Genomic DNA, 216,114 nt, shown 5'->3' with positions numbered 1-216,114 from the left:
CCTACAATCTATACTACTGAGTTCTTTCTTAGTAGTTCTTGATCATTCAGTTCTTTATAACTCTTCGCATACAATGAGTTAGTGCAACATCGGAAGAGATGGAAAGACCCAGCTCATGGAATTGCCAAGAGTCAGACACAACTGAATGGATATTATCATCCTACAGTATCATACAGTGGGCAAACGTTTTCCAGGTTTGTCTGTCACTATCTGCTTTTCTGAATATTTGTGAGCTCATGCTCATGATAGCAATGATAATGTCTAGCCACCTTTTCATTTGCTGGCTTCTTTCTAAACTGCTTTTAATTTTTCCAAACATCAGAGTCTAGTCCAAAAATTCTTGCTTCTGTATTCTGAATCAAAAAAAGTTTCACTATCCACTTGTACTATATATTCTAATCTAATCATTCTAATGAATGATTTATTCATCATGCTATTGAAAAAAAAATCCACTCAGCAGTTTTCTCCAGCACCTCTGTACAAAGGCATCAATTTGTATTTTTTCAGATTTCAGGTTTATAACAAATTTTACAAATCTTTACAAATCATTGCTGTCAGTATGGTTTTTGAGTACATTTCTAATAGTCTCTCTCTCCAAAAAGCAGAGGTCATTCTGTTTCATTATTACAGTCTCCATTGCAGCATTTTTTGCATCCAGGAAGATAAAGACTGCTATTTCTCCCATCACTTCTTCAGATATTTGCACTGGACTGATAATAATAGCTAACTTTGTTTTTCTTCAGATCACTCTTAAAACTGCCTGGATAAGCTCTTGTTGTCAATGACTGTACCACATCTTTTTTGATGTAGCATTTTCAGGCCACTAATTCCTTTTATGGCAGTCATAGAATGGATCCTACTTGATAAAAGTGTCCACAAAAGAGACCTAAAACAAGATTGATGGACGACATTAGCAAGTATTGTGGGCCCAATTGGCAAAAGAAAGCTCAGGATAATATTGGTTGGAAACATGCAGAAGAAGCCTTCATCCTGCAGTGGATAGACAATGGCTAAAATGATGATGTTCAATAGCAATAACACTTAGACTTACATACCACTTCACAGTGCTTTACAACCCTCTCTAAGTGGTTTACAGAGTCAGCATATTGCTCCCAACAGTCTGGGTCCTCATTTTACCGACCTAGGAAAAAGAGAAGGCTTGAGCCCATTCAGGATCGAACTCCTGGCAGTCAGCAAAATTAGCCTGCAATATATTGCATTCTAACCACTGCGCCATCAGTGAATCCCTCTTATATGCATGCCCTTCATTTTTTCTCACTTATTTTTCTCCCTGTTAAATGACATCCTATTTATAGGAGCCTAATCTTCCAACCTGTCCAGAATTGATTGCAATATTGCTATCTGATCCTAGGTTTTGGCCAGATCTTCCAATTTTCTGTAAAGTATGATAAGCAGCCCATCAGACCTATCATCCAGATCTCAGAAGAAGCATAAAAATAAATTCTGCAGTAAAGCCATTTATACTCACTCTCTGAGTGCTATTAGCCAGCTAGTTGTGGATCCAATTTATTGTGGTGCATTCTAAACCACATCTTACCTGTTTTATCTACTTTACAGCTTATTAATTATAACATCATGGTGTAGAGGACCAATGGTATGATCTGGAGGGAAATGGACAAAAATCAAGAAATAAACAAGACTGAAACATTCCTTTAAGACCTTGGAAACTTGGTAGTATTTAGGATAGATTTAAGCAGGGTCCTCCCTAATTAACTGGATTTTAAGAGGGAAGAGAGGTAAAGCACAATCAGACTTGCCACATTCTGTTGTAACCTACGTCAAAAAAGTAGTTTTATTCTTCCTATAGGATCTTCTTGATCTGACACGCTTGAAATCTTATTACAAATTCCCTGAAATCAAGGTAAATTATATCCAGAGCATTATGGCTATCTGCTAGAATAATTACGCTGTCAAAGAAGGAGACAAGATTTTTTACAAAGCCATATTACTAGGGCAAGGGACGGAAGGATAAATACAAGATGAAATTTTATTAGTAAGAAACAAAAAAAAAATCCTTTTAGTTTTAAATATTCAAATGAAGGAAATCTGTTGAAAAACAACATTTACTGTGCAGTTCTAATCTGAAGATCTAACAATTGCAAATGAACAAGAAAACAAGTTCTAAAAAAATATGTAAAAGTAAATGCTAAAAATCAGCAGACCATAAAATGGAGCTTTTCTATTACAAATAAGAGGAAACTGGTTTTAGGAGATCAGTAGCACAGATTTCTTGAATATTTTGTTCAAACTGTTAGAAACAATATATGCAGAAAAAATTAAAATGTTTGCAGTATACACAAAAGACAAAAATTAAATTTTGTTCAATTCTAATGTGACAGAAGCAGCTTATTTCTCAGTTGCACTGACTTAGGGTGATTATAGTACAGCTAAAGACTGATCCTAGTCATCAGTGATAGTGATAAGACTGTCATGCCAGTACTGTAGAATTAATTTTATGGTATTGCAAAATCATTTTCAGCACTGTGGCAGACATTTAGCAAGCAGTTATGTGTGATATGATTGCTACATACCATATTAAATTGTGACTCATAAAGAATGGTTTAATCATTAAGTGTATGGCTTCCAACTTTGTATTCAAATGGTGTAGATGATTTTGACAACAAAGAAACTGCATAATGATACAGGGATTATATGGTTGGACAGTGCAGTGATTTACAGATTGATGTCACCCTTTGGGGGAAATAATTTTAAAATAAAATAAATTCTGATAACTTGCATATGATTTTGGGGGGAATGGATCATTTTTCTCCATTTGAGATAACTTAATATTAGCAAGGGACGGGGTGGCTAAGATGCTGAGCTTGTCGATCAAAAGGTCGGCAGTTCAGCTGTTCGAATCCCTAGTGTCATGTAACAGGGTGAACTCCCGTTACTTGTCCCAGCTTCTGCCAACCTAGCAATTCGAAAGCACGTAAAAAATGTAAATAGAAAAAGAGGGACCACCTTTGGTGGGAAGGTAACAGTGTTCCGTGCGTCTTTGGTGTTTAGTCATGCCAGCCACATGACCACAGAGATGTCTTTGGACAGTGCTGGCTCTTCGGCTTTGAAACAGAGATGAGCACCACCCTCTAGAGTCGGGAATGACTAGCACATATGTGCAAGGGGAACCTTTACCTTTAGCTAATATTAGCAAACTATTTTTCCTGTACCACTTGAGTTTGGTTCTTTTCAGTGCATGTCAGATGACAGTTGACCAGGATGAAAAGAGGGAAGAGAAAAGAAGGCAATTGGCAAAAAGGAAAGAAAAACTCTAATGTATAAAATACTCAGGCTTACTTTGTTGTTATACCTTGATAAAGAGAAACAGCTTATCCTGTATACTTGTTTACATTACATTACATCTAATCAGTGGTGGGTTGCCCCCGGTTCGCACCAGTTCTATAGAACCGGTAGTAAAACCGGCGAGAGGCTCCGCCCACTGCCCCTGACATCATCAAAATGCTTCTGCGCATGCGCAGAAGTTGGCCAAGGAATCCACAGTAAAAGAAATGCAAGAAAATGGGAAGTTGTGAGAAATTATGACCAATTATGACCAAAAGGAGCCAAAGAAGGCTTATATTGTAGTTTCATTTGGAGGCCAGTGGTTGACAAGAAACCAGAACCATGAAATGAAGTGCTACAAAAATAGAAAACAATTTTATTCATATCCACTTTTTAAATGACAGTAAGAGTATGTGTGATTTTGGCTAAAAAAATGGGGGTGGATGATTGTCACAGATGCTACTTGTCAGTTACACTTTCTGAACTAATGGATAGAAAATGCACTGTTCCTAAAGATTAGGAAGCAAAGATCCTTTTAAATTATCCGTGAAAAGAGTATTGGGTTAATTTAAGACTAGAAAGAGGTCTATTTTCAATAGGTATATGGAACATCAATCTGTTACCATTTTATTAATGAAACATGATTCTTAATATAGGTTAGAAGAATTTGGAAGAAGAAACAGGAAACCTAGTTTTCACTACAAAAAAGCATGCAGTTAACAACAATTAAGTAGTAGAAGCATTAGTAAATGTTTCAGGTGAATCAATAGAAAAATAGCAAATGGTCACTTCTGTTAAGAAAGTATTCCAAAAATATCTTTGAAAAAGATGCAGTTTTCAGTTAAAGATGAAGACTGTACTTTCCTGATTTTTTAATTATATCATTATGCACATATTTTTATGAACAGCATATTTTAGACAGCTTGGTTTAATATGAATTTTCCTTCTGGGGCCTTTTCCCATATAATGCCTATATTTAAGTTGACTGTTCTGAGTTTAAGAAATTATATAACATCTCTCTTTTGCCATCTCCCAGAACAAATCTGTCACAGCAGTTAAAAACAAGTTGGCAATATGGCAAGGAATAAATTAACATACAATGAAATATTAGGACCAATATGAGTAATGGCACAATATTAAATTTGCATAAATGTGAAGTAATATGAGTTCTGTTACAATACAACATATTTTCAGAGGATTGTCCCAATAGGTTTACCAGAATTCCAAGTAATTCAAGAGCTAGTAATGTACCATATCATGAGAGGTACTAATCATCAGTATGCAAAAGCCCACTCGACAAAGGACATAGCTTATACTTGTATATATCAAGGCCAGTAACATAAAGCTCTATAGATATACAAGAAGTTCATAAAATAAAGCTCTTTGCATAGATAAAAATGACCAACATTATACAATATATGCAGGTCTTGTGAGTTGTGTAGAATCCCTACCAATAATAAATTGATATACTTTTCAATTCAATCCCTAAAGGAAAAAGCAATCCAAACGTCCAGACAAAAATTTCACATTGAAAGTACAACTCAATTTCCCCAATTTATTTACAAAAATTGATTTTGGAGATAGACTTAATCAAGAATGCACATACAATTTTGACTAAGTCATAATCCTGTAAGCACCCACATCCAAATTCCATTAAACTTATTATTCTACATTTGCCGTATCTTCATGCCACTATAAATTTATTATGTCAGCATATTTTTATATTCTAGTGACCTAAAAAAATTATTTAATAGTAATCTTCATGCAGCAGTTCCAATTCAAGGACAGAACTGAACTATAACAGTGCAGTATTTTGAAGCACATATTTTTTCAAGAATAAGTTCACTGACTTGAAAAAAGGCTCAAAGAAAACAAGTAAATTATTATCAACTCCCCCCCCAAAAAAAAAGGATTATGGAAGGAGAAATAGCTCAATAGAGATTCGATTCAATTTAATTTAAAAATGAAAGAAAAGCAAAAGTGAAACACTTTTGTAAAGTAATAATTTAATCCCTGAAACTATACAGAAAGCATAGTAGAAGAATAGCATACTATGCAAGTGAAAATGGAAAATGATGGAAGAGAAAATCTGATTTACAAAACATGGCTATTAAAGTTCACTGTCAATCTTGGAGATCAGAATGGAAGGAACCACTGGATGTTATGCAATGTAGTGGGTGATCCTAAAATATCCAGAAATGTAAGAATTAGTTTAGGGGCTAGAAGAACAAGCTTTTATTTCTATTTCTTAAAACAACTTAAATGCCAGTCAAGATGGACAGGTATTGAATACAATTTTTATTCACCTTATCAAAATGATTACATAATCCAGAAACTCATACAGGAAATAATTATTTTGATTATTTTAAATAACAGTAATAAGAAAGTTTTTAAAGAATACAATATAATACTTTATTTGGCCAAGTGTGATTAGATTTATTAGCAATAAATTTAGTAATTAGTAATAAGTTTAGTAATTAGTAATAAAAGTAGAAATATATATTATGTCTTGATTCCTAGCGTTCTAAATATGTGAATGTTGATCATTTAATCTGTTATTTTTTAATTTCACTTTATTTGTCATGATCTTTGTAGAATTAGTACATCAATGTATTCTTATTTTAATATATTAGTATACTGTACCCATACTACACAGAAGTTGTCAATGTTTTATTAATTTCATGACACACAGACCATCTTTTTTTCCACTAATGCTACATAATCCATAAACTCCTTAACCAGCTATTTAATTAAGGTTCTAGGGTTTACTTCTGCAATTGAGATTTGTGTCTGTGAGTGTGTGTGTGTGTGTGTGTGAGAGAGAGAGAGAGAGAGAGAGAGAGAGAGAGAGAGATTAGTTAAATTGTTAGCAATTTAGTATTTACCAGTGGTGAAATCCAATGTTTTTTACTACCAGTTCTGTGGGCATGGCTTAGTGAGTGGGTGTGGCTTGGTGAATGTGGCTTGGTGGGCATGCAAAATCTCCATTCCCTCCCCACTCTGGGGCCAGCCAGAGGTGGTATTTGCCGGTTCTCTGAACTACTCAAAATTTCCACTACCAGTTCTCCAGAACCTGTCAGAACCTGCTGGATTTCACCCCTGGTATTTACTGATTTAGTGTCCATTGTTAGGTCTGAAGGTGATAAAAAAGTAACTATGACTAATCCTTGCATTTATAACCTTTGCAAGTCTGCAAAGGAAAGGAAACCTGAAATAAGATCATAAGCACAATTGAGGGTTTTGCTTAGCAAATGCTTTGCTTAACAATCAAGTTGCCAGTCCCAATTGTGATTGCTAAATCAAGAGCAATACAGACTTCAGTAAGGTACTTTTACTGCTTATGAGGGAATAATATACTGGTAGATTCCTGGAAATTCTTAAGAAGAATTTCCCAGTTTCATTTATAGTGAATGGATGAAGATAGAGACTCTATGAGTGACTTCTTCTTCTCAGATTTCTCACTACTTAGGCGAAGTTGCCATTTATGAGATAAATGAGACCAAAAGGTATAACATCTATAAATGATGTAGAAAATAGCTCAACTTGCTATGGAATGGTATTAAAAGAAAAAACAGTGTTATGTATTTTTTGACAGGGATTTAATAACATGACATTTATGGTACAAATACATGTAAACTTCTCAAAAGACTTCTAATAATCCCATCTAAACAGCAATATTGCAGAAGGTGCACCACCATGCAGCTTGGTGAATGTGGCTTGGTGGGCATGCAAAATCTCCATTCCCTCCCCACTCTGGGGCCAGCCAGAGGTGGTATTTGCCGGTTCTCCGAACTACTCAAACAATAAGTGTGATAAATACTTAGATACTCAAAAGGTGCAAAACACTGAAAACATAAAATTATAATCTTTCATTGGAATACAGATACTTAAAAATAACAAGCTACCTTAGTCAAGATGATAACAGCACAACAATGCTTTATAAAACTCTATAATAAAGAATAAATTCAGAAAATTTGGTCACCATTATATTAAGAAACATTTTTCCAAGACTTTATTTTCATTGTATCATTTTGAAAATTAATATTGAATATGGATGTTTGAAATGTATTTCTTTTCAAGAATACTATTTATAATTATATATTTGCTTTTTTAAATTTATTGCTTTTTTAAGCTTCCTATTTAACTAATGATGTTTTAATTATTTTTGTAAAGTAAGCATTCTCAAATTCAGAATGCTCCAAAAACACAAAAAGAACTTCAACTAAACAAAGTTACTATTTTTTCCCTTTATGTTACAGACTTAATTAATGTGAAAGCCTCTAATATAAATACCTTCAAAAGAAAATTAAATTATGACTCATGGATCCCACTAGCTATTAGCAACTATGATCGTTTTTCTTTTTTAAAAAGTCTCTATAGAATCGTGCAAGCAATAGTATTTCCTGTGAGACTGCATGAAAGCGAAAGTTTGATTTTGAAGAAACAGGATAGTAAGAGTATTGATGCTTTTGGTGTGCAAGAAAACTCCTACGAATAATGTAAATAGCAATCGCATTTAGACTTATATACCGCTTCAGTGCTGTACAGCCCTCTCTAAGTGGTTTTACAGAGTCAGCATATTGCCCCCAATAATTTGGCTCTTCATTTTACTGACCTTGGAAGAATGGAAGGCTGAGTCAACCTAATCAAATAGCCAAGAAAACAACCAAATGGATCATCAGATAAATCAACTGACCAGGCTAAGACACTGAGCTTGTCGATCAGAAGGGTCAGCAGTTCAGCGGTTCGAATCCCTAGTATAGGTCTCCTGCATGAGCAGGGGGTTGGACTAGTTGATCTCCAAGGTCCCTTCCAACTCTGTTACTGTTACCTGTTACCTTGGCTCAAATACTTTGGACACATTATGTGAAGCCCTAGCTTCCCAGAGAAGGCTTTAATACTGGGAAAGGTGGAAGGAAAAAGAAGAAGTGACCTTCAGTAACTAGGATTTGGTTAAAGTGGCAATAGGTGTGCCACTGAAAGATCAGGTTGGGATACCTGATCGTGGAGAAAATCTACCTATGGGCTCACTGAGATTCACAGTGACTTGATGATACATAATAATAATAATTTTATTCATTTCTCAGAAACAATTATTTTTTTAAATTTAGTAATGCTTGCTGTTGCTGATCAATTTTGCAATCCAAAATGTCTGCAGAAAAGTCCACAAGGGGACAAACAGGCAAGATGGCAATTATGATATTTGACTGAAGCCCTACTCTGTTGTATGTATAATGGGGTATGATGTTTATTGTAATAGAGAAGCCTGTTAAGTTGCATGTTTTGACACTAAATACAGAACCAGTGTTGTAGGACACATGGTTCAAGAAAACTACTGTATTGTTCCATGTATAAGATGCTACTTTTTCTTTAAAACATTTACTTGAAAATGGAGGGGCGTCTTATACACAGGAGGCAGAGGAGAAGCCACACATGGCAGATGAGCCTCTATCTTATATGCAGCTCTATCATTCCACTCTATTGTAGTTGTTTCCTGTATCACATCGTCACTCTAGGTTTCATCTCTATTGTTCATTCTAACAAGATGGCTTTTGCACAGTGATGGCTTATAGTTTGCTTACTACAAGAAACTACATGAAACATGGGGGGGTCTTATAGATGGAAAAATACGGTATATTAAGTGTTCAATGCCTGTCTAAAAATAATGAGCTCTTTTTTGGGGAACTTGTGGTTAAACTCAATTGAAATAGAATGCTAGACTAGCCAGATTTTTGATTTGATGAACTATGGATAGGCAATCTTGCCCTCTAGATTTGAACTCCTATATGTATTGGCCATGAGTACTGGAAATAACAAGCATAACATATTACAATCCCAACATATTTCCATTAGGACATTGGTTAAGAACATTTGATACGATAGAATTTATAAGCCATACCCTTTAGAGCCCATGTACATAGATCTGACTTTAGAATCTGGCATTTGTTGAAAAAAGAAAATTGTAAACTTTGTTTGATTCAATAAGTATTTTTTAAAGTACCCCAAAGTCTTGATTTCACAGGCCAACTGCAAGTGGCATTATTAATGGAGATTTATGCTGTTTGCAAAATGGAACCATTACTCAGGGTGCCGTTGGCTAGACAATGTCGGCTGGCAACCCTCAGGGGTAGAGCCTTCTCTGTGAGCACCCCCATCCTTTGGAATCAACTTTCCTTGGGGCTCCGGTTGGCCCCTGACCTTCGTACCTTCTGCCGTGAACTGAAAACTTGATTATTTATGTCCCCCAGTCTGGATTGATGGGGTAGTATATTTTAATTTTTTAAAACACTTTTTTGATATTTTTTATGTATATTGTTGTTTTTTAACAGTCGCTTGATCGATTGTCGTTGTGAGCCACCCTGAGTCCTTGCAGATAGGGCAGCATACAAATTTTATAAAATAAATAAAATAAATAAATATGGGGGAAGGGCTAGAAACAGAAATTTGATCTCTTGCATCTGAAATTTGTTGAATGGGAGCCTGTTAAATCAAAATTTCATTCTAATTATTTCTTGAGTAATTTCATTTATTACTCTATGTTGTGACCAGTTTATTAAGGGTTTTTTTAATAATCAAAGCAATATAATAGATATTGCCTAATACACAAATTAAATTCCTGAACAGCAATAGGCCTGCACGAATTCACTTCAGCCTCTTTTGTCATAGAATTGAATAATTCTAATTCAATTTCATTCTACTTTCTTTATGGTCAACAATAATCATAGCAGCTTTTTCTGGTGTTTGTTTCTTAAGTTATTATATATCTCTGAGAGAGATGGATGGTTTAGAAATAGGCTAAACAAACAAACCAACAAATAAAAAATGCTGAGCTCTTTAACCTGTGCAAAAGCTTGGTATAATAGACTTGACAACAGTTGTTTTGTCAGTCATGAGATATATATGATCTGCTATATCTTTATTAGAATTTGGATAGACAACAGATCTTGAAATTTTAAAATTAAGTTGCAAACTGATGGGTCAATAAGAATAGAAAAACATAATTCAATATTTCTATGGAGATAGTCCAAAATGTGGTCTATAAATTAATAACTATTTTAGAATTTAAACAGTACAAATATCTGTATATGTTTATGTAAAGAAAGCTACACTATAATCACCAGAGTTTCCTAGCAGCTAAAATATAGATTTTGAGTAAAATTGTAGATGGGAAATGAGAAATGCATTCAAAACTGCTCTTGAGTATTTGTTTGAATCAGGTAAATTATCATATAACATATAAGGCTTTAAAAACAAATTTAAGCTTTGTATATTATATAGTAATTTATCTGATTACTAAGAGAAGTAAGTTCAATGGCATTTGTATTGTGGAGCCACCATTAAATCACAGCTGCTTTGAGTGCTCTTGATTAAATGGCCAGGGATACATATTTAGTTAAAACAGATGTAAGAAAAGAATAAGTTGATATGACTGTTATAAAACATTCAACACCATCTTTATAATACCTAATACAAATGTATTTTTGTTAGAAATATACTGTATATACTGAAGGCAGCATTGTTTCAAACTACTTATTGCTGTAATGTTGATGTTTTAATATATGTCAATATAGGTTAATATACATCCAAATACATTAACATCCAAAGCATGAGCTTTGCTTGGAGAAAAAGGAATCAGATTATTTCAACAAATTGATCTCTTGCACTAATCTGCACAGAACTTGCTTCAAATAAAAATATGTCATTGGCTAAATGTGAGGCGAAACACATTTCCATTGTATTGAGAGGAAAACAGGAAGAAATGTTAAAATACATTTTCCCATTCAATTTTAATTTTCAATAGTTCTTTCAGCATCCTATGGGATCTCAACAATCGCACATTATCTCTTGTTTGACAGTTTGATACAGAGATTATTTCATAATGACAGTGTAAATTATGATTGTTAATAAACCAAATGTTGACACTTAGTACATATATGAGCCATGGTGACACAGTGATTAGAGTGCTTCAATAGAGTGCTGCAGGCTACTTCTGCTGACTGCCGGCTGACTGCAAATTTGGCAGTTCAAATCCCACCAGACTCAAGGTTGACTCAGCCTTCCATCCTTCTAAGGTGGCTAAAATGTTGTTGCGGGCAATATGCTGACTCTGTAAACTGCTTTGAGAGGGCTGTAAAAGCACTGTAAAGCAGTATATAAGTCTAAGTGCTATTGTTATTGCTATATATGAATTGAGGCCATGTCTTGTTATATGCTTGGTTTTTTTGGCTGAACATAATAGATAGCATAGTAGCTATACTATAGTATGGTATATTTTCATAGGTAGATAGTAATATGGTAACTGAGCCAGAGAGCCACATATATAAGGAAATGTTCCAAAGATGATTGATGAGAGATCAAAACCCAAACAATTGAAGATTATACAGATGGGAGAGCTGACTGCATTATGCAAGAAACATGCATGGTATTATTCTTTTAAATGTTCTTTTCATTCTTTATATAATTTTGCAATTGTAAACCATCCAGAATCATTGTTTGAGATGGGCAGTTAATAGAAACTGAATGAATGAATGAATGAATGAATGAATGAATGAATGAATGATGCAGCACCTACCACTAGGTATAAACTGAATTTTAGGGAAAGGCAGACCAAACCTGAACTTATGAAGTTGCTTCTGAACCAGTAAAATTGTACATTTTACATTGCTTTGTTTTATAGATGCTAACCTTTGAAGTTCTACATAAACCACAAGTCCTTAGATTATGTTTGAACTTCAAAACCATTCATCATTTGAAAAAAGGAAGGGATTAATATGAATTCCCCTTGGAGGGTAGAGCCGAGGATTTTGTTCAGTATCTGTATGACAAAATCACTCAGATTCGGGAAGATTTGGACTCTGACTGGGTAGTCTCAGGGGGAGGGACTGGGGCAGGTCTTGAGAATGTTATCTGGGATGAGTTTGATCCTGTGATCCCTGAGGATGTGGACAGGATTCTGGGCAGACTGAACGCGACCACTTGTTTATTGGACCCGTGTCCTTCCTGGTTAGTGCTGGCTTCCCGGGAAGTGACACGAGGCTGGCTCCAGGGGATTATAAATGCTTCGTTGGGTGAGGGTGACTTTCCCGCCGCCTTGAAAGAGGCGGTGGTGAGGCCTCTCCTCAAGAAGCCTTCCCTGGACCCGGCAATGTTGGTAAACTATCGTCCGGTCTCCAACCTTCGCTTTGTGGCAAAGGTTGTTGAGAGTGTGGTTGCGCATCAGTTCCCCCAGCAACTGGATGAAACGTCGTATCTGGATCCGTTCCAGTCGGGCTTCAGGCCCGGGTACAGCACGGAAACGGCATTGGTAGATGATCTCTGGAGGGCTCGGGACAGGGGGTGCTCCTCTGTCCTGGTCCTGTTAGATCTCTCAGCGGCTTTTGATACCATCAACCATGGTATCATGCTGCACCGGTTGGAAGAGTTAGGGGTGGGAGGCACTGTGTTGCAGTGGTTCTCCTCCTTTCTCTCTGACCGGTCGCAGTCTGTGTTGACAGGGGGGCAGAGGTCGACCCCGAGGCCCCTCATATGCGGGGTGCCGCAAGGGTCGGTCCTCTCGCCCCCCCTGTTCAACATTTATGTGAAGCCGCTGGGCGAGATCATCCGTGGTTTCGGGGTGAAGTAGCACCAGTACGCTGACGACACCCAGCTGTACATCTCCACCCCAGACCACCCCAACGATGCCCTTGAAGTGATGTCCCGGTGCCTGGAGGCCGTGTGGATCTGGATGGGGAGGAATAGGCTCAGGCTCAACCCATCCAAGACCGAGTGGCTGTGGTTTCTGACGTCCCAATATAGTCAGTTGACGCCATCGCTGACTATTGGGGGCGAATCGCTGGCCCCCACGGAGAGGGCTCACAACTTGGGCGTCCTCCTGGATTCACGGCTGTCTTTAGAAGAGCATTTGACGGGCGTGACCGGGAGGATTTTTCATCAGGTTCGCCTGATTCGCCAGTTGCATCCCTTTCTGGATCGGGACTCGTTACGCACAGTCACTCATGCCCTCGTCACCTCCCGCCTGGATTATTGTAACGCTCTCTACATGGGGCTCCCCTTGAGGAGCACCCGGAGGCTCCAACTGGCGCAGAGTGCGGCCGCGCGGGTGGTAATGGGAGCGACATGGCGTTCCCATGTAACACCCCTCCTGCGCGAGCTGCACTGGCTCCCGGTGGTCTTCCGGGTGCACTTCAAGGTTTTGGTTACCACCTTTAAAGCGCTCCATGGCTCAGGACCTGGGTATTTGCGGGACCGCCTACTACCACCAATAGCCTCCCACCGGCCGGTACGCTCCCACAGAGAGGGGCTCCTCCGGGTGCCGTCGGCCAAACAATGCCGACTGGCGGCCCCCAGGGGGAGAGCCTTCTCTGTGGGGGCACCTACTATCTGGAACGAGCTCCCCCCGGAGATACAGAGGATCCCGGATCTGCGCACCTTCCGCTGTGCCTTAAAGACCTTTTTATTTCACCAGGCAGGCCTGGCCTAATTTTCTCCCTCTTTTATAAAAGATTTTTAATTTTTTAATATTTTTTAGTATTTTATATATTCAAATTTTAAAATTGGTTTTAAATTGATTGGGGTTTTAATTTGTTTGGGCCAAAACTATTTAATTTGATTTTAATTCCACTTTTAAATTTTGTATGTATGTATTTTATTGTTTGGCTGTGCACCACCCTGAGTCCTTCGGGAGTAGGGCGGTATAGAAATCAAATAAAATAAATAAATAATAAATAAATAAATTCCATTTTTCAGTTCAATGTCTCACTTGCTAGTGTCTGCTATAGAACTCCACTTTTCTGAAAGTGCAAGTTTATTGCCAAATATATCTTGTAGTTTTGTTTGTTTGGATGAGTATGTGGTAAATCATTCTCCACAACAAAATGTGACAGTGTGAAATGTTTCATTTAATCATTTAACTCCTCCATAACATTTCCTTTCATTCTTCCTCCCATCTGTAGATATAATGTACTCCTCTCTACAAACACAAACACATACACGTTCATCATCAATCATACCATCTCACTCAGTAATTATTTTCAGCTTTTTTTAACCTCTCACATTTAGAGTTGCTGTTCTTTTGGCTACTTAAGCCAATGGCTCTCAACCTTCCTAATGCTGCGACCCTTTAATAATGTTGGGTGACCCCCAACATTAAAATTATTACTAAGACCATTGGAAATATGTTTTCCGATGGTCTTAGGCGACCCCTGTGAAAGGGTTATTCGACCCCCAAAGGGGTCCCGACCCACAGGTTGAGAACCACTGACTTAAGCAATGATGATCTTGCCTGTGTGTCCAAAATAGAACGTAACCAGAAACCACTCAATTTTAAATTTATCCACTGCTACAATACAAAAAGCCCAATTCTGATTTATTTATTTATTTATTTTATTTTATTGGTTCGATTTATATGCCGCCCTTTTCCAGAGACTCAGGGCGGCTTACAATGCGTTAAGCAATTTACCAATTCATGAGTAGCTGTACTAACAATAGATAGTTTGCAGAAAGGGACAAGAAGCCAAGAGATCAGAGCAGTACTGTAGTGCGCTATTCAGTCAGTAAATCATAAGTAGTGCTGCTGCTGCTATGCCACATGAAGACTGACTCGGAATCCATCCACATGGAGCTTTTGAAAAAGGCTAAAAAGGTATTTGATCTCTTTCCAAACCCTGCAGTAGAGGCAGGGGGATACAGCTGCTGTTACAGTCCTGTATAAACAACATGAATTACATCATCTCTGCTATTGCTCTATATCACCAGAGAGAAATTTGCAGGTCATAAAGAAACAGAAACAGAAAAAGGTGCAGCTGCAGAAGGAAGAATGCCAGGACAGATAGAGCAATTTCTTTTCCTTTTCTATGAACCTGTTTCAGCAAAGATTGCTTTCTGTATACATAACATGTCAAGCCAAGCCCTATTTCAAAGGACTTCTTTCACTGTGCCCCATTTGATGGCAACAGTACTGCTCTTAGAGCACAGCTGAACAAATGACTGAACCCCTGTGTGGAAAATGAAGGATTATCTCTATATGTTCCTGTTGTGTTGGCTTCCAACTGTTTCACTAATATAGGGCTCTGAGTTACCTCCTGCCCAGTCTGTCACCGTCTTCTTTTAAGGAGGCTTTTAAAAGTCCTTCCCTAAGATTGTGCATCAGATGCAGAGGGGAGCTTCATAAGCCCTGGAAAAGATGCAGTTATGTTTAGATGTTATTGAAAAGTACTAACTGTGGGTATTTGAAAACACTTTTTCGCCATGGAAGACTTCTGCACAGTCTGAATTTTATTTGACATGCATATACTCATATACTGACATTAAAACTTAATCTATTTTTAATAAAATATCTCTTTCTATGCAGCATTAGTAGTGCCACTTTATGAGACCGTGGTTTTCTGTTCAGCTCTCAGAAGCAATTCCACACTTATTTAGGATTGGATTAAAAATACTTGATAGGCTTCCTCAGTACATTTCTAATGGTACCCCAAAACCTGGAAGCTAGTTAACTATTTATTGATCAATTATACTTCTAATTTACACAGTAACAATTCACACCTAGGATTTATGCCACAGTAAGCTATGTCATATGAAGGCGGGAATACCATCTGATTTTTGTTGTTGTTGTTGTTATTGTTCTTTCATTCTCTGTTTGCTTCATTTGATAACTTCATCAACATTGGCCTTTAGTGTATCAGTAGTAGTTGCATAAACAATGAGAAGGGAATATCAGCCAGTTCATGAGCTTTCTAAAGATATCTGCAATATGCATAATAAACTAAGGAAATATGTTAGAAAATTCCAAATATTCATCCAATACAAAAAAATGTTGCTCATGTAAATAAAAGTATAATCATTCAATTCAATTCAGAATAGAGCTTGGAGGCCTTCTAGTCCAACCCCTTGCTCAAGCCAGAGACCTTATACCATTTCAGATAAGTTGCTGTCCAGTCTTTTCTTAAAAACCTCCAGTGATAAAGCACCTACAACCTCTGAAGGCAGGCTTTTCCACTGGTTAATTGTTCTCACTGTTAGGAAGTTTCTCCCTAGTGTAGAAATGGGAGGTGCCAGGCTGGGATATTCTATGCTCTAGCTCTATGTCCTGAGTTGAAAACTTCTGAAGATCCGCCTCCCTGGTGATGTCTCTTCAGTTTTTTTCAACTCAGCCTAGCTCATGGTGGCAATTCTTTCAGCTCCTGAGCTGTGAGTTGAGCCTAGTAATATTTCCCTGGATTTTGTGTGAATTTGTCATTTTCTTTTTCTGCTGATTTTTTTCCTGCTTGTTGGTGATTGTATTGCAGGTATTTCACTGGGGAGGGCTCTCCGATCGCGGATTGAGCGTGGGGGGGGTGGCTTGCAGGCTACCTCCAAACCTCCCCTTTTCCTTTTGGCGGCTGTGGGGAGATAGCCGGCTGGCCTTCGCCCCGGTTCCCTCTGAGGTCTGAAGAAGTGAAGGGGCGCTTATTTACAGCCGTGGGAGCCGCGCCGGCCTTTCTAGCCTTGCTGCGGCATCCCTTTGATCCCCGCCAGTCAGCTGTGCGGCGGAGCGACTCTTTTGACTTTTCTCGCCACTTTTGAAGCCGCTGCAGCCGCACCAGCCTTGGACAGCCTGGGTGCGGGCTGCTTTGCCCTCAGAACTCCGGAGGCACCTTTGGGTGCGAAAGGGGGTAGTGCCAGCCGCCAGGCCACACTTCTAGACTGTTCCTGCAGAGGGGGCCCTTGGCTAATTATAAATCACATGCAATTTCTGGCGGCCATTAAGTCCAAGCGGCTTTGCTTCCCCGGCATTTCTTTGGCACGGGCTGGTAGGCTCTCCACTGGAGCGCATGGGAGCCTGGACTGCTGACCAGCATTAATACTGTCTGCGGGCTTGCTTGGCAGCCTGACCTGACTTGGTTTGACCCTCAGCTTTGTACCTTTATTTGAACTGTGGCAGTTATGAGCGGCCATTTTGAAGTTCACCACGGCCATTTTGTCTGCATTTCAGGCCAGTATACCTGCCTTTCTTATATACCAGCCTTCTTTTGGGACCTTTCTGCCGCTTTAAGAGAACTTGTGGTTTAAAAAAAAAATTGGCCTGGGTGGTTAATTGGAGACATGAGAGATGCTGACAGGCAGGCATCCTTCTCAGCTGAGGGCTCTTGGTCTCCTCAACATGACAGAGTCAGAGCTCCTTCCAGGCCACGAACTGCCAGCGTTGCGGCAGCCAATAAGATTAAGGCCAAGGCTAAGGCTCATTCTGGGCTTTCCAAGGCTGAGGAGAAGACAGCTCAAGTCAGGCAACGGGCCTTGGACAGAGAATTTGCAAAAGCCTCTGCCACTAATCTGACTCAAGAATCCTCTCCGGTTCCTGCATCTGCCCACCACCTGCCTGCTCAGAGTACGGAAGTAGTGGTTCCACAAATTTTGCCAGCGCCTGCCTTGGCGGGGCCTTCTAGACCATAGTCTCCAGATTTGCATGCAGACCCTCAGTCTCCCCCAGGTCCTACTGGGGCACCGAATGGCCTGCCAGAGGCCACCTTTACACCCATGGCGGCGGGCCAGGGTGAAGTGGGGGAGCAGGATGGCCCCAACTTTATGAAATCCTGGGTGGAGCAGGCAATTTGATGGGGCATTGCAGAGGGTATGCAGTTACAGTCACAAGTGTTTGCCCAGTTGTATGCCTTCCATCCAGAGATACAGCTGCAGAGGTATATAGAGGCTCCTGAGGAATACCAGGACCAGGATTCCCCTTCTCCATCTGAATTGGCAGATTATTCTGAGGACTATCAAGGGGAGGGAGAATTCTCTGATGTGGATCAGGACTAGCTCCCTAGGCCCTCATTTAAAGGGTTGTTTAATCCGGCCCTTTTGAAGCCACTGCTGACCAAGGCTAGAGCTACAGCGCGTTTGGGTCCAGACCCATTGCTCTCAGGTGCCAATTTGGGTAGTGGAGAGCAGGACGATTTCCTATTCATAGAACAGGCAGTGGAGGCAGACACCATTCCCATTCCGGGAATGTTTTTGGAGATGATACATAGACAGTGGGCTGCCCCAGCGGTAGCTCCTCGGGCTTCGGGTCTGGACAATCAATTGTTCACTGTTGATTTGGACATGCTTAACCTGTTGAAGGTTCCCAAGGTAGACGCTCCGGTGGCAGTGCTCACCTCGTCTTTGGTTTTACCACCTGACACGGAGGACGCCTTAAAGGCAGAGGGTCGGTGAGAGGAGACGGCGCTTCATCGAGCACACCTGGCGGATGCTTGGGCTGTCAGAGCTTCTTCCTCAGCGTCCTTCCTCACCAGAGTGTCGGTCCAATGGCTTCGCCAGCTGCAGGGCCACTTGGCGCCAGATGATGTTCGGGCCCATCAAGACCTCTCTAAAATTCTAGCAGCCGCTGAGTATACGGCGGATGCAACCTTGGCGGCTGCCAGGTTTTCTGCCAGGGCCATGGCCTCATCCGTGACGCTAGGCGCATGCTTTGGCTGCGTCATTGGCGCATGGATGGGAAGAACAAGTGGAAGCTGGCTTCAGCCCCATTTGAGGGAGGTTATCTGTTTGGACGGGCTCTAGATCCTTTGCTTATAGAGAGTAGGGATAAGAGAAAGGTTCTCCCGTCCCAGGGCAGACGGACTGATTTCCGTTCTTCCCCTTATTTCAGGCGGCCCTCCTTCCGTCAGGGGGGAGCTGGGCCAAGCTTTTCCCATCAGCAGCGGCCTTTCCAATACTCTAAGCCTGGCTCTCAAGCCGAGAGACCGACCTTCTTCCGTGGTTTCCAGCAGCTGCCCAACAAGTCCTTCAGGGGCTCTGGCAGCAGAGGGGCTAGGAGATCGAAGTGACTGTCCGTCTCAGGCTCCTATTGGGGGCAGGCTCGCCCTGTTCGCAGACCGCTGAGACGACCTGATATCAGACAATTGGGTGAGGGAGACAGTAAGAGCAGGACTCTCCCTCGAATTCCTTTCACCTCCTCCGAGGCGTTTCCTCCGTTGCCCCATTTCTGGAGACCCATCCAGGCGGGGGCTCCTGGAGTCAGCTATCCAGCATTTGCTGGATTTTCCGGCCATTCAGCTGGTTCCACCGGGGCAAAGGGGGCGCGGATTCTACTCCGTCCTATTTGTCATTCCAAAGGCCTCGGGGGGGGTGGAGGAGGAGGGCAATTCTAAATTTGAAGGGACTCAACTAATACATTGTTTACAGGAGGTTCAAAATGCACTCCTTGCATTCGATCTTAGGTGGGATCAGGGAGGGCGATTTCTTAGCCTCAATAGATTTGACCGAAGCATACCTCCACATCCCTATTCGGCCGGAGCATCATCAGTACCTGAGGCTTTGTTATTCAGGCTGACACTACCAATATCTTGCCCTGCTGTTCGGGCTGGCCTCCGCCCCCCAGACGTTTACCAAGATTCTCTCGGTCTTGGCGGCATACCTCAGGTCATTCCCCATCAGAATCCAGTGCTATCTCGACGATCTGCTCCTACAGGCGTCTTCACAGTGGCGAGCGGAACAGGACTTGGCCACGACAATTGGTGTGCTGAGGGACCATGGTTTCTCTGTGAATCTGGCGAAGTGCCAACTTGTGCCGTCAACGAGGCTAGTTCACTTAGGGGCTCTGATAGACACTCAAGCGGGGCAGGTCTTCTTGTCCCAGGACAGGCAGGACAGTATAAAGGCACTGATTCAGCTGCTTCTAGGGAGCCAGACGGTGCAAGTAGACCAGTTGTCCCAACTGTTGGGGAAAATGATTTCTTGTCTGAATGTAGTTCCCTGGGCCAGGTACCATGCGAGGCCACTACAGTGGTTCTTGCTCCCGTTTCAGTGGGCGGGCTCGAGCTCATCCAAGATCAGGGTTCGGGTACCGCCACAGGTGTTGCACTCCCTGGCTTGGTGGACATCAGAGGCCATCCAGAAAGGGTGTTACTTCAGGGAACCCCGCAGGGTGGTAGTAACATCGGATGCCAGTTTGTTGGGCTGGGGAGGCCATGGCGGGTCTCAGGTGGCCCAGGGACGCTGGTCCCATCTAGAACTCTCCCAGCAAATCAACTGGTTGGAACTGTGAGCAGCTCGTCTGTCTCTACAGGCCTTTCTTCCACAGGTGAGAGGGCAGCATGTGCTCCTTCTCACAGACAACACAACAACGAAGGCCCATATAAACAGGCAAGGGGGGACTCGTTCCCGGCCTCTAATGCAAGAGGCAGAGACCCTTTGCCACTGGGCAGAGACTCACCTTTTGTCCCTAACAGCGGACCACATCTCCGGGACAGACAACGTCGAGGCCGACTGGCTGAGTCGGGCCACTGTGGACCCATTGGAGTGGGGGCTCCATCCCAGCCTGTTTGTGGACATAGTCGACCAGTTCAGTCACCCGGTGATGGACCTCTTTGCCTCTCCAACGAACACCCAACTTTCCCGTTTCCTCTCCCGTTTCCCTGCCCCAGGAGCGGCGGGGGTGGACGCTCTGCGGACCCCGTGGCCCAGAGGCCTCTTATACACCTTCCCTCCCCTACCTCTTATCCCAGCTGTCATCCAGAAGGTGTTGTTGGAGGGAGCGGAGATAGTGTTGGTGGCCCATCACTGGCCCAGACAGCCATGGTTCGCCGACCTGGTCGACCTGTTGGTTGCCAGGCCCTGGCGGATCCCCCCGGACAGAGTCTCCCTCAGTCAGAGGCCGGTGCAGCACCCGGACCCGCAGAGACTGCAGTTAGCCGTTTGGAGGTTGAGCGGGGGCTCTTGAGGAGGGAGAACTTTCCTGCCAGGGTCATCCGGACTATGCAGGCAGCTAGGCGGCCCTCCACCACGCGCATTTACGAGGCCACGTGGAACAGGTTTGCAGTGTGGTATGCCTCCAGACATTTGAGTACAACTTCAGCATCGGTGGTGGAGGTGCTGGAATTTTTACAGGATGGATTGGACATGGGGCTTTCTACTAACACTTTACAGTGACAGGTGGCTGCGCTGGGATCTGTATTGACTTTTGGGGAGTGGGGTTCTCTCGCTAACCATCCGAGAGTTAAGACCTTTCTGTGTGGAGCGGCTAATTTAAGACTCCCTCCGCTTCATCGTTATCCCACGTGGGACCTTTTTAAGGTTTTACAGGCTTTGACTAAGGCACCTTTTGAACCATTGAGGGAGGCTAGTCTTCGTCTCCTCTTGTGTAAGATAGCTTTCCTTGTGGCCATCACATCTGCCCAACGGATCTCGGAGTTGGCGGCCTTATCGGTGCGGAAAGACCTGTGTATTTTTCACTCTAACAGGGTGGTCCTATGGCTGGACCCTACCTTCCTTCCTAAGGTCAACTCCTTGTTTCACCGAGCGCAGGAGTTGGTCCTGCCAGACTTCTGCCCTAGGCCTCGGCACGCCTTGGAGCAGATCTGGTATACCTTGGATGTGAGGAGGGCCCTCCATATTTACATATCTTGGACCTCTTCTTTCCGGAAGACGGAGGCACTCTTTGTCTCCTTCCAGCCGTCGACTCTTGGCCACAAGGTGACCTCTTCCACAGTGGGGCGGTGGCTTCGGACGTGTATCTCGTCTGCATATGTGCTTCAGGCTCTCCCGGTGCCTCAAGGCTCATTCCACCCGCAGTGCTGCCACAACTGTGGCCTGGGCTACTCAGGCGTTGGTCGAAGACATCTGTAGGGTGGCCATGTGGACTTCTCCGTCTCCCTTCATCCGCCACTATAGACTCGATTCCTATGCTTCGGCGGAGGTGGCGTTTGGGAGAAGAGTGTTGCAGAGGGTTCACGAAGATCCAGGGTCGTCGGCCCAGGACAGTTCCCACCCGTAGTGCTGGCCAGTCTTTGGTATATCCCAGCCTGGCACCTCCCATTTCTACACTAGGGAGAAGGGACGTTGGTCTTACCATGATACGTTCCTTCTCGTAGTGTAAAATGGGAGGTGCCAGCCCCTCCCTGTCTGTGTCTGCCTGGACCGGCTCCTGTTGGTGGGGCATATCTGTTTTCTGTCTTTCAGACTGTGTACCATTCGCTTTGGCTTCGTTGGCAAAACTGAAGAGACGTCACCAGGGAGGTGGATCTTCAGAAGTTTTCAACTCAGGACATAGAGCTAGAGCATAAAATATCCCAGCCTGGCACCTCCTATTTTACATTACAAGAAGGAACGTATCACGGTAAGACCAACGTCCCTTCTCCTTAATTCCAGGTTGCTTCTCTCCTTGATTAGTTTCCATCCATTGTTTCTTTTTCTCTGGTGCTTTGGAAAATAAATTGACCCCTGCTTCTTTGCGGCAGTCCCTCAAATACTGGACTACTGCTATTGTGTCACCCCTAGTCCTTCTTTTCTCTAGACTAGGAAAAGAAGGACTAGCGGTGACATGATTGCAGTATACCAGTATTTGAGGGACCTACTGATGCCAATATTTGAGGGGCCTAGTGATGCCCTAATGATGCCTGGTAATCGCATCTTTTACTTTTCTGGTAATGTTATGAAAATGGTTTGTCATTGCCTTTTCTTGTTTTTTTTTCTTCACAGACCAATCTACAGATCAGGAATATTCCCAGCTTCTATACCATCTAAATTCTAACCAGGGTTGACCCTGTTTAGCTTCTAAGGTCAGCCAAGATTGACAAGGAATTGCCACTTACAGGGAACCTCTTATAAATAGAATAGCTCATTTTCCTTCCCCAGTAGGACCGCTTTCATTTTCATCATATAAGGAAATGACATAGCAAAAGTTTAAGAACACAGTGTGATGTATTGCTATTGTACTGAGTTCAGTCGGAATTACTCACTAAAGGAAATACACTTAAGAATTCAAGAATATTTAAGTACATTTATATGGATGGATTGCATACCATATTTAAGGAATTCTTTTTTCACCAACACTAGATTTAATAAAATGTGTACAGCGTTTTTTTGGATCAGAACTGAAATGCTGGACATTGTATACTAAGTTCTGCCTTAGTGTGATATCAGAAGTAAGTCAGTCTTGAATGGAAGAAAGACAGCACAATGACTGATGACATATGTTAAAGGGGTTTAATTTCCTGCAAAAATAAAAACTGGGTAATTGCTTGATGGCAGTCATCATACTGCTTGTTTTTGTCACATATTCTAACTTGGATGAGGTAATCATTTGGACTAAAAAAACATCTAAAGCCAAGAATTATAAATTGGACAATGTGGTATTATGTGTCACAGTCACATGGATTCAGATTGTTTAAAAATCCAAGTAAGAGTATTTCATGACAAGGATTGGATGTACAACCCTTAATTAGCTTTGAATAGAACTGAAAGGGGCAATTTATATTTTTCTCGTTTCTTCACAAAGAATAATTTTTTGTTTGCTTTTTCAAAATTTCAGAGTCTTTTGTTTTTTTCATTCTAAAAGTGGATGTTAAATTGCTTTAGCAAGCATTATTTGTTGTTATAAACTGTATTTCATGATGATAACAACAAATTTCCATATTATATTATGAATACATTATCAAGCTAAACAGCAGGCCAAAGTATTAAAGGTAGAATAATATAGAAAAGTTTGTTAATTTGGCATGCTGAATGCAAGATGGGGTAAGGATTAGGAGGGTACTCACTAGTCTCATTTACTTGTATAGGGTCTGAATGCATAAGACATAAATTACATGTATACTCTGCTCCTACTAATATGTGATGATCTGCAGTGTTTCCTCCGTTGCACTTTCTCCTCATATGATAAAGGCAGAGTTTTTTTCATTGTATGAAAAAACATGAGTCCTATGGAGCTAGACACAGATCAGACATTATTGCATGTGAGAATAAGTGATAAATACTACTTCAGGAATGTTTCCAAGTAGATGCTACCAATGAAGAAGCCATTCTGCAGCTATTCCATTTTTTTCCTTCAAGTGATTTCAATATTAAGAAAAAGGTTGAAAGGATAGAAACACTGTAGATTTATGAATGGAAGATGATGACATCAAAACATAAACTTCTGCAGATCTCTACATGGATTTAGTTAATATGCCATTTAAATTCTAAATATAAAACATCTGAAATAAAGCAGGTTACAAATAGTTAATCAAGAGAATTCTCCCAAATGATAGCAGTATAGCATATCATTATTTGCAAATATTGTAGGATATTTTAGGATTGGGAGCAGGGGTGAAATGCTCCAAGGTCTGCTACCGGTTTGCTTCACTATCAGTTTACTGCACGTGTGCATTCGCACTGCGTGCCAAACACATCCTTCGCATGCACATGCACAGTGTGCACCAAACATATTTCGCACACATGCGCACCACAGGCACTACCGTGCAGCACTGAAAAGGAGGCTTAAGAAGCCTTTTCTAAGGTAAGTAGAATAGTGGGGGAAGGGGGAACAGCTGTGCCGCGCAATTTATATTCGCTAGAAAGCAGAATTTCCTGCTTTCTAGCTAATATAAATTGCTCAGCACAGCGGATCATCGGAAATATCGGTTCGTCTGAACCGGTAGCATTTTTTTTACTATCGATTCGCCCAAACCAGTAGCATTTCACTCCTGATTGGGGGTATATTTATGCTTTGGTTTATCGTCTTTTTTTCCCAGCTATTATTGACTCATCTTGTTCTGCCACATGGCCTCCTTCAATTCATAATTTCACCAAGCATAATTTTTCAGTTTCCATTATAACTCTATGCATTTTTATAGCAAAGAGTTTTGTAGCACTTTGTTGTAACGTTAGTTTTCTGGTAGGGCAATTAGTGACACTTTTCAACACTATATGATCTAGGCTTAAAATAGGCTGGGGAGAAAAAACACCCAACTCCTAGCATCCTGCTTTCATCTAGTGGTCTTCTGGAGATTTGCAGGTCATATACTGCAGCCTTAACTAATAAAAAAATTGCCCTTTAATAATGTAGTATTCACATTAATAAACTTAGAAGCAGGAATTGAACCAGGTGCTTATGCTGATTCAATGTCCAATGTATGTTTTACAGCAAATAGATGGTAAACCAACAGCAAGAATCATTGAAGGAAATTGTGGGATATAACAATCCCCCACAAAGAAGAATTTTTTAAAGAATTTTCAAAATTCTTTAAAAATTTTCAAGCAAAACTACTTACTGAGCATTGGTATTGTTAAGATCTATCAGTTGTTTACACTTCTGCAAAGCAAATCTAAAATGTTGCAATTTATAGTATTATTTTAATAGAATATAATAGCATATATGAATTATCCTCAATATTAACATTTAATGATTGTCTGAAATATATTTAAAAGGAATTTTCTTAAAACCTATTGTATATTTAATTTTAATAACTGTTAAAGTGACATTAACTTGAGTTTTTGCCTAGGCTCTATTGTTACTTTTTAAAGTGTGGCTCCTGTCATGCTACTGATAGACCAAAATGGCTTTTGGCCTGTAAAAAGTTACACAATCCTTTTTAAAGATAGGATTCCTGTTCTATGGAAAGAAAGCTGAAATACAGAGTTAACCTTTGCTTTTGTTTCTTGGGTTCAGGACTCACCTTTAACTCTACAGCCAGGCATAACTCAGAAAATGTATTTACAGATTTATAGTCATAAATCAGGCTTCAGCATATCGTCTTGCTTGCAAGGGTTCCGGCAGTAGTAGGTCTTTGACAGTTCAGGAGTTGATATTTCCAAGAAGCAATCCAAATGCTGAAATCCAAAAAAAAGGTAGCCACTATTGTCGGGGGGGCGGGGGGGGCAGGAATTTGCACAATTTCAAGATAAATTGATGCAAAAACTGTTCAAAACTGTTTGAAAACTGAGCAAGAATTAAATAACCAAAGCTACTTTACTACCCACACAGATGAAGCCTGGGTTCAGGCTACAAATTTCAATTCCTATCAGATATTTTCCCTGCAAGCAGTTATTAAAACTACAAATAATATTGCTTTGTCAGTTATACAGAACCAATAATACTTTGCATTGTCTGCTGTAGGAAGTGGGAAGTCACTCCTGTTCCAACTACTTTTTTGCCTACCTGTGGTTATTCTGTTTTTCTGTTCAGGTAAGTAAATATTGACTTATTACTGAAGTTCATTCCCACTACAATTATTTTTTCTATTTATGCTATATACTCTTCTTAGTTGATCACAGGATCACCCAGCATTAGAGTAAAAAAATATTGTCAGCCTAAAATTTAATATTCTTTCTGATCACGTCAGTCTGCGCTACCTTTTTTTCAAAGGTCACAAGGTTGCCTAGTAATTACTAATCTTAAAAAAAGGAGAGGAATGTAGGAAACTGTTGTCTTATTATCTAAATAGTTATCTAAATCTAGTTGTTGAAATAAACCAGGATTGTCAGTAAGTCTGCAATTTCTTACCCAGGACATTTCCCAAATGTTTCCTTTCTGCATTAAGACTACAGTTTTAAGGTTGGAATATTCTACGTTGCTAGAAAAACCAACATTTGTTGGAGGTACAGTGTTTATTTATTGCATAAAATGCATCCTCCTCAGTCACAGGATTCAAGAACAGTTGATGTACTGACATATATGCAACAAATGCCAGTCTTATATGCAGGTATGCTGTCATCCTTGTTTTCAAACATCTGAAGAATTCCCTTTTGTAATAAGGGAAATGGAACAACTCTCAAGTTAATGGTACGAGAAGAGCTGGATCTTTTCTATAATTATGTTCTGAGGTGATCCTAGTAGGAAGGCATCAATGCATTACAACACTTTAAGATGTGTTGAAGCAACTCCTAGAATTCCTCACCAGCATGCCAAAAAGGCATTAAGAGTTGTTGAAGAATTTTTGGTCTCCAAATAAAAATCAAGGAGGACCTCAAGGAGAGATGTCCATTGCAGCAGTTACAACCGTTACTAAAGGGAACAAGAAAGTTTTACTGCCCCCCTCGGCATCATCGCCGGTATTATCATCCCAAATGTCATCTAAACCTATAGAAGATGCAAGTACATTGGGAAAGTCCCCCTCATTACAGAATTTACAGGGAATGATGCAGACGATGCAAGAGGTAATGATGAAAAATTTTGAGGACTTAACGATGAATTTGAGAAGTGAAATGGGAGCGGTGCGGGGAGACATTAAAATATTAAATGAACAATTGACAGAAGTGCGAGAGGTAATGGTTAAACAAGAGGGAAGACTTCACGAAGTGGAAGCCCGTACTAACAGATATGAAGAACGCTTGGCAGGACTGGAACGTGAACAGGCCGCAACTACGAGGATTATGGAAGAAGAAATAATTTTCTTACAGATGGAACGCTCCTCCTTTTTCCTAAGAATGCAGAATGTGGTTCAAGATAAAGAAGAATGTGTGAGAGAAGTAGTTGGAAGTATTTTAACTGAAATCTTGGAAAAAGATAAGGAGTTAAAAATGAAAGACATTGACGAGGCCTATAGGGTATTTACGGGATATGCAAAGCGACATAATTTGCCTCAAGAAATTCATATTCGATTTTGTAAGAAGGATATACGGGAGGAAGTTTATAGGAAGGCAAGGGACCAGGTGATATCATATAAAGGACAACAAATTATGATTTTAAAGCAAATCCCTAGGAAAGTTAGAGAGCAGCGGTGAAGATACCAATTTTTGACGATGCAATTAAGGAAAAATGCAATTCTATATAGATGGTTGATACCGGAAGGTTTACTGATAATTTTGCGAGATAAGAGGATTAAAATTGAGAACTTGAGAGATGCACGAGATTTCTATGAACTAAACTTTAAGGCGAATGAATTGGAGACTGAGGGGGAAGCGGAAAATGGAAGCTTAGAAGACCTACAGGAGGATGAAGAATTTAAGGAACGAACAGATGGGAAGGAGAGAAAGATAGAGAGGGAAGGAGTTGGTGGAAGGAAAGAACCCCTTTCCCCAAGGAGAACCCGACAGACTAAAAACAAAACAGAGAGCAAGTAATAAGTAAGTAGTAAGGAGGATGATAAAGGGAAAGGTGGGGGTATCTTTATTTTCAGCTAATATTAATGGTTTAAATAATCCATGTAAGAGAAAGAGAGTGTTTAACCGGTTGGTAAAAGGAAATTATGATATGATATGCCTGCAGGAGGTTCATATAAAAGGAGACCAGAAAGCGATACTGGAGAATAAAAGACTGGGAAATTTGTATGCCTCCCTGGCAGATCAAAAAAAGAAGGGAGTAGTGATATATGTAAAAGGACACTTAGAATCTAAATTAATTTATGCCGGGAAAAAAGGTAGAGTCCTGATGGTAGAGGTAACAATGGACCAAAGGAAATGTTTGTTGGTTGGAATTTATGCCCCAAATGGATGCCAAGTAAACTTCTACAGGAAATTATATCAGAAGCTATTAGAGGTTAACTATGCCAATATTTGTTTGCTCGGGGATTTTAATGCGGTTATAGACCCAAACTTGGATTATATACCAGAGAGAGGTAAAGCCGGGAAAAAGAGGAGGAAACTTCTGCCAAAAATTTGTAAACAGATTAGAGAGGTAACAGGGTTGAGAGATATATGGAGGGATAGAAATCCGGGAAAGAAACAGGGTACTTATTTCTCCCCCAGACATCATTCCTGGTCCAGATTAGATATGGCCTGGATGACTGTAGGATTATGTGACCAGGTGTTAGATGTGGCAATTGAGGTTAATGACTGGGCAGATCATAACCCGTTGAAAATAGTATGGAGAGGAGCCCGCAGAATAAAGAGATGGAAGATGGATGTAGGAGTATTAAAAGACAAAGATTTACTCCAAAAGCTAAAAGAGGAGATGGTTTTTTTCTTTAGGGTCAATAGGAAAGAGGATACTAGTCCACAGATTATCTGGGATACGACGAAGGCGGTGATCAGGGGAGTAGTATCATCTCATATAATTGGAAAGAGGAAGACCCAAAGACTGAAACGGAGTAAATTGAGGTGTGAATTGGAGAAAGTGGAAGCGAGGTTGCAGACAGACCCAGGGAACTTAAAACTAGTTGAGAAGAAGAAAATAACCCGACACCAGTTAAACCTATTAGATCAGGAAGAATTGGCTACTAAAATTAGATGGGCAAAACAAGGGCATTTTGAGCATGCAAATAAAGCAGGAAAATGGCTTACTTATAGACTGAAGAAGCAACAGGAGAGAAATAGGATAGTTTGTTTGAAGGACCAAAGGGGAAGATGTGTTTCGGATAAGGAAGGGAAAGGAAAAATAATACAAGAATATTTTACTGCTTTGTATTCAGCTGGAGATGAACAGGACCAGGAGATTAGAGAGTATTTGGCTAGAGCGGATCCCCGGAAGGTCCCACCCCCAATGAGAGAAATATTTAATGCAGAGATTACCTTGAAGGAAGTAGAGTTAGTATTAAGGGAACAAAAGGGGGGAAAGACCCCAGGTACGGATGGTCTGCCAGTAGAAATTTATAAGGCCCTCCTTGAGACTTTGGGGGAATTTTTGACTCAAGTATTTAATGAGGTTCTGGTCTTTGGTCAAATGCCACCCTCCTGGTCTGAAGCATATATCACACTAATTCCGAAGGAAGGCACTGATCCGCTTCTGATTAAAAATTACAGACCGATTTCCCTGCTTAATTCCGATTATAAATTATTCTCTGCGATTTTAGCGAAGAGACTAAAAATTTTCCTGAATGAGTACATCCACGGAGACCAGAATGGCTTCCTACCTCATAGACAATTGAAAGATAACGTGAGAACTATAATGAATATATTAGAATATTATGAGTGTAATTCTGATAAACAAGTGGCCCTGGTCTCCGTGGATGCACAAAAAGCCTTTGACAGAGTGAGCTGGAAATTTCTCTTTGCACAGTTGAGCGAAATGGAATTCGGGGAAAGATTTACCAGGGCAATCCGGACAGTATACGCAAAACAGACAGCGAAAATACTTATTAATGGGGAGGAGTCTGAAAAAATTGATATAAGTAAAGGTACTAGACAGGGATGTCCATTATCTCCACTTTTATTTATTTTAACCCTAGAGTTATTATTGAATGAGGTCAGAAGAAATCAAGGAATTAGAGGGCTAAGAAACAGAGGGGAAGAGTTTAAGCTCCAAGCCTTTGCGGACGACTTGATATTTGTCTTGGAAGAACCTTTGGAATCGGGACCAATCCTGCTACAGGAATTGGAGGCTTACGGGAAAGTAGCGGGATTTAAATTAAATAAAGATAAAACCAAGATCCTAATTAAAAATATGACGAAGAATCAAAAAGCGCAGTTAGAGGAAGAACTAGGGATTCAGATAGTCAAAAACTAAAATACTTAGGAATTTGGCTTTCATCTAAATGCTCGACCATTAAAGAAGACAACTACCAAAAACTACTTAGTCAAACTAAAGAAATGTTGGAAGGATGGAAAAGTTTACAGCTATCATTATTAGGTAGAATTGCAGTAGTTAAGACGTATATCCTGCCTAAATGGATTTTTCTCTTTCAGACAGCCCCAGTTTTAGTAGATACAAATTTTTTTCATTCTTTAGATCAGTGTATACATAGATTTGTATGGCAGAATAAAAAACCAAGGATTAAATTGAAAATGCTTCAAGAATCCCCTTCCAGGGGAGGATTTGGCCTACCTAAATGGGAGCTTTATCATCAGGCAGCTGTCTTAACTTGGACCAGAGACTGGATTGCCTTGAGGAGGAGGAGAATCCTTAGCTTGGAAGGCCACAATTTGCAACAGGGGTGGCACTATTATCTGAGTCAGGAAAGGCCCAAAAAACATAAATATTTTATGGACCACTTTATTCGAAAGGTTTTGATGACCATATGGGATCGAATAAGAAATAAATTTTACCTGATGACTCCGATTTGGCTTTCCCCTTTAGAGGCAATGACACACCCGACTCTTTACAACAGAAATAAACCACTAATCTACCAAGCTCTGTTGGATCCTTCAGGCAAAGTAAAATCTCGAAATATGCTGGGGGAATTAGGCTATGAGCTAGATTGGTGGTCATACAATCAGATCCAATCCAGGACAACTCAGGATAAAAATAAAGGAGGAATTTATAATTCTCTACAGGAACTTGATAAGATCTTGTTGGGGAAGGATGAGAAGGTATTATCCAAACTCTATCAATTCCTCTTAATGGACTGGATTGGAGAGGAGGTCATCAAAGACTCAATGATTGCCTGGGGGAGAAATTTGGGATACTCGATTGAACTTGAAAAATGGGAAGAAATCTGGGGGACAACCTTAAAATTAACAATGTCAGTTTCCTATAAGGAAAATATATACAAAATGCTATATAGATGGCACCTGCCCCCGGCTAGATTATCGAAGATGTTCCCGGGGACCTCTCCGGTTTGCTGGAAATGCAACGCCGCTATGGGAACTTACTTTCATAGTTGGTGGACCTGTCCCCGAGCAAAAGAATATTGGGTTAGAATTCAAAAATGGATTTTAGAAATCATAGGATGTAGAACAGATTTGAACCCGGAAACGTTTTTACTAGGCATGAAACCAGAGAATTTAAACAAATCTAATTGGTATCTCGCTCTCCACATCATCATTGCAGCCAGGATTTCGTTCGCGCAAGAATGGAAATCTAAAAATATCCCATCGGAGGCTACGTTAATTGCAAAGATCATGGACTGTGCAGAAGCAGACAAGCTTACTGGACTTTTGCGAGATAGACAAGAATCGGGGTTATATAGGAGCTGGGACAGATGGTATGCTTGGCTGCAAAAAAAGAAATCTTAAGAAGAACGAAAATATTAACCTTAATGTGAACGTGGGTAAATACTTCCAGGAGTACTGCATGACGATTGAGAATTTTTTTTTCTGGTTAAACCTTCCTTTCTTTTGATGAGTTAGCTTAATGGAAGTTTGTACTTTCTCCAGGCGAAAATTGATACTTTAAAACTCTATATGTATTATATTACTCTCTGCAATTCTATCCATATTATTATATTTTTTTCTGTATTTTTTAATAATTTTCAATAAAAAATTTAAAAAAAAAAAAAGAGTTGTTAACCTAATCTTGAGTAGCTTCTTCTCTGGAAATGATGTACTACTAACTAGAGCATACAAAACATTTGCTAAACCAATTCTTGAATACAGCTCATCTGTCTGGAACCCGGACTGCATATCAGACATAAATACAATCGAGAGAGTCCAGAGATATTTTATGAGAAGAGTCCTCCATTCCTCTAACCACAATAAAATATCTTATGTCACCAGACTTCAAATTTTGGGCTTAGACAACTTAGAACTACGTCGACTTCAGTCTGACCTAAGCATAGTACATAAAATTATCTGCCACAATGTACTTCCTGTCAATGACTACTTCAGCTTCAAGCACAACAATACACGAGCAAATAATAGATACAAACTCAAAGTAAACGGTTCCAAACTCGATTACAGAAAATATGACTTCAGTAACAGAGTGGTCAATGCCTGGAATGCGCTACCTGACTCTGTAGTTTCTTCCCCAAACTGCCAAAACTTTAACCTTAAACTGTCTACTGTTGACCTCACCCCATTCCTAAGAGGTCTGTAAGGGGCGTGCATAAGTGCACCAGCGTGCCTACTGTCCCTGTCCTAATATTCCTTTTTACTTACTCTTTCACATATTCAAATTATGTTTATACTTTTACCTGTTATCTTATATATGCTTGACAAAATAAACTTATGACTTATGTTTACTAGGGAATTCTGGAAACTGAAGTCCACACATTTTAAAAATGCCAAGGTTGAGGAACATTGAATTGTGAGGTGTCATGAAAAAAAGATTTCAAGGTTAAGATGCTTCCTCTAACAGAGAAACAACAATAACAAAACGTTGTTGGGTCACTGACATTACTTCCCATGGCACACTGGGTTATGACATGAAACTCTCTGATTATATAGGGACACCAGGATGTGGAAAGAGGTAGAAATGGCAGCGAAATCCCAATTCCCTACGATCTTTTGGCATAAAATAGCCGGTATATTAAAACAACGTTCCCCATTTATGGACACTGATATATCAGCAGTAAAATGGGAGAAGCACTATCTTGCTTTATTTGATGGTAACAATACAACAAATGTCTTGCAATTGGATATCCTCCAGCAAGAATTAAGGAAATGTCCGGAATGGACACCAGTTACCCCTACCGAAGTTAAGCATATAATTCAATCCTTAAAGGCCGGGAAGGCCCCTGGAGAGGACTTGTTGCCTCCTGAACTCTTTAGGTCCAACATTGACTTTTGGGTACCGGTGCTGGTAGCACTGTTTACTTATATCGATAAAGTAGGGATAATCCCTGAAGGGTGGAGGTTAGCTATAGTTTTTCCAATTTTTAAGAAGGGTGAAAGAGCTGCCCCATCCAACTACCGACCCATCAGTCTTCTTAATATAATTTCAAAAATGTATATGAAACATCTCCTAAATAAAATAGAGGACTGGTGCTTGGATAAGGAAATTCTGGCAAATGAGCAGGCAGGTTTTAGATCAGGTAGGTCTACCATAGACAATTGTTTTGTCCTTTCCCACTTAAGTAATAAATACAAGACCCAGGGGAAAAAGCTGTATACCGCCTTTATTGACCTTACTGCTGCTTTTGATTCTATAAATAGGAACCACTTGTGGAGGAAACTACAAGTTATGGGGATGGACCCCAGACTTATTTTGTTGATCAGGATTCTCTATACTAATACGGCAATTAGAGTCAGATATGCAGCAAATGGGGCCTCAACAAACAGCATACTGACAACTAGAGGAGTGAGGCAGGGCTGCCTGATGGGCCCTACTCTTTTTAACCTTTATATAAATGATATCCCAGCGCAGCTGGATGATCTTCTGACGCACATCCCCCAAATAGGCTCTAGATTTATTAACGTATTAATGTATGCCGATGACTTAGTGTTGTTTTCTAGAATCCAAATAGGAATGAGGAGACTTCTTGACAAGCTCACACGTTACTGTACTGCAAACCACTTGACTATAAATGTAGCTAAATCAAAAGTTTTAGTCTTTGGCAATAAGAATAAAAAGCACAATTGGCAGATTAATGACACAAAAATTGAGCAAGTTACCCAATATACTTATCTTGGAATTGTTTTTTCCAGTGCAGGAGGTTGGACTCCGCACCATCAATACCTTTCTCAAAAGGTCAGAGCAGGAGCAAGCCTTGTATCCAAATTAAGTAAACGAATCCAACCAACCTCCATTTTACCTCTTCGTAAAGACTTTCAGGCTAAACTTGTTCCGATCATGCTCTATGGTGCTGAAATTTGGGGTCTTTCAGAGGCCCCCATATTAGAGAGAACTCAAAATAATTTGTTAAGGAGGATGCTTGGGGTAAACAATTCCACTTCAGCTGCAGCCGTCAGAGCTGAATTGGGACATTTCTCACTGTACACCTATACAATCACTAGGGCGGTAGCCTACTGGCTAAAAATGACCCAGATGGATGCCAGCAGACTCCCTAAAATATGTCTAGAGGAACAGCAGATTTCAAATCCTCAAAGGTATTCCTGGCTAACCCGGCTGTCAGAAATATTGAACCGATATGGCGTAGGGTTCCCGTTGTGTGACACACTGAACCAAGTTAAACAACGGATTAAAGATATACATGGGTAAATGGACATGGCAACCCTTTCAACTAATCATTCCCTTAAACTGATGACAGCAGTTAAAACAACTTTCACTCTGGAAAAGTATTTACATTTAGAAATGCCATCAGTGGAGAGACAGTTATTTGTTAAGTTTAGATTTGAACTTCTAGATACCAACGTTAGATTCGGCCATTATCGGAAAATCCCGTATGACAAAAGAATATGCATATGTGGGGTAAACGTCGTGGAGGACACGGCGCATATAATATTCGAATGTAGTCTCTATCAAGAAGTAAGAAAACAATATCTGTCCCCAATTATAAATAAATTTCCCCACTGGAATATAAGCCAAAAATTAGCATTTCTGTTGAGGGCTGACTCTCCTCCCCTGGTAAGAGCGATCACTCGATACCTTAAAAGAATGACGGCAATACGAGCCAGTTATATCAAAAAAAAATTTATCGATTGTAAGGAAGATGAGCTCAGTTAGAGAGGAGCTATCCTATTTGGGTTATCTAGTCTTGGCAACTTAGCTATTGAAATTTGATATTGTAAAATTTTAATGTCATCTATCATATATTTTTAGATTGCTATTTTTGTAACTGTTTTATCTTTTTCCCTTTTTCTTTTCTGTTTTGTTTGAAAAGGCCTTCGGGCTATTCAATAAACTATACTATACTAGATAGGGAAGGGGCAGGATGAGTTCAATTATGCATTGTTATTCTTGCTATTCTTAGCTTCTTTTCCACAGGGCCTTAAAATTGCAGTTCTATTATCAAACCTCAGCAACCTCCCATAACATAAAATACAGGAGCTTTGCAGTATGAAAGTAGTATTCTGTTTTATTGCATTTTAAATTTACTGCCCTTTAACTTAATCAAATATTCCCCTGTCCTTGTGAGGCACAATATGGGACACAGAAGACTAATAATATTACATCCATTACAATCAGTCCCTTGCCAAGTCAACTTCTTTCCAAAATAAATAATCAATCATTTCCGTAGGTTTTCATTAAATGCTGATCTCATCATACACCTAAAGCTTGTTCTTTAAAACATGCTCATTCAGCTGATGATAATCAATAGAATTTTCCACAGCACATACTCTTCTCCACATACACACATGTATGTGATCAGCTTAATAAAGTTCTTTCATTACATGCAAGTTTTTTTAAAAAAAAAATTCTTCACCATTTTAAATACGGCTTATTTATTAAAATACAAAAAAGTTACAACCACAATTGAGCCCAAAATTTCTGTTGTTAAGTGAGACATTTGTTTTGCCCTATTTTACGACCTTTCTTGTCCCAGCTATTAAATGAATCATTGCAATTGATAGGTTAGTAACCTGGTTGTTAAATGAATCTGGCTTCTCCATGGACTTTGCTTGTCAGAAGGTTGCGAAAGAGGATCACATGACCTTGGGACACAGCAATGGTCATAAGTATGAACCTGTTGTCAAGCATCTGAATTTTGATCATGTGATCATAGGGATGCTACGAAAGTTGTAACTGTAAAAAATGATCATAGGTCACTTTTTTTCAATGCCACTGTAGCTTTGAACAGTCAGTAAATGAATTGTTGTAAGTCAAGGACTACCTGTAGTTCCAAACATCACTTATGCCATTCTCCACTACTCTAATAGCTACTTAATAATAATAAGATACCTGTAATTGTAACAGGAATGGATCCAAAATCAATTTTTGTAATTTATGCATGTATTAAAAATTGATATTTTAAATATACAAGGTACATGAACAATGTTTGCATAAGATTTTTTTTTAATCTGAGAAGCAAATATTGGGAAATATTTCTATTTTGTTTGTAAGCTAATAAAACATTTTTCACTGAAAATGAAATGATGTGAAAGGATATTTCCTGTTATATATACAGTAACTGGAGTAATGCTGTAAATAAAAAAGACTATTTGGACCAGATCTATATGTCTCAAAGTAACTGCCAGAAAGAAAATCAAATGGATAAATAGGCATAAAAACAAGGTTTAGTTAATATTCTCTTTTCATGCCAAAGAAACATTTCAGAAACTTTCATGATTAAATTCTTAAATAGATGGATTGAACTGAATTCAAATTCAGAGCTGTGTGAGCTAACACATTTATTGCACAGAGTGACCGTGGTATGCATTCTACTTAAGAGAGAAGATTCCTTTTTCTGAAGAAAACAGTCCCTTACCTGGAAGTATGGAAAACCTCCTTGCTGTAATTTTTATTTCACATCCCACCCATTTATTATGGTGATATCACCTCATACCCAATCGAATCTGTTATTTATGACAAACAAACTAATACAGAAAGTGGACAGTTTCACATTCTAAATTAGCTCCATTGCCATTTAGGATTCTAAAGGAGTTAAAAGTTTCGTTTTTTAATATTATATTTTTAAAGAATGTTGCCATGTCTTAGAGTGGTTCTGAGAAGACCAGTCTAGCCTATAAGTAGATTTTCTCCAAGTCATTCCACTAATTTTTCAATACATTTACTGGAATAGTCTCAATAGTGTTTGTTTACAAATGAAACTATGCTATGAATGTCTTTCTTTTCACTGTTGCTCCCCACTCCCTTTGGATCAACTTAAAGATAAAATTCTATTTCTCTCTGCAGATTATTTTTTTTTAGAAAAAAAAATAAAATTAATTCAGTACTGCAAAAGTTGTACCCCAATTTACATCCATAGTACTATAAATTAACTATCCAATTATCTCAGCAAATAGAAATATGATATCTGTAAAGAAGTATAGAAACACCCCTCAAGAAGGAATGCAAGACTTGTTAAGTAAGCCTCAACGTAGCCCTTGGAAAGAGGAGAACGCTAGACAATCCCACCTTAATTGATAATTGTTGATATCTCAGGGAAAAGGGAATCTCTGGCAGGCTTTCGAGATGTTATATTTTACCCCGTAACAATAAATAGAATACCATTACAGTTAGTTCTTGACTTACAACAGTTCATTTAGTGACCATTCAAAGTTACAACGGCCAATGAAAAAAGTGATTTACAACAATTTTTCACACTACCGTTGCACCATCCCCATGATCATGTGATCAAAATTCAGACGCTTGGCCACTGACTCATATTTATGATGATTGGAGTGTCCCAGGGTCATGCGGTCACCTTTTGTGACCTTCTGACAAGCAAAGTCAATGGGGAAGTCACATTCATTTAATAACCATGTTACTAATTTAACAAATGCAGTGATTCACTTAACAACTGTGGCAAAAAGGTCGTAACATGGGGCAAAATTCACTTGACCACTGCCTCACTTAGCAACAGAGATTTGGGACTTAATTATGGTTGTACGTAGAGAACTACCTGTATTCTTTGTGTTTTCTGTTCCTTGATTTGGCTGTTTCAAAGGCTGACACTATATCAGGTAAACTGAACCTATGCCACATAAAGCTCTGAAGACTGGTTTGTTCATCCAGAAACAAATGCTCCCAACCCATATTGTGTTTCCTAAGACCTAGATGTTCTTCTATGCACTTCAGAGAGATGGTTAAAGAAGTCCTTTTGGTGGATTGGTTTGTTTGGTTTGTATGGGTTAAAACAAGTTAGTTTTTAGACCCAGATTGTGTTATTGTTATCTGGCGTGTTATGTTTTGGTTTTAATCTTTTGTGTGCTGCCCAGAATCCTGGCTGTGAGATGAGTGGCTATAAATTTTCTAAATAAATAAGTAAAACAAACCTGAAAAGCAATTAAGGCCTTCAGTACAGCTATAATATGATCTCTTTGAATTCTTCCAGAAGCCAGCCTGATTGCCAAGTTATGTACCAACTAAATATATGAGATCAGATATAAAAACTGTAGAGCATATAGCGGATTAAAGTAGTCAACCTAGAAGTCACCAGTGTAAACACTCAGATGTTTAAGTTACTTTCATATAAGAAAGTAAACCATTTAATAGGTTTAGAAACAGAATTCGATGGAATGGTATATTGCTCATTCTGAATATTTACACTGCTTTTTTTAAATTAAAAAAGGTTTTGGAGGAACAGTTTACCCTCTTTATAAATAGTGTGATCTAATGAAGATATTCAACTCTTTTCTATTCTAATGGTAACCCTCAATGCATGATAGTAGTCTTTTTGATTAATATAAGGTGACCAGATTTTAACATTGGTAAAGAGGGACATTGTGGGCGTGGCTTATTTTGTGGGCGTGGCTAGCTGGTCATGTGACTGGGTGGGCGTGGCTAGCTGGTCATGTGACCGGGTGGCCATGGCTATGTGTATAGGGTAAGGTGAACAGATTTTAACATTGGTAAGAGGGACACCATTGTGGGCGTGGCTTATTGTGTGGGCGTGGCTTGGAGGCCATGTGACTGGGTGGGCGTGGCTACCTGGTCATGTGACCGGGTGGCCATGGCTATGTGTATAGGGACTACTCAGAGGGCTGAAAAGTCATTTCTGACAGGTCCTCACACTTTTGACTGGTCCTCACACTTATGACCATCCTCACATTTATGCCCGTGCAGCATTCTTAACAACCATGTCACTCATTTCACAACTGCTTCTCTTCAACAAGGTGACAAGATAGGGCAAAAATGTAAAATGTGAGGACAGTCGTAAGTTCGAGGACTGGTCAAAAGTGTGAGGACCAGTCAAAAATAACTTTTTCAGCCCTCTGAGTAGTCCATATGCACAAAAGGACTAACCAGAGGGCTGAAAAAAGTCATTTCTGACAGGTCCTCGCACTTTTGACTGGTCCTCACACTTATGACCATCCTCACATTTATGCCCGTGCAGCATTCTTAACAACCATGTCACTCATTTCACAACTGCTTCTCTTCAACATGGTGACAAGATAGGGCAAAAATGTAAAATGTGAGGACAGTCGTAAGTTCGAGGACTGGTCAAAAGTGTGAGGACCAGTCAAAAATAACTTTTTCAGCCCTCTGAGTAGTCCATATGCACAAAAGGACTAACCAGAGAGCTGAAAAAAGTCATTTCTGACAGGTCCTCGCACTTTTGACTGGTCCTCACACTTATGACCATCCTCACATTTATGCCCATGCAGCATTCTTAACAACCATGTCACTCATTTCACAACTGCTTCTCTTCACCATGATGACAAGATAGGGCAAAAATGTAAAATGTGAGGACAGTCATAAGTTCGAGGACTGGTCAAAAGTGTGAGGACCAGTCAAAAATAACTTTTTCAGCCCTCTGAGTAGTCCATATGCATTAAAGGATTACAGCAATAGAGAGGGATGAAGGAATGGAAATTAGAGTAGGAGTGAGGGTAAGAGAGGGAGGAAGAGAGGAGGAGAAGGAGAAAGAAAGAGGAAGTAGGGAGGAGAAAAAGAGGGTGGGGGGAAGAGAAAGTAAGAAGGAAAGAAAAGAGAGAGGTGGTAGGTTTGAGGAGAAAGATTGCTGTACAATAAAAAAGATGAAAGGGAAGAAAGCCAACCCCAAGCAAATATAAAGATATTAAGATAAAGAATGAATTGTTAAACTTTAAAGAATAAAAGAGAACAAATATGAATAAATAGCAATAATTAGAAACACACATACAAACATACAATGTATTTTCTTTGAACAGAATATTTGGCTGGTTCACAAATTTAAACAGCGTTTAGTCATTTCAATTAAATTTACAATTTCTATATTTCCTTTTTGCCCACAATGGTGTCCTTCTTACCAATGTTAAAATCTGTTCACCTTACCCTATAGACATAGCCATGGCCACCCGGTCACATGACCAGCTAGCCACGCCCACCCAGTCACATGACCAGCTAGCCACGCCCACAAAATAACCCACGCCCACAATGTCCCTCTTTACCAATGTTAAAATCTGGTCACCTTACATAACACAGTCTATATTTGTTGCTCCACTTAATAGCATTCAAAGAATATAAAAATTTGTATAGCCCTGTTATAAAGCTGTTTGGCTCAGTTAATGATAAATTAATAAGCACACATTTTAGCCAAATACCTAATTGTAGATTCTTACACAATTCCATTGGATTGGTGCTTTGGGAACTACTTTGAATAAGCCCCTCTCACCCTTAGGAATCATTTAAACATTTAAGCATTTTTTAAATTCAGATTTGCAAGAGAAAGCCTTACTTCCCATTTGTTTTGGTAATATTAAACAAACAGAGTGTCAAATTTAAAAAGTGAGATCTACAGAAATGCTTTTTGTAATTAGAGAGATGAGTCAGGATTTATATACCAGCATGGCTACCAATACATTCACATGCTTGTGGTTAGGAGAGATTTTATAAAAGCAAGCCATTCAGAAGGTAGAAAAGTCATCTGATTCTGCAATAACCTTGATACCAATAAATTAAGGCCTGCACAAAACACAGTGCAAGTTGAAAAAGATTACAATGTATGTATAACAGCCCCTGAAAACATATTAAAGAACCCCCGCTGATGTAGTTATGATGGGAGATTAAAACAGCCAAGCAGAGTAATCAGAATTTATAGCAAACTCCAACTGAGGAAAAGAAGAGAAAAACTGTGTCAATTGTAGAAAAAGAATGCTGACTACAGAACCTTGAAATTTTGTCTAGTCTGAAAAAATATCTCTTTATTTTTCATTCTAAAATATGAGTTAAAAATAAATTATATTACAACACAATCTGAAATATATGCTATATCCTGTCTCTTCTGATAGATTAAATGCATTTTAATTTCTTTTTAAAAGAGAATAACAGAATTGGAAGGTACCTTGGAAGTCTTCTAGTCCAAACCCCTGCTCAGGCAGGAAACCCTATACCATTTCAGACAAATGGTTGTCTAATCTTTTCTTAAAAACTTCCAGTGTTGGAGCACCCACAACTTCTGGAAGCAAGTCATTCCACTGATTGTTTTGTCAGGAATTTTCTCCTTAGTTCTAAGTTGCTTGTCTCCTTAATTAGTTTCTATCCATTGCTTCTTAGACATAGGATGGCTAATCACATTATATGGTTCATCACTGAATGCCTGTGACATGGCACACAAGGTAGCCTTTGAAAAAACACACAAATTGGAGACTTATATGATTTTTGGCATGAATGACCAGGAGTGGTGTTCACTTACCTTCGCTACCAGTTCACAAATGTGAGCGCACGCGCCATCTCCATGCACGCGCAGGGCCTTTCACACATGCGCAGAGCATCAAAAATGGGATGTGATTACATCTGGGCAGGTGGGCGGAGCTTCCCGCAACCGCTGCTACCTGATCGCCCAATCCAGATAGAACCAGCTGAATACCACCACTGTGAATGACTAATAAACCCTTCAGAACCTTCTGTTATATTGCAGAAGATTTAATCTTTATTTGCTTTGGACCCATTGACCTAAGTCCTGTCTAACCCTTGAAATTAATGCTAATAATTTTTATTTGATGTCCTCTTTCACAGCAAGAGCAGCAATATATGTGTGTGTTACCAACTATGGACATTTTCTATTTGCTGTTTTAAAAAGAAGCTGACAATAAGATTTTTTTACACTTACCGTGTTTTCTGTGGAATTTCTTCATGCATCGTTATTGACAAATGGAAGCTTCTGTAAATTCTAGAGTAGCTTGTAGTATATGCAGCTCTTATGAAACTTTCAATATCAGGGTGAGAGTCACACTCCAGAAATGGAATGTGTTAGAACCCAATTTTAATACATGGAACTTTGAAATTGTCATCTAATTATATTTCATTTTTAATAAAACTCTGTGACAAAGCTGCACATAATGATGTGTCCTTAGGATCTGTCAATAAGTTTCCCTTCACTATTGACTTAAAAAGAAGCTCATATTTACAATAGCAGTATCTTTCTAATTGGATGGATTGACCAATTTTATTTGCAAATAACTTTTGGCAAAAAATAAATAAAAGAGAAATCTAATAATCAGAAGAACAATTTTATACTGCAGCAAAAACTTTTTTAAGTGTATTAACATACAAATTAGTTTTCGGAGGCCTGGGAGTTTTAGATAGAAAAAGAACAAAACATTTAAAATATTTTAATTTAAAAAAAAAAAAAACTTCTGCAGGGCTTGAATATAAAACTATAACTTAGGAGTCATTATTCCATGGGAGGCATATCTTATTTATCCACTGTCATCCATTGAATTCTAAAGTAACCAAACATCATAGTGAACAAGATCTTATAAACATATAATAAAATTCTTTAGCCACAGTGCGTGCTTCCTCTATGAAGGAATTTAAATTGAAGCATGCTGGTCTGATAGTTGTCTATCTTCTGCTTGAACTCCACTAAGGAAGGGAAGACCTTCATCTCTTTAGATCACTGTCAAAATCCTCTTACATTAAGAAGTTCCTGCTTCCAAACATTCAGTAGTATCTGCCTTGCTGCAGCCTACATCCACTATTTTATGACCTGCACTCTGGAATGAAACAAATCTTGATCTTCATCTGTATGAATCATTTCAAGCATCTGTTACATCATTCCTCATCAGTCTTCTTATGGCTAAAAATGCCCAACTCAAAAACATTTAATTTATAGATTCTGATCATCTTTATTGTCCTTATTTTAGCCTGTATGTTTCTCTAAATAAGTCGGTGCCCCAAGCAAGATACAGCAATTGATCAATTCTTGATCAATTGAAAATTAATGGTTGATCATTAAGTCATATATTAAGAAATTCTCTATTGCGGGCCTGGAAAAAGTATAAATATAAATTAAGTGATAAGTTACCAATATGGACAGAACCCAGACACGCGATAGAGAATATAAACTTAGAGCAAAAGCAAGATAAGATTACATATAAGGAACTTCTTTATAAGGAAGGAGTCAGATTACAATTAAAACCAATGGAGCAATTAAGAGAAGACGGAATTATTAGGACATGGTTTCAGTATGGACAGCTGCAGGCCAGATGGAGAGAAGATCAAAAAATTGGTATTTTGCAGCAGGATGAGAATTTGATAAAGCAAACAAGAGATAAAGGTCAAATGCATATAAAAAGGTTGTATAATGCACTAGTGGAAATAGATTCAGAAACAGAGTTAGTCAAGGACTGTATGATAAAATGGGCACAAAACGTAGGTGAACCAATAATGATGGAAACATGGGAAAAGATATGGGTCAGAAATGTAAGATTTACACAAGCACAAAATAAATCTAAGGGAGAATTTTTATAAAATGTTTTATAGATGGCATTTAGACCCAAAAAAATTAGCCTGTATGTATCCAAATTTACAACCTAAGTGTTGGCGATGTGAGTGTAAAGATGCTACATATTTTCATATATGGTGGACTGTTGCTAGTTTGGTTATCCTGGTTAGGCCCATATATAAGAGACTGTAGGCTTTCTTGTAATAGTAATATTTATTTCTTTTCTTTCTCAGGAACACAATTAGACAAGCACTAATCTGGGAGGAACAAGAATTTATATACAGAGAAGGCGGGGCTAATGGTAAGTACTAACCAATGGTAAGTGACACAATGACATCACATAATGACATATAAACAAGCACACATATTTATAGATATCAGGTTAGGTATTTTCATCTGTAACAAATCCCCCTCTAAAATACCTAACTAATGGTGGGTTATTAAGATTATATATGCACATCAAGTTTGGAAGTCAAATACATATGTTGTTTGGTTGGCAATGGCTTAGTGAGGATATCAGCAATTTGTTCACTAGTATCGCAATGGACAGCTTTAATAAATCCTATACTTGACAGTTGTCTTACATGTTTATATTTTATATCGATATGTCGAGATCGTTGACCTATTGCTTCGGAAGCTGATATATCAATTGCTGCCTTATTGTCCTCATTGATAATAATTGGATAAACAGGTTCATCCCACACATTGGTTAACAAGTCATCGAACCAAGTTAGATTGTTGACCGCTTTGGATAAACAAACATATTCGGCTTCCGCTGTGGAAGTGGCAATTAAATTCTGTTTGCCTGTGTACCAGTGCACCGCACAGCCATTTATAAGAAAAACATATCCAGAAGTACTTTTTCTGGTTTTTGAATCAGTAGCCCAATCAGCATCAGCGTAGCAGGTCAAAGTTGGTTTTTCAGAAATGAATGGTTCTAAGAATAAGCACATATCAATGCTAGACTTTAGATATTTTAGAATCCTCTTAATTCCTTCCCAGTGGTATGAGTTAGGATTGCTTACATGTCTTGACAACAAATTTACAGCAAGGGTGATATCAGGCCTGGTCCAATTAGATATGTATAATAAGGACCCAATAATTGATCGATATAACGTGTTATCCTTGAATGGTTCGTACTCATTATACACATTCCTATAAAAATCAGTTGACATAGGAGTATCACAAATTTTTGAATTAATTAAGTTACATTTTTGTATGAGTTCCATAATCTTGTCTTTCTGAGATAATTTGAACCCCTTATCTGTTTTGTCAATTTGGACTCCTAGATACTTATTTACCTTTCCTAATATTTTTAAGTTGAAATTTTTGCCTAGTTGTTCAGCGAAATTATCACATTTAATTTTGTCGTGTCCAAAATACAATATATCATCAACATAAATCAAAACATATTCAATAGAATCATTATTTTTTTTTGTGAAAAAACAAAAATCAGATGAAGTAGCTACAAAACCCATATTTTTAAGTATCTTTGATAAGCACTCATACCACCGCTTACCGGACTGTTTTAGTCCATAAAGGCTCTTGTTTAATAGCCAAATTTCTCCCTTTTTTGTATCCTTTCCTGGGGGTGCTTTCACATAAATTTCTTTATCTAGATCAGCGTGCAGATAGGCTGTCTGCACGTCAAATTGATATACTTCCAGATTTAAGATAGAAGCTAACACTAGTGCTGTTTTCACGCTTTCTGATCTAACGGTTGGGGAGTAAGTGTCTTCATAGTCATCCGGAAATCTTTGGGCAAAGCCTTGAGCCACCAACCTGGCTTTGTATAGGAATTTACCATCCTCTAGCTCCTTGATTTTATAGATCCACCTAGTGCCAATAGGGGATTTCTCAGTGGGCAGGTCTGTTGGTGTATATACATTTAGTTCTCTCAAACTGTCCATCTCTTTTTTCATTGCTTCCTCCCACTTACTTTTTTCTTCTAGGGGTAGCTTAAGTATGTCATCATATGTGTTAGGAGTCAGGTGTTTAGCTTGGATAGACAGTACGTAATCATCTAATCTTTTAGGAATTATGCCCCTATTGGATCTAATGGGCCTATTCTGGGGATGTTCATCGCTATGCATATACTTAGCTTCTTTTTCGGTTAATTGATCTACTTTCAAAGTGGGGTGTCCTTTTTTCCATTCATCATTAACTATTACTGGGCATTTGATTCTGTTAGTAGATGTGGATTTGGGGTTCGTATCTGATGTGTGATGTTTTGCGTGCGTGTGTGTAATATTTTTTGATTCTGGGTAAATTTCATTGAGATGTAATTTTGACCAGTTCATGTGTTCATGAAACACGGCAGATCTGGATACAATGAAGTGATTATTTTTATCAATGAAGCGATATCCCTTGGTTCCTGATTCGTACCCCATAAATATCAGTCTTTTGGATACTTTCTCTCCTTTGCGCCTTAACTGTGAGGGCACATATACATCAGCAGATACACCAAATACGTGTAAATGCCCAATTTTTGGTTTCCTTCCATACATGAGTTCGTATGGGGTCTTATTGATTGTACTGGACCATAAGCGATTTATAGTGTAATTGGAATAATTAAGGGCTTCAGCCCAGAATGACTGGTTTAAACCAGCATCATCTAACACACATTTAACCATGGTTTGTAGCAAACCATTCTTCCTTTCAGAGACTCCATTTTGGAATGGGGAAAATGGACAAGATTTAAAGTGCAATATTCCTTGTGATTTTAGCCAAATTGAAAATTCGTTGGATAGGAATTCCGACCCCCTGTCAGTCATTATTTGTTTGATTTTGGTATTGTGTTGTGTTTCTACCATTTTAAAGAACTCCTTAAATTTTTTGAAAACCTCACTTTTGTGGTTAAGGGTGTATACAAAACCAAATCTACTATAGTCATCGACTATGGTCAGGAAGTATCTTTTTTTGTATTTAATTGAAGGTTTTAATGGGCCTACTACATCCATATGAATTAGTTGAAAGGTTGATTGTGTGGTGCGAGTGGCTTTTTTGGATTTTGGCTTGTTTTTAATTTTGGAAGAATTGCACACAGAGCATTCTAAGTAATTTTTACAGTTCTTTATCTTTAAATCTTCGGAACACTCTAACATTTTTCGTATGACTGGAAAGCTCGCGTGTCCTAGCTTTCTGTGGAGTAAGTGACTACAATTATCGTGAATAGGTTTTCCATTGTTTAAATTTTCAGACATATTAGTATCAGTGTTTGATGCATTCTTATCATTATTTTCATCATGGCTATCTGAATTTGGTTTTTCGTTTCTTAATTGATAGTTTGCATAGACTAGTTCGTTATCTTGTGGCAGTAGGTATGTTAGTCCATCATTTGTAAATAGTTTACCTATGTTTCTGTTGTTCTTAGTCATGAATACCTTTCCACCTCTGAAAGTGGTTTCTATTGCATTGTCTATGCTTAACTTTAGGGTTGCCAATATGTTATTTGGAATTTCGGGCACAAATAGTACCCCCTCTATTTTTCCTATACCTTTTATATGCGTGTCTCCTATTCCTCTCACTAGGACTCTATTTTGGTTTGCTACTTTAATATAATATTTCTTTTCAGTGAAGTTACTTAATATTTCTCTATTATGAGTTGTATGGCATGTGGCTCCTGAATCTATGAGCCAGGTGTTGAGTGAATCAGATATCAAAGTGTTATTATTTCTTATTCCATATAGTGATCCTTTCTTATTTTCTCTAGGGTTATTTCTGTATGTTTGTCTTTCTCTAGAGTGTGGTGATTCTCTTCTCTTATACCTGTAATCTGGGGAGGTTCTGTCTAAAAAGTGTATTCTTCTATCCTTGTGTTTATATGAGTCACTGTATCCTATATTCTTGGGGCAGTCTCTACTCTGATGTCTTTCAGATCCACATGTGAGACATTCATGTGGGTATCTGTCTCTGGCCCTGAAATCAGTCCTTCTTTGATTTCTACCTTCTCTTTGTTGTGTATATCGCTCTCTTCTAAGTCTATCTTCAGTAATAAGCTTATTGGTAAGGTTTTCTAAAGTAATTTGCTCTATACTTAGGTTATCTATTAGTGTAATGTAGTTATCCCAGCTGTGATCTAGTGAGTTAATTATAATGCTTTTCATGGTGTTGTCAGAAATGGTTTCTCCCCTTTGAATAAGGTCTGCTCTTACAGCGTTTAAATTCAAGATATGCTCACTCATGGATGTATCATGTTTTAGTTTGGCAGAATAGAATTCCCTAGAGATTTTTGTGGTAGTGGCTACATTTTTGCTATAGAACAGTCTGAATAATTTTTGATATACTTCAAATACAGTTAAATTATGCTCTATACTGGGGAGTATACTTGGGGAAATAGAAACAATTAACATATAGTATGCTTTGTGGTGGAGGCAGTCTATTTCATAGGTCCAAGGCTTATTTGGTGGGTTATCAATAAAAAATAAAACATTTTCTTTCATATATACAATCTGTAAACACTGATCCCATTCCATTAAGTTACTTCCATCTAATTTCAATTTTATAAAGTCTGGAGGTATTGTCCCTGAGTGTAGTGAGGTGTTATTCATGTTTAGTAGCTGTCCATGATTTAAGACCTTAGCATACTCACAATAAGGCCTGGGTATGGTAGATGTATGTCTGTATTTACTTATCTCTATGTTGCGCTGACTTGTATTTATGTTTCCTTCTTCTTTCTTTGCAGGCTCGTTCTGGGCATGCTCAGTCCTCATTTTTCTCCAGCAGTCGATGAGGGAGGTTCCTGTGTCTGCAGCTCCTGGGGTGAAGTCCCAGACGGCCTTCTGTTGCTCTGCTTTGTTTCCGGAGGGCCTCTGGTGACTGAAGAATGCCTGGGGTGCTGCTCTGCTCATCGGGGAGTCTTCTCTGAGGTCGTCAGTAAGTGGAGCTTGAGGCGGGCCGCCATTGCCAATGGAGTCGGGTTGTTCAGGGAGCTGCTCTTCAGTAGGTAAGTATGATTGCCAGCTTGTCTTTCTTCGGGTGGCTAGGCCTTTCTTTAGACAGTCTATTTCTTTTTGGCCTTTGGTAGATGGTAGTTTAGAATTTTCTATTTCATTTTCTGGTTGTTTGTTTGGTATTGTTAGTTTAGTCCCGAGTGCTGCAGTTAGCACCTGTATAGCATTGTCTATTTCTACTTCAGTAGGTTGAGCTTTGTTTTGTTTAAATAATTGTTTTTTATTTGTTTTTGGACTCGGGTAATCATCTTCTTGGTAGGTTTTGTTTTTTATTTCGTAGTTTGAGGTTTGGAATTCTTTTAGTAATTGGTCAGGCATTTTAGAGGTATTAGGTGGGTAAGATGGCTGCCATGAAAAAGGCGGGAAGCTGTCGCCATCTTTGGTGTCATTTTTGAAGTCAGGGGTTGAATTTCTTACCTTGCAGTTTTCTTGTTTGTTATTTTCGTTATCTGCTGCTGTTCCGTGGTCGTTTATTATGCTGCGGATTTTCACAAGCAGATTTGATTCAGCTGTAGTTGTTTCTATTAATTCTAGTATTTTTCTTTTTACCTCATCTTCTTTGTTTGGTGTTAGCAGTTCATTTTCTTGTAATTGCGTTTGTTTCTTAATATTTTCAAGTGGTGTATATTTGTCAGGAGTTAGTTGAGCTGCCATTCTTTTCGTTATGTATCTGGTGGCAGGTCTTCTTTTGTCGTTATGTGAGTCTTGCATCTTTATGTTCGGTTGGGCCTACCAAACCATCCTCTTGCTACCAATTTGTTGCTAGTTTGGTTATCCTGGTTAGGCCCATATATAAGAGACTGTAGGCTTTCTTGTAATAGTAATATTTATTTCTTTTCTTTCTCAGGAACACAATTAGACAAGCACTAATCTGGGAGGAACAAGAATTTATATACAGAGAAGGCGGGGCTAATGGTAAGTACTAACCAATGGTAAGTGACACAATGACATCACATAATGACATATAAACAAGCACACATATTTACAGATATCAGGTTAGGTATTTTCATCTGTAACATGGACATGTAAAAAAATTAAGCCTTTTTGGATAAAAATATGGTGGATTATTCAAAACATTTTAAAGAAAAAAAATAAATTTACACCACAGTTCTTTTTGTTGGGAATAGTCATGGATTGTACTGTAATAGAGACTAAATTGGTTTTGAACTTAATAATGGCTGCCAGGTTACTGGTGGCACAGTACTGGAAGAAGGAAGATCCACCCACCATTGAGGAATGGACATTAAAAGTTGTGCATTTGGCAGAAATGGCGAAAATTTCATCATATCTTAAAGACCATTCAAATGAAAGATATATATCGGAATGGAGAAGATGGATCGATTACATACAGAAGAAGTATCCGAATAAGAAGATTCATATAGCATATGAATGAAGTAACTTTAAGTAGTTTATGTTTGTTTTTTGAATTATAAGGAGTTAAGGATCTAGGGAGAATATGAAATGTAACAATTTGTTAGCATATTCTAGCTTTTGATTTGTGAATGCTATACCCTGTGCTTGTTCTGGGAAGTCTAGGGAGCGTGTGTGTGTGTGTGTGTGTGTGTGTGTGTGTGTGTGTGTGTGAAAATGTTTGTATTTTCTACAAAACTTTTTAATAAAAAAAAAATTAATGGTTGAGTAGAAATTCTAACCCACAGCAGCTACTTTTCTTTTCTTTTTAACTAATATGTAGGAGTTTATCAGCAAGAGACAATGTCAAAACAGTTGTTTGAAAAGTGAAGTTGAATGATCATTTCCTTTAAAGCTAACATTTGTAATAAATACATTTAAGAACTTAAAGAAAAATGGTAAATAATGATGGATTACATCTTTGGTAAATAGTTTTTCCAAATAGAGTACTGTGCATGTTGGTCATCGACCAGTCTTATATAACTTAAAACATACATGTAAGATAAAATGGAATAAAAGATAAATTAACATAACTAGCAGAGGTGAAACTTTCTTAGTTTTGATAAAGCACTTTGAAAACTAACACTAATAACTTCAGTAAAAAGACCACTGAAAATACAGCTAAAAACAAATAAATTGGAGGTTTAGGAGTTATTGTTATTACTAAACTTGGAGCAACTTTAAACAAGTCACGTGATTCTAAGGAAATTGTTCAGATTTGTATTTTAAGATAGCAGATCATAAAAATATTTTAAATAAATAAATAATGTCCTGTTGAATCTTGCTGGTTATTAAACAAAACTTAAGGATGATAGAGTACATTACTGTGATAATGTAGATAAAAGATAATGTAGATAATGGTCAGATAAAAGATAATTGTAAGAAAAAGAATCAGTATGAACTGGATATTGAACTAAAAAAGGTTTGATAATTTTGCATTTCAAATCTCTGTAGGACTGAAGTTAAAGAAACACTTGACTATTTCAATAGCTAATAATTACAATCTTACTGTCCTCCTTTCTCTTATTTAGTACACATCATTGTTAATCTTCATAAATCATCAATTCTTTTTTTTCTTTCAGCAGAGTCCATATAAAGTTTCCAGCCTTTCAGAAATGTTTTTGTTGTTTGTTTTCTGACCAAAAGGTCAGTTTTGCAAATTCTGACATCATCCATTTCTCCACAATGAAAATTTTATTCTTCTTCCATGCTCTTCAGAATTTTGTATAGTGATAAGATCAAGAAACCTGGCAAGCTTAAAACTGGTAATTTGATTGCCTAAGAAGACATCAGTAGGAACTAAGCTATTCTCAATTTGATGGTTGATATCAATTATTCACTGTCTGATATTCTTCCTGGATAAGTATACCCCAACAACATTAATGGTATAGGTCCTTTAACCCCCACTTTTTTATTTTGACACAAAGGGGTCATCCAATGATTAGCCAACCATTTGTGGCTAAACTTATGCAGAAAATAACAAAATTTAGTTCGAATTCAAAGATTTAACCTCTGTGCCATCTTCAACTATAAACAGTACTGCTTTCATACAACAAACTGCACTAGATACAACCTCAGGCACTTGGAAAATATGCCTTAGGAACTGTATTAAGCATGTTCAATTCTTGAGAACTTGAAGTAGCTATCAAGTTTCACTCTGTAAACACATGAGCCTTTTCAGAAAGGAATTTTACTGCAATGGAAATAAACTAGGCACCCTGAGAACAGTAAACGGCTTGAATAGCTGAAGCAAATTTACATGCATTTTGTGTCACATAATCTCTATGGACATGCCTTACCCAATACATGGAAGATTATTTCAAGATATTTAAAGCAGTTTACTTGTTCTAACCTGTGCTCACTTAGTGACCAATTTAGCATCCTTAGCCTTTTAGTGAATGCCATTATTTTACTTTTGTCATAATTAATCTCTAAAGATTGGTTGTCATAGTAGGAAGCAGGAGTGGGTAATGCTGTTCTAAACCTACTGGGATTTGAGAGAGAATCATCATGTCATCCATGGAAAGAGAATATCAAGAGGTTTGCTTGCCTGTTTTGGACAATCATACGTAGGACTGTCCATGGTAAGACCTTTTGAAAACTTTTAAATGTAACAAACTACGAAAGAAATATTTTCTGGAGAATATATGTATTCATATATAATATACTGTATATTAACTACTGTCTTTCAAGGCAGACTAATTGTGTGGAAGTCTTTTCTTAGAAAGTTTAAAAATGATTGAGAATAAAAATAAGATGTATTTTTAGTTAGTGTATAAATTAACAAGCTAACTATTTATCTGTAAATAAAAACATCTCCCAAAATGCAAATTAGTTTTTAACTTAGTATATTGTAGACAGACAGGGAAGAACTCATTGGCTTCAATTTATCTATCAGCTGTTAATTTATACACTAATGAATTCATGCCAGCTCTCTGCAAATTACAATGAAATTACAGTCTCATGACTTTGCTGCTTGAAATCACAACTAGATCTGTTTATGGAGATCTATTTTGACGGATGAGAAATCAACTATTTGATCCTAAAACAGATGCATCTTGTCTATTTCCAAAGCTTAAGCAGACTTGCAATGAAGCTGAGAAATTCATAAATCTTGGCTGCATTCATACTCATAAGAGAGTCAGTTTAGTGAAGTGGTTAATGCACCAGGCTAGGAACCATGAGACCATGAGAGCTAGTCCTGCCTTAGGCATGAACCTTGGCCGAGTCATTCCCTCAGCTTTAGGAAGCAGGCAAAGACAAACCATTTCTTGAAAATTTTGCCAAGAAAACTGTAGGGATTTGTCCTGGCAGTCACCCGATTTGAAGGTACAATAATAATATCTCATACTCATGGCTGTCCCAGTCTGCCCACTGCTGCGCAAAATGCATAAAAGGCTGAAATCAGCGGCCCTTCCCAAATACCCCAGTCTTCTTGAGGAGGCTGGTAGTTGTCTCCCTCCTTCCCTTCCCTATTTGGAAAAAAAGGAAATAAAACCACAAGTAGGAATAAAAAATAAATCTATAGAAATGGCCTAAATTAGCTTTGTTCTGCTGAGCTGCTCTAAGTTTTTATGTCACTGCAGGAAATCAAAATAGAGAATTAATTCTACATTAACCAATGCCTCTTTTCTATTTTTACCTGGTATGATGGACCAAGAAAAAATGAAATTCCAAATAATTTTATTTGGATTAGTTTGAATTTAAAATTACCATTTCCTACCTTGTATGTCTGGTTTTATATTTGCAACGCACTAGCTCACCCTTGAGAGTTCAATATGTTGTGGGAACATAGCTATCATTAACCAAATAGATATTCTGAGAATGAACACAGCAAAAAGTAGAATGCAAAAAAGCTTTCAGGTAAAATATACTGTTAGCTTTCTTCCTTTCCCCATTCCATATCTTTCATCTTCTGTCACACTGACTTTATGTCATAGATGAGTTGGAACCTGTGGCCCCCTGGATATTTATAAATAGCAAGTCTGAGCTGCTCACCAGGATGGTCTATTATGAGAAAAAGCTGGAGATTAAAGTGCAGCACTACAGTATCTTCTTTGACAGTGTATTATATACAGTTGACAAGGATACTGTGATCTGGTAATAGACTGCCAGTGCTAACATATCATTGTTTATTGTTTTACATTACTTGTTGATTTGTTTTCAGGAACAAATTTCCTCTTTTCAGCTACCATACAAATTCATGAAATTGAGCTGCTTATGTCCACATGTCTGCTTTCTCTTGTCCTATAAATCCCTATTTTCCTATCCTTTGTTTGTAGGCCCCATCCCCAACAAATAACATTAATGGATCTGTCCTTTAACTTAAATTGATCCTCATTTGATGTTCTAGGACAGTCTTATCTGTTGCAGCAGTGAAGCCTTATTTTGAATCAGCAGACTTAAAATGTGAAGATCATAGTTTTCTGGAAGGACATTAATATAATTCCTAAATAACATCAAAGTAGGAGTTCCACACTCATATAGATTCTAGTGGTAAATTAAGTTATTTCCCAAAGAACAAAGACATTGGATTAAATCCCAGAAAGTGTAAAATTTTGGGATAATAACATTAAACTATATGTGATTTACAGCTGATCATACACAACTGAATGTATAATGTCAAGGATTTTAAAATAAAATAAGCAGCAACTGTCTAAGTGATGCATAGGACAAAGCCTAGATATAGTCATTTAAACTCATTACCAAAGTTATGTATCTAAATTGGAAAGTTATATAATATTTGCCAATAAATAAATAAATAAATAAGCTTTGCAAAAGTGACAGAGATAGGCATGAAGTGAGGTGCTCGATTCATGGGGAATCTTGGTAGGTTGGCAGGGATGTCACCTGTCAGTGAATGATACAACTGATATTTTAAGACAGATATTGGAAAGCTATGACTGGACCAGGAAAACTAGAAAGCAATGTTCAGATCAAATAACACTAATCCATGTTTTGGCTGGATATGCACAAGATGCTAATCCAATTATTATAATTTGGATTTATACTAATCCAAATACTAATTTATTAAATTAACATGTTGCTTAATTTACAGTGACTCTGGAAATTATATGATTGCTAAAAACATTTTAAATCAGAAATCAATACAAAAAAACACTGAAAAACCCAGCACACAATAGAATTAAAAAAAACAAACCCAGAGGGGAACAAGAAAGAAAAAAGACACATCAGTCATCTACATAAAGACCTGGATGATGAATCAGATCTTTAAGGCTCTTTGGAATAGCAGTGGGATGAAAACCACTTGAATATCAAAGGGAGGCTCATTCTAGAAGACAAAGAAGATGCACTTTCAGGGTCCTGACATATAAGATTGTTTAATTGATGGAACTTGAAGCACGCCAATCCTGCTATATTGAATCAGCTGGGCAAATATTATGGGAGACAGACAGTCCTTCAAATAACCAGTCTCTGCAGGACTTCCAGCTGATGTCGCAGCAAGATCGGACATGAGGAGCGGGTCTCTGTGCTCCCGCGCCAAGTTTTCTCTGTTGGAGGGCTCCAAAAGGAGCTAAAGCCACCCTGGAGGGGTGGTGAAGAAAAGAGGGATGCCCTGTAGGTTGCGCAGAGTCACATCTCTCCCGCTTGACCCAGGGCTCTTTTCCTCTCATCCACGAGGAAAAGAAGAAGCAGCCATCATGGCTGCCGTGAAGCTGGGATAGCTGAGACAACAAAGAAAGTGCAGGAGCGGTGTAGATGAACAGTGATTGGATCTGGGTGAGATGATTCCTTTTTTTACCTAAAACCTAACCCTAAAAGGAAAAAAAAATCAGGAAAAGAGACTCTTAGAACTATTTGTGAAAGCGGGGAATAACTACTTAGAGAAAAATCCCAGACCCAAATGTAAGGAACCAAGGGGAGAAAAGTAAAAAGAAAAACCTTTTAAAACATAGAGAATTGGATTTTTAAACTCGGTAGGCATTGTTTTTGGAAATGCATTTTAAAGTGTTGGAACTATTTACTTAATAACTGACCTTGCTTCCATAAATCGAATTAAAATTGGATTAAATACTTGTGAGATTTGAGACAATGCTGAAACCTAAGCTGAGGGTGCCACCTACTGATGAATGGAAAATATACCTTACTCCTACAAATCTGGGAAAAATTTTGATAAGAGAAATAAACAACATTTACCTGGAGTACTGCAGTGATACCTACTGTTCTATATTTATCTACTTTATGATTACTGGAGACTCAACTGTGGGAATAAGGAAGACTCTTAAGTAAAGTGATTCTTGAATGTTAAGATATATGACTAAACCTATACAGTGGATGTAAGGAGGTATTTTGAAAGCTTCCTGGAATATCTAAATGGAACTGATTGAATAATCCTGGGATATAAAGAACTATGATTATTGTTCTCTCTGAGGAGCAATGTTTGGCTTGAATATATAGTTTTTGGACTATTGAGCAAGAATGAGACTTACTAAAATAAGACGAGATGCTCCACCAGGGGAAATGAGTAAAATTTTAAAAGAAATGTTGATGTTCCAAAGTATCAGTTACACTGTGACAAAAAAATACAGGGAGATAAAGAATCTAATGCATAGCATAGATAAGACAATGGAAAATATTCTACAAGAGACAATAAAGATCAAAATGTCCAGGAAAGGGAGGAGACAACAGAAAGAATAGAGAAAAAGATAGAACAGACAAATCAGCAAATAAAGCAAGAAAACAAGAAGGAGAAGACAATAAAGACTATAATGATTGATATAAATAAATCAAGGAAAAAGTATTTTAAGAAATTTAAAAATGGAATTGGAAAAACAGGAAGATACTTTTGAAGAGGAGATAAGGGCTTGGGCAGACACTCTGGAGGCCTGGCAGCATAAAATGGTAAAGATGGGAGAAATATTCAGACTAAATAGTAAAGAGATAGATGTAGATAGAGACAAAGATCCAAGAGAGGAACATGGGAGGCAAGCCAAAAAATGAATAAGAATTGAAGTATTAAAACAGGCAAGAGATGATGGATAGAAAGGAAATGCCTTTTAATATAATGGTGGCTTGACTAAAACTAGAATAGAGGTAGAAATAAGAATACACATTTTTATATAATAGAATAAAAGCAATAGCTAGACGGAAAGATTAGAGGTTGAAAGATGGTATTATTATGTATGATGGTGTATTGAAATATTGAACAACTAAACAATGAAGGATTATATTTCAATACAAACATGTGTATCAAAACTAGGACTAGTAATGGTGGCCTGACTAGAAGCTTGAATAGAGGTAGAAATAAGAAATAGGGGGAATATTAGTATACACATTTTTATATACTAGAATAAAAGCAATAACCAGATGGAAAGACTAGAGGTTGAAAGACGATATTACTATGTATGCTCAAATAATATTGTGATTGGCATTAGAATGGCACATTGAAATTCTGAACAACTAAATAATGAAGGATTATATTTTAATACAAATGTGTATTAACACTAAGATTACAAAAGTTTGACTAATGTAATAAATATTGTTGTTATTATTATTTGTATCAAAATGAACGATACCCAGATGCCACACTGTTCATGTATTGATATTGATGAATATTTAAAAGTAAAATAAAAAAATATACAAAAAAAAGTGTGCCATGTAGGACTTTATAGGTAGCAAAAAAAAAAAAAGCCTTGAATCATACTTGGAAGTGAACTGATAATGAGTTCAGGCTGCAAAGCAGGGCTGTTACATGGGCATACTAGACTAAGGCACACCCATTACTGCCACACTGCTGTATTCTGGCTCAGCTGAAACTTGTAGATAGTCTTTAAGGGCAGCTTCATATTGAGTGCATTGCAATAGTCAAGTCTTGAGTTGCCAGTAGCAACTGAAGAGCTGCCCAGTTTAGAAAAGGACACAACTCGTGCACCAAATGAAGTTGGGCAAAAGTCTTCCTGGCCACAATGATCAGGAGATATGAGTCCAGGAGGACCCCCGAATTGCAAACCAATCTGGGGAAGGTGAACCCTATCTAAAGTCAAAGCTGTAATATCCCTAGATCTGTGTGGTTCAAACACGCACAACCACTCAGTCTTTACAGAATTGAGTTGGAGAAAATTCTTCCCCATCCAAACCTACAAAACCTCCAGGTGCTGGGACAGAACCTTGATATCACTTGGATGGCCCAGATTTGAAGTGTATAATTGGCATTATCACTTTACTGATGAACTGAAACCAAACCATGTACCTCCATGTAGATGTTGAAAAAAAGAGGAAAAAGAGAAAAACCCTGCAGCACCTCATAAATTAGGAACCTAGAGGATGGCTTCTCCTTGCTAACCAAAAGGCACTGGAACCAGTTCCAGAGAAAGGAAGAGAACCACCATAAAATGGTACTCCAAATTCTCAATCCATGGAGCCAGCTCAGAAGGATACTATGATTGATACTATCAAAAGCTGCCAAGAGACCTAGGATCACTAGGATGGTACCCCAAATTCCCAATCCATAGACCAGCTCATTCATTCATTCATTTTCTATAGCTGCCCAACTTAACCAATTGCTACTCACTGCTGTTCATTTGTACCCTACAACCTAAAGAACAGATCAGCCCAATCTGCAAGATTTGAGCAGGACAGAAATAAGTCCCTGGTGGTGACCCTTGAAGGAATTTGATTCTTGAAAGAAGCTCCTCACTAGTATCATATTAGGACTGATACATGAAAGGTAAAAGGTAAAGACTCCTTGAGTTCTGCTTTACTTTTGGTAACCATAAAGGCATATCCATATGGCTTTCTTGGATGGCCAATAGTATGGGCAGTGATTTGCAGGGCCATCTTCCAGGATATTTTCCTTCTCTCTATTTTTAAACTTTCCATTCTCTAACCATAGGAATTACTGGTGATCTCACATCCAAGTATTAACCAAGTTTATCCCTGTTTATTTTTTCAGGATCAAAGTTGGCTAGCTACTGTGAAGAAAGCCTTTAAAACCAGCATTTTGAAGAGCTTAATAAACTTCAATTAAGTTTGCCAGGTACAAACTAATATTGATGATGGCACACTGTTGGCTTTATAGTATCATGATTTTTTTAAAAAAATTAGTTGTTCAAAAAGGGTTTGCAGGGTTTGTTGGGTATTTGATTTCATCTTTGAGTTATGTTTTGTAGGTCCAGATCTTATATCATTTTCTTCTCAAGTTGTATCAGAAAGTTAACTAGAAGCAAATGAAAGCTACCCATTTAATCAAGAGTCCCCCTAGACTATATTTTCTTCTGAGGATTATAAACTCAAATCCTCCAAGCGTGTGCTTTGATCTTAGCCATAAGCCCTTCTCTTGGCAGCAAGGATGCAGCCTGAATGAAAGCCAGAAATATTTATAAATAGATCATTTGCAGCAACATCCATGTCATTCACAGCAGTAGAAGACACAATATAAGGTTAATTTCAAAATGAATAAAACTAGATCATGCCAGTAAATTTCAATAAATTAATGAGGATAAACAGCTGAATGCCTAGCAAAAGAGATTACATTCTGAAGTTATAATGTATAACACAAGCAGTGCTCTGCTAGACTCCTGACCCAACCAATCCAGCAATCTGTGCTAACACTGGCCAACAAATTGCACAAGGAAGGCCACTAGGCTCCTACCAGTATCCAAGTATTCAACAAAAGGGAAAAATATTAAAAGATGCTCAAATAGGTCAGATATCTATCTTAATCAGAACTTAATGCTTATAAAGAAAAACTCTTACAGAACATGTTCTCTCTCCCCCCCCCCAAGTGTTTATCCACAAATATTTTCCATTTAAGGTCATTTCAGAGCAATTGAATTTCAAAGAAAAATAGACTGAGGAAGCCATGAAAGCACATTGCCAAGTTCTATTGTCAGTGTGTGAAATCTAACAAGACATAGACAAACAACATTCTCTTGCATCCCCACATACTCAACACTTGCTACACAAAAAGAATTTACACTTTGTGTGGAAAATATGCATTACAGCAGGTGGCAGCACTTAGCCGATGTTGACTTGGCTCGCAAGCCAAGTAGGGTTTCTTCTATCAAGAAAATGACATGGATATGTCAATTTAAATCATGAGGTGTTGAGTGTTACTTGATGGAAACAAAGGCTAGCATGTGAAGAACAAGGACATCACTGATAAGGCGGTTTATGGAACTTGCTGGAATATGTATTAATAGCAAAGAAAACCAGTTACTGCAAACTGTAATATTCTCTCTCTCTCTCTCTCTCTCTCTCTCTCTCTCTCTCTCTCTTTCTCCCCCCCCCCCCACATATGCACATATATACATACATAGACAGGGTGTAGAGCCACACATAGCAGCAAATGCCATAAGGCTGCCTAATCATTCTCAACTATGTTGCCCACTAATCCTTTAAATTAGTATTTGAGTAGCACAAGACTATTGCATTATTGGTAGTAAAGGTCTTTGGGTTTATACTTAGAAGAAAATACAGCATGAGTCTAGTTAGGTTTATCCAACCAAATACTAAAGCCTAAATGGTTTTTATGCTTTTTAAAATAATAAAATAAAGCAATCTAATTCTTCTTACTCTGCAACCATTTGAATATAAACTGCAGTTTAAACAATTAAAAAATGTAAAATTATTAAAATTCTTCCTCATAACTATCTAGATAAATATATACATTGGGGGTTCATATTATGCTATGCCTTGGTACAACAATTTCCAGGAAACCTTCTCAACAATTAAATTTCAACTTATCTACAAATGAAAGAAAATCTAGACAGATGATAAAGACATTCTTGTGATAAAATAGAAATAATTCATAGCTGATTTTGATTTTATGAGATCTTTTCATGCTAATACATCTCCATCACAATATTTTAATGAGTTTACAAACTATTCAAGGTATTTCTTTGGCAAAGATTTTCCAAAAGTTGTCACTGTATTTACAATTACCTGTAAAGGTGGAATTAACTTTCTACGACACATTTTCAGGTTCAAACACTGAGGATACATTCTAGCATCAATTACTGTCTGGAAAGGGGAACTTTCAAATTCACCTACTCTTATAGTTGAGAGGCAGTAACTAAGTAGTCTCAGATCCCAGCATGAATTGGGATCCCTGCTGGTGAGGAACCAGTTTTCATAACACACTTAATGCTATAAGACATATAGAAAACACTAGGCATTTCAAATATAACTTTGACCTATTTACTCCTAAGAAGCTTACATTGTGGGATAATTGCAGTTTAAAAGTGGTGTCTACATCTGTTTGGGGGATAAACTGGATCTCTCACAGCATTATTTCTTTATTATACAACATTGGAAGGAGAAATTTGTAGCAATATATTGTTGATAGTCATTTGTTGGCATTTGAAATGATGATGGTGTGCATGTTTTGTTTTGTTAGTTTTTATAGTCTTTGACAAAACGCCAGGGAAGAAGACTCCTAGCAACATGATGAATGTTTGTACGGTTGTTTATAATATAATTTTCAGCTCTACTTTTTTCTCTCTTTTCTTACCTTCTTTTTTGCTATGCTTATCATTTCTAAGATTCTCCCTTTAATTCTATTAAATATATTTCTACCTTTATTGTGTTTATTAGTTTGGCCAGTTTGGTGTAGTGGTTAAGAGACCAAGTTAGAAAGCCAGAGACAGTGAATTCAAGTCGCGCCTTAGACATGAAAGTCAGTCGCTCTCTCTCTCAGCCCAAACCACCTCACAGGGTTCTTGTTGTGGGGAAAATAGGAAGAGGAAGATCTGTTGGATGTGATGTGTTCACTGCCTTGAGTTATTTATAAAAATAATAAGGTCAGAAATCTTTCTCCCTTCCATCTCATTAAAGAAAGTTTAACTTTGCCATCTGTCGCTCTTGATTTTTCAGATGAGAAGTTTGCATTGTACCTTTGGGTTAACAATCTGGAATTTCACTAATCTGATGGTTTCTTAAGATTAGTTTATAAAATGAAAGTATATGAATTGCAAAATATTTTATATTGGTAAAGGAAGAACGTTTGTAAAATATATAGTGCAAAAAAGCAGTACTTGTTTTTATTTTGTTAATTATGATGATACAACATTTATTGGTCTAATTTGAGACAACGATGAATCCGCATACAGACGGGAGGTTGAACAACTAGCCTCATGGTGTGACCGGAACAACCTAGAACTGAACACACTCAAAACCGTAGAAATGGTGGTAGACTTTAGGCGAAACCCTCCCATACTACTACCTCTTACAATACTAGACAACACAGTATCAACAGTAGAGACCTTCAAATTTTTAGGTTCTATCATATCTCAATGATACCTAAAATGGACACCTAACATCAAAAACGTCATCAAAAAAGCACAACAAAGAATATTCTTTCTGCACCAACTCAGGAAGCTCAAATTGTACAAGGAGCTGCTGATACAGTTCTACAGAGGAACTACTGAGTCTGTCATCTGCACCTCTATAACTGTCTGGTTTGGTTCTGCAACCCAACAAGACAGACACAGACTTCAGAGGATAATTAGAACTGCAAAAAAAGCAATTACTACTAACCTACCTTTCATTGAGGACCTGTATACTACACAAGTCAAAAAGAGGGCTGTGAAAATATTTACAGACCCCTTGCATCCTGGACATAAATTGTTTCAACTCCTACCCTCAAAACGACGCTATAGAACACTGCACACCAAGACAACTAGATACAAGAACAGTTTTTTCCTGAACGCCATCACTCTGCTAAACAAATAATTCCCTCAACACTGTCAAACTACTCACATTAGGCTGCATTACTATTGCTATTAGTCTTCTCATCATTCCTATCACCCATCTCCTCCCACTTGTGACTGCATGATTGTAACTTTGTTGCTTGTATCCTTGCGATTTATATTGATATTGTTTCTTATTATGATTTGATTGCTTATTGTACTGTATGACTGTCACTGGGTGATGTGCCTTGTGATTTTTGATGAATGTATCTTGTCTTTTTATGTACAGTGAGAGCATATGCACCAAAGACAAATTCCTTGTGTGTCCAATCATACTTGGCCAATAAAGAATTCTATTCTATTCTATTCTATTCTATTCTATTCTATTCTATTCTATTCTATTCTATTCTATTCTATTCTATTCTATTCTATTCTATTTTCTATTCTATTCTATTCTATTCTATTCTATTCTATTCTATTTATTTTTGTGAGGTTTCCTTTAGGTCTTTGCCTTTATTTTTGTCAGTTATGTTTTTTAGTATATCTGGCTACATCCATTTACTATCAATCCCAGACAATTCAGCATTTTTACAATTTTGCTTTGCATTTAAATATAGTTGTGAATCATCCAGGAATTTTAGCCATTTTTGTCCAAATCTCTAGACTGGTCATCCTATTAACTTCCTACGTCAATTTTTTTAAGGCCAAGGAACATTAGTGGCCTTAGAGCAGCATGCATCATTAATACACCTCCTGCTACCCCCCACACCTTCGTAGTGAGAAATAGCTCGTTTTTGCCTTCCCCCAAAAGATTGCCCACCCGTATCATTTTCTGAAATTTGAAAATGGTCAAGTAAAGCCTTCAGGCCTCTGTCATGATTTATTTATTTTATTTATTTATTTGTTTAAATTTCTATACCGCCCTTCTCCAATATAGGACTCAGGGCGGTGAACAGCCAAAGTAAAAACAAGACATACAAAATCTAAAAACTGTTTAAAATAATTAAATATTCTGGCCGTAATTAAAAAATTCCAATTTAAAATCAGTTTAAAATTTAACTCAAGCCAGCCCAGCTAGCTGAAATAAATGGGTTTTCAGGGCCCGACGAAAAATCCGGAGGTCTGTTATTGTACGTATCTCTCGGGGGAGGTTGTTCCAGAGGGTGGGCGCCGCCACAGAGAAGGCTCTCCCCCTGGGGGTCGCCAGCCGACATTGTCTGGCGGACAGCACCCTGAGGAAGCCCGCTCTGTGTGAGCGTACTGGCCGGTGGGAGGCTATTGGTGGCAGAAGGCAGTCTCGTAAATACCCCGGCCCTGAGCCATGGAGCACTTTAAAGGTGGTCACCAACACCTTGAAGCGCACCCGGAAGACCACCGGGAGCCAGTGCAGCTCGCGCAGGAGAGGTGTCACATGGGAGCGCCTCGTCGCTCCCATAATCCCCCACGCGGCTGCGTTCTGGACCAGCTGGAGCCTCCGGGTGCACCCCAGGGGGGAGCCCCATGAAGAGAGTGTTGCAGTAGTCCAGGTGGGAAGTGACGAGTGCCTGAGTGACTGTGCGTAGGGAGTCCCGATCTAGAAAGGGACGCAACTGGCGTATCAGGCGAACCTGATAAAAAGCCCCCCTGGCCACGGCCATCAGATGATCTTCTAAAGACAGCCGTGCGTCCAGGAGGACGCCCAAGTTACGAGCCCTCTCCGTGGGGGCAAGTGATTCACCCCCAATAGCCAGCGATGGCATCAGCTGGCTATATCGGGACGCCGGAAGCCACAGCCACTCGGTCTTGGAGGGGTTGAGTCAGAGCCTGTTTTTCCCCATCCAGGCCCGCACGGCCTCCAGGCACTGGGACATCACTTTAAGGGCATCATTGGGGTGGCCTGGGGTGGAGATGTACAGCTGGGTGTCATCAGCGTACTGGTGGAACTCCACCCCGAAGCCACGGATGATCTCACCCAGCGGCTTTACATAAATGTTGAACAGAAGGGGCGAGAGGACCGACCCTTGTGGCACCCCACAAGCCAGGTGCCTCGGGGTCGACCGCTGCCCCCCTGTCAACACAGATTGCGACCGGTCAGAGAGGTAGGAGGAGAACCACCGCAGAACGGTGCCTCCCACCCCCAACCCCGCCAACCGGTGCAACATGATACCATGGTCGATGGTATCAAAAGCCGCTGAGAGGTCTAACAGGACCAGGATAGAGGAGCAACCCCTATCCCGGGCCCTCCAGAGATCATCCACCAATGCGACCAATGCTGTTTCCGTGCTGTGCCCAGGCCGGAAGCCGGACTGGAGCGGGTCTAGATAGACAGCTTCATCCAGGTACCGGGGAAGCTGTTGCGCCACCACATTCTCAACAACCTTCGCAACGAAGCGAAGGTTGGAGACTGGACGATAGTTAGCCAAAACAGCCGGATCCAGAGAGGGCTTCTTGAGGAGGGGCCTCACAACCGCTTCTTTCAAAGCGGCCGGCAGGACCCCCTCACTCAAAGAAGCGTTAACAATCTTCTGGAGCCAGCCTCGTGTCACCTCCCGGGAAGCCAGTACCAACCAGGAGGGACACGGGTCCAATAAACATGTGGTCGCGTTCAGCCGTCCCAGGACCCTGTCCATGTCCTCGGGAGCCACAGGATCGAACTCCCCCCAGATAACACTCTCAAGACCTGCCTCAGTCATCCCGTCCAGACATACCCAGTCAGAGGCCAGCCCTTCCCAAATCTGAGCGATTTTGTCATACAGATACTGCACGAAATCCTCAGCTCGGCCCTGCAAGGGGTCATCCCGCATTTCCAGATGGAGGAGGGAGCGGGTCACCCTAAACAGGGCGGCCGGGCGATTATCTGATGACGCGATAAGAGCGGCAAAATAGCTAGATTTCGCTGCTTTTATCGCCACTAGGTAGGTCTTAATATGTGACCTCACCAGTGTTCGGTCGGATTCGGAGCGGCTGGTCCTCCAACTACTCTCCAGGTGTCTTTTCCGGCGCTTCATCTCCCTCAGCTCCTCGGAGAACCAAGGAGCTAGGTGAGTTCGGTGCCGATGTTGAGTAGTGACCTCAAATGCCTATTTCTAAAGTGAATATATCAGTAGGCTGTACCAAGATTCATTATGAGAAAGGGTGTACTAGGAATCGATTGCACTTATTCAAAATTCATGGGTGATTTTACGTGGTGGAAAGAAAAACAAAGGAAGGAATGGAGAACAGTGTCACTAATTATGTTTTTCTACATCATTTGGTTTGTTTCCCTTTCAAATTATCCAAAAGCAAGTTTTTGCATAATCAGGAGCTCCATAATGAGACAATCAAGATTTTCTAGTACTCCTTTGTGGGTTTTTCTGTCATGCTCACATATCTAGTTTAGTATAGGATGCATGGGAGAACATGTGTTGGGTCCCAGAGAGTTTGTGTACTGATAGCTTTTGGCAAAGCTGCATTATTTCACAGAAGATCTTTCATCTGTCACTATATGCAGCTACAGAAACTGACCTTAGCGGACTCAGGAGTTCTGACAGATTAACATTTAATGATGCTTTCAGCCTAAGCCCTTATTATTTTTCATTTTCCAGGAAACTGACACAGCACAAAAGCATATTGCAACCCTGGATTAATCATTAAGGAAAATAAGCATGTGTTTAGTACACTCAGGGAAGTGGGCACTCACCACATAGTTTTACCTCTAGCTATCATGCCCTTAACTCTTTCCTTGCTACACTTGACTTTAATTTTCACTATATTTTGGTATTTGCATTTTTCCCTTATAACAATTTTATTAAAAATGCATTGAGACATGGAAATTTGCATTTTTTTTGTTGTCCTGGTTGTAAGTAAATATTGCTTATATTATATATTGCTATTTAATGCTAAATAGATTAAAAATTTTATATTTAATCTCCATGGACTGGAGGACAAATGAATGTTTAATCTCTGATTTCACTTTCAACATTTATTGAGTCTTAATGTCTTGTCAGTTATTTAGCCTGGCATATTGTAATAGGGTGCCAGGACACACTTTTGCCATTCCTGCCATACAGTCATGAATCATTTTTGGCTAATTTGATAACTTAAAGAAAAATGTGCTATCTACTCTCTAAGAAGGAGTCTACAATAAGCAGACAAGCAAAATAAAACCATCTTTCTTTATACTATGAAAAATCAACAATTGCCTCAATGTTGTCTCCCAAGATGCCAGTGTCTCTCCACACCTATAATGACTTCCCTTTCACTCATTTGTATGATGTTTGCAGTCAATTGAGTTCTTTGTGGAATTATGAGCTCTCCCTTTCAAATGTTATTTGCTCTAGGATGCCCACTGTATGTTCTAGAATGCAATGGAAACAAACTGCTGATTCGTATCTTTCACACTGGCTGCAGCTTCTTATTTAACACTGGGAGTCTTTGTTCAAACTGGAGCAGAGTGTATGAAATAAACTCAAATTATATTGATTTTATTCTTGAAGGTTTTTTTTAATAACTTAAAATCCCAACAAATTCTGAAACATACCTACCCAGTTTCAAGTCTATTGTTAGAACATACCTCACAATAATCCTAACAGTTTAAAGTTGGGAGAAAGGAAGCAATAAGTATTGATTGAATATGATATGAATACAGAACTCAAATAGAGAAATATAACGAGTAATTCACATGAAAAGAGCCGGGGGTGCCTAATGTAGATGGACTCCACCAGTTGTGTTCACAGCCTTTCCTTTTAAATACTGTATGTAATCTTAGCTCACAGAATTCCCCAGCTATCATACCTGTTGTTGAGAATTCTGGGAATTGAAGTCCACACACCTATAATATGTTCAGATGGGGAAAGTTATGGTGACCTGCCACATAAAAACTGCTTCTCAATTGTACCAATTGATACAGGTAGTCCTCAACTTACAACCACAATTGAATCCAAAATTTATGTTGCTAAGTGGAACATTTGTTAAGTGAATTTTGCCCCATTTTACAATCTTTCTTGCCACAGATGTTAAGTGAATCATTACAGTTCTTAAGTTAGTAATGTTGTTAAGTGAATCTGGCTTCCTCATTGACTTTGCTTGTCAGAAGGACACAAAAGCTGATTGCATGACCCTGGGACACTGCAACTGTCATAAATGTGAACCAGTTGCCCAACATCCAAATTTTGATCATGTACCAAGGGGAGGCTCTAATGGATGTAAGTGTGAAAAACAGTCATAAGTTATTTTTTTCAATTAATAGTCACCAAATGAACTTTTGTAAGTCAAGGACTACCTGTATTCATTGATGCAACACATCAGTTAAACTACTGGGTTTGCATCAGGGGTGAAATGTTCCCGGTTCCGACCGGATTGCCCAATCGGGTAGCGAGGCGGCAGGTGGTTCAGAGAACCGGTAGCAAAAATCCCTGCCACCCCCCCATGCCCAGCTGAGCCGCAGGATCATCAGAGGCTTTTTTTTATTATTTTTAAAATCATTTTTTCTACAACCTCTTCAGCCAAAGAGGTTGTAGAAAAAATGGCTTTAAAAGTTAAAAAAAAAAAAGTTGGCCACGCCCACTCAGTCACATTACCCACCCACCCTCCACCAAGCCACGCCCACAGAACTGGTAGTAACAAATTTTACATTTCACCACTGTTTTGCATATCACATTAAGCCATAGTTTATACTGGTATTAACTCTGATTTGTTGAAAAATCCAAATGACCTGATTGTATATCATGCTAGCCCTAAACTGGTGTTACAATTAGCTTCATATTTCAGATAAGCCCAAACTGAAACAGTCATACTATGATTTAGGTTATTGTGAACAATACATATAATAAGTAGTCATAGTTTGATACCTTATTATTATGTTTCATTGCACATTCAGCCAAATGTTTCGGCGGGATTTGGCATTTGGCCACCTATTGAGTCCTTCCCAAGGTCCTGAGATAGGGAGATGTTGTTGTTTGTTTGATTGTGCTAAAGGTACAGTATCATTGCAGGATGTAAGCTGTTCCAAGTGAAGCTGTCTTTTGCAATTGACTGATGATCATTTTGTCACTGCTGATGTGGTCCAATATCACTTTGGATATTCTGGTATTGGTACTATATTTGCTTACTTCTTATTCTTATTTATTAAACTTATATGCTGCCCAGATCTCAATGGGCACTACCTAAAATTACTGAATGATTGTATATAGTCATACTTTTCCATGAAAACCTCAGGGGACCATTCTGTTATAGTCTGAGTATAATATGTTGTGGTTGTTTTTCTAGTAACAGCAGGAAAAATTAGTAGAATTAGGTACTACTACATTATAGCATGTTAATTTTTAAGCTTAAAGGAGGGGTAAATATGGATCCAATTATAATTTATAAACTTCAATTATGTAATAATCTCTGCCTTTAGAAAAACTCCCAAAATTAAGGTCTTCATTGGTCTGTGTGTGAAATAATGGTAAGAATCATTTAAGTTTCAGGACAAAATTTTTTGTCTTTTACACCAGCCTCTAGATAATTTTAGTGTAGAAGAGGGCACAATTACATTTGGTGACAAACAATTTTCTTTAATAGAGTAATTAATGGAGATTTTATTCCAGTTTCCAAAATTGCCATGGTAATGTGATCTCCTGCTAGAGAGATTGCAGCAACTTTAAGATGATCTGGCAGAAACCGAAAAATAAATCATTGTGCCATCACATGGGGTCTATGAAGGCTTGAAGAAATGTTATGATTTAAATATTGAGTTAAGTCTTGGTGGTCCATGGCCATGGTATGTGGCCATGAAAAGTATTTAAGGGGGCGGCCTGTGATGAAGAAAAGTTTGAGAACCACTGCTGTAAACAATTCTTATTTGTATTGAAATTACAGCAATAACAAAGTAACCTAACAAAGAGCCTTGGTGGCGCAGCAGACTAAAGTGCTGTTAAGTAGCACCAGTTGCCTGCAATTACTGCAAGTTCAAATCTCACCAGGCTCAAGGTTGACTCAGCCTTCCATCCTTTCGAGGTAGGTAAAATGAGGACCCGGATTGTGGGGACAATAAGCTGACTTTGTATAAAAAAGAACACCGCTGGGGGGGGGGCGAAAGCCCTATTAAGCAGGTATATACAAAAGTATGAAGGCTATTGCTCAATGCATTGTAAGCCGCCCTGAGTCTCCGGAGAAAGGGCGGCACATAAATCGAACCAATCAATCAAATAATCAATCAATAAATAAATAAATCTTTCCCCCAAAAATAATTGACTTTGTCACCGCGTTTTGGGGATCCCTTCGGGGGCGCAGGTCCTGGAGAGCCCCGCGGACAATAGAGAGAGCCAGGTGAATGAGAAAGTGAAGCGCAAACACTTCTCGCAAAACCGGGCAGCTCTGTCAAACTGACGCGTGTGAAGTCAGCCTTTCAATGGCTGACCTGAAGCTGTGGTAGCCAACAACTAGATGGGAAGCAAGGAAGATCGGAGGCTGCAGTGCCGAGGTTGAAACGTGTCCTCCCTGCGTACGTGAGATTGAACATCAGGAAGGGGTCGGCGGAGTCGGGCGAGAAGGGCTCAAACAGAAAAGAGCGGCGACGGAGATCGGAGAATAGCTGAACGATCACGGAGCTCGACAAGCCGGCGCAGAGAACAAGAAACTGAGGACGCTAAACTACCTGCGCAAGAAGAGGATCGGTGGATATAGGGAGAAAGGAAACTAAAAGAAGCCAGAAGAACTCTTTTTTACCATTTGCTGGTGAAAGCAGAAAGGTGAACTAAGTCGGAGATTGGACTCTATCCAACTATGCCAGAGAACAGGAAGTGCAGCCATTGAAGAAGCCTGACAGAGCAAATTGAAAAGGACAGGCATAGAGACAATCTAGCTTCGAGGCTTACCATAGAGTTTTGACAGTTTTGACAGTGGCAAAGTAAACGTGGGAAGAAGAAAGGGTTGGAGGAGACCGGTGGCTGAGTGAGAAAGAATATCACCCTTCTGGAAAAATATTGCTTGTCCCCAACTGAATTTTGGATATTTTCTCCCCCTTTTTTTTTTCCCCTTTTCTTCTGAAAATTCTCTTTAAAATATTTTGATCCTCTGCATAATAATATTGTTATTAATAAGACTTGTAAATCTTTATATTAATTAAGCTCTGACCTTTGCTTATAACACAAGATATATTTTTATAGAGTTTATTAGATTTACACATATTTAATTGACTATTTAATTGTATTTAACTATATTTATTTACATCTATTTGTACTGATACTACTCTCATATATTGACTTATTGACATATTGTTATATTAGAATTACAATATTCACATATATTAATTTACTGGTAAACAGCTATATAGGAATTTGAACTAGAAACCTTTTTTAAGTAGTAATTTAGTCATAGGAATTTTAGTTATAGATTATAGATGTTCCTAGGAGCTATTGTGTTATTGTGATTTAAACTATTAGGATTTGAATTAATTATTAACAAGTAGAAATAAATTCTTATTAATTAATTATTATTTAATACATCAATTAACTTTAAATTAATTACAAACCATAAATTCAATTCATGTTATTTACTTAAAATATTGATTGGAAGTGATATAGATTGATAAACTGATATTGATTGATAAGAGTATTTAAGATATTAATTGGAAGTGATATAGATTGATAAATTGACATTGATTGATAAATAATTTTTCTCCATATTCTGAAAAAGTATAAAAGGAGGTGACAGCCAGTGTATGAAAATTTGGAGAAATATCAAGAAAATAATTAGAGAACAAAAAATAATCTTGAAAGAAATGACGAGCATGTCATCAACGATCCTGAAAACAGGAAAAAAGACCCCCTCAAATCCCACTATATCCTTGACCTCCCTGGCTACCCAAAAGTCAACAGAAGGACTATCAAAAACAGACAAGGCCATAGCAACACCAACATTACTAACAGTGCAGTCAACATTGACATTAATTCAAGAAACAATGATGGCCATGCAGGAAAAAAATGTCTACAAATCACACCGAATTAAAAACAGATATCCACCTACTGGACCAGAAGATGAATGAGATTCAAGTCTCAATTTCCAACAATGAACAAAGGATCCAGAAGGTGGAGCAAAAAATAGAACAAAATGAGAAGAAACTGTACTTGGTAGATCAGACGTTGACAATGCAAAACAAAGAATTAGAAGATTCGTTAATACAATTAGAAATGGACAGGGCGTCGTTCTACTTGCGTTTCCAAAATGTGGAAGAAGATAAAGAGGAGGATCTGGGAGAGAAGATGGCGGAACTAATCGCAGAAGTACTCCAACAAGATAAACGTGAGATTATTAGAGAACTGGACGACGTCTATAGAGTCCAAACAAATTATGCGCGGAGGAATAGGCTCCCCAAAGAAGTCCACATTAGGTTCGCAAGAAAAAAAGTAAAAGACATCCTATACAGTATGGCGAGGGACGGACAAATAACATATAGAGGAAAAGAAGTGATAATATTAAAACAGATCCCAAGAAGAGTGAGGGAGGTGAGAAAAGATTACAGATTTTTGGCTGTGCAATTGAACAAAAGAAATATATTATTTAGATGGCTCCTGCCAGAGGGGATGTTAATCACCTGGCAGGGGAGAAAAATAAAAATAGATAGCTTGAGCACAGCACAAGATTTTCTTGATCAGTTAAGGGGTGCAGAAGAAGAACAAAGTAGTAAGGAGGAAATAGAGGCGACAAATTTAGAAGAGGAAGGAACCACGGAGGAGAAGATCGAAGAAGGAGCTAAGGAAAAAAAAACTAGACCAGTAAGAGCCGTAAGACTAAACAAGAACTAAGACCGAGCAAGGAAAATAGGAATGAATGATTTGAAATTAATCTCAGTAAATGTCAATGGATTAAACGATAGTAAAAAGAGGAAATTAACACTTACAAAACTAGCAAAACAAAATTTGGATATAATCTGCTTACAGGAGGTCCACATAAAAAAGGATGAGGGTAAATGTCTGGAGTATAAAAAATATGGTAAACTATTTACATCATTAGCAGAAAAAAGAAAGAGAGGGGTAGCAATTTATGTTAAAAAAGGAATTGACGCAGAATTGAAATATAATGATACAAAGGGAAGAACCCTCATGGTTGAAGTCATGAGAGAAAACACTAAAATGCTACTAGTGGGCATTTATGCCCCAAATAAAAAACAAGGAGAATATTTCCAAAAGCTTCGTGAACAATTAGGGAAAATGGAATATAATGAAATTTGCATGATAGGCGATTTCAATGGAATCGTAGACCCAGACAACGATCACAAAAGCAATAAAATGAACAAAAATAAAAGGGCGACTTTACCAAAAGCTTTTTTCGATTTGGTGGAGGAGATGAACTTAATTGATATATGGCGAACTTTACACCCAAGCGAAAGACAATACACATTCTATTCCAATCCGCAACAGTCATGGTCGAGAATAGATATGGTTTGGGTTACCAGGACGTTGGGGTTAGAAATAGAGACGGCAGAAATCAGCCCAAACATTTGGGCAGATCACAACCCCCTGGAAATAAAATGGAGAAACATAAAGAGAAGGAAACAACAGAGATGGAGGCTCAATGCAAAACTACTATGTGACAAAGAGTGTGTAGAAAAATTGAAAGGAGAATTAAAGACTTTTTTATAGAAAATGAGAACCAAGGGACACCCCGTGAAATAATATGGGACACAATGAAGGCCTATCTAAGAGGGGTAATAATATCCTACACTGCATATAAAAATAAATTAAAAAGGAAATCCCGGGAAGATCTTATTAAACATCTAGATGAAGCAGAAAGGAAACTCCAAAAAATGCCTGGAGATACTGTAGCAAAAGAAAATTGGCTGGTGTGGAGACATAAATTAAACATCCTAGATCAAGAGGAGCTAGCTCAAAAAATAAAAAGAACAAAACAGTACCACTTTGAGAACGCCAACAAATCGGGCAGGTGGCTGGCCTATAAATTAAAAAAGGAAAATGAAAAAGGGACAATTCAGATACTAGAAGACGCTGAGGGAAATCTTTTAAATAAAGAAGAAAACAAATTGGAAAGAGCAAGAGAGTATTATGAATCCCTATACAAAGAAGAGGAGGCCTCGGAAGGAAAAATAGACCAATATCTGGCAAATGCGGAGCTCCCACAAATAACGGAGGAAGAGAAGGAGATGCTAAACGCTAAGATAACAATTGAAGAATTTAAAAAGGCCCTCTCCAAACTCAAAAACAACAAATCACCAGGCCCAGATGGATTCCCAGGAGAAATATACAAAAAATTGGAAGAAATTCTACAACCTAAATTAATGGAAATTTTCAATGAGGTTTTGACGGGCTCAAAAATTCCTGACTCATGGAGGGAAGCACATGTTACACTCCTGCCGAAAGAAGGTGCCGACCGAAAAAAAATCCAAAATTACAGACCGATTTCGCTTCTAAACACTGATTACAAACTATTCATGTGTATAATGGCAGAAAGAACCAAAAAAATATTAAACAATTGGATTCATAAAGATCAAAATGGATTTCTCCCGGGGCGACAAATTAGGGATAATTTGAGAATTGTATTAGATACTCTAGAATATTACGAAGAACACCCAGAAAAGCAGTTGGCCTTAGTTTTCTTGGATGCCCAAAAGGCATTCGACAATTTAAATTGGAACTTTATGACCAAGCAAATAAAAATAATGGGATTCGGGGAAAACTTCGAAAAGATGATAAAGACTATCTACAACAATCAGAGGGCGAGCATTTTAGTTAATGGAGATAGGACAAGAACATTCCAAATCAAGAAGGGAGTAAGGCAGGGCTGCCCCCTGTCACCGCTATTATTCATTCTGGCTCTAGAAGTTCTGCTACGTAAGATTAGAAATAACAAAGAAATTAAAGGCCTAAAAATTAGAAAAGAGATCTATAAAACGCAAGCCTTTGCGGATGATGTGGCACTAATACTAGAAGACCCATTAATATCTGGACAAAAAGTATTAGAGGAATTGGGTAAATATGGAGAGGTGGCTGGCTTTAAATTGAACAAATCTAAAACCAAAATACTAACTAAGAATGTAACTGAGGCGCAGAAGAAAGAGATAGAAGGAACTTTGGGCCTACAGGTTGTCCCAAAAATAAAATACTTAGGAATTTGGCTAACCAAAAGGTGTTCATCTCTAAGAGAAGATAATTATACTCCATTAATTAATAAATTAAAACAAGATTTGGATAGATGGAAAAAGATTAAATTGTCACTTATAGGCAAAATTGCAGCAATCAAGATGAACATCCTCCCCAAGATCCTATTTTTATACCAAAATTTACCAGTGATTTTAGAGAAAACATTTTTCCTAGAATTAAATAAGATCATTAGGGAATTCGTCTGGGAGGGGAAAAAATCGAGGATTTCACTCAAAATCTTACAGGAAAAAAGGAACGTGGGAGGATTTGGACTCCCGAATTGGGAAATGTATTACAGAGCAGCAAAGTTGATATGGATAAGGGAATGGATCACTTTGGAGAATAAGAGAATCCTAATGTTAGAAGGCCATGATTTACAGAGAGGGTGGCATGCGTATTTATGGGACAAAGACAAGAAAAAGAAAACCTACTTCCACAGGCATAAAATCAGGGACTCCCTAATACAAACGTGGGCGGGGATTAGGCAGAGATATTATACAAAAGTCCCAAATTGGCTCTCTACGGTAGAGGCATTGATTTACCCCAAGAGGTGGGGAATGGAGAAACTGTGCAGATACAAAGACATCGTCGACGGAGGGGGAAACCTTAAATCAAATGATGCCCTGAGAGACCAAAGCATAACCTTAGATTGGTGGACTTACCTGCAAATAAAATCAAGATACCAGAAAGATAAGGATGAATTTGGCTTAGAATTAGGATACAACGGATTAGACAAAATTTTGATGGGACCAGGAAAAAAAACGTTGGCCAAGCTATATAATTACTTATTAGATGAGGATAGAGATGAGGATACAATCAGAAACCAATTGAGAGCGTGGGAGAGAAACATCGGGCATAGTTTGAACTTTAATGAATGGGAAGAGGCGTGGAATAAAAATTATAAATTAACTAGAGCAGCCACGTACAAGGAAAATCATTATAAAATGCTTCATAGGTGGCATTTAGCACCTGCAAGATTAGCACAGATGTTCCCCAATGTGCACCCAAATTGTTGGAAATGCGGTCATGGTCAGGGCACCTTCTTTCATATGTGGTGGACATGCCCCGAAGCAAAAAGTTACTGGAGCAAAATTCGGAGATGGTTGAAAGACATACTCAAAGAAGAAATTGATTTGAATCCAGAAATATTTCTCCTGGGAATGGTAAAGAAAGGGCATGGAAAGGAAAAGGTCCACCTCCTAATACACATAACTACAGCTGCCAGACTGGCGTACGCTCAATACTGGAAAAAGAAAGACCTACCACCAGACGACCTTATAATTAGCAAAATATTAGAGTGTGCAGAGATAAGTAAATTAACGCACGAGATAAGTGATGATGAAAATTCAGATTATGATACTGTGTGGGGAAGATGGTACGAATGGATAAATGATAGAATCAAGGAAGGAGTTAAAGGTGCAGAAATTAATTAGAAATGTATAGTATAAATGACACCAGATATTTTTTCATGCATATATGTACAAACACTGCGAATCCGATGTCAAACAAAATTGTTATTATATTTTATCTGTCTTAAAAAAAAATCAATAAAGTGTATAAAAAAAAAAAGAATATGCTTTAATATCAGCCAGTGGAGAATTGATTTTAGTTTTCACCAAAGAAAGAGAAAAATACATAGATTGGAAAGGTTAAATGCATGTTCATAATTTTACTTATACAGGTCAGATTTCACTCCAAGAATAATGAACAAAAATTATGCAAAATGGTACAAGCTTCTATATGCATTCTGAATTCAATTAAAAATCCAGGATACCCAAGTTTAGGAGACAGTTAAATATGCTGAGGTTTATCCTCACATTTACAACCTTTGCTGGTCTGTAAAGTAAAAGAAAGCTGAAATCATAAGCACAGTCTCAGTTTCACTTTATGACTGCTTTGCTTAAGGATCAAGTTGCCAGTCCAAGGTGTGATTTTTAAATGAGGACTCTATACCAATATTCTTCCCTTCGTTTTTGTTTTTCAGAAAAATGCTATCCTTTCAAATACAATTGTGATAGAAATACACATAATAATTATATTTATATTAATAAACACAAACACATATATAATCACTTAGAGTTAATATAATGCAACAAGTAATAATTGTGTGTGTATATGTATAACATAATAAGGATCTGTTGAACAAATTGCTAATGGCAGAAAACAGAACAGAAGACTAAAGCACACCCTAAACATCTGTGTGTTCCATTCTCTTTGAATCTCAATTCCCTTTGGAAATAAGACTTACTGGAATAGCACCACAAAAGCAGTGCAGACTTTTAGACAAGATCATGACAGGAAGAAGCCAAACATCCTGGAATCCTTATATAACCTATGAGAGAGGAAATGCTGCTAAACTTTGCATTTTTGTGACCTGAGTTGAATCAGCAAATCCACAACTTCCATCTAACTTAGTAAATGTATGTATGTATGTATCAGGGGTGAAATGCTCCCGGTTCGGACTGGCTCGGGCGAGTAGGTAGCGATAGCGGTGGGCAGTTCGGAGAACCGGTAGCAAAAATCTCTGCCCCCGCCCCCCATGCCCAGCTGAGCCGCGCGATCATCAGAGCCTTTTTTTTCTTTTACATGGCTCTGACGAGCCAAGCTCTAACGATCCCAGCTGAGTTGCCTGCTAATCGGTAGCAAAAATCCCTCCCCTACCCCCCCTCAGCTTGCTTACTTACTGGTCGCAACGCCTTGCTATAATCCCTGCAATCCATTGCATCAGCAAGCAACTGAATCTCCCTGCCTGCAATCAAGCAGGCAGGGAGTTGTGGACTTCAACTCCCAGAATTCCTCAGACAGCAAACCAAAGCTGGCTGAGGAATTCTGGGAGTTGAAGTCTACAAGCCTTAAAGTTGCCAAGGTTGGAGACCCCGGCTCTATTGGGTAAATTTTTTTCCCCTTTGAGAGCTTTAAAAAAATAGTTAATTGGGGTTTTTTTAGTTGTTCTTTTTTTAGACCTAGCCATTTAAAGTTTAGGAAGTTTTAAATTTAGCTGCTTTTATATAAAAATAAAAATAAATAAAAATAAAATAATATTTGTGCAGCTTTCTGAGATTTAGTGTGTTTCTGTAGTGTTTCACTCTAACTACACAAACACACAAAATCTTACAAAGCTGTATGTGGACTTTTGTGTGTGTAAAGTATGAAAGTTGTTTTTTGGGACTTTTGATGGCTGTGTGAGGTTCCTGCTTGTTGCAGGGGCCATTTTGGGTCTAGCACAGCTGCTTTATATTGTGGGTGAGCCAGTTGTGTTGTGTTGTGTTTTGTAGGTTAAAAAAGGGCAAAGAAGTGACATTGACTTGGCCATGCCCACCTGATCAACAAGCCACGCCCTCCCAGTCACCTTACCACCAAGCCCCGCCTATTAATTAAGCCACACCCACAGAACCGGTAGCAAAAAATTTTAGATTTCACCCCTGGTATGTATGTATGTATGTCTATCTATCTATCAAACATGCTCATGAGAACATACTATTTAAATGCAGCTATTCCACACGTCTTCATCTTAGAGGCAACCTTGGTGAACATGAGATAACAGATCTTTATCTTTATATAATATTTGCTATTTGGAAGATTACCTGGTTACTACTCATGAAAAAACATTTTTGCAAAATCTGCAATTTGCCAAATCTCACCAACAGCTTGAGTGAGAAGAGCCCTCAGTGAGCCAGAATACTTAAAAACAGCTAAACAAAGCTCCAAACATTTCTACTTTAGTCTTGTAGCATTTTATCCGGCAAATTGTACAAAGCCATGGTTTAACTTCAGTGTGGCTTGCTGATTAAAATGAAATTGGTGATAATTAGTTTGATATAGTATAATGCAGTTAATATGTATGATTTACAAACCATGCAATTATAGGCACACTATGCATTAATATAATCACAATCATATTTTGGTTCAGAATGAACCAAATATAAACCAAAGCACCTCCCCAACCTTTATAAACCTAGGTTTGCTCTATTCTGACTATCTATATAGCTCCAGGGTCACAGACAAAGAAGCCTCATGCCATTTCTGACTTGCCAGAGATCACTTTTTTAGGTGGAAGTATGAAGACTGAACATATTATACACAACTTGTATGTTCTGTTAATTTTAGCCTATCCTCTAGCTTTTGCGATTGAAATGGGGCTTGTGTCAGTCAGAACAAGTAAGGCTTTTTTTCCTCCTTAAACCTCTTAGATGAAAATCAGTAATCAAATCAGCTGAGACTTTTGCACCCAAAGGGTCCATCTTTTTCAATCTGAGTAGAATGGATCAGACATCTATCACAAACTTAATACCTGGCTTTGAAATGTTGATCAACAATAGTGTGATTGGCAGAAAGTGATTTAATTTTGTTCATGGAAGATTATGCTCAGCATAGACTGGAGCAATTTCAAATATCTTTTAAAAATACCCTGCACAGTTTTAATATTTTAATTATGTTTCTATTTGTTTTATAACCTGTAAGCCACCTAGACTCACCTTGTAGAGGAGATGGTTGGCATAAAAATGTAATTAATACATAAATAAATAAGTTATAGTGGGTTAACTTATTCCTTAAGGTAAGTATCTATTTTCATGAAGCGATGAATAAAACTAAACTATAAAATCTATTTTAACTTAAAAACCATAAAAATTTCACTCAAAACAATATCACAAAATATATTCTACAACAATTTATAAAGTCCTATGCCAAGTTAAAAGACAAGGTGAATATATAATTATCTAGGATTATTTAAAACTATGTAATGGCTAATTTCAAAAATTGGGTAAAATCTATGCAAAGATCTTCTCATGTCTATTCCAATAGTCATAAAATTATTTTTGGGTATCACATACTAAAAATACATTTCACTTCCAAAGTCTGAAGTTCCCTAACTTTCCAAAATTTGTTATTTATTTTATTTATTTATTTTATATTGGATTTCTATACCGCCCTTCTCCCTGAGGACTCAGGGCGGTGTACAGCCAGATTAAAAAACATGCAGAACAAATATTAAAAACAATTAAAAGATATATAAATTTGGCCCAATTAAAACTCATTACCAATTAAAAACGTTTAAAACATTTAAAAAACAGTTAAAAATTTCATCTTAAGCCAGCCCGGCTTGTTTAAATAAATGGGTTTTAAGGGCGCGACGGAAGGCACTGAGGTCTTGGATTCTCCGTATCTCTGGGGGGAGCTGATTCCAGAGGGTAGGTGCCCCCACAGAGAAGGCTCTCCCCCTGGGAGAACTTTTATATAGTTAAATATTTTCTAATATATCTAAATTTATACTTTTTCTAATCACCTCATCCTAATCTATTCTGTGATCTTAAATGGACTCCAGAGGATGGTAGAGGACAGGAAGGCCTGGAGGAATGTTGTCCATGGGGTCGTGAGGGGTTGGACACAACTTTGCAACTAACAACAACAAAATCTATTCTGATGTTCTGGTTCCAGACAACTTTCCTGTTGCCAGCATATTTTTACTATAAGGGATAGAATAATGGGCTTAAAACAATACATTAAGTAAAAAGATTCTAAGGACAGTACATATTAAATAGCATATGCAAGGTATAATTTTAGATTTATAAAAGTAGTTTATCTTTTTAATTTTTTTCTCAGTTTCCATTAATATCTATCTTATCTATCACACTAATGAACGGAGGGAAGATCATATTTGTTGAATTGCTAGGGAAGGAGAGTATTGCAGGTATCTGCAATAAACATACTTTGCTCCAGCACACTAAGAATGTATAAGGCTGTTCGTTTGCCAAAGCCTGCAACAATATCTGAAAGAAGAGAGCTCATCAATAGTAGAACCCCATCCCATGGAAGCTCAATCTGCCTAGCATGCTGCAATATTCCATTTGATACTCAAGTTTCAACTAGTCTGCTATCTGGTGAAAGCATTTCAAAAAGAAAATCCAGATGGCAGACAAATCATTTCGTTGCCTCAGTTGAGAATGAACAATATTCTCCTCTATTATGCTATGCATGTAAATGATGACTATTGTCATGACATTGTAGCAAGACACAGATTTCATAGATTGATATCCACTGCCATATACTGTATGTAAAGAATAACAGAAATAGACAAACACAACTGTTGCTGCTACTACTCTCTTCTCAAATGCAGTTTAAGGAATTTAAGGGTTGGATCACATGGCACATCTGCTTAATCTGGTACGATCAGGTCGACTTTGTGCTTTTCAAAAAAAATAATCCAGATATACAAGAATAATTCTCTTCTGGAACATACTAAAGACATCTATTCCTGCATTCTTCTTTCTGCAATGGTTAAGCAGATGTCTCCAGAACCAAAAATTCCTGAGCAGAGCAAAATGAAATAACAATTTCCCAATGTTGCTATACAGCAACTGTGACATGGCATTTCCATCAAAGTGCCTATCATGTCTAATATTAATGTTGTTTGCCACCCAGAGTCATTTGTTGAAGAAGGCTATACAAATTGATTAAATAAATAATACTTAGCCATAGGCTTTTCTTCTATGGATTACTCTTTTCTTCTTCTAAAACCATCTAAGCTCATAGCTACTATCTTGTTTGATGCTTATGAGAATTCTGTACATTTGTGAGTTATTGCATATGCTTTTATTCTATATCTATTTTCAATATTTCTTTTGGCTGAACCTAAAATTATAACATTTGTTTTCAATGTACAGGAAGCTACCAAAATAAATCATCTCCTTTATTCTCCCGCTGTCTTCACATCTCTTCTTCTGGACTCTCTTGATATTTTTTATTCCATTTTAGAAAACCCATACTTACAATTTGGATCAAAGGAAATTTCTTCTTGTTATTAATTGGAAAAGCAAAAAAGTTTTTTTGAAAAGTTCCATTTTCTCCAACAAAGAAAATAATAATGGGAAGGGCAGGAGGAAGTAGGGCTGATGAAGAAAATATATATATATATTACCAAAATACCATAGCAGCAATCAAAGTAATTACAATGAACTGGAAAATCTTGGAGCTCGACCATGGTTACCTTTTCTTTGGAATATATATCTAAAAAGTGGGCTTGCTGCTTAAATGGAATATGGGCTCACTGCATAAATGTTTAGACAAACTGCATCTTGAGAAAAAATACACACAATTTTTAAGGCAAACATACTTCATTTCAATTGATATTAGCTTGGTTCACATGTAGCATGGTTTATTGAATGAACTGCAGGATCCACTAAACCATAAAAAGAGGATTCAGGCATCACATTAAGCTAATAATAAACAAAATGGCTTAATGTTAAATATGACTCCAAGCCTCAAAAAGGCAACATATATTTTTTTAAATTTTACTTAAAACTTGCTAAAAGCTTTCTGTTTTATGGAAATGATTTTCTTGACAGCAAACAAGCAGCAGCTTGACTAAATTTCCTAGAATTATATATCCATTATTAAAATGTGTTACTTTCCTTCTTTGTCATGTCACTAAATAATGAAATAAGCAAAGTTGGAGAAGGAAGACCAGAAAAGATGAAAATTTACAGGAAACAAAAATCTACTGATAGTTTACTGTCCATAAGAGGTAACTTAGAATTATGAATCCCATTTCCCCCCACAGAAACTGCAATAGGAAATTGGAACCAATGTCTGTTTGAAAATGGTTTGTGACTAGAAAAAGGGTTGCTTTAATGCTGGAATTGCCAGAATTCTTCTAGTGCTATTATGGAGATATAATTTGCCAATACTATTATAATAAAGTTTTCATCACCATAATGATGTATAATTATTTAAATATAAATATGTATCATGATCAGACTTTGAGGACCATAAAATATCTCTCTCAACTACTGGATGTATTATCATTCACAAAAAAAGAGTTGTGTTCCATCTACAGTTAATTGCCCTGGACTACTTGTGCAAATTTAATGCACTATCACACCAAAATACTTGTTTCGAATTAGTGTGATACCTAATTGTTAAATACCATATATCACAGCAGGCATCTGAGGGTATTAAATGTTTTGCTCTCCAAACAGTTTTTTGAAGATAGATCCAGATTTTACTATCAGGTTTATATTCAGGGCATGTCAGATGCTGCTAATAGGCTCAGCTGAACCATTTATCTTGCAGTTCCCACAAACCACCCAAGGAAAAAAAAAGACAGATGGAAGTCAAGAGTCCCTTGTGCTATTTCTGAAAAGAGAACAATGATTTGTATTTATTTTTTTTGTTAAGAAGAATAAATAAATATAGGACTAAAGCAGTTGCTGGTAGTCTTACAGACTTCCTGTAAGGGGCTAAAGTCATTAGAGTAAATGCATTTTTTGGAAAAACAACAGTTATTTTTCTCCTCCTCTATAGTAAGCCAATTCAAACACATGTTTTGATTAAAATGGTTAAAATGGAAAGTGACTTTTAAAAAAGATGACAAAGTTGAATGAACATTATTCAGCTCATATTATATTATATATTAATATTTAATGAAATTTTAATGCATAGAAAAATAGCTATATTGGTGTTAAGGTATGGAACCTCCAGATGTTTTTGCACTACAATTTTCCTGGATTACTGGGAGATGCTCATGAGAATAATATCTTAAAAAATGAAGGGCATCAAGTTGCCTTCCCCTTGTCTGTATTAAGCCAAATTTAGACAAGAGTTTCATAGTGCATAAGAGCAAAATGGGACAGAAAGGAGGAATTAGAGATGTGTGAACCAGATTTATTCTAATCCATATCTCTTGCATTTCTTATTTATTTATTTATTTATTTATTTATTTATTTATTTATTTATTCATTCGATTTATATGCCGCCCTTCTCCGGAGACTCAGGGTGGCTTACAATGCATTAAGCAATAGCCTTCATACTTTTGTATATACCTGCTTAGTAGGGCTTTTTGCCCCCCCCCCCAAAGCAGTGTTCTATTTTATACAAAGTCAGCTTCATTAGTCCATTCTGATTCTTTCCATATTAATACAAAATTTTTCAAACCAGAAAAGGGGATTAATTGAATTTTTTAGAAAAAGCAAATACTATTGATTTCCCCAATAACATATTAGTTCAGGTTAGCTTATTTCATTTAAGACAAAAACAGGTAAGACTATTCATTTTTTAATAGACTAGATGTACTAACTTTAACAAAAGCTTAGGTACCTACTTAACTTCTTAATGTTTTTGAAAGAAAAACAAGAGAATCAAACTATTGTTATTAGAAGGCTCTCTAATTTTGATGAAGTATCTTAATAAACACCAGGGGTCACTGGTAAGTTGAAAATTTCATTTGGCTCCATAATGTGTAGATTGCCTCTGACATAAAAATTCATGAAAACTGTATCCAGAAGTAAAAACACATATTCAGCCTATGTAATTTCTTCTTTACAAATGCTGCTAATGAGACCATCTTAAAGCAACTTACACACATCATAAAAATGGCATGTGAACTGATCCAAAATCTTCACTGTATTTATAGGGACTTTATAGACAATAGGAATAGGCTTGTGCTCCTCTATGCACGATTAAGTCTTCCTATTGTCTTTCACTCCCACTCAACATAAAAATTAATGCATTTTATCTTTTATTTCTCTATGGAGGTCTAACTATTCATGTGATTTGAGAGAGGTTATGCAAATACTCCCATAACACTGTACTAATTATAATGCTCCATTTAATAAAACTCTTTTCCCATGCCAATGTGTAACATGAAATCTGCCATTTGGATTTTGAATGAAGCAGGAATGATTATGAGCCTATTTAAACTGCTGCACCATGATAAGGTCATAGAAGAACACTATTTAAAATGTCACTGAGTTTTTCTATTGTAATAGAATCAGTATTGTATACTGACATATGCCGTGTTATAGATAACGAAACCTAAACAGCATGGGCAACCCACTGAATTAATACATGCAAGACATTCACAGTTCAGGTACTGAAAAATATCTTCAAAGCATTTCTGCTCTTGAAGAAAGGGAACTTATTTTGCAGTAGCTGGCCTTCTAGTACTATTATCACATATATGAATTACGTTTAGGAAATATGTGGCATTAAATAAGTAACATAAAAGCCCAAAGAGAATGATTTCTAGACTTCATATTCAGTAATAGTAGTTGTAGCATTTTTAAACACAGTGCATTTCACTAAACACAGTGAACACTTATTTTTGGATCACCTTTCTTAGACCAACTGTAAGCTGTAAGTATTCTTTTGTTCTTCAGCACTTGGGTTCTCTTCCTAATGTATTTAGTAATGTCTAGTAAAAACAAATTCATTTTTCTGAGTGCTAAATCTTTAAAATGGAGGTTTGGTGTCTTGCCCTTTGGTATCTGTGTTTTTAGTTATCTTTAAATGCCATTTACTGGGGGCCAACTACCTTAGATGAGCGAACAGCTATTTTAAAAAAATAAATCCTTCTTTTTTATGGCTAAGACTGCACTCTATACCAATCCTACGTTGTAGAGACTCACTGTATCTATCTGGAACCTAGTGATCCTTTTCGCCTCTGTTGTAGATTAGGATGCTGGATTTTAGCTTGTGGTACTGGAAGTTAAAGATCAATAACTTACCATTTAACAAATGGCTGCCTTTCTTGGTATGGTCAATTATCAAACATCTATTTATTAAAAGAGAAGTTAATCAAATTGCCCCTTCTAGCTCCCATGCTATTCTTTGTTTTTTCCCTTGGCATTTTTATTTCCAGGAATCTCTGGACGCCAATGTGGGCCCAGATGTATTAGCATAACTGAGATGATGCCAACGCTCATATTTTTTGTACCAAACATTTCTGAAGATAATTAGACATATTTTTAATTAGTAGGTGAAATATATAGTCCATATATTCTCCAGGAATTCACAGTGGTTTATAAGGGTATCTCTCTTTAATGAAATTTAATCCCTGCAGTTACCTTGTGAGGTAGGTTGGGTTAAAAAGAATTACTGGTCCAAACTCAGCCAGTAAGTTGTCCTGGGTTCAAAACCACATTCAGCCAATCTCCTTGGTTTTAATCCTTAGATAAGGATAACTAAGGAGCCCTAGTTGTGCAGTCGTTACAATTGCAGACAACCTGCCCACAGCCTGGAGTTTGATCCTGATGGGTCTCAAATTGACTCAGCCTTCCATCCTTCAGAGGTCGATAAAATGAGAACCTACACTGATAATATGCTGATATTGTACACCGCCCAGAGAGTGCTGTAAAGCACTATAGAGCAGTATATACTGTAAGTCTAAGTGCTATCATGAAATGTTAGCCCTTCGAAAATTGCCATGAATGTTTTTTAATTTTTCCATACTTTTTTTTGTTGTATTTACACTTCAATTGTTTCAGTTCCTGTGTAGTGATCTGTACTTGGTTTTCCTATCCCAAAATTAGACCTAGCTACTACACCTAACATCTTGAAAGAAGATAGACTTATAGACTTATAAACAGATGTTACACTAAGATTAAAAGGGAAGTTGGAGTGTGTTCAATCTCTCTGCAAGGCCACTCTTGTGAATAAATAAAATACCAGTCTAAGCCAAGCAGCAAAATCCTTTTCTTGCTGGGGGCTGTCAGCTGCAGCAATCTTATTTCCTTTTTGTAAGCGTAACAGAAGGTATAGGTAGCATGGACTGAGTAGGTGGGATAATCAGAATTTAAGCGTTTTAGATTAAGGTGACATTTTGCTTTAGATTTTGAACTTTCACAAGGGAAGGAAAAAAAATGGAAGGCAATTTTCACAATAGTACATGGCACAGCTTGACTGGCAGTGACCTTTTGAGCTTGTTTTGAGCTGAGTTGTTCTCTTCCCCCGTGTTTTTAAATTATTCTCACCTGGCTGAGGACCTTAAAAAAAGTACAGGATTTTTTTTTTACTATGAATAGACAAAGCAGATTTCCTCTCAGGCAGAAAAAAGCACAATTGAGACACTGGTGAACTCAGTGCAGGAAGCTACCTGTTGATTAAATCTTAGTTGGTGTTTCAAGACTTGTCTAAGCTCAATTGAGGCTTTTAAGAAACCTGAAGAATCAGGTAATTCCGTAGTTTCACATTCACTTGCTATCACTTTCCAAAATTGAACACTTGGTTGAATAACCACATGATCAATAGAAAAATTTGAAGCCAAACTTTTAGAAGATGGATCCTCAGGTCAGAAAGACATAAAAGGGGGTTTCAAGGCTTTCCTCTAAATTAGGGTAATCAGAGATTCTTCACACCCAGAGTCTGGGTAAATACTCTGTTGATCTTCTGACCCCAACAATCTGTTAATCTCATCTCCAAAACAGTAATGTTGAGAAATTATGACAATGACTGAGCTATATTATGAGCTATCCTGTGGTCATGGCAACTGGGAGTGCCAGCTAATCATTATGGTAGTTGAAATCCAATACCTTTATGAAGAAAGTAAAAGCTGATCCTGTTGATCATCAACTTGCTAATGAGATGTTGGCATTTATAACGGAAGAAAGAAGGGAAATGAAGGAAAAGGAGAAAGCAAGGAAGGTAATGCTGACAGTATTTAAATAAAACATTTCTACTACTTCATCCCCAAGTGGATTTTTATGATGGGGAGATTATAGTAATCAAATACGGATTATAATCTGGAAATTGTTTTTCTTTTGACAACAGAATGATTGAGGCAGAAAAATACATCTGTTGTACAATGTAATATCTCACACCTGGGCTCCAAATCAGAAATCAAGAAACATTTATGAGTGGGACATTTTTAGGTATAGTAAGTGTTTATTCTTTGTTTCCAGTTTCAAGTACCCAAATTTTTGGTACTGTCAATGGCAAGAGAACATGGCCAACAAGAATAACATAAACTAAGTCAAACTAAGAGAGTCTCCAAAATCACTCTATTTCATGACCTGAGAAAATAACCAAATTGTTGGTAATTTCCAAAATGTCGTGAGGATGGAAACCACACAAATCTCTGGAAGGATAACATTCCAGAAAGCAGGCACTCCAACAAAGGTACACCTTCTGGTGCCAGCTTGTGAGCTAGTTCAGATACAACCAGATGCATCCAGATTCTGTTACATTAACAGAATCTTGCAAGACTGAAAATATATCACCTGTCCTCTCTTTTCAATCTTTGGTAAACTAGGGATTGTCCCTTCTGAGATGCTTTCCATGATTTTCCCCCACTTGCAAACTGAGTTGCCCCTTATCAGACTATTGATCAGACTGGGTCTTCCAAGATCATTCCCACGTACCATTATGTCTGATAGATGGGACCTGGTATGCTTAATTGCTTGAAAGGGCAAAAACAATTGGAGATATCTAAAAATAGCTCAGATTTAGAGTTATACCAACCTAACAATGTTTTTCCTTTGAAATATATATTTCTAGGAACTATTAAATAGATCTTGACACAGGATGGTTAAGAACTATCCATGACTTCAAATTAATTTATACATGCTATGTCCCATGTTCTCTCTTCAAGAATATGCTTCCCCTGTTGCTAAAAGGATTCAATGCATTTTTAGTAAGTAAAATACTTCTCAGCAAAAATTTCCTCTCATATAATGTCCACTTCAGAATAAATGCATTCCTTCATGGTGTATTAATAGTGCTCTTTTTAAGATGTTTAAAACCATGACTGAATCATTTAATATCATTAATATTATCCATTTAATATCATAATTTTCATCAGATCTTATGTTCATGGAAGATTTATTCCTCAAGATTACAATTTAGATAAAGAAGGGGGGAATTTCAGTACATGCAATTAAATATCATCCCAAAAAGCTTATTTATGAAATCAGATTTCAATATTAACCAACAACATTGAAGACTATTAACAACAGTTTCATTGACATTCATTCTATTACTGGCAGGAATAGGATTTCATAAAATCAGGCAAATAAATCTATGCTACTCCATCAGTAAAAGGAAAGTTCAAATACATGATTGGTTAGTCTTTTCTATTGATATTAAAATATTATTAAAATGTTTAACTTTATTGATTTTTCAAATGTATATAGCTGCCCATCTCACAAATCAAGAGACTCTGGGCATTGTACAAAAAAGTTAACAAGCATTGAAGGTAATTATAAAACTTTGTTAGTCAATTAACTATTGAGACACAGAAGTAGCACAGTTGGATCCTACCATTAATCCATTTAGTAGAGCTATGCAAGATCTTCAAGGGAGTATTTCAAAAGGATCTGCAGGAAGGGTTAAAAAAAAGACAAGATGGCTTTGTGTGTGTGATTAGATGCCCTTCCCTTTTTGATATGTAATATGTGAAAAGGGACAGGGTTTTGATCATGGGTACCGGGTAGCCTCATTTTGCTTCATTTCAAGAAAGGCTTCTTCCTACCTTCCCAGTGCTGGACACCTACATTTGCTTTCTCTGCAATACAACTTTCAGTTACTTATATGAGTTGTACATATCTTTATTTAGGTAGTTTGGAGTAATATATACATCTCAATTGTATTGTAAAGATGTTTGCCTCTAGGCACCGCATGTTTATCAGACTATTTGGTATTTCTGCATACAATTTCAAAATACTGAAAGAGGGGAGTGAGGCAAAGAAACTATATTTTTTAAAAGAAATAAATAATAAAAGTAACATACGATGCAATGATGTACATTAAAATATATGGAGACCTCAGTTTTTTATGAAATGCATTCCAAACAAATGAGACTCCCTACCCATTTAAAAAGCAATTTGTGGTTTGATGCAAAGATTACTGAAAGGGAAAGCAATCAGCAACTCCTTAAACATGTTTCAGGGAGTTTGAAAAGCAGTTTGCAGGGAAAGTCTATAAAAACATTTTCTAAACAAAATGAGTGTGCTGACTGCAAAGTACATAGTTGTATATGTTGAAATGCAGTCAGCACACATTTAGTCCAAATATGAAAATAATTTGATTGTTTTTTTTTCAGATGTACTTAGCTAATTGCTCCTTTTCAAATCAATACATGAACTGGAATCCAGTTGTCTGTGACATTTGCACAAAAATATGTCTGTGCCTGTATGTGTATCTGAAATGGTAGAATAAAATATGCAGAAAACTGTATTGCTGAAAATAGCACAAATAGTTTAAACTGGGCAAAATTGTTTATAGATATGCATTTATTATTTATTTATTTATTTATTTATTTATTTATTTATTTATTTATTTATTTATTTATTTATTATTTATTTATTTATTTTGTATACCGCCCTTCTCCCAAAGGGACTCAGGGCGGTGAACAGCCAAAAATTAAAATACAAAAGTTAAGATAATTAAAACAGATTAAATCAATCGGCCACCCAATTTAAAACCCCAAGTCTATAAAATTTAAAAATCCCATTAAAAACCATTTAGGCTAGACCGGCTTGCTGGAATAAATAAGTCTTCAGGGCCTTACAGAAGGTCCGGAGGTCCGGGATCAGCTGTATTCCAGGAGGTAGCTCATTCCACAGGGCGGGTGCCCCCACAGAAAAGGCTCTCTCCCTGGGGGCCGCCAGCTGACATTGCTTGACCGACGGCACCCTGAGGAGGCACTCTCTGTGAGAGCGTATTGGCCGGTGGGAGGTTATCGGTAGCAGCAGGCAGTCTCGTAGGTACCGTGGCCCTAAGCCATGGAGCGCTTTAAAGATGAGAACCAATACCTTAAAGTGCAACCGGAAGACTACCGGGAGCCGGTGCAGCTCGCGCAAGCGAGGTGTTACATGGGAGTGCCACGTCGCTCCCATAATCACCCGTGCGGCCGCATTCTGGACCAGCTGGAGCCTCCGGGTGCTCCTCAAGAGGAACCCCATGTAGAGAGCATTGCAGTAGTCCAGGCGAGACGTGACGAGGGCATGGGTGACTGTACATAAGGAGTCCCGATACAGAAAGGGGCGCCACTGGCGTATCAGGCGAGCCTGATAAAAAGCCCCCCTGGCCACGGCCGTCATATGCTCTTCTAAAGACAGCCGTGTGTCCAGGAGGACACCCAAGTTGTGAGCCCCCTCTGTGGGGGTCAATGACTCACCCTCAATAGCCAGCGATGGCACCAGCTGGCTATATCGGGACACCGGCATCCACAGCCACTCAGTCTTAGAAGGGTTGAGTCGAAGCCTGTTCCTCCCCATCCAGACCTGCATGGCCTCCAGACCTGCACGGCCTCCAGACACTGGGACATCACTTCGAGGGCATCATTGGGGTGGTCTGGGGTGGAGATGTACAGCTGAGTGTCATCAGCGTACAGATGGCATCGCACCCCAAAACCACGGATGATCTCACCCAGCGGCTTCACATAAATGTTGAACAGGAGGGGCGAGAGGACCGACCCTTGCGGCACCCCACAGACAAGGGGTGTGGCAGACCTCTGCTCCCCTGCCAACACGGACTGCGACTGGTCAGAGAGATAGGAGGAGAACCACCGCAGCACGGTGCCTCCCACCCCTAATCCCCCCAGCCGGCGCAGCATGATACCATGGTCAATGGTATCAACAGCCGCTGAGAGTTCTAACAGGACCAGAACAGAGGAACAACCCCTGTCCCGGGCCCTCCAGAGATCATCCACCAATGCGACCAATGCCGTCTCCATGCTGTACCCAGGCCTGAAGCCGGACTGGCATGGATCTAGATAGACGGCTTCATCCAGATACTGTGGGAGCTGTCGTGCAACCACACTCTCAACAACCTTCACAATGAAGCGAAGGTTGGAGACCGGACGGTAGTTTGCCAGAACAGCCGGGTCCAGAGAAGGCTTCTTGAGGAGGGGCCTCACCACCGCCTCTTTCAAGGCGGGAGGCAAGAAACCCTCCCTCAAAGAAGCATTTATAATCCTCTGGAGCCAGCTTCGTGTTACCTCCCAGGTGGCCAGTACCAGCCAGGAGGGACATGGGTCCAATAAACATGTGGTTGCGTTTAACCTCCCCAGGATCCTGTCCACGTCCTCAGGAGTCACAGGGTCAAACTCGTCCCAGATAACATTCTCAAGACTGGCCTCAATCACCTCACCAGGATCTACCCAGTCAGAGTCCAAGCCTTCCCGAATCTGAGTGATTTTATCGTGCAGATACTGTGCAAAAACCTCAGCCTGCCCTTGCAAGGGGTCTCCTGCGCTCTCTGGTGTAGGAGGGAGCGAGTCACCCTAAACAACGCGTTGGGCGGTTATCTGCCAATGCAATAAGAGCGGAAAAGTAGTTACACTTTGCCACTTTTATCGCCACTAAATAGGTCTTAATATGAGACCTAATTAGTGGTCGGTCAGATTCGGAGCAACTAGCCCTCCAACCACTCTCTAGGCATCTTTTCCGGTGCTTCATCTCCCTCAGCTCCTCGGAGAACCAAGGGGCCGGGCAGGTTTGGCGCCGGGTCAGAGGCCGCAAAGGCACGACTCGGTTCACAGCACCGGCGGCCGTCCTGTCCCAGGCAGCCACCATGTCTTCAGCCGAGTCGTGAGCCAGAGTTTCAGAAACTGGCCCAAGCTCCCTCTGGAACCTATCAGGATCCATCAGGCGCCTGGAGCGGAACCACCTGGTCGGTTCCGCCTCCCTGCGGTGGGATGCAGCAGTCAAAAAGTCCAGCCTCAGGAGAGAATGGTCCGACCATGACAGGGGTTCAATAACTATATCCCCTATATCCAGGCCACTCAGTCATTGACCAGAGACAAAATCTAAGTCCAGAGTGTGTCCTCCCGCGTGAGTAGGGCTAAGAATTAGTTGTGTCAGGTCCATGGCTGTCATGGAAGCCATAAACTCCCGAGCCATCCCAGACGCCTCACTGGCAGACGGCAGGTTGAAATCCCCCATTTTTATTTTTATTTTTTTAATTTGATTTATATGCCGCCCTTCTCCGGAGACTCAGGGCGGCTTACAGTGCGTTAAGCAATAGCCTTCATACTTTTGTATATTTTATACAAAGTCAGCATATTGCCCCCACAAACTGGGGGCAATTTACCTACCTTACAAAGGATGAAAGGCTGAGTCAACCTTGAGCCTGGCAAGATTCGAACTTACTTTAATTGCAGACAGCTGGTGTTAAATTACAGTGCCTTGTCCACAGAGCTATCCAGGCCCCATGACCAAAAGTCTGGGGGTATCAACCGCCACCCCAGCAATAACATTGAGAAGCTCGGGCAGGGCCGCTGTCACGTGGCAGGGGGCCAGGTACATGATCAGCAGGCTCACCTGCATCCCATGGCCCTACTTCACCAGGAGAGACTCACATCTGGCTATCTGAGGTACAGTGGCCTCCCTCGGATCAAGACCTTCCTTTATAACGACCGCCACCCCCACATCCCTGCCCTGGGCCCTTGGCTGATGGAATGCGTGGAAACCTGGCGGGCACACCTCTACGAGGGGAACCCCCCCTCTTGGCCCAACCAGGTCTCTGAAATACCCGCCAGGTCTGCACCCCCCTCCTGAATTAGCTCGAAAATGAGGGGGGCTTATTAACCACAGACCTGGCGTTGCACAACATCAGCCTAAGGCCTGGGCTCTGGACAGCCCGGGGAACAAGAAGAGTCATGGGGGCCGAGGCACGCCACCACTTGGAGATAGCAGGTGCGTGCCCCCACCACATGATGTGGCCCCCTACTCCCGCCATATCTGCCTCTCCCAACCACGGTCCTGATAGAATCGCCCACCTCCCTATCAGCACTGAGCTCCTCCACACCCCGCTCCCCGCCTTCCGTTCCATGCCCCTGTGTCAAGCCTGACCTATACCCCTCCCTCCCCACCCCCTGCCCCAAGCCCCTTAAAAGATTACAAAAAGACAATTTAAAAAAACCCCGCAGCCCCCTCTTTGCGGCATGCCACCTCTCGGGGTTCCAAAACCCATCATCGAGGTAGGCCCTCGATAGAGTGGAGGGCCAAGCTTGCGAGAGGGGGGAGTCTCGCAGATCAAGAAGCTCCGCTGCTGAATACATCTTGACCGCAGTGGATGGGAGTGACCGTATCCTGGGGATCCATATAAAAGGTCCAGGGGAGAAACATGAAAATAGGAGTCTCAAAAACATTTTCACAGGACCAGGCCCACTGTCCCCTCATAACAAAGGACAACAGAGGACAAAGTCATATTGAGGATAGACATAAAATGCTTAACACCAACATTTGTTATATGAATTTTAAAACAATTCCCTAAGTGATGCAAAATGGATGAAAAAGAATTTAAGCCTTAAAAATATTGGAAACAGAATAGTCAATATTTACAATTCTTGTAAAGGATCCGGGAAATACAGTAATAATTGATAATTTATTTCTGTTAATAATCCTTTGCTCTCTTTTACAATCCTGGGGATCCTAGAGTAGGAGACCACTAACCCAATTAATTTTTTGGCACCAAGTCTCCTTATTGAAAAAGCCTTACACCATCCCTTGTGGGTCATATTTCTTACCATTCAAAGCATCACACTAAAAGACCTAAAGTTTTTACAATTGTTCATAATTATAGTTAAACAGATTACTCCATGGAGATATCTGATGTGATTGCCATGTGATGACAACGTTTTTCAGGAGATGTTCATTATAATCCATAATCTTCATAATCCTTGTAAACAAGTACTAATCACAATCACTATTTCTGAATGAATGGGTGGTAGCAAAATGTTCTTTAATATTTGGAATATCTACTCTAACGGCCTTTTCAATTCAGAATGTTATATAATTCCTCCCCCCCTTTATTTCTGATTCACTATCATTATTCCCTAGAACAGGGGTGTCAAACTCAAGACCCGTGGGCCATGTCCGGCCTGCAATGTGGCTAAATCTGGCCCACGGGGCTGTCTTGGAAAAAGCAAAGGACTGGCTCCAGCCCCTCCACCTTGGCCCTGGTCCAGGCCAGCTGGATATTGATCTATAATTTGATGGCTACCATCCAGGCTGGAACCTTAGATCCATGGGTTGCCCTGAAGCCAGCGAGAGACCGCCACACCACTTCGGCCCTATCCCCATGGCACTCGCTGTCTCCTGTGCACATGCCCAGGGGGCAGGAACGAGGCAGTGGGGGCAACCCCTAGCTGGCTCCAGGGCAGCCCTGCAGATCTAAGGCTCACCATGTTCCAGGCCAGATGACTGCCATCCAGTTATAAATCAGTGCAGTGCTCACCATCAGCGCCTCCATGGTCTGTTTGCCGGCCCGAGCTTGCAGCCCATGTAGCTTGCCTCTCACTGGGACCACCCCCATTCTATGTGGGAAAGCCACAGCTGTGATAAGCACGGACACCAGCAACGCTGCCAATCTCTCCCCCTCCCCTCGGAGGAAGGAAGGAAAGAAGATGAGAAAGAGGGAGGAATGGAAGGAAGGAGAGGGAGGCAGGGAGGGAGGGAGGGAGGGAGGGAGGGAAATGGGAATGAGAAGGAGGGACACAGGGAAACTGGCCATGCCCCCGGCCATGCCCCCCAAGGTCAACCACAACCCTGATGCTGCCCTCAATGAAATAGAGTTTGACACCCATGCCCTAAAACATAATATATAGCGATCAAGAACCCATAAATTCCTACTTTCATACATATCCACAACCATCTAGATGACACTGGTTCATACTTCATGGCATACCTTTTAGCCCTTCCATTTGTAATTAAACCTATATCTTATATACAGTGCATTCAGAAAGTGTTCAGACCCCCCCTTCAATTTTGTCAATTTTGTTATGCTGCAGCCTGATTCTACAGTTGTTGAAATTCATTTTTTCTCATTAATCTACATTCATACTCCATAATGACAAAGTGAAAACAGAATTTTTGAAATGTCTGTAAATTTATTAAAAAGAAAAAACTGAAATATCACATTGACATAAGTATTCAGACCCTTTGCAACAACACGTGAAATTTATCTCTAGTGCCTCCCATTTCTTTTGATCATTGCTGACATGTTTCTACACCTTGGAGTCGACCTGTAGTAAATTAAATTGATTGGACATGGATAGAGACACACCTCTCTATAGAAGGCATCAGAGCTGACAATGCATACTGTAACAGAGCAAAAGCCATGAGGTAAAGAAACTGCCTGCAGAGCTCAGAGACAGGATTATTGTAAGGCACAGTTCTGTTACAGGCTACAATAAAATTTTTGCTGCACTGAAGGTTCCTAAGAGCCCAGGGGCAACCAGGACTCTTCCAAGAGCTGGTTTCCCTGTCAGACTGAGCAATCGGGAGAGAAGGGCCTTAGTAAGAGAAGTGACCAAGAACTTCCCCATGACCTCCATTTTTGCTGGCAGAGGGCTACAGGAGGCTGTCACAGCTGGCCACGCCCACCCCAGCCACACCCACCCAGCCTCCCGAGGTCAAACACAATCTTGATGCGGCCCTCAATGAAATCGAGTTTTGACACCCCTGGGCTAGATGGAAGCCTCTCCTCAGTGCAAAACACATGAAAGCCCATTTGGAGCTTGCAAAAAAGAACCTGAAGGACTCTCAGACTGTGAGGAACAAACTCTAAGCGGGTTTGTATACTCCAAGGTTCCTTTCAATTCTGTAATTGTGTGATAAGCCCTAATAATTGCTAATCATTTATAAATATCAATCTTTATCTGTACAAATATGTGCATTTAAACACGTGCCATTTTAAAGTAAAAGAAAATAGATTTTCTAAAAGATTCCAAATAAAGCATCAGATATTAACTTGGGGGGGGGGGTGTGGAATCTTTTTAAAAAAATCATTATAAAAAGGAGTTTCCTTTGTTAAAAAGGATGGATGGAGATCTGCATCTTTATATGAACATATTTTAAGTGTTCCTAGAATAAGAGTCATTCCACTTGATAAGAATAGTTTTTAATTGCCACATAATATAAATAGAAATGAAGAAATAAATAAGTAGAACCTGGACCATGGTCAGAAAGGGGTATAACTTTTCACTGGGGTATAACCACATCAGGATTTATTGAATCACAGCAAGGGAAAATTGCCTCTAAATGCCAGCCCAGAGGAAAAACAGTGAAAACGGTTGAAAAGACATTAGAAAGACATTGATCTAATTTCATGAGCTGAAAACAGTTGCATGTCCCTGTGGCTCCAGGTTCTCTTGTGGCCCTTGGAGCTATTCTGGCAATAGTTGATATTACTGGTTTTCTGCTATTTTGAAGTAAGAGTACTACAAAACTGGAATCTAGCCAACTGTTGGCCTAAAGCCACGGATGCACTTTCATTAATCATATCATATAATCACCAATCCAATGTAAAGTTTTCTAAATTGTCTCTTGGCCAGTTTTTCCTCTTCTTCAAATGTATGTCTCATTTATATGAGAGAGAGAAAAAGATTATTAACAATCCTCTCTTTCTATGAGAAATATTGAAGCTACAGAGCAATCACAGGATAATGCTGAAGACTAAGAGAGTCTCATCCCCTCCAGGCTTAAAGCTGTAATATAGGTCACAGCAATTCACAGTGAGCGCAGCCTGAATATATGGCTTTCAAAAAAGGTGGGGCTGATGGCTGGCTGGCTGCTTGGCCCAGCAGATAATAGTAGTCATTCATGATCAACAAAGCCAAAAAGGCTTTTCATGGCCAGAGGGAACACCACATGATCAACATCATCACAGCATAGTTGCAGCTCAGCTGGTTTACTGAAATAAGCAAATGCTGTAACTACTTTTTACATTTTACACTGCAGTTACTTTTATTATTTTAACATTCACAGATGAATCCACTTCTCCATGTCCTGTTTATGTGCTAATTTTATACTGTTTCGTACTTTTGTGGTGCTGTAATCTCATACATTATTACTATTCTAATATTATACTGATTCTTTGTAATAATGAGGTTGGGAAAAAAAGACAATTGTTTCTCTGGGCAGTTTAAAATATCACACATTACAATATAAACATCCATAGAATACATAATGGTATAAACCATCAAGTTTCTAAAAATTAAAGGTAAAAATAGCTTTAAAACATGTAGAATGAATAAATAGTACATAAAACATAAAATCTAGAATTCCAATATGGAACAGTCATTAAATCAAACTGGGGAAAAAACTATGAAGACTGGAAAAAGAGGAATTGAAATGGTAGTTGTCTCCCTGGGAAGCTCATTCCAAAAGCAAAATATTCAAATGGAGAAACCGTGTCTTTTTGTAATTCATTAAAAATTATTCTCTTCTCCAGAAACTCAGTTTTTATCCACACACTTAGCCAGAGAAAGTTGCTTTAACATTTTCCAAAATTATCCAAACTCAAGTAGACTACCCTTTCTCCTAATTACGCCTCTTATAACCACAAAACTGTGCTCTTCCTTTAAAAATAAATATTTCTAAAATTAAACAAATATTGTTACCTGTAGAACAACTGCAAAAATCAATATAATTAACTACAGTCTGACATCTACTATAGCTGGGTTTTTGCAGCATAGATTTGGTAGCCCCATTGGATCCAATACACATAACAAAGTAGCTATGTGTAATATTTGTCTGATATAGTCTCCAAAAGAAGAGAACATGCAGAAAAAATACATTCTTTTTATCTGCTAAATTATCTGTATAAATAATCACATTGCAGTATAAACAATTACTACAATTGCTATACGTATATACTGAATTCATTCAAAGTGAAGAAATTGTACCAGGTATTCTTTATGTCTTCTTAATCTCTTCTTTGGTGTTATTTATTACTGAGCAATTCAAGCCTATACTGTGTTCAATACTTTCTTCGCTTCTACCTAAGCGAAAGAATATTGCCTTAAAGAAGGGTTGTTTTCTGTAAATTAGTGCATCTTGCTTGTTTTCCTAGCCCAAACTTCTATAGAAGTGAGGAAACTGCATCCATGTCCTTCACTGAGGCTGCTGGGAGTTGTAGTTGTGCAACATTTTAGAGATCCAAGTTCCCAATTCTTTCAGTAGAGGAAATAATTTCCAATTGAGAAATAAGAAGGAAGAAATAATACAGATGTTCCTTGATCTCTGGTTCAATTGTTCAGTTCAACTGGATTGCAAACCTGAGATTTACTGATACAGGGAGAAGAAAGTGAGCATTTGAGACAACAAAAAACTTGTCTTCAAACTAGGAGTTGGCAATCTTTTCAAGCAATTTGGTTGTTCTTATGTTTTGATGTGACTGTTATTGTTGATTAATATTACAATTGGGATTACATTATGAATAGAATTATAACTATTATAATGAAGTTGCTGTGATGTATTTTGTTATTTTTACTATCACTACTACTATGGAATAGATTTCAGAAAATAATCATGGAAAAAAAATTTTTTTAAATAATTCTTTTGAACCGAAATCCAATGATGGCACAAACTAAAGCGTTTTTAGAAAGGAAACAGCATTACATTTTGTTGTAGTAAGTTACTGCCTGATAACTAGCTTTTATCTACAGCTTATTACTGAAGTCTCTGTAGCTACTACTTTGAGCCAATAGAAATAAATAAAATGTGCTGAAACAGTCTCTAGCACACATAGCAGACACCAAAAAAATGATATATGTATGGTGACGCTATTGCCATCTTTTATATTTGTGTCCCAGTGTCTGAAGCATATATTTAAATTGCATTTGTTTGGTTGTTTGCCCAATAGATGCCCATGTGTCTGTATTAAATAAAACCAACAAATAAATAAATAAGAAAAGGATTGAAAAGGTGCAACATCTCACCTGTTTGTTTTGGGAATTAGTGCTATTAAACACAATTATATTTTCTGCAGAATAGCCCATTTAAATTTAAATGCTGCCATCTTGTGGGATTATTGATCTCTTACTTTATGTGCATTCATTAACAAAGTATGTTCATAATAATACAAGCAAATACTTAATCTGCATTGAGAATGAAAACTGAATGGTTTACAAAATAATTAGCATGCTCTGTATCTTCTGCAGTTCATGTTTTCTAATCTCATTATTCTTTTTTCTCCTCCAATTAGGGCTGAATTCATGTTCCTATTTCATGCAACTGATGAAGTTGATTATAGCTCACAAAACTGATAATGTAATAAAGTGTTCAGTTGGTTTTGCTGTAGAAAACAAGATATCACCCTGGAAACACTATTACATTAAGTACTCTTCTCCAATTGTGTGTCTTCCAAATGGAATGTGATAACGACTCCATTTGTAATCTATAACAAAGCTCAATTGCCATATGTTTGAGGATTATAAGGGTGGGAATTCAGGTTTGGGGTCAATTAGACTTTATTAAGATCCCAGCAGTGTAACATTTCATCTTCTTCCTCCAGTTTAACTCTTATTTTTCTACACTGTTTGTTATTAAATAGTATAGTTACTTCTTCCTTACGGTATAGCAAATTAAATTATAAATTACCCACAGCTGAAATATCTTTTTTTAAAACAATAATTTGATTCAAGGCTACTTGAATGTTATTATAAGATTGTTCACACTACTATCATGACAACACAGTATTGGCGTAAATCACAGATTTGTCATTGTTATTTGATTTAGAAGGATTTTCCATAAATTAACAAGTACCTAAAGAGCTAGAAACTGGAGATTACAGTTTAAAAAAGAATGTAGAATTGTGCAGTTAAAATTATGTGTGAGTACGTTATAGTTGGATTCATAGTCTAAGACTGGTGAAAACTTAGTAAGTCAGGTCCTAACTAAGGACCTAAGAATTCTTAAGGTAACAACTGAAACAGCAAACTGGGGTTTGTTTGTTTGCTTTTTGTAGAATTAGGGTATTATTATGAAAAAATAATAGAGTGCAGTACTGCAGCTACTTCAGCTGACTGCTAATTCAGCAGATCAGCAGATCAAATCTCACCGGCTCAAGGTTGACTCAGCCTTCTATCCTTCCGAGGTGGGTAAAATGAGGACCCAGACTGTTGGGGGCAATATGCTATTTAGTATACTGTCTTTGGTGTAAGCTGCCCAGAGTCCTCGGAGAGTGGGCGGCATAGAAATATGACTAATAATAATAAAAAATAAAAAAAATAGCTGCTACTACTGAATGCCAGGTTGGTCTGTAACAAAGCCTCCCTGTCCTTGATTTGAGATATATGAGAGGCTAACCTGGCATGACCAAAATTTATATCTCAAGATATGAAAATGTGATTTGACAACTATGTTAATGTGGTCCCAGTTGAATACATTTTTCTTTAAAAACTGATGCCAGCGTAGCAAGGACTGGAAATATTTGTTAAGATATTCAATCAATTCATGATAAATTAGATTGGTAGACTTGTATTCTTTCTCAGGGCTTTTGGTGGCTGTCTTTTTTATATTCATCACAAGTTCTGTTGGAGATAAATGAATTTACTGCTATTTGATGGAGTTATCAAATTGTTATCAGTGTCACCAGCATTGATATTCAACAGAAGCTACTACTGTAATCAACGGAAGCTCCAAATTATTTCTTCTTCATTCAATAAGTACAGCTCTTTGCTTGTCCATTTTAGCACTTCTTCTAACATCTTAGAGATGTTAGTCTGGAATGTAAGTCAATTTAGCTTTTTTAAAAATTGAAAATTCCTTTTCTTTAATTCCCTTCTCCTGCAGGTATCAAAGACCATCCTCCAAAAGTTTTTTTAAAGATGTCTGGTTTTTTATCCCTTTGGCAGCATTTCTGAGGCATTTATTTTTGAAGGTGGGGAACAATGCCACTGTTGGCATTGCTGTTTTTTGTTTTGCATCTTTCATCATTTTGAACCCTAACCCTTCCAGAAAGACATAAGGGAGGGATTCTTTTGTGATGTCTTCCTTTGGGATTTCACTGAAACATGAAAAGACATAAAGATGCATCTTGCAGGAGACAAAATGATACAAAGGAAAATACATACAGGGATATTGGTCAACTTCCAACTATGCAGGATTAAGATCAGCACATTCCATCCATAAATACTTTATTGAAATTCTCTTTATAACGTCTTGCCAACTTCTGAGTATAGTAAAGTACAGATAGTCCTTGATTTATGACCCCAGTTGAGCCCAAAATTTTTGTTGCTAAGCAAGACAATTGTTAAGTGAGTTTTGCCCCATTTTATGACCTTCCTTGCCACAGTTGTTAAGTGAATCACTGCAGCTGTTAAATTAGTAATACAGTTGTTAAGTGAATCTGGCTTCCCCATTGACTTTGCTTGTCTGAAAGCTACAAAAGGTGATCACATGATCCTGGGACATTGCAACTGAGTTAAACATGAACCAATTGCCAAGCATCCAAATTCTGATCATGTGACCATGGGGATGCTGCAGCGTGTTGGAGAACAGTCATAAGTCATGAATGAAGGCAAATATGTGTGTCCCAGGATAATGTTACAAGACCCAATCCGGGTCAGTCACTTGAACAAGAGATTTAGTCTTCTGAGCTTTTGGACTCGTGCTAGAGCCCATCCGTGGGGAACTTCTCTCTACCGGAATATGTGTTTGAGCTATTCTATGCTTCATATTTATGTTGTACCTTATATGAAGCATAGAATAGCGCAAAGCGCATTCCGGTAGAGAGAAGTTCCCTGAGGATGGGCTCCAGCATGTCTGAAAGCTCAGAAGACTAAACCTCTGGCCCTGGTGACCCACCCAGGTTGGATCTTGCAGTCATAGGTCACTTTTTTCAGTGTCCTTGTAACTTCAGTCACTAAATAAATGGTTGTTAAGTCGAGGACTATCCATACACTGAAATATACTTGTCGGTTCTTCTGTAAGAATGACCGCTGTGTTTTTAAACATAAAATCAAGTAACATTCTATATAGTTATTTTACAAATGCAAATCTTGAATAAAGTGTTTGAAGATGCATCCAAGATTAACATGCAGATTATGGCCTTCTCCTTCCCTTCCTCTCCTCCATCCCAAGATTCAAGTCTATTTGAAATTTAATTCATAGCAGGCCTTAGATTAATCTCCCTCAGCTGGACTCAGCTGACACTGCTAGAATAAATTTCACAAGACAAGTTATCATACCTCTAAACATGATTTCACTACTAGTAGGTTTTAAATTCTGAAGATTTTTCTGTTGTCTGTGGAGTCCTTGATGCTCTTTGAGCTTGGCTATTTGCTTGCAGACTATCTCACCAACGCGCTAATGATTTGCACTGATGCATGCTGATGTAATGAAATGTCTGCAATCACATAACCAGGTTCAGACAGAATCAAGGACTCCACAGTCCAACCCTAAGCTACATATACTCTTTTCTATTTCCTGTTGTCTTTCTCCTTTGATTTGGACTTAATTTATGGATGTTTGTTTTCATGTTTTTAATGCTGGGTATGCTAACCATCAAATTGTGAAATACGATTTGCCAATTTTTTTTATTAGTCCCTTTAATTTTTATAGGAAGCACAAGCTATTTCAATTTCAAAACATACTGATAAAAGGCTTTTATACCTTCTTTCATTATACTTAAATTCACAGTAGCCTTTATGGCAGAAAAAATCAAACTATTATTTTTGTCAGCTCACCGGCTATCACTGGCTCAATATGTTATGATCCCAAAATGTTCAATTTTATCCACCTTTTGATACATAGGAAAAAGGGATCAGATTAGAAATTAAACAGTAGCATCTTCAATACTCCTTCTTTAGATACTTAATGTTCAAAGTGGGGTCTCATTTTCACCCACCACACCCATGGGCACAAAAGAAGAGTTTCCACACACTCTAAAATAAAACAAAAAGCCCCAATCCAACTAGGCATATTGTTTTCAGTGAGCTTCAAATATACTGCTCATTCTACCATACTATTGCTCCCTCTTGCAGGAAAAGCATACTGATTAATTCTCAAATAATTCAGTAGTTTGCCAAGTGTGCCCTTGCATCAATTTGTTCATTTTTGCTTTAAGAGATTCTATCCATTCTTAGGAGAAAAGATACACTTATTTCCTTTTTACAGGCAGGCAAATTGTAGATTTTTCTTCTTTCCTCATTTTAAGGACCTTTGCTCTCAAATTCAAGGTACTTTCCAACTGATGTGCAACTAAGAAGGCAACAAAAGTTGCATATTTTGCTGGAGTCCTTCCTCTTATGTTTACAAGTAACATAACTGTAGATACATTATGTACGTAGATATGTGACAAGAGTTTGAGAGTGGGAAAGTATTCCAGTACTGAGCTGAGAAAACAGCACATGCAGTTGTTGCTGCTTCCTGAATAATATAGCTGAAACAGAGAATCGGCTGCAGGTTTCAGATACCATGATGATGATTTTAATGTACAAATACAGAAATTCTTAACCAGCATTCCCAAAAACCAGAAAAGTGGTCCTACATGGCCCAAGATACTATTCATAACTAGGGGGAACAGAAAAATACAGACCATGAACATAGCAAAATTGTCTAGCATAGGCATTAAAAAACTAAAACATTTCTGGTAAGGTAGAGAAAGAGACTAAAACAATCTGGTTTTCCACTATTAAAAACAAAATGTCTTGGAACTTCATGTGCAACACAATGGTTGCTCTTGGTGTAAACCTCGTAAAAACATGGACTGTATTGTATTGTATTGTGCAGTTTTTGTAATTTTTGCCATTTTTATCCAGCGGTTTCCTGAAGCCTCAAAATTATTTCAAGGGTCTCTCAGAGATAAAAACATTGAGAAAAACTGGTTTATAGTACTGCAAAATACAGAAAGCTATCATTCGGATCAAGTCTGTCAATGCTGTAGCTTTTATTTTGCAATATGGAGCCTAATGGCCATGGGCAAGAAAGTATTTGCCTCAGAGTAGCAACTTGTGTAATGCATACTAAGTGGAAGATAAACCTCAACTAGAAATAGAAAAAGCATGATCAAATTTCAGTGTTGGAAGGAGAAGTAATAGTGAAGTTAATATTTGAGAGTGTTTTTAGCCATTCTCAAATTTTAAAAAAGGTGATGAATCAATAAGAATCAGAGTGCTTTGGGACCTCATCAGTATTGACAGTACAGAATGTCTATTCAGCGGCTATTGGTTTGGGGTGTTACTTTGACACAAGGGCAAATGTGATTTAATTTTTCTTCAAAGCTGATAAACCTTTTCCATGTTGTTTTCTTCAGCAGGAACTCCTTTCTATTCATTCACTAATCACACACAACAGTCCCATGTTCCTTAGAGAATATGTTTCTGTTTGATTTCCCAACAAAGCAAACATTGTAGACTGAAGAGAAAAATACTTCAAATAATTTTAAATTTTGCTAAGTAGAATCAGAAGATGAAAGCATTCACAGACACTCAATACTTCTGAAGCTAAATCAGCAGTAGTTGATATTATTTTTTAATTCATCTCCACATCTCATTGCAAACAGTTAGCTCTTAATGGAAATGCATGCTTTAGTACGAACATTTGCTATATCCCCCACTTGCACTAATTAATCACCATTTATTCAGAATCATTTCAGGATCCTGGTTACTGGTTTTTGGTAAAAATAATCACTTTCTTTCATACATTTTACAAACTACACATTTTTTAAAAAAATGTTTCAGACCCAGGGAGTTCAGATTTAACCTTTTATTAAGCCGAAATTTTATATTAAAAACTCTCTCTAGAACACACAAAAATGCACATAAATCTTGAGCAGTGTTTCACCTGAATTTCTCAGTCATAAGTTATAGTCACAAGTATACCTGAAAATTCTCTTGCCTTGCCAGCTTTAACCTCTTGTGTAAAATTATTCTGTTTAATTATAAGAGTATATAGTGCAATCTTGCACATAATCTTGGACCCATTTTAAAATAAATAGACATGGATATAGAACCGACTCAAATGTATGTACAGTTATGGAAGTTCATGCAGGCACCAGAAATGCTGGAGTTACAGCTCCTCCCTGTAATAGCCAAGTTTTGCCAGCGACATCTCTTTCCTCAGTTGCATTACTTCCCAAAACATCTGGTCCACTGTGCAAAAGAAAAGGAGATGTTGTGGAAAAAAATGCTTCTTTAAAAGTTCCCAATGAACAAAGATATTTAGCAATGTTAAATCTCAGTTTTCAGACACTAAAAGCACTATTTAAATATAATACATGTACTGAGAGGTGCTGATTGGAAAAAAATTAATGTATTTTATATTAAGGATAGCATTATGTCTAACCACTTTTGATTACCCTGTTTCCCCCAAAATAAGACATCTCCTGATAAGAAGCCCAATTTTGAGCGCATGGCAATAAGGCCAAGTGCTTATTTCAGCGTTCAAAAAAATATAAGACAGGTCTTATTTTCGGGGAAACACGGTACATAGCCTATCATTCAGTTCATCTTTCAAACTAATTCAAGATTTTGGGGAGAAATCTAAAGACACCTCAACTTTTACCAACTGCACTATGTTAATTGTATTTTTCCTGCCTTAAAACTGTTTATTTACTGTTTATATAAAAATATTTCTTTACTTTAGGATTTTGCAACCATTTAGGTTTCTTTGTAAGATGCACCTACAAGGACTCTGATAAAAATATCTAAATTTCAAAATAACATTTCCCACTACCTTATAATACTGTAGGTCTTAAAGTTTGGTAAAACATTAACACAAAATTAGAATTAACAATTGTGCGTACTGTGTATATAAAAGGTTATGACAAAGTATTTAACTGATGTTTAACGATTTAAGGATGAATATATCAAATCTCTTGCAACATTTTTCATATAAAAATACTGAGACTATGCACAATAGATTTTAAGTGACAGTACAGTGATGATGCTTACATCTTTAAAAATGTTTTACCAGTATAAGATAAAATCAGTTTGCATGCTTGAACCTAACTTTTAAATAGTTTATGTAGTTTAATCCCCAAGTGCAGTGCAGATATGGAAAATTCAAAAAAGGATGTAAAGAACTAAGAGAATAGGAGAACTGGTGTATATATTCTCTGTATGCCCAGTTTAAAAGAATGAAACACTGTTTTCTATTTTTCTTCCTCCACCCTCCCTTGATACAATCTGTCACAAAAATATGTGGATATATTTATATGAAACCCACTGATTGTCTAGAAATTAAAAGCTTAATGACATATTGTCCCTTTGAAATTTGCACAGATGACTGTCAGCTTAATTATGAAAAATAAATTCCACTTCCTAATTTATGCCATATGGGAATATAAAAAAGCAGCGAAGTAGAAGATTTTAGACGCAGTTCCAGAGGTTGTAGGAGCATTACAACTTCCCCAAGTTCTTGGTTTATATAGCAAAAATACACTTCTGAAAATCCGCAACCTGCTACAAAATCATAGCAGCCCTTCTAAGAAATAAAACAACTTTTTTACAGTAGGCCTCATTCTTAACTTACCATCCTGCTGCTTCACAAGCCCCTGCTGAATATATCGAATGTATGTGAAGAAATTACATACTGATGTGATCTGTACAAAAGAAGGGGGATAAAGAATTAGAATTCCACATGTTTAATTACCTGCCTGATCCAAATATACAAACCATGATTTAGAGCTCAACACTTACCCTATACCTACAGAAAGGAGAAATATAATAGTAGTTTCCCGAGTCCCCCAGCTTGATTCGATGCTTGCAGGATTTACTTTGTCCACTGAGAGCACATTTCCTGTCAACAGAATGGAAGAGTTTTAAAAGATGGGTTATGATTTAATTTACATGAATTATGGTACAGTTGTTTACCAAAGAGCCTGTCATCCATTTTTACACCAGTTTGACAGAAATTATTGCAAATTATGAACTGATGTGCTCAGTGTTTACAATGTTTTGTAAAGCTGTTAAAACCACATTGGTAAAATTTACAGCTCCAGACAGAATTGCCTTTTGCAGGGGTCTTTGCAATTTTTTAAAAAAAGGTTCCCCCCCCAAAAGCATCTCAACTATTCCAGAGTTAAGATCCCTTCTCTTTGTTGTGATTTAGCATCTCTATGAACCCAGTTGTGCTGATTTACAATGGTTACAGCCTAGTATAATGTATGAACACAGCCACAATGTTACCTATGGAAGTAATTTGATGCTCAACTCCTGCTAGATACCTAATGATAAGAAGTAACACTTGAAGAACTACTTGAAGTAAGTTTCTGATGTAATGGGAGGGCCATGGGGGAAATGAGATCAGAGGAATGCCTGATCCTGAGGGGAAAAAGACTCCCTTATGCCATAAAAAATGGGGATATAGCCAAGATGGTGTGTAATTTGTAGGGGTGGGGATAAAAGAGCGAAAATATGGAAAGCACAGTAAAATATGGAGACAGGAAGAGTCAGTCCTTGTTCTTGAGCCAATTAACTGTCAGATCTGCAGAGCTTGGGGTATACAAAGCTTCCCTTCCAAGTACTGAAACACATCAGATGCCTGGTAATAGTCCCTGACAACTACCAAAACTAAGAAAATAATCAGTGTACATAAATGTGCTTTATAACTCCTGCATGTCACCGAAATTATATAATGCAGATGCTAACAAAGTATTGTTTTTTGGAGACAAAGAATCAACATTTAAAGTAAAAAGCTGCTATGCAAATATTAGAACATGTGCCAGTATCTTCATCTATACATTCTTTTTATAATTATTTGACTTACAAGTAAAATAACATGGATGCCACTTAAATATTAGAAAAAAAGTGAAATTAGATTCTAGAAAGTTATTCTTTTCCATTACATAATTATTCTTAAGCGTACAAAATATTTATTCTCACAACCATAATCTCTAATTCGGCCTCAGAATCACCATCAGTAAATGTTACTACTGCTCCTGATTTTATAAAGAAAATGAACTAGACTCGGTATTAATCTAAACCCCATAAACTAAATTAGGACTCAGAGATTGGATGATAGTGATTCTCAGACTTACTTAGAGTTCTAATTTATCTTATGGACTTTTGATTAATAGCACAGTCTACTTTCTTAATCTCTCTCATGGCACATCAACTGCCTTTCCCCTGGTAATACCTGCAGGGGCCACAACCTTCCCTCTCTGTATAAAAGAAGATGGAGATCAGGGGTGAAATGTTCCTGGTTCGGACTGGTTCACCCGAACCGGTAGTGATGGCAGCGGGTGGTTCGGAGAACCAGTAGCAAAAATCCCTGCTCCCCCCCATTGCCCAGCTGAGCCGCGTGATCATCAGAGTCTTTTTCTTTTTCTTTTTTTTTAAAGCATTTTTTCTACAACCTCTTCGGCCAAAAAATGCTTTTAAAAGTAAAAAAAAAAAGCTTCTGATGATCGCGCAGCTCAGCTGGAATCATCAAAGGCTTTAAAAACATTTTTTCTACAACCTCTTCGGCCAAAAATGCTTTTTAAAAAAATGCCTTTTAAAAGCATTTTAAAAAATGGTTTCAAAAGCCTCTGACGATCCCAGCTGAGTTGCCTGATCGTCAGAGGCTTTAAAACCCTTTTTTTTTTTACAACCTCTTCGGCTGAAGAGGTTGTAGAAAAAATGCTTTTAAAAGTAAAAAAAAAAAAAAAATTGGCCACCCCACTCAGTCACATTACCCACCACCACCAAGCCACACCCACAGAACCTGTAGTAACAAATTTTACATTTCACCACTGATGTAGATCCATGCCATGCTGAGAAAGAATTAGTGCATCCTGTAGCTTTCAATGCAGCATTTATGGGGTTTCTGTTTGGAGGTAAATCTGTTAGTCATTTCTTTTTGGCTGCCAGAATAAAACCCAGCAATATATTCCCAGTACCATAAGATCCTTAAATTGCAACATACTTGGGTCCTCCACATTCAACCGCAGAAGCTTTTACAAATCGAACAGGCTGCAGACCAACAGGCTCAATGCTTAATGTATTGTTTTCTACAGCTTCCAGGACAGCAGAGGCCAACTGAAAATAGACCACAAAAATGCAAGTAGTAGTTTTCTCAAAGTGTTTCTCAAGGCTTGACAAAGCATGCTATGAGCTCTATCTGGAGATATTATTAATTTAACTGTAACAAAAGGAAGTGTGTATCCTCAATACTTTAAATCAGTGTTTCTCAATCTTGGCCTTTTAAAGATGTATGGACATCAACTCCCAGAATTCCTTGCCAGCATGGCTCCCTGGGAATTCTGGGAGTTTAAGTCCATATATCTTCCAGTGGTCCAATTTGAGAAACACTGCTTTAGAAGCACAGGAATGAAAACATGATATATCCAGCTGCCACCACCACCCTTTCCAAAGATATACTACCGGTAGTAGCAGAAATTGCATGAAGGCTAGACACTATCATGGTTCTCATATAAACCAGAACAGGATGTAACACAAAGGAACAAAACCATACAATTCATTAACATAAGAACCAGCTTTAGATTTGCACTGCAAGGAAAGGCAACATTTTGGTGGCCAGTATCATTGGGAAATTTCACATTATTTTCTTCCACATTTTTATAGGCAGGGAAGAAGATAAAAACAAAGCCCATTTTAGAGTTTAATTGCAATTCTCATTTGTTTCTACATTAGAGTATCCCATGCCCACCCTACAAACAGAGCTCAGATATCACAGATTGCCCATTTATGGATTATGATAAAGAATAAAGCATTCTCAGTATATAATATTTTATATTTTAAGATAGATGGCTTTCAGTTTGAGAAACTAATGAACATATCAGCTTTTAATGCTAGTGGAAAGAAGAATAGCAATGTAGAAGAACTGCCCAGAGATTCTTGGTTTAATATAAAGCTAATTCTGGGTTAATAAGATTAGGAACCAGTGCAATATCTGTATTCAACAGAGTAAGATTTTAGGTGCAGTAAGATCAATAGCAAATTGTAGTACAATATGAGAAACAAAAAGAAAGAAATGTATTATAATCTGGTAAAACTAACTGCAATATTTTCCATTAAAACAGCTTGCAGTTTAAGCAAAGCAGTTATAAAGTGAAGTTGGGACTGTGCTTATGATCTTACTTCAGCTTTCCTTTGCTTTACAGACTTGTGTCATAAAGGTTAAGTTACTTCAGGATCACTAAATGAGGCAGTCACTAATCGTGGACTATATGTAGATTGATTCCTTGAAACCATTTATCAACTGAAACTGTTCAAAGGTTCGATATGCTGTTTTTAAACTCTCAATAACAAATCCAGAAGAAAACTTTTCTCATGAAATAATATTTATTACCTTAATTGTGAAATGGTCCAAAGCTACAATATATGCAATACAAACAAAATCAAGCCTACCTATAATTCTGTGGAAATACTTTTCAGGTAAAAGAGGGAATTTTGGACTTAAATGAAGATATCAAAATATTAGATGGTAGTTGTTTGAAAGGCCTTCTTTCATATTACATAACCAATTTAAGTATCACTATATGTTTTCAAAGCATTACCTCACTTTTTGAGAAGGTTAAGCATGGAAAGATATCTTCTTCATAGATTGTATTGAGAAAAGGGCATGTCCTGTCCATAGTAGGATCATCCTTCCAGGATCTGAATTCATTGTATAGAGATATATCAGCCTAACATTGAAATAAAACAAGCAAAATGAGAGTGCAAGTCTTCATTCAAGAATCATACTATATACCAAAACTATATTGTACCAAACCATAATTAACAAATGATAGACATTACATAGCACTTGCACTTTAGTGATAAAAATCTGTGGACAGCAGAGCTTTGTTAAGAACCCTGAATCCACATTAATTTGCAGGTGCTTCATTCTTCCACTTAAATCAAGATAATTAAACTCCATCGTACCATTGCATAGCAGCTTCAAGGCACTAAACTACAGAACTAGGCAAGTAAGACAGACTTCCCCAAACTGGGTACCCAGTTCAGCAATAGCTATATTGACTGGGAATTCTAAGAATTGAAGTCCACATATCTGAAGAATACCCCGAACAGAGAAAACTGAACTGAAGTGTTAGTTAATTGTCAACTTCACCCTTTGGCTTCTTAATATTTACATACATATATGCCATTGTTCATAACTTCAATCAATTTTAGTGTAAGCCAAAGTAGCACCGTACTAAAAAAGTTAACAATTTCTCCCAATTCTAATCCTAAAAAACCTGACAACAACTAACTTGCTTAATAAAGGAAGAAGCCTTGTTAAGCCAATGAAACTAAATGCTAACCCTAAATTACATTAAATGTGCAGCTACAATTATATCATTCAAACCACAGTCAAGAGATGGGGAAAGGTAGAATTTGAGTTTTTCCTCAATATAGCATTTCCTTGTATGTGGCTAAAACTGAAACAGGGGAGATCAGTTCCTATCAAAGATATGTTCCAGTCAAAATCCATTCATATGAATATAGCGACAAGTTGTTATTACAGATAGACTTTTCTTTACATTACAAGTTGCAAACATCATTACTGAACAGTTTCAGTTGCATGTGGCAGGAGAAGAGGGCTCAAATCATAACCAAGGACTTTCTGTAAAAGCACCCAATAATCTTTGCAACCCCAGAGCCCCATATTTCACCAAATCCCAATTATTCAAATACCTCTTTGCAGTCCTTTACAATTGGCTGCATCATGTTAACTTCCTGGTTATTGACACCCATTGCACTACTTGTACTCTTGTTCCTTGTGTGGCCTTTTCTGAAGGCTGTTTTTCCACTAGTCTGAAGCTCTTTTGTTGGTGAAGTTGGAGAAGTAGATAGCACTAATGCTTTCAGAGCTGCTACTTCAGCCTGAAGTACATCAATCTAAATAAATATCAAAAGAAAAAAGTATTAGAAACATCCCATTCTGCATCTTGCACAGTAAGATGAAATACAATCTATCTATCATCTATCTATCTATCTATCTATCTATCTATCTATCTATCTATCTATCTATCTATTTATCTGTCGAGAAGACATGGCCCATTGCCCTTGGAGTTTTCATAAAAAGATAGATGTAAGTATATGTTTCACAATTCATGGCCAATATGATTGAAATAAAAAGAATTGCAACCCCAGGAAAATTAACATTTCAATACATAGGTAGCAAACTAGCAACAAGATTGATTTTGAATGGCAACTAAAATCTGGTGTCTTTTGAACTTCTGTATACATGTTATATTTATGTGTAACAGTAATAGAATTATGAAAAATTCTTTTAGTAGGGGACACACACATTTATATATATGTGTGTATGTATGTATGTATGTGTGTGTGTGTGTGTGTGTGTGTGTGTGTGTGTGTGTATGTATGTAGATACAGTGGGGCAAAAAAGTATTTAGTCAGCTACCAATTGTGCAAGTTCTCCCACTTAAAAAGATGAGAGAGGCCTGTAATTGTCATCATAGGTAAACCTCAACTATAAGAGACAAAATGAGAAAACAAATCTAGACAATCACATTGTCTGATTTGGAAAGAATTTATTTGCAAATTATGGTGGAAAATAAGTATTTGGTCAATATCAAAAGTTCATCTCAATACTTTGTTATATATCCTTTGTTGGCAATGACAGAGGTCAAACCTTTTCTGTAAGTCTTCACAAGGTTGGCACAACTGTTGCTGGTATGTTGGCCCATTCCTCCATGCAGATCTCCTTTAGAGCAGTGATGTTTTGGGGCTGTCGCTGGGAAACACGGACTTTCAACTCCCTCCAAAGGTTTTCTATGGGGTTGAGATCTGGAGACTGGCTAGGCCACTCCAGGACCTTGAAATGCTTCTTACAAAGCCATTCCTTCGTTGCCCAGGCAGTGTGTTTGGGATCATTGTCATGCTGAAAGACCCAGCCACGTTTCATCTTCAATGCCCTTGCTGATGGATGGAAGGTTTGCACTCAAAATCTCACGATACATGGCCCCATTCATTCTTTCCTGTAAACGGATCAGTCGTCCTGGTCCCTTTGCAGAGAAACAGCCCCAAAGCATGACATTGCCACCCCCATGCTTCACAGTAGTTATGGTGTTCTTTGGATGCAACTCAGCATTCTCTCTCCTCCAAACACGACAAATTGTGTTTCTACCAAACAGTTCTACTTTGGTTTCATCTGACCATATGACATTCTCCCAATCCTCTTCTGGATCATCCAAATGCTCTCTAGCAAACTTCAGACAGGCCCGGACATGTACTGGTTTAAGCAGGGGGACACGTCTGGCACTGTAGGATCTGAGTCCCTGGCGGCGTAGTGTGTTACTGATGGTAGCCTTTGTTACGTTGGTCCCAGCTCTCTGCAGGTCATTTACTAGGTCCCCCCATGTGGTTCTGGGATTTTTGCTCACCGTTCTTGTGATCATTTTGACCCCACAGGGTGAGATCTCCCAGACCTCCCAGATCGAGGGAGATTATCAGTGGTCTTGTATGTCTTTCATTTTCTAATTATTGCTTCCACAGTTGATTTCTTCACATCAAGCTGCTTGCCTATTGCAGATTCAGTCTTCCCAGCCTGGTGCAGGTCTACAATTTTGTTTCTGGTGTCCTTCGACAGCTCTTTGGTCTTCACCATAGTGGAGTTTGGAGTGTGACTGTTTGAAGTTGTGGACAGGTGTCTTTTATACTGATAACAAGTTCAAACAGGCGCCATTAATACAGGTAATGAGTGGAGAACAGAGGAGCCTCTTAAAGAAGTTACAGGTCTGTGAGAGCCAGAAATCTTGCTTGTTTGTAGGTGACCAAATAGTTATTTTCCACCATAATTTGCAAATAAATTCTTTCCAAATCAGACAATGTGATTGTCTGGATTTGTTTTCTCATTTTGTCTCTCATAGTTGAGGTCTACCTATGATGACAATTACAGGCCTCTCTCATCTTTTTAAGTGGGAGAACTTGCACAATTGGTGGCTGACTAAATACTATCTATCTATCTATCTATCTATCTATCTATCTATCTATCTATCTATCTATTTATTAAATTTTTATACCGCCCTTCTCCCGAGGGACTCAGGGCAGTGCACAGCCACAATAAAACACATATATCCATAAAGATTAAAAACAGTTTAAAACATATTAAATGATTTGGCCCTATGTTAAAAAAATTAAAACACCCATTAAAATTCGTTATTTAAGACAGCCTAGCCTGTTGAAACAGTAAAGTCTTAAGGGCACAGCGAAAATTACGTAGGTCAGGGATCATACGTATCTCCGGGGGCAATTCATTCCAGAGGGCAGGTGCCCCCACAGAGAAGGCTCTCCCCCTGGGGGTCGCCAGTCGACATTGTTTGACCGACCGCACCCTAAGGAGTCCCTCTCTATGGGAGCGTATTGGCCGGTGGGAGGCTATCGGTGGCAGAAGGCGATCTCGTAAGTACCCAGGTCCTAAGCCATGGAGCGCTTTAAAGATGGTAACCAGCACCTTGAATTGCACCCGAAGACCACCGGGAGCCAGTGCACTCACGCAGGAGAGGTGTTACATGGGTGCGCTGTGTCACTCCCATAACCACCCGCGCGGCTGCATTCTGGACCAGTTGGAGCCTCTGAGTGTTCTTCAACGGGAGCCCCATGTAGAGAGCATTACAGTAGTCCAGATGGGAAGTGACGAGGGCATGAGTGACCATGCGCAAGGCGTCCCGGTCCAGAAAGGGACGCAACTGGTAAATCAGGCGAACCTGATAAAAAGCCCCCCTGGCCACAGCTGTCACATGATCTTCTAAAGACAGTCGTGCATCCAGGAGGACACCCAAGTTGCGAGCCCTCTCTGAGGGGGCCAAGATCTCACCCCCAATAGTCAGCAATGGAACCAGCTGGCTATATCGGGACGCCAGAAACCACAGCCACTCGGTCTTGGAGGGGATGAGTCTGAGCCTGTTTCTCCCCATCCAGATCCGCACGGTCTCCAGGCACCAGGACATCACGTCAAGGGCATCATTGGGGTGGCCAGCACCAACCAGGAGGGACACGGGTCCAACAAACATGTGGCAGCGCTAAGTCTACCCAGAATCCTGTCCACGTCCTCGGGAGTCACATGGTCAAACTCCTCCCTGATAACACTCTCGGGACCCCCCTCCATCACCCCAGTCCAGGCCTTCCCGAATCTGAGCGATTTTATCATGCAGATATTGCACAAAATCCTCAGCCCTACCCTGCAAGGGGTCTTCCCACACTCCCAACTGAAGTAGGGAGCGGGTCACCCTAAACAGGGTGGCTGGGCGGTTCTCTACAGACCCAACAAGAGCGGAAAAATAATTAGATTTTGCCACTCTTATTGCCACTAGGTAGATCTTAATGTGAGACCTCACCAGTGTTCGGTCAGATTCAGAATGGCTGGCCCTCCAATCGCTATCCAGGCGTCTTTTCCGGCACTTCATCTCCCTCAGCTCCTCAGAAAACCAGGGAGCCAATTGGGATCGGCACCGGGTCAGAGGCCGCAAAGGCACGATGCGGTCCAAAGCTCCAGCGGCCGCCCTATCCCAGGCGGCCACCAGTTCTTCAGTTGAGTCGTGAGCCAGAGCCTCAGGGAATGGCCCAAGCTCCGTCAGGAACCTATCTGGAACCATCAGGCGCCTGGGACAGAACCACCTAGCCGGTTCCATCTCCCTGCGACGGAGGGTAGCAGCTTGAAAGCTAGTCAAAGGAGTGAATGATCTGACCCTGACAAGGGCTTGATGGCTAAATCCTCTATTTCTAGATCATTCAACCGCTGACCAGAGACAAAAATCAGATCCAGAGTGTGTTCCCCCGTGTGAGTGGGGCCATGAACTAACTGGGTCAGGTCCATGGCCATCATGGAAGCCATGAACTTTCGAGCTGCCTCTGATGTTTCACCGACAGATGGTAGGTTGAAATCCCCCATGACCATAAGTCTGGGGGTATCCACCGCCACCCCAGCTATTATGTTGAGCAGCTCGGGCAGGGCCGCTGCTACGTGGCAGGGAGCCAGGTACGCAATCAGCAAGCCCATCTGCACCCCACAACCCCACTTCATAAGGAGGGACTCACATCCGGCTATCTGAGATACAGTGGCCTCCCTCGGACAAAGACTTTCCTTTATAATAGCTGCCACTACCAACCAGCACCACCCCCGCTCCTACCCTGAGCCCTTGGCTGATGGAATGCACAGAAGCTTGGTGGGCACATTTCAACGAGGGGAACCCCCCCTCCCAGCCCCACTGTGTATATACACACACACACACACACACACACACACACACACACACACACACACACATATATATTGCTTAACATAGGGAACATAAAATATCTAATTAAAAATAGAAAGAAAGGGGAACTATGAAGGAACAGTTAAGGGCTATGCTAGTGATTTTTTTTTTGCCAGGAATTGGTTTAATTTCCTTATTTTTATCTTTTGCATTTTTATATTATTTAAAACTGCAAGCCACTCAGTGTTCAATCTGACAAAATTGAGCAAATAAGTAAATAGATTGATTACACTGGTTATTTCAATAGTGAGCTAAATCTGAAAAGGCTCACCAACTTTGAATACCTATTTAACTCTTTATGCAAAATAATCATCCAAAAAATAAGAACCCTATTCTCAAATGGTGTGAATAGTTTCTCACCAATTTCTCTTTAGATGAGGAGCTCCAACCTTGGCCGCTTTAAGACTTGTGGACTTTAACTCCCAGAGTTCCAGAGCAAAGCTAGCTGAGAAACTCTAGGAGTTGAAATCCACCAGCCTTAAAGCGGCCAAGGTTGGAGACCCCTGCTTTAGATTGTTTTGACATAGAAGCAACTAAACTGATTTTTGAACTCTGTACCATGCAGTTGGGAAATCACAAAAAAGAAGCATGCAGAGAGAGAAAGAAAAATTTTGTAAATGCTATAATATCAAGAATTAGAACTCACTTTTCCTTGTGCTTCTTTCAACTGTTTTTCAGCTGTGGCCTGCTTTATATTGGCTTCTCTCACCATCTTATGAGCTTCCTATTGAAAACAAAGCTTATGTGGTATAATTACTTCACACACATCTACACTATATATGTAAAATAAGACCTAAAAATATTCATTTTTAAAATTCTCTTTTATTTTACTTTTATAAGAAGCATTAGACAGAAGAAAGATCTTTTTGGTGATTGCAATTGTGGTGACACAACTTCTGAAAATCTTATAGTTCATTCTTGGGAATTTTGCCCATGCCTTAACATTACTGAAGTATAGCACAGTAATTGGAAAAATGAATCTAAGCAACTTTAAACAGTCACAGAGACTTGATGACCTTTGAGAAGCTAATGGTGAAAATATCATTCTAAAAACAAAAACATAAATTTGAATAACATCATCTAACCTATGGAGAAATTTTCTTCATTTTGAATATGCAATGTTCAGAAGCACAATTTCCCAAATTTGCCATGGGGGAGGAAGGGAAGGAATTCAAGGTTTCATGAAATTAGCCTAGAGTATACTATAGCAAAGTCTTTTAACAAACCTCAAAAAGGCTAGCAGTGAGTTCTTCCAATTCCTGGCCAAGTTGATCACGTACTTTGGAAAGCCTCTCACATTCTTCATCTTTTAGTTTGAGCTCCTATGGGGAAAAAATGTTATTCTGACAATCGTACCTGACAGCTTTAACTCGCAAACTCAGAAAGAATATGGAAGTTCATGTTATGTGCAACTAGACAGCCTTGTGCATTTCATTCAGGGATCTAGCTTTTTTTATAACTAATCAAAATGCACACATCCATTTTTAATATAAAATATCACAAAGACAACAGGAGATGAAAGCTCTTATCTTCTTGACTCCTTTTGGGCTCATATTACAAGTGGGAGAGTTTAAGAAATAGGCTTCTGACTTAAAGAGCATAGTTCAATATCATATTGAGATTATTAACTATGTCTTTCTAAAGTTATATTAACATATATGTTAAAATCTGAAAACAAAATAAAGCAATAAAAGAACAAGTCCAAATCATGTTACATTAAATTGCTCAAATCATTCAAAATAAAAAATTTAATTTCCCTCACTTTTAAAATATTCTTGTATGGGTCAAATAAAGCTGAAATGATATTTTATGATGAATTAATTTCATTTTTAAATCATAAGCGGTGTATTTTGTCTTTTTTTAACCACCTGAACCACTGATTTTCCAAAACTGAAAATTCTAATTCTTCCTTCCACAAATCAATGTATAACTAATACTTTAATTTTACCTTTTAATAGCTTATAAAATTAAATGGTAAAGAAGTCAATATTGTAGATACTCAGAGACTGCTAACTATCTAGGCTATACTATTCAGTTAGAAGATGTTTCAGGTGTATATACTAATATACTGTAGCTCTATATTCAGCAAGCTTATATTGAAGGAAACTAAAATTCAAAAAGTAATATCTTACAATTGTTACAATATCTTACAAATCACCATTAAAAATCAACTGGTTTACAGTATTGATCCCTTTTTAGTCCAAGTATTCCAATGAAATATTTTCCTGCTATTTTTAGTCTTCAATTATACTATGTGAAGTTCTTTTGTGATTCATCTTGCACAATATCACAGGAGCAGCAAGTCCCAAATTATATTGAGATTCTAAGGATTGAATCCTGATACTGCTTACAAAATATCTACTGAATACCTGTATAACAACCCTTTCCACAGCCAAAAAATTCAAAAGAGCGATGATAAATAGCTACAGTGGCTGAACAAAAAATCGAAAAATGAAAAAACAAGGAACCCAAATAGAACATGACCTCAATAAGATCCCTGGTCTATATTATGTGGCAGCTAACATAGTGTCCACAAATTGGAGTGCAATTGTCACATTCCCCCCCCCTTTTTTTTTTTGCCTGTAATTAAAGGCATTTTTCTGAACTGGTGAGACAATTAAATCTGTGGAACTTGTACATATGTAGACACAAACCACATTTCACAAAATCATAAATCTTCCATATTTGTAGCCAAATGTGAATACAAAAACTGGTTAACTAAAAAAAAAATTTCAATTTAGGCTGCAAAGTGTTAATCCTCTACACTTTAACAAGTGTTAAAGATAATGTATAGCACTAGGGGGCAGTAAATATTAAGAAACATAAATCAGGGCTGCAAGATCCCAGAACAGAACAGATCTCTCCCTTTGTAGGAGAACATCAAACTTCTGGAATCAGTAGTGCAGCATGCAGCTGCTCAGCATTTCTGTTATCAGTCTCTAAAGAGATATAAAAATATTATATTTCAGCAGAATTACAAAGTAGCAATCATTCTGAAGACAAATAAAGCTGAAAAGGCAAGGCAAGGCCATTTTCTGGGGGACAACAACTGGACCAAATTGCTTCAAGCTAATTCTGATAATAGTAATAAAGCTCAGACCAAAAAAGAGAAAGTAAAAATAATGGAAGGAATATTTCGTCTTCTTCATATATATCTATTGGGTACTCAACCATCTTCATATATGATTTAAGAGAGAAACAATAAGCCAAGTGACGCCCTATAAGAGAAGTACTTCTCTTAGAAGTACATGTATATAGAAGTACATATTAGGTACTTCATCAAATTCAAATCAGAAAGATACAGTGCATAGTGTAGACCCAAGACTGCAGAACAGGAACAAGCAGCATGAAGATCATACATCTAAAATATCCTTCTTTTCTAGAAAAAGGCAGAATATATAGTTTGAGCTGAATAAGTAATTATAATCTAGAAAGCTTGGAAAAAACATGGAATACGCTTCCTTTTTTTTCTTTTTTCTTTTTTTTTAAAATTTGATTTATATGCCGCCCTTCTCTGGAGACTCAGGGCGGCTTACAATGCGTTAAGCAATAGCCTTCATACTTTTGTATATTTATACAAAGTCAGCTTATTGTCCCCACAAACTGGGTCCTCAATTTACCTACCTTAGAAAGGATGGAAGGCTGAGTCAACCTTGAGCCTGGGGAGATTCGAACTTGCAGTAATTGCAGGCAGCTGAATGTTAATAACAGGCTATTAGTCTGCTGCGCCACCAGGCTCTTAACTTTCTTAGAAGTCTTATGCGAAACAAATTCAAATTTTAAAAAATGCTCTTAGTTATTCTATAGCAGAAGTATCACCTTTACCAGACTGTGGATATCTATCTACAGACAGAATTTTTCACTGTTTCCCAAATATATGCTATTACACTGAAATTATAAGACGTGCTAAAACCCCTGCTCAGCTTCAGATATAGCAATTTTCTATAGTTGACTCAATATTGTAAATTTCCATGAAATGTTACTTGCTTTTTGTTTGTTGTATATTGTATGGAATTCTACAAATGTAACCCACATTTACTTCACATTTGACAAACTACCAATTGACATTAATAAGCAAGCTAGTTAAAATATAGGTTGGGTGCCAGGGCAATAAAGTGGAAACAGAGCTAGCTCAAAAACTGCTCACACACTCAGACAGGAGGAACTCATCAATGGTTCATCAAGCAGCACAAAGGTACTTAACAGGTGGTCACAATGATCAATCTTTGGACCTCAACCTTTCAATATTTGTATTATTTGGATGAGGGAAAGCATCTTGGATTTATAAATACATATTGAGTGGGATAACTAATGCTAATTAACACTCTAGAAAATATAGATTCCAAACACTCTTAATAGGTTACAGAAAGAAATCTCCCAGTTTTTCACTTGGGAAACAGAAATCAAATATACAAATGTAAAAAGAGAGTGAGAATATCTGACTTGGTAATTGTATCAGCAAAATATAAGATTTAACATGAGCCAGCAATGTGAGGTGGTGCTAACAAACCAAATACAATTTTAGGCTGAACCAAAACAAGTATAATTTTAAAAGACAGGTAGTAGTTAGTCCACTCTAGTCTACTTTAGGCACTGGGCACTGCATTTTGAGAAGAATAGTATTAGGGATTACAAACTAAGCTTCTGAAAAGAGATAGAAGGAACTGGGTATTTTATCTTGAGAAATGATGAATGAAATGGGAAACAATGGAGCTCTTAAAATATATAAAACGATTTAATACAGAAGACAGTTAGGACCTCTTTTCAATTCTATAAGGCACAACATAGAATAATGGATTTGAATTACAGAAGGCAGATTCCATCTGAATGCTAAAATACTTACACAAGCCTAAGTAACACAAAAATGTATGATACTTACAGCTGTTTTATCAGTTTGACCGATTTTGCTAATTGTTATTGGTGTTTTATTACTGGCATTTTATGAAAAATGTTTTAACAGCAATATACATTTTTCTTTTTTAATAGTAATTTTATTAGTTTACAATTACAAAGATAAAGCTAATACAAACTAAAAAATGTGACAGTAAAATGTAATAAAAAATTAAAAAGTGCAAAAAAGGAAAAAAATCACATTCAAGAAAAGATATATAAAGAAATAACTTCACCCTTCGTCATGACAAGTACAAACAACTTCAGTAGTTTATCCTCTTCTCTAATGATGCAACATAAACACTCTTCATACCATGTGTCATCTTTTATTCAAATAGATTTTTGTCATATAATTCTAGCCAAAAAAGGTCCATTAAGAGTTACCAGAAATAACAGTAAACTAGGTATATATTCCTGTCCTTTATTTAACACAGTACCTTATCACGTTCCCTAAACATACAACAAAGGATCTCTTCTTCCTATATCTTATGTCTTATTTATAAACAAATTTTGGAGCCGCATCATTCAGTTCTGATCAGCAAAAATCCATTACGAGTTACCAAAAACATTTTAACCTTGATCAGATTAACATTTAACCTTGATCAGATAACCCCACTTTATGTTCCTTCATTTTACTTTTAACAATCTTAATATTTATTCCTTTTGAATAGATTCCTTGATTTTTTTCAATTTTCTCTTTGTCTTCTCTGACATCTTTTTTCTAAATCCAAACTAAAAACAGTATACAAATCAATTTTCTGGTTTGTTTTTAAATATTAAGACACCAGATGGTTTCTTTTATCTATATTCATTGTAAAATCTTTATGTGTATCATTGTTGAAATCTGTCATATTTAAATCCACATTCAAATCAGTCTCAGCCTTGTTAAAAAGTCGTAAAAATAACTTTTGAGTGTATTAGTCCCAAATATTCTTAAATTCAAATTATTCAGAATAATTTGGACCTTTAATTATAATTTTTTAATTCCTTCTGGTTCCCTCTAGTGTTTAACCTTCAAGGTCTCATCTTATGTATTATTCTTTTATTATTCTTTTAGTCATGGGTGATTTCAACTTGCCATCCGTCGGTGAAACGTCTGAGGTGGCTCGGGAGTTCATGGTTTCCATGACGGCCATGGACCTGACCCAGTTAGTTCATGGCCCTACTCACAGGGGAGGTCACACTCTGGATCTGATTTTTGTCTCTGGCCAGTGGTTGAGTGGTCTTGTTATAGGGGATATAGACATGGAACCCTTGTCATGGACTGACCACTCACTCCTTCGCCTAGATCTTCGAACCGCGACCCCTCGCCGCAGGGAGGCGGACCCAATTAGATGGATCCGCCCCAGGCGCCTGATGGATCCTGACAGGTTCCAGACGGAGCTTGGGCCATTTCCTGAGGATCTAGCACATGACTCGGCCGAGGACCTGGTAGCCGCCTGGGATCGGGTGGCTGGTGGGGCCTTGGACCGAGTTGTGCCTTTGCGGCCTCTGACCCGATGCCGATCCCGGGTGGCTCCTTGGTTTACTGAGGAGCTGAGGGAAATGAAGCGCCGGAAAAGACGCCTGGAGAGCAGTTGGAGGGCCAGTCTCGCTGAATCTGATCGAACACTGGTAAGGTCGCATATTAAGGCCTACCTAGTGGCGATAAAGACGGCAAAGTCTAACTACTTTTCCGCCTCTATTGCGTCATCAGGGAATCGTCCGGCCGCCCTGTTTAGGGTGACCCGCGCCCTGCTCCATCTGGGAGTGCGGGAGGATCCCTTAGAAGGCAGGGCGGAGGATTTCGGACAATATCTGTATGACAAAATCGCTCAGATCCGGGGGGATTTGGACTCTGACTGGGTAGATCAGGGCAGGGTGACGAGGAACAGTCTTGAGAATGTTATCTGGGAGGAGTTTGATGCTGTGACTCCCGATGATGTGGACAGGATTTTGGGGAGACTTAGTGCGGCCACATGTTTACTGGACCCGTGTCCCTCCTGGTTGGTACTGGCTTCCCGGGAGGTTACACGAGGCTGGCTCCAGGGCGTCATTAATGCTTCGTTGAGTGAGGGTCACTTCCCCGCTGCCCTGAAAGAGGCGGTGGTGAGGCCTCTCCTCAAGAAGCCGTCCCTGGATCCAGCAATATTGGCTAACTATCGTCCTGTCTCCAACCTTCGCTTCATTGCGAAGGTTGTTGAGAGTGTGGTCGCGCAACAGTTTCCACAATTCCTGGAGGAAACATCCTATCTAGATCCGTTCCAGTCGGGTTTCAGGTCTGGGCACAGCACGGAAACGGCATTGGTCGCGTTGGTTGATGATCTCTGGAGGGCTCGGGACAGGGGTTATTCCTCTGTTCTGGTCCTATTAGATCTCTCAGCGGCTTTTGATACCATCGACCATGGTATCATGCTGCACCGGCTGGAAGAGTTGGGGGTGGGAGGCACCGTGTTACGGTGGTTCTCCTCCTTTCTCTCCGACCGGTCGCAGTTTGTGTTGGCAGGGGGGCAGAGGTCGACCTCGAGGCCTCTCATTTGTGGAGTGCCGCAGGGATCGGTCCTCTCGCCCCTTCTGTTCAACATTTATGTGAAGCCGCTGGGCGAGATCATCCGTGGCTTTGGGGTGAGATACCACCAGTACGCTGATGACACCCAGCTGTACATCTCCACCCCAGGCCACCCCAACGATGCCCTTGAAGTGATGTCCCAGTGCCTGGAGGCTGTGCGGATCTGGATGGGGAGGAACAGGCTCAGGCTCAACCCTTCCAAGACTGAGTGACTGTGGCTCCCGGCATCCCGATATAGTCAGTTGACTCCATCACTGACTATTGGGGGCGAGTCCTTGGCCCCCACTGAAAGGGCTCGCAATCTGGGAGTCCTCCTGGATAGGCAGCTGTCTTTGGAGGAACATCTGACGGCTGTTACCAGGGGGACCTTTTATCAGGTTCGCCTGATTCGCCAGTTGCGGCCCTTTCTTGATCGGGATTCCTTGTGCACAGTCACTCACGCCCTCGTCACCTCTCGCCTTGACTACTGTAACGCTCTCTACATGGGGCTCCCCTTGAAGAGCACCCGGAGGCTCCAGCTGGTCCAGAATGCAGCAGCGCGGGTAGTGATGGGAGCAACATGGCGCTCCCATGTAACACCGCTCCTGCGCGAGCTGCACTGGCTCCCGGTGGTCTTCCGGGTGCGCTTCAAGGTTTTGGTTATCACCTTTAAAGCGCTCCATGGCATAGGGCCTAGCTATCTCCGAGACCGCCTGCTGCTACCGATGACCTCCCATCGACCCGTGCGCTCCCACAGAGAGGGCCTCCTCAGGGTGCCATCAGCCAAACAATGTAGGCTGGTGGCCCCCAGGGGGAGGGCTTTCTCTGTGGGGGCTCCCACCCTCTGGAATCAGTTGCCCCCGGAGATAAGAAGAATCCAGGACCTCAATGCCTTCCGTCGTTCCCTGAAAACCTATCTTTTTCAGCAAGCCGGGTTGGCTTAAGAAGAAATTTTTAAAATTTTTAAATTCTTTTAATTAGTCTGTGATTCTTAATTTTTGGGCCAAAATTTATATATATTTTTAAATGTTTTAATATTTGTATTCTATGTTTTTTATCTTGGCTGTACACCGCCCTGAGTCCTCAGGGAGAAGGGCGGTATATAAATTGGAAATTAAATTAAATTAAATTAAAATTCTGATCAACATTTTCCTACAAGAATATTTCTTATATTTAATTTCCAAAATCTTATTTCAAATTCTGCCCCCTTAGTCCATCTGTGACATTCAAAAATCAATGTTGTAATCATCCTTTTGCTTATTTCAAAATAGTTTTTAAAAAACCTTAAATTTGCATAAAATGTATTTCACTAAGGACTGAAGAAACCTTACCTGATATACTGTAACTTGTCAATTTGCAGGTTCTTAATATCCAAAAAACAATTAATAAGCAATTAAAGGTGATTAAAAAGGAAGTCTGCAAACCCAGTGTCCTTCTGAAGGCTTAAAGCCATAACTTAGGCAAAGATGGAGATTTCCTCAACTCTCAAGAGTTTTAAACCAGTAGTGTTCCTTACCTTTGCTACTGGTTCGGAACCAGGAGCGCCCACGCGTGCTTGCTTCGCTCGCACGTGGCACTTCTGTGCATGTGCAGAGCGTCCCTGAGGACGTCTGGGCGGGTGGACAGAGCCTCCCGCCACCACCACTACCGGTTCGCCCGAACCTGGGTAAACTGGTAGAAATCCACCACTGTCTTACACTCTCTTTGTGGGGAGTTACTATATGTCTTCATGTATGGTGTGCATGTGGGCAATCCTGATTCCTCTCCTTGTCTGGAGAGGAATAACGAGAAGCCTGCCCTTTTGCTGACTTCTCAGTCCACCACAGTTGACAACTCTTCTCACCGCAGGGTAATCTTCAATTCATCATAGCTTCCCCAGACATCCACAATATAATACTGTTTTTCAATAAACAGTGAAATGGCTTGGAAGCTATCTAAAGGGCAGTGTACATTTTATTGGTATAAAATGGACGTTGGACTTACCTGATACGTCCGTTCTCGTTGTAGGGGAACGGCTGTCACTCTGGGTCCGACAGTGCTATGCAGCATGTGACCGAGTCTACAAATTAGCTTAGCTCCACCCTCTAATCCCAGTGTTTCGGCGAGGGCGTTGATGTAGACTGACGTGTCTCCTTAGAACAAGAAAGAGTTAGTACATCTCCCACCCCGTGGGACCAGAAGGGAGGGCGTGACAGCCGTTCCCCTACAACGAGAACGGACATATCAGGTAAGTCCAACGTCCATTCTCCACATAGTAGGGGAACGGCTGTCACTCTGGGGACATACCAGAGCTGAATGTCCTCCAGGGCGGGAAAGGAGTTGCACCGGCCGAGGAAGGAGGAGTCAGGAACGATGAACCGCCTGCAAGACTCGACGGCCGAAGGCAGCATCCGAAGAAGCAGACGCATCAACTCTGTAATGCCGGATAAAGGGCGTGATAGACGTCCAGGTGGCAGCCCAGCACACCTCATCCACCGAAGCGCGGGTGGCCCAGGCAGCCGAGGTCGCCGCACTCCGAGTCGAGTGAGCCGTAATCCGAGGAGGCACCGGCAGATGAAGACGTTGGTAAGCGGTTGCAATAGTGGCCCAAATCCAGCGACCCAGGGTAGAGCCATAGACCCGGGATCCCACGGAATCCGACTGGAAGGACACGAACAGTGCCTCCGTTTTACGGAATGAACTTGTCCGAGAAAGGTAGATGCAGAGGGCTCGTCGTACATCTAGAGTATGCCAGAAGCGCTCGAGGGGATGAGAAGGACGAGGGCAAAAGTTAGGAAGGACCAGTTCCTGTGACCAATGAAAAGGGGAATTGACTTTGGGTAGAAAGGCCGGGTCAAGGCGGAGCACCACTCTGTCCTTGTGGAATATACAAAGATCCTGGCGGATGGAAAGGGCTCCCAACTCGGAGATACGACGAGCTGAGGTGATCGCCACTAAAAACAAAACTTTGAAGGACAGAAAACGCAGAGAAACCGCACGGAGGGGCTCAAAAGGAGAGTCAGTTAGGGCTCTGAGAACTGAATTCAAATTCCATGTAGGAAACCGATGGACCACCGGAGGCCTTAAATTGGTCGCTCCTCGCAAGAAGGTCTTGATGAGCGGATGATGGGCGAGAGATTCCTTGGAGCCACAAGTCAAAACCGTCGAAAGCGCCGCCACCTGGCGACGCAGAGTGGAAGGAGCCAACCCAGCGTCAAAACCCTCCAAAAGAAAAGAAAGGACCGCAATGATCGAAGCCGTCATCGGTTCTATCCTCAAGCGACTACACCAGGAGGAGAAAGCGGTCCAGGGCGCCTCATATATTCACGTAGTCGAACCGCGGCGGGCTACCTGCATAATGGAAATGACCCGCGGAGGAACAGAGGCGTCGGTTAGCAGGCGCCGCTCAGCTTCCAAGCGGTCAACTGGAGGCTCGAAGGGTCCGGATGTTGAAGAGCCCCTTGGAAGAGAGATAGATTGTGTCGAGGAATGCGCCATGGAGTCGCTACAGACAGGGAGCGAAGGTCCGCGTACCATAGTTGACGGGGCCAGTGCGGGGCAATGAGGATCAGTTCTGCCCTCTCGTCCAGGAGCTTCTGAACCACCCTCGCCAGAAGGGGCAGAGGGGGAAACGCGTAGAGTAGACTGGGCGGCCAAGGACTGCGGAGGGCGTTTGTGGTCTCCGCCCGAGGGTCCGGATAACGGGAGAAGAACTGGGGAACCCAGTGGTTCGAAGAGGTGGTGAATAAATCGACAACAGGAATCCCAAACCTGCCCGTGATTTCCTGAAAAAGGGACTGAGGAATGCTCCATTCTCCGGGATCTAGAACGTGGCGACTGAGAGCATCTGCCTGAACGTTCGAAGCTCCTGTGATGTAGTCCGCCTTGAGAGACCGGAGGTGACGTTCGGCCCAGAAGCCGAGGCGCAGGGACTCTGTTAGAAGTAACCTGGAATGATTCCCCCCCTGTCTGTTCATATGGGCTTTCGTGGAGATGTTGTCCGTTAGGACCAGAATGTCCTTGCCCTCCACAAGGTGCTGAAAACGAAGGAGGGCCAGAAGGACGGCCCGTAGCTCCAAGAAATTGATGTTGTTCCGACGCTCTTGGACAGTCCAGAGGCCCTGAGCCTGATGCTGAAGAAGATGTGCCCCCCAGCCCCGAAGGCTGGCATCGGTCACCAGAGAAAGACGATGGGGCTCGCGAAAGAAACTGCCTTGAGCAATGGCGTCGGATGTCCACCACCGCAGGGATGAGGACACTTGAGGGGTCAACCGCAGGAGGATGAGCAAGGAGCTGTGGCCGGCCCGTTGATGAGGAAGCAGGAACCACTGGAGCTGCCTGCTGTGCAATTGAGACCAGGGAACTATTCCAAAGGTGGAGACCATTTTCCCCAACAAACGGGACAGTTTAAGAACTGAACAGGAACCCTCTGCTAAACACTGAGAAGCCAATGAGGAAAGACTAACTTGGCGTTCTGGGGAAAGGAAGACTAACGATGACACTGAGTTTATAGTAGCCCCTAAGTGGAGAATACGGGGACTAGGGACAAGCTGGCTCTTGGCCCAATTAATCGAGAAGCCATGAGCCTGCAAAGGTGGATAAAACAGAAGATAAATCCCGTTGGGCGGAAGGGAAGGACAAGGACTGGACCAAAATGTCATCCAAATAAAATTGTAAACGTATAGAAAGGGTCCGGATATGCCCGATGAGGGCGGCCATAACCTTTGTGAAGACCCTCGGGGCAGATGAAAGTCCGAAAGGAAGGGCCCTGTACTGGTAATGTTGTCCCAAAAAACTAAAACAGAGATACTGACGATGGGAGGGAGCAATGGGAATGTGGAGGTATGCCTCAGTTAAATCGATAGAGGATAGAAAATCCCCCGGGCGAATGCACTCCAGGATGGTAGTTAAAGAGTGCATTTTGAACCGGCGGTAAATAATGTACCGATTCAAAGCCTTTAAATCCAGGATGGGATGCCAACCCCCCAAGGATTTCTTCACAAGGAATAAACGGGAATAAAACCCCTTGCCCCACTGCCCGCGAGGAACCCTCTGAACAGCCCTAATTTCCAACAGGTGGGATATAGCCAAAGAGACCAAAGCCCTCTTAGTGGCATCCCGGGAAACAGGGCAAGGAAGAAAAACTGAAGGAGGGGGAGCAAGAAACTCTAAAGAAAGATCCGACTTAATGGTCGATAGGACCCAGGCATCAAAAGTAGAAGCTTCCCATTGATGGAAAAAAAGGGATAAGCGGCCACCTATGGGGGCCGAACTAGCGGAATCTTCGTTGGAAACCCCTGCCCCCTCGGAATGAGCGTTTTGGAAAGGATCTACCCCCCTGTCTAACCTGGGCGTCCTGGGACTGGGATCTCGCAGGAAAGGAACGTTTATAGCGGTGCTGGTAGGGACCAGGATCGGGAGCCCGAAAGGACTGGGACCGGGGAAGTGCAGAAAAACGCGACTCTGCCCGTCTGGAAACCGAGGGAAGGATCTTACGACGGTCTCTAGTTTCCACTAGTAGAGGTTCCAGCGGAGGGCCGAACAAGGATCCCACAGAGTAGGAAGAGGAAGCTAACTGCCACTTGCTCCTCATATCGGCGTTCCAGTTGCGTAGCCACAGGAGACGACGTGATGTTACATTGGAACTAAGAGCTTTAGCAGCAAACCTCGTAGCATTTAGAGTAGCGTCTGTTGAATACTCAAGGGCTGCGGAGATTTTATTCAGATCTTGCCGAGAGCGCGAATTGGAAGGCGGAAGGCGGTCTTGAAGCTGTTTAAGCCATAACAAAGCGGCTCTGTTGAAGAACGAGGCCGAGGAAGATGCCTTGATGGCCCAGGCAGCCGCCTGGTGGCCCTTGAGCAAGGTCTTTTCAGCTCTGCGATCCTCAGGGTGCAGAGAATCCTCCGGGGGACCCGCAGGATGAGAAGAATTGCAGAGGGCAACGATGGGAGCATCCACCAATGGAGGTTGCAACAGATCTGCAAGGGCAGGAGCAGAATTATAAAGTCTCTTGTCAAGGCTGTTCGGACTAGGACCAGCCCCTGGAAGATTCCACTGGCGTTGAAGGACATCCAATAAAAGTTTGGGAGCTGGGATAGTCTCCGGGTCGACTGTAGGCTCTGCAAAAACTGCTGAGGCTGGATCCGGAACAGCAGTATCAGGTAGAGGAGAAGAAACCGTGCCCAAACGAGTAGTCACAATGGCCTTGCGCAATAAGGATCGAAAAAGCTGCGGCTTAAAGAGGCCAATAAAAGGAGACTGGTCAGGAACTAGCCCTTCGTCGTCCGAGAGGGCCGAATCAGCGACCTCATCTAGCTCAGAGAGAGAGGCTTGGTCTACAGACGCAATAGAGTCAGCCAAATCTTGCTCCGATACAGAATCTCCTGTCCTATCCAGGTGTTGCTGTTGCAACGCGGGAGGATCAGCAGCAAAGGTGCCCTGTTGAAGCCATTGGGCAAGGCCCTGCTTGATGACTCTGGCCAGCATGACTTCAAAGGCCTCTGGAACGGAAAGGGCAGGAGGCGTGGGAGAGGCCACAGGGGCGGAATCGTCCTCGATGTGTTCTTGGGGAGCCTCAGGAGCAGGCAGTCTGAAAAAGAGGCTCAGGACCAGGTTGTTGACGTGGTTCAGCCGAGACCGAACCGTCAGGAGAAAGTTCCCTAACCGAATTGACGGCCAGTGAGGGAACTGGAGAGCGAGCCCTCGAGGAAACAACTGGAACTGGAGGTGTGGCTTGACCCACCTGCAATTGGGCTTTACGAAAGGCCTTTTCAATAGCCTTGTGGAGACGCTGCTCCTCCTTCGAGGGCACAGTCACAGGGACAGAACTGGGCTTCCTGCCTTTAGTTCGTTTGGCCCTAGGTTGAGCAGAAGAAGGGCCCTCTAAAGGGTCATCCAGGGAAGGCCTCTTCTTAGAAGCAGGTTGTTGCCTCGCCATCTCAGACAGGAAAGGAACGGGTGAAATGCACCCCAAAATGGCCGCCGGAATAAGGGCTGACAGAGGAGCGAGCCACCGCCGCTAAATTGAATGGAGCAATCCAGGCGGCAATGAGGAGCTCGCTAGCTCAAAGGCTATTATTGCGATCACAGCCAACTAGGTTGCCAGTCCTTGGCTGTCAGCAAACTAAGACAAAACCGGCTGCCCAACGACTGTTAAAGCTGCAATCCGGAGAAAAACTCCTCCCCCGAAGATCGGAGCTTGATCGCAGACCAACTGGCCGAATCGCGATCTCGGCAAAGTCTCTCTCTCTCTCTCTCCGACGGCAAACAAGCTGCTTCAATTTTAAAAAGGCAAAAAAACTCGCCGCAGCGCTTACCCGATAGCTAGAAGCGCTGGAGACAAAAAGCGCACGAAATACGCCGCCGTGCTCAACCCGAAGGCTGAGGGGAGCGCGAAAACGCTGCGCCGACGACAGAGAAGGTTTAAATCGTGAAGAGAAAGCCAGAAACAATAAAACAGTCCAATAAGTCCAAAATCAGAAGGAATAAGCTGAAGCAATGTCGATTAGAGGAGACTGCACAGGGAGACCGAGTCAAAACACTGGGATTAGAGGGCGGAGCTAAACTAATTTGTAGACTCGGTCACATGCTGCATGGCACTGTCGGACCCCAGAGTGACAGCCGTTCCCCTACTATGCGGAGAATGAAAGGTATAGTTAGGGGAGGGGGGCAGACAAAGTTGACAAAAAGACAAATAAAGAATTGCCAGGATTTGGAATGTTTTATCTCAATACCAATATTTTGCCCTTACACAGAAATAACATTACATGTATTGTTCTTACCCTTTGAGCTTTAGCAAGTTCCTCTTTCAGTCTCTCATAGCCTTTCTCTCTAACTTCCAATACCGATGGGCTTCGCAGACGAGATAGACTATCTGTGCTTAGCCCAAAAACATCATCTCTTCCTTCAGAAAAGTCTGTTACTGTTGCACCCTGCAAAAATTCTCTCTCTGCGCTACAGTTGTCCTTCCTGGAATGATCGTGTTTGGACAACCCACCATAGTTTCCTGAGGTAGAACACGGTACAGTTTCTGTGACATTGATGCTGTAAGAAAAGAGTGTATTTTTTAAAAATAATACATTAGGCATGGATTATCTGCATTCACAGATAACACAAAGTGATTAATTACACAACCTGTGTAATAATCAATAGAAGCCTTTTTTTTACAACCAACCTGATACCTGGTGTTTCTGCACAATTTAAGTGCCTAGCAGATGAGTAGACAGGTTGTGTAGGAAGATCAGTCACATTCAGAGCACTTGGTTGAATAGGTAAGGAGCACACAGCTGAAGGATGAAGCCGGTAAATAATGGTAGGTGAGGTAGGTTCTTCAGAAGTTTTAGATTCGTGCACTTCTAAAAGATCTGGAGTAGTGGGGGAAGCTAGATTCACTTCATGAAAACCTTCTAAAGTGTCATTTGCCATGATAAAAAAATCATCATATGAAGATCTAAAAAAAAAACCAACCGGAATTATTGGACTGTTATCAACCCCCGAATTACATACAAATAGATGGTGAAGTTATCAACTTATTCAGAAATGCATATTAAAAATTTATATTGGCAACTTTAAGACAGCAATGTACATATATACACACATACATATTTGGATCCTAAAATTATACCTCCATTTCAGAATAAAGGTTATTAAAGGCATTTTCCTTCTGTTTGACAGGTTTTATTCTAAATCATTGCCAAAAATCTCAATATTTGAGAGCGAAGAAGGCATGGGGACTTATTTGCTCATAAAAATAAATTCAAATTCAAACCACACATACTTTATCCTCAATTAAGGTTGGGATCAAAAGCCCTTCTTTCACAATTCAATTCATACCTCTTAAATAAGATCAGTAATGGTTATCTTTATTTTACACACTTCCCTAAATTATGTAATGCTATTTCACATATTCATACTGGTATTTCAATGTGTTATTAAAGGCATCAAAAAGTTCAGATCAGTTTATTGCTAATTAAGTGAGACACACAGAGTTTTTACATAACATCTATAAAAAATTAAATAAAAGGTAAAATAAACTTAAAAAGGGGAAAATTAAAGTTTAACTTGCTTCCAGATTTCTGTCGGAGGATGCAAAGGAGTATATTCATCTTTAGAGATTTCAGTTATCTATTTTACACACTGAGTTGCTTTAATAGTGAGATAGGTGGCATATAAATTTAATAAATATTGTATGTATGAAACAGTTGATTGATTTATATTACCTTTAATAATTTAAGATTAATGAGAGGTTACTTAAAATTATATTTTAACCTTTTATTTTCTAAGCACTGTGTACCAGAATCACCTAAATCACAACTCTCCATATTTAGAATTTTAAGACTGCGTCATGAGAACTGTTTTCCATGGAGACCTGCCCAAGTAAGAGCAGTTAGGGACTAATACATCTCAAAGCACTAATTTATCAGAACAGAGCCTCCCTAATCTACACACTATCACCCCAGTTTACTCTGAGCTTTCCCAGACAAATGGTATACTTCTGAGCACAATATTGCGCTCAAATCATCTGCTATTTTTATTTTCTAAACTCCTAGGGCATAGTATGTTTGAAATAAAGATGAAGCTGACCCTCAGAATTATACTTTTTAAGTGTTCTTTTTTAGAAAAATGCAAAATAGGAAAAAACTCTAGATGTTGCCAAGGAAGATACTTGTGAGCACAATAGTGATATACTTGCTATTCCATGACCAATAGTACAGTATATGTCAACTGTGGAATAGAAATAACTATAAGGACAGCCCGATCCCCACTTGTTCCTAAATCTGACATTCTCAATTTCACATTTTTCTCCAATTCTTCAGTCCCACTCAAAAGTACAGAATAATTACAATCCTTCTAACAGCAGGAGCAAGGGACTGGACAATTTATTTTAATAAAATTATTTTTTAAAAAGTACAGATTTATAACAGGATTAGACAACACAGTGCTTATGGACATCTCCCTTGATGCCTATAAGATTCACTGTTCCAGCTGGATATTTGCTTTTTTACATACTCATGTAATTAAAAAAAGAGTAACTGGGATTGTATTTATTTATGAGAATGCCTCTGAACCATAAATAGCTCTGATCGGCAAAGTGTTATTGAAAATGCTGCAGTCATCTCACCACAGTGCCTTTTGGTAAAAAGATGTTTTCCAAAACACATAAAAATATTTTTGAAACAGGTAAAGCCAGATAAAATATAGAAAATGGGACCATACAGCAATTATTGTTATATAGGGTGTTATTTTCAGAAACCAGTTGCTAAATCCCAGGATCTGTGAAGAATCACCAATCCTCTTCCTTGTTAAGGTAAGTTCTTGGAAGATTCAGAGGTTGGCTTCGAGCAAACAATTCTCCATAAGCATCAAGATGAACAGATCTGTAAAAAAGACAGAATCAGAATTATGTTAAGATTATGTTTTAAATCAAGCCCAAGATTATCATTGTTCTAACACACATGAAATATAATTTTTCTATTGATGGAGATGTCTCATTTTTTTTTCTTTTACACATATTCCTGATTCCTGTAGAGAATTTCTGGGAATCAATGTGTATTAGATGAAACTGATGAAGTACTAGCTGATATTTTCTTCAGCTATTATAAAAAATAACAGCAATAGTCAATATAGTACTTATTTCTACGGTACACTTAATATTGCATAAACATTTGCAGTTGAAAAAACATATTTGTGATTACAGAAGAAACAAATAGTTTCAAAAAACATGATCTCTCAAAATATTTACAACATAATGTGACATGGGTAACGGAACAAAGGCTTGAGCGCTAGAAACACAAATCCCAGATTCACTAAACAGTCCCTTCTGCATTGAGGCACCAGTCCTCTATAAATGTGGTCTAAAACAGGGGTCTGCAACCGTGGCAACTTTCCACGGTTTCTGGGAGTTGAAGTCCACAAGTCTTAAAGTTGCCATGGTTGCAGACGCCTGGTCTAAAATCCTTAAAGGGAAGACATCAATATCAATAATACCCATAATTTCATTTACTGTAAGATCACTGGAAACACTGAAATAACAGTTCAAATATTTCCATGCCACAAATTGTATTCAATTGTGACAGATATTTCCAAATATTTCAAAAACCTAACTGAACTGTAGAGGTTGTTTTTTTGAAGACTGTTGCAGGACTACTTCTATTTTAAAACATGACCCATTTTGCATAGAGTACTTCAGTAATCTTATCTTAAATTAGCACCTAGCAACTATACTCAAAGCTTAAAGATCAAAGAAAAGTAATTGTCAGATAATTTTATTTATTAGATATTATAGCTTGTAATGCCAGAACTCCTTCCTAATCTCTCACCTTTAAAATACAATACAGACTATATAATAAAATTACCCCTTTGTGGCAAAAATGTATACACACCCTACACCCAGTAACACAGAAGTGTAGTATAAGCATTATGCAAGTGATGCCCAGACAAATATTCAAAGTAGTTCCCATTTGAGCTGCTGATATATTTCTACAGAGGAATTATTGGGTCTGTCATCTGCACCTCTATAACTGTCTGGTTTGGTTCTGCAACCCAACAGGACAGACACAGACTTCAGAAGATAATTAGAACTGCAGAAAAAACAATTACTACCAACCTACCTTTCATTGAGGACCTGTATGCTGCACGAGTCAAAAAGAGGGCTGTGAAAATATTTACAGATCCCTCGCATCCTGGACATGAACTGTTTCAACTCCTACCCTCAAAACAACACTATAGAGCACTGCACACCAAGACAACTAGATACAAGAACAGTTTTTTCCCGAACACCATCACTCTGCTAAACAAATAATTCCCTCATTACCGTCAAACTATTTACTAAGTCTGCACTACTATTAATCTTCTCATTGTTCCAATCATCTATCTCCTCCCACTTATGACGGTATGACTGTAATCTTGTTGCTGGTATCTTTATGATTTATATTGACTGTTTCCTAATATGATTTGATTGCTTATTTGTACTCTATGACTATCTTATGATAGTCGTACCTTATGATTCCTGACGAATGTATCTTTTCTTTTATGTACACTAAGAGCATATGCACCAAGAGAAATTCCTTGTGTGTCCAATCCCACTTAGCCAATAACATTCTATTCTATTCTATTCTATTCTATTCTATTCTATTCTATTCTATTCTATTCTATTCTATTCTATTCTATTCTAGGTCTAGGTCTAGGTCTAGGTCTAGGTCTAGGTCTAGGTTTAGATCTATTTGTCCTACTAAGGACAAAAGGAATTTCCGTTCATCCCACTGCAATGAAAAGTACACCTTTCTTATAAACCAATAAACAAAATGTAATTAAACTGTATATACTTGTCCCACTCAAGACTTGCTTTTCTTGGAATATTTTACTCAGAAGAGGTTGCTATCAGAAGACAGAGCTTTCAATATGATTTACTCTGCAATAGACTTTACGACTCCCTGACCGTTTTTTCCCTTAGCAGTCTCTTGTTAATATTGCCCCTTTCCTCTCACTGTTATGGTCATGGTCTCCATTACAAAAATGTAGACTGCAACTTTATTTCAACTGTTCTATCATTTGTCATATGCACGAATAATACTGTGGTATTATAGCACAGTACAACATTTAGTTTCCTTTTTCATACAAACATCAAATCCTGAAAACACACAAACAAAAATAAATAAATAAAAGCCAAAAATTCTTAAATGTTTGCATGTTTTTCTATCAAAATTATGTGAAGCATGTGGCAAGCCTGCACTATTAGATAATCCTGGGTTAAACTTTTTGAATATTCAAAATTGGATATTCAATGCTCTTTGCATTTGATCTTTCTCTCAGAAGTCAAGGTGATGTTAAATTCCTTAGAGAAAATATCACTCTTTTGAGCCGTGTTATTTTTAATGCAAAAAGCAAACTTGAAATTCCTGGCGTTTTCTTGAAAAACTTGATGCAGCCATGATAACGGTGACCAAAGTTTGATGCTGCACTTCTGAGCCTTTGTTTTCTACAGTGTAATCCAATCCCTTCCAGCATTCAGGCTCAAGAGACTTAGCTGCTACCTGACACAAGTCACCCTTCCCTGCAACCTGCAGTACCACACTATCACTAGCCATGGAAGAACAGTCAACAATGCTGAGGAGGATGTAAACAAATTACAGTACTGTAAAGATTCAACGTTTCTAGGGACATGTTGGAAGTCAGCATTAATACAGGTGTTATGGCGATGGGTTTCTCTCATAAATCAACTGATAGCAAAAATAAATCATGAAGCTGGAAGGAAGAGCAATCTAAAATGATTAAAAGAGGATGGTATAAAAGGGTGGGAATGATTTCATTCTAGCAAAGGCATCTTTGTAAGATGCTTACTTTATCTCCAAATTTAGGGTTTGGATCAGGGGTGAAATTCATTTACCTTCCCTACCGGTTCGCAAATGTGTGCATGCCACACATGCACAAAGCTTTCTGCACATGTGCAAAGCCTTCTGCGCATGGCCAGAGGCTTAAAATTGTTGCAAAAAAGCAACATCATTAAGTCCTCGTGGGTGGGCGGAGCCTCCCACAGCCGCCGCTACTCAAGCCAGATAGAACCAGCTGAATTTCACCCTTGGTTTGGATGCGGTGCTGGAATTCAGTTAATCAGAAATGTAAGTGAAAGAACTACATCTCTTCCCTGGTATTATGAGATACAGGTAATTCTCGATTTATAGCAGTTGATTTAGTGACTGTTCAAAGTTACAACAGCACTGAAAAAAGTAACTTATAACCAGTTTTCACACTTATGACCATTGCAGCATCCCCATGGTCATGTGATCAAAATTTGGATGCTTGGCAACTAACTCATATTTATGAGTTGCAGTATCCCGGGGGCATTTGATCACTTTCTGTGACCTTTTGACAAGTAAAGTCAATGGGGAAGCCAGGCTCACTTAACAACCTTGCTACTAATTTAACAACTGCAGCGATTCACTTAAAAACTGACAAGAAAGGTTGTAAAATGGGGCATTAACAAATGTCTTGCTTAGCAATAGAAATTTTGGGCTCAACTGAGGTCATAAGTCAAGGACTACCTGTACAAAATAGTCCATAACAATAGTTCAACATCCCCTAACTTTTAATATTTGGGATTGACTATGGCACTCATTCTCTGAAAATTAACATAGCCTTTTTCTGGCTAAAATTCTACTAGCACTCAAGTTCATGATTAGACTAAATATTATATTTAAATGCGGTGAGTACACAGAGCCAATTTTGCATTCATTCTGCTGATTGGAGAGAAAAAATAAACAAACCAAATCAGTCCAATAAAAGAAGCAATGAATACAAAAAGCTTTGGATTAATCTCTTACAATCTCCAGTTAAGAAGCATTAAAAAGGTACTATGGATATTATAATTGCCATGCTCTATTGTTCAATAATAAATAACTCAAGGACAATCATGCAGAATTAAACAAAGACTCAAAACTATTTCAGAAAACCACCACCATTTAATACTTTTTTCAGAATATGACAGCAGGAAATAGGTTTACATGCTTGAATATTTCTCCAAACAAGACCATTATAGAATTTATATAGATATTTATGAATAAAACATTTTCATATATGGTTCTTTGTTTGTTTCCTAGCTGCCTACTTTCCACTGCAGAATGCAATATCCTCCAGAAAAGTCTCAACTACAGCTTAAACCAATGATTCTCAAGCTTGGCAACTTTAAGATTTGTTGATTTCAACTTCCAGAATTCCTCAGCCAGTCATTTCATTTGATGTCACAGCATTCTACCTCATATTGCCAGAACTAGCAAAAAGAGAAAGAAAAGCATAGCAGCAGTATTACAGTACTACTCATCCAACCTGACCAAATACACTAAGTTTGTAATTTCCAGAATCATGTACCTCATGAACTTCTACCTCACTACCTATATTCAGTTTGATGGATAAATATACCAAAACATGAATTCATGGGATTACCATTCTGAGGACTCATAGCAATGACTGTGGCGTGATGTCTAGATAGCATTCCCATACATACAGCCAAAAGTATGACTCTGCTATGTAAATACCTTTGTCATAATAAGAAACATGAAACAATCAACATCTTCAAAGAGATAACAATCACAAAGAAAAAATGAAACTTTCTAACTTTCTGAAAAATCCTCATCAACAGAGAAAATGATGGCCAATTAGAAATGCAAGTTGGTTAAAAAAAAAACCACCACACTAAGTGCTACATTATCAAGGTAACAACCCAATCCCCACAACAGGAGCTATGTAAGAACATTATCAGATAAGTACAAATGCACTGCAGCAACCCAGAACACAACAAAAAGGGAGCAGACTGCCTCTATAATGTCTTCCAACAAAATGGATACCCATGCAACTTTAGCAAAACGTGCCTGACACTCAACCCATTACAGCATGATCAACACAAGTTATGAAAAGGGTAACATGCCATACATCAAAAACATGTCAGAAATCACCAGACTATTACAACCACACTGCATCATCACAACACATAAATCAAGCAGTCATCTAAAACATCTTAAATGTCTATGGAGATTCTCAGTCATCCAGGTCATGGTTGTCCCAAAGGTGCTTTTTTCTTCTTCTTCTTCAAGATGCAACTGGACTTTCTGGTTTTTCTTTGAAGACATTTCACTTCTCATCCAAGAAGCTTCTTCAGCTCTGACTGCACGGTGGGGAATGGAAGGATTTACACTCCTAGCAGACAGCTGGTCATTTGTATTCTTTTGGCAAGTCATTAAGGTCACCTGGAGGTTTATCTGTGTCATCAGGGTCACCTGAGTGGCGCAAATTGGTGTGGAGCTTTCTTGGAACTGTTGAAAGGACTATGTTGTAGATTGGATATAGATGATATCGTATCTCTCCCCCTCTGTTGAGAGAGGGCTGTTCAATTTTGACACCGATAGCTCTTTAACCCCTCCTTCAACCAGTGATCCTCTCTGTCCAAAATATGGACTTTGTTCTCTTCAAAAGAGTGGCCTGTGTCTTTTAAATGCAGATGGACTGATGAATCTAGTCCTGATGTGTTTGTTCTCCTATGTTGTGTCATGTGTTTAATGAAGTGGTTGTTTCGTTTCCCCAATGTACAGAGCTGCACATGGCTCACTGCATTGTACTGCATATACCACGTTGCTCAGTTTCTGTCTGGGTGTTTTATCCTTGGGGTGGACAAGCTTCTGTCTTAGTGTATTCTTGGGTTTGAAGTGTGCACATAACATACATGCAGAGCACATTCTCTACAGCAACCAACACCCAGATAAGCAAGGATTAACACCAGACAAACAATCAAGCAGAAATTAATGCGCTAATCAAGGAGAAAATCACATCCCCACCAAAACTGGCATGGCAAGTGATTGTATAGCAAGGAGCAACCCCAAACTCACTAGCACTGATATTTTATTTAGTAGGTAATGTCCCAAAAGTGCTTTTTTTCAAGAGGCAACTGGACTTTCTGGGATTTTTATGGAAGATGTTTGGCTTCTCATGCTTTTGCTTCAGAGCTGAAGAAGCTTCTTGGATGAGAAGCGAAACATCTTCAAAGAAAAACCAGAAAGTCCAGTTGTCTCTTGAAAAAAAGCATCTTTGGGACAACCATGACCTGGATGACTGAGAATCTCCATAGACATCTAGTCAGTAATGAAATATCTGCAAGCAAACAACAAAACTCAGAAAGCACCAAGGACTCCACTGTTTATTTTTCATGTCTGCCTGAATGTTTTTTCTCCAGGAATGTTGAAAAACCTAGTATTAGATGCATGTAAACCTACTATTCTTCGCATCTGGTTATACTTCTATGTTCAGACTTGGCATAAGCAAATATCTTTGGGAATCAGCAGGGCTTACCATTAATTCCTCCCACAAAGAAAACCCCCTACAAATTAGTGATCTGATTTATTTAACTGCCCTTCTTCCTATAATGTTATTCTAGTATTTATTCAATGACACTGCACAGCTACCAAGAGTTGTTTGGAATAGTTAGTGCCTGTTGATACAAGCATCCACAGAATCCAGTAGTTTCACCAAAAAAGATTAACATCGTAAAATGATGATGTAAGCACCATCCCTCATGTACCTGTGATGTCACAGCACATGTACAACAATAATAGTCCTCCTCTAAACCTAGGTGCATCTTATGGTCAGATGCGTCTTATAGTGCGAAAAATACAGTATGTAGAGATTCCAGCTCATGTTTACTTGGGAGCTAAATTAGAAAGTAAAGTCTTCCTCAATTGAAGGTGATTGTTATATCCTGGTGATTATTTACGTACCTCCATGTTGTTTTCTTCGCAACAGTATGAAATGATCACTGCCTTCTTTTGTGGTATAAGAGCAGAAGTGTTAAGTATGAACAATTTTAAGCATATACTACAGAATGTAAATCCACAAATCTTTCCAAATATCTATTTATTGTTTACATAATTCAAAATTAAGATGTTAAACTATATTTTACAATCTTCCATATGCATGAGTATGAGAGTATGTATTTATAGGACTTATAAACCACCTCACTGAAAAGGCTCCAGGCAGTAAATAACTTTTCTATACTTTTCTCTTTCTATAAATTATTATTATTATTTAACTCTTAGACCAGAATGCAATCAGAAACAGCAATAAAAAGCATGAAAACAGTCATGACTGAAACTTAACACCACTTATTCATCTTCGTCCTCACAAATATACAGTATTCAAACAGGATCTGTGGCTGAATAGCAGAATTTTACAATATTATACTGTATTTTTTGGAGGATACGATATTCCGGAGTATAAGATGCACATCAGTTTTTGGGGAGGGGAAAAAAAAAATTCTGCTCTATTTTAGACCTGTTCCAGGCTGTTGAGATTGTCACAGCACATCACCACTGATCGCTGCCTCTGCACGTCATGTTTTCGGCCTCTGCACGTTGCGCTTTCAGCCTCCACACGCCCCGTTTTGGGCCTCCGCACATCGTGTTTTCAGGTGGTGGTGATCGGCGGTGGCAGTGGCAGCAATCCCTACTGCCTGGAACCAGCCAAAAATGCAATGCGCAGAGGCCAAAAACGTGGTGTTTGGAGGCCAAAAATGCGATGCACAGAGGCTGAGAACGCAACGTACAGAGGCAATCAGTGGCGATGTGCTGGGGTGATCCCTGCAGCCTGGAACATGTCAAAAACAGGCCATGTGGAGGCCAAAAATGCGATGCACGGAGGCCGAAAACGTGGGGCGCAGAGGCAGCAATGTGCTGTGGCAATCCTCACAGCCTGGAACAGGTCTAAAATGGGGTGTGCAGAGGCCGAAAATGTAACGTGTGGAGGCCGAAAATGGCCGAAGGGTGGGGGGTGATGGGTGGGCGGGGCTTCGGCAATATTCGCTGTATAAGATGCAAAGATATTTCCACCGACTTTTAGGGGAGGGAAGTGCATATTATACTCCGAAAAATATGGTATATCACTTTAGAGACACTTGTCCACCAGTAAATATATAAAATTCATCAAGGTGACATACATTTTTTTCAGTCTTAGTAAAGACTGAGGTAAACACTAGAATAAAACTTACCATCATAAGAGAATACATCCAATATGCCAACCTCCTCTGCTTCACATTGGCTTAATCTTTGGAAGTGACTTATGACAGTTTTTCACACTTATAACCATTGCAGCATCCTCATAGTCATGTGATCAAAATTCAGATGCTTGGCAACCGGTTCATATTTATGACGGTTGCAGTGTCCCAGGGTCATGTGATCACCTTTTGTGACCTTCTGACAAGTAAAGTCACTGGGGAAGCCAGATTCACTTAACAACTGAAGTGATTCACTTAACAACCGTGGCAAGAAATATCATAAAATGAGGCAAAACTCACTTAACCGTTTCACTTAGTAACAGTAATTTGGGGCTTAATTGTGGTCATAAATCAAGGTCTGTATCTCTGACCTTTAAACTGCTGATGGTAAGACACTGACAGACTCTGGTGAATTCCCAGTGATATTTAGAATAAATAAATATGCAGACACAGTTAGTGGAGAAGTATTAAGGACCAATAAACACTTGCAAGAAAAGAAAGTAACAAAAATTCAGGGGAAATGCCATAAGTCAGTTTTTTCCTTACGGTGTTTTTCCACCAAGCAGATCTATCTTTATCAGATATTATTAATGGAAGCAACCTAGTTGGAGTCAGGTTAAACTTCAGCCAAGCAAATAGAATTACAATACTTGTCAGATTTCCTTCGTTCGAAGACCAGCAACTAGTTTCAGAGCCACATTCCTGATACATCTAAGTATCAAGGAAAAAAAACCATTAAAAATCCCAACTACACTTTTTTTTACAAGGGGCAAAGAATGAAAATAGTGCAATTCCCCCCCCCAAAAAGTTTTATAACTTTTTGTGGCAGTGGGAATTTTAAAATCTTAAAATCACTGCTGCATTCTTTTAGGTTACGACAAAGGCATGTTAATTAACTTGAGCTATTTTCTTTTTACAGGATTGGACCACCACTCCTAGATTTAAAGCATTTCATTTGTTTTATGGCCTGATTATTTTAACCCAAACAGACACACACAATGCTATTGAAGAGGACCATCCCTTTTGTTTTTTGGTGATTTTTCATTGTAGTGACAGGCTAGAGAAATCTTTTGCTATAAATGTAAGTGAATAGCCTGGAATACAAGCTTTGCAGAAAATTTTATGGTAAAGGCGAATACTTTAAAAGGATTAAAAAATACTTTTAAACATTTAAAAATTAATTTTCTTCTGGCATAAAGACATGATATAAATCCAAAAATAAGAAAAAGAAATAAGTTACAGTGCAGAGTTATCATAGTTGTTATCTTTGAAAACAACTAAAAGTTCAACTAGTAGCTTGATATTGTCTTATAAGATCTAAAATGTATTCCTCAAACTTACATGTTTCAAAGTATTGATTATAACTTGGATCATTCTAAAACAGGGAATGATGGGAATTGTAGCCAATATATCGGGGGAATTCCAAGTTAGGTTCTTTTAAAGCCAAATATCTCCCCCTTGTAAAAAGTCAATGTAATAGTTTTATTAATTTTGAGGGATATAATTTATTCTTTTTTTGCAATGTTAATAATATTTAAAGGATATTGCCAACCATTAGAAAAGAACTACTATTTGTTAAAAACTAAGGGCTTTTTGTTTGAATAAATTATTTCCCCTTCAGTTATTCTGTATTTGCTAACAAATGTCCCTAGATTTTTTTTCCTGCCCCAAGTAAGCCCTACATTTTTTAATTTAGACATCAAGTTTATATTAAGACCAAGCTAAGAATAAAGAGTAAAGATTACATACAGATTTGAATGTGCCTCAGGAACCCAAACAACATGGATTACTTACACAGTATTACCAACAAGTTGTCCTTCAAGCACTAAAACTGAATATGTTGACTCTACTTAGTGAGTTTAACATCTGCTACCTCTTTTAATAAAGATTAATATCAGACCAAAAATAGTAAATATTTGTCATATACAGCAATGATTAAACTGCCAATCTCCTGATTTTCAACTGAAGACAAAGTCCAAAGGACAACTAAAAATCAGTATTACCTCTAAATGACTTACCTTTCTTAACACATAGTAGTTCTTCAACTTTGTTAACATAGCAGTTACTTAGTTCAACAATGCAGCTGTTAAAAATAGTTCCTGCAATCAAATAGGTGCCTATATAATCAAAAGAGCAGAACAATGAGGAATGAAGACTAATGGAACAGTTGATCATAAATATTATACCACAGTGAAGGATTAGCTTCTTTTAAAAGTTGAAAATAAATTTGGCAAAATAAATAACTATATACGGTATGTGTTGAAGAGAGCCAGTTTGTTGGTTAAGTCACAAAGCTAGGAACTGGGAAATGTATGTTCTAGGACTGCCTTGGATACACAGCCTACTGAGTGACTTTGGCCAGTCACTCTGTCTTAAGCCTTAGTAAGAAGGAAAGTGCAAACCACTTCTGAAAAAGTTGCCAAGAAAATTGTAGACTAGCAGATTCAAGCCTGATCTAAAGACATATTAAAAAGTCCTCATAAAAACTGTGTAATCAGCAAACTTTATTTAGGATGGAATCTAAGGAAATGAAAGATTCAGGCAAAATTGACATTGGGGTCTACTCCAATTGAACTTCCACCTTTACCAACTCAGCAAGCCATCTGCAATTAGTTGCCTGATGGGTTTTATTACAGCTACAGACAAAAATACAAGACAGAAATATTAACAGCATCAATTATTTATAATATTCTTCAGGTTGTCCAGGAATATTCCTAATCAAAGGCAATACTTACAATTTTATAAGAAGTACAGTAAGGGAGAGCGTGGACCAATCTTTTAGTGAACCACTGAATCACAAGGATAGATTCCAGCACTGTGGAAGATATTCCTAAACCTGCCTTCCAACAGCACTGAAGGAACATTGGATTGATTAATACTCTCAAATATGGGGGAAGATTGAATAGTTCAGATAATTTTTAAATTAAAAGCATTTTTGCCTATTACAATATTTACAAAATATCCAATAATTTGCAGAGCAGATATCAAGTCCTGGCTGTCTATTAACCACATGCTTTGTTTGATGATAGCCCTATTTGTTTTACAATAGGTGGCAAGACTTCACTAAACCATTTTCTCTTCAATGTCACCCTGGCATCTGGATGTCATATTATTAGGAAATTTTAAGGTTCTTAGAGCCTGATGGTCATATTAATTCATGTTTGGTTTCTATATCTAATAAGCTCCCTATTTAATTAAGGGCAAGACTGGAGACCAGAAGGTTATTGAAATAATTGCCTCAAAAATGTTTATTGGATTCTGAAGACTATATATAATTTTGATTATAAATGTATTTTAATATTAATTACAAATCACCCTGATGGGATAATAACCTGAAAAAACTGAAATAAGTAATTGCAGCAAAAAAATATTTTATAGTAGGGGTTTGCAACATTTGGGGGAGGAAGGGAAGGAGTAAAGTCTAGAATTGGACTTTAAACAACATATTGAAGTCTACACTGATAAAGGATGGTCAGGATAAAAACTTTTATCAATTTAAATGATTTATGTTTAAATTAAAGTTAAATAATGTGATTACTTTTCAGTAGTGCACTTAACAACATCCCTACCTGCCACTTTACTATTTGTAATTGACATGCTTTGGAGGCCACTGGAGCCCATATGAAAAGCTTTCTGGAAATACTTGCAGTTTGATTTCTCAGCTTTCTAAACAATGTGCGTCACTGTGATATTCACTGAAACATTTCAGAACAGCCTCAAAATATTAAAAGGCATCTAATTTATATAATGCCAAGGCCTTTTCCTTGTACCTAGTCAAAATATTTTCTCTATTGAGAAAAAAAATGTTAGAATTCTCTTCCACAAGTATTGTCCCTTTAAATAGGAAAAGGCATCAGCTGCAAATTATATAGACCTTTATTAAAGGTCTTTATTAAAAAGCTTTATTAAAAGCATGACTACAGTGAATTATTTATCCTTATTCTCAAATGTTAATTTAATCATACAAGAATTCTGCAACTGACATGTACAATGTGCACAAAACATATGTGAAGTGAATGATATAAAATAATATATGATTGTATTTAACTTTTGCCAACAATCCCCTTTTATATATAAAAAATTAAGCTCAGGTATCGATGGCTTTCAAATGCATTATTAATTTTCCATTATTTATCAGATGTAATTTTACAAGAGCTAACTTCAATATTTTTAAAATAATCCACAATCTATTAATTTCAATGAAGAATTAAATACACAATTTCTATCAAAAGCTTCATTAAAGACTTTCAATTAAATCCTGAAGTAACATATACTCCATTGTTCCTTCAACCAATTTAACCTCAGTGATATAATACTATTATTACTTTAAATCTGTAGTATTTACAATACTGGTAATCTCCAGTTAATATTAACCTGTTACTAAAAACAGATGAAGTCCAGACAAATTATTCTCCACCATCGCAACCAACACTCTAGTTTAATAAAAGTTAAGTTTACCAGTTCAGGGAGGCAAAGCACTCAAGTTTCAGACATTGGGAAAATAGAAGAGATTCTGCGAGGCCAGACATAATTGCTTAGAAGGCGCAAGCTTTGTACGTTTATGGTCTGTATATTTTCAGGCATCTAGGTTATTGTAGTTCTGGCTTTCTGACAAACAAAATAAACATTTTCAGAATGGCTGCGTTAATCTCTGGGGAAAAACAAGAGTGCTACAGCATCTTGAAAAAACGATCAGCTTTATCAAAATCCACTTCCGTGAATGTTGCAAACTATCAGTTCAAATGTGCAAATTCTGTGCTGGAGAGAGTTAACTGTGAATTGAGGGAACCTGAGAAATATCCTAGAGTCGACTAACGAGAGCAAAGCAGCAGATTGCTTGATGACTCTGAAAATAAGCAAGCGCAATGGATGCTGGATGCTCAGGCCCCAGCAGGAGATTCTGAATGTTGAAATGCACGGTAAATACCGAGTTATCGAATAAGCCGGAAATACCAATATACTATTATCCATATATTTATATCCTCCGTTTATCGCAGTATTTCCCTTCTCCCGTACGAATTAAAAGCATCATACTGAATAGCTGTTAAAGACACTTCAAAATGATCTCTGGCGTCAGCCCATCTGCAAAACTGGATATAATCTTAAATGCCTGTGTATGTGTTTGTGGAAGGAACCATTGCCGGGCGCAGGTGAGCAAAGAGACCCAAACCTAGGCACTCAAGTGACCTTGCACATGCGCTGGGTCAGGGTGACGCCTGAAACACCCGAGTAAGGAGAGAGAGAGAGAGAGAGAGAGAGAAACTGCGATTGCCGTGGGATTGGAAAAAACACGCGGTTCCGTTAATCGCAGGCGGCCACGGCGGCGGCACAAGGGACGACGCAAAAGAAAAAGCTGAAGCGCATCTTTCTGCAACCCGGTGCCCTCATCTGGGTCGAACTACAACTCCCAGAATCTCCAACCACCTTAACCAGAGGTAATGGTAGTTGCAATCCAATGCCACTGGATGTCACGACTCCTCCGGAGCGACAGCTTTTGAGTGACTCCAGAAGGAGGAGAAGGAGGAGGAAAACCTAGCAGCGGGACTTACCTGCGGAGGCGAGCAATGCCACCCCTCCCAGCCGCAGGCGACGAGTCAGCAACAGCTCGCACTTCTTCTCCCGCTCCGGCTGCGAGACCCGATCCTGAACACCAGCAGCGGAGACACAACGGGGCGCGGCTGCGCATGCGTTTAAAAGCACAACAACCTCGATCAAGGCGGAACTGGAGTCCGCCTATGCCAGGTAGGACTTCTGGGGTGGAGCGGAGAGCTGCGCGGCTCCCCCTAGAGGATGTGACTCTCCACTGCATGCTGTGAGCTGCTTTTTCGCGGAGAAGCGAGAAAAGTACCAGAATCGGAGCTGGAAACTAATCCCTCTGAGGTCTAAAAAAATACTGCAAATGGTCTTTCACTTGGACTCGTCCTGAGCCGTATTTTCTAGAGAGAGAAGCGAAATTATGACATCTGCAAACTGTATTGTCATCATTCCAGCCATATTTCCAGCTTCCAGTGTGTTTTTTTAAAGCCGCTAAAGTGGCCCATGCGAGGCTTCCTCCCACCTCCGAAAAAAATGCTCTAAAATACGATTTTTTAATTCAGGGGACAGAAATCGCCTGAGGCTGAGCAGGATTATTCCTCAACAAGTGTCGCTCAACAGTTTCAGGACCATTAGAGTCCATTCCGCAATAGAGATTTGTAAAACTTTTCTTATAGCTAAGTAAATGATGGTCTTAGGGTCTTTGGCTAAAAAGATTTTTGTGCATGTTGTGCATAAAAAGGACTTGGCTGGCGTCTTGATTCTTTTGACCACATCCTGTGACACTCCTGAGTATGAAGCCCTATGATGCCTCAGTCATGAATGATGCTGTTCCAAAAGTTTTAATGGGGATCAAATTAATGAAAATGATCAGTGAGTCACCTGACTTTCTTTCCCTTTCTCACCAACATCACTGTTGGCGAGAAAAACAATCACCAAACATTCTCCTTAAAGTGGGCAAGGTTGCTTTGATCACTGGGCACTGCCCTCCATATCAACTTTGGCTTCTGCTATTGGAAATCCTGGATACCTGGTTTCCACAGAGGCATCTGCTTACAAAATGCCAGATTGGCTTTTTGGGCACAAGGCAATTTAGACCTACTGATGATTCTGAAATCAGATTTATTTGAGACCGAAGAGAGAGGTACTTGGTTTAGCAGCCATTGCTCTAAACTATTTTGGATTTTGATATTTCTACTTTATAGAATTTCATTATACTCCTTTCATCTTTGCTCTCCTTTGAACAAGTTACAATCTTTTTTAGTATCCTTTAGTATACCAATTTAGGGTTGGAATCTCCTACTGAGTGCAGAGATCTTTTGGGAAATTTTTATTTCCCAATAAAAGGCATTGCGGGCCAGGCCTTCTGGCCTGTAGGCCTTGAGTTTGATACCCCTGCAATGCCTCTGCCAGAGAAAACAGAGCTGGGGGGGCGCCACACCTTGGGGGCGCGTCCCTCCCAGGCTCTGTTTTCAGCCAGGATGGCCTCCTGTAATCCTCTGCCAGTGAAAAAAAAAGCTTGGATGCCATTGTGGCCAAAAACGGAGCCTGGGTGGGCCACGCACAGGTCCCCCAGGCTCTGTTTTCGCTGGCAGAGGCTGCAGGAGGCCATCCCTGCTGAAACAGAGTCTTTTTTTTTTTATTGAAAAAGTTTTTCAAATCAAAGAGCCTTGATAGTACAGGGGTTTAGTGCACCCTGTTATTAACACAGCTGCCTGTAATTTCTGCTGGTTCGAATCTCTCCAAGGCTCAAGGTTGACTCAGCCTTCCATCCTTTCTAAGGTAGGTGAAATGAGGACCCAGTTTGTGGGGGCAATAAGCTGACTTTGTATAAAATATACAAAAGAATGAAGGCTATTGCTTAACGCATTGTAAGCCGCCCTGAGTCTCCGGAGAAGGGCGGCATATAAATCAAATAAAAAAAAAAAAATACAAATTTTCCCCCTTTTCCCCCCCCTCCTCCCTAACCCCCCTCACCCCCCCCTTCCCCTTTGACTTCTTCATAATAAAACCCAAATTCATAACAGATTATATCATGCTTTACTATCCACTTACTCCATCTCTATATACTGACTCTTTCTTTCTAATAAAATTATCATACCCCCCTTATACTATGCTATAATATGCATTTCAAAGTGACATTCTATTATAACAATGTCTAATAACTCCTGATTTAACATAATAATATTATTATATCTCCCAATTTAACAATTTCCGCTCGTGATCTACCCTTTTACTACCCCCCATACGATATAACATTTCAAAGCATACTTCCACTCTAAAACTATTCAATAAATCCTAATTTAACACTTATTCAATTCAACTACCCATTTCCTTCCCCCCCTTCATTACATATATTCACATCTAAACATAATATCCCTTTTCTTTAAACTAAACAATCCATAACCTAACCTATCTCCACCCACTTTCCTACAAAATTACCATAATTATTCTTAGTATCTTTATTCTTCTGCCCACTCCCCTAGAAGAATATTCCCTTATGTAAATAAAATCCTAAAAGAAAAAAAAACTTTAAGCTTGTAATCCATATAACATCTTCTGTAATATCCTTCAACTGGATGATAAACTCCATCAACCATGTTAGGGTAACATCGCATCCTTATTCCAGCAGTATTTTCAGAATCTTCAATTACCATCTGCCCCCATCAGTAACAAATATCTTCATATTGGAAGAAAGAAAAAAAAAACCCCGACAACCACCCAAGTGACTTTATAATTATATTCCGTATAATGTTTATGGAGGTGTCTTTTATCCAGATTATTAATTCCAACCATCATAATAGGGTAACAACCAGATCTTCTGCGTGCCCCAATCCAGTAAATCTCTTGCCATATAACTCAACATACACGTAATATATTTATCCGGAAATCCAAAAAACAAACAAGATGTTTCCAACCATTTGATTTAAGGCCTTTTTCACATCCCAAAATAATTCAGCACTGCAGAGATCTGCCCTATCCTCAGGATAAAATAAACCAATACTTTGCCAATTATCTTTTCATATATTCAGTCCTCTCATAAGTAACTGGCATTACACTGTTGTTTAGTTTAAAAGTTTTTATGTTTGTGAGACCTACTTCTTCTTTTCTTGACTTTTTGTGGGTTGGATCTCCATCCTAAATTCCTTTCTGTAGATTGTGTGTCAACTATTTGGTTTTGCTGATGTATAACTTAATCCTGTTGGGTTTGCTTTTGTGGCTGAGATCTTTCTGGTTCTGTAAATTGTATATCAACTGGTTGACTTCCATGCTGGTTTGTGGCTTGACAAATCATTGCAATAGGATCCGGAACCGCCTCTCTTATATTAAATAATCCAGCTGAGACCTCTGAAAGAGAATCCAAAAGCGGCTCATCTGTGGAGACCTCTTTAACTTGTTGTTTCTTCATTGTCTCCATCTCCTTCTGCTTTTCTTGAATTTCTGTCTCTTGTTGATTTTGCTTTTTAAGTACCTTATGATAAAATTCTTCCGCTTTTTCAACAGTATTTAACTGATATCTTATTCCTTGATATCTCAGTATTATACCCACTGGGACATCCCACCTGAATAGAATATTTTGTCTTCTTAACTCAGTCACCAAGAGTCCAAATTTCTTTCTATCTCTTACCATCTTAGGCGGCAATTCCTTATATAGCCAAATTTTTCTCCCATTCAGTTGTAAAGTAGAATTAAAAGATTTTTGCACAATATCATTTCTTATCTCTTTATCTGTAAAGTAAATCACCACATCTCTAGGCAGTTGCCTTTGTTTTGCAATCCAGGAATTCACTCTATAAGCCTTATTAATTTTACTGAATACCTCCTCAGGGTGAACCTTTAGGATCCCAGCCAAAACTTGAGCAGATGTTTTTCTTAAGTCATCACTGTTATTTTCCTGTAAGCCTCTGATTCTGATCGCAAATTCTGTAATCCTGTATTGCAGCATTACAACCTCTCTTTCAATTCCTTGCTTTATATCTTCTGCATTATAAGTCTCGTGACCAGCTTCCTCTTTAGACTTTAGTTCTGAGCTATTATCTCGAATATTTATTAAGTCCTTTTCAATTCTTAATATTTTATTATCCAAATTATCAATTTTCTCCATTTAGACTCTAGCAATTTAATATTTGTATCCAACTTTATAACAACTTCTGAAAAACCATTAGTCACTGTTACAAACTTTTGTTGCAAATTGTCATACTTTTGTTGTATCATTTCTTTAATTTCCTGCCTTAAATTTTCAAATTTCTGGTTCACAGTCTCATAATATTTTGCCATTTCCTCCTGAATAAATTCTTTTAAATTAAAACCATTCTGCAGAGTCTGTAGGCTCAGAGCTTGTTCAAACAGTTGTGAGTGGGGGAGCACCCCCCCTTCTTGTCTATCAGATTTTATTAGTAACGCCATCCTTCCAGCAAACTGTTCTTTTTTACCCCCCAAACAAGATCAAGTACAAATCTCCAAGAAGAGAGGAACTTAAAATAACTCTTTTTCTTTCAAATTGTAGCCAGCACTATATATTCTGCTACTTTGTATCTGTTATGGAAGGACTCTTACTTTCAGCTTTCTTCTACTTCCCAAGCCTCGGCGGCCATTTTAAAACTTTTTTTTTCTCTTTCACTTTAAAATGCTTGTAAATTCATTAAGGATACTTGCGATTTAGGGTCCAAAATCCAAGTCTCATCTTTTTTAATAAGTCCATCTGTTAGTTTCGTTAGTTAATCCGGTTCCAGCGCCTAGCTCTGCAGAAAAGCAGAGTGCACTCGATGCCTGGAGCAGCGGCAAGGGACAATAGGGAGCTCCAACCTGCTCATCCCCAAGAGTTAAAAAAAGACTCTGGGGACTTCGCAGAGGGCTCTACCCACCCCCGCCCGCTCAGACTCACATTTCCATCAGGAAATGGAGTTTTTCGAGCCGCCTTTCAGATGTAAAGGCGGCTCTTTTACAGGCAACGGGGCGGCGGTCACAAAGGACCGTCTGGTGGCGCCAGAAGCCAGACAGAGTCTTGACGAGTGATGTCAAGCTGGCTATGCCCACTCTGGCCACATCCACTCCGGCCCCCTGAGTTCAAACAACCCTCACGTGTCCCTCAATTAAATTGAGTTTGACATCTCTGATCTATGGGAATTCTCAGTCATCCAGGTTATGGTTGTCCCAAAGGTGCTTCAGTCTAGTTGTCTCTTGAAAAAGCACCTTTGGGACAAACTGCTTCTTGTCTTTTCTGAATTTTTTGTTTCTAAACTATTTGTTTCTAAGCTATTGTCTTTCCTGGCTTTGATTTTTGATTTTCTGATTTTCCTGACACCAGTTCCTTATCCTTTGTAACACTCAAATAGCATCTATTCATAGAGATACTGCAGATAAAAGTACAGAGATACGTAAACTTTCAAAGCAATCATATGCATACTTAGATATTATTAAACCACTGCAGTTACTGATACTTAACGTCTAGATAAATCTTTGGAATTGCATTCTGAATCATCTAATTCTTAATAATTGCATATTTTGTCTGTTGTAATTACAATTTGGGACTTTTTAAGCATTAGTTCCATAGCTGCTCATACTATACCATGTCCATCCCATGGAAACGGAAACTACATTCAAGAGAAAGGTCTTTGGGAAGTTAATATGGCAATATCCTTTAATTGGTCCAATCGCTTTTGACTAGTTAGAATATAGCTTTTAGGCCACAACTTCAAAAGGCAGAAGTCTTTTTCCTTTCTGACTCTTATATTTTAATAACAACAAAGTAAGAATCTAAAGGCATTTTCTTTTACCTTCTTTTTTTGCTTTTCCATTTCTTTTCTTTCTTCTTTTTTTGAATAATTGACCTTTTTTATGTCACTGAGCGATGGCAGAAAGAATGCATACCAACTGGTAAAGGTTGATGCAGATTATTTCCATGATTGTGACTTCCTTCCAAAGGGGTCCTCCTGTGAAGAAGAAGTGGAGGATAATTATAGATTCGAGATGAGCCAGATCAGCAGCTGTTGCTTGCTTGTCTTTGTTCTCAGTTGTAAGTGACAGCAGAAGAAAACTTGGCAAAAACACACCTCCCGAAGTGGAAAGATGCGTTCACCCCTGTGCTTGTCAGTCCAGTCCTGTGAAAGCTCCAGGGAGAAATTAGAGCCCCGATAGGCTGCGTGCCGAAAGCAAAGAGAGGAACAAAGTAACCTGAATGTTTTTATTTGGGGAACACAACAGCCCCACATCATCACCTCTGTATTTGAGTGCCCTAGCCAGAATAAACGGTGAGTGTTTCCAAAATCTTACTGTGTTTCTTCTTATTTTGGCATTGCTATGAGTGCTTTAAAACTATATCTGATTTCTTAGCAGCACATTTCTAACACGGACAATTAATTTAACATTTAATCAATACCTAGACAGTTTACATAGCAAAGTTTTGTGGAGGTGTAAACTCCACAAAGGGCCTCCCTTTGCTTAAACATAGTTGAGATCCTTCCACAATCACTTCATTCCTTATATGTTAGATTTACTCTGCATGCTTATAATAGTATGGAATTACTCCAAAATGTTTGCATTAAAAAAATGGAAAAGAATTTGGTGGAAATATTCCTACCATAGATGATTCTCAAACTTTTGCCAAATTCTAGTTGTTTTTGGTAATTCAGGCCTTAAGGAAGAATAATACCTCTAATTACCATGTTTCCCCAAAAATAAGACTCTGTCTTATAGTTTTTTGAACCCTGAAATAAGCGCTTGGCCTTATTGCCATGCGCTCAAAAGCCCAATTGGGCTTATTATCAGGGGATGTCCTATTTTGGGGGAAACAGGGTATTACTTTTCATATACATAAATATATTTAAATATATTTTACTAAGCCCATGGAATGACTTGTGTTAAAACTAGAATCAATATGTGGCTCAGTGCTAATGTTTTTGTCATTTTTAATTCTTTTTAATATTCATTGGGTCCCAACTATCATCAAGGGATCATGTCTTCCAGAAACGATGCGTAAAATTGCAACTAATATATTTATTAGAAAGTTTCTTGTTGCTGATCAATGTATACCAGTGGTTCTCAATTTGTGGGCCGCAGATGCTGGGAAGGGCACAATGTCATCACAGGGAGTCCACAAAGGCTTGAAGAAATGTTATGATTTAAATCTTGAGTTACGTCTTGGGTGTCCGTGGCCACAAAAGGGGGTCTATGGTGAAGAAAAGGTTGACAGCCACTGATGTATACCATTGATAAAGACAAATACCTTTTGTAACTTTGGATTTTAGTTAGCTTAATCAATGAAAATATTTCAAATCAGGGACAAGAACTTATGTGACTACCTGTATTACGTACGACAACGCTGGGCAGCTCACAAAATATAAAAATAATCAAGAAAGTTCTAGTTCAACAGTTGTACATTGAGACTTTATTGATAATACCTTTTTGCAGTGCCATGATTAGTAGTTGAGTAAGGCAATGCATATCCTGTCTGTCAGCAGGATTGCTACACAGTTGCAGGATCTGTTATCAATTATGGAATTCACTACCTACATCAACCTTTCCCAACATAGTAACCTCTATATCAGGGGTGAAATGCTCCTGGTTCGGACCGGCTCGGGCAAGTAGGTAGCGATGGCGGCGGGCAATTCAGAGAACCGGTAGCAAAAATCCCTGCCCCCACCCCCCATGCCCAGCTGAGCCGCGCGATCATCAGAGGCTTTTTTTCTTTTAAATGGCTCTGACGAGCCAAGCTCTGACGATCCCAGCTGAGTTGCCTGCTGATCAGGCAACTCAGCTGGGATCGTCAGAGCCATTTAAAAGAAAAAAAGTTTTTTTTTTTTAAATGGCTCTGACGATCCAAGCTCTGACGATCCCAGCTGAGTTGCCTGATCGGCAGAGGGTTTTTAAAAAACTCTCTGACGATCAGGCAACTCAGCTGGGATCGTCAGAGCCTTTTGAAAGCATTTTTTACATGGTTTTACATGTAAAAAATGGTTTTAAAAGTAAAAAAAAATTGGCCACGCCTACCCAGTCACATTACCCCCCACCACCAAGCCACGCCCACAGAACCAGTAGTAACAAATTTTAGATTTCACCACTGCTCTACATATATCTAACTTCTGCTTTGTTGAAGTTACTCTAATGTATCCAAAGGGTGGCAGGAGAATGAATTTTATTACTGTAATTCTAAAAGAGCAACTTGGAAAACTCTAGTTTGATGAAATTATACACATATCCAATAAAGAAGAATAGTTGTAGCTCAGGGTTGAAATGAGGGGTCCTTGATGTTCTCTGAGCTTGCTTCTTTTCTTGCAGACATTTCATTACCCAAACTAGGTAACATCCTCAGTGCTAGTATATCCAGTTCAGGAACATTTCTGATGACACCTTTCATTGTGAAAGCCATGACGGTTTAGGTTTAAATCAATATTCTCCATGAAGTCCATTGGTTTCACGTTGTGCTTTTGTCTTCCATTTTTTCAAAAGCATTTTGGAGAGATGACTGTCACATACTCCAGTAAAGTTGCAAATGCTACCTTCTTTGGGTTCCACAGGCTACTTCTCAAATGGAAAGGAAGCATCTACAAACTGCTTTACAGAGAATTTATTCTCTTTGCCTGTCTTTACACAGCGATAAGTATATTATATAGGTACAACTTTTTTCACATTCTACAATGCTGTTTACCCAACCCTTATAGGAGAATGTGTGATACTATATTAAACAAGTGGGACCTGAACTGTTGCAGTGTGGTTCTCTGGGGGATTCTAGCCAGCCACACTCTACTATCTCTTTCCTCCAATTTTCTGTATCTCTTCCCCATTCAGCTAAGTACTCAGGAATTTATAGTATGCTTAGTCCTAACAGAAATATTTTATAGATTCTTCCTTTAGAACATGGATGTCCAAACTTTTGACTTACCTGGGCTGCATTAAGTGAAAACAAATTGTCTTGGGCTGCATGTAAAATATATAATATAGTTAATGTATATAAATAACAAATTTATTTTATTTTTTATATTTTTAGTTATATTTTGTGGGGTCATCTTACTAGCTGTCCAGGGCTGCATGCAGCCCACAGACCACAGGTTGGACATGTCTGCTTTAGAAATTTTTCCTATTAATATATATATTTTTAATTTCTGCAAGTCTTGATGTTTCCCCATATCTGCCAGTGTTTCTCTTATACATCTAGGGTACCATTTTGATTACACAAATACTGAAAATTGGAAAATGAAATTGTTGTTGGTATATATAATTATGTAGATCCTAACTATTCAAGAAGATTTTGTTTAAAAAAGCTGTGTTGAAATTTATAGAATCTGCACAAAAGCACTGCTTTTCAAGCTTGCTTTTTGCCATTCTCAAACATATTGTATAATTTGACTGTTTTGCAATTAAAACAAATAATTTAATCAATTCACTAAAATTATTGTGTGGAATTTTTGGTTATATTTAGAATCAAATGTATTGTAAAGCATAGTTACATTTACTAAAACAATATGTTTTAGTATTTTATAATGTTTTCATCAAACACTTAAATAGTACAATGTTTCAAAATTGTATTTTGACAAAGAAGGCAAGTGCCAAACAAAATTCATGTCTTCACCATTGAGGGAAAAGAATCAAGAAATGACAACTCTAAATCAATTATCTCTGAAGGACGCCACGTGGCAATTGTCATTTCATGGAGATATAAATTTACAATGAGCAGCTTCAGTGAACGAGAAAATTCAGCTCAGCTTGAAATCTTAATTGAATGTCATTCCTCTGTGGAACTGCAGTTTGAAGCAAAACTAAATTTGCAAGTATTTATTTTGCAATTGTTTCAAGATTTCCTTCTGCTACGTTTACTAATATAATCCATTATGGTCAGGTTTGATGTAGTTTTGCAATCTGTAGCTATTACAACCTTCCAACTGAACTACCGGTGAAATCTCTCACTGCAGAATCTCTCACTGCCTTCCTTCTATTATGTCCAATGTGAATCTAATGCTGAGTGCTCTGGGATGCTTATCTTTGCTCTTAATTTGTATTTATTTAGTCTTTATATCAAAAGTCCCTGTCTTTTTTGTCACAGATTTTTCCTTTCAGGAAGCCAGAAACGGTACTTTGAGAAATTGTCCCTTTACTGTGACAAATATGCAGAACAAATTCCAGTCACTTTTGTTCTGGGTAAGCTTATATTCCATTTCATGAAGAGCAGGGGTGGAAACACTTGCAAGGCCACGTTACAGAAGTGTAAAACCTAAAATATACTGTACAGTTGTTGCAACCTGTCCCAATCCCTAAGGATTTGAGATGGTATGCAAATATAAATAAAATTCCAATTGAATTTCTTTAATTGGTGGCACCACACTAAGTTATTGGCTTAATGTTGTGGTATTTTTTTTTAAATACTGGAAGATCAATAAAATCCCCTTCCCCACTATATGTGGCAATTGGTTCAGTCTTACTTTGTGACTAGTTAACCCATCATCTGCAGCTTCTCTCAAATCTAAAAAGTGACTCACACCTGATTTAGGAGACCCTTCCCTAGCCTACTGTTCTCCAGAACTCTTGGAGGTACAATTCCCAGCATAGCCATAATTGGATAGCACTATATAAATAAAGGTTTACTTGGGATTTCATCAATGTATTTGGAGCAGGGATGGATGAAAAAAAGAATCTACTGCCAGATGTCAAGGGAATTACTAGAAGAGTATATATAGAGTTTACTTACGCATAATTTTAGAATATCTTCTGTTGGGTATATAACAAGTAATGTGAATCAGGATTTTTGAACTCTCCAGGGTTTTATGTTACTTTGGTGGTGAACCGCTGGTGGAACCAATTTGTAAATCTGCCATGGCCAGACAGAATTATGTTCTTGATCTCCAGCACTGTTCAGGGAAGAGATGAGTATGGCCGATTACTCAGGAGAACTCTAATGCGTTATGTGAATTTAACATCTCTCCTCATCTTTCGATCAGTGAGCACAGCTGTCTACAAAAGATTTCCAACTTTAGAACATGTGGTAGATGGAGGTAATGTTCACTCATTTGCATTCCTGTCTCTGACCTAGTTAAAGTCAACATTTCCCAGTGTAGTAGACATTTGGCACGGTGCTTATGTAGAGCCACTATAATCACGTTGCATTGCAAGAAACAAGTAGAGATGAAGCTATTAGTTTTATGCTTTTATGATTGCTGTAAGCTGTCCATGCTGCTTAAGATGGGTGGCCATATAAATATTTTAAATAAATAAATATTGTTATAATTTAATATGATCTTATACTGTACTACAGGTTCCCCCAATCTGGTACTCTCTTTTTATTGTAACTTCCATCATCTTTAGCCATTGTACCCAGTGGGATGATAGAAGACAAAAATATTGGGGAAACCTGCCTTACTTTGTACGATTTCTCATGTGACCAACCTCAGGACAAGACTCAGCATTTTGCACAACTCTCACTGTATCACAGTACTGTCAGTCACTGGGAGAGAGGGTAGAAATTTCAAGTTGCAATGCATATATGTTTCTGCAAACATGAAACATGCTGGGTGGGTGCTACTAATTTAAACAAAGCAAAACAAAATATACAAAATTCTTCCCCAGCTGCTGTGATCAAAAATTTAATGCTGCTTTATATCTCCTGCGTAATGTCTAACTTATCTACTGATTTTTACTAATACAGATGTATCTATGAGTTCTCTAGGAGTTAGTCCCAGGTTAATGTACGTATAGTTGTAGCCTCTAGAGGCTGCCAAGGAGAAAGGTCTATTAAGCACTATTAATATAGACTACAGTATATAGCAGTGATGGTGAACCTTTTAGACACAGAGTGCCCAAACCGGGAGGCGCACACACCAGAGCACCGGAACCCTAACGACCAGCTGGCCAGCATGCATGCGCACTTCAGAAACCCGACAAACATCTGGCTGAGCTGGGGCGACAGTGTGTGTGCCCACAAAGAGGGCTCTGTGTGGCACCTCTGGCACGCATGCCATAGGTTCACCATCATGGGTATATAGTGTTATTTCTACTGGGCCCAGTGTGCTGTGGATAGTTGCAAGAGAATAACCATAGATAATAGGTAGATTTTAATCTCCTGTGGAAGAGCCAGATGTCTCTTTTATTACTAAAACACAGCATGCTATAACATGCATAACAGAAATATAGATAGTAAGATATTGTTACTTTTCTTTGTAAATAAAATAGCGGATGTGTGGATGTGTAAGTTGCAAAATTAACATTTATTGGGTTCATCACATGACAGATACAGTAAAATAGCTTCAAAATCATTTTTGTTGGGCACATCCTTGATTTTAGCACTGGATTAAAAACCATTGTTTGAAGAAGAAAACATACATTTTAATATATGGACATGCATAAAATTACATAAAAAGTTTAGGAATTGGAACTTTGCCTGGTTTGAAACTTCTCTTTTGAAGAAACAAAGGCAAGTGATCAAAATCCAGCTGCATTTTTTTATACACAGGTTTTATGACAGCTGAGGAAAGGATGATATTTGATGATCTTAAATCACCCCATCTTAAATATTGGATCCCTTTTGTTTGGTTTGGAAATTTGGCAGCCAAAGCAAGACAAGATGGAAGAATAAAAGATAGTGTGGACTTGCAAACACTGATGAATGTAAGTAAGCAGATGCAGTGAGCAATTGTGAAAAATATTTGAAAGCCAAAAATAGAATATCTGATTTTTTATTCATCTACTCCATATAAATTGTGTTTCTAATTTCCTTATCTATCTCAATTTTTTCACATTCTGAGACTTCCTGTTCTTGTACTCCTGTGCAAGGCTGTTTATAGATGAAAATGACACTCAAGGCAAGAAGAATCTTCCAAAACTGCCCACTTCCCAACCTAAATGTTTTCATTGTACTGTATCTGAAGGCTAGCTTCAGGAATCACTAGGTAAAATGGCTGCTGATGGCCTCTTGTTACTTCAGATGTTTGGCTTAGCATTTGACAGTTTGTTCTTTCTTATATCAGAAACATCTCAGAAACATTCAACAGACTATTACAGCAATGTAATATTGAGAACAGAAGCCAACTAAAACCCTCTAAAACATCTTCAGAAACCAAAAGACCCAGTAGCCCAAGAAGAAGAAAAAAAGAAATTATCTACAACATACAGTGTAAGGACTGTAGCAGTCACTCTGTAGGATAAATGGGCAGAAGACTAGCAGAGCACATCCCTGAACCCCAACTAGCAGCCAGAAGACATGATGAAAACTCCTTAATTTCACAACACATTTCATAACAAATTTAACCATTGTTTCAACTGGGAAACTGTGAGCATCCCAGCCCAAGTTAAAACGCTAAAAATGCTAGAAAGTTCCTAGAAACCTGGCATGCAGACAAATTGGTCATCAACAGGAACATAAAGAATGTTCTACATTCTTTATGTTCTACATTCTACAGACCATTCAAAATAGACAATCAAAAAGCTAAAAAGGAAACAAAAAGACCAGAATATATTCTTTTCAGCAGCCAACATCCAGATAAGAAGAAGTTAATACTGTACCAGTCAAAAAATCCAGCAGAAACAATACCCTAAATAAAGAACTATCAAGGAAAAACTCACACCAACTCTAACAGGAAAATATTGTATATAAGCATGGACTAAACTTCACACTTATTCACAAAGATGTTACCTAATAGGGTAATGAAACTTCTATGAGCAAACCAAACTCCAAGAGCACCAAGGAATCTTCAGTTTAGTGTGGCAGTGAAGCACCAGGCTAGAAATCAGGAGATTATAAATACTAATCCCAATTTAAGTGTAAAGCCAGCTGAGTAACCTTGGGCCAATGACTCTCAACCCTAGGAAAGAGGCAATCCAAACTATTCCCCAAAAGTTGCTAAGTAAATTGCAAGGAACTATTCCAGGCAGCAACCAGAAGCTAACTGACTGGAAGGCACCAAACCAAAGTGTTATCAGAACATAGCCTCATAATTCATTATTTTATTTCCTGGCAAGTATCATCATACAGTATCTATAATAATTAATACATTGTGATAATCTTCAACAATACATCAGTTGCTCTATTTGTTTTTATTTTCCATTTAGGAAATGAATCGGTATCGATCATGGTGTAGCCTACTATTTGGTTATGACTGGGTTGGAATTCCTCTCGTGTACACACAGGTACAAAGTGAATACTTATATATTATTAAATATATCTGAGATGTATTAGGGTAGGGTGAAATCTTGAGTGCTGAAAACTTTAAACTCAAATACTTTTATATTCAAGCATTCAAAACATTTCTGTGCTTCTGATTTAACTTTCCTTAATTTGGGGCATTCAAGTCTCAATTCTATCATCTCCAGATACGATCTTAATGGCATCATAAATGACAGTGATGGCTTATCCTAATGAGATTCCTACTTGCAACGTATCTAAAGAACCACAGATTGATAAGCCTTGTTTATTTACTGCCAAGTACTGTAGAACCAAGGAATAAAATCAAAGACCTTCAGAAATAGAATACATTTTGTATTGAATGGGCCATCACGTTTTGTAATTAATATCTTAAAAATATAAAGTCTTTTGCAGCCCTCCTCAAGTTATATTTCCCTATATATTTCTTGTTGCTCTTGTTGACTAGGAATTCTGGATATTGTAATACAATAACACAGAAGTACATCAGGTTAGGGAAGGCAGGTCTTTAGATATACTGTATAGAAAACATCCTGCATTCGTTGTTATATTCATAACTTTGTATGAATTTGAACTCTTCTAGGTTGTCACCCTGGCTGTTTATACCTTCTTCTTTACGTGCCTTATAGGGCGTCAGTTTTTGGATCCTGACCAAAGAATCCCAGGTCATGATTTAGATCTTTACATTCCTATCTTCACATTGTTACAGTTTTTCTTCTATGCAGGATGGCTTAAGGTAAACAATAATGTTAAAAAGGGTTGGAATTTTCTGATAGTTTTCTTCAAAACCAGAGACTCATGTCAATGAAAGTCTTTTTACATAAACTTGAACCAAAGTTTGCTGAAATTTTAATATTTTCTGGGAATTTGAGCTAACTATTTATTTAGCACCAATTGTCATGAGGCAAGAAATACTTCACAGTTATACAATAGTGCTATAAAAATATTTGTGCACATGTTTAAGAGCTAGCAAAGCTGTTTGTCTGCAAAGAGACCCTGAGTATCTCTGCATTGAACATATCTCTTACACATTAACACTAATGATAAGACACATCGAAGTATTTAGCATTTATAACTACAGTGTACTTCGAGATCAAATCTCACATGCATATTTATAGTACTTTGGTAAACTATCGGTCCATTATCAGTGTAGATGTTTTGAACTATTTATCCCTATGCCCACTGTCATCCATATAATTTCCCAGGTTTATATATAGCCTACTATCAGAATTGCAGAAACCATTCTGATATTCAACTGCATATTGTGTAAGTGTCTGTGCCTGGTCTGAGGAAATCACAAGTTTCAAATTTCATAGATCACTTCATTGGACAAAATTGAAAGATTCACAACATTCCAACAAGAGATCCCAAAGCATGGGAGATAGTGATCAGATGTTCATCACCAGGCCTCAAACAAGAGCTATTTATCAACAAAGCTAATTAAAAGAAACAGTTTCCAATTTTTGCTTAATTTTCTTCAAAGATCAAATTGCCTGCCTTTGACTTGGCTTGGTTATATTGATAAATACAACTGAATGTATATTCAGCCAATGCTCTTACAGTATTACAAACTTCAGACCTCTTGCATGCAAGGTCTCAAAATTAAAGATATCACAGAGCATGTAACATTGAGTCTATCTTTTTTTCTAAGTTTATACTCTTAAAAAAGGGATTCAAGTGAGTAATCAACTGTCATAATCATTCATTTTTGTTGACTTTCAAAGGCAACAAGGTATACTATATACTCCTGTCCACCATTAAAACATCTTTCCAAACAGTCTCCATGTTTCCAGTGTCTTTTTCCCCACTTGGAGCTGAACCCAGAAGGATATTTCTTCCAACACTAGTAAAAGTAAATAAAAATTTCAAGGGCCATAAATTGCTGAACAGAATTAATGACAAGTGCTCTTTTGCTATCACATAAAGCAAGTAACTGCAAGTAACAGATATAGAATTCCTCATTGTCTAATTGATAGTTATTTCTTGTCAAGTTTATAATCTGTAAAATTCATACCTCTTTCTATATTTTTAAGTAATTTAATTGAACCCACTATAAATGCTACTTTTTGTTTTCCATGTGGATAATAAGTGCAAATTTTATTTTGCATTTGGACTTTATTAAAATGGAACATAATTTAAGTGAAGAATATTTAAGGCAACAATATCGAGAAAACATGCTGATGTCATTAAAAACATTTCTATTAATCATTCATTACAATAAATTCTTCAGATTCTAAAGCTAACAATATTTTGGGTGTTTATTTGCTTACTTTTAATGCAGGCACAATTGTTTTATCATCTTTTGGTAGCACACATGGATTAAACACATTGCTGTGCTATTACAATGTACTGTTGAAATGAAATAAAATCAGAGATAGTGCCAGAATATGTCCATTAGGAGGAAGTGGTTTACCGTGCTTTTTTTATAAATAATGTAAACAAGTCATAAATGCTAGTGTAGTGTGCCATTTTCCTCCCTTCACTGCCTCTAATAATGCCTGCTTAACCTATAATAGATTTTTTGCTACCTAAGAAAAAAAATCCCTAATAATCTTTCTTGTAAAGGAACCTTATTTTCTCCTGATGCCTATTTGAGAAAGGAGTAATATGAAATGTATATACATTTCAATCTGATTTTGTTATAGAAGTCAAGTATTATATCATAGCTAGCTCTATGTTGTGGAAAGAATTAAGAAAGAAATATTAAAGTCGGGCAAATAATTTTTATAGGAACATATTTCTGAGGCTGGTGTTTGTGTGGGAAAAAAAATAAAGGTATGTCTTACTCAGGAAATAATATGGTGACAAAAAAAATCACCTCTGCTTTACGTATGGAAGCCTGTAGGCGCTTCCTTCTATTGTGAAGTGACAACAAACTAGGTAAGTGCCAAAACTAACTGGTCAATATCAGAAAATAAAAGACTTAACTGAACTGAGAGAAGAAGAAATAAATGCCATGAAAATATAAGTAGTCTTACAGATACATGCAAAGTATATCTTTTAGAAAAAGAAAAAAGGTACAAGTGGAGAATCCCTCTGCTAGCTATTTTATATATTTTGTACCTAGTAGTTAATAGGTTTGTACAGGCAATAAACTTATACATGCAAAGTTGATTTGCAACAATTGATTTGTTTTCACTAAAATTCACGGGCTATATTACAAATTTATTGTGGCAGGCTATACAGTTTAAACAGAATAAAACTAATTTCAAGAAAATTTAGTGCATTAATGGTGCAATAAATAAGGATTGGATATTGAAGAAGGTCATTCTGCTGGCATATAACATCCACTGGTGAAAAATAGATCTTTCTGCTCCTCCACTGCTCAGTTTCAATGGACTGAAGGGCTTTCCAGAATAGATTTGGAGCAAGCACAGCCAAAACGAGAGGAAAAATAAAAACTGTCCCTTTACATGAGCTGAAGTTTTCTTGCATAATATTTTGTGCTATAACTTTTAAAGAATAATCCATCTAGAGTGTTATTCTAATTTCTAGCGTTATTGGTATCCTAGCTTCTGATTTAACAGTGCTGTGGTTGTAGTCCATTATTGTTATTTATTATTATATATTGTAAAATAAGAATAATAAAATCATAAAATCATATGTTATATTTCCAAAACACTGTTAAAATCATGTACATGCAATAAAATAAAACAAAGCTGATAAATTACTCTAAAACCATAATAAAAAAAGGGCAGCAAATTTTCAGTTCTGTTAATAGTGGCCTATTAATAATAATGTTAAAAGTACAAAATTGTTGCCTACTTCAGCAGAAAAAAGCTTGCAGAAATGTATTTTTCTCTGGATATGTTTTCATCTATATCTCTGGTTCACAAAGGACATTTAATTGTAGGAGTATGTGTATTCTTTTGCAAAGAAAACAGTTTTAAAACCAGATGATTTTAAATTGTTGCTTCCCTGCCAATCACATTATATATAGGACAGTGATTTTCTCACATGAAATCCTTTTAATCCTAGCCCTTGTTGTCTGAGATTAGTCTAATCCTTTTTGTTATGGTAGCCAAGTGTTTAAAATAATATGTAATTGTCTTCCCTTGCATTCCTTTCAATCCTGTGAGATTATATGCCACATACCAATGGCAGATGATCTGTGCAGCTAGCCAGTGCAAAGTTTCTTAGTGTTGTCACACTTGTATATATCTTTCAATCTCATTTAAAGGTGTCCTGTTGTAGGTATGCCAATACATAAAATAACTAACTTGTTCGCAGTAAGAGGAAATTTAGTGTTTTCCATATTACAACTTTGCTGTGATACTTTTGAGGGCTGTCTGGAGCAAAAGGAATTGAGGAATAAAGAATGCCAGATTGTGTACTAATCTAGCTGCTTGATAAAATTGTAGGCTCTATTTACTTAGTATTATTAGTTTGTTTAATAGTGAAATAAAGAAAAAAGAAAAATGCAACTACTGCAGTCTCAGTTTCAGATATAAGGATTGGATGCCCATGTAGAAGAAAAACATGAAACAGGTAGGAAAATATGAATAAATGAAAATAATAGATAAAGTCCTCTCAGATTCAAGGTAATGTACAAAGAAAATCAATTGATTGATTGATTGTGTGCCATTAAGTCAGTGTTAACAAACATGGATTTTCTCCATGACCATCTCTTTCTAACCTAGTCTTTCGGGCATTTCAGTGGTTCACTGTAACCAAGTCAATCCACCTTCCAGATAATCTTGGTCTTCCTCTCTTTCTTTTCATTTTTATCAGCAAAAGAGGCTCCTCCAGAGAGCTAGATTTTTCCTTAATGTGCCTGAAGTAGGATGATTTGAGCTTGGTCATTTGTACTTTAAACTCTGGGTTTATTTGTTTTATGATTCATTTGTTTTTTAGCTATCTACAGTATTTTCAGAAGTCTTCTCAAACAGTAAGGTTCAAAAGCATCAGCTTCTTTAAAGCCATACTTTCATGCAAGGATGGGCTTCAAAAATTTTAGCAAGGGGTTCTCTGCCCAGTTGCTGAGTGGGCGTGGCCATGGTGGGCATGGCCTAGTCGACCTCCTGCACCATGGCAGGGGGGTGTTTTTGCCCTCCCCAGACTCCGGAGGCTTTCCTTGAGCCTCTGGGAGGGTGAAAATGGCCTCCCCAGGCTCTGGAGGCCGGAAACGGGCCCATTTCTAGCCTTCCCGAACTTCCGGTAGGCCCATTTTTCACCCTCCCCAAGCCTCCACACGCACCCTACATTTATCTGTATCCAAAACAGGCCGCATGGGGACTCTTGGGAGGGGCGGGTTAGGGTGGACAGGGCCAGCCAGAAGTGGGATTAGGGGGTTCTCCAAATTGCAGAGAATCTTAGCTAGAGGTTCTTCCAAACTCCTACAAGCCCCCAGCAGCCAACCCCGGCTTTCATGTCTATAAAGTGTTACAGAGAATACTATTGCCTGCATTATTGTTGGAAAACTGCAGATAGTCTGGAAGGAGGAGTCAAGCAAGGGCCTAGTCTGGAGTTATTGTGCGGCCACAAGCAGCAGTATAACCTGACCGCTCCCAAGATCCATGATCGTTCTCAGAGGAAGGCAAGCAGCCTGTTGAGATCCTTGTAACATAGTTGGTAGGCAGTACTGACTTCAGCTGTTCACATGTGGTTCTGGTTGCTTGCATCTCACAACTATTCTATATTTGTAGACACACATCTGAATAATTTTTCAAAGGTCTTCATGGATGTTCTAGCAAGTACTAGCCTATGTATATTTCTTGATTGATTGTTCCCTTACTTTTGATGGTTCATCCTAAAAGGCAGAAGCTATCTACCACTTCAGTATCTGCATTATCAGTTTTAAGGCTGAGTATTGTCACTGTTGCCATTCATTTGGTTTTCTTCCTATTTAATTTCAGTCCTTTTTTTCACTGTGCTGCTTGACTTTTATTACTACTTTACAGCCTGCAGCTCCTTTGCATTTTCAGTTGTTATAATTATTGTTGTTGTTGTTGTTGTTTAGACTTCTATACCGCTTCATAGTGCTTTACAGCCCTCTCTAAGCGGTTTACAAAGTTTACAAAGTTAGCATATAGCATATTGCATATTAGCATATTGCATTAGCATATTGCCCCCAACAGTCTGGGTCCTCATTTTACCCACCTCGGAAGGATGGAAGGCTGAGTCAACCTTGAGCCGGTGAGATTTGATCTGCTGACCTGCTGAATTAGCAGTCAGCTGAAGTAGCTGCAGTACTGCACTCTAACCACTGCGCCACCTCGGCTCATAGTTACCAATGTTGTGTCATCAGAATAATGCAGGTTATTGATGTTTCTTTCTGCAATGTTAAAACCACACTCATCTTCTTCCAATCCAATTTCCCTTAATATTTATTCGCATGTAAATTGAATAAAGAAGGGGGAAAGATTGGATGGTCTAGGAAAGTATATCAAACAGTACCAATCATAAAAGGAATGCAGCAAAACAATTAACAAGCCTAACATATTTTACCACGAAGGAAGAATATTCAGAGGAATCCTACCTATCCAACCACCTTTTGCACCTCATGGTTCTATCTCATGCTTCCACTATTTCATTCTAGGCCACCATTTCCCAACTTTCTGAGACTTTTATGAATTGTAATCACTATGACTGGATGCCGTTCCACTCATGAAGAGTTGACATCCTATATCCTTGATTGCTTCTAGCTCATTCTATCAACTGTGTTGTGGGAAGGAGAGAGGGTGAAAGGCAGTGTAAGATGAACCCTATAGCCTGCTCTGATTGTCAGCCGTTACCAACAAGTGTCTTGTGGGAAGGTTCTTTGAATTTTGTTACTTTGTTTTTAAATAATATGTATTGTTTGGGTGCAATTGTTTGAAAGATAATTTGGGAGGATTATAATCCCGAAAAGCAGAAAATAAATAACTGTAATAAATAAATAAATATGCAAATATTTACACTTTCAGCTGTCCATTTTTAATGTTTTGTTCTATTTATTTTTGCTAGACTGTTCTGAGTGTTCTATCTGGAGAGGAATGCATCATATCCATCTACTAAATAAATACACAAAGCAATAGTCTCTTGAAAAACCAAGGATTAATGCTACAAATATGGCATGTCCATCAATATCTCACCACACAATGTACTGTATCTATTCTATGTGGATTTCTCCTTGATGTTGCCAAAAAACTATTTATATCTGCAATGGTTAGATGTGTTTGTAAATCAGCTTTGGATAATATGTAACTCTATGCTCAAAATAGCCAACTCTAATTACAGGTTGCTGAGCAACTTATCAACCCATTTGGTGAAGATGATGATGATTTTGAAACAAATTGGTGCATAGATAGGAATCTCCAGGTAACACCCTTTTGCTTCAGCTGATTACTATTTTTTGCTGTCTTGCAATATGGTAAATTTATGCAATTTCTAGCAAAAAATAGCACAAGTGTTGCATCCTGCTCCCACCTTTATAAATATTTTCCATATTAAAGTAAAATTATTTATAGTTCAGTTTTCATATACAATACTCGTTTTGCAAGCTGCTGAAGCTTCCTCACTGTTGGTTCTGTGCTTTTTCATTTACATTTCAATTCCTGCTTAGATTACTTTTTTGCATTGTCTTCTCATGTGCAACTGCAACTAATGCTACAATATGGATCAAAGCTTTCAAAATATATTGCTGGGTGTTGTCCAGTAGAGTAAAACGCAGTTCATGGCAAGGTTGCTGAAGCAATAATGGAGCTTTCAGCAAGAAGTCTGAGCATACAGTGTCTAGAAATTGAGAAAGAAATATTCCAGCAACATTCAGGTGGTAATATTAGAAAGCCATATTTTAAAACATAATTAAAGAACCATTCCAAATTATACATAAGGATTTTCCCCCTGTTTTGAGCATTTCTGTTTCTGGAATTTTTAAATTATGCTGGTGGGAGTAGCCGGAGTGAATTAGAGTTGGTGACCTGTAGACTTCTCAGGTAGAATGTCTTCTATCAGGATGACATGATGGAAGCTGACTCTTATTAATATCCATTAGGTCTTGCAACAGGATCCTCCCCTTCTGAGATTGTCTAATTTTTGTTCTAATTCATTCATTCTGATTGCAGGTAAGGCTACATCAAGGCTATCTCACTCAGTTACTGGATATCCAAGACAGGGGTGAAATTCTCCAAGTTCGGACCTGATCGCCTGATCCGGTAGCGATGGCGGCAGGTGATTCAGAGAACTGGTAGCAAAAATCCCTGCGCCCCCCCCCCCACCATGCCCAGCTGAGCTGTGCAATCATTAGAGGCTGTTTTTTTTAACTTTTAAAAGCATTTTTTCTACAATCTCTTCAGCCGAAAAAATGCTTTTCAAAGTAAAAAAAAAGCCTCTGATGATCACGCAGCTCAGCTGGGATCATCAGAGGCTCTTAAAAGCATTTTTTCTACAACCTCTTCGGCCAAAAAGGCTGTAGGGGAAAAAAATGCTTTTAAAAGCCTCTGGTGATCCCAGCTGAGTTGCCTGATTGTCAGAGACTTTTAAAAGCATTTTTTTCTGCAACCTCTTCGGCCGAAGAGATTGTAGAAAAAATGCTTTTAAAAGTGAAAAAAAAAAGTTGGCCACGCCCACCCAGTCACATTACCCCATCACCACCAAGCCACGCCCACAGAACCAGTAGTAGCAAATTTTAGATTTCACTCCTGATCCAAGATCTAAAAAGCATCCTCTAAAGAATCATTTCCTCTTACATGGTTACCACATTTCAAATTCTGTTTTTGGCCCAGAAAAGTACAGGCTGCTGCTGCTGCTTTAAATAAAAATGATATTGTTGTGTTGTGCAGTTCTCTGGATTGTGACTTATATTTGAGATGTTTAAAATGTGTGTGGCAGATGTTCTAATTCTTAATTCTTATAGGTTTCACTATTGGCTGTTGATGAAATGCATATGAATTTACCAAGAATGAAAAAAGATATTTACTGGAATGATTCTTCAGCTCGTCCACCATATACATTAGCAGCTGCAGATTCCTGCATTCCATCTTTCCTTGGATCAACTATTGAAATGGGGTATGCAAATCTACAATGTCTTATCCTACTTTTTCATATGCAAATGTATTATATCATTAACAGCCTCTTTTTGTAAATTTTAAAAAAAAAAGTTAGATAGACAGGACCTTTCCTTACCTCTCATGTTCATCTAAAATTATATTCCCCCTAACATATTACCATTGAAAGTCTGTTAATAAGGAACATTTTTCAGTAATGAAGGCTATAGAAAAGACTATGAATGCTATGGAATTTTCCACCTCAGATGACCTACTCATGGCCCTACTCACACGGGGGGAAACACTCTGGACTTGGTTTTTGTCTCTGGTCAGTGGCTGAGTGATCTTGATATAGGGGATATAGTGATTGAGCCCTTGTCATGATCGGATCATTCTCTCCTTCGCTTTGACCTTCGAACCGCTACACCCCGCTGCAGGGAGGCGGAACCGATGAGGTGGTTCCGCACCAGGTGCCTGATGGATCCGGATAGGTTCCAGGTGGAGCTTGGGCCATTCCCTGAGGCTCTGGCTCACGACTCGATCGAAGACCTGGTGGCCACCTGGGATAGGGCGGCCGTTGGAGCTTTGGACCAGATCATGCCTTTGTGGCCTCTGACTCGGTGCCGATCTCACTTGGCTCCTTGGTTTACCGAGGAGCTGAGGGAGATCAAGCGCCGAAAAAGACGCCTGGAGAGCGGTTGAAGGACCAGCCTTTCCGAATCCGACTGAACACTGGTGAGGTCTCATATTAAGATCTACCGAGTGGTGATAAAAGTGGCAAAATTTAATTATTTTTCCGCTCTTATTACGTCATCAGATAATTGCCCGGCCACCCTGTTTAGGGTGACCCGCTCCCTGCTCCACCTGGGAGCACGGGAGGACCCCTTTGAGGGTTGGGCCGAGGATTTTGTACAGTATCTGTATGACAAAATCGCTCAAATTTGGGAAGACTTGGACTCTGACTGGGTAGATTCGGGAGGGGTGATGGAGGCAGGTCTTGAGAACATTATCTGGGAGGAGTTTGATCTTGTGACTCCCAAAGACATGGACAGGATTCTGGGTAGACTTAGCGCGGCCACATGTTTATTGGACCCGTGTCCCTCCTGGTTGGTGCTGGCTACTCGGGAGGTTACACGAGGCTGGCTCCAGAGGATTATTAATGCTTCATTGAATGAGGGTGACTTTCCTGCCGCCTTGAAAGAGGCAGTGGTGAGGCCTCTCCTTAAGAAGCCTTCCCTGGACCCGGCAGTGTTAGTACATTATCGTCCAGTCTCCAACCTTCACTTTGTGGCAAAGGTTGTTGAGAGTGTGGTTGCGTGACAGCTTCTCCAGCACCTGCCCTTTGGAAGTACACCTGCAAATATACTTTCCATTTTATGGATGGTTTGGTGCGGCCTAGGTCTGCACACTCAGAGAGCCAGTTTGCTCTTAATACATAAAATGAATGTTGCATGTTTTTTTTTGCAGTCTGGCAGACAGTCAGTTCTTCCATGGAGAAAACTGGCTCCGGGATGATGATAAAGCTAGAAGGCAGCATTCGGTACTGCGAAAAGTGAAACGCTTTCTCAGTGTCCGAGAAGTCTCCCCTTCACCCAGCAGGAGGACCTACCAACGACAATCCAGTGAAAACTCAATTTTTTTCCCATCACATGAAATGCATCATATTGATAATTTTCTGGAAATGCACTCTAGAGGGAGACACTTCCCTTTAAATGGCAGGAAAACTCATAACTGGTCGGATAAGGATGGAAAGATGCATGGAAGTATAGATCTTAGAGTTATTCGAGAAAGCAGCAAGAATGATGCTCTAGAAACTTCCAATCAATCCAAAGTGGATGAGAGAATTAGCAAAGCAGACTCACTAACTGTCAAAACTGAGAGCCAAGAAACCAGAGTAGATTCAGACAAAGTCTCCCACGTCATGACAGGAAAAGATTTGGGCAGTCAAAGTGAGTCAGAGACAGATTCTGAAGGAATTGTGCTGAACCATTGTGGATCACCCAATAGTAATGCAGATTTGATAACACCTTCAGAAACAGAACCTCCTCATATGGAATCCAAGCAACAGGATCTATCTTTGGGTATGCCAAAAGGAAATAAATCACCCTCATCTCAAACATCAACTGTCAATATGGCAGATAATCAAAGATGGAGATTTCCAGATGTTCTTGCTCAACATGAAGTGCTCAGTACCAAAGAATTGGCAATTTTCTCTGGAAAAAACAACTTAAGTCCAGATAGCACACCTACACCTAGTCCTATTTCTCCAAATACATTTGACATATGTTACTTATTAGAGCAACCAGATACTAAAGAAACTGATATTCTTCATATAGCTGAGTTTAACAATGACTCCACTAAAGATCACCTTTGACAAATAGAGTGCTATGGACTCATAGTTTTTCTTGGCATACAGAATGTTAATTTTCCTTGGAGAAAGAAAGCTTGGCAGCCTGCATAATGTTTATCCTACTGTGTATTTTCAGTGCTTTTATTTTGATAAAAACAATTTAAAAATGTTTGCGCTTACCTTTATTTTTAGACATACGTATCTAAAAAGATTAAGATACAAATCATTAGATAAATCAAACAAGATTAAGATACAGTGGAGTAAATATTAGAAGGAGTAGGAAAGAGGGAGGATAACCAAACTTCAAGAAACTGGCATTCTTTCTCTTTGTAACAGCCTAATTAATTTGTCAGTAAATTCTGAGTATTTATCTAAAACTCATCCCTGCTTGATGTTGCTTAAATAAAGGCATGGCAACTTGAATTTTGATGTCTATGTAAGTAAAGATGCTCAGAATAGGGTGCCTGAAATGCTCTGAATTATAGAAACAAATCATAATAAAAAATTATGACGTTCCCTCAAGATAGGTATGAAATAGACAGTCATTTCTGGTGACATATACAAATAAGACTAAGAACTAGAATCTTTGTAATAGAAGCTATATGACCAGATGACAGGGAGACAAAGAGTACAGATTCATACTCATTCTTGCTTGAAGTTCTTCTTCCCCTACATAAAAATATTTTGGCCTTCCTTTTCTTAGAGAAAGGCAATTTGCATGTTTACATTCCTTGCCCTGCTGCTCCTGGAGAATATCCTGCTTCTTATAAAACTCTTTGTGATTAAAATTCAGAATTCTATTTCTGTGTCCTTAATATGGACGCGAGGGACGCGGTGGCTCAGTGGCTAAAACGCTGAGCTTGTCAAGCGAAAGGTCGGCAGTTCAGCAGTTTGAATCCCTAGCGCCGCGTAATGGAGTGAGCTCCTGTTACTTGTCCCAGCTTCTGCCAACCTAGCAGTTTGAAAGCACTTAAAAAATGCAAGTAGAAAAATATGGACCATCTTTGGTGGGAAGGTAACAGTGTTCCGTGCACCTTTGGCATTTAGTCATGCCAGCCACATGACTACGGAGACTTCTTTGGACAGCGCTGGCTCTTCGGCTTTGAAACAGAGATGAGCACCGCCTCCTAGAGTCGGGAATGACTAGCACATATGTGCAAGGGGAACCTTTATCTTTATCTAATATGGAAAGGCTGAAAAGAAGTAAATGTAGCAACGACTTTTTAAAATCTTGGCATGCTGCCAAAACATCAATAAAATTGTTGCTTGTAGGAGAATATTCTGAAGTTGTAATGACATCTCAAAGAAATTTATCTTTTTTTATTGAAGGGCGGGGTGTAAGATGGCCATTTAATGAGAGAAAAGCATAGAGGAAAGTTCACTGTTATCTTCAGGGCCCATCAGCAAAAACAGACTGGTTTCATTCTGCTGCCCAAGAGAATTATTGGAATTCAGCTGCCTCCATTGGAACAGAATCCACAATTTAGTGCTAAGCAGGACTTCAGTTTTCTGGCAGGTGAAAACAAAAAGGTCAAATTAACTTGAAACAGAATGACTCAGAAGGTTATTTGCTTGATCAACTTTATTTGTATATCTGAAAGTCCAGAACAGATTGAACAAAAGGGGGAAATTAAGGAGAAATTATCACTTGAACACATCTGGCTTATGAAAAATTATGAAAGTGGCTGATTTGGGGTGTAGGATTCTGAGGAATAAATCTTATATCGATGTCAGCAATTCAGTATGTGCAATTCTACCTTTAAGCCTTCTTAACTACAAAAATATTTTAATTTTACCAAGAACAAGAAGTGTCTCTGATTTTAATGAAACAAACTCACATGTAAATATGTATTGGGTAGCAGTCTCAAATATCTTGCCTATCTTCCTGGCAGACATGGAATCTTATCCAGCCACAGACCCAGCTAACTAATTATACCAATGCCTGAGTCTACAGTGAAGAAATGCCTCTTCCATCTGCTGAAGATCTGCCTTTTTTGTCAGCAATGAACTGGGAAATGGAAAAGAATCTAGCAAAACAGGTGAAGAAACTCCATGGGCCAAATCAGACCTGTCAGACAATTTTCCTTTACTTGGGTGTGGGGAATGATGGGCCTTTTATGACTTGTAGACTTCAATTCCCAGAATTCCTGAGCCAGCCATCGTTCCCCACCTCTGCTTTACGTCAATTGTAATATAAGAAACATAATTACTGCAGATAAGTAACTTTCCATTTGCCAGTTGGGTAGTAATAACTTAATCAGCAGAATAACAATAACTTTTGCTTTAGAACAAAAGTTTGTTTCAGTGAGGTCTTTTCTCATCTAAGTATATTGTATATAGGATTGAAAGCTAAGACTACCATTCTTTGCACCCAAAAATGAACATACATCATGATCCAAGTAAATGTAAATTATGTAAGCCAAATGGCTCAGCTCTATGACTTTTGAAGACTTTATTCAGCTATTTCTAATATGGCTACCTAATACCATGTTTCCCTGAAAATAAGACCTCCCCCCAAAATAAGACCTCCCCAAAAATAAACCTTCCCCGAAAATAAGCCCTCCTCAGAATATAAGCCCTCCCTGAAAATATCTAAATGCATGCACAACCGATCCCCGCCATTTCCTCTGGTTAGGGTTAGGGAGACAGAGCTGGAAATCAGGTAAGACAGCAAGAGGATCTGACAGTCAATAGGTTGGAAAAAGTCACTACACCTCCATTATGATCACAGAAGGATCAGAATCAAGCTGTAAAAGTGGTCTTACAATAGTTAAATCAATTTACACCTTCTTCTCCCCATTCTCTCTCCATATATCAAAAACAATTCTTGTTCATTGTGTGAAAGGCAAAATTATCAATATTATCTCTACCTATGTTGCTTTACTATTTCTGTTGATTTCTTCTTCTTCCTTTACGAGCTGATTTAGCAAAGCCAACTCTATCATGTCCACGATCAAAAACAGAGTAAAAAGCTGACATAAATACATCTCCTAGAATCCACAATGGTCCTCCATTAGAGATGAGATCCAGCGATTGGAAACCACTGAAACACAAGGCCTCAGATCCACTTGTTTCCTGCGAAAGAGAAACAAAGACTGCCATTATGTAGCATGTGCTAGACCTGAAATAGAAGGTGAAATAGTGATAAGAAAGTTTGCTGGCCCCTTTAACTAAATGCTATGAAATTATTAAGAAGAGAGTGGGTAGTTAGGAGAAGCGATGATAGTGCATTTCCTTTAATGTATGATTACCTTATAGGATTGGGGCTATTAGAATGCAAATTATAATTTTGCATTTTTGAACCAATACATGTAGTAAAACTTATTCATATTCAAAATTAATCTTTTCTTATTTTAAAATACAGTTCATCAACAATTTTGAAAATTTATTCATGTTAATTCAACATTTGCACAATATGCATATGGACTTCTTTCTTCCTTTTTTTCCTTGTCTATCTTTTGTTCTGCCTTTAAATTAGTCTTGAATCCTAATGGCTACCTGGACTAGTTCCTACAGTTTTCTTGGCAAGGTTTTTAGAAGTGGTTTGCTATTGCCGCTATGTAGGGCTGAGAGAGAATAACTTGCCCCAGGTCACCCAGCTAGTTTTATGATTAAAGTGGGACTGGAACTCAATCTTATCACACTAGGCAAAATTCCCCCCCCCCAAAAAAAAATAAGTTGCAAAAATATCCACTGAAACCTCTATAAATTTTGTTGCATTTTTATGCAAAAAGGAAACAAAAGAAAGGAAAAAGAAGCCAAATTGATATTTTCATAAAAATGAGAACATGATATTGACAAATTCACCCAATCCTATAAATCATTCTAGTGATTCTTTCCCTAATCTTATTACATACAATTAACAAGCTAAACTAGAGATGAATGCAAACTCTCATCCATACTATTCAGATGCAATTATAAATAGCATACAATAGATGAATAGCACTTACCACCAGACCTCTCTGAAAGTAGAAGTCATTCATCAGTGGAATATTGTAAACTGGCAGGCACTCCCTTGAATCAAACCCAGTTTCTATCTATGACAACTCTTGTTGTCATTACCATTAACTGGGTGAAATGGTGCATCATTGGGCAACAGTTTTTGAATCATGTTACTAACTCAAATGGCCTATCCTACAGAATGTGTCCAAAATCCAGAACCCATGACTCCCAAGGGAATGAAATTTGGGGACGTTTTGGCTGTTTAAATTCTGCTGATGGCTGCTGTGATGCCGTCATGTGATTTTCATTTTCAACCTTTATGACACTTTCCCAGCCACGTTCACAATTCCTTGATCCCACCCAACAGCAGCCTCTTATCTGCTTATCAGGATGGGATGGGAAGATTTCTAATGCTCCCTGCCACTTTCCCTGCCATCCAATGGTGCATGGGTTTTCTATTGCTGTCTATGTTAGTGTTGCTTAGAATCTCAGGGAGACTAAATCTTAAGACTTGGGTGAGTGGTTTGGAATCTCATGGTTGTGTTTGGTCCATGTACTATAATTTCACCCCCTCTTTTTTTAATGCCTTAAAGTTAGGCTTGACTCCTGACAACTACTTGCACAAACTCCAGAAGGCTTCTTTGCAAGGTTTTTCAGAAGTGATTTGCCATTTTCTGTTTCCTAGGGCTGAGAGATCATGACTGGTCCAAGGTCACCCAGCTGGCTCTATGCCTAAAATGGGACTAGAACTCATGGGCTCCCAGTTTCTAGTCTGATGCCTCCCTCTAACCACAGTTACCAAACTCAGTGGCCTGATTTTCCCATTGAAACATTAGCCAACTAAGTCCTGAAATATTCTTGAGTTTTAAAATAATAATAATAATAATAATAATAATAATAATAACAATAACAATAACAATAACAATAACAATAACAATAACAATAACAATAACAATAATAATAATAATAATAATAATAATAATAATAATAATAATAGTCTCAGAACTGCCCCAAATCCAGGAAAAGCAGAAAATCCTGATACCACCCACATTGGAAGCAAGACTTCTTCCACTGTGTTCCTCACACCCCAAAAATGTTAATGTAACCATGAGTTGCCAAGAGATAGCTTATCTTGTGAAGAAAAGATGCTATTCAGGCAACATCTGAAACACAGCTGATTCTATCAACTAAAGTAGTTAACATGTGCTTCTCCAGATGTTCCCAATGGCCATGTTGACTCAAGCTGCTTGGCATTCTAGTTCAGCAATCTGGAGAAGAGTCACCAATTGCTCTTTTCTACCTCTCCTGGCAGCCAATTGGGGTACACCGGGTAGGCCCATTAAAACTATTGCAGCCAACTTCTCACCGTGGATACTTGTTCTTGGATTACCATCAGATCAGTATGATCTAATTATTGTCTCTTCATTTGGTCTCTTCTATCCTCTTCTATTCGACCTGAACTGGAATCTGTCAGTAGATGGCTACAACTACTGGTCAGTTTGCCTGTGCCTGGCTGAACCTGAGCTGAATTAATGCCTAACTATTGCATGGCTTCATGAAAGGCCAGCTTGACTTAATTATCAATATCTGTACATATGAATAGTGCAGATTAATTGAAATTGGTCCAGAATGCAGCTGCACGAGCTATCGTGGGTGCACCTAGATGCACCCACATTACACCAATTCTCCGCGAGCTGCACTGGCTCCCTATTGGTCTCCGGGCACAATTCAAGGTGTTGGTTATTACCTTTAAAGCCCTACATGGCTCAGGGCCAGGCTATCTTCGAGACCGTCTTCTACCGCGTAGCTCCCAGCGACCGGTAAGATCCTACAGAGTTGGTCTCCTCCGGGTCCTGTCAGCTAAACAATGCCTGCTGGCAGGCCCACGGGGGAGGGCCTACTCTGTGGCTGCCCCAGCTCTCTGGAACCAGTTACCTCCTGAGGTCCGGACTACCCCCACCCTATTGGCATTCCGGAAAGTGGTGAAGACCTGGCTTTTCCGGCAGGCCTGGGGCCGTTGATCTCGCTGTTCAATCTTGCGAGATCCGGCCATGGATGGTGTGCATGTATTTTTAATGTTTTTAAAATGCTTTTATAATGTTTTTTTTTTAATTTATGTTCATTGTTTGTATTATTTTTATTATAAGCCGCCCAGAGTCCCTTGGGAGTTGGGCGGCATAGAAATATTATTAATTAAATTAAATTAAATATATGGAAGATAACGATAATATATTAAGAAGTTCTTTGAGCTGATTTCTAAACCCTTCCAAAATAACATTGTATCAAAAATCATGCATATGAAAATCTGCATTTATGCCTATTGTGTTGTGCTAGAAAATGTATTCATTATTTATTTATTTATTATTTATTTATTTAGCATATAGCATATCATATATGGACTAGCAATATATATTAACATTTCAGCTAGATTAGTAGACTCCAATAAAATATATTAAAAAGATCTATGTTTAGAACATCTAACCATTGAAGCACAGCATTATTTATATTAAAAATCATTAAGTGATCATTAAGTGACCATTATTAAAGCTTGGATACATACCTTAATTATATATTGCTTTGGTGTTAATGTGAATTCCTTCTGCCCAATGGTAAAGCTTATTGAGGGCAAACTGGAAAGTCTCCTGCAGTCCACAAGAAACTGTAACACAAATCAAAGCATTCCTTGATCTAAAATTTTGGTCACCATTTACACTAACTTGTTCCTGATAATTCCTGACATGTAATCATCCATTGCATTTGATTATGGAAGTTTCATGTTTAACAATTAAGTAAAACAGCTAATGCTAGATCTGCTTTCCACAGTATAAGCCAAAGAACTGATATAATGGCTTACTAAAAGCAGCATGAGCTGATATTGGAACTAGTAAAGAGGCAATATTTATCATAAGAATGTAATTTGCCAAATTGCTTTCCCTCTGGTACAGGTGGGCGGGCAACATCCAGACTGATGAGCACAAGGAAGTGTCAAGGTTGGATAGATCTATCCTACATTCTTTGACAAGAAGCTAAAGATGCTGTTGGCATAAAGTTAAACTGGCCATAAATAACAGAGAATGGGCCAAGGAAGAAATAGGGCCATACAAATCTTTGAAAGAGTGGGTAATGAAAGAGGAATTTCTTGAATCATTAAAATGTTCATGTTGTTTGCAAGATTGACATACTTTTGACACTGATGAACTGTCACAAGAGGTAGTTTGCCCTGTGTGGGCCTGTGTGTTGAGCAATTTCTTTTAAAACAGCCATGTAAGCTTTAAAAGGATGTCACTGTTTTAATGATTCAAAATAAGGTCCTACATATAGTGGAACACCATTCTTGGAGGTGTGCACAACTGCCAACTAGCCGCATATGTGCTGTATATCAGTCGCAGCACTAATAGAAACAAGCATTATTATCAAGCCAGTCAAAGGGGACAATCAATATAGGTGATGATGTGCAAAATCAGTTGTCAAAATGGAAGTTTGAAGAAGGGAGTGAGTACGATTCTGGAGCTACACAGTGAAATTCATAATTTCAGCAGTTCTTTTCCTCCAATAAAGCTGGTGAATGTGTAAAAGATATTTAAAATGTTGATCATGAAACTTACTAAAATGCACTACATTAGATTTAATTATCCTAGTCGTAAAAACACTTCACAGTGGCATCTAAATACAATTACAGTCTTCAACTATATCAGTATCTCACAACTCATAATGATATAAGGACAACAGATGGCAACAAAAGGTCCTAGAAACTTTTCAGAAGAAATCCACATGAATTTGGTCAACTTAATTAAACAGAAACAATAATAATTATGACTTCCAGTAAAGAAAATTATTGAGTATTTTCAAAAGGATGTTAACTTTTAGAACCAGCAGTTCTTGCATTATCACTTGAAATAAATATTAAAAGTTTTTCCCATGACTTTCATAAAGTCAATCTATCCGTTCTTTAGCTGGCATTAAACTATACTAGTATAAAATTTCATCAGTAACAATTTGTATCCTACCACAGGACAAATGCCTCCCAAATGATGGTATCCTTATTTACCACAAGGACAAGGAAAATAAACTCTGGATTGTCTCCCACCCCCTCTACCAAATGGCACCAGCTAGTGGGAAAATATCCAGGTTTTGCACAAACTGTTGGGAGCTAATGCTTGACCTTCCAGCATCTATCAGCAAGTCTGAAAAACAAGTTGAACAGTAAAGAGGGGGACATCCTGCTTCACTGCATGAAAAAAGTTTTTTAAAAGGGGAAAAAACAGCTGAAAGGAGCTGAAGAGCACATGCAGTGGAGCAGGACCTCCTTCTCTTTATGGTTCAATTTGTTTTTCAGACTTGCTGATAGATGCTGGAAGGTCAAGAATTACCATATTTTTCAGAATATAAGACGCACCGGAGTATAAGACACACCTACCTTTTTTGATTGTTTTTTTTAAGTTTTTTTTTATTTTTTAGACAAACACACGTACAAACATACAATGTATTTTCTTTAAACAGAGTATTTGGCTGGTTCACAAATTTAAAGTGTTTAGTCATTTCAATTAAATTTACAATTTCTATATTTCCTTTTTGCCATATGTATTACCCTTCATTCTCATCTCTAATCTTAATCAAATTCAATTTTTCCCTTCTATTCTATATTATACCCCTTCCCATTGTCATCTATTTTTATATCCATCCTCACATTGGTTAATTATGTAATATTACAATTGTTTAATACAAATTCAACATTTTAATATAAATCAATTAGTTATATATCTATCTTTTTTGTATATTAATCAATATGAACATGAATATTCCAATTATTTCCATGCAATCCAATTTCTTACAAATCAATTAATTATATTTACCAATAATAATAAACCAAATAATTTTCCCCATATATTCCTCCAAACCACAACTTAACCATTTCTGCTTTCAACACAATATGCAATTAATAGTATCTCAATTATTACAATTCTCTAGTTAAATAGAGCTTTTTGTGTTTTAAAATCTTTAACTCTCCTCTTTTGCCCTAAATTTCCCATTGTTTGCGCCTACCTTTTTTAGTGAGCAAAAAGAAAAAGAAATCTCTCCCTGCCTTATTGCAGCAGAGCCTGCTTTACTTTCAGTTTCATTTTTTCAGTATAGCTAGGGGGGAAAAATCTGCTCCAGCACTTTGCAGCTAGCAGCAGAGCCCTGCGCAAAACAGCTGAGACCAAATCAGCTGAGAGTCAGGAGGCCAATCTAAACAACCTATGCTGAAGCTGAAAGGGGCTGTTTTTTCTTGCTGTTTGCTTGCAAGGAGGTAACTGCTGCGAGACACAGGCCAAAGGGTGGGGGCCACTGGGTGGGCAGGGCTACATTAGGTGTATAAGAGGCACCTAAATTTTCACCCCCTTTTGGGGGGGTAAAAAGGTGCGTTTTATATTCCAAAAAATACAGTAGCTCCCAATAGAGTTTGTGCAAAGCCTGGAATTACTTTTGACAGATGCTCATTTGCTCTCCAGCCTCTTATTCATTCCTCCTGAAGACCAGTTTACCGCCTTCTTAGAAGGACATGAACCTGTGTTCAAAAGTAGCCAAACTAACAGCTGACCGATGGGGAGTGGCTGCTTAAAATTCACTCACACTTTGCCCTGCAATTTCCCCCTTCACATTTCTTAATTAGTCAGTCTAATTTAAAACATGGGTTTAGCCCTCTTTTGAAAAAGCGATTAAAGCCATGTTTAAAAGTGACCAAACAATGACAGGGAAGGACTGTGCCATGAAGCAGCAGCTAGCCTCTTTCTCATTAACCTTTTAATTCATTCTTCACTTTCATCATTGGTCTGCTGCCTTTTGAGCCAATCAGGTCCCCAAATTGGTGGATTGGATCAGAGACATGATGGATAAAAGGGAGAGTCTGGTTTGATTGTTATGGGTTCTTTTGCAGCCCCGTGAAAGAAGAACACCCAGTTTCTGGGCTGAAGAATCCAGATGAACATACAGTAGAAATATCATCAAGTGGTGATCCAAATGTTTGCAGCCCAGTCCTAGAATAAAAAAAGCTGGCCAGTTCATCTAAGTATCTTCCATACAGTACCTTTCCCATTTTCATTCTCCCATATTAGTATCCATTGTAGAACATTTGCTCCAAATAAAGTAGATAAACACTTAGTAAATAAATGCCAAATTCTCTCTTAAAAAATTTCAGCCTCTTCCATTTCCAGTAGCTTCTATGCTGGTTTCCAAATATATTAAATATAGGTATAGTGGATAAAAGGATTATAACAAAACTTCATTGTTAATTTTACATTTCGCAAAACCAATCTTTATTTATGCTTTAGAATATCTCTTATTTAGAATATCTCTTAATATGTTTGTGTCACCATGATATCAATAATTTTTATCCTTTCCAACCCAGAATTTTATTTACCTCTCCAGAAGAACTGGGGACAGCTCCAATTTTTGCTTGTAGTTTTTTAATATCTAGTAATGGACCAGTAATAAGAGAGGTTCCGGAATCTACAATAGCTTCACAGCCATTTTTACATGCTACAATCTGTCCCTGGATTTTCACACTGCATTATTGGATGTGGAAAACACAAAGGGATGGGGGAGGAGAGTAAACATCAATAATCAAGAAACAGACTGAAAGTAATTGGAATACATGAATACAAAAACAAATTTTTGTAAATAGATATTTGAAAAAGCCAACCTCAGAACTTTTCTTTTTCTCTGCATTATGCACACATACATAAACACTACATCTATACATTAATATCATTTAGATTTTTGCATTCAGTATTGTTAAGAGAAAGTAAGGCTGCAATCTCATACTTGTCTGTTTCAAAATCCTGTGGTAAGATTTATGCTTCAGTAAACAATTATCCTCTAATCCAGGGGTGTCAAACCCGTGGGCTGGATGCACCATGCCCACCCCCGTTTTAGCGAAGGGGGAAAAAGTCGTGATACATCATGTGATGACAACATGATGATGCGAGTTTGACACCCCTGCTCTTATCCATGCAAATATCTGCCCACCTAGCAGTTCGAAAGCATGCAAATGTGCGTAGATTAAAAGTGGGAAGGTAACAGTATTCTGTGCATCTTTGACATAAAGCCATGCTGGCCACATGTCCACAGAAACGGTCATTGGACAATGCTGGTTCCCTCAGCCATAAAATGTAGATGAGCACCATGCCCCAGAGTCAGACATGGTTGTCAGGGAAACTTTTACGTTTTACCTTGCAAATATTTAATTTATTTTATTTACAGGGGGAGCAATAGAAAACCATGGTTCTGGTTTTTAAAAAACAGAAAAACAAAAATATAAAGAAAACATTTTGATCATGCTTTCTATGTGTCTCTTCTTTTGAAAAAGTTTCTATAAATGGACATATTAAAACTATACTATATGTACAATTATATTATGTATTAACTAATTTAGTTATTTAGTTAAATTAAATATGCTCTACATTTCCAGCCCCTCAGACTCTGAGGTCCAGCCACCAGTCCTAAGTAGAGTGGTTGATAAAGATTCAGCTACAGAGGAAACAACTCCATAGATTGGAGACACTTGGCAGGAAACACGACAACAGAAGAGCCAATGCTGAGTGCTCAGCTGCTGCAGCTCTGTATTTTATTCATTCATTTATTTAGAATATTTACATGGCTGCCTGTTCACGCTCAGTGACTCTGGGTGGCTTACAAAAAATAAGCTAGTGTATTGTCCTTCTTTCCTGGTAGTAGATGCTGAAAACAATTTTTCAGGCCTCAACTCTGTCTATGACTATGCCATCTTTAGAACTCTGGATTCCACCTCACTGTCTCTTGTCTTGTTTCTTGAATTTGTCGCTGTTTAGTGAATTCCTGGTCTTGATCTATACCAAGCCTGTGACTATGTTTACAGTTGCCATCATAATATATTGGTAAAAAGGACTCTTTTCTTTAAAAAAAAATCTTCCTGAGCTCATATATTACTGGACTGTGGTAGCAGACATCCAGTTCTTATCTTGTTGGCTGACAGCCAACAGTGCAGGCCCAAAAAATTGCTTCTCATACTCAAACATAAGCACAATATTTATGGATTGGTTGTGGTTCATCTGCTTCATCGGGAGTCAGAAGTTGTTTTTGCATGCCTACGTGAAGGTTTCTGTTTTAGCAAACTTACTTTTCAAGAGGAATCTGCCAGTACATTTTTCGACTGACAGGAATCCAATAAATGGGTCCATGGTAGAGTGAATGATCTATGCCTCCAAATATCAATTCACCCCCATCCTTGGTGCCATCTCTGAAAAGATGAAATGCATTATGCTGATAAGCAAAAGATGTAGTTATAAAATTGAATGAGAACACAACTGGGACTCAAAGAGATATTTGAAATAAATTAAGGATGGTAAAGAAATCAGTTATGGATTTATTTTCAAGAAAAATGACATAACTGCCAAAAAGGAAGCTATTATAGCATGAATTATCAGTTATTAAAATCTACCTCAAAGTAGTTCTCAGCTCATAACTGCATATAAAATGGTGTATATTTGGGAAAGTTTTATGCAATGCATATATATTTGGAAATATCTATAATACAGATAATTGGAAAACTATATACATATATAAGTAGGGAAATATGCTTATAGGACTTGTAATAATCTAGTTTTAGAAAAAGTTGTTCATAGAAAAATGGATTTTCTTTCTTTTTTTTAAATACAGAGCTTTGATCAAACAGATGGCCTGAAAGTTAACATGTAATCATGTTATGATTAATTTGGTGGTTTATTTTGAGAGAAGGAAACCTCCTTGGCTGCAAAGCAAGCTTTCCAACTGTATTTATCTAAGAGCTATTAATAGTGTTTCCCAGAATATATAAAGCAGAATTAGATAAATCAATCATCTTTCTGTACATGTATTATTCATTTGACACAGTGCTGGACCATTCCCCCAAAGAGGCAATGGCATGAGAATTAAATAACTCTGATGCATCTATTTCTCCTCCATTCGTATATTTTAATGTTTACCTTTCTTTTCACATGCAAATACTGACCTATTCAGAAAGAAGGAAAACACAGGTTCTTCAACCAAATTCTGCTTCATCATATTGTCAAAGACTGGGACAGAGTCCACCACTGACAAATTAGGGTATGCCAAGCCCAACACCCCATCAAAATGTGCAGAGACAAAGGTGTTGCCTGGCTCCAAGAGAGATTCACCAAAGTCTTGGGCCTCAATGGAAATGTTGCTAATCTGTTCATTGATCGTAAAAGAAAAACAGTATGAAAAGATATTATAGCTGCATATAGTAAGAATCGTTTCAAGGAAAATGTTGTTTTATTTAGATTTTTATTCCACTTTTTCATCTACAATTTATGGCAACAAGCATACCATCATTCCTTTTTTATCATATTTTCCTCACAACAACCCTGTGAGCTCATTGGGCTGAGAAAGAATGACTGGTCCAAAAGCACCAAGCCAGTTTCTCACGCCTAAGATGGGACTAGAAATAATTGTTTCCTGATTTCTAGGCTAACATCTTAACCACTATACCAAATTGGCTCTCAATTGTTTCCTTAGAATATTATTATTCCTAGCTCCCCTAACAAGAAGGTTCCTATTTTAGTTAAATTATTTTTAAAAGAGAATTGGTCTCATTTATCTCCAGCAATTTATTTTTTAATTCTAGTACTATACACATTCTCAGAAAACATAAAACCCTTGAAGATAATAGCAGTTCTCTCACCTGGACCACATCTTTGGAAAAAATGCCCATGAGGTGCCCAGTACCATACCGCAGAGAAAATTGTTGCCCTCCATGTTGATAGGAATGTGACAGAAATGACTCAAATTTGTTGTGTGTTACTGTAAAAACATAATTTGCTCTTAACCCATTACTTCTTCTGGACAGTAGGATTAACTTTTAAAAGTATTTTTTCAGCAAAAGAAAAACATGAGATTAAAGTATCAGGGTCAAATTATTTGGCAAAAAGCAGAGCAACTCTTTGATTCAGGCGAATAAGGCAGTAGGTCAATGACAATTTGTCAAGGTCAACTCACCATGGCCAACTCACTACAGCCAACTTGCCTTGGCCAACTCACCTCAGGACAACTTGCTGCAGTACAAGATTTATATTAATATCAAAGAAATTGTGGAATAGAATCATTAAAGAATGGATGCAAATGGAGGGACAAAATGAAATGTGAATGACAAAAAATTATTTATTTTAAAGAATTAAATTGAATTGATAAATTGTCCCTCAACAAGTTGGCCACAGCGAATTGTCCCATTCCAGAGGCAGCTGCTTTATGTGTCAGAGGCTAAGGACAAATTGAACTGGCAAAACTGGAGGATCCATGAAGTCTATTCAGTTTCTGTATATGTTAGGGAAGAATATTAGCTTCTTGTGGTGCGGCTCGGCAAAGCTGATATTTGGATCTGAATTTTAAGCTATTGAAAGTATACTGAATTCTCCTACTAAGAGAAAGATTCAAAAGTGTTTCCGACTCACTTCAAATCTAGTTTCTTTACTGAAAGCATCAATGAGAAACTCTGCAGCTAAAAATTCTTGACTACTTATGAAGAATGGCTATAGGAAATTGCCCCACTAAAGTAGAATAAATCACTTGAACAAAAATTAGCTTCAGATTCAAAGGTACACAAAATACTGTTGTGGATATGAACATCTTTGTTTAGATCTATCATGATTATTGATGATTTAGGCTGAAGGAATTGGGTATGTTATATCTCTTTCAGCTTAAGCATTCTACTATTCCTCGTTCCTCGTTATTTTAGTTCTATGCAGATTTTTCTTCTCATTAAAACAGTTTAAATAAAAATATGAATAATAAAACCACAAATTCTAAAAGAAATGATAGAAAAATCAATAAATCAATAAAAATAGAAAAATCAAAATAATGTTCATTAAGAAATGAGACAACTCCAAAATGACACAATTTTTGAAGAGTTGTATCTAGCCGAAATAAATGGGAAATATCAGCTGAGAAAATATCTCAAAGGGGGTTCCATATCTATGAGAGAACTTTGCATTAGATGAAGTCATAAATTAACAATTCTTTCCCATAGTTTCCTGTATAATGACAAAATTTGGACTTTTCTTTGCTGATTTTATTTAAGTTCTTGAATGATGTAAATATTTCTTACAACAAGCGTCACTCATGCAATATATTGATGGTATCCAAAGATCAGAAGATCCAGTGTCAAGTATCACATAGAATTTCTGTGGTGGGGTGCCAATGCTCACTTCTCCATAGTATTGGGCCTAGGAGAAAAAAGGCATCCATCATTCAGTAATTAGTCACCTACCAAGTTCCAACTTGCTTTAAACTCTTTTCAGTTCTAAGGCTTCAGCCCAGACATCTTTTAAGAAAGGACAGTATAAGGGCTCATAGCTAGCCTGCTCATCTCTAAAACATGAAAATGACTTGTTCTTGACCAAAGTCTTAGGCAGATCCTGTTAATCATCTGGAGAATTTGGGGGGTGGGTGGTTGAAACTCTGATATCTCTAATTCCAGCTTCAGCTTTAGAATTATTATTTTGTAAACACGGGAGACAAGTTTGGGGTTTTAAAAAGCCATTGGCTCCATTGTGCCCTCTCCTAACTGGCTTCTAGCTGTGATTAGTGGATTCTTGTGAGTCTGATAAAAACACTTAATAGAACCCATAATCTGAAGTCAAGCATAATAGCACAGACAAATGTTATAATAACTTCAGATAAAGGGAATGGATTTTTGCTAATTCTTTCATTTCCATATTTAACTCTATTTGCTTCCCAATGTCACTGCGTTATTTTAGTTACCAGCTGAGCTCATTATTTCTGGACTTTCAGACTCTCCGTAGCTTTGCCAACTTCTTATCAGTAAGCTACGTGTTTCCGCATCCACCCACATTCCTTCACTTGCTTCACACACTCTTTCCTTTGTTCTTTTTCCAGAAAGGTCCGGCTGAAAGATAGCCGGCCCGAATTACTTTCAAAAATGTAACAATTAACTTTTCTTAGTTAGTGAGGTGTTTTATTTTCTTTATAACAAATAAATGAGTTTTATTAGAAACCTTCCTCGCGTTTCTTTTCAGAATATTGCAACAAGGAATAAGCCTCGATTCATCTCCTCCTCTAAACCAGGGTAATTAGTCCCAGAGCCAAACATGGGATTAATAAATGCCCTGACAAAACAAGTTTGGGGTTTTAAAAAGCCATTGGCTCCATTGTGCCTTCTCCTAACTGGCTTCTAGCTGTGATTAGTGGATTCTTGTGAGTCTGATAAAAACACTTAATAGAACCCATAATCTGAAGTCAAGCATAATAGCACAGACAAATGTTATAATAACTTCAGATAAAGGGAATGGATTTTTGCTAATTCTTTCATTTCCATATTTAACTCTATTTGCTTCCCAATCCTTAAGAAAAAAAAACAAACATCCAGGAAGCATAGGAGGAACTAACAAAAACCCTTCCATTATGGGAATCCTTCGACATCAAATATCTTTTTAGGAAATCAGTGCACATTTGGATTTGTATTATTATATTTGTATTATTTATTTGTTCATCTGTTTTTAATTAATATTATAAATATAAACCATAAAATAGTTTGAACCCAAAGTCTCTGCTCACAAAATGGGATTTGCCCATTTTTATTTCCCCATAGTTTACGGTATTTTGGTTCATGAAAACTTTTCCTATTGGTCTGAGGAGGATGCTTGAGACAACCACAAGAGGTTGTATGGGAAGAAAAGGTGCTGTAGAAAGGAGAAATAGTAAAAGGAAGATCAATGTATGGCTGCTCACACTGCATACTGAAATACTGTGAGCAGACTGGGAAATACTGTGTGCGGTCTGAATCCAAATCAATAAAATCAATTAAAACTATTGGTTGTTGTTTACTTATTAAGTTAATGTAATACAACTTGATCATGTACTTTGCAAGGTGCATATCTGTTTCTATACAAATAGTGTATTAAGCTATTTGTTTAAAAAAATTTCCAGCTATACAGTATTCTGCCATTATGTCCATATGTCAATAAAGCATAATTATTTAAGATATTAAAAAGGTTATTATAAACTAATTAAAATTTAAGAGGCCTGACTCATAGGAAGGTCTAGCTCCTATTCTAAAACTGGGAAAAGTGGAGACTGAGCTAAATAATTCCTAGATGCAGCTTGGATGTTGTCTAAGGAAGGGTCTTTCCCATATGCATAACAAGATCTCAGAGGGTAAGGACATCAGAAGAGAACCTCTTGTCCTGATTTAATAGGTTAGGTATTAAACAGAACCTGCTGTAACAGATTAGGTTACAGGTAATCAGGGTTTGTTTGGTTTTTTTGGTCTAGGGCAGTGATGACTAACCTTTTTGCCATCGCGTGCCAGGAAACGGAGGGCGGGAAGATTGTGCGTGCATGTACACACATCCATAATTCTATGTGCCCCGCCCCCTCGCATACGCCCGTGACCCCCCCCACTACCTCCCAACTCCTGGCACGTGATGGCCTGGTAGGCCTGTTTTTCTCTCTCACCTGGCACCAGAGCCTCTCTATGAGTCTGGGGAGGGCGAAAACAACCTTCCCCACCCCCCTGGAGGCCCTCTGGAGGCCAGAAACTGCCCGTTTGCCAACTTCCGGTTGGTCAGGAAGTGACTTTTTTGCTGTCCCTAGCCTCCAGAGACTCCTAGAGAGGCTCTGGAGGCAGGTGAGAGAGAAAAATGGGCCTTTCCCACCCACCCCCAGGCTCTCCAGAGGCAGCCTGTTTCCCTACTTCTGGTGGGCCAAGAAGGCCTGAAAATCAGCTGGCCAGCACACGCATGCATGCTGGAGCTGAGCTCGCGTGCCCACTGATATAGCTACATGTGCCACCTGTGGCACGCGTGCCATAGGTTCGCCATCACGGGTCTAGGGCTTTAAATGTTAAAACTACTACTTTAAATGGTAGCCAGAAAGTAAGTGCCAAAGCACTGTAGATTTTTAATATGGAATCATTTTAGTTCCAATATTCTGCACTTATTTGCTGCCTGGATATTTTACACCAATTACAGCTTTAGACACTTCTCAAGGATTGCCCAACATGAAGTACGTTATAGTTGCAAATCAGCCTTGGAAACTTTGGCCAAGTCTAGCAACTCAGGAATGGTTAGATAAGGCACAGTGCAAATACACTCTCTGCGGTCACTGTCACACGGGAACCCAAAGCTATCGGGGAGAGGTCAAAAAGCAAATGCTTAGATCATTTGGTTTCATCCAGTCCAGGGGTGTCATCAGCATACCAGTGATATATCATTCCAAAGCTCTACATGAACTCTGCCAGCAATTTTATTTTTTGTGAAGGTTGAAAATAATCCTGAAGTTGATTTTTTTAAAAAAGTGACCCAGTGAATCTGAGATGTCAAGAAAGAATCAGTCACTATTGCCGTCAGAGGTTTATCGGGATTCCGCTCCGTATCAGTCCACTCTCCATATCAACCCAAAGCTCACAATCTATTTTTAGGAATTAACCATCACTAGCATCTGCTAGATTATGACATGATTGTGTGTGCCAACAATATTAGTGAGTTTAAGTGTTATAAGTGTCTGATTGGTGTTTTCCTTGCTTCGATTGGTAAATCCCATTTTGCATAATATGTTGGTCTAGGGCTGGCAAAATGTCTCATTAAAGAGGCTAATTAAGGGCTGTTCCAGGAAAAGTTTCCATTCCTCTCAATACAGCCCAACAATGGAAGGAAAACTCTCACTCCATGGGATGGAAGCAAATGTAATAGCTTCAAACTAAACTTTTAAATTTTAGTCTTTCAGCATGCCAAAAAAGTTATATTTATACAATGCGGATTAAAGTGGAGCATGATAGATTATGACAGTTACAAAAATTGGGCTAAAGTTGATTTCAGAGCACAACAGCTAAAGAGAAAAACTCTGTGGGATTCCCTTCCCCCTGGTGCCTTAGCTCTATGCTTTTTTTGCCTACTGGTTGACCCAGAGCTGTCCCAGGCTGTTCTTTTCATTCTGTTTTCTACAAATACTATACTCACATTCATGTAATTATGAAGCTTTTCCTTTGCAGTTCTCATGGACAAAAGAATATCAGACGGAAAGCAAGGATAGTACTTCTGAGCAAAACTTTCAGGTAAATTATTCCTCCAAAATTGCTCCAGTTGTCCTCTTTCTCGAAGTACAGTTTGGATAGAATTAAACTGAACTAGTGGAATCCTGATTGAACAATATAAATATAGATTTGAATGTGGACACTGCCATTTACCAAATGTCATGATTTGCATTGTTTTTCCCGCTTTGAGGCTCAGTGAACTGATACTACGATATTATCAAAGTACACTATGGGTAGGCTGTTTGGTTTAATTGGACATACTCACGGGACATGAACCATTTAGACCTTGCCATTAGAAAAAGTGGCCACAGATCTATAAAAAGTAAACTCCTTGTGACATGCAATCCATCTGAGTCCAAATGGACCCTCCTCCAGCCCAAAACATTAGCTCAGAAAGTGAAAAAACAGGATAGCTTGGGGAAGGAGGAAATTATGATGAAACTTTAGAAAGAGTGGGTAAAATATAAATGCATTTATAACCAGCCCCCCCCCCCCCAAAAAAAATCAGGTGTTGCTTCTTTGTACTACCATCTTTTTTCCTTTTCTCTTTTTCTCTTTTCTTTGTTTTTTCCTAATCTTAGTATTTGTAATAAAGATTTGTTACATTCCTAACATAACATCTAAGAGACTCAGCAGGAAATATCTACATGTATCAACCTACTTCCATGGCAGATAAATTAGGTTTAGTGCTTAAATATTCTGGCCTTGTAAAAAGAGCATCTTAACTGGATTCACGTGATTAGTTTTGGTTTTGCCAGAAATGAAAACTATACCGGTAGTAGCATCATTCTCTAATAGTTTCTGACATTATTTAAACATTATAAAGTTTTCTAAGGAAGCTTTGAAGTAAACTGATAATTTTTTTTTTTCATATTGCTGCATATACACACAAATAAGAATGCTCTGAAATTCTTTCTTACCTTATCAGAGCAGTCATGAACGGAATATAAACCAGAATTACTAAGAGAACCTTCATGACTTCAGCGTATTGAAAATGAAAATGTAGCTGATTTCTTGGAGCATTTGCTCTTTTATGTGTCACTGTGGTTCACTAGGAACACAATCAGCTATTGGTGAGTCAATAGCTGTTTGGCAGGACATCTGCAATATGCTGTAAAAGCACAGTTGTTTTGTGTAAATATTGTAACCTGTTAGGGATGGGCAGACCCAAATTGGGATCTACTGGTAGATCACTGAACTATTATGATTTATCAATTGTTGTTTGTATCTTATGATTTATGAGTGTATCTTATGGTTTATGATCTATGACTTATCACTTTATTATTTGTATGAACATTGAGAGCTTATGAACAAATTCCCTGTGTGTCCAATTACATTTGGCCAATAAAGAATTCTATTCTATTCTATTGCATAAGATCAGCACACTTACTGATCAGCACAAATTATTTTAACAATAGTTGCTACCTAATTGCATACAGGTCACAGAAAGCTTTTTCTCCAAGACTAAGTGAGTATGAATCACTTGTGACCAAACATCTGAAGGAAGGTCCCAAAGGTGCTGTTTCAAGAGGCAACTGGACTTTCTGTAAGCCCAGTTGCCTCTTGAAAAAGCACCTTTGGCACAACCATGACCTGGATGACTGAGAATCTCCATAGACATCTGAAAGAAGTTTTTTTTTTTTTTTCTGGAGCATCCTTCACAGCTATTGATTGAGTTCTTAAAAGGGTGGACATCTGTGAATTATTTTCTGGAGAAATATATTGCATTTATGAATTATAACAGAATAACAGAGTTGGAAGGGAGCTTGGAGGTCGTCTAGTCCAACCCCCTACTCAGGCTGGAAACCATACACCATTTCAGACAAATGGTTGTCCAATCTCTTCTTAAAAACCTCCAGTGTTGGAGCACCCACAACTTCTGGAGGCAAATCATTCCACTGATTAAATGTTCTAATTGTTATGATGTATTTGAAATATCATACAGCTAAATGATTCATTCCCCACCCCCCACCTTCTATTCAATTTGTCTGATTCTCAGAAACTGCCCAGACAAGTCCCTGCAATTTTCCTGGCAAGGTTTTTCAGAAGCGGTTTCTCATGAGACTGACTGCCTCTTGGTCACCCAACTGGCTTTTTGCATAAATCAGGACTAGAACTCATGGTCTCCTCGTTTTTAGCCTGATGACTTAATCACTACCCCAAACTGGCTCTCAAAATGACTCAAGAAAGGAAACTAATTTGACATTGTCTTACTACAGAATCAGTGTAATCTCATGGCCAGAGTGTTCTAAAATTGAGGAAAGCAGGGTTCAAACCATATTCAGCCACTAACATTGGTCCAGTAATCTTCTCAGCCTTCTGGAGGATAAAATATTGGCAAAAGGAAAACCATACATTGAGCCCTAAAAGCTTTTTTTCCTAAAAGAGTCCATCTTTTAGAGGTAGAAAAAATATATTAATCTGTTCCCACCCTCTCCCCACACACCAAAGTCTTTTCAAAACTCATTATCTGCAATGTTTTATTTCATTATCTCTCTGCTGAAACTTTGACTATGTCAATGGTCACAAGATGTAATAGCTTAAGGTCATAATGATCTATGTTGATAAAACAGATTAATGGTTAAATGGTAAGCCAGACCTTCCCAACTAAATTTTGGTACATCTCAAAAAATACTAAAGAAATGTAATAAAACACAAACAAATTGTCATAATTATTAAATTATTTAATAAATATGACAATTTGTTTGTGTTTTGTAACAAAAAGCCACATTCTGACTAGAGAATGTGACTAACTGTGCTATGCAAGCTGCACTAATTCATTGCACTTCATATCAGATAATGCTTTAAAACATTTCTCATTCCATGCTTACTACTTTTGAAATAAAAAAGTGGGGACCCAGATCTGAATTAGGATAATATGAAATGGAGGGGAAATTAAGTCCATACGCTGGCATAATTTTTCAGCTACTGAGGCTGATATTCAATGCCTTGTTCATCTTGTTCACCCCACCATAAACACAGATTCATACCACTTGCTAAACCAAAATCAGGAAACCATATCATGACTTAATTCATGTCTGAACCCATACATATGAATGGATAAATTGCTGAAAGTATTGATCACATTAGTGGTTATTAAGTCATGGGACGCAAATTTCAAAAATGAAATATCCTAAAGAGGAAACTCAGAAGCATTTCCAAAAACATTTGAGATCAACAAGAACTTCCCTGAGATAGTTTTACTGCCCTTTTCTATTAGAGTTGCTCCATGGGAATGTCTGTAGTTCTCATCAACAGACACTCATTCACTTATCAGAAATATTTCAAGGCTCTTGAAAATCATGATTGTTGCCATGTAGACCATGCCTCTATTTTACTGGGAAGAGGAAATGCCAGAAGAGCAGAGTAAAACCCAGAGAGTTTCTACATCTACAAGGAATATACATCTGACTCTAAAAGCCATTGCAGCTTTTAAGAATGGGCAACACATTAAGAGCAATTATAGCCTTTCTCCCATTTGATGAGTGCCAGAAATACATCCTGGGTGACCTTGAAGAGATGCCAATTGATAAAATGTTGGATCTGAGTGGCAGGCAAGTGAGACGGTTTCCTGTGTGTGTTTGCTCTTTCAGGGAGCTGGTCAAGCTGTACTTGAGCAACAACAACCTGAATCATCTGCCCCCTGAGTTAGAACAGTTACAGAACCTTCAGATCCTGGCACTGGATTTCAACAACTTCCACACACTACCCCAAGTGGTGTGCACCTTGAAACAGCTGTTTATCCTTTATCTGGGCAATAATAAACTGGGAGACCTACCTGCGGAGATGCATCAGCTCCAAAACCTCAAGACTTTATGGATTGAATCCAACTGCCTGTACCACCTGCCCAATGTGGTGTGTGAGCTGAAGCAACTCAAGACATTGCATGCTGGATCCAATGCCCTGCGCTCTCTGCCTGAACAGCTACAGTATCTGAAGGAACTGCGTACTATCTGGCTCTCCAGCAACTTACTGGCCGATTTCCCACCAGTGCTTTTGCACATGCCTTTCCTGGAAGTGATTGATGTGGACTGCAATGCCATCCATGATTTTCCCAGTCTCATCCACCTGAATGGTTTGAAATTGGTGATCTATGACCACAACCCCTGTAGAAATGCACCCAAGGTGGCTAAGGGAGTGCACAGAGTAGGGAGGTGGTCAGAGGAGAGTCCTGAGCCTAGGAAGCGATCTGGGATGGACAAGGACAAAGGAATAGAAGACATCAATGCCTTGTTGCCTCTCCCTCCTGCTCTCTCCTGCAAAGCATCCAATTAAAGCGCAAGGACATTTCTCAACCACCAAAGACCGAAGAATTATTAGTGCCTGCGGCTACTTCTCGGAAAAGTTCAACAGGACACTTGGACTGGCTTTTGCTTTTGCAAGCTTGCATGAAGGTGACATTGGCAGAATATCACTTGTTCCAATAGTATGTATGTGTCTGTATGTCTGCACATGCACAGTAGCTATGTGAACACTTGTAGCAAATGCGTAGTTGAAAAATGTTCAGAACAGAGATAGCAGTCAACATCTGTAATGTTATATAATTGCTTCTTTCCTCAAGAATCAAAATGGAAGGCTAAAGCAATGCACAGATGAATCAGATGTCAGGATGGCCATTTTTATTTAAACAGATGTTGGACAAATTTATTGCATTTATTGTCAATAAACTATAGTACTGGATTCTTAATAATAGAGGCATTGTCTAGAAGCATCCTGAAAACATTTTGAAACCTTTTATTCTGTTTATAATTATTATATTACAGTTAATATAAATAAGTAACATTTCAAACTAGCTGCTATTTAAATAAGGTCTTTCAATCAGATTCTAAAATGTTCTTAAGAATTATTAAAAGGCTAGAGAAAAAATGATTTGGCATTTTTCTCTCATACTTTTACGCATTACCAGGGTTCCATTTAATATATTTATACCCAGCTCACCTTGTTAATTACAATGCAACTGAGAAATATTTTAACTTTTATTCCACATTTTTTATGGAAAGTAAATCACAAAGTAAACACTCTAACCCATCTATTTATTTGTACCCTGCCTTTATTTTTACAAATGACTCAAGGGTAAATATATCCAACATACCTTCCTCTTCCTATTTTCCCCACAACCCTGCGAGGTGGGTTGCACTGAAAGAGTGACTGGCGCAAAGTTATCCAGCTGGCTTTCATGGCTAAAGCAGGACTTGAACTCATGGTCTGCCACTTTTTAGTCTGGAGCCTTAATTCACTAGACCAAACTGTCTCTTTTGCTTGACTGTCTTACCATAGCTCTCTGTCAAAGGCATCCAGGCCAGGTGTGTGAATCACTTTTTTCAGACTAGGGCAGCACTTGTAATCCACCTGGGTCAAGTTTGATCTCCAAGGATTACAGAAAAGGCAGATGGCATGGGATCGTGTCTTCACTGGATAGGCAGACCAAATGTTTTCCAGCAGGGGGCCATGAGGAAATGGAAGGTTAGTGATGACTTATTTTTCCTTGTACATATTGTCACTTTTAAACAAAAATATTTGACTACAGTAATTTGTTGGCAGGAACTTGGTGAATTATTGAGGTTACAAATTGATGCCTGGAAGGCTGCAGGTGGCCATGAAATGCTCATCCATTATACTTCCATAATTTTATGCAGCAATATTGATACACTATACAGCGGTTCTTGATAAATTAGATATTAGGTATTGGTAAATAACATGCTTTTCATCTATATAGGGATGGATAACTTCAGGTATCTGTTGTGACCAAGGCTTACTGAGTCATTGCAATACACAATTAGTCCCAAATAAATCTATTTTACGTTCATTCCCAGCTGAGTCCCAACTAGTTGCAAAACAAGTCCTTCAGAAGTCCTTCGGGATTATCACCATCCTTTATCTTCTTTGACACCCTGCCATAGGCCTTACTTGGCAAAGTCCCACAAAATTCAGAAATAAACAAGAGATGCCGACTGGAAACAGATTTAGCAACACTGCTTTCCTGCAAAAGGCCCAAGTGCCTTTGTTTCTCTTTTAAGCCTTATGGGAGGGGACACTCATCTTCTGGCCTTACTCCCGAGTCTTCCCTTTTGCTTTAGCTGCTCTTGCCTTCTGGCAACTCTGTGCATACTTGCACTAGGAATAGGCTCCTCCTGTTCCTCTGTCTCTCTGCTGTCAGACTCTGGGGGCTCCGGAGTCCGTGCATCACTCCCAGATGGCCCTGGCCCCATCTCTGCCTCCGACACAGAGCCCTTGTCTGGGCCTTCCCCAGACTCCAGGACTGGCCCATGTTCCTCCCCTGTCCGACTCCACTGCCAGCTCCACAGGGTGATGGCAGACCACAACAGTATCAAGAGTAGCAATATCATTTGAATAACATGGGTTAGGATTGAAAGAATTTTTTTTTTCAGGCTTTTTTGTGGATGGCAATGGTGGGCCTCTAACCAGTTTAATAATATTCCTCTCTTAAGCCCTCAATTTAAAACTTAAAAGACATGTTCACATTGTATCCATTATTGAGGATAAAAATTTTTCTTGGAAAAGAGGACTACCTTAAGTCACAGCTTGTAACTCCCAGGGCTGAATTGCTGCAATGTCCTCTACTTAGAAGGTTCAACTGACACAAAATGCTACTTTGTTTCAGGAAATCTAATGGGAGACATCTGTATATTCAATGTATTTAGTTATTACAATATTTTTCAGACAGTAAAACGCACCAGACGATAAGATTCACATTAGCTTTAGAGGAGGAAAACAAGGGGAAAAAATCAGCCTCTGCCTCCCAGTATCCATCTGGTATTCATCTGGCTAGCGTCCTTGCAGCAAACAACAAACAGCCTGGTCAGCTTCAGCACATTATCACCGCTGCGGCCCGTTCACCATCGCGGCCCATTTGACGCCATCCGCAACCCATTCACCGCCACCCATTCACCACGCCGTTTGCTGGGCGTGGTGGCAATCCTCACCGCTTAGAACAGCTGTTTGGCACCATACACACCCCTCCGCCAAAATATTCACTCTATAAGATGCATTTCCACACACTTTTTGTGGGGGGAGGGGGAAGTGCGTCTTATAGTCCAAAAATGTGGTATATTCCTAACTCATTTCATTCCCTTTGGTTTTAAAAACCTGCATCAAATGGGGCCATGCCCTTTTGGAGATGTAGCGCTTAACTACTATTTCATAAATTTTCCAAATATTTAAAAGTTACTAACTTTAAGTCAGGGTTCCAAAATTAAGGAGCTTCTTTCCCGAGAAGGCTTGGAAACTATATATATAGCAGGATGCAAAAAGTTATGTCCAACCAGCTACCTTTCTGTGGTCCTGAGCAGGCAGGGACCAAAATGTGTTCCCTTGCCAATACTTTAGGGCACCCATTTTCAGAATGCAGTCTTCCGTGTGACACAAAACCACAATGTTTTTCCTGTTATGTAGGACACAGAAAGCTGCATTATATCAGGACAGAACACTGACATACCAAGTTCCACAATCATGTTATGCTTTATGAGCACTTCTAGTGACCCAAAAAGAAAACTCTTTCCCAGCCAGAAGAGAAGTGCCAAACCTGGAATTTTATTTGCTATTTTTATACAGCCTATAATGAAGTTCTTTTCTCAACTTATGAAATAAAAGTATGTATTAGTCTTTGAAACAAAGTGTCAAATATATAATTTGTGCATTTTCTCCAATTGTTATTCAGTTTACAAATGCATTCTCCTAAGGTGTAAGATTTTATTCAAAGAGGTTTCTGCCTAAATAATATTTTTCTCTTTTCTTTCAACCTCTTGCAAATTCTGAATTTCTTGTTGTTTCATGCATCTCAAAATGCTGGCTAAATCTTCAAACTTTCATACCAAATGCATCTGTTCTGATTAAGAATTCTATGAAACTATCATTTTGCCCCAATGAATGGTATCCAGAATTTTAAACCATACCAATAAAATGAATTTGAAAGATTTCATGTTTCAATTTTCACAACTGGCTTATCTGCAGGTGGCATTTTTCATGTTTTGATTACAAATTCAAGAGTCTGCTTATTCAGATAGTCTTACAGAATATATTTTAAAACGTATATTTGGCAGGTAAGCAGAACCCAATCTTGGCGGTGCATTTTGAACCTTTTTTTCCTGCTCAGTATATACACTGCTTAGGAACCAAATTACTTTGCACTTACTACTACATTAAAAAAATCTACTGCAATATTTTATGTTTAAAGAACAACCAATTGATACTTTCCTGAAGTGTTCAATTATAACTTCCCTAATTCCTTATTACTGGCCACATTGGCTGACGCTGATGGGAGCTGAGGAATAGTCTTAAATGAACTAAACATAAGATTCAATTTTTTAGTTTAAAATAATGATCCTGAACTCTGCTTATAAAATCAAACTGCCATCTACAAATATTTTAAGTAATCTGCTCTTTCACTTTTCCAGGTTTAAGTGCACATTCAGTGGAATAATGATAGGAAACTAAAAGATTAATCCATTTCTATTTGAAATGTTTATTGTGAGTACTACACAAAAGAAACAGTGACAGAGTACAGATGTTGTACTATGAATTAGGTGTTTTTTTTAAAAAAAAAACCAATATAAATTAAACCAAAACACTTATGCGCCGGTGCTAAATATGCCAATTCTTCTGTATTCTGTTAGAAGTATACCCAGTCTGAAAATGTCTGGTTCAAATGTTCTTTCTGAATGCAGAATGCTCAACAAGGATATCGATCTGGGACTCGTTTCCTGAAAGAAGCAATAGAACTGAGTATAAGAAGATGCCACAGGACAGGAAAGTATTTCTCTATTCAAAATAGCAATAGCACTTAGATTTATATACACCCCATAGTGCTTTACAGCACTCTCTGGACAGTATATAACAGTGATGGCTAACCTTTTTGCCATCGCGTGCCAAGAGGGGGGGTGGGGGAGGGCCGCGCGCGCACATGCCCACGCGCATGCAACTCCACCCCCCCACCTGGCACATGATGGCCTGGTAGGCCGGTTTTTCTTTCTTACCTGGTTCCAGATCCTCTCTATGCATCTGGGAAGGGCAAAAACAGCCTTTCCCACTCCCTTGGAGGCCCTACAAAGGCTGAAAGGGCCCATTTCCCAACTCTCGGTGGGACAGGAAGTGACACTTTTTGCTGTCCCCAGCCACCAGAACCTCTCTAGGAGTCTCTAGAAGCCTCTCTAGGAGTCTCTGAAGGCTGGGGACAGGAAAAAATGTCACTTCTGTCCCACCGGGAGTCGGGAAATGGGCCCTTTCAGCTTCCGTAGGGCCTCCAAGGGAGTGGGAAAGGCTGTTTTCGCCCTTCCCAGATGCATAGAAAGGATCTGGAGCCAGGTAAGAAAGAAAAACGGGCCTTCCCCACCCCCCTCCAGAGACAGGAAACAGCCTGTTTCCCTAATTCTGGTGGACCCAGAAGGGCCAAAAATCAGTTGGCCGGCACACGCATGCGCCCCAGAGCTGAGCTGGCATGTCCACTAATATGGCTCCGCGTGCTATGCCATCACTGGTATATAATGTCAACATATTGCCCCAACAATCTAGATCTCATTTTACAGAGCTCGGAAGGATAGAAAGCTGAGTCAACCTTGATACTCATCAAGATTGAATCCTAGGCTGTGGGCAGAGTTTGGCTGCAAAACTGCATTCTAACCACTGTACCACCAGTTAATTAGAAATTATAAATCTCAATTTAAGATTTAATTAAGTAGCATTAGCTCATATAACCTGGTAACAGTGTATCATAAAATAAATACTGAAGCTATGTATGCAATATTTAAACTGAAAAACATGGGTAGATAATAAAAAATATAGATGTCCTATTCGTGCATCCCTTCCAACTACTATTACCAAATGAGAGTAATTTTTGGCCTTTTTAAACCACAATCAACAATAGATATATTGAGTCTCCACAGAGATTAACCCAACTATTTATCTTCAACGCCTCCCAAAAGTCAACAATTTCCACCTATGGTGATTTCCGCCTATATCTGGTGATCTCTCTGAATCTATGTCCTATTCTTGTTGCCTCAGAGGTCAAGACAGTAACCAGAAAAAATCATTCTGCTGAAAATCCTGCCCATCCTTGCAAAGTATTTGATATTCCATTAGCTCATTCCCTCACAAGGACTGAAAAGTAGTTTACCTTGGTGCTGCCTTAATGATGTCATCAACACGGAGAATGACTTCTGCTGCTTCAGCAGCACTTAACAAAACCTGACGTTTCACTTGAAAGCTTTCAACGACTCCTAGACTTGCCATGTCTGCAATAGCAGCTTCTTTCATATCTTCAAGAGATTACAGGGAATGATTAACTTTTTCATGTTTGTTTCTGTTGCAGTTTTCAACTACACAATTATTGTTTATTAAGGTCATCTGTATTATATAAGCTTGTGGATTTGGTTAGTTGGTGACCTGGAGAGGAAGAACTCAAATGTCCATTTAGATCTGAGGATTGTTTTTGAGTACACAATCAGCCCAGGACTGAGGTTTTATCAGAGATATTTGAAGCTTTATACTAAATTTCCATATATATATTTTAGGCATGGCCACATTTTCTAGGCCTACATGAAGCCAAAGTTCAAAACACATAGAAGAAATTAAGTTGTGTTTATAATTAATATTAGAATTGAACTCACAACATTTTCCAATGAAAGTTCTAAGTAAGTGAGGGGGGACAGAGAAAGAATATTTTATAAATTTCTCTTTTTTCAGACATTGACGTGTAAAAACTGTTTATCAGCAAATGCCTACTTGGGTTTTTTCCCACTCATGCATTAAGATTTTATTAAAACAAGAACTTACCAAGTCCATAGGTATTCTTCCCTTCACTGTGGGCAGCTCGAAGTTGGGAAACCAAATCTGCACTATCATACCCAGCATTGTCAGCTATGATAGTTGGGAGCTACAAAGATAGGCCTTTATTAAAGGACTATTTGAAATCAGTACCAAACAAGCAATAAAAGCTAATTCAAACATAAGATACCATGCAACAAATCTCAATAATATTCATTCACATCTAAATATTTTCAACTACAGTTAGGATGCTAACTGGGGGACAGGGTCAATTACAGTATTATTCCATTTCCAGAAATATTCCTTTTAATTGGGCCATTTACATTATATACTGTACATTATTTGGATGGCTATCTTGAAGAGAAATAGTTCAGAATATTAATCAGTATCTTTTTTTCAAGACTCATGGAACAAGTAACTTATCCCACAAAAATGAATGATGATTTCTCCCAAGAGTTAAAACATTCAAAAGGCTAGCCAGCTGGTCTTTTCCATATCTTTTAGCTTTATATATTTATTTCTAATACAATTAACTGGACAGGAGCTTACCGTACTTAGAGCCTTAGCAAAAGACTCCATTGCTAATGATTCTTTGCCAGGGGTTCTTTTTGCAAGCTCCCACACTGCATTAGCCATTAACATCTCTGAACAGCCTGAAAATTTGAAAAACCAAATCTTAGCCAATGTGAGTAAATACATCTTTGCATTGAAGAAAATGTAGATTTCAATGTTTGAATACTCACCTCCACCATACACAGTTCTAGTATCTTTGACTGTCTGGGCAAGAACACAGAGTGCATCATGCAGTGACCTTTCAGCCTCATCTATGATTTGCTGTGTTGCACCACGTAAGACTATGGTACAAGCTTCACCTAAAAATCAAAAAAGAGAAACATATGTAAATTTAAATTTAAAGAGTCTTAGATTATTAGTTGATACATAAGGACTAGCTCAAAAGCTACTTATAGAAAGTCTGATGCTCACATTCTAACAGGCCTTTATGATATATAATAATTTCATAAATTCTGTATTATATGGGCAGACCAAATCTCAGCATACACACCCCTTTCCAAGCAGATATAGGATGGAGTATCTAATGATTAATAGTTCTACAGAGTGTGTGGCATACATGGTCTCTTCGTTATTACTAGGCTTACCAATTCCACTATACTTACTAGATCAGAAATACAATATGTATGTTATAATGCAAGAGTGTTATGAAAAGTATGGATCATCAATGTGAATTCATGGGATCTCTCCACATATGATCAGGTATTACTTTTACATTCTCTTGCTTTTAATTTTGCATCTTTCCCCTATTTTGTCTGGTCACTGACAGTACAAGTAATAGTTTATAAATAATTGGATTAGGATTGTTGTGTCTAACATTTAGTAGGATAACTGGAGAATAGGATTGCTCAATCCATCTTACCCATAGCAACTCCAGAGAAATGAATAAGTTTATCTTCACCAATCATGACCTCTTCAATTAGCTTGCAGCTTCCTAGCTTTACAAGTTCTGGGTGATCAAATGTTGAAGCAATTTCGCCACCTAAAAAAATTGAAGTTCACATTAACCATTTTCACTTGCATAATACTCCAGAGATGGACTATTTATCTTCTCAAATTGCTAAAATAAAGCAAAAATGCATTCTTTTCCTAAGTATCTCTGGTAGCTTTATGAAGAAATGACTATTATACTGCTACTTCACAACAAATTGTTATGAAGAACTCCTTTTCTATCCAAAAGAATAGAAAAATACTAAAAGCCCATTTTGATTATTTGACTGTCCAGTACCTTCTTTGATGTGTCAATAGAGTTGTTTTTACAACCTGAAGACCAATTTTTAAAAATGCAGAACTATGAAATTTCTCTGAAGAATATCATAAAAAATCAACAAGGAATAATGTTAAAAGGAAATTGCCATTCAAAACAATTGAGAGCCAAGAAGCTTTTGCACAAGGGAAAGGCATTTTGATTCGTGGAAAAGAGGACATCCAATCTCTGCCCACTGATCCATATTTTCCATTCCCTACATGATATACCTTGAAGTATTCTTAAACTTCGGAATTTTTTCCCCCAGAAGTTAGGAAATAATTGATAATTCTTTGTTTTCATTTTCTCTATCCCATTTCCTCCAACTAAACTGTGTAGGATAAATAGTGTAGGGTAAATAGTGAAAATTAACACTAATTGTAGAATTACTCTTTACTTACCTGTCACAAGAGCTAAACGTTCAACTCCAGCAAAATCTGCGTGCTCAATTGCCATAACTCCAGCAGCAGCAAAAATCTGTTCTGGGTAATTATAAATCAACTGCCTGTAATGGAAACATACAGCATTCCTAATCACATGGGAAACAATTATTATTCTTCAACTGTTACATCTTAACAAACTTCCTCATGCACACAAAAACAGAATAAATCCAAGCCAATATCTTCTAGATATATGGGAATAAAAATCTGATAATTCTAATTCATAATGCCTGGAAATTATCAGTTTTAATTCAAGATTTCTGAAGGATAGTTTTCAAGTTGAAAGTGGTCTGGACTGACAAAAGCCTTTAAGAGACCATCAGCAAGAGAATCAAAAAGTTGTGGCACAAAACAGGTGACATGCAAACACTGCATTTCAAAATACACAACTCCAAATATCAATGTTCCTAAAATTGTTTCCAATCTTTCTGCTACCAAATTAATTTTTTGTAATCCACCAGGCATTTTTCTACACTCAACTGAATAAGGACAATCATTATGGATCAGGCAAATTGTTAGTAGAACAAGTCCTTGCAAGGAAAAACAACTCTATTGTTCATAAGCAACTAATGCTCAGATGTGCATAGAAATTATCGTTAATGGCCCCCGCAGACACACTTATTCATTTTTGGTTGGAAGAATGAGAATGCTCAATAGCTGAAAGAACATGCGGACTATGAACTATTTACTAACTGATCAATAAAATTTAGAACAATGGTTTTTTTGGATATCTATGTAATATACTTTTAAATATAAGCACAAGTTATAAATATTAATATTAGACAGAAAATCAATGCACAAAAGGATGCATCATCCACAGGGAAAGGGAAATATCAAAACAGACACAATAGAGAGTGTTACAATGCAAGCTCAACTCATTATGTATGCATACAAGAGGTGAGGCTTGGGCGCAATATTATGCCTACCATCTTGTCTATTTTGAAACTGTCCAGGAAAGCTTCTTGGGATACAATCTAACTACTGTCATGCATCAGGGTAATATAGTGGTTTCAAAAGTGTTCCTCTAGTGAACAGAAAGGTTCTTTCTGTCTTCATTTCCAATGCAATGCAGCATTTTCTTTGGGCAAAACAAGCAGGGATGCAAACTCCAATAATTCCCCTTTCATTAACTCCTCCCACTAAAGCTGCTCCTCCAAAATATTAGGTATTTTCATCCGAAGAGCTATAAAGGTAAGATTAACAATTTTTCCACTTTTATTTAAGTGGGAACATTCTGAGTGTAAGTCTAGTGGAGATATAAATAGTGAAACTGAAACTCTAAACTTTCTAAACTCAGCAATTTTAAGACCTCTGGGCTAGAATTACCCAGCTAGCATGCCTGCATATCTTAAAATTACTGAGGTCAACAAACCCTGCTCTAAATCATGCCAATTATGTACAGTGGATATATAAGTCTATACACCTATGGTAAAATGCCATGTTTTTGAAATGTAAAAAAAAAAAAAAAATTTGACCAAGATGAATCACTTCAGAATGTTTTCCACCTTTAATACAGTGGTATCTTGATATTCAACTGCTTTGAAACCCATTTAATTTGGTATTCAACATATTTTGACGCAAAAAAATTCTCTCGGTATTCATTATTTACTTGGTACTCATCGGTGTTGACTTGTGACTCATTACATTATTTCTAGTGGGAAAAATGGTATTTGGTATTCTGTTTCTGGTACTCATCACACTCCTCAGAACCAAATTAACAATGAGTACCACAGTACCACTGTATAACTTGTAAGCTCTACAATTCAATTGAAAACCAAACTGAAATCTTTTAGGGGGGAAAATTAACAAAAAATGTACAACATGGTTGCAGAAGTATGCGACCCTTAAGACACTTTGTTGAAGCACTTTCTGATCTTATGGCAGCATTACGTCTTTTGGGGTAGAAGTTAATCAACCTGGCACATCTTGCCTTGGGAATCTTTGCCCTCTCTCCTTGCGAAAGCACTCCAAATTTGTCAGACTGCAAGGCCATCACCTGCACACAGGCCTCTTCAGGTCACCCCATAGATTTACAATTGGATTCAGGTCCAGGCTCTGGTGAAGTCATTCTTTTGTTGATCTGGAGATATGCATTGAGTCGTTATTATGTTGAAAGTTGAAATGACTCTTCATCTTCAGCATTTTAGTAGAGGCCTAAAAGTTTTTGCCAAACTTGACTGATATTCATACTTTCCTCCATCTTGACTAAAGCCTCAGTTCCAGCTAAAGAAAAACAGCCCCAAAACATAATGCTGCCACCATTGTGCTTCACTGTGGATACTGTGTATTTCTAATGTGCAGTGTTGTTTTTGCACCAAACATACCTTTTGGAATCATAGCCAAAAAGTTCAATCATAATCTCATCAGACGAGAACACATTTTCCTACATGCTTTTGTCAAACTTAATGTATTTACAAAATATATCTGGGCTTGGATGTTTTTCTTTGTAAGAAAAGACTTCCATCTTGCCACCCTATCCCACAGCCCAGACATATGAAGAATATGGGAGATTACTGTCATATGGTAGTATACAACCAGTACTTGCCAAAAATTCCTGCAGCTCATTTAATGTTGCTATAGGCCTCTTGGCAGCCTCTTGGACCATTTTTTTTCTTTTTTCATACATTTTGGAGGGACATCCAATTCTTGGTAATATAAATATGGGTAGTTCCCATATTTTTTCACTTGTTGATAATTGTCTTCACTGTGCTCCATGGTATATCCAATGCTCTGGAAAATTTTTGGTACCCTATTCCTGACTAACATCTAACAATGAGCTCCCTTTGATGCTTTGTAAGCTCTTTGCAGACTATGGCTTTTGCTATAATAGGCAATTTAATAAATGTCAGAAAACTCCTACTAGAACAGTTGAACTTTATATGGGCTTGATCAAAGTCATTTTAACTGATGGCAGGTGTGTATTTACCATCAGCTTGAATATGATTAATTCTGAACACATCCACATCCCTAGATAGATAAGACTGTGTCCATGCTTATGCAGCCACATTATTCTAGTTTTTTTATTGTTCTTTTCCACTAAAAAAATTCAGATTGTTTTTCAATTAAATTGTACTGTTTATGTGTTATATAAAAGGTGGAAAGAATTCTGCAGAGATTTATTTTTAACCTCAAAAACCAGGCACTTTAACAGGGGTGTGTAGACTTTTTATATTCACTGGAGCAGCAAGCTTGTCAACCATAACTGTTCAATTCTGCTGGCAAAATACATACCTGTTGATAAAACAGTTTATTCCATGCTTTAAAATACGCTCAACCTTCTCCTTCATTTTCTCCTTTTCTGCTTGTTCTATTTCTGCCACCTTTGCTGTGGAATCCACTCTTACACGGGAACCAAATATCTACAGAAAATGAATACAATAATTATATTAACTAAAATTCAATTGTTTAAATTTTATTAAATGTATTATGGAATCCACTTACCTTAATTTTATCAGTATCCATGCCAGTATTGGCAATAAGTATCTTTGCATTTTCAATTTTTTTGGGCTGATTAACTCCAATTTTTTTATCCAACAGAAAACCTGAAAATAGTTTGTAGGGTAAAACAATAAATGATTAAATGAACTGTTTTAAATCTATATACTACTAAAATTCTCATGTATGTTTGATATTTAGTAATCTTCAATTGAGCAAAACTCTGCATCATAGGACAAAACCTCAAATGGGCTAGCCTACAGAATGGTGGGACCTATTATTCCTAAGGAAATGAAATCTGAGAATGTTTTGCCACTTCAGTGCCAATACTGTTCAGTATTACCACAGTGCTGCCTCAATTATGCCTCATTTTCAACATTCCCTGATAGCTTACAAGTTACTGGGGAACCTGGAAGGAACTGATACAATTATTGATGCTCCTTCTCACCTTCCCACTAGCAAAGTCCTTGCTTGTGGAAAACTTGCAGGGAGAAAGTCAATGAAGAAATAGTGTACCCTCTGCCACTCCATCTGCACCCACACCTTGCTGGCCGTTTACAGTCCCTTGCTTGGCACTCACACCTTGCCATCCACTTGCAGTCCCTTGCTCCCTTCTCCTTAACTACTTACCTGCTGGAAGGGAAGGGAGAAAAATGAAGCAAGCAAGGAAGGAAGGAAGGAAGGATAGAAAGAAAAGAGAAAAAGAGGGAGGGAGGGAGGGAGATTTCTGACATTCACTGCCAGCTTCCAATAAGGAAACTCAATAGAGAAGTTGCCAGGAAGCCAGAATTTATCCTGCTCCCACCAATTTTTTGCTCATCCATAGCCATACTGTTTCTTTGTTTAGATAAGGAAATATCTCTGAAATTTGTTCACTTGGAAAAATTTATATTGCAGCCTATTTACTCATGGAATTTACAGGAAATATAATAACAAGTCACAAGTATTCTAGTGTTTGATAAAATTGCAGCTTCAATTTCTCATTATACATCCTATATAACACAGGTGTCAAACTCATGACGTCACGTGACACATCGCAACGTTTTTCCCTTCGCAAAGCTGGGGTGGGCGTGGCCCATGTGTGATGCAGCTGGCCCGTGGGCCACCAGTTTGACACCCCTGCTATATAATTTTACTGAAGGTTGTTTTTTCTCAACAGCCTTCCAAGTGCGTTGTACGTCATGTATAAGAATTTGGAAAGGCCAAATCTGCAGTAATGGAAATTCAAATATCTATTTTTGATGAAGTTATAGCTTTATGAAAAGTCTGGTATACATGTATGCTCCAAATCATACATAATCTGAGAAATACATAAATAAGAGAAAATTAAAATTATGCAGAATTACATAAGTCTAAGAATCCCTCAAGAATTTGCTTTTGCATTTTATCAAATAATATTGCTATGTTGTTTCTTTGGTTAACTAGAACTTTTAACAATCATCTTTCTATTGAAGTCTGCAACAAGCACTACCATGTTTTATTGCAAATACATTCATACAGCTAATCAAAACCAGTAATATAATACCTTCATCCAAGTAAGAGTCTATGAGACTTCCTCCTAACTTCTTGATGACATGAATAGCTTCTAGGTTTCCAGACCCTTTCAGCCGAAGGACAGCATCTACAGCAAGTTTTGCAAAATGCTCTTTATGATGAGTAAGCAGTTTTGAAGATAGTGTTGTTTCTGCAATGTTCATTAAATCTTTTTGAAATTTGGCTTCATTTTTACTGAAAAACAGAAAAATATAATCAGGACCACCAACAATAAATTACTTTTTAGCTCCAAGCCTTTCTACAAGATCTATACGTAAACAGGGAAGTCTCATTCTCCATTTTCTAAAAATATATTCCTATGACTTAATTGTTTTTAGAATGTAAAAAAATAGCATTTTAAAATAGGAAACAAATAGCAAGAAACCCCACAACAATTTCTAGAATTCCAATAGATTCCAGCTAGTGTAACTTCTCATTCTTGCACTTCAAAGAGGGAGATTTAAATACATTGCTCACAGAGATAACTCAATTCACTGACAAGATATTGTTCCCAAAGGATGAACTTTGCAGTACTGAAAATCTACAAACATCAAATGTACTACTCATTTACATATACTGTACTTATTTATTGTATTTAACAATATAGTAAATTGTTGCATCCTGGAATAGACCACTTTCCTAATTCTTGAAATATATAGGACAAGGAAAATGGTAGCTTGCATCTATTTAATGCCTCCGTTAGTTTCCACAGGTATATATACTGTACAGAATTCTGAACATTCAGTGTATTTTGTTAGAATGCTAAAGATCCTGTGTTTCAAATCCTTCCATAATAGTGAAGAGCAATCAAGTTGTAAGCACTATTTTCTATAACCATTTATTAGGCATAATTTTGACCTCACGTTTGATACAAAAATGCTACCTTGCTGTGGCTATACTAACCCATTATCCACAGCTGACTTCACCAAGGCTTCTCTGGCTGCTCTTGTGGCTTCTCTCCAGCCAGCAATAATTGTCTGAGGATGGATTTTTCTTGCAACCAATAGTTCTGCCTCCTATTAATGAAATATATTAGTATAATTTTGTTTCCATCCTGAACTTATGCAAGCGTATCAAATATTTTTCAATTCTGTTGAATATCATATCTAGTACTGTGCTGCATGAAATCCAAACTTAAAAAATCTATTGTGAGTTTTCTCTTTGTTTGGTACATTTCAAAAATTATACTGAAACTGATTAATTGATAGCATTTATTTTTATAATTTCCAATATAATATAAAAAATTAGCACTACCATTTTTCTCAATTTCTCCTTATATTATATAGTATCTATTATAAATTGTCTAGCAGAGAACAGCTTTTTCACATTTAAACCTCAATGATTTAGGAGCTATTTTTAAATAAAAGTTTATTTTTAAATAAAACTAGCTTCTCAATAGTTATATTTTCTTTATTAAAAACAAAGATATTACAACTTACTCTTAGCAATTCAGCTGCCAGAACAGTTACTGAAGTAGTTCCATCACCAACTTCATCATCTTGAACCTTGGACATATCTGTAGAAATAGCATTTTATAATTAATAGTTCCCATTTGTTACATTGAGACCTCTCCAGGACTATGCAGTGCTTTTCATTCAAAAGGAAGGGTGCTAAAGAGTTGCCAATTCCTTAATGTGCAAGCCCATTTCCCCTTGGACCTTGCTATAGTTGTGTAGAATAGCAGCATGATTCTCAGTAAAGACTATAGCTGCTTTAGGGCAGTGGTCCCCAACCTTTTTATCGCCGCGGCCCGCTGAGCGCGCGCAGGGGTGGGGGCACGGCCCAGGAGCTTTTGCGCACGGCCCATTGCGCACGGCCCAGGAGCCTTTGCGCTGCAGCGTTCATGTCCCCCGGCCGCTGCGCGGCCCGGTGCCAGGTACTCCACGGCCCGGCACCGGTCCGCGGACCGGGGGTTGGGGACCACTGCTTTAGGGAACTGAAGGCAGATGTTACATTTACTCCAAAGTACTTTTTACCCTTTGAATCCAGCACTCCACACAGCCTCTGTGCAGATAATGGAAATGTCACACATAAGCAACACTATGCAGATTGTTGAATCTCCATAAGAATAGATGAGGTCTCCACCAATTTGCTTTTTCTAGGCAAGATGTATCCTCAGCTTTTCTTGGCAAATAATTATATTTGTCTTGGAACACAAAATCAGCTTAGAATAAGATGATAAAGCCAAACTAAAGCTACTATAGATATTTTTAATCAGAAGTAGAATATACATACTGTATTTTTTACTAAATATGTATTTATTTATACATATAATTTATGAATAATTTATAATTTTTAAAAGTATCTGAATAATATATTTAAGCATACATACCAACCAAAACTTTAGCTGCAGGATTATCAATTCCAATTGATTTTAAGATTGTTGCCCCATCATTTGTCACGGTCACTGTCCCCTCTCTTCCAGTACTCAGAAGAATCTTGTCCTGCAAGTTACAAATTTGTGATTATAAAGCACCAGATTCAAAATACTAACAATGATGAAAGGTACTCTTACAGAATCTTACCATGCCTTTAGGCCCCAAAGTGCTTTTAACAAGGTCTCCAATGGCAATAGCTCCAATAAAAGAGGACTGTAATAGAAATAGTCAATAAACATAATTTCTTTCAGCTTGGATTCAGGATTCCAAAAATAAAAAATACATTTCAACTTTAATGTAGCTAGTTAATAGAATAAATCAATAACAGACTTACTAAACGAGCAGTTTCTGCTTTTTCTTCATCAGCACCAGCCTTGAAGATGTTCACAGGTGCAAGTGACATGGCTGCCTGAATAAGTTATTGGGATGATATAAACCACATTGAATAAATTAATTTACAATGCACTTCACCAGGAACTACGGGATTTTTTGATATGTGAATGTTACAGCAAATAAATATTTAATGTCATTAAAATAATTATTAAAACAAAATTATAAAAACAAAAGTTAATTTTTGGAGTTCAATTAGGTTAAAGATAATATTAAAAGAATGCAATCTCAATTTGTTTTCACCAATACTATTTTTCATGCATAAGTTCAGTTTTTAAACTTATATTTATCATATATTCATAATATTAGCCATGTTGTTTCTAAGTCGTTTATAGCTTGAATATATTGTTTTAAAGACAGCATGAAAGTGATTTTTTTTTAACAAAAATCAGACTACAGGTAAAAAACATGAAATTATTTAGAAAATGTAACAGGACTCAAATTCCCAAGAAAATTAAATCTCTGAAAAAGATTGCTCTGAGGGAAGGGTGGGTTTTTCCATGTTAACAGCTTATGCAGACAGTGCTGGGGAATCAAAGTCTATTGTATTGGACAGCTGAAATGCAGCTGGTAGCTTTCTCGACTGTAACAACTACAGAGGCGAAGCTCAGGTTCACGTCACTGACTGGTCCTATAGGAATGGTAGAAAAACTCCAGGAAACAGAATATATTCCCATTACATTTTGAAATTACATCTCAAATGAAGGAAAGAAATTCGTTTCCTCGCGACGGTGGAGAACACTAAGAGGAACTGAGAGGGAGAGGCCCTCGGGCCCGCCTTCCCCAACGCGGTTCTTCTGAAATATGGTCATCTGCCATTCCCATCATCCCTGGCCTACACGCTTCCGAGTCTCTCCGGCTGGGAATGATGAGAACTGAATCTTGCCCTGGAGAAATGGCAATTCACGGGCCTAACATTCCCCACCCAGCCGAGTCCGCTGCGAGCAGTTCTGGAACCTTCCATCTCCCCTCCCGCCGAAATGGCCTAAGATCCCCACCGAGAAGGCGCTGCGATCTCGTGCGCTGCAGTGAAAAACCCCCTCAGCACCGGTCCAAGGCTCACCATAGTGACGATGCTCTGAAGGCTCGAACCCAGCCAGCCGCCTCGTGTCCGGGGATAAAGCCACCCGCTTGTTCCCAAGAGCCAACGAGCGCCGGAAATGACGGAAGCGCCCACTCCTCGCCGCCGGATGAGAAAGTTGCATGCCGGGAGATGTAGTTTCTCAACGGCGTGTCCTTGTGTGGCAGTAGGTCGAGCGCTACATTTTGCAACGCATCGCTGAGGACCCCAGCCGCCACAGTTGGTATGTTAGCTTCTCGCAGCATAGAAAAGAAACGACATCAGAAGTGTACTTTATTACAGAAAGGGGGAAAATTCCAGTATTTGAAATTCTCGCTGTTATACACATAAAAAGCTATACATATACGTTTAGCTCTCCTTGATTTACTCCATGCATAGCAGCTGCTTAGGTTCACATTATGTGCTGAGCCATAAACATTCAAAGCATATTGTTGTTTGATGTATTTCAGTCTCTGAAGTGAGCAATAAAACTATGAAACCTATGAAAATAAGTTTATTAAAGCAACCATTTACTAATGACAACCAACAGTTTTTCTTTTTTTGCCTGATGTTTTGCAGTTTGTGTAATAAACTTTAGAGGAGAAACTGTAACTTTAAACAATCAATTGAAACAATTTCATTAATACACTCTCAAATAAGAATGCATAAACATATTTGGTCAATTAATTTTTTTAAAATGTTAATAAAGATTGTTAATGGACCACGCATAACAGAAGCAATTATGAGATTAATGTAAGAGTGAAAGCCAGTATTTCTATTGTACGTATTCTTTCTTCTTGGATATCTACTGTTACTCACTCTTTCATTTCTGGCCCAAATGAAGGTCAGAATGGTAATTTCTTCAACTTGGCAAATGCAAGAAATACAAGTAAAGGCCCTCAGACTGCATCAATTACAGGTCCAGAAAGCAAGTATTATCCCAAAGGTGCTCTTTCAAAAGGCAAGTGGACTTTGTTTTTCCTTGAAGATGTTTTGTTTCTCCTACAAGAAGCTTCTTTTCTTGGATGACAAGTGAAATGTCTTCAAGGAAAAACAAAGTCCACTTGCCTGTTGGAAGAAAAATCCAGTCCGATTCCAAGCTGGGAGAAAGATGCTGGAAATAAAATGGAGGCAGGCTACAGGAAAGAAAGTCTCTGTTTATTTGGTAGCCAGAAACTAGCGACAGCAACATATTTCTGGGGTGGCTGACAAAATGGGGTTGAGAGTAAGTGGGCTTTTATACATTCGTTGGGGCTTTGTGATTGAGATGCCTGTTCCTGTGCAAGAATATGTCCTTCAATATTTTAATGGCTGTTGCCAGATTCCTATGAGGTCATGTAGGGATCATGGCTGGCTCTACAGGCAAAAGGAGAAATGCAAATCCTAGGTGTTTGTTTGAGCTAATCTTGTCAGTTTGGACTCCTTGCCTATTGTGTTGCTTATTTAGGGTTTCGGCTGCTCTTTGTTTATGAATAGATTGGCCCAGTCTTTCTGAATGGATACAATATCTCCATTCCTGAAGATCAGCCTCTAAGTTTCTGCTTGAGGCTGTTTTCCTATGGTAAGAAGACTATGGCTGTTTTCTGCCTTTGTTAAGATTTTTCTTCTCTTCTCCTTTAGGGGAAATTTTCCATACTGATTCCTTTTAATATTAAGAATAAAGAATATTTTAATCTGGGTGAGTGGGGGCTTCTTACCTGCCTTTTGAAAAAGCACCTTTGGGACAACCATAACCTGGACGACCGAGAATCTGCATAGACAAAGTAGTAGTTTTCTTGAAAAATATTATATATATTATATATTATAATATTATATATATATATATATATATATATATATATATATATATATATATATATATAAAATTTTTATTTTAAAACTTGTGCTAAGCTTTCGTCGGCCCCTACCGACTTCGTCAGAGTATAAAATCCCCATTGAGAAGCTGCTTGCTTTTATGTGATGCTGATCAATTTAGTCATTGCGCGTGTAACAGGCCCACACCCTTGCCTTCCCCCTGCAATTATCTTTTTTTCTGCCTTTGTCATGCTGACCGATGACAATGCACCTTCCCCTGCCTCCTTCCCCATTGTGTGTTGTCTCTTTCTCTCCCTGGGGGGTAACACAGGGTTATCAGGCATTGCTTTGAAGGTATTTCTCCCGGCTCTCTCTCCCTCATTGTTATGCCTTTCGTTGCCTCCTCTAAACCCCTTTGTTTTACCCATGATCTTGTGATGGGTCTGTGTTGTTCTTCCTTACCCCCCCTATCTTCCTCATTCTGCTGTTTCCCTAACCTACTCTCTTGCCCTTTATCAGGGTTTATCACACCTTCA

At 38.5% G+C, this 216,114-nt stretch overlaps 5 protein-coding genes across 8 annotated transcripts; 2 read left to right on the top strand and 3 right to left on the bottom strand.

Moving 5' to 3' along the window:
- Positions 1-104,389: 104,389 nt before the first annotated feature.
- Positions 104,390-147,631, bottom strand: RAB3IP (RAB3A interacting protein). Its single transcript, XM_070946679.1, has 12 exons — positions 147,521-147,631; positions 133,658-133,818; positions 131,616-131,891; positions 131,224-131,485; positions 117,272-117,367; positions 116,692-116,769; positions 111,460-111,663; positions 110,340-110,468; positions 108,746-108,858; positions 106,537-106,636; positions 106,370-106,439; positions 104,390-104,988 (listed from the first exon to the last, which is right to left on the bottom strand). Exons 3-12 carry the CDS (start codon positions 131,864-131,866, stop codon positions 104,906-104,908), a joined length of 1,386 nt encoding a protein of 461 aa, XP_070802780.1. The 5' UTR covers positions 131,867-131,891; positions 133,658-133,818; positions 147,521-147,631; the 3' UTR covers positions 104,390-104,905.
- Positions 147,632-153,622: 5,991 nt separating this feature from the next.
- Positions 153,623-173,021, top strand: BEST3 (bestrophin 3). 2 transcript variants are annotated; one of them, XM_070946648.1, is made up of 10 exons: positions 153,672-153,757; positions 155,955-156,118; positions 157,546-157,640; positions 158,258-158,491; positions 159,946-160,100; positions 161,541-161,618; positions 162,215-162,367; positions 168,850-168,930; positions 170,468-170,619; positions 172,065-173,021. In XM_070946648.1, the coding sequence occupies exons 2-10, from the start codon at positions 155,967-155,969 to the stop codon at positions 172,969-172,971; spliced, it is 2,007 nt and encodes a 668-aa protein (XP_070802749.1). In that variant the 5' UTR covers positions 153,672-153,757; positions 155,955-155,966; the 3' UTR covers positions 172,972-173,021. The 2 variants fall into 2 exon arrangements, with proteins under 2 accessions (XP_070802748.1, XP_070802749.1); XM_070946647.1 differs by lacking the exons at positions 155,955-156,118; positions 157,546-157,640 and having other exon boundaries at positions 153,623-153,757.
- Positions 173,022-173,435: 414 nt separating this feature from the next.
- On the bottom strand, positions 173,436-197,219 carry LOC139319164 (cathepsin E-like). 3 transcript variants are annotated; one of them, XM_070946872.1, is made up of 10 exons: positions 197,046-197,219; positions 191,880-192,057; positions 188,009-188,126; positions 186,590-186,708; positions 185,897-186,096; positions 185,027-185,146; positions 183,290-183,434; positions 179,450-179,548; positions 175,818-176,022; positions 173,436-174,456 (listed from the first exon to the last, which is right to left on the bottom strand). In XM_070946872.1, the coding sequence occupies exons 1-9, from the start codon at positions 197,153-197,155 to the stop codon at positions 175,831-175,833; spliced, it is 1,281 nt and encodes a 426-aa protein (XP_070802973.1). In that variant the 5' UTR covers positions 197,156-197,219; the 3' UTR covers positions 173,436-174,456; positions 175,818-175,830. The 3 variants fall into 3 exon arrangements, with proteins under 3 accessions (XP_070802973.1, XP_070802972.1, XP_070802974.1); XM_070946871.1 differs by lacking the exon at positions 173,436-174,456 and having other exon boundaries at positions 174,495-176,022; XM_070946873.1 differs by lacking the exons at positions 173,436-174,456; positions 197,046-197,219 and adding an exon at positions 195,732-195,817 and having other exon boundaries at positions 174,497-176,022.
- Positions 195,326-199,700, top strand: LRRC10 (leucine rich repeat containing 10). Its single transcript, XM_070946874.1, has one exon. The coding sequence runs from the start codon at positions 195,392-195,394 to the stop codon at positions 196,226-196,228; it is 837 nt and encodes a 278-aa protein (XP_070802975.1). The 5' UTR covers positions 195,326-195,391; the 3' UTR covers positions 196,229-199,700.
- A 715-nt stretch (positions 199,701-200,415) lies between these two features.
- On the bottom strand, positions 200,416-214,050 carry CCT2 (chaperonin containing TCP1 subunit 2). The gene is given in 17 exon segments (XM_070948002.1): positions 200,416-200,673; positions 202,083-202,224; positions 202,742-202,841; positions 203,282-203,385; positions 203,476-203,604; positions 204,165-204,284; positions 204,950-205,053; positions 208,220-208,347; positions 208,430-208,530; positions 209,949-210,151; positions 210,860-210,972; positions 211,396-211,472; positions 212,289-212,400; positions 212,482-212,547; positions 212,669-212,743; positions 213,788-213,988; positions 213,991-214,050. Coding segments are annotated over 17 exon segments (1,866 nt in total). The 3' UTR covers positions 200,416-200,642.
- Between the last annotated feature and the right edge of the window lie 2,064 nt (positions 214,051-216,114).

The sequence above is a fragment of the Pituophis catenifer genome, unplaced genomic scaffold (genome assembly GCF_029215685.1).
Source record: "Pituophis catenifer annectens isolate HBS135680 unplaced genomic scaffold, rPitCat1.0.hap2 SCAF_7, whole genome shotgun sequence".
In the NCBI taxonomy this organism is placed as follows: domain Eukaryota; kingdom Metazoa; phylum Chordata; class Lepidosauria; order Squamata; family Colubridae; genus Pituophis; species Pituophis catenifer.
This window is presented reverse-complemented; position numbering and strand designations above follow the sequence as displayed.

Bases quoted from the DNA above. Each gene is read 5' to 3' on its own strand.
- RAB3IP (XM_070946679.1), bottom strand. From the start codon at position 131,866: ATGGCAAATGACACTTTAGAAGGTTTTCATGAAGTGAATCTAGCTTCC. The intron at 110,469-111,459 runs GTATTTGAATAA...TTTCAATGTTAG, and splicing joins TTGTAAAGGACTGCAAAGAG to GCTGATATATCTCTATACAA. The intron at 106,440-106,536 runs GTAAGTGTTGAG...TCTTTTGTACAG, and splicing joins CTCCTTTCTGTAGGTATAGG to ATCACATCAGTATGTAATTT.
- LOC139319164 (XM_070946872.1), bottom strand. From the start codon at position 197,155: ATGAGTTCAAGTCCTGCTTTAGCCATGAAAGCCAGCTGGATAACTTTG. The intron at 186,709-188,008 runs GTAAGAAATATT...ATGTTTTTACAG, and splicing joins TTGCATGAGTGACGCTTGTT to TAACACACAACAAATTTGAG. The intron at 179,549-183,289 runs GTAAATAAAATT...TTTGTGTTACAG, and splicing joins TCCCCAGTTCTTCTGGAGAG to TTTCTTGTGGACTGCAGGAG.
- LRRC10 (XM_070946874.1), top strand. From the start codon at position 195,392: ATGGGCAACACATTAAGAGCAATTATAGCCTTTCTCCCATTTGATGAG.
- BEST3 (XM_070946648.1), top strand. From the start codon at position 155,967: ATGACTGTCACATACTCCAGTAAAGTTGCAAATGCTACCTTCTTTGGG. The intron at 156,119-157,545 runs GTACAACTTTTT...TTTTTGTCACAG, and splicing joins GCGATAAGTATATTATATAG to ATTTTTCCTTTCAGGAAGCC. The intron at 161,619-162,214 runs GTACAAAGTGAA...GAACTCTTCTAG, and splicing joins TTCCTCTCGTGTACACACAG to GTTGTCACCCTGGCTGTTTA.